This window comes from Battus philenor, unplaced genomic scaffold (genome assembly GCF_028537555.1).
Source record: "Battus philenor isolate CCGP_79_NKW_IND1 unplaced genomic scaffold, ilBatPhil1.0.hap1 SCAF_24, whole genome shotgun sequence".
Classification (NCBI taxonomy): domain Eukaryota; kingdom Metazoa; phylum Arthropoda; class Insecta; order Lepidoptera; family Papilionidae; genus Battus; species Battus philenor.
Genome location: NW_027181687.1, coordinates 5,046,549 through 5,322,035, shown reverse-complemented (window position 1 = coordinate 5,322,035; position 275,487 = coordinate 5,046,549). Strand labels below are relative to the sequence as shown.

The following is a 275,487-nucleotide window of genomic DNA, read 5'->3' as shown; positions in this document are numbered from 1 at the left end:
ATTATATTATTTATTTATATTGTATTGTTGAATTCACGACACTGACGCTAAGTTTTCACTTATTTGTACTGGTCCACGCAGCAAGAACTCTGCATCGCTCGGAGGTAACTTCATATGCAATATGCAATTGTGATTCGTAACAACGGCACACGTTTACCCACGTGACTGTACTTTGCAATTAATAACGCAACCGTTTCCTACAAGGAATGTATAAAAACTTTTTCTAGTAAGCGCTATATGTTAAGACTAAAAGTCTACAATGAGTTCTTGTGATTAATTACGAAATCGAACCTTGAAATTAAATGTTTCTTACATTTTCAAACAAAATACACTTATCTTATAACACAACTCTATAATTCTATTACAAGTTATAGTAGAATTGCAAAAGATTTTGTATTTCAAAACTATTTAGACTGTCGTGTTGGTATAAAAAACTGTTCTAGATATAACATGTTATGTGAGAAAGGAAATTACGTCGATTGAACATAAATATATTTATATATATTTGTTACATAATTGCTCATAATACTTATTTTTTAAAATTATCTTTCAGCAGTGAGCAGTGGTAACACAGCGATAGAGGACTGAAACTTTCGATTTCCGGGATACTATTTTTTATAATAAGTAGCAGCATCTTCTATGATGGTACATAGAACACCATGTTGCGATCGCCAACCCGCCTGCCAATTTTTTTTGAACGATTATATTTATATCCACCCAAAGATATCTTTAAGGAAGGCCTCTGGCTTGCAATGGGCGTCTATGAATAGAAACGACGATGTCTTTCAGACATTGTTTCGTTAGTATTATGTATTCTATTTACATTATACACGTAAATTTAATTTTGTACAGCTGTATCCACTTATAGTGATGTACTCTTAGTCCCTAGCTGTTATTATATTTTAAGTTTGATTACCACAGTTTTCTAAATTATCCCTCCCTACTTGAAGTAAATAAATGAAATGAAGTACATACTCCAGAGGTTCAGCGTTCTAAATTGGATATTGGCTTTTGACACCAATGCGTAGGTTTAACCCAATTTGCTTTGATATCTCCTTCCGATTTCTTCACAGGTTCCATTTTATCTAAAGAAATATTTTTAATGTCAATAATAATAATTTAAATTGACAGAATATTTCAATGGCTATGTGATTTTTTAATGTTATAATATATAAAAATCACATGTCAAAATAATGGAAGTCGGAGTGTCCACTAGTCTTCAATATTTCCACAAAGCGGATTTTTGAGTTTTTCAGTCATATAGCCGGGAGGAGGGCGGTGATAACTTTGAAAAATTTTTGATCACTAGAAAAGTGGATCGACGGCGACCACGACGCCGCGGCTCCATACGCTGGTCCGACAATCTACAGCTTGCACACTGGACAGTAACCGTAGCAATACACAACGCCGAAGAACGGCGTTGGTAATGTAACATAATGTGCCACACACTCTTCAAAGAGGGTCACGATCCTCAGTTGTAAGGGATACGACACGTAAGAGGATATATTTTAGGAGAATAACTTATCATCAAAAACTTTATTCAGATGAACTTGTAGAAAGTATAGGAGCCGAATAGAAGGCAGCAACACGAACAGGTCTCATGTTGCTGCGGTACATTGAAGAAGCCGGGAGTGAATCAGCTTTGCCCCGAAATCTACTTTTGCACGGTATTGACGCGCATCCGTAAAAGATCTAAATGCCGTTACAAAGATACGAAGGACGACTTACGGCGTATAATAAAAAAACACTGGGTCTAAAACGTGACGGAACCAAAAATACTTCACCTAACGAAATTATATGTAAAGTTATTTTGAGTGAAAAGGGAAAGGCTTTTTCATTAAATGAAAGTCGACATCAATTTGCCGACATCGGCTAGGAGCAAAAACTGCCTTGTTTGCGAGTAATTAATTTGGCTTTCAAAGTAATTGCCCCCGCAGTATGTCGACGAAACGGGTCTCTTACGTGTACGTGAAATCACATCAATGTAAACATAAATTATATTTTGTTGTACAAAATTAGACACGTGGAACCTTTGTGGTAAACATTGTTGTTCTGAAACCGACGAAGTTGTAAAAGCCCTACAAGGCTAACAACGGATCCTCCATCCTGAATAAAACACAGAAATAAACAGACAAATATATATTTCATTTATTTATTACAAACATGAGTCAAGGTGGATTGAAGGCGCTGAATGCAGACCAGTCCTATTGGAAATCTATGGGAGAGGCCTATGTCTAGCAGTAAAAGATATAATTATCATCAAAAACATTACTGGTCATCATCACAAACAAAACTGGTCAATTCTTTCATGTTCTCCAAATTTTATGTGAATGGTGTCTAGATGTAGTGCTGGAGGAAGATGTTCCAGATCCTGTAGACTAGATATTTCAATATCAAAACCAGAATTTCTGCTCCATCCGCATTCGCATGCGCCATACAGACATTTTTCGGCTCCATATAGAAAAAGTACGGCAAAAACCTCAACAACTAATAGTGAATGGTAAACTCTAGGGTAAACATTTGAGTAGCCGTAGCCCCATCAGCTATACGGATCAAATATACTCGCCTCTTTTCACCTATCTTCAGGTTACACTCCTCGATGTTAAGAATAGGAACAGATGGTGGGGCCCGATGATTCAGATTACTCGGTATCCAAAGAATAACGTCTCCTAGCAATGACAAGAATGATGCCAGGAAAAGGATAACATAAGCATGCGATGTACTAATGTCTAAACACAAATATTTCTTTTCTAACATTACATTCAATTATACAGGATGATAGGTTATAAGCACAAAACTATTGCACCTATTTCCAATCATTCTGAATAAAATAATCGCTTTGAAATATGTTACATTATATATTTGCAACATTAATATAACGTTATTATTTATCTCAATTTACCATTGATTTTGAGATATGTTATACCATACTCTAATTAACTGTAAATTAAAATGCATCCACCTCTTTTAATACTTTTACATCTATAACCAATAATCCTGTATAATTAAGAAAAATAGAATAACGGTCACATTTAATATATCGCAAGTTCGTTCCCCTTCGGTTCACTTTAAAAGTCAATATGGCTAGGAACTATAAATTCCAATAAATTTGAGATCTTTCAATTCACACTAAGATATCGCAAAATGACTTACGATCCATACCCTCTTTGAGAAGAGAATGAAGTAGCAGATGTCAATAATTAGGTGAATATCAAGAATGTGCTCAAATTAAATATCACCTTCAACTATATACCTATTAGGAATGTCCTTAACATGTATATTTATACCATAAGTTTTCACCTCTTTAAAGCCATTACATTACATAGTGGTAAAACTAATTCATTCTATCGTTTTATTTTTGCGTCTTACTGAATAACGGAAGACATTAACACTTGTAATATGGTATAATTAAAACGATAAAATGTATGCAGATAAAGAATTATTAAATAAATATTAATACCTTTCAGTAAATTCTAGAAATTTCTGGAGCTAAGGCTCTGCTAAAAGGCATATTACTCTATTTTAGACTATGTTTAGGATAAAAACGTTTGCAAATGAATTTTTCAAATTTTAAGAAAAAAATGTTCTTAATACAGTAATCTAAGCAAAAATAACAAGCCTCACTGAGTTCCTTATTTGTTAGCTTAATTATAAGCTGACTATTATAGATGATTTTAACAATATAACATAATAAATGTACAACAAAATAGTCTTGCAAATGCGCAATTAGATTCAAAAACTTATTTATTTGATTTAAACACTTATCTATTATATTATATAAATTATTATAAATGTTCAGGTAAATAATAATTAGAATTAAAATTAATGACAAGTAAAACTTTGACAGGATGATCAGAGTATGATTGGATGTTTGAAAAAGACAGGGCGTTATTTCTTGACTTACACATGTGACAAGTAAATGAACGCACATTTACTGCGCGGATCAACAAGTTGGTTTTTCGTTTTACTTTAAATTATTTCTCACATATATTGGAACCAAGGCCTCTTGTTAGAGAGTGTGCGTAAGACCACTGCAGCCCGCATTCTAGAATACAACGATAATTAAATAATAAAATTTTAAGTTTGCTTACCGAAATGAATTCGCTATACGATTCTAAAGTCGCAGTTATAAACTGCCGGGCCACAAATATTTTTACAAAACCAAGTATTTGCGTGTAATTACATAAAGTAATCAGTATTTCGTCGTCGTCGTTTCAGCCCAAAGACGCCCACTGCAGGGCATAGGATTCCCTATGGCTATAAGAATATTGGTTGGCTATCGTAGTGTGGTATTATGGCACGCAGACGACGATGCTACCCATCTTCTGAAGATTTTTTTGTGAGTAATGGCAATCCTTACTAATTAATACACAAAGTGTAAATTACATAACACTGTGTCCCGGGAATCGAACCCACAACATATGACCGCAAGTCAAACTCCTCTACCGCTGGTCTAGCACCACTCAACGATCAGTATTTATTTGAAATTAATTCAATATTTTTGTTTCTCGTAAAAAAACATAACAGCAAATGTAGTCCGTGTACAAGCAATCGTGGGGATCCACACTAGTTTATTAAAAAAACTATATAAGTTACATATAACTTCTAGTTAAAGGTTTTAATATACATTTTAATATAAAAAGTTGACGTTACTGCTGTTTTGTATACCTTCAAGATATATAAGACATTCGTGCACGTTTTAATTGCATAGTTATAAATAGGTGGAATCTCCAATTTTTCAGAGGAGATTTCGGAACTTAATGCTCATTTTATTATAAGTCTGCATATTAAACATAATGAAGCATAAAAATGAAATAAAGAGGACGGAAAGTAATAAGAATCAATTTGAAAATTAAATGAGATAAAATTTCAAAATACCTTTCTGTGTCAATAAGAACTTTTTCAATAAGAAACGCGTGCAACAGGTGTTGATATCTAATTTGGTAACTTAAAATTACCATATATAAGGTGAAATTTCACTAAAGGCTGATCTGCGAGCGATGTTGCTATAATAACTACAAAATATCTCTAAATTATTACGGCCACGTCGCACGCACACATAAAAGCAACTTCGACAAACTACTGCTTGTAAGATAAAAAAGGCGGTTTAAAAACCCCGTAAATGATCACGTACCCGAATAACTAGACTCTTTATGACTAGTGACTTGAGAAAAGCAGACAATAGCATAGTATAGAAAGAACTTACCTTGACGCTACTTTGACGGCCCCTTACAAGATATGTACCAGCACCAGCGAAGGTTATCCTATATGAGATATAGAGAAGGGAGCAGTCAAACTGCGACTCGCAAGTCACATGTTATTATTTTATTTGATAGACGTTATGCCGGTAGATTTGGGATATGTGCAGCTTCATCGAGATTAAGCTCGTGGAAACAGGGGACCCGTGAGCTAAAAATTTTACAATGATCGATCGTACTCCTGTTAAGATGAAGTCGTCTGCGTGATGTGGGACTATATCCTTGTAGGTGTGTAGTGTTGTGACTGTTGTGTAGTGTAAATATTGCGAAGCTAGGACTACTCGGTGGTCTGAAGTGACCCGACCCTGACCGCCCACGCAAACGCGGGCAAAGCACACGCGGCCGCCGGTGTCTTGAGTATTAGTGTGATGCGTGTGCGGTGTAACGTTGAGATGACGAGTGAAATTTATTTAAATTCAGCTTTAGGAGTCGTTAAGCGCCGGATGCAAGAGCCACGTGCATGCACGGGGTTTTTCTTTGCATTTTTGTGTTATCAAATTTCAAAAAAAAACTTTTCGTTGAGTATGCTTTCAGAATGTCTGTCAAATGACTAGGTTATTTAAATTTATTACCTGTATTATGTACTATATTTATGTTTCCGATTAATATAATTTACATAAAATAATCTGTATTGCATACTTTTTAAAATTCATATTTAGTTATGGCTTGAGAAACGTTCAAAATGTTTGAAAAAGTTTCCGACTCTCAGTGTGCTTTGCCGCCTCTGATTTTTTTGACAAATGTCCGTTTTGTTGATTTTAATTTACGCTGATCTAATTATGCAGCTCTAGCCTAGAATCCGTTTCATGACCCCCTTCAGGCAGGCTTAGTGAGCTCTTGCGAAGTTAGAATATCTCGCAAACTAATTACTGTGTTCGTAATCAATGCATGTTCACTTACAGGTCCATTTGTCCATTGAAACACATTTCTGTCCATCATTTACGGTAATGGTCGTTTTGCTTGAAACATTTCTCATTGTCATTCAACCTGTTTCACATGCAGAGTAACGGAAATTGAGTACAATAGAAAATGAAAACATTTATTAATTGTTTCAAGAACTTTTGCTCTTAACAAGCAGACACAATCATCGCTATTACTGAATTTTATTATACAGGTTGTCTGGTGGCAGATTTATATTTTTAAATGCAATTATTCTAAAACGTAATAAACGCCACGGAGTACGTCACGGAAGTAACTTCGAAATTACTGAACGGGATTCTTACCTAATTGCGCGTTCATAATTTTGCTAACCCTTTGATATTCAACAAGTAAATGACAAAAGAAAAAAAATCCGAGAGTAAAATGCATTCGTTTCTGGTTGCAGAGATTTCGCAACTGCTTAGGCAATGAACACTCCACGGCCAGGGCCAAGCCAGTCAATCTTCAATTGTTTATTTATAAGTCATATGTTTTTTCTATTATACGTCATGTTTTATTTTATATTTATATATTACAGTCAAGTATAGTTCTCTTCTTAAATATATTAATGTCGGGTTATTTTGTTATTTCTTTCTAATATATTTTCTTTTTTATAATATTAACTTATTTTACCTACCGACATTACTTTATGTCTGCACCGTCAAATGGTTAGTGATAAATAATTTCTTCTGTATTCAGTTTACTGTAATACTATATATAAGAAGTGTGTTGAGAAAATAAATAAAAGAAACATACCTTTTAATTGACACAAAAAATGTACACAAATATCTAAAATAATAAAAGTATCATATTAAAAAGTTTTCTATGCCTAAAAAAACCTAGTTATTATTCTTAATAACAGTTTTGTCATACCACAATTAATTAAGCAGGTTATTTGTTTTAATAATATTTACCGTGATTTATTATTTAAATATCCATCTGTGCCTTGCAATAAATTGGTTTAGTTAGTTTTAGGTACCCATCCGCAAAACAAAACTAAGTACAAATAACAATTCTTAGATTTTTTTTCGTACTTTTATGTAAATAAATAAGTATAAATGTAAATGATAATTTTTATTTTAACACCCGCGTCTAAAAAGTATCGAGCGATGTCTAGAATAATAGTGTTTCCTATCATTGATATTTTGATAATTTCAGTCGATATGTGGTTAAAATTAAATAATAAATTTTAAATTCTCTTTGGATCGAACTGAGCAAGCTACACGCGCTCATAACTACATGGTGCTTAGTAGATATCAAACTATCATTGTGATTTCAAAAATCTCGATACTACGACGTTTATAATCAAGAATATAGAAGAATCTATTTGATTATACGTGGCATTGCATGTACGTCTCATTTACGTCAGAATAAGCCCCACCAGATGAAAGTTCACATTTTGTGAGTCTGAATGTAGGAGGAGTCTGAGTGAAGGTGTTAATGCGCCAGCAGACATCTATTTACTGGGGATAATCGATTGTTCTTTCTTCATTATACCATGTTGCCAGCCAGTGTTAGATTTAAAAAAATAGTAATACATTTCTTATTTTTTTAAATGTACTAGTACAAAAACGTTACAGTGTATTTTCATCTAAAGCAACAACGAAGTAAGAGACAGCCACACGGGCAGGTTCTAGATTTATGTGTCTCCACTGTTTACGGAAACTAAGTTAGCACAAGCATACAAAGACATTTGTCATTTTAACTGGTACTTATTCTGTGTTGGTCTCTAATACAACAGTTTATGAAAGTTACATTCACTTACATTATATATGCATTGTGGAATGTAGCTCTAGAAATAAACGGATTCATGTGCTCCTGGTTGTAGTTATATAACATCAAGACATTCCATGATTAAAACGCTAACTGGATGGCGTTAATGGAGCAGTACTACGCAAGATTTTTAATTTCTTCCTGTGATTAAGTACTTAGATCAATATTTAGCGGTGCTGGAACAATGTGCCGGTAAACAGTAAAGTGAGCTTAAATACCATTATAAACATTATGTATTATAACGTCAGAAACAATAATATTTTTATTTTTTACTTCAACTTATTATTCACTTTTTCTATTGAATACTTCAATTTTGCCAATTGTTTCAACTATAGTGTATTGGTGATAATGATTAAATATTTGCATTTATATTCCTATTTAATGTTTTATTTTATTTATTACTCTTTTTAGCCGATAAAAGGCCACTGCAATATTTTGCGCCAAAGATCTTCACTGTGACCGGCCTAGCGCTTTTCGCGTCTAGTCATTTTCCGCAACTCTAACTGTGTCATCAGTCCAGATAATGGGACGTCCACCCACGAGGCGTCTACCGTGGTCGCCACTAGAGAAGCTTTCGTACTCAACAGCCAAAGGATGCACAAATTAATTTATTAAATAATAATTATCTTCAGAACTTTTCAATTTACGGTGTTTATTTTTTTCGATATCCCACTTTAGATAACAATTTTGAGCAGTTACGATAAGCTTTAACAAGTGAAAAATCAAATAATTAGGTCCTGTGCTGAAAATTGGCACTGTAGTATGGGTTAAGCTCTATTACAGTACATAGCTGAGTAAGGGTTCCCGTTGATAGTAATGTAACCTAATGATTTTACGTATAAACCAACAATAAACCTTTCTTTCCAATAATATTTTTAACGTCCAATTATTTATTTTTATATTAGCACTTAATAACAGACTCCTACTCATAGTCTGATTTTACTATTATAAGATATAATATAACCGTTTACTATTTTACACAATAAAAAATATTTGACGCTTATTTTTATTAACAACAAAGAGTGATTACAAGACTTGTTGTTTCAGTAATCATTAGTAACAACGTCGTTACAACAAAAGTCATTACAGCTTCGTGTGGAGTGGACCAGATAGGGGAAAAAAGGATTGATTGAAATTTTGTGACAAAACTAGTACTAGATACAATGTTGGAAAATAACACTGGAGTGGTCCTTTAATTGTACAAAAAATAACTTAAAGTTTAATTTTATATATCAAATCACTGTAAAATTTTTGGTGATTTCAATACAAATACAATCATCATCATCGTCATCATTCCAGCCGTAGGGCGTCCACTGCTGGGTATAAGCCTCCCAATAAGCGACCTGTATCCAAGAGCTTCAGACGTTTTTTACATGTTCTTCCTTCCACTTTATAGGAGGACAAAACCGTCCACATTTTAGTGCGCTTGCCGATCCGTGGTATCGGCTTCAGAATCTTTAGGCCCTAGCAGCCAATCTGCCAAAACATAATTTTGTAACTCTTAAGCCTCTTATCATCATAAAAATTTAGAATTTTAGCTCCCATTTGTCAAAGTTTGAATAATAATATTCCTAACATGAAATGTCTATATTTATTTAATGCTAACCTTTACAACTATAGTCAAATTAATCTAAAAGTAAGAAAAAAAAAAACAAATATTGTGATGACGCCTGTTTCAAATATATATATATACATGTAGCCTAGTAGGCAAGTAAGGTCTGCGCGGTACTGGATTGTTTAGTGTGAAGAACAGGAGATATACATATATGCATAAATTTATTTGAATATTTTTTCAATTTAACATAAGAGGTCCGCACATCCGAGGTAATTTTTTAAATTATTAAAACGGCCCTCAAAAAAAGGGCAAAAACCACCTCGGCCCTAATAATAATTTGTTAAAATACAAAACGCAAAAAGCAATTTTCATCCCGACTCTCCTGAAAATTGCTTTTAGATAAATTGAATGTTTAATGTAAGAAAAAAATATAAATTATGTCTTAATAACGCCAAAGGCTCTTTCATAATTGTAATTTTTATTACTGCCTTTACTTTTTACACGCTAATTGTGGACGTTAAATAAAATATTAGATTTCTATTGTCTTATTATGGGGTCATTATTTGTTTATATAAATAAATGTATGTATTTAAATAAATATATCTGTTTGTATGTATACGTCGAGTACCTCCTAGTTGTTCTTCTTCTATTTCTATACTATGATTGTGTGTAAGAAAATGCCTTGTGTGATAAATCCGCCCATTGCACTTTTTTTATTTACTGTACTCCTAAGTATTACTTTTCTGACTTCTGAGCTATTCTAAGTAAAATCAATGGGCTCACTTTGGCGATATTTCATTATCTTAGTAATCATAAAAATTATGCATGTCTAGTATCTTAGGATATCTTTAAATGACTATCTCACTTGTTACAATTAGTGATTTATGTGAAGTTTTTGATCATCACAAAATGCGACACAGAAAACCTCTTAGGCGGAGCAAAAAGAATTAGGAGTCGATTGTATTCCACTTCGCCTAATATCTCTCGGAGCGCCCGACCATTTATCAACGTCCTTTAAACCGTCCGAGAGTGCTGACATTTGCCAGCCTGCGGCAGACGGCTGAGGCATCGACAGCACTCGAATTGATAAAGCACGGACACGCTGCGTACTGGGGAAAACTATTTAAAATTCATACGTCATCATACGTCTTGAAGTATACCATGTGAACTATTTACGCTTACAACAAACGTGTCTTTTCATATGAACTTCATTGCTTAGCGCTTTGCATTATTTTACATTGTTATGTTATTTTTTCCTACATCATATCTGTATAATTTAACTGCATCTAGGTATCAGAGAATGATAGCATAAAAATACTTTCTCCGACCGAGAGAAAATCTGTCAATTTATTCATTAATTCATATTGTAAATTACACCAGATCCTTTACAGTAACCATTTGTGAATGTTTAGGGAAAAATTTCAGATAAACTAGAATCAAAATAGATTGTGTTCCCCTATAATGGCATCCTTTAAATTTAAACTACGGGTTTCAAATGTGTCCTGATTTGAAAAGAAACCACAATAAACTTAGATGTGCATTCTTTTTTTTGTTTTGTCCCTCAGCCAAGCCTAGTACACAGAACAGGCGCTAGATTTAATAACTTAATTGCCTGCGTGTACTGCATAACAGTACATTACATTATTATTGAGAAATATAATTACAAATTTTAGTATACAAATACTCAATGTTAAAAGTCGAACAGTTTTGGTATGAGGTTTTAAAAGAATAATTTTCAGTTTTAAAAAGTAGAAATCGGTCCATAGCATATCGAAAATAGGTCACGTTATCATAGTTTATGATATAAAAGTTTGTAATTTTTAATTAAGTTCAATTTGCTTGAACATATTAAAAAAATAGTAATTAAAATTCTTTATCAAGAACTAATTCCGTACGCGCTGTAGTATTGTAAAGGAATTAGAAACTGAACACAAATATCCTGGATTGCATGCCGTACGTAATGAAGTTGGCTAGCTATTTTCATTCAACTCGGCAACGCATTAGCATAGCTACCGCCGGCTAAATTATTCGCAAAGTTGTCGGAGCAATGTCAATTTACATAGAAGTCATCAACTGTGCGAACCTTAAAAAATGTTTCGTCATTTATTTTTATTCAACTCTACAATCGCAAAGGCTCATATTTAAAGCAACAAATCGTAAATATGAAATTTATGTTTGCTCTTTTTGTGGTTAGGCCCTCCACGAGATGGACCGACGACATAATGGCAGGTAGACGCTGGATGCATACATCGCGGCCATTTTTGGTGATCTATCGAATGACATGATATTTATGACGATGATGCTTTTTTTTGTATTCAAGTCATTTTATCTATTCTTAGCCAAATTTTCATGTAAAAAGGTTTCATTCATTCAAAAGTATCAATATTATTTAACGTAAGTATAAAATGCTTTATTACATTACCACTTCCCTGTTTATATTTAATTTAATATCCATTATTTGTAGCTTGCTATTTTATAACTAAAGAGCTGACATTTTTAATATTTTCAATTATTTATTGACGTTTATTTTAAGTCTAGTATAATTATGGGTATGCCTGTAATTGGGAAACATATTTAAACTTGTGTAATTTACAATGAAAGTCATGGAAATGTGTAATTATGTATTGCTGTTGGCGCGACATCTTATATAATAAAAGAACAATAGTGCCTTAGGGTGGTTTAGTGCAGTCGTATGCAGAATAGTCGTAGTCATAATTCGATCTCCTTCATTTTAATTGTACGTCCTTCTTAAATCAGTCGTTGCGCTCAACACATAATTTACCGACATCTTTTCCTCTCCAAGTCACTACTTTTTTTTCTGATTATCTCTGGAGTATTTCTTATAACGTCTTTATTACAACACGGTCAAATACCTTAAAATTAAATAGTAAGAGATTTACAAGGAGCGTGAAGGTTAGTGAATAGAGCAATGAAGATATTGATTCAGTGCTGAGTTCACGTTATTGATACAGAAGCACTACATTTCTAGACATAATGCGTTTACGTTCTCTCTCTTTTACCGTCTAAGTTTCTATGCGAATGAAAGAAATTGTATGTTACAATAATGAACACATCAAAGAAATTTTAAATTTGAATTGTCCTTAAGTGATTGTCATATTCATTTTAACAGTTTTATTAAGATATTTCTAATGTTGTTCAGTCGTAACTATAATCATCCGAACATCCTTTCGACTAATCACGGTATTAACAAAGATATGATATACCTTGGCCGATATTAACTCCATTTTTGGTTGAGAAGAAATCATAACTATTTTAAAAGGTCAACGTAAAGCTTCAGTCTACTAACAATTAAGGCAACGTACAACTAAGCCCACATAAAACGGTAACTGATTATCGTGAGGATTAAATCCTCTCAAAAAATATGATCACAAAGGACCTAGGCGCCTCTTGATTTTCCCGTGAAAACTTCTCCTCGGTCTGTGTCAGTCAATATGATAAAGTCACGACTGACAGAATGGAGGAAACTGATGCAAGGAAGAGGGAAATATTTTTTATTGAGTTTATTACCAAATTATTCAGTAACTATAATGCGATGCGTGTCTTGAATGGTAAAAGAAATTGTTTAAAAATGCAGTATATCATTTAGAATTCGTAATAATATATTTTTCTCTAGCCTTGTTTCTAAAAACGTGGTATATAATTTTTGTTATCCAGTTCTATAAAATCTCTTTCTTTATCTTTAAACGAAACAAACAAAGTACTTGGAAGACCTAATTCAACTAATGTAGTTGTAAAAAGAAAGAAATAAATAAATGGATCGAGTCGATCTATTGTGCCAGCGACAGAAAGACAATTATTACATAGAACCTATAAAACTGAAAATAAAAATGTTAGTTTGGCCCCAAGCCAAAACACAAAGATATGGACTAGTTTACTATACGGATAAAGTAACTAATATTTAATAGATTTTAATAAAATTTTTGATTTATAATATTGGCATTCTGTATTAGACTATTGTTACACATCATCCTTCTGATTTTTTTTACATCAAATCACCAGCTACATACCCGATTTTACATTAGAGCTGAACTGGCGTATTTATTTGACAGCCTGAATTGTTAGCCATGAGTTTAAAAAATCGAAAACTCGATATTTATTTTCCTTTGATCAATTACGTTTATATGAGATGTCTGTCGCAGATTTATGTTTTTAAATACGGTTATTTATAAAAGTAATCAACGATGCGAGGGGTAGGGTGGTGCCGTTAGAATTGGAAGGAATTGAACTTCTTAGTTACGATGTTGAGTGGTCGAATGAGCATTGCGTGTACGATGGCATACAACGACGAGGCATTTTTTAAGAGAAATGATTCGTTCGTAATTGATCTTCGACAATCTTGCTAGAATCACTTCGGTATTCTACGAACAAGTGATGGACTGAGATGGACTGGACAGTAATTTATTTCGTTTCTTCGTATATAGATTCCGCGTAACTGCTCCCGCTATGACCATCCTTCTACCAGGACCCAGTCAATCTTCACGAACCGAAAACATTGAACTTGTTGAAAGTAGTTTATTTGGAAGTCCACGACTTTCAACAGTTTCAATGTGACTTCCAAAAGCGATTATTTATGAAATTTCAAAAATGGTTCTAAATTTCCATTCTTTTAAAGTTCAAATTGTTGAGAATTGATAAAAAATAACTTCATGCAAAATTGTCCAACGATATTAGAGTATTCTAGGAAAAATCGAAATCACATCATTGCATTCACCACATGTTGGATTACGACTCTCTCTTCAAAATCTTTCCGTTTTCTGAGAGTAAGCTTGTGTTGTAACTGTAGGAATATAATAAGCCTTATTTATATTTAATAATATAAATCATATGAGATTTATTATTTGCTAAGCTAATTTGCTAGTTACAACATATTTTTACAATTGTCATGTGTATGTGAAGTCTCACTATATTCTCCTTTCACTGGGCATGCAATATACATAACACTATAATAAAAATTCGACCACGGGACGTTCAATGCCCGACATAGTCCTATCCTATGGTTTTCTATTAAGACCGGTTGAAAGCAGCGTGCATTAGCGAGGTCATCTGCATATCTTGAAGGTGAACCTCCTACTCTGCATTTAGGCTTATGGCCCAGCTATATCTTTCATATTTTATTCCAGTTGAAAGGATCCTGCATCCAGTGTCTTCCGACCGATTTAACAAAGTCGTTGAAATATGTTTCGATGTTCATCACCTCTTGATTTTTTTATTTCTGTCATACAAATACACAAAATCTATATATTATAACAGAAACCCCTTGTTTAATGTATTTGTTGAAAGCATTTTCACGGAGCTTTTGTTCGGCGCAGGTGTAAAGCCCGGGAAGGGTAACAGCGCCTGGCAGCAATGAAATTAAAGTTATACGTTCGAACATAATCCCAAACAGTTTATTCACAATCCCATAGACGTTTTATGTGTTCCTTTTAGATATATTTCATAGCGAAAACAGCCATGCATACATTGAAGATTTTACGCGATGTCAAAATCAAAAGCTGTCTTTATATCATTTTCCTGCGCCGAGTGTTTAGAGTTATAACCTCGAATAACTGATGTTGACTAGAATAGTCGTAAGCAAGCGTCCAAGAGATCGTAGTTTATCAGTTTGTTGGACCAAATTCTCTCTACACTTGACATCATACTAGGCTTCATCAAGATAGGAGCAGATAGTGCAACTTAGTTAAAGAAAAGGGTGCTAGAAGAATGATTACAAAAATTATCTATTCACAGTTATAGATATGTGAAAACTATGTATTAATCAAACTAGATAAAATAAACATTTATTTCAAGCTTCAATTACAAACGCAAAACAGCCACAAAAAATTTAAGTAAAGTCAAAATCTACACTATAACAGAATATGCTTGTTTCGTTCCTAACTAGTAAAAAATTGTTCAGTGTTTAAAATAATATATATATATATATATATATATATATATATATATATAAATATATATATATATATATATTCATTACTAGTAAATAACAGATAAAGAGTACTTAATAATCCCCAATAGGTCTACAAATGCAAAATTATTGTCATAAATATTTCTGAAAGTGTGACGCCGACAACATCGGGCGAACTATTTCCTTTAACAAACTGAAAGGGTCTCGCAATCAATAACAAACGCAAACAGGAAGTGAACGTAGTCGATCCCTCATTTACGATGCAGCCGATACAGGATATTACGAGCAGAACTGTAAACATTCTCAGCCATGCTGCAACTGTGAGGTATCTTTGTACTTGTTTGCCAGGCTGTACTCCGATTCTCTCCAACTCTTGACAGTCATATATCTGGTTTAACTTCAAATAAGAAAACATTTGTACAATTTTTAGTATCTTAAAAATAAACTGAACAATTCGTCTACATTCTTTAAAATAAAGATTCTAACGATGGTCATTCTTACGGTTTTTACATACATTCATACGTGAGTCAAAATAAAATACAATAACTTAGAGACAGTAAAACATAAGTATAGCATAAAGCCATGTTTAATAATCAATAATATTATTTATTTATTTAATTACGTATATTCGTATTCTTTAAAAAGTTTTCTTATAAATGTTACAGTATGTACAGACGCACATCAGTTGTGTAATAATATTTTCGTAGAAATCCCGTATGCACTAGGTCGAGAATAAAAAGCATTTATCAAAAGCGTTTTGTGAAAAATGAAGGTTATGTAAACCCATATATTTGCATCTTTAATTTTAATAGTTTATTCTTATACAAAATATCATCTTAACCATTTTACAAACTGTTTAATTCTGTTAATTCCACTGCAGAATAAATTGATATATCTAAATTCTATAAGTTTTCGGTTGGAAGAATAAATTCTGAGAATTTAAATTTCGAAGACTTATTTTTCGGATGCAGAAACGCGTGATTTCCACGACAGACTTATCGCGCGAGTTATATAAACTGCGGTCTATACGCGGCGTGCAGTCGTCTCGAAAAGCCGGCGGCGTGCAGTGCTCGCATATGCTGACTTGGCATCAATTTCGATACCCCAGCACGCTTTCAATAAACCGGAAAATGTTATCAAATCTGGATGTAACTTGAGAATTTTAATAAAGTTTCTTTAAAATTTTACTGGTCATAGACGTCAACATTGTTTAAGACTGATGCGTTGATAACCATGAAAAGAGTAACTGAAATTAACGTGCTGGTAAAATGTATCAAAAAACAAAGCTTCTACATCAGTATCATCATTTCATTCACAGAACGTGCACCGCTGGACATTGGCGTCGCTTATAGATTTCAAATAGGACTGGAAGGAAGCTGCTTGCATATAGCAACTTATGACGACCTTAAAAACGTCGTTCACCGTGTGGGCAAACATCCTACGTTGCGCTTGCCGGTCCGATGTATCTTCTCTAGACTCTTAATGCCCTTTTGTGTTCTACTAACTGCCATTTCAACTCGCCAATCAGCTGAGCTATATCAATCTCCTCCTTTAGTGACTGTATGAGACAGTGGGAGACCACATATTTAATTGACTACATTTGTCAAATGACTGTAAATGATAGATTATGATAATAGAAATGAAATTGATTTTATTAAAAACAAGTTTCAGAAGTTACAACTAGACAGAGTTATGCTAAGTCAACTTCATGCCATTTCAAAGAACTTTCTAGAGCGTTGTGAAATTTACTCACAAAATGTTTTCTCATATCAAAAATATTCTCTTATTCTTTGTCAATTTTAGTTCAACTGTGCTCTTACTTTACGTTCAAACTTTTCCAGGTGATCGGTACGATTGGATTATTCCTAGGATACGAGGTATAAACCTATCGATTTGCATTGTACATGTTAAAACCTGTACACTTATTCTGATAATTTCACTTGGTTCTTCAATATTGATTGAAAAGCGACGAATATCTTTATTTTGAGTGTAGATAATCGACCAATTGATAATAAATATCAGTATTATTAAGCATAACCAGTTTGCTTGTTTTACTATAACACTACCATAAGGTAAACCTTACCAACAGATCAACCATTTTAAGGAAAGTTTCCGAAGTTATAAAAACTTTCACAAACAATATTTGCTCTACTGACGTCATACTATAAAACACTCATTTATCTCTATTACGAAACAATACCATTATTAAATTGCTTAATAGCAATATAGCAAATGCTTTTTCCTGGGAATAATAATGACGCAATGATGGCACAAATAAGAGAGAAGTATCGCTGGAATCGCCCCGCTCAAGCGTTGTTAGTTTAAAATAAGGTTTTCAAAACTGTAATATATTACTTCTTATTACAACTGTACACAATAATATATATCACAACTTACTTCAGATATATCTGAAGTAAGTTGTAATCAAACAAATAATATGGAACTGCAAAATTAACATAGCACGCTCTTTTAAAAAGGATATTTCGCAGTCTTTCTTCTAAATAATTATTCATTACTCATCTTTTTTATATATCCAGAATTATTTTAAATAATTACACTAATCCGTTAACGACATAAAAAACTTAACATAGATAAAATTAAAAAGATCTGATTGTCGTTCGTTACAATTGGCAACATCTTGATTTAATTTATCTTCTCCATATCCTGATCGACGTTAAAGAAGATAGACAAGTAAAAAAATTTGATATCTCAAACTTTCGACGATTTTGGTGTGTTCAACTTTACATTCAAATATTTGATATTCACGTATTATAGTACTGGAGGATATTACGTAAATTTAAAGTGATACAAGACTAATAATTTAGTACAAAAATAAATTTATTTTAAAGTAAACTTAATACAATTTGTAATAATAAAAAATATTGTAGTTTATTTTCTTCGGTACTTGACAGCCATTATGGATCTTCTTCTGACAATAATATTCAACTACTTACTAAAACACGACAGTTTTCCATCTGAATGGAAGAAGGCTTAGTTACGCAAATAGATATAAAAAATGGTCAAAGTGATGTCTATTATTACTGCCCAATTTTTATATTGACACGCTTGTACTAAACTTTACCAGTCACTTGTATATCCCACTATTTCTCATTATGTATATTAATGTTATAATTATCTCATTATGTATTATTAGTGTTCACCAATACTATTTGGTGGTTGCTTACAAGGGATGTTACAAGAAGATTCAAGTTCACCCAGAGAGTATTGGAGAGAGCTATGCTCGTATGAGGAAATCTGCAGAACTGAGGTCGCCGATGGTGCTCGAAGAATTGCTCGTCTAAATTGGCAGTGGGCGTGGCATATCACTCAGGCAACCGACAGCCGTTGGAGACGAAAGATTCTCGAGAGGCGGCACTAAGAGGATCGACGACATATTTAAGGTCGCAGGAATTCGCAAGACGCGGGCAGAGCAAGATCAGTCATCGTGACTATCTTTGGGGGAGACTTATACCTTTTAGTGATGACTTTTGGTTGATATCATGATGATGAACACACACAGGCTTCGTAAGTAACATTCTAGTGAAACTTATTTGAGACAATTATAATAACTTTAAACAAATTCCAATACATTGATAGGTCAAATATAAAAAAATAGTCAATTAATTTACAGTAAGGCATTTTGATCACAAGTAATACCGTATTTAGTGAGAAATTAATTAAAAGCGTGTACAGTATCGTACAAACAAGCGAAAGCAACGCGCCTGTGCGATATCGGCTGGGGAACAATCGCGCCATATAGACGGGCTTACTGTGCCGTCCACGGTAAATCACATTTACATAAAACCAATATACACTGAAATCCTATAAATTGCACCGTATCGTTTCCAGGGACTTTGATGTCTATGTGCTCTTTTATTTATTCGATTTTATTTTTCTCCGCATTTCGTTTAGAACTTCTTTCTTTTGTAATTTATTTAAAAATCTTCGTGTGAGTTCTTGAAGCTTATAGAAATTATATGAATTGCGAATCTTTTACACAAGGTTTCTTAAAACTTTTTGTCAAAAAACGTATCTTTTATTTATATGATATATAGACATGTTATGTATTACGTAATACTGGGGTACGAGGCCAGTACGACAAAAAATATTTATATCATGTTGTAAAAGTGTTTTGCTTGGAATAAAACTCCAAAATCAGTTAAAGGTACATTAACATGCACCGATACTACTATAATTCATAATTATGTCACACATAAAAACAAAGGCAAAGGAAGGAGAACAAGTAACACGGTTGTAGCGTGCCGTGTAGAAAATATTGTTACATTGGACTGAGAGCGTAAAAACGTTTTGAGAGATCCGAACATTTTCTGCTTCAGTCCTATGTGTAGAAACTTTTTGCGTGCACTTATAAAAGAGATTAATTGACACCAATGTTTTAAAAGTATCCAACGCATACCGACCTTACTATTTACTAAATCCTATTTTCACAAGTGTCTGTTGCGTAAATAAAGGAAAAACGAAATTGGTTCCGCCGCCCTGTAAATATTTGTAGAGCAAGGGTCAGATTTATTACGCGTAAACACTTTACTCAGGTGACTCGAGTGTGTTCTTTTACACCTCAGAAATGAGGCATATGCATAGAAGACTTTGAGGCTCACCTGCAGACGGTCTTAGTTTTAGTGTGTAAAGAGTTTTGTGTCTTATTAAAAGACGTTTGTAACACTTTATCAATTTATTTAACACACGAACAAATTTTTATTAGCGCTTGAGGGCGAGCAAAAAGGACGTGCATTCGTCGTAGGACTCTGGGGAGCAATGTGCTCTGCGACCGAGTGAAAGCGGGCAATAGAACAAAGGCGCAAAAGAAACAAAAGAAACAAAAGTAACAAAAGGTCTGCGCCCGCGTCACCGGTGCGTGCATGTGCCCGCTGCACTAATTCGGCACACTAAGTTCGCCCGTCGGCTACGCTCGCCCACAAAATCTTACACCTATTATTCATTCAGACATCGCATCAGTATATATACGACTCCCACAGTGTGTATGCTTAATCTTAGACTAATTGTAATACGCGCATTTGACTTTAAGAAATCTCTCATGCAAAATATATAAGACAGTATGGTGAGCATAAGCAGCGAGTGTAGTGGTCAGTTATGCGAGTGTATTATTTTATTGTGAATGCCACACTTGGGAAAATAAAAAATACCATCAAATGTATAAAGAACATTCGCTTAGAACACTACTACGTATTTTTAATGATTGCTAACAATGTATGTAAATTAATAATAAAAATTGATAGTCGGTTGTTTTTGCAGTTTTTAGATTAATAAGAACAAGAACTTTCATGAAGGAAAGTTTCTTGGAACAAAAGTAAAGTTAATGTGAAATTCAAATGGAAGTTGTTCAGGTAGTGGAATTGAAATTTACCCTAACTTGTGCTGGTCCGAGTCTTTGAAGTATGCTGATTAAATATTTCGAAATGGTATTTAATATAATATAGCATTTGAAATTAAAATTATTATTGTACGACATGATATTTTTTTTAATATAGAGGGTGAATAGTTATAGGTGTGATAGCTTTAAAGGAGTTAATTTATAGCTCGTTCGTCAGCAAAAAAACATTAAAGCTTTTACATACTGTATAAAGTAAATAAATATCATACTGAAATATATAACATTAATTTTTTTCTATTAAAATAAGATAGGCTGTCAACTCTTGGCAGTATAAAATCTGATGATACAATGATAAATTTTAATACGCCGTGATCCAGATTATGAAAACGCTTTTTGTTACTAAAATATTAGTATGTTATTTAATATTTCCTACTATACTAGTTTTGATGTTTTAATAGAGAATGCCATATATTATTTGACAGCAAATCAGATGTATGTTAACCTCTTTAAATTTTACACCAGTTACCAAACAACCTGTATATGTGCTAAGGTTATATATTAATCAGATAATTAGTAAAACTTAATGCGCTACCTTCATGTCGATCTTCAAAATATTTATAATATATATTCTAAGTCCACAGGCTAAGTTACTGTCAAGAGATTGATGTTAACCGCTTTCAGTGTCTGCAATAAGATGGATTTTTAAATTGCAGACGAACGGCTTTAATTTGTGATAAAAAAAAATCATTACAATGGCGGTAAAGTAATTACATGATAAGGGATATCGAGTAGTGATTACGAGTCGGTGGACGCGGCGTGGTTTGGCCCCTGACTAGAAGCACGACGTTATCAAAGTCGCGGTAAGTTGCATAGTGGCGATCTTTGAAGGAGGCCTTGCTTTGCAGTAGTTGTCTGTCGGCTGACTTGATGATTATATTGAAGAAAAGGACATAACGTCGAAATGTAAAATAACCGCATTAAAGTTAATATCCATTATTTTCTCAATTTTAATTCAATTTCATATGACGTTTGAAATAATATAATGCAACTAGCTGATCCCGCAACCTTTTTTTTGCCATGTATGTTATTTCTAGGAAACATTAAAGAAAAAAATCAAATTAAAAATAAGGGTTAATCGAAGAGGGATGAAAATTTAGGGTTGTATGTATTTTTGTATGCTGTATCATAAAAAAATAAAAACAAAAAAATTAGTCTAAAAAATTTTAAAAAAAAATTTAGGGGTGGACCACTCTCAATATTTGGGGTGATGAAAAATTTATGTTGTCGGAATCTCCACCCTAGCCGATATGCACGCTAAGATTCACGAAAATCGGTCGAGCCGTTTCGGAGGAGTTCAATCACGTACACAGTGGTACGAGAATTTTATATATTAGATTAATTGTTTATTACATTTAACGCTTTCCATTGAAAAAGTACAGAATCTTTTAAATCAAGAGTTCACTAGTGTAAGAACAATTATTATGAGTTTAGCTGACAGATTATTGATGATGACTACATATCGACGATGGGAGTAAATGGCCTCCCCGCTATCATAGATTTTATACGTCTTACATTATTTTAAATTTAATTTAACCATAACGTAAAGTTTCTGATCACATATCTAGAACAAGTCAGGCGCGATGTATATTTCCACTTAAGTTGACATGTAGATTGTACATGCTTTATGAATAAAGGCGATAAAACGTACCCCTACCTCATTAGCATATCTTTTGATGTATGTCGCATACTCCGCTGAAACTTGAATCTATAAGTTTTAAATTTCATGGTTGAATAGAGACGTTAGATAACCAGACGGTATATACGAAAGTGGTTTAAAAATAATACTCGGTTAACATTGGGTTTTGCAGTGACTAAAAGAAATAAGTAATTTCAATATTTCTAATGAAATCTTGATCCCATAAAACATAGAAGGTGTATTATTTCACCACAAGTAAATTTTGATAATTTTGTCAATCTACGCAAAGTTTTGATTATATAAGATTGTATTCTGGAAATCGAACTCACGACCTACGACCGAAAGTCTCAATCCTCTACCGCGGGGCAACAAGTAAATTTTGATAATTATTTATGATTGTACATCGGGAATCGAACCCGCGACCTGCAACAAGAAATTTTCCGTTCCGTTTGTTCCGTTTATTCCGCTAAATGAGCCTGTAATTAATTTGTGTATATTTTAAATTCCGTAGTCACTCGAAGAACCATGGAGAAGGTAATATTCGCGACTTTTTTATGGGAACGAATCATGAATGAGATTCATAAACGAATGAAACTGACCAACAAAGCTCAACGGATCGGCAAATAGAAGTGGGCAGGTCACATAACATGTAAATCAGACGGCAGCTGGGTTCTTTGGAATGGAGACCGCGGACCAGCAAACGCAGGGTAGGAAATCCACCTTGTACATAGATCACGTAATTATAATCACCTTATACGTACGATTGTCGTAAGATGCTAGGTGCAACTGCTTGTAACCGGTCCTCTTGGAAATCTAAATAAGAATACTATGTATATCACTGACCATCCTACTATAAAATTGATGATAAAGATGATGACTGTTTTCGAGAAAATGATAGGTATCAATATGTAGAGAAGTAATTTCCCATCATTCCATAGATTCACTTTGTTGATGTTGGATCCATCGCGTTGTAGCGACAAAGAGTCCGGTACTCGAAGCTAATGACCAGCATATCGGGTTTAGGAAGAATCCGCAATGTATTAAATTTCAACTTCCGTGACGGATTATTCTCACTACCCAATCAAATTTGAATTGTTCCTACCAATGTCGATTAAGGAGCCCGTTGCAAAAACGAGCAGCATGCCATGAAAAATTCTAAACATGTAACGCATCATCTTATAAACCTTTTTAACTTAATGCCGCAAAATCTCCGAGTCTTAGTATATTTAAAATTATTTTTATCAATGGTCGTGTAAGTTATCCATAACTCCTCATGGTAGTTAACATATTACCTATCAACTTTACATTCCAGTCGATGTATAAATGAATATTAATGATGTTATACATCGTTGAGTTTTCAATATTATTAAATAAGTTTAAAAGCTCGTAAAATAAATTGTAAACTGCAACCGGATGTTTTTGTTACCGTGAACCCGATACGGAAGTTAGTGGCTAATGGTTTCATGCATCAGAGAAACTTTCGTTTATTATTTATTTATTAAATTTTATAATTAATTTACTGTTCATGTTTTATTTAATACTATCTGTCTGAATCGATCTTTGAAATAATTGTATTTTTGTAATTCTAATAAAAAAAATAATGTTACAATATTTTATTACATTATTTTATACAATTCCCGGTGATAAATATTGCACATCGACCTTATTGAATTGATGTTATTTCTGTCGCACGACTGACAAAACGTCACATAGGTGATGTGAGACAGAGATAATGCTCTACGAAGCCGAACTTAGCCGATTGTCTCTTTCCAAAGGTCGATGTGCAATATTTATCGCCGGATACTATATTTTATGTATTAGTACTAAGGTAACCGACGTTGGTTGAAGAATTGCTCGTTGGTAGTGTTAGTGGATGGGGCACATCGCTCATGCAGTTTGCGGTTGTCGGAGCCGAAAGGTTCTTGAGTGGCGACAACGAGCTGGTAATCGGGGCGTGGTTAGGCTTTCTACTAGGTCTATCTACATGGTTACGGTCATGAGAAGTTGCTGGATGCGAAGAGCACAAGACCGGACGTCGTGGCGATCTTCGGAAAAGGCATATGTTTTACAATGGGCGTCAACCGACTTATATGATAAGACCGGACATCGTGGCAATCTTTGGGAAAGGCATATGCCTTACAATGACCGTCTACCGACTTATATGATGAATATATTTCAGAGTTATAATTTTATGTAACTACTACGAAATCTATTTGTAATTTATAAACCTCACACGTTTAACAATTCACGCATAGATAGCACGTTCTCGCACAAATTAGGATTGTCGTTTTACAGCTACATCCTGCAGTTTAATGACGCCCACCCACTCAATTCATTTATTTCGAATTTAACCATTTTAAAATAGTTATTATTTTATATTGCTAGAGATAGAGTAGTCGTATCGCTAAGAGCGGTCTCTTCCAGACAAACTTAAATTTGTTTATTTCATAACCTTTTTTTGTATCAATTATTGTACAAATTAACGATAATTTTTATTTTAATTTATTTATCAATCACTGATTATGACACATCGCAGATAATATCTTCTTCACATGTTAAGCAGTAATTCGATCGATTGTTTTGGAGACAAAGGTATGAAAAATGTAAATACATAATAGTAAAGAGAATAATAGAAGCATTTGTAAAGTTCACTTTGTTAAACCAATTATTAACATTGTCGAAATGTTTCATATTGCATGTACAGAAATTTCTATCGTTTCATTAAAAATAAAAGAGCGCATAACCAATTTCATATATATGTATATCTATAGAGTCATAAAAGTGGAATAAGCTTTGAATTATTTCCCGTATGCTTTTTAATAGTTTTCTAGTTCGGACCATCGGGAATTGAAAGTACGGAAATCCGGGCAGGAAACCTACCGTGAATAGCAAGAAACGAGATTTCTATGTAATAAAGCGGTTAATTTTTCCTACAGTTACCATTGGAGTTTGAGGTTTTTTTTAATTATTCTTTATTTATTCCGTTATGTTTGCATCTCCTTGGTATTAAATTTGTGTGTATATTGAAAAATACGATGTAAACATGTGTTAACTACATAAATGCCAGAGTAGATCCTTTAAAAATCCGCATAGTGCAATATTTAAAAGTAATCATAGTGTAGTTTTAAACAACACAAATTAAGAGTTTATGGTTTTATATAGAAATTTCTGAACTACGATTTGAAATACGATTCACTCAGATGGACAACTGCAGTTATAGATTATCTGTAATGCTAAAACCGCTGTAACACGCCTTGGGAAGCGTAAGGAAGTAAGGCAATAGTAAAATAGAACAGACAGCGCGTTAATTGAACGGAACGGGCTATAATCTACTTCGTCTCGCCGGGTGAGTAAGACAGTGTACAGTATTTTTGGTAGCAATACTGATACAGATGCCTATTATCGTATCTAATAGATTCAGGCGTTACTTTCCGGAAGTCCATCTTAAGTAAGAAACTGACTAATATATAGCTACTTCCGCTATGCAGCAGTAGTCATGCAATGAAGTGCACCGCCCGCCAGGCCGCTGATAAATACGCATGCGGCAAACAATACAAATTACACAACTACCACCGTTAGTTTACTTAACACGTGTTTCACCCCTCCACGGGGCATCCTCAGTAGTAATGTTACACCGACCAGTGCCAAACACCGATTCTTTGGCACTTTGGCACGACTACTGCAGCATAGCAGACGTAACTATATAGTAGTCCCTTTCTTGCCTATTGTCGTTTTAGCTCATAGAAACCCACTGTAAGGCATAGGTCTCCCCCAGAGATATCAATGGGGATATATCATAGTCGTCGTGCTTGGCCAGTAAGTTGTGGATCATAGTATGGTAATATGATACACAGAAGACGCTGATACCCATCCTCTTAAAACTTTTTGGGGAGTCACAACCTACTTTCCCAAGTCTCGGTCCTCTGCGTTAGGCTACAACTACTCATATACATATCAACATATTCATAAAAAGTCAAAAATACACACCAGAAGCTGGTATTTGATAATTCCAATCACCGATAGAAAGGCAGGTTCGATATTGCGTCCGGAGGGGTCTATCCTACAGTTTATAAATTTATTAGCGCTGTACACTAAGTTATTCGCAATTCAGTTGGAATCCCAGCGGGGTTTGAATTTCTAGTGGATTCAATTTATGTATGAAACTTGAAACTTATATCAATACGAGAAACCAATTTAATATACATTCAAATCCTCATTTCATAAGTTATATTCAATTCCTTTGTGTTTTTGAAGTAAAATGGTTTCGCACAGTTCGTATGATTATAAGATCTTTTCTTTGAAATCATAGCAAAGTTACTATAGTACAATGGTAATACGTGTATGATATCAACTGTTGCATTACTTATATAAAATAATTGATGCATAAACTAAAACTTTTTCTATTTTTTCTGTCACCATTGTGTTTTGAACCCCAAATTAACCTTTTACCCGGCTTAAACTCTTCTATTATTGGAATGACTTTTTCAAATTTTCTCATATGTTTCTGTATCTCAGATTAATTCCCTAAATACCTTAGTTAAAACTCTCCTACCAATATTATTTTTTAAAAAATTCAACGTTGTTTTAAAATGCATTACTTTAATAGTTAATGAAAAAGTTTAAAAGGATCGGTAAGCTCACCTCAGTTAAAGCTTAACGAACACAAGGATTAATAATGCAAATGACGGTTAAGTCCCTGAATATTCAAATTACAACGCCGTTTCCTTTAATATCCTTTTACTAGTGCACGTTAAACAATAAAAATCTATTCGTAACTGTTAAGTGTTTGACAAGATCTTTGGTTGACTTTTTCGGACTCTAATTATGGCTGAATTATTTAAATTTAGAAACGATCTATTCGTTTCTTAATTAAAAGTGCATATTATTAAACAGTTACTATTGTCCTATTGTATATAACTCTTATCGTACACGCTATCTTCCTAAATGAAGGATGAACGAAATTAATTATTATTTTATTTCAATAAGCTATTTTCATTCCCTGTATGATATAAGTCATAAGATATTATATAGGATGAATGGAAATTTATAACTATAAAAGTGCGAATGTACAGCTCTATGGTACATCCAAAATGGCAAAAAATGGCAATCAGAGACAATAAATAATGTTATATTTATTTTGAAAATATTTTAGTTGAGGTACTTTAATATTTTATTGCTTGTGAATGTTTTAGCAAAGTTTCATATTTTCATTTGAAGAATATAATGTTTAAAGTATTAAAAAAATACAATGATGGGTAATAAGTATAAAAACAAAGAAAAAGATAAACGTATGGCTCAATTTCACCCACCTAATTTATATATACTCTATTTTAATTGTCTATTCTCTTTACCCCAAAATCAATGGTTTCAGAAATTATAAATAACGATATATTATTAAAGTAAAAGAACGGTTTGAAAATGTAGGAAGTGAGGTACTTTATATTTTATTAATTATGAATGTTTTAGCAAACTTTATATATAAACCAAAATGCGGTAACTTACGGCACAGAGATGGAATCTCTCACTCTGAGCCTCATTGGCAAACCTCACAGTCGTTCAACGGGCCATGCTATGCCAAACGAACGAAAGTAACTGACAGCCCGGTTGATTGACAAGTTTAAGTGGCAAATCAGATTGACAGGCTGCTTGGACCTAAAGATTCTGGAACGAATACCACGGACCGGCCAAAGCACTAAAATTTGGACGGTTTCATCTTCCTATAGAGTGGACAAAAGATCTAGTAAAAATCGTCGAAATATCCTGGATACAGACCGCTTCCTTAGAGGTTTATACCCAGCAGTGGACGCCTTACGGCTGAAATGATGATGATGATTGGAAGTATGTTGAAATTACCAAATTACTTTTAAATAAATTCTCTGACATATATACAATTAAGCTATTTTTTGTACTACGGTATAAAGGGGTCACGCCAGTATTATTCTCTAACATTTAGAAATATTTTGAGAGTAACAAAATCAGACTATTATTCTGGTATCTGGTAGTTGTTTTGTCACAAAATTTCAATTAACCCTTTCTTACCCTATCTGGTCCACTCTGCTCGAAGCTCTAATGACTTTCGTCCGACGTTGTTACAAATGTTATTTCAGTAATCATTTTCACAAGTTAGGTTATGGTCGTTCTTTTGTAACATAAAAAATTACACAAAGTAGTTAACGGATATATTTTATAACAGTGAAATAGGACTATAAGTGTGAATCAGCTATTATGTACTAAGATAAAAAATATATGAATATGGACGTTAGGAATATTATTAGAAATTGATCTGAAAAAAAGACAGAAATAAGGTTTATTGTTGGCGTATTCATAAAATTATTATGAATAAGAATACCAACAAAGGGAACCTTGTCTGCGTACTGCAATAGAGCGTAACCCATACTACAGTGCCAATTTTCAGCACAGGACCCAATTATTTGATTTTTCACTTTTTAAAGCCCGTCGTAACTGCTCAAAATTGTTATTTAAAGTGGGATTTCGAAAAAAAATAAATAACTAAAGTAGAAAAATTACAAAGATAATTATTAACTTATAAATGAATTCGTGCATCCTTTGGCTGTTAGGTACGAAAGGTTCTCTAGTGGCGACCACGGTAGACGCCACGTGGGTAGACGTCCCATTATGTAGACTGATGACACAGTTAAAGTTGCGGAAAATGAGTAGACACGGACAGCGCAAGGTCGGTTATATATTGGAGATCTTTAGAGGAAGATATTGCAGTGGCCTAATATCGTCTAAAAAGAGTAATAAATAATTTAAAACATAAATAGAAATATAAATGCAAGTATTTAATCATTATCGCCGATAAACGATGAAACAATTGGCAAAATTGAAGTATTCAATAGAAAAAGTGAATAATAAGTTGAAGTAAAAAATAAAAATACTATTGTTTCTGACTTATTAATGGTATTTAAGTTCACTTTACTGTTTGCCGGCATATTGTTCCAGCACCGCTAAATATTGATCTAAGTACTTAATCACAGGAAGAAATTAAAAATCTTGCGTAGTACCGCTCCATTAACGCCATCCAGTTAGTGCTTTAATCAAGGAATGTCTTGATGATATATAACCACAACCAGGAGCACATGAATCCGTTTATCTCTAGAGCTACATTCCACAATGCATATATAATGTAAGTGAATATAACTTTCATAAACTGTTGTATTAGAGACCAACACAGAATAAGTACCAGTTAAAATGACAAATGTCTTTGTATGCTTGTGTTAACTTAGTTTCCGTAAACAGTGGAAACACATAAATCTAGAACCTGCCCGTGTGGCTGTCTCTTACTTCGTTGTTGCTTTAGATGAAAATACACTGTAACGTTTTGTACTAGTACATTTAAAAAATTAGAAATGTATTACTATTTATAAAATTAACACTGGCTAGCAACATGTTTTAATGAACAGAGAACAGTCGATTATCCCCCAGTAAACAGATGCCTGCTGGCGCCTTAACACCTTCACCGCGTACACAGCTGATGCTCAGCTTCCGTACACAGCTGATGGGGCTCATTCTGACATAAATGGGACTTATTTTCAGTGCCTCGAGTAATCAAATAGATCCTTCTATACTCTAGATTATAAACGTCTTTTACTCTGTGGTTGTAGGTAGTATCGAGATTTTTGAAATGACAATGGTAGTTTGATATCTTAGCAACATAAAGATAGCCGCGGTCTTAGGTTGCTTGTTATGTTTTTTCTAGAGAAGAAACAATTTGTGTTTTCATTTTGATCACATGTCGCACTGATAGTTTGATAATTTATTAAAATATCAATGATAGGAAACACTTATAAAATAGACATCGATTGATACTCCTAAGCAGGTGTTGAAATAAAAATTCTCATTTACATATATAAGATAAAAAAGATCTAAGAATTGTTATCTTAGTTTTTTTTTTGTTTTGCAGATAGGTACCTAACACTGACTAAATCAATTTATTGCTAGGCAGATAACGACATTATAAGAAGACTAATTAATCAATCTAGGCAAATAGTTATTATTTTCACAAATAACCGCACTGCTTCAATATTCTATTTGATATTTAAAACTTTTCAGTATTATAACATATTATGATATTAGACATTTGTGTACATTTTAGTGTTTATTATAAAGTGTGTTACTTATATTTATTTTATCAACACACTTCTTATCTACAGTGTTACAATAAACTGAATACAGAAGAAATTCCCGACCATTAACCATTTAACGGTACAGACATAAATTAGCCTAGGTAGGTGAAATAAGTAAATAACATAAAAATAAAAATATAAGAAAGAAATAATAAAATAACCGGATATAAAGACGCTTAACTATATTTGAATGTAATATAGTTATAACATAAACCATAATGTATAATACAAAATACATATAATTTGTAAATAAACAATTAAAGATTGACTGGGCCCTGGCCGTGGAGTACTCATAGCCGAAGCGGTTGCGCAAAATTTCTGCACCCAGGAATGAACTAAATTTACCCACGGTTGTTTTTTTTTTTCATTTATCACTTGCGCGTCGAATATCGAAGTGTTAACAAAATTATCGACGAGCAATAAGGTAAAAATCACGGTTAGTAATTTCAACGTCACTACCGTGACCCGCACCGTTTATTAGTTTTGAAATAATCGTATTTATAAATATGAATCAGCCAACAGACAAACTAGATAATAAAATTCAGTAATAACGATGATTGTGTCTGCTTATTAAGAGTAAAAGTTCTTGAAACAATTAATAAATGTTTTCATTTTCTATTGTACTCCATTTCCGTTACTCTGCTTGTGGAACAGGTTGAATGACAATGAGAAATGTTTCAAGCAAAACGACCATTTCCGTAAATGATGGACAGAAATGTGTTTCAATGGACAAATGGACTTGTAAGTGAACATGCATTGATTACGAACACAGTAATTAGTTTGCGAGATTTTCTAACTTTGCAAGAGCTCACTAAGCTTGCCTGAAGGGGGTCATGAAACAGATTCTAGTCTAGAGCTACATAATTAGATCAGCGTAAATTAAAATCAACAAAACGCATATTAGGCAAAAATAATTATATAAGTCAAAAAGTGATTAAAATTCTTCTACAAGTTAATGAATATAATTCGACACTCATATTGTATATCAGAGGTGGCTGTGTACACGAAAAGTCCTAGCCATTTTCCAAAATTTAAATGGTTCTCAAGTCATAACTAAATCCGAAATTAAAAAGTATGCAACATGGTTTATTTTGTATAAATTATATTAATCGGAAACATAAATATAGTACATAATACAGGTATTAAATTTAAATAGCGCAATCATTTGAAACACATTCTGAAAGCATACTCTACGTAAAGTTTTTTTTAATTGCTTGCACAAAAATAAGCAAAAAACCCCGTGCATATACGTGGCTCTTGCATCCGGCGCTACACGCCGCTCCTAAAGCGAAATTTAAATAAGTTTCCCTCGTCATCTGAACGCTACACCGCACACGCATCACACAAATACTCAAGACACCGGCGGCAGCGTGCGCCTTGCGCCTTGCTCACGTTTATAAGAGGGCGATTAGGGTCGACCAGCTTGGCACCCGACCGCCGAAAAGCCCTTGCTTCGCAATACTTATCCTACACAACAGTCACAGCACTATACACCTACATGGATAAAGTCCCATTTCGTGCAAACGTCTTCGTTGTAACTGAAGTACGATCGTCCATCGTCAAATTTTTAGCTCGCAGACTTCCTGTTTCCGCGAATTGAATTTCGATGAAGTTGCATAAAGCCTAAGCCGGCTAGCAGCATGACGTCTGTTAAATAACATAATAGCATGTAATTCGCGAGTCGCAGGTTGCCCCGTCCCCTTCTGTCATATAGAATAACTCACGCTGGTACTACTAGTACATATCTTGTAACACTAGCCTAGATATCAGAAGAGAGAAGATGTGCCACAAACCTTATTTTTAGTAAAGTATATTGTTTACAGCCTAATTTCCTCTTTTTCTATTGTAGTACAAACCTACTACAGAAGAAAATAAAGTGCTACGAGTAAATATGACATGTAAAATGTGCATAAAATTAACAATTAATAAGAAAATAAATTAAAAGACACTGGGTTTCAATGCCAATAGGAGCTGACTTTAAAAAAGTACTACACATCAAACCCGTTGACGCCGAAATCAGCAGATATTTGTTTATGGGAAAAAAATTAAAACAAGTAGTCGTCGTTTTGTCAATTTTAAGTTACTAAATTAGATACCAACACCTGTTCCACGAGTTTCTTATTAAAAAAGTTCTTATTGTCTCTGAAAGGTATTTTGATATTTTATCTCATTCAGTTTTCAAATTGATTCTTATTACTTCCCGTCCCTTTTATTTCATTTTTATGCTTCATTATGTTTAATATGCAGACTGATAACAAAATGCTTTTAGTTCCGAAATCTTCTCTGAAGAAAATGGAGATTCGACCTATTTATAACTGTGCAATATAAATATGCACGAAAGTCTTATATATCTTGAATGTTTATAAAATAGCAGTAGTGTCAACTTTTATATTGAAATGTATATCAAATCCTTTAATTACGTTTTAAACACATGTTATATGTACCTGACATAGTTTATTTTAATTAACTAGTGTAGTTCTTCACGATTGCTTGTACACAGAGAAAATTTGCTAAGTTATGTTTTTTTACGAGAATACTATGCATATCTACATAATTGAATAAATTTCGAATAAATACTGATCGTTGAACAGTCATAGACCAACGATAGAGGTGTTGGACTTGCAATTGTAGGTCGCGAGTTTCCCGAGATACACTCTTATATAATTCACACTTTGTGTATTAATTATTAAGGATTGCCACAGGTCACATAAAAGTTTTCAGAAAACGAATAGCATTGTCCTCTGCGTTCCATAATACCACACTGCGATCGCCAACCCGCCGGCCAAGTGTAGTAATTATGGTGTGCCCCCTATAGCCTTTGCATTGCAGTCGGCGTCTTTGGACTGAAACGACGATGACGAAATACTGATTACTTTATGTAATTACACGCAAATAATTGGTTTTGTACAAGTATTTGTGGCCCTGTAGCTTATAACTATGGCTTTAGAATCGTATAGCGAGTTCAATTCGGTATGTAACATTACAATTGCATTGCATTGCAGTGATTGAATGATTTGAATGATGGAATGGGAAATAGGTGTATGTACAGTTTTAAAACCTTTTTGCTGATAAAAGGCTGTGTATTCACCCCTTCAAAAGTTTTGTGCTTAAAACATAAGCTGTATAATTTAATGTAAGAAAAGAAATATTTGCGCTCAAACAATAGTGCATAAACTGCTGTTACATAACTAACATAACTACTGTTATCCTCTTCATGGCATCATCCTCGTCATCTGAATCTTCATCAAGCCGCACCACCTGTTCCTGTCTTTAACATCGACGAGGGCAGCATGAAGATTGGTGAAAAGAGACGAACGGATTTGATCCGACTAGTTGATGCGGCTACAGCCACTCGGATGTTTACCCACGACTTTACCACTTGTCACTATTAGTTGGTGAGTTTTTTGTCGTCCTTTCTCTATATGTGGCCAAAAATAGCAATATGGCGCATGCAGATAGTAGAAATTCTAGGTTTGTTATTGAGATCCGCAGAATCAAATTATTGGCACGAAATACACTCCACTGTATTTATAACATCTTCCTCCAGCACCAGAACTCGAGAGCATTCACACAATCTCAATTATCAGGTATATTTGAAGAATAGCAAAGAATGGTCTAGTTTCGTTTTGGTATTTCTCGTGATATTAACAATACCAATATACCTTCTTACTTCTTTTTCACAAAATTCTATAAGCTGTCAATGATGACTATGTCTTTATCACAATCATCATCTTTCTAGCCATAGGTAATCTACTGCTAGATTCTTCCCTATAAACTTCCAATAGGATCGGCCTGCATTCAGGGCCTTTCATCGATCTTGACTAGTATTTATAATAAAATATATATTTGAAAGCAACAATGTTTACCACAGAGGTTCCACGTCTCTAATTTTGTACAACAAAATATAAATTATATTTACATTGATGTGATTTCGCGTACACGTAAGCGACCCGATTAGTCGACATACTGCGGGGGCAATTACTTTGAAAGCCAAATTAATTACTCGCAAACAAGACAATTTTTGCTCCTAGCCGATGTCGGCAAATTGATGTCGACTTTCATTTGATGAAAAAGCGTTCCCTTTTTCACTCAAAATAACTTTACATATAATTTCGTTAGGTGAAGTATTTTGGTTCGGTCACGTTTTAGACCCAATGTTTTTTTATAATACGCCGTGTATCGTCCTCCGTATCTTTGTAACGGCATTTAGATCTCTTACGGATGCGCGTCAATACCGTGCAAAGGTAGATTTCGGGGTAAACCTGAATCCCTCTTCTCTCTCTATACTTTCCACAAGTTCATCTGAATAAAGTTTTTACTGAAAAGTTATCCTCCTAAAATATATCCTCTTACGTGTCGTATCCCTCATTACTGATGTTACGCCACACACACATTATGTTACGCCATCAACACTGGTCTTTAGGAATATATATATTGCTACGGTTACTGTCTATTGTGGCGGATTTTATCAGGCCAGCGTATGGGGCTGCGGCATCGTTTTCGCCGTCAATCTCCTACTCATTAGTGATCAAAAAAATTTTTATCACTACTTTTTCTGGCTATACGACTGAGAAATTTAAAAATTCACTATGTGCAAATATTTTCACTGTTTATTACATATTATTATTATATAGACAAGTGTACACTCCTAGTTTCATCATTTTAAGATAAGATTGTTTACACAGCACCATTACGTTCCTGAAAAACAGAAATTGCATCATTATAAATAATAGTATTAACACGGGATCACAAAAAAATTCTGTCAATTTATTTATTTTTATTTAAATACAAAATATTATATTAGATAAAATTCGCCCGATAAAGAAATCGGAAGGAAATAGCAGAGCAATTGGGTTAAATCTACGCATTGGTGTTAGAAGCCAATCCATATCCAATTTAGGTCGCCGAGCCTGTGGAGTATGTATTTAATTTCATTTATTTATTTATTTCAAGTAGAGAGAGATAATTCACAAAACTGTCATAATCAAATTTGAAATATAATTTAAATTAGGGATTACCACACCACTATAAGTGGATACAGTTTTACAACGATTTGGATAAATCAAATAAAAATTTATATTTACGTGTACAATGTAAAAAGAATTCATAACACAAATGAAACATTGTCTGAAAGGCATCGTTGTTTCAATTCATAGACGCCCATTGCAAGCCATAGGCCTCCCTTAAAGATATTTTATGAGAGGATATACTATTATCACTAAAAGAAGCTTGGCAGGCAGATTGGCGATCGCAGTGTGGTATTATGGTACGTAGATGACGCTGTTATTATATAAGATGGTATCCCGCAAAATCGAAGGTCCTCTACCGCTGAGCTACCACTGGTCACTGCTGAAAAAAAGGCAAATTAAAAAAAATTATGAGCAATTGTTACAAATATATTAATATATTTATATCTAATCGACTTAATTTCCTTTCTCACATAACATATTATATCTAGAACATTCTTTAACGCCAAGACGAATAAGCCTAAATAGTTTTGAAATACAAAATCGTTTGCAATTCTACTATAACTTGAAATTGAATACACTTTGAGGGTTTGATTTCGTGATTAATCACAAGAAATCATTGTAGACTTTTGGTCTTAACACATAACGGTTACTAGAAAATGTTTCTTAAACATTCCTTGTAGGAAACGGTGGCGTAATTAATAGCAAAGTACAGTCACGCGGGTAAACGTGTGCCGTTGTTACGAAACACAATAATTGCATATTACATATAAAGGTACTTCTGAGCGAAGCAAAGTTCGTGCTGCGTTGACCAGTATAAATAAGTTGCAACTTAGCGTCCGTGCCGTCAAATCTAACATTTTATTCGATATCTATGGAACATAACTTACTATTCTACATACTTATTCTTCATAAACGTTACATGAATTAAAATTAAAGAACATTAATTTTATTATCAAGTTTTGTTGTAATAAACTTGCAGATATATCTCTTATTAAATTAAATTTTGTTTTGCTTGTATTAGGATACTTCGCTCTTCCTTTAAAGATTCTGTAGAATTATCATTGTACCAAAATAGTTGATTAAACAATGTGTGCGTAGGTCTGAGCGTGTGTGTATGTGCTATTTTGTAGTCTGTATAGTGGATTCGTTAGAACTGATTAATGTCACATCAAAGTAAGATTAACCAGCCTTAATTTATTGGGGAATATTAACAAAGAATACAGTATAGAACACATAACTTTTCATGAATCGTCAATATTATCTTTTCACCCGTAAGACGTCCACTGTTGGACATGATAAATTCACATGGCTGATATTTAATTTTTTTAATTTCCAACAAAAACACATTATCCTCTGCCGTATTATTTCTTAATTAAGTATCCATGTAATAATTATCGAAAAAAGCAGTTGTCTTTATGAAATATAGAGTACGTTATTCTTTTCATAACCGATGTTTAAGACAGCTTATAGCATCTAGTGTTTGTAGATAGCCTTATATTTTAACGTTTTTAATCGTAGTCGTCATTAATTCGCTAATAGGAGGTCCACTTTAAGGCCTACTCCCAATGATTTTTAACAAGACCGAAGTGGCCTGCTTCTAGCATTTTCCGACGGGCTTAACACAGCTATCTGTACACCTTGTTGGTAGTTCTACGCTGCGTTGGCCATTAAGGCCCCAGCGGCCATCTGTTTCGCACATTATGAGGCCTGCCTTTGCTACTTCAACTTATCAACCCACTGGTCTATGTCGACCGACTGATTAGTTTGTCTAAATGACATTCCGATAAAACGTATGTAATTATATACTCCTTGGCGGAACTCTACTGCCACTTCCCAGCATGAATTTTCAGCATGCATTTATTATACAATGTGGTCTTATTTTTTAAGAGTCGACCATTGTAATTTGGCCCTTTGTCTCCAGTCTGTGGAGAATTTGTCAATTAGAGATAGCGTGCTCTTTCGTATATCTTTTTTGATGCCCTAGTCCTGGTCGTCAACGAACGACTCGGTTCCTTTACTAATTCCTCGATTATCGGTGCAGAAAACTCGAGAATCTAAACACAAGACGTTGTTATAAATAAAAGCATCAATAAGTTGTTGTTAAATAAGTTAGATTAAGTAGAAACAGATTTCGAGGAACTTCATGTTTATATGATTTTCTTCTTGCCGCGTAACATGACCATAACAACGTACTATGACGTTCCGGGGAAGCCACGAATGGGCACGCATAAGACGACGCCACAAGGCTGAAGATCGACCTTGTTACGGTCGTCGAAAGACATAGGATGCAAGCAACTTTCCACGGATCCTATTAGAAATCTTCGAAATAAGCTTATGTACAGCAATGAAAGTCGTATAGCTGAAAAGATGATAATGAACGGCGTAGGCTTTTTCCACCAATATTTAAGATAAAGTTTTTATTCCTAATATTTTTCTTCTTTTTTTGTTCTGTAGGAGTGGTCGTGGTACGGTAGCTTCTGTTCTTCGGTAGCTTCTTGTGCTTCGGTAGTTCGTCGGTTGTATCTTGTTCGTCGATTGCTTCTTGTTCGTCGGTTGCTTCTTGATCTTCAGTTGCTTCTTCCTCCGTTGACCGCACCTCCGCTAGCCCTTATAATGAGCGCGGAGACTCTCAACAGCGCGATGCAGATTTTCGTTGCGTCTACTGTGGCGCCATCTGTCATGTATCTGTTTCACTGCCGCCGCCGCCATGCGATTGACGGTCACGTGGGTAAGAGCTTGGTGTTTGAGTGGCACGCGATATGCACGCCACAGTTCTATTATAATGAAATTAGAATATATATGAGGCAATATTAGTTGGGAGTACACATGCACGTTCCTTTCGAACTAGCAACGGTTAGGCTAAGTTGGCAACTCTCCCAGTGTGGTCTAAACAGATTCGCATCCCCTAAAACAATATTAAATAATACCAGTACAAATTAAATATAGAAAGCCTTTGTTTGTTCCGAGCTATTTTGTATTCTATCATGATAAAGAAAAACATGGAGCTGCCTGCTTTGTAAAATTATTTGATTTTCTATTTATTTTTAAAATCTATTTGTTATAATATGACCCGTGAAAAAAATATTAAGAAAACTACTTCAAATAAATTTATCTAAAAACTACGACGGCTTTTATATTTTAGACAATTATGAAAGTCTTCATGAGAAACGGTATCATCTAAAAATAAGACGTATTATGGGGAGATAGGTGGTAAAATTAATTTTTTTTTTTTAAATTTTACATTACAATATTTTGATTTCTAGTAAGTAGATGGCGGTTGTATTCGTTATAACCGGTCATTAGTCTTCTTTTCCATAAATAACGAATACTTAGACGATACATTTAAATTTTTATTTATGTTAGTGAATTAGGAAAAACAATTGATGGAAGATAAAGATAGAAGATAAACATAAAATTTATTTACTCAACATTAGAATGTTTAATTATTCTTATTGACCCTCAACTTTTTTTAAATAGATTTTATTTTTGTTTCTAATATTAAAAATACTACAAATGTATTGTGGTAACATTCATGTTACAAAAATATATTCAGCAAAATTAATATTTATTTATATGTTAATGTGTCCGAAGTATGTTTGTGTGTCTTAAGATTACAGGAGTTGCATGAAATATACTCAGTACCATTATTATTTTTAAGACACAATTTTGGAATATTTTCTGTGGTGTGTGGGTTGATGTCTTAAAAGCTGTTTACACTATTTGCATTATTATGTATAAGTTATTAATGAATAAGTCAATACAAATCGATTTGAAAAAAAAACGATTTGCATTTTATTTAAAGAGTAGAGCTTGACTGAGATTCCACTTCAGTTAACGCATTTACATACAGCTTTCCTTAGAGAAATGTCGAGTGGAAGCCTTTAATTCTTCTTTTGCAAGGACCATGTATGGCCGTTGAGAACCGACGCAGGCAAGGTATTCCACGCCTTTGTTTCAGGCGTCAAAAACAACGAAGCGAAACGCTTTGTTTGCATGTAGAGAATTTCCACTACGGAGTATGATATATACGTTGCCTCTCAATGTCCAATAATAAAACGGTAAAATCGTTCAATTCAAGTGACGCTTTTATAAATGTTATTTTTGACATATCGTTACTACGTCGGTATATAAGAGCAGCCATTTTAACTTGCATGCCGCTTTACACGGTCCTGTTGGAAATATATAGGAGCGACATATGTCCAGCCGTAGAAGTCTTACTGAAATGGTGATGGTGATGAATTTGACAATGTATTTATGATCGATTTATTTGTTGGTTAATAGCAATCAAATCCAAAGTTGCCAAATAAATTTGATCCTGTCTGGATAGGTCAGCATATTGTAATATTTGCATGCTTAATAAAATTAGTTCTTGTAGTATCTGAAAGCGGTTTCGGTTAAACGAGTGGTCGTCATTTATCGCAGCCGCTGATTTTTATAACTTAAATTTTCTATTCGATCTTCCTATTGTCCTATTATATATCCATTGCTTTGTCCTATTATATATTATGTGGAACTAGATCTTCATTTCGATCAAATCTTTTTTGAGTATTGCCTAAAGCTGCATATCAATCTAAAATATTATTTTAACCTAATTAAATTTACGAGATTATAGGCTGTTAAGTTAAACAAGTAAGTTTTATTATAATTCTTATGTTAAATATATATTATAGTAATTATTTGACAAGAGCTCTAACGGGTGTATGGCGATGACTTGATTATTGATAAAAGTAGTAGACAGTCGAAATTTTCATTGCAATTAAAGTTATTCAGGGTAATATGAAGCTATATTCAGAAAATGAATGCAAACGTTAAAGATATCTTTTATGTTAGTATACTGTACACTAATAATGAGGAAGAAAGAAATGAAAATCAATCTAATCAGTGAGACGTAACTTCTAAGCATTTCAAAGATATTTCGTATATAGTACGCCTGACGCTGACAGCTGTGAAAAGGTTTTTCACCTATTTCCAACCACCTGTATAAATTTATCACTTTAAAATATGTAACATTAACTATTTTTTTTCTAATTATATACGACAAGTCAATAACCGCGAGCAGTATAGTCTGCGGAAACAGATAATAAACAATAATTTTAATATTTAGCTATCCAAATTTGAGAACCGTTTTCTCTTATGGCAATACATTAAAATTACGTTGTATATTATTTTGAAATCGTTGATTTTAGCTGTAGCACACATTAATTGACAGCAAATGAGCTAAACATTCACACCGTTATAGCTTTTACACCAATAACCATAACGTTCAATGTTATTTACACATCGTCACATGTAAGAAAAGGACCAATATTTAGCCACTTCCGCACATGCAGTGGTACTCAACACGTGTTTCACCCCTCCACGGGGCAGTAATTTGGTGGTGGCAGTTGTGTGATTCGCATTGTTTGCCGTATACGCATTTATCAGCGGGCTGGCGGGCGGTACATTTCTTTGCACGACTACCACTGCATGTGCGGAAGTGGCTAAATATTGGTCCTTTTCTTACTTAGGATGGACTTCCGCGAGGTAACACCTGATTCCATTAAATACATCGTCACATGGTGAAAATCGAGACATTGGTATTATGACAATATCGATGTTGTATAATGATTATGGTAACGTTGTTATTACGTCTATATTAAAAGATGGAAAGGTTACGTGTAAATTAAAAGTATAATTAAAAATTAATTTGTTTATCTTTAAATTTCTATTACCAAGTTGTGGTGGTAAATAATTTATTAAGACAGCCGATGCGCTTGTTAGCTTGGCACACGTCCAAACGCCACTTAAATTACTGTCCCGAAACCGAAGCGGCGGATGTGGAGCGAGGCATACTTAACGGAAGCTCCTATCTGTAATCGAATACGAAATTGTCGATACAACATTAATAAATACTTTAATATTTAATAAAGATAGATATTAACTCCATTATGATGACTCATCGGGAATTACACAAGTACGATGTTTAATAATTCTCCTCTGGTTATAAATATGACCAAAAATTATTTTGTCCAAATTCGTACGTATCAAGGAAATAACAAATAATTAATATATAGTAAATGTAGTGCTGGTGAGAGCTAGACATAACAGCGAAATCTCTCTATGACCTGCTAAAGGATATAGGCCTATCTAGATCCGATATCGGCTCATTTCTAGAGGGGGCTTCTAAACCAATAATGGTAGGATCATTTAAAATTTGTTCAATGAAGTACAACGCCAACGCATTGCAAAGAGGCCTCTTTATACTCGCTACACAACCGCCAGCCTTGAGTGTACCATATACGAAATATCATTAAAATGCTTAGAAGTTACGTCTCACTGATTAGATTGATTTTCAATTTTTTCTTCCTCATTACTATTGTATAGCACAATAACATAAAAGATATCTTTAACGTTTGCATTCATTTTCTAAATATAGCTTTATATTACTATGAACACCTTTAATTACAATGAAAATTTGTACTCGTTAGAGCTCTTGTCAAATAATTACTATAATATATATTTAATATGAGAATTATAATAAAATTTACTTTTTTAACTTAACAGCCTATCTCGTAAAGTTAATTAGGTTAAAATAATATTTTAGATTGTTATGCAGCGTTAGACAATACTCAGTTAATATTTGATAGAAAGGAAGATCTGGGTGCATATGATTAAAACAATAGATATATAGACAGTAGTAAGATCGAAATAAAAATTTGAATAAAAAATTCAGCGGCGGCGATAAATGGCGACTGCTCGTTCAACCGGAACCGCTTTCAGATACTACAAGAACTAATTATAGTAAGCATGCATATATTACAATATGCTGACCTATCCAGACAGGATCAAGTTTATTTGGCAATATTGGCCTTGATTGATATTGACCAACAAATGAATCGGTCACAAAGACTTTATCGGATTCATCACCATCAACATTTCAGCCGTCAGACTTCTACTGCTAGATATATGTCGCTCCTATATATTTCCAACAGGACCGTGTGAAGCGGCTTACAAGTTAAAATGACTGCTCTTATATACCGACGTAGTAACGATATGTCGAAAATAACATTTATGGAAGCGGCACGTGAATTTAACGATTTTACCGTTTTATTATTGGACATTGAGAGGCAACGTATATATCATACTCCGTAGTGGAAATTCTATATATGCAAACGAAACGTTTCGCTTCGTTGTTTTTGACGCTTGAAACAAAGGCGTGGAATACTTTGCTTACGTCGGTTTTCAACGGCCATATATGAATTAGGTGCTTGCAAAAGAAGAATTAAAGGCTTTCACTAGATATATCTCTAAGGAAAGCTATATGTAAATGAGTTAAACTCAAGTGGAATCTCAGTCAAGCTCTACTCTTTAAATAAAATGCAAATCGGTTTTTTTTCAAATCGATTTGTATTGACTTATTCATTAATAACTTATGTATAATTAGGTAAATAATGTAAACAGCTTTATTAGGGCTACCCACACATCTTAAATAAGTGTAAGAAAATATTCTAAAATTTTCTGTTAAAAATAATAATGGTACTGAGTATATTTTATACAACTTCTTATAATCTTAAGACACACAAACATACTTCGGACACATTAACATATAAATAAATATTAATATTGCTAAATATATTGTTGTAACATGAATGTTACCACAATATATTTGTATTATTAGAGACAAAAGTAAAATCTATTTAAAAAAGTAATGTTGAGTAAATAAATCTTCTATTTATGTTTATCAGTAATACTTTTTTTCTTTATGCAGTAATTTTGAATGTATCCTTTAATTTTTTCGTTATTTATGGAAAAGAACATTAAAGGCCGTTTATAACTAATACAACCGTCTTCTACTTACTAGAAATTAAAATATTGTTATATAAAATCAACAAAAAATTAAATTTCACCACATATCTCTCTAAATACGTCCTATATTTGGATAATACCATTTCTCATGAAGACTGTTTCATAATTGCCCAAAATATAAAAGCCGTAGTCGTAGTTTTATTTATATACTTGAAGTAGTTTTCTTAACGATTTTTTTCATGGTACATATAATAATAAAAAGATTTTAAATATAAATAGAAAATCAAATAATTTTACAAAAGCAGGCAGCTCCATGTTTTTCTTTATCATCATAATAAAACACAAAATAGCTCGGAACAAACAAAGGCTTTCAACATATAATTTGTACTGGTATTATTTAATATTGTTTTAGGGGATGCGAATCTGTTTAGACCACACTGGGAGAGTTGCCAACTTAGCCTAACCGTTCCCGGCGCGAAAGGATCGTGCATGTGTACTTCCAACGATTATTGCCTCATATATATTCTAATTTCATTGTTATATAACAAAAAATACACAACTCTGAAATCAGAAAAATATAAGAAATAAAACCTTTGTTAAATAGTAAATATTGGTGGGAAAACGCTTACGCCGCTCATAATAATTTCAGCCATACTACTTTCATTTCTGGACACGGGCTTGCTCCAAAGATTATATTTAAGACCCGTGGAAAGCGGCTTGCATCCTATGTCTTTCGACGACCGTAACAAGGTCGATTCTCATCCTTGTGGCTTCGTCATATGTGTGCCCATTCGTGGCCTCCCTGGAACATAATATTACGTCTTTATAGTCATGTTACGCCGAAAGAAGAAAATCATATAAACATGAAGGTCCTCGAAATCTGATTCTATTTAATCTAATTTATTTAACAACTTACTTGTGATTAGATTTTCGAATTTTCTGCACTGAAAATCGAGGAACTAGTAAAAGAACCGAGTCGTCCGTTGACGACCTGGACTGCCCTAGTCCAGGTCAATCAAAAAAGATACACAAAAGAGTACGGTATCCCTAAATGACAAACTCTCCACAGACCGGAGACAGAGGACCAAATTACAATGGTCGACTCTTAAAAAAATAAGACCACGTTGTATAATAAATGCATGCTGAATATTCATGCTGGGAAGAAGCAGTAGAGTTCTGTCAAGGGGTATATGATTACATACGTTTTATCGGAATGTCATTTAGACAAAATACTCAGTGGGACGACATAGACCAGCGGATTGATAAGTTGAAGTAGCAGAGGCAGGCCTCCACAGTACGCGAAACAGATGGACGCTGGGGCCTTAGCGGCAAACGCAGCGTAGAACGTCCACCCACAAGGGGTACAGGTGGCTGTGTTAGCGTCAGTAAGAAAAGGACCAATATTTAACCACTTCCGCAAATACAGTGGTATTCGTGCAACAAAGTGCACCGCCCGTCAGCCCGCTGATAAATGCGCATGCGGCAAACAATGCGAATTACATAACTACCACCGTTAAATCACTCAACACGTGTTTCACCCCTCCACGGGGCATCTTCAGGAGTTATGTTGCATTTGCGGAAATGGCCAAATATTGGTCCTTTTCTTACTTAGGATGGACTTCCGCAAAATAACGCCTGATTCCATTAAATATGTTTTAGCATCGTCAAAAATGGATGATAGATGCAGGGCACTTCCTAGCCGGTCTTGTTATAAAACTTAAGGATCAGGCCTAACAGTGGACGTCCTATTGGCGAACTAATGATGAATACGATAAAAAAAATGTTTATTAATATTCTTTCACTTTCTCGCTATCAAACTATATAGTGTGTGGAAAGTGTAAAAATATAAAATACATTAATTAAAAAAATATCATTAAAAAGCATCAAACAGCCATATAGAAAGTTGAACTAAATAACTTTGTGTAAATTTGAAAATTCTTTATCCACTCATTCATGTACAGTTGGCAGAATGAAGTACACCAGGTCAATAAGTAATGTAATAAATTTCATTATGAAATCATTATTAATTTTGTTTACCTTTAAAACTGATACATTTATTAATATTATTATCCACTTTGGATCTTTTACAGGAACCACCGGTGCACGTCGTCAGAAGAATGATAGAAGATCCTAATTTGATAGAAACTTGAATCAAATTGACCTCTGCTAAAATGGTACGATGTACAGAATACACTACTTTATATTCGTACACTCTCATACACTACATTATATTCGTAAATTCTCCTATACTACAATAGTACATAATCATGACGTCACTGCAGTTGATTCCATGCGGAAAATAATATGAATGAATGGATAAATGAAAGCGACCTGCATAGCGACTACTCGTACAATCAACTCCCTTAATGATCGCTGTAAAAAATGAAACTGAAATTCAGTAAAGGCGTATCCTGTAAAAGGAAACGAGTTCAGTTTAATCGAAATCTCCTACGCCCCGGGAGAACAAAACGTATCAGTACTAAATATTGACATGCATCTTTTTTAACCACCATCTTTTTTTACCAGTGGTGTCTAATTTGAATAAAATAAATGATTATCTTTTTTTGGTTATTATTATCACAATACTCCAATTTCTCATGTAAGTATTTCATATTATGTTATTCTAAGTGTTACAAAGAAGTGTAATGAGTGAGAGCCTTGGAAACGATCCATCAAATATAAATGATCGATAGGCGGAAAAGCCTTCACAAATAACCCTTAAGGATATCCCGAGCACTTAACTAGAAAGGGTTAATATTTTTTAAATTCATAAACATCCCGTGGATACGTTTTCGCCGAATCTTTATCCAAATTTTATGATTGTTTAAGAAGAAAATTTTCAACTCAAAGCGTATAGACTTTTAAATTTAATAATATAATAATGCCTGTTCATTTCCGGTCATAGTTGTACTATTGTTACGCGCGTTATATTTCATAATAACATGAAATAATTATGTTTGTCTCACTCGCTATCTTCATTTTCTTAAATACCATTGAATTGAAATTCTATTGCATATGTTATTCTCCAGACCTTTGCAAAGCCGAGTATATCGCTTTTTATTTTTGAGAATTTGTTTTGGCTCTCTTATTCTTCTACTTGTTGTACCTGTTTCCTCGATGTTTGCTGGAGAGTTTTTTTAAGTTAAATGGCGTGATTGAAAGTGAAGTATATTCTTCTACGTTCTCCTTACGACTTACTCGAGACATCATTGTAAATTATCTTGAATGGCGAACGGCGATTATTTTTAAGCAACCATTGCGGGAGCCTTATGCCTTGCAGTTGACGTTTATTATCTAACATGATGATATGAACGATTAGATGTACTTATTTACTCAAGAATAATATAGCGGGCGGTCTTCACGTGTTGGGGTAGAAGATCCGAAATGGAAATCTGTTTTTTTTTTTTAATATATTTAACCAAAACATTTTTATAATTATTTTAAATTACACAAAAAACGAATTCATATAAACCATAGATTTTTCTAAATCGTAACACCAAATTTGTAGCCAAGTTATGTGGCACTGTGTAAACTAGGAGGACAAATAGCAATTAAATCAAATGATTTCGAAATTAACAACCGGCCAAAAGCGTTAATACCGCGTCGGGCCGCGGCAATGGCGTTACATTAGGGCAGCGCCGCTGTAATGAATTGAAAGCTAATTTAGGTTAGCTTTACATCTAGATTATCGTAACATACACACAGTAGACAGACTTTTGCGGCTATAAATTCTTAAACTTATTTCATCTACATTCTCTAATGGAGGCCACTACACCTAAAAATTGTTTGTGCTGGCTATGTTAACTGTTCGGAACTGTTATCCGAGGTAAACTTTCGAATTCCTGCAGCAAGAACGCGTTCTCAATCTCTCTTCTTTTTATCAACGGCTAAGACAAATATCGGTAAACGTGCACCCTTATACAGGATGTGTGATATCCACAATTTATACATTAGTGATACTGATATACTCTCGTGCTCTCTCGTATCTTTTAAAAGATAATTTCATTCGAAATTATTGAATATACACAATATAATTTAAGCGTCATTGGAACATGACGGCTTGCTGTGACTCTTTATTATTACTGTGTGCTTTGCAGAATTCGCTGGATTTTTGGTCCCTGTTTTGTAATGTTTTTCTTTGTTTTTTTTATTGTTTGACTTTAATTCATTAAATGTTCTTATTGAGATACTTATAAGGTAACAATTGTAACTAATCTTATATTTCTAAGTTTTTATGTTTGTACTGTCTTACTGCCTTTTGTTACTGTTTATCTCCGATAAATTGAATAAATAAAAAAATTTCAACTATAGAAAGTTCATAGCTGGAGACAGACCTTCCCTATATTTCTCGAAGGGCATATAAGCGGCATAGAACAAACTCTCTTCTAGCGATCTATACTAACTCGTGTATCAATCTTGTGGAATGACTTTTTACGCTGTGTTTGCTGGTCTGTAGTGTCCCCAACCTAAAGACCCTGGCGGCCATCTGTTCTTTTTGGCCTGCTCACTCTCACTTCAACTTGTATTCCACTGGATTTATATTTAAATATTTGAATCAAAACAACGTCCAAAAATGCTCGTAATCGTATATTACTTATGGTAAGCTTATTACTCGGGATGATAAAGTTACACAAAACGGTAGACAAATAAAATATTTTAAGGTTTATACCTTAAGGTAGGCTTACTCTTTACCCATCAGTTACTCTGGTTGTTCGACATCTCTACTCTTGATGCCTCAAAACGAAACTGCTATCTTTAGTGGATGTTTCAAATTGCCAGTCACCGTTGGAATGTTTTACTTTATCTGTCTATAAACACTAGTATAAGGAAGTGAGGCATTAAAATTACATTTCAAATGCAATTATTAAAGTCCCAAAAAGATAGACATATTTGACAAATAAATATTTTATCCAGCAAATGGCTTGTTTGAAAATCATGAGTTTTTAAGAATAATTGTCAATTATTTATCGACATCGGAAATACAAACCGCACTGAATAAGGTTTTTTTAACAATATACTACTAAGTGATAGAAAATGTATAAAAAATATGAAAGAAATTGGTAAATTCGTTAACAAGTTATGAAATAATAAAGATAAATAAATATACATTTGTAGATACATGTTATTTTTACTATTATAATTTTCTACTTTGTTATACAATCTGCTAATGCAATTAGGTACAAATATAAGTTTAACTAAACAGGTTTAGCACTATTATTAAATAAAAAATAGTTTTTATCCAAGAAGCGAACATTTGCTAATGGATTTGTTATTCGATTCAACGCTTAGTATCGAGCTTGCAAAGACTCGTTTTACTATAGAGTTTATTTAAAAAGAAATTCTTGAATTCTATTTTTCGTATTTAGAGTAAAACGTTTACAATTTAATTTTAAAATTATCGGCCAGGAGTCTTTTCTTTAAACAATTACCTTGAAAATATTACTCATAAAATAATTAAATTATTAATTTTGTATTTTATTGGAGAGGCGTTAAAATTATAATACTGCGATGTGCATACTGCACGCGACCACAAGCGGTAGACTCGGCGTGTGTAGTGCCGCCACTAAGTAAACCGACGACATAGTGAAAGGCGCAAGACCGGTCATCTTTGCTACCTTTGGGGGAAACATATGCCTCAGAGGCGTTTATCGACTAAAAGAAGAAGATCCCTTAAAATCCCTAAAAATAAGAGAAAGATTCAATACGTTAATGACATGTTTGCGTTAAATTGTACATACGACTGAATAATGTTATTAATTTAAACTTCATAATTTAATATTATAAAGGATACAATACGTATCTATAAGGCCCAATATACTATTTTTAGATCTATCCATTTCCATGTGCACAAATAATGCGTATCTGGGCGAGAAACATGTGCATGTGTGTTAATACTACAGTCTTACGATTCAAGCTTAACTATAATTATTATTCGTAATACGTATTACATATATTAACTTTACAACTGAGGCGTGCCAGAAGAGTACTTACTACTACTTCTCTGCTTAACCTTCGGGAAGACTTAAATACCACTCACTTTTCATTGATTTTCGTCTTGATGAATGATTATGATGATCTAAAAGTATTGTCAAATATTTTCTTGAAGTGCCTACATACCAAATACTACACAATTGCAATGAGATAAGAATATTAACTAAAGAAAAAATCAATTAAAAGAAACAAAAATGAGCGAGGGTGAAAGTACTCGTTTAGATAAAAATAGATATATAAATATCGACAAAAGTATACCAAGTTATTTGTGAAGGTGGTTAAGCCTCTTAGCAACTCCATGTTCCATAACAATAAATGGTACTTTCAGAAGTAGTCAACATCGGGGCTTGAAGCTTGACCCATCCAAGCGTGGCTGGAAACGAACGTTTTGGACTTCATTGGAGTTAAGAAGTAGCCATTATGTAGTCTTAACATTAATCCGTTGTATTTTAATTTATGGCCCGTTTTAGTTCAATTTGAAATACCTGACTCAATCTATAAAATTAATTATGTGAATTTTTATACGAGTGCTCGACTATGGATACCTAGCTCAACTTTTAAATGAACTATATTTACCAATGAAGATAATTAATCCCGTGCTTCAACTAAATCTTATGTTATAAAAATAATTTTAGTTAAACTAATCTAATAAAACACGATAGTTAATGATTTATGTAATAGAAAGAACAGGGGTTGTTTCTTTGTTAAAATATTTATGGCTAAACCAAATATATAAGTCAATAGAAGTATTGAAATGAAAGGAGAATACAGATGAGTTTTCTGCAATGAATATTTAAATTACTTTTAGCAATGCTCATAGTTGAAGTTCATTTTAGTATGTATATGACTATGGTCAAATTACATAAAAATTCATTTATGAACGCCGATACATCTGTGAGCTGCGTGATCACCCAAAAGGTATGGCTTCCGCAATCAGCAGTTTAATTTCCTCAACCGAATGGGTAATAAACAGGGCTCGTTGCGTTTTATGTGTGCGTCTTAAAACAACATCGTGTAACGATTTACGTGAGGGAAAGAACAAATTTTCAAACTTTGATCATCAGTATACCTTCATTTCTGTAGAGTGATCTTAATTACTTAAATCTGGAGCACACACATTATTAGATCGTTCTTAAATTTTTGGTTAAATGTGCCTTTTCATGATTTTAATTTACGATCGTTTTTAGCCAAACGTTTTAATCATCGTATCTTATACCGCCTACAATTTGTTGGCACTTGAAGTCTTCTTTATGTTCCACCTCATTGTAGCTAAAATTGAAATATTGCAGCCTTTGTCCACGATGAAACGTTCTTTGGAAAATTCTTTGGAGTTCGTAGTATGTAATATTTATATAAGTTTATAAAGACTCGCAATTTGCTGTTGAAATTAATGGTCTCTCGATTTTCATGAGGCACATCCATATTAACATATACGTTCAATATGAGTTTTCATAACCTATCGCTTTACGTAACCTATGACAGATAAAAAATAGAGATGCTTTAAGTATGTTTTTTATTTATTTTATTTTTCTTATTGAACCTTCATTCATCACATGCGTATGTCATAAGTGTTGTAAAAGAGCCCAATGACAGTTTATCAGTTAAAAATTATACGTTATTTTATTTTCAAATTCATGGGACATAGACTGAAACGCAAAAATTCTTTATATATACAAAAAAAATAAAAGCGCATCAAATTTAAAATTCGAACGTAACAATGGCGCCACCTCTAACGACCACACGCAGACTCACTCCGCGTAAGTAGATAAAACGAATCTATATAAGCTTTAAATCGCTGTAACAAATTATATCAAATATATTTACCAGATTTAATAAAACCGATAAATAATAACTTTGAAATATACAACTTTAGGTTTGTATTATAAAGTAGAACGTAGTGACCTGGGCCGAGGTTCCCCAAAGAGCTTTCGAGCTTTGTTACCGAGCCATCGGCACTTGGACTACTCAAAGGCGAAATCTGAAAATACCAACGGAGCAACAGTAACCATTCATAGAAATAGCTTTTGTGGCACAAAATCCTGAACACCTCATGTAAACTTTGTAATTTCATGAAATAATTTTCAAATGAACAAAATAGTTACTCATTACTGTCACTCGTTATGTTCATAATCACTTGTTCAAACTATAAAAAAATTATATTAAATTTGATTATTAACTAATTGGAACTGAAAATTGGTAGCGTATTTCAACTTCGCCTTACCTTGTTTGAAACTTTTACGAACTATTCAAGCGAGTTTACTATGGGCAAAAAATTTTAGTAAACGTTTTGGAAATTGTCCGCTTGACCGTAGACAAAATAAAGCCGGTATCATGAAGTTTCTTGTAAGTTGCTTAGATGTTGAAGACTCTAACAAAGATTTTACTTTTTTACTTACAAGAAAATGACATTAGTATTTTTACCCTGGGTTTAAAAGGCCCGGAATTTATAATCTTTTATTTCCATCGTTTTGTCAATGCGATATGTATAGTGTAAAATCTTAGGTTATACTTGTCTTTTGCTTTATGGAAAAACAATCAGTTCGTGTCCCCGAATAATAATAAAAAATCGAACATGTTATTTAAAGGTAATACAGTATATTATTTTATCCAACAATACATACATAATGTATCTTCGATTTTTCCCGCCAGATGTTTCCTTGGCGAGCAGAATAAAAAATATAATTACATTTTTGATTACAATGAACGCGGCAACCTCATAAGCGGCGCGTAATATTTTGAGCCGAGTTGTTATTGAATGCTTCTCGTTGTTTATCTTTCATTTTCTCGCTTATATTTATCGCCGTGTAGTGCGAACGCTCTTTATTATCATAGTGTAATTATAATTTTCAATTACAGTTAAATATTTTTTACATGTAAGGAGAAAATGCCATCGCTTTTAATTCGCTGTTATACACTATTTTAGGAGTGATTAGTTAATAAATAAAGATGTATGCTGTGTTGATTGCCAATCTTTTATAAATGGAGTAGACTTCAATGTTTCTAGGGAGATAGAGGAACCATCGAAAGTGACTGGGTATTGTGGAAACATTATTCGTATAGTTTTCTGAATAACATGTAAAAGTCAGATTTTATACGATGACGAAAGTAGATTTTAAAATAAATATACTATGAGGGTGTCTGGAAAGGGGCTGTTACCGTCCTAAGTGTCCGCCAATAGACGAGGCGGTTTCTATTATGATTGTGAGTTAAAATATATGAAAACTAAGCTTTATACTATCACAAATTTGAAACACAATTTTACTCACCTTTACTACTTGTTACCTGCCAAAGCCACCGCGATCCAGGTTGTATAGGCTGGGTTTGCTTATACCTGTATAGGGGACATATATAGACAAATTTTCAACTTTTATAATATAACGAAGGTCTGGCCGTCGCGGGCTCTTAGACTACAACTTAACCTTATCTCTTTTTGAATCGGGAATTTTTTTTTGATCTATTCAAGATGTCTCAGGTTGATGTAGAGTTCATACTTACTTAAATCCCTAAAAATGGAGTTACCTAGGGAATACCGAATATTCTCTAGGTAACTCCATTGGAATCATTTGTTTTCTTGTCGTACTTTCTCGCGTTGGACTAATCTGGATAGCCCATCCTGGGGTATGAGTTGTGTACGCTATTCTTGAATCGCCTGATGGTGAAACTTTACTTAAACTAAACTAATCTATCTATACAAACTAAATTGACTCTTTTTGGATGTAAGAAATAAAACTCGTTTCTTCTGATGGCCCTTGCTAGAGAGACCCTCTCGTCTTAACATATACGTTAACATTAACTGTGCATAGTATTACAAAATACTTATGTGTAATGTCTCTGGATTTATAGGCAATAATTAAAAAAAAATTCAGACACAAATTTTTAAAAAAATATTTGAAAAGTTTGGAATGAATTGCTCCGCTGTACTCGTGATCACAAGTGGATAAAAACTGGAATAACAACCAATGCTGATATGTACCTGTTCCGATATGATAATATTCGAGTTTTCCTAGTAGAATCTCGAATCAATAAAATAGTTAAAGTATTTATAAATAAAACATACTATAACAGACCACACAAGTTGTTCACATTGAAATATTCTTCAATAATACTTCTTTTGAAATAGTTGATTAAGTTTAATTAATTAACTAATTAATTATAATTTCTTTAGAAATACTTACCTAATTATGAAAACCTTAATTAAGGTTTTTGTCCTCTATATAGAGTAATCTTTTTAAGTTTCCTTTTACATAAAAGCGTAACTTTTACGTAATCGCGGCTTTTATAACAAAAATTGAACCTATCACAACGCTCTCAAGTTATAAGTTTTCTTATTTAACAAAAAACAAATTGAGGAGTTCCTCGATAGGTATTCTTATTTAATATTTTTATATTCACCAAAAAAGCTGATACAAAAAATAAAGACATTTAATATACAGTACGAACCATGAAAAATGTATCTTAAGTCTAAGGAGACACAACATTGATTACGTAAATAAAAAAAACATTCGGCAATATGTTAAATATTAAAGCGTAAAATTATTAAAAACAAAAAAATTAAATCTTAACCTTCAATATGAAGTACAAATAAAGTAATTTTTATTTATTTTTCTCGTGAAACAATACATCATTGAAGTTTGTTTATAGAGTATCTAAAAATAATCAAATAATGTCCGTCATAAATTACGGGGAACCTAGTATATCCGACATTTATATACCGCTCGGAACATTATCATAATCTTTCTTACTATTACACAAATTCCTACATTCATGGACATATCCTTTAGGGAATAGCGATATGAACATTAAAGGATCATAAAAATGTCAAATATCGCTATTTACATTGATTTTATTAGCTCAAGTTTGCCCGAGGCTGTTCTTGTATGTACATCATGTAGAAAACATTACTATTATATTACGAAAATAATAATTCGATTATAGAAACCGAGTAAGTTGAATCGATTTTCGGTTGTCTCGAGTACTTTTGAATCGAGATGTTGAACGCGATTCTGGTGACTATCCAAAACAAGCTTCCTATAGGAGGCTATCGCACCTCTTGAAGATGGTCATTCAGGCAAAGGGTTCATTTTCAATAACCGATAAAGATGAATCCTTTGCCTAAGTAACCCACAACAAGTTATAGCCAAAAGGGAAATTGTTATTGACCACATTCATAGCTTCATTATTCGTCTGAAAAGTTAGATCAATCCGAAGCAATACACACCAGCATAATAAAACTGGCACATATGGCGTAACATAGTACTCCACAAACTTTCCTAAAACTGTCACATAAGTGTTATTATTTTATTTTTATTTATTTATTCCACTTATCCACCACCAATCGTAAGCCAAACTGAAAACAGCAAAGTAGGGGGACATTTTATTGTATTATAAGTAACACTTCACTACACTTTACAAGTTTAAATACATTATATCTTCATCTCGTATCTCATGTTTTCTTATACTTCTTCGCCGGTATATTCGGATTTTATCTGTATTATATAGTGCAAAACTTTTACTCTTGATCTTTCTTGTCATTGGTGCCTTGAGGTTATGGAATAGAGACGCGGATTGAAAAATCACCCACAAATTGAACAGGCGAGTTTATTTCCAACCAGTCTAGTTAAAAATCTGTTGAAAAATGGACTACGTCTACTGTGGATGTCCTACGGATGAAGCTTTAATGATCACCTTCCTATTTAATTTAATTTTTTTCGTATCCATCTAAAGGTCTCTGAGAAACTAAGATATGCGACAAGACCGCTAAATGTACTCTAATATTTTAATGTATTATTTCTAAAATAACAACATTATAAAATGTCGCTTAGTTATTCAATAAAGTGTGTAATTGTTTAATATCGTACTCTGTACTATATATATTAAATACAAGTTATATGACTCGACGAACAAAGGGTCACAAAACAGCCGGAGGCTATTAATCATGTTTTAGTTAGAAATTCTAAACGTTTAACATTATCTTAGTCCTTGAACTAACTAAATTTCATTCCGATCGTACCGTAGACCTGGCATCGAATAACAAGGACAAAAGTACGCCGAGGTAGCCGCAACATTCCGATATCTCTCGTCGGTCGAATTATTATTAAAATGTGAATTTAAAATAAAATAATTAAAGCATCTACTACTCTACTCTCTTCCTGAATGTAATATTATTAGAAATGATCGAAAATCCTTAAAAATCATAGAATTAAGATTTTCTGTGCTAAATCTCTAATGATACTGAAATTTACCTTATAAATTGCTAACAATTTGTGCAAATAAATAGCAGAATGATATAATACGTAGAAAGATTGGTAAAGAGTTCCATTTTCGAATTATGAAGTTCTTTTTAAACGGTTTTATTTAGTTCGTCCCGTACGGAATTTGTTTATTTATTTGGGTCAAAATTAGAAATTAAAATTTAACCACCTTCCCGTTGTCAGATTGAACTGAAATTTGGTACACCCATTTAATTTAGATGACAAAACAATATAATAAAATCAATAACATTATAAATCTAAGATGGCCGCCGATACAAAATGGCAGATTACTTATTTTTCCTTAACCCCCTCAATATGGGTATCAAATGAAAGGGCTACACTAGTAAAACACGATGATTATGTCGAAATTTATAATTCAATATGGACGCCGTTCCAATATGGCGGACTAGGTCAATATTTTTCCACAACCACCACAATATGGGTATCAAAAAACCGTTTAACTTAAAAGTTTTTAAATGTATTTATTCGTCATTTTTTTTAAATAGCCAGTTCAAAAAACCTTTCAATTTCACCTTTGTATATAACATAAACGTTTGATATACAATGGTATGCAATAGGTTTGTCATGTTGAATGTTTAAAGGTATTCCAGTGAGAATTTTCCTTGAATGTTCCAGGGAAAAATTCTCGACATGTCGTATGTTATGCGGAATTCACGCAACATATTTGCCCATTTCATGCAATGTCCAGTCATCTCTGCTTACGGGTGTATACATCGAATCTAGACAAGATTCGATGTGCTTTTATTGTTCAATTCTTTTGTGTAATGCATGAAATTGAGTAAATCATAAATAGAGAAATGATCATATTGTAAGAAAAACTTTTTCAAAATTGAATTACTACACATTAAAATTATCTTTCCCTGTAGAATTTATACTGCCAGAAGTTATTAGCCTGCCTAAATTAAATGGAAATAATACATATTTCGGAGTGATCTTTTTATACAAGATGTTTTGAAAAGAGTGTAAATTCTTAAAAGCCCACAAGTGAACTATTCACTCACGCCTTTTACATTTATAACCATTCACCCTTTTATAATTAACACTAATAGATATTTAATGGAATCAGGTGTTACCTTGCGGAAGTCCATCCTAAGTAAGAAAAGGACCAATATTTAGCCACTTTCGCACATGCAGTGGTAGTCGTGCAATGAAGTGCACCACTGCATGTGCAGAAGTGGCTAAATATTTTCCTTTTCTTACTAACAATAATAGAATAAACCTAGAAACTAATAATTCCTTAAATACGTATGATGTTTCAATTAGCACTAAGATACGCAATATTACTCTTATATAAGCACACGTCGACATATTTAAACATAGGTTCGGGACCGCCGTCTTTGTCGTTTGACAATCTACCACATATATAATTTACATACACACACATTTATATTATATGTTTATACATGTGTGTATTTATATATATTCTTTATATATTTATGTGTATTCTTTATTAGATCGCCAACATATTTAACAACGTATAACTTTTAGTGTATATTGATATTATATATACTGACGGCATGTAGTATTTAGATGTGTTGCTTGTAGTATAGTTGTGTCGATGACTATGGTTACCTTCAAATTATGTAGTAATAACAGCTCCATATATGTGTGACAATAAACAATACTCGATATTATTTTAAGTTAAAAATTTATTTCTTTTACTCCTCTATGTGAGCGTAAAAAAGGTTTGTATGAAAAGTTTTATATTTTAAACGACCACCCAGAAATATTTTCACAGAACTACATAGGATTTACTAACACAACTAGACGAAAGAAGATTTATTATTAATATGGGAGAGATCAAATAATTTACGTCTTATGAGCGATCATAATTTATATTAACATTCTTTAAAAAAATCTGTTTTTTTTTGGGCTCCAGGCTATCTATTCTACTCTCTATGTGCCTGCTCAATGCTACCTCAATTCGCCAATCCACTGGGTTTTTTCGGTTAATTTCATTTGCCTGTAGACTTCCCTATTCTTGAATCGATTGTGTAGATCACTCCCAAGCATACCAGCCATATATTTTACCATTTCAGAGACTTTAAAAATTATTTTCATCAAGGGATAAATGTCGCATAGTAATTATTAATATTAAAGTTAAAAAATCCTCGGAGCCGCTGCCCAATTACTTGCGCATTCGTTACCGGTGCACGTGGTTCAAAAAATAAAATGTCGAGTCTTCCGTCTTTCATTAGCGAAGCCATGCACCGGTTGCTTTAAGAGACGTTTTTTAGCAGGAACACTTAAGCATTGCAATTTGATAACGTAAAATTGTACGTTTTTAAAATTTTTGGAATTAATAATATTCATTGTTAAAATAATAGGTCTTTAGCGACCTACATATACCCACACACACAAGCGCGCACACACGCACACACACACACACACATGCACACACACATGCACACACACACGCACAAACACACACGCGCGCACGTACGCGCACACACACACACACAAACACACGCAACACGCACACGCGCGCGCGCGCTCGCACAGAGACACACACACACACACACACACATATTTAAAGTACACATATTAAAAGCCAGACCTCAGCACTGTAACCAATGTTCAATGGCTCCCGACGAAATACATTAATACTTGAACATAACACTAGTCAAAAATAGTAGGCGCAATAAAAAAAAACATATTGTACGTCTCTCATCCCAACCAGCTCGCTTTAAGATTATTATTTGATCATTTATTACAAAATTACTATTGGCAGTTTATAACATTAGATTGAAATAATAACGAAGAAACTAGTAGTTATATAAATTTAATATTTAGAAAAAACTAGCTATTAACTATATGATGTTTCAAAATTATATAGCCAACATCATTCTTAGCTTTAGTTTAGGCAACCAAATACTTTCTTAGTTGGCTTACGTACTTGAAATGTTGTCGTGTCTCACCCTGGGCGTAATTGATAAGATCACAGTCGAAGAATCAAGAACCGGCACAAAGAGCCATGGAAAGGGCTATGCACGGAATTTTTCTCCCATATCGAATTAGTACTGAAGAAAATCGTAGGTGAAAGAAAGTAAACGACATAGCCCAGCGAATTAGTTGAATAACAGGGCACATAGCTCTCAGGAGAGATGGCCGTTGAGGCATCAAGGTTGGCCACGGACCGGCAAGCACAGTACAAGAAAACAAGATGAATAGACAACCTTGCCAAGGTCTCCGGAAGATGCTGGATGCAAGCCGCTTTGAGCCCCTCGTATAGAAAATAAGCCAGCAGAAGACTAGTGGACATTTTACGACTGAAAAGTTGGATTACAATATTTTACATTCACCATTCTAATTATATTAAAAAATTGAAATTCTAAAACCAAAATTACATACTACCTCCTTTCAAACCGGTATTCAAAGTAAAATCTACGGTTGGCGAAGCCTCTGTAGCTTTTGAAATTAAACGAATACATTCACATCTGCACAGCACTGAAAAACCGGAGAGACGAAAAATTTCAACGAATCCATGCGATGAATAAACGAATGACTGACAGTTGTACATCACTCTACGTATAACCCGCGTAGAAGCGCTCGCTTGGCTACGGTGTACGTAGAGATTACTACAAATAATAGACGTGACCGCACATGCATAACTGTAGAACAATACCTGCAGATTCTTAATTACTGTACAGTGCAGTTTGCTAGTAAATCGGCTTTTCTTTCTTGATAATAGCAAGTTTGCATTGGTGACTACTCCTTCTAAGTTTATAATAATTATAAGTGTTTTAAGTAATAGATTTATTTACATAATAAATATATATAGCTATAAATAATATAGCTGTCTCTAATAAAACGAGACATAGTCTATGCTTGTTATCTTAATAATCATGGTTCAAATTCATCATCATTATTTCAGTAGACCGTAACACTGACGTCTGTCAAGTCCGTCGTCAAGACGTCCAGTCTTACACTGCGTTTGCCGGTCTCTGATCTCCACTCATGAACCATCGGACTGTTCTCCGTGCCATATGACTTGCCGACTTCTATTTTAACTTGCTAATACGATTTCTTTTTAACATATACTAATAATCAACATCGTTTTACAAAAGCAAGAAATTTTCACGATATCCTCAAAGAAGGACGGGTAAAAAATGTTTTATATAATACTTTAATTAATTTAATTATTATATTTCGTACTTTATGATTATTTGATTAGCGAGTAAAGACTAGAAAGCATTTAGATCATCATGATTTTTATGAAGAATCTGTGAGATGTAAAAAAAGAAATTAACAAGTAAAAGTATTTTTCAACAATAAAAAATATGACAGAAATTATTCGTATATTTTTAATTTTCAATTTTCGCGTTGCGTAAGCATCTGGAAGGGAAATCTTTTTTTAAATAACCAGAGCGGAAATTTGCTAACGAAAGAGTCTCGGACTTTTTCACACCAAGTTGTAATGTAGACGTGAGTAATTGGGGCACCGGTTTCATCCTGATTATTTCACATATATTTCTGCAACATTTATACCGTCTTAAGACTAGATCATTTAATAAAATTAATATTAATCAGTATCTATTATATTTTTGTCTCGTTTCGTAACAATTTATCATAATAACATTTCGCATCAGAATTTGTTATTTTTTAATAATTATTTTTGATTGACCTAAAAGTTTTCTATTTTTGTTACAATTTTTAGTTGCTAATTTTTTCTTCCACCCACGTACCTATTAAATGTGAAATCATTTCAATCAATGTGAGATCATTTGATACATTGACAATTTATCCTAGAGAAATTTTTTTTTCATTTTAAATACCTAATTATACTACACTCGTTGCGTAAGTAAATCATTAAGTAATCTAGTTTTTATTATAATTTAAAATAATGTGTAAATACATATACACATATATATGTATATATATATATATATATATATATATATATATGTACATATATATATATATAATATTTTTTTAAGAGACAAATGAAATAAAAAGATATTGTTTATACGATGATAACAAGTCACAAATAATTTACAGCATTGTAAACACGAAAATATAGAGACAAAGTGTGATTGGAAATAGGTGTAAAAGTTTTAAGGGATGAATATATCGTTTGCTTGATAGCTGTCAATTAACGTAAAGTAAACACTTTCAAATATCAATGGTTACAAAAGTAATGGATAATGTCATGTTTTAAATGTGTTTTGAAAATTCTCAATACTACTTATTAAAATTAATTATTACTTACTATCTGTCTTTGCAGTTTTAGTATTGCCAGTAGCTTTTATTAGCTTGTCGCATTCCAATAAATAATTAAATTAATATAACATTTTTTAACACTTTATACAAGTGATTGAAAATAGGTGTTACAACTTTAAAGCTTATCGCTTACAAATAAGCTATACGTTCACTCTTTTGAAGCTTTTACACAAATTACCGATCGCTTTGTATATTATAAAACTTCGATGATAATTAAATGCTTATTTTAAACAAAATAAGAAACAACACCCAGAGACAGTACCCCAATTTTAATAAGCAAACTTATTAAGTTAAAAAACCGGTGCTTGTTCGATGCGATGTTAAACTTCGCGTTCGCCATTAAAAAGTAAAAAAGCTCGTTAGGTTGGCCACGTTCCAAAGCTATAGTTTCCCAATCGCCGCTGGATCCCGCGACATATGCAAAATGGAATTCATATGCGCTCTTTTTACGCCACATCCATTGAATTTTAATCACTGCTTGTTCTTTGATCCCTCTAAGTACCATGCGGTCTAATGGATTGCTTTGCTATTGAATTTTAATATCTATTTGAAACTTTGTACTCTGACATTATACCGATGGGCGTTTAGCTAACTGACGACACAAGATTAAGACCGTCGATTCACAAAGAAAACACAAATGTAACATTCTGACGATTTTATTACTTTATTAGTAATAATTTTGTTTTATTAAGTAATTTTTTTTATTTTATTTTGTCCTTGCATGAGCTACGACAGGGTATAACGGACTTAACCCCCTCGATGTTCTTCCATGTTTGCTACGGCTGTGTCTTTGAAATGCTTTTACACATTCGTAGTTCGGGACAAAAAATTCTCACCACGCGCCTCCAAAAAAAGGCCGACCCAACCTAACGGACCTCACTTCTTGGTCTTTTCACTTATTATATACTCACAAAGACTTTTTTACAGGATCTTGGAACTGGTTTTCAGCTTTGCGATAACTATAATTTATAGTAACCTTAGAAGATTAGCTCTCATAGCTCTACTACATCTAAAGTAATCGCGCCTAGTCCTGGAGGGTATGAAGGGCGGCGCATCGCAATACTGATACTACTCCCCCTCTGCGATTTCTAACCTCTTTTTCCTTGACTTCAGGAAGTCTTCAGGGTTGCAATCGTTTCTTAGTGCTAGAAACACACCAGTTTCTTGACGATATGGTCTGTTATCGTTTCATTTGTTAAATTTGTTTAGATATTATTGCCTTAGAGGATCTTGCAAAGTAGTAGTGAATTTTGGCTTTTTCTATGTAGAGCAATTGATATGTACGTAATATCATTTTCTCTAAGATAAGCTGAGTGTTATTTTTTAATTCATATTTAAAACCGACTGACGATAATATCCTTTGACAAACGAAAGTCGCCAACTACTGAGGCCTTAAGGTACTAGAGTAAAGGCTACGAACCGATAATCGTAATGCAGTCCGAATTTTAGTTATATTTTGAGCTTTTTATCCGATGCACTACTTTAATGAAGTAATATCGATTCATTTTTTGTGCAACAGAAATTTGCATTTTATAATATAAGAGCAAACTTTCATAGATAAAACTTTTGTAATACCATCGCATATCGCACATAAAATAGCTATTAAATCTTTTAGGTACTGGAGTGGAGACCACCTGTTTGCAAGCCCAGTGTAGTACTACTGGCAGGGGGTCATGATAAGACCGTTGGAAGACGATGCACGCAGACCAGCTCCCCTACTGGTTTAATTGGAAATCTATGGAGAGACCTATAAACAGCAGTATACAGGGCCTTGAGCTGAGATAATTTTTCCATTATGATTGGTTTTAATGAAATCGACTATTAAATTCCGCGACCTACGCACGGTTCAGCATTAAAGCTACTTAGAGTATTACTTAACAAACAAAGCATGCCAACTCTGCCAGAGCCCTGAATTAATTGCACAATAAAACTCGACTCATTGTGGTGACGCGTCCTTAAGGCTTTTGTTAATGCTGAGTTGATAAGCTTTGAACTTAATGGATAAAGTTTTATTCATTGAATTGTTATTTATTTAAACACGTTTACTTTCAACTTGTGTAAAGTTAAAACTGTAAAATCAATACAGCAGGTGACATGTAATCGAAACTACAGATGTGCAGATACGAGTTGCTTATTTATAAGTAAGTATAAGATCTTTAAAAGAATGAATTTATAGCTCATTTGCTAACAAGTAATGTATGGTAAATCCGATCCAAAAATCAATGGTTTTAGAAATATGAATATTACGTAATAATAATAATTATTGAAATAATGTTTTCAAAATTTAAATAAATCCATTTTGAAATTAATTATTGTCTTCTAATTATAATACGAAAGTAAATATAAAAAATTATAATTGAGTTTTTTGTAAGTTCTTCTCAAAAGGGAAACTTTGTTGCTTTTAATTGAAGCCATTACACAAGAGATCAATGTGTTTCTAGTTTCTATTATATTGGTTCATTCAAGTTTTTTTTAATGTTCTAAATTGAGAAATAAATACTAATAAACGCATATTATTTTTAATAAAATTGGATGAAAGTAGATTATTTTAAGTAGTAGCACAATTTTTCGCGATTTGTTTTGATAAAAAAGAACCACAGATAAAACACCAATTAGTTATGCTATTAAAAGAGATAGAATCATACTACACACGTCATAAAAATACGTCATTCGAAATTCTCAGTTAACTCTGTGAAAAGATTTTCCAGAGAGTGTTAGAGCGATGGCAGCTTAATAAAGTCCTTTGAAAGCGACCGCTGCTGACGTTCGCTAATGAAATGGGATGAGTCGGCATTTTTTATTAAAGAGCACGTGTTACTTCATCACAGTGCGAACAATAGAACTGTAACTTGCCTTGATAAAACCTAAAGTAAGTTACACTTTACTTTTATAGCATGGTATATTACATAGTTTTGTTTTTTGAATCAAAAAAATGTTTATTAATTTATTCACATAATATAATTTATAGTGACCACTTGTGTGTAAGACACAGGTAGAATATTAGTAGATACTAATTCGACTTGAAACAGATTAAACAACCCTATAATAACATCCTTGGACTTAAAGCTATATACGGAACTGAAAAGAGCCTAAAACAAATTCACAGGGGTTTCGTGTAGTCACTTTTACAAACATTTAGTTTATTGCACATCTGAAATTGGTAGAAGAGCAATGGTAGCCCAACAGTAGTGATCGTAGGTCGAAGGTTCGATTTCCGAGACACAATGTTATATAATTTACACACATAATTCACAATTATATATGATCGCAACTGCTCACACACAATCCTCTGTTTATTTTATCTCCTTCTTTTATATTTACCCTCGCATTTTTTTGAGGTAATAATGTTTACTTCGTAATTGGTGTAATTTATCTACTAATGTTTATGTTTCGTTATCTACCAACCTGTTAGCTGTGTAGTACCTTAGAATAAATAAATAAAAATAAATAAATAATACTTAAATATAACATTGCCACAGCTTATAAATGGTTAAGGAAGATACAAGATTAAATATCCAAAGTTAATTGATATAGGTTGTGCTTAACACATACTCACCTTCTAGCTTGCTAACAGCCACTTTAACTGACCAGTCCGCTGGGCTATGTCGGTTACATTCTTTTGTCGACGAATTTACTCATTTTATAATCGAATAATGATGATTTCGTATAAAAGTTTTACACATTTAACATTTATAAAAATTCTTTTACTTATAAAGAAATTAACACTGTCGTACAACAAAAAGAAAACTGAATTACCTCCTTCGTACCATTTAAAGGCTTAAGCTATATGCACAGTATATATAATATCGATTAAGATGGAGATTTTAGCCGATGGCAAGGTTATTATAAACATTACGGCCCATTGTTTGAGAGCCTCTTATGCACATATAGTTAAGGCGACCACAATACGATCGTTAACTTGGCAAATTTCCAATTTTCTACCTTGATAGCTGCCTGTTCACCAAAATGCTCGATTTGCCTTGAGATTAGATGATATTGTTTGACGAGGTTTATGCACGGCATTTCTCTACGATACAGAATCAAGGATGAGGAAGCCCGTAAACGAATTTAAGTATCACCAACGAAGCCTAGTAGATTAGCATGTTGATATGGGAAGACCATGTAATGCGCAAAACAGATGTGCCGCTGTAACTTTACCAATCTAGACTAAAGACCACGTACCAGTAAGCGCGGCGTAGATTTCCACCCACTATATAAACAGACGATATGGTTAACATTATATATAACGTTACGTATAACGTTATATATAACGTTATGGTTATATTTGGACTGAGCCAATGAAGATAAAGTTTGACGAGCCGACAGACCTATTAATGATTATGATTGTGATGAAATTAATTAAGTATTTATTTCAAGTTACTTGCGTATGATACGTTTAATTGGACAAGTGAAACTGGCAATAAATATTTAGTCAAGCAGTAATGTATGAAAAGAGCTTTAATTACCTAAAATCTGTACCATTATTAATGCTAATACTATTGTCAAAAGTTGTTAACCTAACGCAGTCTAATAGAAAAGTATAATATAAAACGTTATGTTTTTCAGAGTGATCTCTTTAATATATAAATTTAAATATAACCTTTTCAGTTTTTATTTAAAACTAACACCATAGCCCTTAGACTACGGAGGTCGGCTTAAATATCCGTGAAACGGCTAATTGAAACGGCAATATTGGCGAACATCTGCAATGTGTTGTTATATCTGTCGTATTACTAAATGAAAAGATAAATGAAATACAATTGAACCAATTAGTTTCAAAAGACATTTTTCTTTAAAATTAATTGCAATGGTATGATGTATTTTAGATAATTAAATAAGGTTATTTGTACGAATCGTTCTGTATTCGGTTGACGGGCGGTAACTCAAGCGACATCTGGGCCGGTTCCAACTCACCGAGTGCATTGCAGGCTTTAACAAATTATATTAACTTCTTTTGTTTCCATTTAGATTTACTGAAAACATTAATTTTTGAATATATGTGACGTTATAAAGATATTTATGTTATATAATATAAATACATGATTTCATTAATAGTAAGAATAATAGTAATGTACTGGTTAACACTTGAAACAAAGGTAACCATGTAAAACCTTTCTCTAGCTTCATTAAAGTAGTGACTATTTCCTGAATAACTGTATACAGTATTAAAATACACTCATGTGTATGTTCTTCGATCATCGTTTAAGATCTTTTTAAAAAATTTAAATGAAATTAATGCTTGGGGATGACTTACTCTACTATTTGTATTAATGATTTTGTGAGGGTAATCACGAAAAATTCAAAAGATGCATTGCCTGCTTAACTTAACGCGATTGACAGTTAATTGAAACCGTCGCTTAATTCTAAACAATAAACAAAAAAACTCATATAAACAATAAATAAAGGAATCATCCTGAAAAATGTTACCTTAATTTACATTTTTGAATGACACGCGATAGACATTGAAAATAGAGGTAATAATTGAAGCTACAATTCTACGAGTACAATTCGGTTGGGACAAATAATATAAGATAATTTCCATACCATGTTAATAAATTTAAGTGTTAAACAGCGAACAAAGAAATATTTAAGGTTTATTATTGTACAATTTTTTACTTGTTATTTTATCATTCGTCATTCAGCATATATATATACATATATATATATATATATATATATATATATATATATATATATATATATATTCTTTGTATGAATAAAACTTTCTAAGCAATTTCTAAGGATAGAAGAGATTTATAGTTTTTCAATAGCGAGACTTATTACACATTGGCAGTATTTTAAAATGATAAACTATATAAAAGGGTTTTATAACTTAATTAGATATTAACGTCTTATACATGTTCATGTGCTGTTTGGAACAAGCTACAAACAGTAACTTAGTCTTACAGGGCTTCTATTGTAGAATCGATGGTTGCGGTTAGTTACTTCTCCGCAAAGTTTTACACACCTTTTGTCGTTTATATAATGCTATTGCCTCATACAAATGGCGTAACAGTAACAGGAGAATATTTATTGTATGTATATTAAGTAAGTAGAACGTCCATTTTTTAATATAGGCCCTACGCGTAGATTTTCCATGATTGGACCTCAGGCCATGTGATCAGCACTCCAGGACATTAAAGCACCAGCAGCCACCAGTTTTGTGCGCAATGTTGCCTGCCTACTTCCACTTTTACCTGTCAATCCCATGAGATGTGACGGTCAATTTCGTTCGTCTACGGAACTCCTCTTTCAGATTCGATGTAGGGAAATTCCATACCGCACATTGCTTGAGTAATAAATTATTATAATATAAAAGATTCGGATGCTCATTTCCGAATACTTGCCGTTTCTATTAAAAACTTTTCATCGGGTACTACATTAAAACCATGCCAGTTCGAAATTTAAAAGTAAAACCAACGTTCCTATTGTATAAATTCCGTGAAATTCCCCGTAAGTCTTGAACGCAAACTGTTAAGACGACCACAATGGGCTCGTTAAGTTGGCAACTTGCCAGCGACTGCTTTAATAGTTGCTTGTTTATCTGCCAGTGGTATTGTGGACAATTAATTTTTATTTGCTTTTCGAGCGCAATTACAGATTTAGTAAGACATACGGCTATATAAGCATCATTAAATTAATCAGAATGTTTATCATCAATTCTTTTGAATTTTCATTATTATTCATTTCTTCTCTAAGCCTAAACCCAGCTGTGAACTGAACTGTAGCTGTGAATCCCCTATTGATTTCCAATAGAACCGAATGAATATGAACTGCTACCAATGTCCCCCGAAAACTCTCACGTTTGATCGTCTGTCCACTTTGCGGGTGGACGGCATGCGCTACGCTTGCGAGTCCGACGTTTGGCCCAAGCGGCCATCTATTCTGCGCGCTTCGTGGCCTGTCCACTATCTCCTTACCTTGCCAATCCCATGACGTATGTCGATTACTTTCGTTTGTGTAAGGATCTACTGATTTCGTTGAATAATTTTGTGGATAAGTTCCCCACTATATGGACCGATGACACAGTTTAGGTCGCGAGAAGTTGATAAATGTGGACAGTGCAAAACCGGTCCTCAAGGCGATCTTTGGAAAAGGCATTTACCTTACAGTGGACGCCTATCGGCTATAAAGAAGAAGATATAGCTTCAAACAGCTAGAGACAGATAAATAACCTAAAGGAATTATTTTTAAACGTCACATGTAAGCGTAGTGTAACATTTCACTGATGAGCTATCCGCTATTTTAATAAAAGTGCTTTCCATATTAAGCCAACTTTTTAATAAGTTAAATAAGCATCGAATTATTCCATCTTTGATAAATAAGTAAAGTGTGCGCCTCTTTAATAATAAAGCAGAATTAGTAAAGTCAACTAATTCCTAGGTTCTTTATGGCTGACTTGATAACATAATTGCACGGCTTAATTTAAAGTTGTTTTACAAATGAACTGCGATTAATTCGGGGTAATTCCGCCAGAGGCGGTCCAAGTCTATCATTAATAATGATTTTTTTGCACTTAAAGGTTTTTGAATGTGAATATAAATTAACCTAATCTATACTCATATAATTTTAATATAATTGTTTGAACAAAGATAACGGTTATAAATTAAAATGAATTCATTAAGTAAGAAGGGTGTCCAAATTCTGCCACCGGATACCCGTAATATGTCTTTAGTCAGAAAATAAATTATAATAACAATCGTTTTCTGAAGTGACAGGAGGCAGGGAACATCGCTGGTATAACTGATGGCCGTTGGGGGAAGATGGAAGACTCTCAATTGGCGACCACGAGCCAGTAGACATGGCGTGATTAGGCCCACCATTGGGTTTACTTACGACATAATTATAGTCCCAGGAATAGGCCGATCCTCGTTGCCGTTCTTAAGGGAGGACTAATTGCATGATATGGACGACTCTGAGCTGATTTGATGATAAAAATCCAGCCTGTATTTTGGTAGTCTTTTAAAATTAATATGAAAAGTTTTAATAAGTAACTAGTACGGGCAGTTGGGTGAGTTTTCAATTTAAATTTTAATTATGTATTAAAACATTCATTACAGGTTTTAAAAAAAACTTAATCAAAGCACCTCGCTCGTTTAGAATCATAAAAACACATTGTAGCCTGAGAAACTGGCCCATAAAATGTTAAAACACTATTTTTACCTTACAAATTAGCTGTGAAAGAAATCTCGACCCAAATCAATTCGGCTAGTAACAAACAAAAGGTACTTTTACAAATTTTAAGACGAACACAATTAAAACTAACAAACTCACATAACAAAACTAATTATAATTGTGAATTTTCGGACTGGGTATGATATGATGCCTGCCTACTGTAACTTGCCAATTATGTATAATATTAAATTATGAAACTTCTACAATCTACATAATAAACACTATTAAACACTAATAAAATTATCTATAAAACTTATAGTACGATACTATAGGTTTTAACCGATGGTCGTTGGGGCTTTATGGTTTTGGAATAGAAACCACAGAAGACCTTGTTAAAGATAACGGGAGATGCTGGAAGCAGGCCACTTGCACACGGTCCTATTGGAAATCTATGAGTGAGGCCTACATCTAGCTTTGGACCTCCTGCGAGTGAAAGGATGAGGATAGGTCTTTAAATGCAATATGTGCGTCACTACGTGATACGTTGACTACTCTAATACGAGTTAATGTGTCTATTACTATATGTCCCTACTACTCTTTTTTTTATATGACTCCCGCTATTGGAGGCCTCTGGTACCCTTAATTAGTTGGGATCAGGGTCTTTGTTTACAATTAAGTTTTTCAGATTTTTCATCTTTATTCTTCACTCACTGTCATTCTTCTCAATTTCTTTTATACTTACCTTATTTCCATCACAATATCTTTTATTGTGTCTACTACTCTATTGATGTAATGGTCTTGTCAGTTTCTGGAATAAAAACTTCACATAGTATCACATTAGCATACAGAAGTGTGTGTATACAGGCTGATTGTTTATAGGTGTTAAAGCTTTAAATCTCATTTACCGTCAATTATTTTGTACACTACTAAATCTATTTAGTACAAGAATAATAAACAACGTGATGATACTATAGTAATTATTACAAGCGTTTTAAAAATTCGTATTACTGCATAGAATGTAGAGTTATTGATAGGTGTCTGTCTTATTTGTACTGCCAGAAGGTATTAGACTATCGCATTTGAATGGAGATAATTAATTAATGTAACATTCTTTAGAGGGATCTGAAATAGATTGAAATAGTTATAAAAGCCTTACCGCTTTTAATAGACAAATTATCTATAGATTGATCCCGCTATATTACGTATAATTGTTTATGTGCATTCTACTCCAAAGACCACGTGACACAAAATAATGGACATTTCCATTAAAAGCCTTCGCGTATTGTGCATTCACCATTATTTTCGATTCGTATTCGTTTCGGTCTAGTGGCTCCAAAACATTTTTCCAATAGAGCGGTGAGGAGTTTCGGTTGATTCGAGTGGCGCCCAATTAGGTTTCACTTGACCGAATGCAGATACAGACTTATGTTGATCATGTTAAAAACATGATCAATATAACACAACACACAACATGATAGTTGCACGTAATGTTATGTTTTTAATCGAAATCTTCGTAATTTTGGTCTAGCTTCTTATTTTACTTAACACAAAAAAGTTTAATTTTCAACAGTAGATTTTTTACCGGGAAAATTAATTTTTCGTACTCTATAAAAAGTTATTAAAAAAATTACGATCAGCGAGTACCGAACAACCTAAACACAGAACATCGATTACGCCCGTGGGTAGGTTTTATCAATGAAGAACACAATCATAAAGGTTAATATCCAAAAACGTAAAGTAATTGGCGGCATAAAAAATTTTGAAAATATTACAACAAGAAGAAGTTTAGGACTACACCAATAGATAGTGATGGCAGTCAATTGTCTTGCACTATTATTTGACACAGGCCGCTTCTCTGTACACTTTGCCTCCCAACCGGTACCTTCAGCCGCCGCGTCGTTCTGAGATCAAGACAGGTCAAAACAAGCTGCGTACAAAATTATTTGCAGCCATTCGAAAAACCATCTGGCCTCTTGAGAAACGAGGTCGACACGTATATCACAGGAGAAGCGGATCTCTGAACTCATTAGATAGAAACGTTGCTGGAATTTATTACACCAGCTCTCCCGGCGCTTACGCTTTTTACCATTCAATAGCAACGAAATCTAGTCAAGGATCGACCTTACCGGCTGTCTTTGAATCAAAACGGTAAACGAACATAAAGTAAAAGTGCACCAGGTCACTCCATGGAGCTTCTGCCTAAGAGACTGAAGAACTAGGCGGTCTCTTAAACCGGTAATTCAGTAAAATATCAGCCTTAGCCAAGGGTCCCGAAGTTTCCTTCGTACTTTGCTACCTATAATTTATTAAACTCAATCTGGACCCCGTCTTTTCAATTCTTGCAGTATCGTAAATATCAACAAAGCATCAATAACTTTCCGTAGATAAAAATTACTTCAAAAATAACACAAGATAAATGAAGAATACCCGCGAATAGAATAGTCCTAACTTTTTCCTTCCGTGGTTGCCATAAGATGTTACAAATAAAAAAAAAACTGCAAGGGCGGGAGTTCTGCGGCTGAGATAATGATTATGGATAAAAATACGGTATTATAAATTTAATAATATTATAGAATAAGTTATAATTAAAATAAACAAGACACTCGATTTAGCTTGTACCATCCGCCGCTCATACAAGTCGCTTAATCTCTAAAATATGGACAACTTTGTTCATTTAAAACCGTAAAAAGCACATTGTAGCGAAACGTTAAAAGTTTAACTACCCTATTAAAGTCTCGGGCGCAGCGCATACTGTGATCGTTATCGGAATGTAATTGTGACCGTCCGTATGAACACAGCTTGTGGCTGCTTTCTTTACTTACTGCGCATTCTGTTTACTACACAGTTTAGTTAACAAGAAAACAATTTTGAAGGAGGCTAAAACCTTACAAAATACGCATTATGTGTCTAAACTAAATGCTATTCCAGATAACGTTTCACTTGGTGGTTCGAAAGATGGATTATATGTATGTAGCAGCTTTGACCTACACATTAATTTTTTGAATGACATATGCTCAACAACAATGAGACATCTTTAGGAAACGTACTTATCGTTGTATTGCATATGAAGCTCATAACCTCCTTCTGAAAGAAGGCACTGTTCTAAGCAGAAAATACTTCAACGCTATTTTTTCTGCTACGAGGTCGCAAATAAAGCTTGGGCATGAACACGATGTTACAATATAAGGAGCAATGCAGCTACTATAATAACTATTGTTGCCTTAACCATACAAAGTTCCTTTCAGCTAATGTAGATTAAAGGTTAAATTAGTGTTTGAAATGGTAAGTTTAGATTTTCTTAGCTTCCAGGCTCTTCTCAGTACAATCAAATTTCTTCCGAACCTGACAATAGTAAATGGAGAAATAAGAGGTCAATAATATTATGTATAAACATATATTTAAATAGCCTATTTGAGAGATTAAACGTTTTTTACACATAGACCCGATGCGGTTTTATAAATGCGACTAATATATTGTTTTAGTTTATATATCGCAAAACAGTTAAAAATACCGTGTTATTATGAATACAACATATCACTTTATTATTATTAGAAACTCAATGTAGTCATGACACATTATGGTAGGTAAATGCAAATTTATTACTGGTATTCTCCTACATTTATCCTAGGAATATAAACCACAAAGAGAATGCATGTATACGTGATCTTATGCAGACTTTTAATGCGTGTTCTTACGTCGATTGCTCTTTCATTTTGAAAGGCGCATGTGTAAGCATGTATTTAAAATATCACTAAAATTATAAAACCAAAGACACTTATTCTTGTTGTCGAATAACTGCTGTTTATTCATTGGCATTTAAAGCTTACGTATCTTGTAATGCCCTAAGAAACCTCGTGACATTGTTTTAATTCGGTTTAAACAGTCTTGTTTGTATTGGACATGACGCCTATTTAGATCAGTTTGACCAGACTGGATTTAACCTGAGACGCTAGGACCCCACTTCCTGAGTGTTACCTGATTGGAAGGCCTATAAGTTCTTAACGAAAATGTTCGTGGATTAACTACTCAAGGTTTCACGAAAGAGGGTGTGCCGTTAAGAGGCTGTAGATGGCAGGTGAAAGAAAACAGCAACTCGGCATCAGAAGAAGAATATATTTATTTAATTAAAATGGGTATTGAGCAGAAGGCCTGGTCGATTTTTCACCGCAGCTCGGTACTTCCCTGATGGTGGTGGTAGCCAGCCGCACGATCTCCCAGGACTGGATATAAATTCAACCTCAATGATAGTAGGTTATTTTTAACATAAAACTCGCACCCCGATATAAAAGTTGTGGCCTGAATTAAATGATGCCCAGAGAATGAAAAGGACCAAGACGTGAATTTTTAACGTAAATTCTAATTGGCCCCGGCGCGTGAGAAGACACGTAGCTGGTGAACGCAACCGACAAAAAGAGTGTGCGTCGGTGCGTGAGTCGACACCTAGCTAGTGAACACGACCGAGGCCAGGATCCTTCCCCCGAGCACTGATGTAAACTGTTGTGGCTGGTGCGCGGGCGCATTGGAATTTTTGTTATAAAAACAAAGATTTGCTGAACCAATAGCACGCTCCCACGACCCCATGCCACTTGAGATGTACCGTTCCCCGCCAAGGGTTGAACAATTTTTTGCTGTATTGCGATTTATGAGATGTTTCTCGTCTTTATATTTTTTGGTTAAAATTTTAACTAAGATTTATGGGACGTTAACTTTGCAACGTTACAAGGGAACCTACTCACAAATTATTACAATGTAAATCTAGCAGTACTTTTACTTCGGAAATTAATAGCGCTTGGAAAATAAATAACAGAAAACTCCTGGCAACACTTCTGACATTGATAGGGAAAACTATTCAAATTGTGGCGGTAACTCGAAGTAACGGAGACTATTCACACCAGTAAGGACATTGAGTCTATTTCCTCTGTAATATTAACCACTTTCCTAAATAGCGGAGAGTCTTTTGGTATTCCAAAGATATATCTAGTAAAGATCTATACCTCCGCCTTTCAGTTACTAACACTAGCTCAAAATATTTGATTAATCTGATCAGTACCTCGGCAAAGCTCTCTATCGACTAACCATTGCTCGTATAAAAAAACAAATTCTGCTATTCCTCTTTAATAATTATTTACAAAGTGATCAATATAAACAACATATGAATAAGTTGGACCTTTGCTGTTTCTTCTTTATTATTTGTGCAGTTTTTTCGACGATCCACGTTAATAATATCGCGAGGCCAACAACTACTAGCGACATCTATCTGCGCTGTCCGAAGCTACAACGTTCGAACATATACATGTAAAACTATGCCATTTTAGGTCAACCAACGCATTACTGCATCTAAAATCTGGTCTTGGAGGTTTGCCAGTACTTTAAATGCAGGTACAAAAACATTTACGTAAATGAGATCTAGATTAACGATGTGTGAGTATGTCAGTGATAAACGAATGTCGTTGAAGATTTATACCTTGTCCGGCAAATGAGAAAAATATTTTAATCCCGCGAAAATGACTTTTAAAAAGTTTAAATTTAAACTTAACATGTTTTTTGTGTTTAATACAAGACTAGCTGGCCTGATAGGCATTGTCCTGTCTTAACTATGAATAATCATCTCAAAACTTAACAATTAAAAATATATTTAATGAACAATGTTTTTGTGTTATTATTTCAAGACGTAACAGGTAACATGAATTTTTAATTTTGATGCCCAAAGACTCAAAAATAAACACTTTATAATTCTCAAGGATGCGACACTTGCGATTTATTTATTGACAGTGTTAAAACAAAACTCAATTTTACAAAATATTACGCAACATTTAAAACACTTAAAAAAACATATGGTAACTTTATTTCTAAGTTATGATGAGACTAAGGGAAATAAGGCTTCTTTATTCTGTACATATTTTCATGAAAGAACGACCATTAAATGATAAAGAAAATAATTATTTTTATTCATATTCACGATCATAGCAGTAGCAAAACTTCAATTATAAATTTACTTTACTTTTAAATTCTATTGTTAAGAAACTAATTCCAGTTTACATTCTGTAATATGTAACGTAAACTTACCACACACCTCTAAGTTCGTGGCTTAAGATATTTTGTGTTACAAGGTGATAAGCTTAGTCTGCGTTTGGAATTTAACTTAGTCTCTTAGCTAATAAACTACGATCATTCGAACAGTTTTGTACAGTTTTAATAAAAATAAATATTGAAGAAAATTTTAAAAATAACAGTATTACTGAAATGTACAGTTATGTACATTTTTAATATTATATTTTTTTACAAAACTTTGTACAGCTTCGTGTCAACTTATGTATTAAGACATGAAATAATAAATTTTTTCTTACTATATTGCGGATATCATTACGTCATTTAATATTTTTCAAAACTATTGATTTTTAGACAGGGTGCACCATACATTAAACCACTGACAATAAGCTATATATTCATAACTTGCAAAGTTTTTACACCTATAACCAATCATCCTGTATATACAGATTTCATGCTCAAGTATCTCCATGGTACTCGCCGCTGTCGAGGTATAATTTAAATACTCTGATATGAACTTTTTACGCGTTTATACATTTATTACGAATATTTTTGTTTGCTCTTAAGAAAATTAAGTTGCTGTCAATTAATGTATGGTAATTCCTAACAATAATTAATCGTTTCAGAAATAACATTATAATAATATAGCAACATAATGAGTTTTGTATATTCGGATTACTACATATAAAATTAATAATTGTTTACTATCTGTTACTGCAGACTATGTACACATACTAATTGTTCCAGAAGGATCCCTTTACTAAGGGAGATTATAAATAAATGTAAAAGCTTTAAGGAATTTTGTTGACAAATGAGCTTTATATTCACCCCTTAAAAACCTTTCCACCTATAAAAATTCACCTGCATAAACACGTGAAATTCATGTCGGACTACTTAAACAACACGTCGAGGACGATGAGTGGCGCTGAATTAATTACTTTAACATAAAATAATATAATTTATAGACTGGAATGAATATTTCATGATTATACAACAATATTCGATCTCGTGTATTTGTTTACCGTTTTTAAATGTTACATAGCAAGTTAAAATCATCAAAGATTCGAGTGATTCAATCTCAAAGGATAATAGGTTATAGATAGATTAAAATGGGTGGATGTATAGCCCATTTGCTGCCTGTTAATGTATTGTATAACCTGTCCAGAAATCAACAGTTTCTGAATTAATAAAGAGCGTTATTATAAATAAGAAAAAGCGTACTTAAAATTCGATTACTACGTATTAAAATGAATTTTTAATTTATTGAATTTTTAATTTAATTTTTATATTTACCCATCAACCTTTATACTGCTTTAATTTATTGTGATAGGCTGTCGCCTTCCAATAGAAGAATTCATCAAATCACAGTGATCTCTTTGTACAGGTGATTGTCAAAAGATGTAGAAGGTGTATACTGACATATGAGCCACGATAAATAATGAGTCCCTTTTAAAATGTTTCAACCTATACCCAATCACCCTGTACACTACTAAGTTACTAGATGTATGCATAATTTTTTCCCTCTTTTAACAAGTGTGACCATCGGTAGAAACTATACAGCTTTATCTGACCATGTCACGCCATTTTTGGTCTGAAATTAAAAGATCAATATACAAATTTAATTCGTCAATAAACTAGTGTTTTTATTTTGTCATTTCAACACGCCTGGTTTATCTTATTCTCACAATTGAACAAGTTGTACAAGATCATCGTTTTTATTATAAATATATATTGACCACACTAAATCGATTAGAACCCGCCAGTAATGTTTTTAATCGAGGTGCACATAAAAATAAAACCACTAAGTGCCCGGCGACCCACGACGTTATCGCCAAGAATTATTAATTTAAGCCATGCAATAATCAAAAATCGTCTGCATTAGCAAGAATATATGACAAAATGATATTTTTTTTATAGAAACAACCAGTGAAATACAATCTGAAATCATTCGAATTGAAAATAGTGCCACACTTCCTGAACTTTTTAAAACCGGACAGGTTCCGCTGGTTCGACGCTGAGACGGCAAGGCACAGAGGGCGCCAGGTAGAATAACTCGAAGACTTCCTTGGGAGCCTTAACTACTTACTACTATTTCAGGCACGCCGCCGAGCACTTATATCACTGCAGCCGATGCTTCAGGAAGTGTCTGGGCTCCAGGACTACCGCAAGTGGCATTCCGATTTGCAAAGAAATACTTCAACAATTTCGAGAACATTGGAATATGATTCGGAGAATGGTTTACCGCAAAAGACAAGCAGTATTTCTGGCATGGTACTTAGGAATTACTTGAAAGATGGATGAAATAGGAAAAAGCGAGGGATGAATATTTTAATAAAACAATATTTCTTTCAAAATTCCTTAGTTTTTAAAAATGTTTTTTACCAGAAAAAAAGCAATGCAGACACCTGGTAAATGTATAAATAAACATTTTCATATCATGTTAACATAACATACACGAACTAGGGCTGAAATGTAGGGCTCTGTACAAAGCGCTTACTTAATTATCTCGCCCACTGAGTAAGCTCAATAAGTTTTAATTACTTTATAAACTTTCTGAATCCAATATTCATTTGGATATGTAACAACTTAAATACTTAATAAAGCGTATAACAAAAGGTGATTTAACTGAATTAAATAACAAAACTTTATTATTTACTAAACGATCACCATCGTCGTTTCAACCATAGCCTGCAAACGTCGTCTTCCGATGAGCTTAACAAGGTCTTATATCCAATGTCTTAAGCAATAATAAATAATAATCTTAATCATTAATATCATTCATATTAGTATTCTGTTATAAAATTATTAATATTAATTACAACGTAAAACAAATACATAAAATATTTAATGAAATCGGGCGTTACCTAGCAGAAGTCTATCCTAAGTGAGAAAAGGACCAATATTTAGCCACTTCCGCACATGCAGTGGTAGTCGTGCAATAAAGTGCACCGCCCACCAGCCCGCTAAATGCTTATACGGCAAACAATGCGAATCACACAACCGCCAACGCCAAATTACTCAACACGTGTTTCACCCCTCCACGGGGCATCTTCAGGAGTTATATTACACAGATTAGTGACAAATACATAAAACACAGAAAATATAACAAAAATCAAAATATCAGAAGAATTAAGCAATAACTTTCAAATATGAAAATACGTTTTTTATTCTACTTATTAATATGTATTCTAATATCACATATCTACACTGATGTACTAAATACATTAACACGTTCACTGCGGCTTGAGGCCGATTCAGCCTCATGGTAGACTTTGCGCTGGTGCGGCGCGTAAAACTCGTGTTTTCTCTCTAGTGCGGCGGCTGTTTACACTCAACCGTATGAGGTATGACAAAGACAAATATAGGTTTCTTTATGTCTGCGAAGCATTGACTCAATATTGTAAAAAAAAATGATTGAAACATGAGGCAGAAAAGGCCTCAACCGCAGTACTAGGAAGTTCAGCTTGAGGCTGATTCGACCTCAGCCGCACCAGCTGAAAGTTCTTCAAAATTGGGCCCGCAGTGAACGTGTTAAGCAATGAATTTCCTCTGATTTCACCAAATCCCCAAAAATAACAAATAGCAGCTTATTCTTTTTAGTTTTATTCTTAAATTAAATTACAAAAAGTCGTAGATAACAAATTTCCATAGAGCAACCTCATCCCGCCTGCCGCATTAATTATACTCGACCTCATTACGTCATTTTCATTTAAAAGATAAGTTGCTAGTGTTTTGGCGCAGAATTGTTATCTGCCGACATTTGACTCACTTGAAGGTTAAAGAAATATACGAAAAAAATTGTCTTAATTACGTGTACGACTCATTCGTGCTACAATTGCGATGGACAATCAGAATCCGAAGTGAAATTTTCCTATTACAAAATCACAATTAAAAATTAAATGTACGTATTATATGAATACATTCTGAGAGCCAGGGCCCTTAAAGAGTGCAGACCATAGACCAATGAACGCATCGTCTACACGTAAGATGGAGGGACAGACCTTAGAAAAATTAAAGGAAAATCTAGTAGAGTACTAAAGAAAACGTTAGTTGCAGACCGCTTACAACCCGTCCTTTTAAAAATCTACGGAACGCGAAACGCTGCGTAGAACGGTGGAAACAAGGTGGACAAACAACCACGTTAAAATCGTAGAAAGACTCTCTACACAGGCCGTTTCCAACCGATCTTATTGCAAGGGGTTGAAGAAAAAACATCACATTACAAATGAACAACGAGGAGAATTCTGCCTAGGACCTTTCTAGAGAACTGTAGAAGGGTCATAGGACAGACCATTAAACGGAACTAATAAGCAAAAAAACAGAAGTGTATAAGACTAGTCAAGATAAATACTTAAATCTGTTATAAATGTACTAAATTCTGTGATCTCATTGGCAATCTATGGGGAAGCTTATCTACAACAGTGAACGATCTACGGCTGAAATGATGATAATGATATGTCTATTTTGATCGTATGTTATTTTATTATATATATTCCGACGAGCGAGTGTTCTCGCGGAAAGTGTCGAGATGGAGGAACGCAACTGATTGCAGAGTTTCCGTATTTCCTGACACGATCTCCGAAAAATCTGACATTTGCGAAATTCAAGATGGCGGCCGCACCTCGGGTACCGACTTTTACCCAGTGGGGTTTTTTTTTAAATATCGTTGTAGTATTTGGGTAATCAAAGGACGCTCTATACAATGAAAGTACGGCGAGTCGAAAAAAGAAGATGGCCGCTGAGATCACGAATAGCCGTGTACGAGCGCTCGCTCCGCGATCGCGTCAAGTTGGTAGTGTAAAATGTGAAATTTTTTCTTTTCTTTTTCGGAAATATCCCCAATTTTACCTCCCTGGACGGTTTTTTTCGCTCCCCCGAAAGAACCTTTCTGAGGCCCCAAGTAAAACCTGCAAAAAACACCATTTTTTCCAATTCGAATATCTCGCAATAGCGACGTTAGAGCCTATAGCTACCGAGGACGCAATCTCAAGACTTTTTCTCTCCCTCTCTCACTAAAGATTTTCTAAGTTAAGTTTTTTCTACTATTCATTCAAACTCAGACTATACACTCCAAAAAATTAAAAAGATGGTAGAACATGTTTAATATAAAAAAAAACACCGGGTGATGCGTCGCGACCGTAGGACGTGACCATTTTCGTCACCGTTTCCTGGCAACACAGACCTCATAATTCTTACTTAAGCGTGCTAGGTAAAAACGATGGATGTAAAAAAAACTATTACCATTTTTTTATTATTATGTCTCTTATATAAATACAAAAGTAAAAATTTTGTGCCACCATACAAAGATCTCTTTGTTTTGTTTTTTCAAACTGTTTTATGTACAATTTATTAATATAATGATCATTGAACACTTATAGATCAACAAGAAACTAATTTAAGATAATATTGAGTATTGTTAATTGGTAATCTCAGATAGCGTTGTTATTAATTGTAGGTATAGTAATAATTTACAAGATACTTTGAAAGTTAAAATTAAAATATCTTCACTCCCGCCGAATAAACCCGTAATCCCAAAAATAAAATTTTACAGGAGAAACTAAAAACAGAATTTCTTTTATATCTTTCATAATAATCAACCCGCAAGAGTAATTTATATACCAAAACAAACCTATTTTTTTCGGCATCCGTGTAATTAATTTATATTTATATATTCTGTAAATTATCTGAGTTATTACAGGAAATATATTTCACTGAAATTAAATTTTAAACGTTTTTGAGTTAATGTTATTCGAGCGAAATTGAATATTGACAGTCATCAGTAAGTTTCCAAAAGGATATTATTAATGAGTACATTTCTGCCAACTCATTCACCGTAATAGATTTTACATTTTTTTTCAAGTCACATTGGCTTAGTTGTTTTAAAATAGACTATGGTAATAAGACGTTACCGATAATATGTTCATAAAAAGTATAAAGTTGCCAGTAATACCCATTTCAAAAAGAATATTTGATGAATCTCATAGTACATAGTTGTTTGATTTCAATTATAAACATCATCATGTCTGTCGATAAACGCTCACTGCAAGATATAGGCCTCCGCCAAAGCGACTATCCACAACCTTACCAAATGGGGTGCCTACATACACCACGGTTGTGGACGACATTCTACCCTTTTCGACTCTTATAGCCGTCAGTTACACGAGCGGCCTGCCCCCCTCATTGGCAATATAGTACCTAATAATTTATATGTTGTTAATGTTTTCATAGTAAATAAACAAGTTTGAAGAAATCTGATAGAGAAAAACGATGATCATCTAAGCTAATAGCCACAATCATTAGTCCGTTAAAACCAAACTTAACATTGATCGCATGCATTCGAATATAGTTCTTACGGCGTTAACATTAGGAATAGTTTTTGCGGTCATAATCGTTTCAAAGCAGAGTACTATAACAATTATGTAAGCTAACTCGCTACCAATTAGACGTTTCATTGCATTAACGAAGACCCTTAAGAAAATTAAAGCGAACAGTTTAACAGTTTTATAGAGCGTTTTAGCATTTAACGTTGTTTGTTACGCTGTTTCCATAATTCGAAACAACAAAAGTTTCAAATGGCGCCGTTTACTTCTTGCCCTGAGTAGCTTGAAATTTGTTGTCTGAACTTATAGCACAAGAGACCGTAATGCCGTCAGACCATCGTTATAGAATAGCACTGAATTACTTTCATACTTTAAGCTCGATCAATCATAACAATAATATTTATTAAATTAAAAAATTATGTATAGTTTCAATTTGAATTTGACGCTGTTAGCCATTGTGGTGTTGGTACTGCTTAAAAACAAAGAAAAGACATAGAACTTTTTTAAAAATATTATTAGTCGCTCAACTAGCCACGTAGCTATGCTCGAGGCTTCTCTACGAGTACGAATTAGAAATGAGGGATCAAGCAAGTTGAAGTAGCATTAGGCAAGCCATGATGAATGGCCACTGGAGTCTTAAATTTCTGGTGAGGACCCCACGGACCTATAATAGCATCTTAGGATATCGATTCACAAGAAAGATAGACGGCCTTGTTAAGGCTGTCGGAAAGCGCTGGATCAAGCCGTTTCTAACTGGTCTTATTGTAAATTTATAGGGGACGCCAAGTACACCAGTAGATATCATACGGGTGAAATGATAATTTAAAAATGATTTACCATAGTTTACACCTTCAGTAATCGAAATAATTTATGAATCAGGCAATTTGTCAAGGCAACCATGAAATTGACCATCACTTTTAAACTGGAAGTATGCGATGAGAAAAATTCATCTTTTATAGTGCTGAATAGCTCTTGGACTATCGTAGTAAGCTGTAAAAAATTATTATTTTTGTTGCCTTGTTAAAATTCCTAGACTTTTATTACAATAACAAAGATTAAAATACATGACATTATTCTGGAATTATGAATTTAGACAGTGTATTGATGCTGTATTGACGGTCAGATAGTTCAAAATAAAATTCTGAATGGAACTGATAAAATCAGATTAAGGATATAACTGTGGTTAAAGATACCATTACTACCACTTATATCTCTTTAATAATAAATAAATAAATATTACACCAAATTATATTATTCATTTGGTTTAGGGATTAATATGGTATATCTCTAGTTCAATATCTACGTGCGAAGATTGTTCCGAAGCTCAGAAATTCATACGAACACATCAATCAAAGCTTAACAAACGATAAGCGGATAATCGCATAAATATCTTTCGTATTGTAATGGTTAAATTTACTCGATTATCTATCCTATGATATACTAGAAATATTAAAGTTATAATATTAACCTTATGCCATTACAATAAGACTCTATTCTTATTAACTAGTAGCTGTCTCGACAAACTGAACGGCCAGGAAATATGAGCCAGTAGCATTCAAAAATAAAACAATGTAACATATTAGGGGGACCGGAAAGTATTGTCGCTTTCTTTAGTTAAATTCACACGACTGCATTTTTAACAAGTTTTTATTTCTAATCAACAATATATTCATCTTCGTTATCAACAACCTTTTTCCATTTAATACATAAATTTTCAAAGCCGGAGCGGTAAAAATCAATCGATTTTTCTGTAAATATGTCGACAGAAACTTTCACTTGTGTGGTAATCACGTTATTTATATGATATATGTATGATCGACAAATAATAATGAGCAGTGGTGGAGGACTGAGACTTGCGATCGTAGATCGCGGATTCAATTCCCGGGATACAATATTATATAATTCATCCTTGCATTAATTACATAGGTTTGAAACTGCTCACAAACAAGTATTCAGAGGGTGAGTAGTGTTCTCTGCTTACCATAATATCACACTGCGATTGCCAACCTGTTTTCCAAACGTGGCGATTATAGTTTATCGTCCACAGATATCTTTAGCGGAGGCCTACGACTCGTAGCGGGTGTCTATAGGATAAAACGAAATAATTATAAAAGTGCATCGCGTAAACTGTCAAACGCGCTAATTTCAAAGCTAACTGTCAAGCGCGCAAAATTCAAAACGAACTATCAAACGCGCAATTTTTTAAGTCATTACTTATTCGGAATTTTTTCCATTTACTGCGAAACTTTTTTTGTAACAATCTCTTTCGAAATATAACATCACAAGATGAACGAAGTCGGAAATGTCGTTTTTAGGTTAGCACTTGAAATAATGATAACTTTTCTCTGGGCATCGTAAAAATAGTAGCTATTATAATATATAATGCACTTCGATCTAATATCTTTATCGTCTAATTAATTTGCGAAGTTTAATAAACGAAACCTTGCAAAATAATCCTATTAAACTGTGAAGAATTTTTAAGCTAAAGTAAAGCTCGGGAATGGATTGCTCTACTGTATTAAGGTTATTGTGAAAGTGTCCGCAAAAAGCTCGTCAGAGTTTATTGAGAGCTTTTCTCATATCAGGGCGCCTTAGGATACGTAGTAGCTTTAAATTGAAAGATGCCATTATATGGGAGCTTTCCTGATTCTTTCTGACATTCTTCTCATGACGTACACAACGTGGTAACTATAAATGATTCTAAGTTGGTATGAATAAATTAAACAATTCTCCCGAAATGGTTCAAACTCTGAATTTTCTTAACATAATGTACGAAATTTTTTTAAAAGGGTCTTTATTAGTTACAAACGGTGCGTTTAATAAAAATAAATAAGTACCTCTACTTTGGACAAATCAAACGTGTAATTTTTGTATAATGTGACCCGATGGGAAAAATTCTGGCCTATTCCATTGATTATTTTGAAAAAAAAAGACAGTTTCGTCTTCTACCTGATTACCAAGAGACACAAGAAGGTGCGTCTTATTAAACTTAGTATCTTTAAGGTTACATAGAGTGTACAAAAACATCTATTAGTAAATACAATCGCTAGTGTATATAAAGTTATTGCCGTAAAAGTAAAAACATTTAATGTTGTATGTAGTGTATTGTGTGATTTGTTTTTAACAATATACACACACAAGACTGTGGTGCGAATAGAAAAAATTGGATTTGCCCTCAAGTGCAGCCAAGTATAGTACCATATTCTCTACGCCCCCGGCGACTCCCATATCTATCCCATATACCAGTGATCCGCAACCTTTTCTCATCGCAGCATATCGAAAGCTGAATTTGAGAGACGAGTGAACGTGACATGCCACTGTGTCTTAAATACAAAATATGTATAATGAAGAATTGAAAAACTTTAATTAATTCATTTTTCTCACTTGTATGTAACCTACGGCACACCGGTTGCGGAGCACTGTCCTGTACAATAGTTCATCATCATCACATCTGTTGAATTTTAAAACAGCACGCGTCCAACAAAATACCTTTGTTTATATTACAGTGACAAAAGCCGATCTTGACTTTGGATTATCACAGTAATTATCTAGATATTTTATTTTAATCCTATCGTGTATTTATTTATTTATCCTTTTAACAACTTGTGTAATAGAAGAGTTTATACAGTCTATTATTATGTTGTATGTATGTATAAGCATTATAAATATCCACTGTGATATATACTCTGTGTTATGTACTCTCCATAATAAGTAATCTACAATATGTACGTATGAATGATAGGGATGTTACAGCATCTTAAGACCACCGGCTCTGTTTTTCCTTATTAACCAAGTAATGCAATGATTGCCTGGAAAAACATTAAGAATATTTGCAACAAGACTTCTCTTTATATTTCACTTTTTGCCTGTTACTACCTAGTTTCTTTTTAAAAATAATTTTAATGTACAATAAAAAGTAAATAAATAAAATAAATCTTTACAGCGCAGTTATTCTTGCGAATAGACGACTAGTCGAATATTCATTTTTATGCAGCTTTCAACAAACAAATCTCTAATCAAAACACATCGATAACGTATGTATTCAGGAAATGTTATTAAGCTAACTGAAAACCTCACACAACTGGCACAATTCCAGATCTTGATTTTTATAAGAAAGCATATGAAATTGTGCTAACGTGGGAACACACCGGGTCGCTTTATCACTTTCAAACTTATTGCTGAAGTTTCCCGTTCAAACATGTTCTTGTAGTTAAGATATAAACGTAATTTATGTATTTTCTTTAAACTTTCTCGAGAAATTATGCCAATACAGTTCGATGGGTATTTCGAAAATATTTATTTATATACACTTTAACAAATTGTGAATGTACGGACTTAATGCCTTATAGACTAATCTAGATTGGTGCAATGATAAGTAAGCAGGTGTGTTCATGTTGTGATGTACAAATAATAATAATGAAAAACATTAACTACTACACTACTGTGATAAAAAAGAAGGGCAAATTGTCATCTAAAAGTGCCGTACATAAGAAAGTCAAGTCATTTTTTTCCTCGATTGGTAAGACTGCGTATAACACTTGCCATGCGTCTGTTGGTAAAAAGTTAAAATATTATTTGGCTCAATCCAAACCATTTTGAAGGATGTTTTGTGCCCCAATCGCATCGAGTCTTTATTGGTGCCAAAATCGCTCAATTATTTGGAAAAAGCGACAAAAAGTCAACTCTTATACGCAAACCACTGTATTCGCGCGATTTAGCTCCATGCAACTTTTGGCTATTCAGCAAACTCAAAAGGCCAATGCTGAGATGCCATTTTGTCACAATTGAGGAGATAAAAACCGAATCGAATGCCTTGAAGGCTATACCGGGAGAAGACTGTTACAACTAGTGCACACTGAAAAAAACGTTGGCAAAAGTGCATTTTACTTTACAGTGTTATACTGTATGTTATCGCCATTATCATGTCATCCTATACATGCACATTGCATGGAAAAGGCCTCTGCGACAATAAAAGAACCGGTAAAGGATACCATCTACTTCTGAGAAGAAAATATATTCTATTAAAAGATATTCATACTCACTATGAAAATTTCAGACCTACACGCAAAGCTCCGACTTCCTGTCGAACACGCCGTGATGCTAGTTAGAGATTACGTCTTCGTGTTGTCCCTAGGTCAATTTGGTTGACAATGAAATCATAATACCGAAAGACATTTGGTCGATAGATAATTGTTCGCCGGACAAGACCTTGTGGTGACGAACGAGAGATCGAATAGCTTTATTTAATTATTTAAATTCATAAGAGGGATGGTTAAAAGTATTTTTAAAAATAAAAAAAGTCGACAAAATATCATTTCGGTCATCATAGGTCTGTTGGTAAGGATGATCAATGCAAACCCCGACTGATAATATTCAGAAAGCTTACGTCGCTACGTTAAAAAAATTAGCGTTAAAGAACATTTGTATACTGTTATTGTTACTACACTATAACTGACTTTAGAAAAGATTGCGCACTTTGGGAGTAATGTGTTTGCCTTTAGGTTGTTTCAATGTTTATTATTCATATATTAAATGAAATTTTACACTATTAAAAAAATAGATCCACTGAGTTTCCTTCACCTGTTTTCCCTAGGTCTGAGGCATTTCATCCGAACAAGACTCATATATTCGACAATCGTGGTATTGTGTCTGTCGGCCAAAGGTGGGTCCATAGTATCTCCGAGAGCTTAGCAAAGCCGACAAAGTATACTATAATCCATTTAGGCGAGTATAAAAGACCGGACAACTCCTAAGAAGCATTCACGTAACGAACACATTTCACTGAATTAGAATTAGTACATTACTTTTGTGGAAAATGAAAATAATTTACAACTTTGTAATACTTTGCAAAACCTTACTGCTAAAGCTAGCTTGTTGCCAATTACAGTTTTGATTGTATTAACAAAGATCGTTACGGAAGTAAAAGGGAAAACTTGAAACTTTTACGGCATTTCCTTTACGATTGTTTGTTTTAGTGTTTTAAGATTTTTAATGAGTCGAGTTACTTAGTTTGATGTGATTAAATGTATCTATTATTTCGTATTTCCAGTTTGAATTATATATATTCATACATGTGCATTGTATGAAGCCGAATATTGGTATTACATACAACATTACTTTATTAGATATGTATATCTAATATATAAAATTCTCGTGTCACGGTGTTCGAACTTGAACTCCTCCGAAACGGCTTGACCGATTTTTACCAAATTTTACATGCGTATTCAGTATGTCTGAGAATCGGCTACTATCTATTTTCCATACCCCTAAGTGATAAGGGTGGTCCACCCCTAAATTTTATTTTTAATTTTTTGACAATTTTTTTGGTTTTTATTTTATTATGATACAGCATACAAAAATACATACAAACCTAAATTTTCACCCCTCTACGATCAACCCTTATCTTACATTTGTTAATTAAAAACTTTAATTTTTTTTGCAAAACAACCTTTGCGGGATCAGCTAGTATATATATATATATATATATATATATATATATATATATATTATGATAAAGGTTAACTGCAAGGCTAAGCTTCATCCAAAGATCGACACGACCACCGCGCTGTCCGCTTACATCATCTTCCTTATCTATGTTGTTGATCCACCAAATAAAGAGCCTGTCCACGCCATGTCTACTGATCTCGTGGTCGTCGTCGCGTAAATTTGATAGACTGAACTGACAATGGGCAGGGCATTTAGTTCGTGCCACCGTCGGCTCGAGTGGCGTCATTTAGAATACTATTTCTCATATTGTATAAATGGAAAGTTAGTGCAATTATTTTATTTAAAATTAAATTACTGTTGATATTTTAATCGTGGTACATCCGAGTAGGATTGCAATTCCACCAATGTAATTTAAAAAAAAAACATTACAAAGCTTAATCGATATATGTACATAATAATCCTGTCAATGTGCATATTAATATAACCAAATATAATAAAATTTGCGACGTACATAAGGTTAGCAGTACAAATATCTTTTACCTTCATCTAGGTTAACAAAAGTTTAAACTATTTTGTTGTTAACACTGTACGGTGTTACAACACTCCCGTGTGATGTCTCCGAATTATCATCAAGAAATTAAAAAAAAATAAGATCTCTTAAAAATATATATATTACTGTATAAATGATTTTAAGGAATATTGAAAATTTGTATAGGTGATCACAAAACAAACACCTTCTGAGTATTTTTGTCGGCTCAATAAGGCCCGTTTAGAACCTCTCATCTTAGGTATGCTTGATTTAATTATAGTTTCAATTAAAATTAACCCCTTCTAGCAATCTTCTCATAATGTATACAAGTAATCAATATAAATAATCCAGTGAGGATAATAATGAGAATAAAAAATTAAACGCAGAATCCTAGTGTTTATTCACCTGACCTATTCACACTCTCAAGAAAGAACCCACGTCAAACTTGAACAGAAAAGTTGACGTAGATTAACTGTTTGTATCCTTTTCTACACGCTTTAGATACGATGAAATAAAATGCTTTATTCTAATTGCAGAAAGGTTATTAATAAAGACATGTCAGTTCTGCTTCTAGTAATTTTACTGCCTACCACATTTTTTTGCGACGAAATATTAGCACTTTTGTTATTTGTTGTTATCCGCAAAATCATCTAACAATATCTAATATCAAGCATAATTACAATAACATAAAGAGTACCCGGCGAAATATATTCCACATCGACCTTAGGAAAGAGACAATCGGCTAATTTCAGCTTCGTAGAGCACTACCTAAGTGACGTTTTGTCAGTAGTGCGACAGAGATAACGCTCTATGAAGCTGAAATTTACGGATTGTCTCTATCCAAAGATCGATGTGCAATATTTATCGCCGGGTCTTGTAACTAAATATGAAACATATAAATATTACTTACAAATTTGTTACTATAATGACTAGCCAACAATAGTTAACATTTACTTAGATAGTCTTTAACATAATTATTTCGATTTAATACGATTCCTGAAGATGAAGGTTTTAGACCAGTGTGTTATCTGTGATGACATGCGCATCCGAGACGTGGTCGTTTACGTTGGACTTTATAAGAAGGTGTAGATCACCCAGAGAACAATAGAGCAATGCTCGCAAATATATTTAGAAATGAGAAGATCCGCAAAAAAATCAAGATCACCGAACTGCTCGAAATAAATCTCGTCTAAAGTGACAGTAAGCAGGGCTTTAGTGGCCGAAAGTTCTCGAATGTAGTCCACGAGCCGTTAGACGCGACATGGGTAGACCCCTCACCAGGTTGACCGACGAGATATTCAAAGTCGCGGAAAGTCGCTGAATAAAGGCTAAACCACATTCACCTGTCATCGTAGCTATTTGGAAGAAGTCTGGCCATTCCTGGCGGTGGGCGTAAATATATATTATAGGCTAGGTCCACATTCATAAATAGTAAATCATATATTAATTATAGAACAACGTTTAAATTTAAATTCTTTCATAATTTAAATATTAAATTATATAAAAGAATAAAAATAAGTTGTAGTATTTCACGGTTGAATTTAGTAAATAACATACTATTATAATACGACAGAGTAAAGAAACGTGTATATTCAAATATTAGTTTTACTATTCAAATAAACTAGACTATGAAGCGTTGCAATTAAAAAAAGACAGCGTTCGCTGTACGGTGCTGAACGAAATTTAAACAAATTCTTACTCGACATTTGTTATCCAAAACATAAGCATCCTGGCCCGAGTCTCCTACAAAGTGAATTACATAAAAAGGCAACGATATTTATGTCCATATTTTTTAACTGTACTAAAATAATGAAAGACGTCGGTCCAGAAGGTGAGATGACCTTGTTAATGTCGTCAGAAGATGCAGGCCGCTTCCAATCGGTCCTATTTGAAATATACGGGGAAGACCATGTCCAACAGTGGGCGTCTTATTGTTGAAATACTGATGAATCGTGTAAATTAATTATTAAGCAAGTTATTGAAAAGTTATTGGTAAATTTATTAACTGATAAACTTTTACGGAAAACACATACAATATTAGGCGTCTGATCAAGTTGACGAGGAAGATGATAAGCAGATGTGATCGAAGAAGGTGTATTTACATATGTATTTACGATTAACACGCCCCTTACAAATTCTGAGTCTCAAGTGTAAATTCGAATCGACGTTCGAATTTAAATTCGAACGCTGATTTGAATTCAGACCGTAGAGGCCAGTAATACGGAGTGTGAACGCTACATCACCCCCCTACGGAATGAGGAATGCGTGAACGCAGCGTTTTTGCAAGAACCCATCTAAATATTTACAAGTACGAAAGCAATATCGAAAATAGGAGAAACGCATCGCTATATAAGTCAGTTTTTTTAATAATTAATTGATGAATTAGGTTTTAATTTAAAAAAAAATAACAAATTACACTTTATTTAAGTTTTTTTTATTATTGTTAATATCCACTGAATTCGTAAATGATCCACCAATCTTGTAAAGAAATTAATGGCGGCCATTATCCTGATTTCGCGCCTTTTTACCTCTTAGGCGATGTGAACGCTTCATTAAACTGTATTCTAACTTCGTCGAAGGCATTTGAGGTTGTAGTCATCTGCTTGATGAAACATCTTAATGACACCACAATTTTGAATAATAAAGGATTAAAATTATATGTTTTTTTGTTATAAATGCTCTTTGCATTTTTTCGCTAATATAAGTAGTGTCATTACAACCAGGCTTTTTTAATAAATATCTACGTACACCAAAGCGTACATGGCCCGAATTGAAATCTAATTATAAGAAGTAAACTTGTAACATAGTCCTTTGTCTTTAACTCCATTGTTTTTTTTTTCATTGGGATAAGTTTAAAAATTTAATTCTAACCTTCCTATTTTAAATCTTTTTTCGAATATTCGTGGTGATTATCATATGGCTTATATATATAAATACCGACGCAATATACATCGCATAGGGTCAAATCAGATTCCATGCCGCCTGGTATGTCGTTAAACGCGTTGCCGGTAACTACAAGAAGAAGAAAATAACTAATATTTTTAAGGAATTAGTTAGAGCAAATTTCATTATCAATTGATAATTCATTTATTAATTAATTTCGACTTATTTAGCAAGATTAAAACTTAATCTATATTAATTTTATTTATTTATTCTGATAATTTTGATGTCTGTTAAAGTATGCATTCAATGGATTTATGCATGTAACATACTTCTATTATAAAGCATTTATCATCACTATTGATTTTTAAAAATTATATATTTTTAAAAATCAATAGTAACTATTTTTAACATCTAACCAAATGTACATATACTTTCATATCATTATATATAATATTCTAACTTTTACAATTTGCCTGACGAGCACCCTCTGCTTGTCCTTTTTCTGTTGTTCTTCTGTTTAATAAATGAAATAGATTAAGATTAATTTTACGAAGATTATACTTTTTTGTCAAAAACAGTTTTTTCCTTAATTAAGTTCAAAGAATCATGGACACCCGAACTTTATTTGTATTGTTTTATGTATGCGTAACCTCAGATCGACCGAGTGTAAACTTTTATACACCGCTGAGCACATTCACGAAATTAAGGAAATATTTGGGTAATTAAATGAAATACGAATACATTTTGGAATTTGTATTTAATGGTTTAAAGATTTTTTTAATATGCTTTGTTTTATGAACAAATGACTGTGACACTTCGAGATGTTTGACAGATAGAAAATAAAAAAGGGTGTGATATTATTTTATAATGTAACAAAATAAATAAAATTTCAAATTCCCAGATGTTCGCATAATGAATGTCCTAACAATCATGACGAAACTAAATACCATACGGTGGACGCTATTGTAAGGAGAACTGATATCCTAGTAACGGTTTCAACAATAATCGTGAGGAAAGGAAGAGTCACAACACAATCTTCAATCGTCAGTTCAGCTCGGTTCGCGTATTGCAAACATCACGTATAGAAACGTGCATGATAGCTAAAGCTAAAGTGCATTTATTATAGGTTAAAAACTTTTAAACGGGTGAAAGTATAGTTCATTTGTCAGAAAAAAACTTTAAAGCTCACACTAATTCCCAATCATCCTGTATAAAGTTATCACCTTTTTTTTCTATTGTAATACAATACATCAATAACATCTGGCAATGAAAAGGTTCGATAATAAGCAATAATTAATTTTAATACACAGTAAACCAAATTGCGAAAACGATTTTTCTTACTTTATTGTCATTACGTAATTAATTATATCTGAAACCATAGATTTTTTGATATGGGTGTATCATATATTATCAGCAAATGAGCTATATATTCACTCCTTTAAGGCGTTTACATTTAAACCAATCACACTGTATATTCTGTTAAAATGTCATTTGATTGTTTTATCTATTTAATTCAGCTGGGCTTTACAATATTAATTAATTTTGTAGTTATTCGAGATATTTCGATTTTCTTCGTTTCATTTACGTTTCACTAACATTAAATTAAAATACAAAACGAAATCAGTCCGTGAATAAATCAGCCTACATTTCGAATACACATTTCACAAAGTAACTTAACGATTGAAGCGAGACGCAAATCCAATGAATCCAAACTACTTAAACAAAAGCCTTTGTCAGATGGTATTTTTTTTTTATTTCAACCAGACTACGTAGTGGTTCTACGTTCTTTGCACTTTAATATCGAGAGTATTTCACGGGGTTTTTTTGTTAAGATTCTTATGATTAAGAATAAAACTGAAATCAGTTTCTCGTTCATTTCTAGAATAATAGTATTTAACATGGAAATATACTTGTTCCTTTATTTACTACATTACTCTTTTAATCACTTATATTAATAACTTGCGTACGTTTAGAGAAAATACTAGCAGAGCCCAATTGGATAGGATACAGAGTCGAATGGGAATACTTTTTATAACTGTTATTTAATTATTATTAACCTACAGAGCTTAGTTTTTAATGTTGACTGTCACTATTTTCTTGTATAGTGACAGGCAACACATAAAAGTAATTTTTTATCACGCACTTTTAATTTACTTAATCATTCTTTTTCAATTTATTTCAACTATTTATAATGTTCAGCTGTGTTCAACTGACAAAAAAAATGCTAGAAGAGCTCAATTGAATAGAAACTAAAATCGTAATTGAAATACCTTTTCTAACTGTCATGTAATGTTAATGTGTATGTTAAAAGTTACAATTTTCTTTTATTCGTTCATTCATTCGTTTTTTTTTAACTACTTTTAGTAAAAATAGTCATCAAAAAAATTCCCTAAGTGTATTAAGGCAAATTTGAAAGAATTTAGAATAGAATTGACTTCATCTCTAATGACATCCATCAACTTAAAGCTGCAAAGTTTCTTAGCGCGTCAGATAACAAGATTCAGAAAAACGGAAAAAAATAAAGTCTGTGTTTTTTGTATCCTCATTTTCATAAATCTTTTTAATTTATTGGATGGTAATTCTTATTCGTTAGAAGGAAGTTCACTGTGAAACCGTACACAGTTTTCTATAAAAAAAGATACATACGAACTTTTTGAAACATAGGAAAATGTATAACAAGGTTATTTTGTGTCTAGTGCTAATTTTGTATGCTATTTTGCTTATATTGATTATTCACATACGTTTTTGATCGGATATTAAATATGTAAATTTTTACTTTACCTTTTACTAGTGGAAACATCAGTAATTTTTTAACTTAATTTATAAGTTGTAGAGAGTTGTATTATCTTATATAAGAAAGACATATCGAATTACTAAGATTGAACAAAAGATTTAAAGAAATATTAGCAGAAAATTCCTAGTACAATGTAAACTGGATATGGTCAACCTTTTTCAACGAAATACTGCGATACAAATTATTATTAATAAAAAAGCAAGTGCACAATGAGAATTTTCTACAACGCAGTGTGTGCAAGTGTTTTGGTTTGGAACGCTGTTATTTTAATGGAAGCTGATAGATGGCGCTAGCAGTCGATTATCCGCATTAATAAATTTATTATAGGAACTATAATATAAACTTCGCATCGGGAGCATTATAGACAAAACTGCGAGGTCTTACCCACCAATAGTGTAAATTATTAATACCATTATTATCAGTGTAAATATAAATCAACATTTAGTTTTATGAATCCATAACCATAAACGTCACCTTTTGCATCATTAATCAAGAATATAACACAGAGGATTCGAACACTTTTAATTTTACCGGTTCCTTTTTACTTAATGCCGTTCTAGAAAGATACCACTGTTATTTTCTTAATAGGCATTATTAATTTCCATAAGCCTAAACTTTATTAAGCTCCAGGATTTCGTCTGAAAAGTTGTAAATTTCACTGGTTTCCTATACCTGTTGACGTTGATATCAAAGATACTGCCACTATCGTCGCTCGCAACGCCGCCATGTTGATTATCGATACATACCCTCTTATCCCTTGCAAATGTAATTTTAAAAAATCCGTTCTTACCTGACCTTTACTCAGTGGAAGGAATATTCCTGCTAATTCATACAAGGTGAAAATATTTGATAATTATTTATAAACATACGACAGAGAAAGAGAGATCGATTAGAAAATATATTCATATATTATATTTCAACATTTAACTACAAAATGTATTTTACATCAAATATCGTCATATGTTGTTGAATACATTAGAAATACCCTTCTCAAATTTGAATAGCATTGTTATCCCGCAGGATTAAGATTATAACATCTCTTTAGTTTTATCAATAGCTGTAACATTTTGTTTATTAAACAATAACATTACACAAAGGTATTTAAGTCTTTCGTGGCTCCACTGGAGGCCATTTGTATAACGTAGATTAATACAAAGAGACATCGGTATAATAAAATAATTTTTTAACAAAAATAATTTTTATTATACCAATGTGTCGATTTTCTACGAGTGATTCTATGCGACGATACGACATTAATATTATTTAATGATAAGATTAACAGATAAAAAATAAATATATAGTGAAAATATAGGTACAAAATAAAGTCTTTTCATAATACAACATGTACTCTGTCCGAGTGTAAATCGCTAGTAAAGTGTAACTGAAATAACTTTTTTCAATAATGTTTCATTGGATAGCTCTTGCCCGTGGAAAATATTACCTAATTGGTAACCTATTTATATATAAAATTAGTAAACAAACGGTGTAAGCAAAATCAGTGCCCGTAAAATTGTCTTCAAAAGTGAAATGGTGACACTCGGCAAATTCTGTGCATCCTAACATACTGAAAACACATATAAACAAACTTTAAACATATACATACACACAAATACACATTAACGTCTAGAAAAAAAATATTAGGTAATTCTGCTAAAGTCTTAGGGTTCTGAAGTAGAAAGCATGGACCGGCAAGCTTCACGTAGGACGTTAACCAACAAGGTAGAAGACTTGATGTAAGTTGTTTCGAAATTTCTGCGGTTGAAACTATGATGATGAGTATATAAAATATCAATGTTATTGTGAATAATCGATTTTTTTATTAATTTCTAACCCCTGATCCCAGAGAATAAATACAATAGTGGCATCTGTTTCGTAGTTGTCAACAAATTACGGAATTAGTGATTTTTTTGTTATTTCAAAACGACAATGTGCACGCTACTACTTCTCAAAAACCCTATTTTTATTAGACCGATATTTTGTGTACTCAAAAGGCTAATGTTTCTAGTCGACCTTGTAAATACACCGAAGAACCAAATAAAAAAATAACAAGTTTATTTTTCGTGAGAAGTTATTTAATTTTATTTCAATTTAGTTAATTAAATATCGAATATCTTTTTGTTCTTCTTACTTATAACCTTATATTGACACTACCTACTTTTAGCTGTTACTTTATTTTTGATTTCTTTATACATTATTAAGAAATCAAAAGTAAAGTAATATTGAAAACTGCCGTTTTTAATTTAAAAAAATAGTCCTCCTCAGAGCCCAGTATTTGTAACTTACTAATAACTGTCTCAACTGATAAGCTTAAATTGACAATTCAATTAATTCCTAAATAAACAGATAATGTTGATGATTTATGTTATAATTATGAATACAAGGAAGGATTTTTGGGAGGAGGGAATTTTAGGAGTAGAGAGAGTTTTCCTATCCTAATTGAAATAAAGAACTGTTGTGTAAAGAAGACCACATGAATATTCCATACGGAACGCTATTGCGGGTTGCTTCAATTTGTCAGGGTTACATTACTATTTATTCACATGCGGGAATGTTATCTAGAAGTTTTCGTTAGTTACATTCCTCTTGCATTTTAACCGTTACTCGGCTTTAGTCGGCCGTCTGTGATTATTTTGGCCTCGTTTAGGACTCGCAGGTAAGCAATTGGCCGACAAAATTATAACGATTTCAATTTTATTTTGAGATCGTCAATTTTTTTTAAAACTTTATGTAGCTATGATCGGCTCTGAATACTGATCTGCTGAGAAGAGTTGGCCAGAAACTAAATAGTTGCTCTATTTAAATGAAATTTAACATTTTTTGATGTGTACATAAAAGTAAAAATAAATAGTCGATGAACCAAGTTCCCCTCATTTCGATCAAATTTTTAAATGCTATTTTATCTAAAAACATACTTTCAATTTTTTATGTCTAACTAGTAAAGGAAATTCTGAGATATCTTGAGAAACTTTTATTATATATGCATACATCACGACCTATGAATATTTAATTTTGTATAACGAAATTTAAGCATAACGAGTTTATTTTAAATTCTGGTGTTTTTCATGTATATGTCACAATTTTTATAATTAAATTTTTGGGGTATTATTGGAATAAATATTATATTATATTGTTATTATAATGTAATAATAAATATATGTTGAGAAGAAATATACTCTCGAAGCAATATTTTGACAGTTATAGAAAACTATCTTCGATGTTAGAGATGTCATTTTAAAGTTTGCATTATTCGCAAATTGTATACAAACAAACGATCGGATTTATGGTATAAAGAGAACCAATAATCTTCAAAATTGTCGGCAAAAGCGATGCGGCTGAGCTGTTTAACAATGGCAACTTATTTATTGTCCCTTTGTAACGAACGGCTGTTGCAAAGTATGCTCCCCCTTGCCAGCTTCCGCCCACGCTACAAACAAATATACAAAGTGAAATACTTAATATGTAGAAGTATGTCGTAACAAACGATGCGAATTCTTTTTCACATCCTTTGTCAAATTGTACTATTGTATATTTGACACCATTACTACGAAAAGAAAAAAATCGTTTTACATTGACATTTCAATGTGTGACAGTCTACGTAAGTCAGAGATAATTGCCACAGACTAACACTCACGCTGACGACGGTATTCCAAGTTATTACTGGTACCGCGACAGATACATTCAAATGAGAATCTTTTAAAATTAACTGCGATTTACTAAACACCTTTTTCTGGAGCACTACCGTAGTCATTAAGCCCAAACCAAAAAAATTCAGTGATTTGTTTTATACCTACCTACTCAAGAAAAATATACCATATTCTAAGGTTACTATCTCAACAACAATACTTCCATGCCTGGTTACCGTTTAATTCGAGCTGCGCGCTATTTCGCAGAGCGATATAGCTCAAAGCATTTATTTAGTGAACTATCAGCTGATACGACACTTTGCAACACTTGACAAAGGAAACTTATTTATCGATTCCTTGGTAACAAACGACTGCTACATACTCTATTTCAGTTTGAAGTAACTTCAATCCGATGGCTGAAGTTGACTTTCAGAGCCGTTTTAGATCGAGAACTTCGAAACTATGAGTTTGTTTCAGTTTGTTCAGGTTTATTTTACCAGACAAAACAAACGAGAATAAGCAATTTCTTTAACACTGTAATTATTTTTGCCTTTTCAATTCCACATCTTTGCTAAAGTGCAATTATTTAAAGGTTATAAAATATGAAGTGTCAAGAAATAATGTCCCTAAAAAAATGAGAAATTAGTTATGATAAAAATTAAACGTGTGATATGCATATTTTACCTTTTGTCTAGTGGCTTATGCGTTTTTGTAAGATCATCAAAATTATCTATTTACCTTTTTTAACTCATGTATTTGTTAAAAATATTTTAAATCGTTTAATCGGAGAACGTGAAAGGGAATAAAAATTATTAAAGTGAAGTTGGAACGGTGTTACTTCGGACAACGTCAAGAGATGGCGCTAGTAGTCGATTGCCTCGTGCTATGGTTGATTCGCGTTGACGCATATAGATGCACCACTTGGTTGAGACGCAATTATTCATCATTATTATTTCACATTATCATTTCACATTTACAGACAACTCTAATTTTTGACTACGGTCCAGTGGATAACTGAGACTGTAATAATGTGAATAATAAATACATGGCTCGAAGTACCACCGGTAGGCGCCTTTAATGGTTGGAGATGGTTACCAAAAAAAGATAATAAGTATTCGAACGCAATGGGTAAACTAAAGTCACATTTGCATTTCTCCATAACACAGCCACATGTTCCACTCAATATAATGCGTGTTAACTGGAATCTTAAAATATAAGGTCGTACAGAGCGTAACATTATCTTTCTATATTTCTATCACTTTCCAATATAATGAATGTATAAAATATTTTATACTGAATATTTTGTACAAGTTCGATTTAAAAAATTAAGTTTAAAAAATCATTTAGTTAACGTATATAAGATGAAATGTTAAGTATAATTATGTGTGAATTTCGTCTTGAATATTCTCTGTAATGCCGAAAAATGATTACAGCGTATCAGAACAAAGTGCAGTGTCGGTCTGAATGAAAACCGACGATTTCCTTCAATGATTCGATCGTTCGCCGAGCCCACAATGAAAACTCATCTGTCAGCGCTCTATTGATAACTGGCGACTGAGCCAAGCTATGCGGGTTTGGGAATAATCGCATGATGTAGAAATTTTTTATAATTACTGATTCCGAAGAGTTGCACTACCAGAGTTGGCACTAATCGGTGTAACATAACTCCTGAAGATGCCCCGTGGAGGGGTGAAACACGTGTTGAGTAATTTGGTGGTGGCGGTTGTGTGATTCGCATTGTTTGCCGCATACGCATTTATCAGCGGGCTGACGGGCGGTGCATTTTATTGCACGACTACCACTGCATGTGCGGAAGTGGCTAAATATTGGTCCTTTTCTTGCTTTAAATGTTTTTCTGTATGTAATTGTATTTCTGTCAATACATTTCAAATCTACGCCCTGTGATCAACGAAGCTGTAGCAGTTCCACATAACAGCGTCTACTTCAAATAGTAACAAGAAGTTTGTCAATATAAGCACTTCCCATCCGGTTTACTTCGCACAACAGTGTTTCATTTCATTTTGAATATTTCAAGTCGGAAAACTCTTCTTAAAACCTAACCTACAGAAAAATCCGTCAAATTAAGAAAATTTAAAAAAAGAAAGACAATTTTAGTTACTATAAAATAAATAAGAATCATTTTAAAAATAACATTGAAGATACAACTGATAAGTAATACATAATTATTTGACAGAATTCATTTAAAATGACATTCAATACGTTAATGAATTATAAAACTTTTGTAGATATGTTTAAGTAGAAATTTAAAAGTTGTCTTCTCACGGTTGATTTTAAGTAAATATATAACCAAGACGACCATGTTCACAATCATTTTTATTGATAGACCTTTTTTTACAAAAAACTAACTGTACTGTAAATGATGGCCGTTAAAAAAGCGCAGTACGCGTGGCCAAATCGAATGCAAGCAAAAAGGTTGGTTTCTTCACACCCCTAAGGATACCTACATTTGTCACTTAAAAAATAGTCTCCCACGTCTGTTACATTTTAAAAAAACCACGCGTCCTACTTTATTTTTAGCCTTGATTTAAAAAAATATATATGCATGTTTTTATTGCCTTAAGAATGTGTCAAAAATCACTTAAAAACCTCAAAATATTTGTCCATGTCACCTTTTCAATTTTAAAATAAAACGCTTTTATATTTCATATATTAAATAGATTTTTAAATAACCAATTTCCTGGTTTAAACCTCCTTGCAACGACTGTGCCCGATTGCATGAACCGTCGTGTAATGGAAGACAGTTTGAACAAAATTTAATTATTAAATGATTTTGACTGAAATGCCCTAAAAGAGAAGAAAAAACGCCTGTCAGATACCAATTCCTAATTTAAACCATGTAATGCTAATGTTTAGGCACTTGAATATGTAAGATGTGTTGTTTTAAATGTAACAGTTGTAGGACTCTTGTTCAAAGCACAAATGTGGGTGTCGCTAGGGGCGTATAGAAAGCTAGGCCGTACTTGCACTCTTTTTCCAGTCCGATTGGGAGACATAGACATAGAAACAATACCTAAATGTAACTCGGTACGTATATTATTAAAAACTGATAACACAACATACTTTGAATAACCTTGGATTTTAAGTTTAATTCCTTAAAATCGAAAAAAAAATAAAGCTAAAAGCTAAAGTAAAAGCCTTAAGGCTAACAGCAAAAACTTCACAGATACAATACAATACAAATATGATATCGTTTATCATCATCATGTCTATAATGAGTTTCATATAACTCTATTTTTGCATTAGCAGACCTGCGAGTTAATGAGACTATGAAAAAAGAAATATTTACGTCTGGCATAAACTACTACTACTTAACAATTGAGGAAATTAAAAATATGGCATAAAGATCTATATTTTTAATCGATCTATATTTTTAATCTATATTTTTAATCAGTAAAATAAATATAATTTATAATTAATTGAATAATTTGATAAAAGATTCGACTCTAAATATGATAATACCGTCATGTGTAGTTAGCTCCATACATTCTACTTTTAACGACGTATGAATTGCGACATATGGCACTACTTACCCCATTTTTGGATATATTTTTTTTACTAATTTTCTAACTTCTATAGGAAGCATATGCATTTGGACAAAAAATGGCACCTTCTAATTATACTTTCGTCATAAACGGCTGGTATTTAACCATTTAAATCAGTTTTCATTTTTCAATGCGCCATCTATCGAGATGTTGTAACAAGATTTTGTTCAATTACTTACTACCTGCATAGAGGAGCTGTACTAGCGTAATAGAGGGTTATGTTTCATACTTCAATTGGAACCTTGCTAACTCTAACAAAAACAGCGCCAGCACTAGCGAGAGGAACTAGCTCAATGTGGTAGTTAAATATTTTATTGCTAGTTTTATATCTACCACTACAGATGGCGTTATTACTATTATGGCGACATTCAGGGAGTGAGCTAAATACTAAACTCTTTCTTTTAGTTTTCCAAGGTATCAAGTAAATCAGAATCTTTTTCAGTAGATTTCGGCAAGTTCTTCTTGCCGACATCATAACTTCCTTTTTTCCATAAAATTTTGTAGTCGTTTTAACTTTTAATTTAGACGAGTCTGAAATAGTTGAACGGATTGCGGAATATGAGTATAGTAAAGCATTTTCATGTTGTTTTTTTTTGCAGACCTAATGAAATGAAGCTTGGCTCAAAATGAACATCACACAAGTATCTATTTCTTAGTTCTTCGCTTGTTAAACCCTCTAAGATCATATTACCTGTAAGACAAAAGTTTCAATTGTTTCACCTGTGGTAGAAAGAGTGCTATGCTGACAATGGGCTCGATTCTATGCCACTTAAACTCACTGCACTGAGGTTAGTCGCTCTTGATATTTACGCAGTTGTCAATAAAGAACATCTAATTTGAACCGATTTAATTTTTTTCGTAAGATTCCATAGTTCATATACTTAATTAACTACAAATTCTAAAAAATGTAAGAAAAGCAAATAATATAACAATTAACAAAGTAAAGAACTATGAAGGGAAAATAAAAACTATGAAATAATTATTTACTTACAAGTGAAGCATCTTATGATATAGCATAACGAACACATTTGAAAAGAAATGTATACTATTCCTGCATATGTGTGTCTTACAAGATTTTTTGTATTGCTATTTATAAAAATTTATAGGATATAATATTTATTTAATATCGCAACCCCACATAATCTGTCACTCGAAGTAATCAGTTCTATTACTAGATGGAGCTGTTTTTAAATGTATTAAAATCATAAAACACTACTATTATTATTAGACAAAAATTGTATTCCTTTGGCCAACATGACAAAGCTATTTTAAAAACATTACAGTCAAAATCTAACTTAAAGCTTACAGCTATCTAATGTATAATATAGCACATTTAAATTAAAATGCAGTGGGTTTTGAATAGAGGCGGTTCATTTTAAAGAGGATTGGTGCAGTGTGAAAATTATAAATACAATCTATATTTCTTTATAACATATACTTCATTAGCCTTTCTATTCTTCTATGTCTATACAATAGTTCATATTACATAACTATATGTGCCGGTACATTTGTATTCAATGAGTGCGAAAGAGAAACATTGACGTAGACCGAAGCGTGGAATAGACCATTTTGTTATGGGAAAATAACCTAATCTAGAGCGCAAATCAACGTTTTGTTAAAAACCATTTTGTGTATGACATTTTGTATTGAAAATGAAACAATATCTTTTATTGTACACTTGGCACTTGGTATCTTTTATTAAACATAGTTAAAAATCTCGAAATGCTAACTGAAAGCAAATTATAATGGCTACCTCGTCCTGAAATTATACTTAAAATGTTGTACGAAAAATTAATCTTTAACGCGTGTTTTTAAATTTATTAAATATTTCAAATATCTTGCTTGTGTCTGGTGTTTAGAGTCGGCTGTGGTAGTAAACAGGTGTTGATGATTTAACGTATCTTGCAATAAAAATGAAAATTATTCGTAAATTTGAATTCATATGTTATGTAAAGTGCAATTGACAACGATCGTTAAGATTACTCGTTCGAAATTATATTTATAATAATTTATCCTTTATTTTGTCCATAGCTTTATGTTCAGTATTGCTTACGATTTAATAATAATAATCTATGGTTAGTATAGAAAAACGCTTAATTAATTTCATATCTAATTTTCATGCGATAAGCATAAAATATCTATGCTTACGCAATGAACCGGCGGCAACTGGGTTTTCTGTACAAATAAAACTTGTTAAAATAGTTTTTTCTTTATGTTCTCGAGAATTCCATGAAATGTCACGAAGCGCTTCTGGTTTCTAATGAGTTTCCACGTTATAGTATAATTAGGTGTTTACTAACCAGTTTCAGGTCACATACGTTCTGAAAATTACCGACTCTATCCTAGTTTTTCAATATTCAGTTATTGGGGTGATAAGAGTCAAATGTTATGATCAACTTACGAAGAAATAGGACTTATCAATGGAAGATCATATGTCAAAAATTGAGTTATAAATAAGTAAGACTGCAAGGTATCTTGTAGATCTTAAAAATTTCACCCCAAAACAAAAATAATACAAATCTTTTAGCATTGCACTTATAATTTTAACATGACATGTTTGTTAGTGCATTTTAAATAACTTTTAAATAATAATACTTTATAGGAATGATACTTAATAATGTGGAATTGAATAAGCGATACTGTTTGTAATCTTCAAGAAATTGTTTGTTTTCGTTTGTTTTATCTGGCAAAATAAACCTTAACAAACTGCTCATAGTTTTAAAGTTTCCGATCTAAATCGGCTCTGTCAAATTTAGTCCGCAACGAATTGAAGTTACTTCAAAGTTAAACAGTATGGAGCAGTCGTTTGTTACCAAAGAATCGATAAATAAGTTTTCTTTGTCAAGTTTTGCAAAGTGTCGTATCAACTGATAGTTTACGAAATAAACGTCGCAAGCTATGTCGCTCTGCGAAATAGCATGTAGCTCGAAATAAACGGTACACAAACTTGGTAGTATTGTTTTAGAGATTGAAAACTTAGATTACGGTACGTTGGTAGCTTTTTGACCAAATTTCAAAATGTAATATTCATAAATGATTTTATGTATTTATATCAATTTGTCACAAAATACTAATAAATCACATTTTTATAATAAAACTCTTCCATTTTCATTTTTATTACTTTGTTGCACGTTACATTTAATTAAGTCATTTAGCATTAGCAACCTAAAAATTGTATTACCAGTCAGTATAAGTATCTAATCACCACATAATCGACTGAATTAAAAATGTAGTAGGGACAGAAAAGTTAAATCTCTCTTGGCTCTCTATTCTTTTATGGAAGTATCTATATCTATTGTTTCTGAAGATGTTAAAGTTTATTTAATTATTAATGTATAATTTTTTTATAATGTTCACATGTTTTACAGCGTAGCACAAAGGCCCAAAAGTAGACTTTTTTGTAATGTACTCACGTGTGCTTCAGTATAAGATTTACTTAAACTTCAAACAGCCGATTTGAAATGTAAATATAGATAGAAATTACAGTTGAAATTTAGCATATTGTGGTAAAAAAACGGGAGTTATAGATCTGTTAGAAAGCACAAATTAAAGCAAGCAAACAACACATTAAAGTCATACAAAGTAATATTATTATATAGTAACTTTTAGGTCAAATTACAGTAGATTTTCATGATGAAGTCATGAGTAAAGTCAATAAACTAGCTACTAGGTGGCGCTGTTTTTAATGTTATTTAATATTACTCGTCAATAAAAAAGTAAAATTGTTATAAGTAGACAAAATGTTTAATTAAATTGTTTACCCTAACAAAATTTTTTCCAGCCATCAAGATTATACAAAGCATTATAATACTTAACGTGCATTAAGGCTTATTTAAATTAAAATACAGTTGGATTCGAATAAATACCACCGTAACTTGCATATCACAGTTGCAGTGTATTTTCTACAACGAAGTTTGGTCCACTTCATTTCGAATTTGTTTGAAGCTATACTATTTGTGAGGTATGCCGTGATGCCAGACGTGGCCATCGTGCCGGATCCTGTAATCTTAATATCATTTGCGCCATATGTAGATCAGCAGCTTGTTGAGAATCACATGCGTACTCATTCGGAACTCCGGAATTCTTACACTGATCTCCTCTAGAAGTCTTTTTGCACTTACTTGTATATATACCAATGATGATTACTTATTCGAATTGTAGGTACACGTTCGGCATCTTAACTTTAGGATATGGCAACAGAAGTAACATGGAATACTTTTCGTCACGGCTGCTTTCAGGCAGGAATATCATGTTCACTTTGCCTATTTGTGTTGTTCTCCTCAATCCCCTATTCCAGAACGGCTTGCCATTTGTGAAAATAACAAAATGGTTCACGGGTTGCACAAGCCACATCCAGATTTATTCAGAAAAGATCCTAGACTAATGACATTTCATTTATAATTCTGTTTACTATTTAAAAAAACGTTAATAAATAGTTTAATTCAGCAACAATTCGCCTAGAAAACAAACTAACGAACTACATATGTTAGGTGGCCTATATTGTGTACTGTTCAGGAATCCGAACCAACTAACATCGTTGTTCGTACCAGGTGTATTCTAATCCATTAATAGACGGTCTCTAACCTAGAGACCGTTTCTTCAAAAATAGAGTTATAATTAACTCGGCTGAAATGATGATGATGATAATAAGCGGAATGAGCTTCGCCCCCTATATGCGGCTACGCGAGTCAAACCATAGCACGCGGCAATCGACTACTAGTGCCATCTATCGGCGAGGTATGATATAACAGCGTTACAACATTAATAATTTTCATTTCCATTCTTGTTCTCATCGTCATTCTCCGATACCGATATAATAAACTTGTAAATATAATCAAATTCAACCGTTGCAAACGGGTACAAAATTTCAACACACAATAGCAAATAGGTACATTTAATCACAACTTTTCGAAAACTAGTTTTTTCCACCACAAACGAAGTTTCGGAGTTGCGGGTATTTAAGGTCATAGGGCAAAGTAACAGGCAGATTTTTATCATTACACGTGTAATTTTTTCATTACAAATTATGAAGTTATTTAGAAATATAATTGTTACTGCATCCTGTTTAACTTTTAAATAATAATACTACAAGAATGTAACTTTTGTAAGCCCTTGTGAAATGTTGCAAAGTGTCGTGTAAAGTTACGTTTACGAAATAAATGTGTAGTTGTTAAGATTGCAAACTCAAAATGTGATAAGTAAGTAGCCATCTGTCCATATTTATCTTGCGTATGTACACAAATTTTTATCACAATAACAAATTATTATGAACTTTCTTGATGCTTCTTTGAATGATTAAGTTATTTCTCTTTAAAAAAATTCTTTGTCTTTCTATCTTCATCTTGGTCAATCACTATTTGTTATATTTTTTTTAAAAGGCCCTCGCTATTGGTGTCTCTCGTTTTCCTATCTTATTTATGAAACAGAGAGGTTTTTCACAAATTTGTCACTTTCTTTTTTTCCATGCTCTTCAGTAATTCTACACTTGATCAATCTTTCTTCTACTTACATTCTACAATTTCTATCTTTCTTTTCCTTACTAACTACCTTTCATTCATCGCCTCACTTCCTTTGCCTCGTTCTTTAATCAGGTTTTGTTTATCACATTTTAGACTTTATCTTATATTCTATTTTACACACTATTTATTATTGAAGATCTGCTATTGAATATCTATTTATCGGATTAACAGAAGGAAATAAGGAAATTTCGTTAGCGCTGATGTAGACATAGAAGTAAACTTTATCAGCGCTAATATAATCTGTGGATGTTAGTTTCAACTGTTGACAGTTAACAGTTATTGTGAAATATTTCCGCGGTATTCACTACAGGATTCATAAATATCAACGTTTTAGAAAACTTAAAGAGACGATTTAAGTAAATAAAAAAAATGAGTTTTACTTTTGGACAGGCTACGACTACTACAACTGGATCCACATTTGGTACCAATACTTTATCTGGAGGTAAGCATTTTATTTACAAACAATCGTAAAAACATTCTTCTAGGCTTGTGTTTGAAACCAAATTTATGTGATATATTCTTTCCACTTTGATTATAATTGCATACTTGTCAAATATATAATTCTAGCAATAAGTTAGCATGCATTATTTGCCAGTTTGCTTCATCTGTTTTTTATAACCTCTCTTAATTTGTCTCGATAATTCCGGTAGATTTAGAATATTATTGAGCAACTTTATTATTATATAAACCGATGGCGGCGAAACAAATACATTTTTTTTAAATGTGTCAACTTGTACCTTACGTACCTTGCCCAAATTAATCCAAATTATGAAGAAGAAAATCTGACAAGTTGGAATTATTCATCAAAGTTATCAAAATTGAATTTGACTTCTGAAAAAGTACACAGCAGTTACAAATAAGACAATTCCATGTTTCATTTAAATGCTTAAATAAGTTGTTATAAAAAAGCTTGATAATAATTAATCCATTCTTGACAGCGGATAGGCACCTACTGCAAGGCATAGGCCTCCTCAGAAGTTCATCATATTGACTGGCGTTGTAATGCCCCAATCCAGTGGCTTCCTGCAACTTAAATTTTGATGTGGGTCCACCTAATAGTGCTTACCAATGGCATCGCTGCTAGCTTATGATATTTAAGTAACTATTTTGTTTTATTATTCACAGGTTCAATTTTTGGTGGTGGTGATTCCAAAGCTTTTCAGAGTCCATCTGCTACAACAGGTATTAAATTAATCATACTACATAATATTTTTACTAAATTCCCGTAAATGAATGTCAATTATTTACAATCATTAGATATGGATGTAAGTTTCAGATATATCAAAGATTGTGTTTTATTTTGAGAAAAACTTTTATGAGAAAAAAAGTAATCCTTTAAATCATGTTTGCTCATTTTTTTAAATTTCTGAATCATTATAAATTATTTAAAATCACTAAAACTAAAGAAACTGACAATATGTGGTTTTAAAAGTGTAGAATAACAAAAATGTGTTCTACACAATTGTTTACATTGAAAATGAGCAACACACACTCATGTGCGGCATGCGGCCCATTAATCATGTTTATGTGGCCAGCATTTATAGACTTTCTCTCATTAAAATATTGTTATAAAATTAATTATAATGAAATGGTAGTACATACTAAACTGAAAACCATTTGCAACTAGTTCATTCATTTGTCAGAGACTTATTCAAACATGCAATACGAATGTGATGCGTCTTCATGATTTTTTTGTATTGAATATGTATATGAAATCTTTTATGACGATAAATTATTAATAAGTATTATGTGCGGTCCACAAAACAAATTTAAAATTTCAATTGGCCTGTTGATTTGAAAAAATACTCACTTTGATTTGCATAATTATTAAAAAAATGTACAATCAATGGTTTCTTTGTTTTAATACTTTTTAATTTATAAGCAAATTTTTTTTTATTTTATAATATATTATAAAATGTACTATTTACTTTAAAAGGAGTTATGTTATTGAGACAATCCTTAATGTACTATCAGTTCTTCTCCATTCTCATAATGTCCTGGATTTTCTTGACAATAAATCTGAATGGTTTAAAAGCTGTGTAGCTGGTTTTATTGTATATTCCAACTAATTAGAGGAAGGTAGTTCTTATTTGATGTCAAAGTTTCTCCAAAAATATCTATGATAAAAGTATGATTTAATGTATGATTGACTTAACAAATATTGTTATTACTGTTTCAGATAATAAAGTAAACTTCTTCAGCAGCCCTACCACAAGTGCACCTGCATTTGGTGGTTTTGCTTTTAGTGCAAAAACAACAGCTGCAACGTCTGGTTTTTGTTAGTAGTCAACTCAACTACTTAACTGTTTTTAGTTAAGCTAGTTTATACTTTATTTATATTTACTTTGTTTATATTATTATTAATAATATATTGTTTTTATTTCTACTTGTGAAAAACTTAAGTTTATGTTCTCTATTTATCATTAAATCTGACTGTAAGTTTTCCGAAAATAATGAATAAATCAAACTAATGTTTAGCCCTCTCAGGTACACATTAAGAGTGACAGCATAAGCAAAGGTGTCCTCTTTGCAACAAATGCTCCATTAAGGGCAAAATCTATTTACTGAATAGAGCATCCTTAGCAATATAGAAGTTTATTAAAAACATAACAGCCAAATTGGCATAAAAGAAAAATGAAAGTATGATAAATATTGCCTTTACTGAAACATACCTACAAAAATATGCTATGTGTACTGGGTAGAAAGAGCAAACTCTCTATAGACCAGTGGTTAATATAAAGTATAAAAGTGTGAAGCCAGTATAGATATCTGGAATATCTCTGGTGACCAGCAAGTCCCAATATCTTTATTATCCAAACCGTGCAGAACAACTCTTCTGAATATGATACTTGGGAGACTATGTAATGTCCCTTGGTACCATATTATAAAATTTACAAACACATAAAGATACCAATAGTCAAAGAAGAGATCGCACTATTGGCTAAGTCCTACTAATAGTAACTTACTAACCTCCCTAACCAGTTGGCTGCCTGAAGAGACATAACTTCCTGAATGAATGTAAGTTTATGTGAAAAGGCTTCACTGGAAGCTACCTTTAATCTGATGATAAATGCACAAAACATCCGCTATATAACCACCAAAGTTGGATAGAGTTGGTTGATTATAGATTTATAACTAGTAGGTAGGTAGTCTTCAAATGTAAATTTCAAATTATTTTTCTTGGCTGCTCCAATCAAGTGGTTGTTTATCATATGTGGCTTGCTTGCCATGATTTGTTTATTCTTGTCCCAGTCTTATAAATAATTTATAAGTTGAATATATTTCTATAAATGTATCTGTATTTTATCTGTTTGTTATGTTTATTAAGACCAATATAATCATAATATTTTTTTCGGCAGTTTCAAGTCCGACCACAACAACAGCGAGCTCTGCTTTTGGCGCTTCTAAACCACTCACATTTGGTGGGTTTACTTCACCACCGAACCAGACTGTTGGCAGCCCTGGCTTTGGACAAACAGCTCCTCAAGTAAAAACTTTATTTAAAAATTCTTAGTTTTACCCTAGAGGGTCGACATGAGTCTCGGCCGGGATTTATGTTGGCGTGAAAATTATTTCACAATTAGGATAGCGAAGAACAATAAAAATCTATCTGCTTTCAATAGTTAAGAACTGAGGTGTTGGCTAGACTTCGTTGTACACGCCTACTGCCTGGCATAGGCCTCCCCCTTAAGTGTGCGTCCACACTGAAAGCGCGGTGACTGGAGCCTAGGCGAGCGCGGCGAGCGGGGGCGTGCGGTGGCCACAGTAAAGGCGCGAGCTCTTGTAGCGGTTTGACGTACATCAGGTGTTGTAAACTATTATGGACGAGGATTTGCTATTTTTACTAGAAAGTCCAATTCTGAGATGGGAGGTGTTGAACACTAGAGATGGTGTGCACGAAATAAATAAAAAAGAGCAATAACTGGTGAATTTGTTAACTTATATGAAGAATTGAGGTTATACCCTACAAAATTCTTTCAGTATACTCGAATGCCCGTGTCAACTTTTGACTATATACTAAGTAAAATATGGATGTTTGCTTTGCCAAATCGGTGGTTTAGATTGAATTACACATATAAAAGATTCAGTATCTATCGCCATTTTACGACAAACAAAACAAACAGACGCGCATACGCCGAGCGACAAGACTGAATTGGTTTGTTACCCCCGCCACCCGCGCTTTGGGTCGCTCGCTGACTAGGCCCGTAGTGGGGCCAAAACGCGCGGACAGAAGGGTTTGAAACTTAGGCGTGCTGTCTCGCCCAGTCCCGTCGCACTAGGCTTCCGCCTTAGTCACTACAATATGGACGCAAAGGCGCGTTTCATATGTATGATACTTCGCGCCCGTCGTCGCAACCGCGCTAGGCTCGCACTATGGACGCACACTAAGATTGCTACAATAACCGGTCACGTTGCCCGCAACTAGCGACATAATGCGACTGTAACTTTGTAATTGGTTCATCTAGGTAGGGGCCTACCCACACCTCGTCTACCAGCTAGTGTATGCTACTGGAGAACCGATGTAGGCAGTTAATATTTTAAGAAGCTCAGCGACTTTCACTTGTAAAAACTAAAATATTCCATATTCAGTGCAATATGTCAAAACTTACAAAGCAAAGCACTTGTTCAGATGTGCTGGACGAAACACCGTGTGATGTATGTCCTTGCAATTTTGTATGAATTTTTTTGATTGTTTACCGATATAAGTATAAATGCCTAAGATAAATATTATATTTTTCTGTCTGAGATTTCGAAGAGTGAGAAATGTAGCTTCACTAGAAACAGCCATACTTTAAGATTGTTTTTTAAAAAAAAATTCTGGGATCCTCTATTTTAACATCATAATTACATGCAACATATTAAATTTTATATATCTGTAGTTTTTAAAGAAAATAATTTTTCATAACTATATATATCTTGGTTTAACTGATGAATTATCAGGTTTATTAAAACAGAAAGCATGACCAAGCTTTTTCCTTTAATTATGAGCGACATCTATTTTATTTTTTATAACGCGAAATATGCAGATATTTGCCTGACAGACACATCATTAATATGCGAAAAAACGAACAGCTTTTTTACCGATTTTATAAGAAGTTTGTTTTTTTGTTATAAAAAATTAATTGATCCATATAGTGTTTGTTGGCCAAAAATCATTTCCGTATTGTATGTCAAAAAAGTTATTACATTGTGACTATCTTCCATTGTGTAGACAGTTCACTAATGGAGACTTATATTTTCATTTTGTTCATTGTCAATTATTCGTTTGCCGGTTTTAAATTTCAGAATGCACCACAAAATTTGTCATTTGGTCAAACACCCACAACACAGCAACAATCTACACCTGCGCCAGCTTTTGGCACTCCGGCAACTCAAGGTAAATTCTATGTTAACTCTTCAAGTAAAGAACTAAAGACTATTATGAAGCTTTTAAACATTGACTCGATGCATAAAGCCATAAAAGCCTTAACTAAATAAAAAAAATTAGTAACATCACAACTTCTGATTAGTACGATTATGTAGTGTTGTCTCTAAGACATGGGCCTTGCTTCGAACTGTCCACTCTCCTTTATCTTCACTAATTTTCCTCTAACCATAAAGTCCTTCTTTTTCCATTTTTCGAGTACCATTCGGTGATACCCTTTGTCCACTTATCTCTTTGAGCGTTGTTTGTATAATTTTCGAAATTTAAATATATAAACTATATTAATTAGGAAATGTATTGTGGATAATTCTAAAATAACATTCTGAATCTTATTTTGCGTTTTAGTTATTTTAATGTGTTGTGTTTTATTCTATTTTATTTATGAAAAAAACATTAAGATACAGGGCAAATGTAATTTCAGTGACTGGCAACCACAACATGCGCTATGATAGTCGAACTCCATATCATAATAGCAGTGTCATATGATATCATTACAATAATTTATAATCGTCAGTTTAGAATTACAAAAAAATTGATAGGGAAAATTATAACTTTTTCTAAATACCTTAATCTAATTTAAAATTATTATTCTATTATTAACTATATATTGATTATTAATTTATTATCAATATATTCCAGATTAATATGTTATCAATTTATTATCTAATAGTCTAATTTTGAACAATATATTGGGTAATTTTGGCCTTATTTGAATTCATTGTCATGCATTGGCAATGGAATTACTAAAAAATCGTTTTTTAAGTTCTAAAATCAGATCAAATCTTTCAATAATACTCTCTTAGCAGTTGCTTCATTTGAATCGTAATAATAATATAAAAGCTTTACATTTATTTTTTTACATTTTGTTAGCTTGTCGTTACCTGTTAGTAAAATAGATCTTACTTGATTAATTTAAGCATTAATAAATAAACAAGCCTTCATTAACAATCTTGTATTCAAGTAACATTTTTCCTTATTTCTACTTAGTAATACTAATTTTTTAATGTTAAAATAATAATTTTCTTTGGTCAGCGGTTTCTCCAATGCTTGCCTTTCAGTATAGGCCAAGTGTTTTCCATAACTGAGCATTATTATTAAGTACATGTAAATACTGTGACCCTCGTGTTTTAAATATTCCAACACATTAGTGAATAAAGGCACTAATGTTAATGTCTGCGGGATAGAGACAATATAAAAAAATGGATGCAACTATTTCAGAGATTAGCCGGAACAAATAGACAGCGAGACTATAGCTACCGTATATGTATATAAATATATATATAAATATATATTGATTTGCATGTAGTAAAAAGCGATTATTTTAAATTTACAAACAGACACTTTCTATTTTATTTATTTGTATAGATCAAGTTAAATTACCTATTATCTTTGTAATTACTTATAATAATGATTGGAATTTGGAATGAAATCGTGGAATTATTTCCTTATTAAATTTAATTGACTGATGTTTTTGACTAACTGGTACTGAATTATATGTACCTTGACCATTTCTTGTTATATTTTTTCTTCACCTTGGTTATATTTGCATTGTTATTTTTTTTTTCTTTGTTATTAATTTATTGAATTGAATGTAATAATTGACTGTAACTGTAGTGGTAAAACATAGCTAATACCGTAGTTTAATATTTGACCTGTATCTACCTGTGTTTAAAAAAATAATTTATTGTTAGTAATAATAAGACGGTATCTTGGTACACTTTAGAAAAGTTTCGTTATATTAATTTATCATAAAACTTATTGTTACAGCGACATTCGGAGGTGCAGCTAACTCCAGCTTCTCATTCACGAAGCCAGCCACGACTTCTGTCTTCGCGTTTACTCCGACATCCGGATTTTCGATGCCCCAGCAAACTTCCGCTGTAAGTTGTTCAAAAAAAAATATCATTAAAATTAATACAAAAAATCTAAACATTAGGTGTTTCTGTGTATACTCATATGTGAAAATAATTATATTGAAAACACATTTGAGTTTGTTGTGGGTGCTTTTCAGAACGCACATTCGAAACCAACATAGTTTTAAGTTAGAAGCAATTTGATTCTAGTTTCTATCAATAAAAAAATGATTCTTCATCATTATCATATCAACCAATAGACTCACGCCATGATATATATAAAGATCGTCATGATGACCGGTCTTGCGCAATCCACTTCTACTTTACTATATTAGTCCACCAAGTGTCGGGACTAACCACCTTGTGTCTACCAATTCGTGATCGCCACTCGACCCTTACAGCCGTAACGATCCTCGTATCATTTGGGATAACAAAATAAGTAGAATTTACAGTGATGGATAATACAGATTTTGATTAAAGATACTGTGAAAGAGAAAAGAGACTTTATCCGAAATTGTACATACGACTCTGTCCCACGCTAAACAGAGATAACGAAAAAAAAACATTCATTTTACGAACTCTACTTTTCTTCACAATTATTCTAAAACATCATGGTTGTATAATTTTCGTATTTAAAGCCAACTACCGTGTGGCCAGAGTGAAAAATGACCAAAATGAATAATGCTTTGGTTCACAGATGTCAGGAAAAGAAAACTAGATAGGCCTTTTAGGTGGTAGATTCATAGTATTAAAACGGCAAGAAGTGGTAGCTGTCCAAGGGTAGTCAACGACAGAAAGAAATGGCACCAGTTGGAGGAGGCATTTGTCAAAATGGTGTTACCCTACCATTAAAGGGTGGTTAGGGTGGAGACCTTAAACTCCCACTAACTTCAGCGATCTTATGGCGGATGATGGATCGACTCGAATCATCGTGATAGCTATTCTGAATAGCCTAGCTGGAGGAACTAGAAGTTATTCTTAATTTGAGGGTACCGGTGTATCACACACAGCGCAGAGGGTCACCATCGAGGGGGTGTTACTGGGTAGAAAGTTTAACTCTGTCCTCCCACCAGAGGTAGGTTATCTTAAAGATCTGGAAGACTTCCACCAAAATCCAAAATGTCAATTGGTAACACACACGCGTTATTTAATGCATTTAAACTTGTGTTAGAAAAATGTTTTTCATTTTATTAAGTATTGTCTTAATAAAGGCTATTATTATTTCAGCCAACTGGTCAACCAGCGCAGTCCAGTTTCTCGTTGACCCCGGCAACGACATCCGCAGGTGGTTTTGCTCAGAATACGCCTGCTTTTTCCCAGATGTTTGCCAAATCGTCATTCACTTTGACACCGGTCGCTTCTACAGCTGCCACAGTTGCGGCAAGTTCTGCAGGTATCGTCATTATTCCAACTGTTGAACTAATTAATATCACAAGCAAATTAAAAATTATGGAGGCGGCTTATGTATAAAAATAACAAAACTTATCATCACTTAAGTCTCTGTGCTCAAAGAAGTGTAACTTGCTATCTCCGCACAAGCAGGCATAGTTATTAGTTTTATATGCCCTCTCACAAATCACTTTTCAATCTAGTGTGAACCACACCACCACAGTATTTTTTTTATTTTATTAAGTTCTAATTACAGGTGTTACAATTTAAACTATAATATAATGTTTACACTGATTTAAGACATATTGAAAAACCAATTATAATCAAACACAAATGAAAGCAACCAGTCACGGAGATAGCTCAGCAAATTATTTGTTCATAATAGCAGTGGACGGGGCACACTGCTCGTGCAGCCGACAGCCCCTGGGCCCAAAATATTGTCTGACCTTTCCCAAAGATTGCCACGATGATCGGTCTTACATTGCCCACATCCAGCGACTTCGCGGCCTTAACTATATCATCGGTTCACCCAAAGAGAGGCGTATCCTTGCCACGCCTACCGGCTCGTTATCTCCACGAGAACCCTTCGACCGTTGGAACATATATATATTTCAACATATATTTGTCATATATATATATAATATTGCTGCAGGATTACTGATATATTTCAATTAGTTATTGTCAATAATAAAATATATTTGATTTTCAGCGCCATCTTTTGTGACTCCGACTACTTCTAGTTTCGCGCAACAAGCATCCAGTTTCAGTTTATCGCAGCCAACTGCAACGACCGCATTGTCATCAGGCTTCTCATTCAGCAAGACACCATCCACCACCAGTTTTCCTTCTAGTCAACCGCAAGTGGCACAAACTCAACCATTGAGTTTCGCAGCTCAACCAATAACATCAACCCAACAAACAACAGCAAGTAACGCATTTAACATCAACATGATGTTACCCAAACCCACTTCTGCAACTGGACTAGGCCAACCTGGGATTGTTAGCCAATCTGGACAAGTGAGCCAAGCTGCAACTGTTAGCCAAACAGGACTCGTAAGCCAAGCTGGAACTATAGGCCAGACTGGACTAGTAAGCCAGGCAGCTGTAAGTCACACAGGCCTAACAAGTCAAGCTGGAACTATGAGCCAGCCAGGACTTGTTAGCCTGGCCGGTGCAGTAAGTCAAGCTGGACTTCAAAGCGCAGCTTTGACCGGTTTTACTGCTTCAACAGCAGCTCAAGCTACTAAGATTGGATTTGGTCTGACTACAAGTGCAGCCACAAGTCAAGCCACACCTGCTACATCTGGTCTCAACTTTAGTGCAGCTTCCAGTGGAGCACCCACATTCATAGGCGCCCCTATGTCTACACTGGGAATGACATTTAGTAAAACCACAGTTACCACAACCACTTCAGGAACTGGTGAGTGATTTCAGTTTTTATGATCATTATCATTTCAGATATAGGATGGTCACTGCTGGACCTAAGCCTCATCCATAGATACTCAATGGGATCAGTTTGAAGAGACCTGCATCCAAATTAACAAGATTGTCTGTCTATGGTCCTCTCGAGAGAAACTTAAGACCCTAGTGGTCATCAGGATTGGGTATTTTGATTATGCTTATTTACCTAAGGATGAAGTAGAAAGTATAGTACCCAAAAAATGGTTGAGGTCAATCTACTTTGAGTGTGTATAGAATTAATTATACATTTTATTGCATTGAGGTGTTCATTATTACAATAAATAAAATTTCCGTAATTTCAAAATTAATTTTTATTATAATATTATATTAATTATAATTTTTATTATATTATTATAATATTTTTTTTTCCAAAAAAGTAGTTTTCTAATAGAGGTTATATGAGAAGGAACAAAATACACTTGTTTGTACATAGATTGATTACTTTAATTATAGTTCTTTTAATTAGTTTATCTTATAGAAACCATGCGTCCGTTTATCGTATCGCAAACTAAAATTTATATCTTAAATTATCTCTAAGATTTTTGGTTTCCTTACTAATTTAAATAATTACAAATTTACTTATTTTTTATAATTGATATTATTGTCTGTTGACTGTGAAGTCGTCAATGTTTTTTTTTTTATTTTCAGTGCCTTAATTATAATCATAATCCTAATTTTTAATCTTGTCTAAAGATCTTGTCTATATGCAAATTAAAAATTGTCTGTGGTTTATTACTTTTTAAGCTTTAATTAAAAATAATGTCATCTGACGTTCAATGATTATTGATTGTCAAATTGGTTGCTTCAAGATTCACATGTTAAAATTCACTAAATTGATTTTTAGAGTTTAAAAAATGAATTGGTAAAAAGTTGTTTATTGCGTTAATAAGCTATTTTTAATTAACCACATACCATCAGCTAGTAAATCTGTTGTAATTATATCTTCACCGCTATAAATGCTACTTCTGTTGTCCCAAGTGATCCGATGTATGTTATGGCAGGAAGTTTATAGTGACGACTACGAGGTTGACGCGGCTTGGGTGGGCCTGTTAGGTAGACCGACGACGTTGTCAAAACCGGTCATTGTAGAAAACTTAGGGGGATGCATTTTTAGGCGTCTATTGGTTGACATATTGATGAGGCAGTATTTTATATATATATATATATATATATATCTGTTGGCATTTACATTACCTGATATAAAGCTTAAAGTAAGATATCACTAAACACTTGCCAGCAAACCATTCATTGATAACTTTGAGGTTTGAGTATCTTGGGGTAAGTCATTTTGGCCAAACTAGTATAAATTGACCTCCAAATCATTACACACAAGGAAGCAGTCAGATTCCACGTTATATTTTTAAATTTTTTTATTCAATACTTTTAATTATGCACCCGATAAAAATACATCAATGCATAATAACTAAAAATATTCAACTTATTACTAAAGCAATTTATTACAAATAATTATAGTATGGAAATAAAAATGGACCATTGTGAATAGTCTGCTTCTACACACAAACATACACATATTTACTTAATAAATAATAATGAAAATGCTTCTTAACCTTTTCTTTAAAAATTGGTAGGTGTTCATTCCATTTACAGGTAATCATTCCATATCCGAACCCATTGTATTGTAAAAGATTTAGTTAAATTAATGTATCATCAAGAGCTTGAGAAATAGTGAGAGAATATAAGATTGAGTTATTTCTGTTAATGTCTGCAAAGTAAGCTTTCAATTTCAGTTTAGGCTATATTTTTTTATTCATTTATTAATTTTTGAAGTGCAATCCCATGAGCCCATTTTGACTTATTTGATAATCCTAACATACATAACCTAATGGTTATATATATTAGTTTCCTCTTAAAAATTCAATGCCTTTAGACATTGACATTGACACAAACACAATTCTATGCCTTTAGTAGAAGATTCCGTTTTTCTATAATACATTGCTTTTTTTATTCTTCATAAAAAACATTAACTAAAACTAATTTACATTTATATTGTTGAACTTTTAAATAATAAAATTCTTTTTCCCATTTTTGTTATGGTATGGATGACATGTGTGTGTGTAGGGGTGCGTCTCGTGTTTACAAGTAAAAGAGATTATTATTGATAAACACTACATAATTATAATAATTTTTACATACATTTTTAGATATCTAGTTCTTAACTAATTTTGTCATACAGTGTTGTTATTTAGGATTGCCCGAGTGGACTGAACCTCATTTGCTATTATTGAATTATGCAAAACTAATATGAAAAGCATAATATATCTAAAATATCTTCTATTATATAGCGGTAATGTAGACTGACATAGTTAAATATATACAACTAAACAGATTGATCATAACCTTACAATTTACAAAAATTCTTGTGTTGTAATTTACAGCAGTTTTATTTAAAGATTAATTGACGATTTTATAAAGGTTGCACATTTAATTGAACATTTTTTTTAAAACATAGTTTTCTTTAGTCTCGTGATCCCTGTGCTGGGTTAGTAAAACTGTCACAGAAACCAGAGTCCTCATCTGTAAATGATAATTAAACCTCTTAATTTAATAATAAATTATAATAACAACAGTAAATTAAAATGTAAATTTATTTTATTTCAGCCACGTCAGCGTCTTCCATTTTGTCCCTGGGTAAATCCACAGCTGCTTCAACTATGCCCACGCTTACCACCACAACGACGTAAGTTATTGATAGTAAGCTCTTTAATTAACTCTCATCATCATTTCTGCCATAGGAAACCTGCTGGAATCCTTCTTAGATTTAAAAAAGAACTATTTGGAAGCTACCCTAATAAGGTCTTTTCTCAAAAATCTTAAGCCCCTGCAATCATCTGTTCTATGACCTGTCAGTTCAACTTGCTGATCCTTTATTTAGAAATTAAAAAAAAATTGTTATTAACAAATTTAAAGTTAATGTTAAAGAAAATAAGTATATTAATATCTCTCACATAACTATTAATAACAAGATGTCTCCCGCCCGCTTCCCGAACTTAATTAAAGCTAACATTCCTGGCAGGTATAATTTCGTGTAATCCTTTCTAAGCTGACATTCACTCAGTAAATGGAAATTCATTATCACATCTTAAGTTTCTAAGACTTATGGCATTTTAGACATATCACATGATGAATAGAGTACCTATGTACTCTGTTCCCCTATTGGAAATCTTATATATAAATATGTGTGGGATTGTCGAACAATAAAGGCTGCGGTACCGAACAGAAGCCTTTATTTTATTCTTAGTAGTGTAAGAATCTTTTCACTCTATTTTTCTCGTAACATTCCATCTACTTGACGGTTAAGCGCCAGGAAAACAAAACATGACTAATAAGGTATATAAAGTTATATGTAATAAGTAATAAAAATAATAAATTTAAAAATAATTTTATCTTTTACACATACACACATATATCGTTGATTTTTGTCAGTTGCCCGCGTCAAATGATAGCGCGAGGCAATCTACTACTAGCGCCATCTATCGGCACAGTTCTAAGTAGCAACGAATTTATATAATAATTGTTGCCTTTGATCGAAACTCAAAGTATAACCAAAAAATAATTGTATGTGTATTAATTTCAGCACTACCGCTGCTGCCCCGCCTCAGCAAATAACTTCAATAACTTTTGCCCAACTGGAAGAGAATATTAACAAATGGACACTTGAATTGGAGGAACAGGAGAAGATCTTCATCAACCAAGCCACGCAGATTAACGCTTGGGACAGGCTTCTAATTGCTAATGGGGAGATGGTAAGTTATTCAGATAATAATAACTTATTTCTCTTGATCAGAAAACTAAAATTATACATATTTGTCCAAAGTAATTTTTTTTCGAAGAGACTGGATGTTGCATCAATTAGAAAATATCTATGTACAAGAAGGTATATTTATCAATTTAATTCATTTATTTATTAATTAAAAAATATTCACGAGTCAACCCGGTTGAGAACGTTGTTATGCAAAGCTTTTGAAATAACGCGGTTCACCAGTCACAATAAATATTATTTTTTTACACATTTTTTTTGTTCCAATACGAATGCATTTTTTAATTCTTATTTTGATGGAGACTTATCTGTATAGCAACAAAATACAATTGGGGGAACACGAAGTTTTTCAAATATAACGATTTGTGGTTGACATCTGCATGTCTGACACGATAATAGTTGCAAAATTGATTTTTATTTGTTTCATTTTTTTTTGATTGAAGTTTTACTATACACTTTTTTTGTAATAGAAATGATATGGACCTATATAGATTACATTATAATTTCTTTGCATAGATTTTTATGAAAGTATTTACAGTTTGTTCATTATAATGATTTTTTAAAGGTGTGAAACATATCTCCAAATTTGTCATGCGCATTTTGGATTTTTTTTCCACTTTTTTAAGTAACGTATCAGCCGTGTAAAAAATAGTTGGAGGTACATTCAATTATAAGAATATTAAATTTATCCAACGCTAAATTCCTGTATTGTATCGATTCAAAACTGCTTTCAATAGTAGCCAACATCAAATCTTTATAAAAATCCATAAAACTCCATAATCAGAATAATAAATTTATCAATCGCAAGTGCTATACAAATCATTGGGTTGTTAAGGTGCATCCATATGGTAGTTACTTATTATAGAGCAATTTTTGAGTGAGAAATAGAGACGAACAATTAACGCCATCTGTTGACTCCAGCCGATATTACAGATTTACAACACATAAATTCTTAAATCTTTCTTTATGTCAGAGAGCTATATATTTTATAATTTTAATGCAAGCTCACATCGAGCAGCTTGCTCGCTTTGTTATCACATTTATATATCTCAACTCAATATTATGTGCATTTAAGTAAAGCTTAATTTAAGTTTGTGTGGCACAACTGTTAAACTTGCTCTCTCTATTTTTATTGTGAGTATAATAGCAGCCTGAACAGTAAATAACGTGAAAATTTAAAATCTTCAGTAGGAATGTCCATGTAATTTATGATTTTCATATTTTAATAACAGTCTCCCTATTTCAAAATCATTGTCAAAACAAACACACGTAAAGTTATAGATTTTTTGTATCAATAATCGTTATTATGTCAGCCGATAAGCGCCCACTGTGAAGCGCAGGCCACTCTCACTGTCTTGCGATAATAAAGGAAACAAATGTTTTTAATAAAAGGTTATGTTTATATTTTCAGATCGTAGAACTGAACGACACAATTCAAACAGTTAAAAATGAACAACAGAGCTTGGAACACGAGCTAGACTTTGTACTGGCTCAGCAGAAAGAACTGGAAGAAATTCTTACTCCGATGGAGAAACAGGTGCTGAATGAGGCCGGGGATAGGTTGCGAGACCCGGAGAGGGAGCACATGTAAGTATGGTTATTATTTTTAGCAGGGGTGACCAAACTGCAGCTCGCAAGCCACATGCGGCTCTTTGAACGATTATTTTTGGCTACGAATGAGTGTCGAATTATTTTAATATTTAAATTTATAATACCTTTATCAGCTACTAGGAAATCATCGAAATTACTGGTGTGAGTAATTATTATTATTCCACCATAAAATTAGCGAAATCTAAACACCAATCATGTTTAACTAACCAGCATTTTAAGTAATATTAGGAGTGCTGTCATATATGTGTGCCATTATATATAACTTCAATACACATATTTTGTACTTTTGTTTAAATAATTTAATTAAATATGATTTTGGTATAAAAACCTTCTTTTGCTTGTTTTGGATTGCGTATTGAATAATGCCTTGCAAAAAAATGTAAAATTTCGAAAGGCGGCTCTCACTATCAAAGATCTTGGCCTCTCCTGGCTTATCGTACCTCACCCCAGATAGAAATGATTCTCTCCTTATCTCCTCTATTACCAAAGAAAAGGGCGCCGGAAGCTAACCCTAAGGCTTTCATATAGATTCCACTGAACATAGACAAAAAACTTCCATGAGTCTCATCCAGGGGCAAATTCTAAATCTAGTATTCAAAAATACGACACATTCCTTGATACATTCATTCGATCGTAGCGGATAGTTGTTAAATATGAACTGAACTAACGAAACATTCTTAGGTAGACATTAATTAAAACATTTTTGCGACTTTCCGTCACTATGCACTTTATTTTATTTCTAATATATTTCAATTTTTGCTTTAATTTAATAAAATATTCTTTTTTATATGTTTACTTCTACATAATGTGTATATAAGTTTTAACATAGTGACATCATTTCAGCTACAGCATTTCCACTGCTGGCAATAAGCCTCCCCTAATTTTTAGTAAACATTTTTTTTGTATTTTTAAAGTACGCTTTCTCCAATCTTGGTTTTAGAACAGAGATATACACCCTCCTGCTATCACCTTCCCTCTCTCGTCCGTCACAATTTCTCTTTTTATTCCATCTATCATCCTTCATATTTTCTATCATTCAGCATATGTTCAACATAGTGCATTCACACATTTCTTTCACGCATCGCCTCCCATCTCTCGCCACGCTTTCTGTTATAAGGTCTAGTTTAGTAGACATTATTGTAATCCAGTTTTCATTACAGATAATATAGTTTTTAACACATGACTGTAAGACATCCACCAATAAAGTGCACAGACAACCTTAAGATTGGTCTTATTGAAACCGAATTTTAAATAAGCCTTTCTAAACAAAATAAATCGTAGTATAATGATGAGGAAAAAATTACCAAAACTGTCCAAATGTAAATAAAATATAAATGTTAAACGTAAAAATGGAAAAGTAATATTAACCAATTTATTATATTTAAATAATTTATATAACATTTCAGGTATTCTCTGGCTGAAAACTTGGATACACAACTAAGACAAATGTCAGAAGACCTGAAGGAAGTCATAGAGCACTTGAACGAGACAAACAGGAGTCAAGACACAAACGATCCTGTAAATATTTATACTTTTATACTAAGTATTCAACGAGCAAGCTAATGACGAAACAGTTTTTTCTAAATTTAAATATAAAATGTCTTTTTTAACATAAGTTGAAATACGTCTCTTAATGACGTGATGTTTAATGTTGAGGATAAAGGTTTCCGATAGGCGAAAGAAACTCAACCAGACTACATATTTTGACAAAAATATAAAATTACGTTAAAATAGTCTGTCATTCTCAAAGAGTGTCATCTTCAAAGTCTTTTATACTGCAGTAACTCTTAGACATACGTTCTTTGGACAATTTAAATTTAGTAATAGGAGCTTTAATATCCGATACGTGGTTATTTAGAAAGGAACTATCAAATTTTGAATTTCAAACTACCGACTACTTTTAACAATCCAATTTTGTAAAGTAATTTATATCTAAAAAGGTTAAGTTTTGTATAAAGATTTAATATTATTTATAGTGACCACTGCAGATTATAAGAATGCCTTCTGGCAATTTGAAAGAAACTATTATCAATTTGAACACTTCTGTAAAGACATCCTGCAATTTAAACAACACCCGTATTTGAAAAGAGCCCACAACATACTTGACTTATTTGTGGTTATTTTTACAATATTCTTAATGCAGTAGTATAGGTATTTCTTTATAGGCTTTAATTTTACTAAAAAAATACTGAAATAATATATTATTATTATAAAATACGTATATTTTTTCACAGATTGTTCAAATCGGGCGTATTTTGAACGCGCACATGTCATCGATGCAGTGGATAGACAGCTCAATCGCACAGATTTCAACAAAACTGGATCAACTAAAGGCCACGCACGACACGCTCAGACGAGACAACGAGCGCTCCTTCCAGCTCACGTACAACTGATCGTTACAAGCTAATTATATATGAAGCAACGGGCCATATAATTGTATCAGTGTTATGCAGTTTCCCCAACCTTTTTTGTGCCACGCCCCACTTTAAAATTCTCATGCCTCCTATGTAACATGTATAATTTATATATTAAACCGAAGAGGTTTACTTGCGTCGAGTCAGTTTTCAAATTGCCCACCTGTGGGACGTGGGCCCCACGCTGGGAAACACTGGTCTAATGTGAATAACTAAACTAATAAAAATGTCTTAAACGAGACCGTTCTACACTTAAAACAATTTGTAAAAAAGTTATTTACTAAGATATTTGTGAAGTAAATCGTGATAATTTTTAAATAAAAATCAGTGAATAATAATTGAAAGGAAATAACATTTTTGAATTAAATAAAGCGAATATTTGAAAACATTGTTCTTTTTTATAAATGAACTATACTAATTATTATTTTAATAAAATGAAGTGATTCCGATCCGGCGAATGGAACATAGTGCAATACGGAATATTCGAAATAAAAGCTAAAAATGACTCACCATATCTCTATTATTAACGAATAGTATTATTTTGTTTTAATAAAGCATTATTAATTTCTTTTAATTTAATTGATTATCAGTAACTTAAAAAGGGCATTTTGACACTGCTTAACTGTAATACGTTACGCAAAAAGAAAACTACTAATAAAAAATTGAAAGCATGAGTACCTGGAATTGATATTATACCGGTTTTAAACCTTCGATTCAATGGTTGTGCTCTAATAAAGAAAAATCGCTTTTTCATACAATTTTAGCATTGCGTGTTTAAAGAAAGACGTTTCGATTAAGAGTGATTTTATTTAAAAAAAATGACTTCTAATTATATGTGCCAATGAGGGCCCTTCATTTGGCGTCCCTCTCGCACACTAAAACGCACGGTAAGCCGGTCCTCAGTAGCTGTCGAACGGCGTATGCGCGCAGAGCTGCCACCCAAAAATACACAATTTTACAGAAAATTTTATATTTTGCTTTTTTACTATTTTATTTATAGTAAAAAACGCAAAATGTACAATTACACTATAAGGAACCATATAAATGTTTTAGAAAAATAATAATACTATAGTTATTTATAATTGACGCAACATTTAGAACTGCATAACAAGCGCTTTCTGATTCAGTCATTTATTCTATTGACAATAATGAAATAATTCGCGATGTGACCTTCATTTCTTATTAAAGAAATAATTTATATGCTTTCTAAAAAATCAATGACTCATGAAAAATTATCAATTTAATTTATAAAATGTAAGAAAAAAGAGATGTGTAAAAAATATAACTCGTCCAGGATGCACGTCCATTTGTTCGATACTGAGTTAAAAGTTTCTTAAAAGTTTTAAATGATGATAAGATTCTTCATACTTTGCGCTAAAATTGTGTATCGCGCCATTTAGCGAAATACTTACGTCTTAGCTGGTACCCAATGTCTATCTATTATCAATTTACGCCATCTAGTGGCGAACTCAATAATTAGGATACGTATATAGTTTTGTACAATATTAAGCGTAAGGGAATTATTTATCTCCATGCAATTTTTTCTTTACTTGTCGTGGAGTAATTTTCTATGTCTTTACCGTACAGAATTTGCTCTCTTTGCAAATGAATTGTCATGAATTATTCTTTGGAATGTTCACTCTCACTGTATTAAGCCAGGATTCTTGATAAACGAAATTATCACAATAATAACGTAATACGAATACGCCAGTATAGTTCCTCTATGTACTAATGTATTTTTTATTATGACGAAAAGCTTACAGACCAATAATTTCAAAAATTTATGTTAATTGACAATAATATGCTAATTAATGCGTTTCGCGTATATTTTTACTACTAGAACAGCTACAAGTATTGAAATACAAAACATCTGTGACATTTACTTTCTGTCTCACCACAGAATGACTAGTGCAAATTAAGTCTTAATTACATGTTCGTTAAATTTCCCGATAGCATCTGTAGTGAGTAGGTACGGCACCTATGTTTAGTTTTAGCCACTATATGATTGAGCAGTAAATAAGTCTTATGCATAAATATTTATATTATTGTATACTATTTACATAATGTAATATAAGTATTTTTGTTTTAGTATAGACATACATCATAAGTATATTTATATTATGTATTTTAGGAGATTACATATTTTTCAAAACAAATGGTCACTAGTAATTTTCAAATAAAAATCATTCATTTGTTTAAATACAGGTCTCGCCATGTTTCAAATATGTAAACAGTAATAAACTCGCTGTTTTACTACTAGAGCGTACAAATATGCTTAATACTTGGATAACTTTCGCTTTTAAACGTTTCTTACCATGTAAGCTCTTAAATATTAAAATGTTTAGGAAAAGATAGGAAGTGAGAACATAGCCCGAAATAAACGCGATAGAAAAATTCTATGTCTGTGTTCTATTCGGCGCAAACATAACAATCAATTTATAACGGCAACCAAATTTATACAACAAATGCCAACAAGTCAATTAATATAGAAAAACTAGCTGATCCCGCAAACGTTGTTTTGCAAAAAAAATTGATATTTTAATTTACAAATAAAAAATAAGGGTTGATCGTAGAGGGGTGAAAATTTATGGTTGTATGTATTCTTGTATGCTGTATCATAAAAAAATAAAAACAAAAAATTTCGTTAAAAAAATAAAAAAAAATTTTTAAGTGTAAACAACCTTTATCACTTAGGGGTATAGAAAATAGATAGTAGCCGCTTCTCAGACCTACTGAATACGCATATTAAATTTGGTAAAAATCAGTCAAGCCGTTTCAGAGGAGTTCAAGTTCGAACACCGTGACACGACAATTTTATATATTAGATATAACAATGCAAATACGGTACATACACTTTAGTATTATTATAGACGGAAAAACATCAGTGACTTGAATTTAAGAATAATAATTAGATGATTATGAATCAAGTAGACTCATTATTACTAGTTGCTAGTTAAACCGTAGGTTTAATTATTCTGCAAGAAACAAGGTAACTCGATAACATGCTTTTTAACAAGAAAGTTTAAAAAAAATGACTAAGTTCTTTAATTGAAAACGGAATTAGATTGGCACCAAACATACACCTACCTTACATCATCTGTTTACCACCAAGAAGATTAACTATTTTCGATTGGTGTTGGGTACTATTAGCCTTTTGAGTTTTACAGCTTTTTTGGGCTCCAGACAAATATATATTTTTTTAACAAAGTTCATCTTTACATATGTACACCTTAAAGTATGACAAATTCAATAACTATTTAAGCTTCATATAGAATAAAATATGGACAGGAATTAAAGTATATAGTTATATATGACACTGTAATAAACAAGTTTTGTTTCAAAATATTTTATTTAATAAACAATGCCACTTATAAAACATTGCAACTGCACCCTTTCATCGGTTTGTAGGCAAAGTATCACAAGACGTTTGTGCACAATGCTGCAAATTACTTGGTTATGAGATATTTGGTCAGCTGCAAGGAACATAGACAGCTTTTTAGCATCTACCCTACATGAACACACTCTGGATAGGTCTTCGTTAACTTGACTCTCTGTTTCAGAGTCTGAATGGTCAATGGGTCCTGTAAAAGTAAAACATTATTATCAATAATTAAACATTAAGTGATACCATTAAAAATACGTTACATAGAACATATGTCATATGCCATTTTTTACTTAGTAAATCAAGCCATTTATGCGAAAAATTTTCTTTGTCTATACATGCTATGTAACAAATAAAGTAACATTTTCATTTTGATCAATACTAAATTGTTATATGATATTATTAATAAATTATTTTGATTATCGAAGTTTTACAATCTTTAATAGGTTTACATATATGTTTATAGATGCTTTATATATATTAATTCGTTATTTAATTAAGTTAAAATAAATAAATTTCATTTTATCATTTCACACATTATTATAATTCTAAAATTAAATAACGGGATACTTTATATCGCATATAAATTTAAAAAAATATTTATGTACGAAAACAACAACAGCATAATTAAAATCCATAAAGCATTTTCTATTGCTCTTTATCTGGATTAAACCATAGGTTCCCTAAACCTTCATTGGTTTCCGCCCTTTTACAAGTAATCAACCAAATATTCTTTTATAAAATAATTGATTAAGTCATATTTAGATAAAAAGTTTCTCTCATGTATAGAAATTTTGTATAACACCCACAAATTTGCCTTAGAACTCGCGCCTTATCGCGCTATGGTACCTGTTAGGATTAAAACTCAAAATTTCTATATTCAAGTAGCCATTTACAATTATTTTAGCATTATAGGAAGTAAGCTGCCACCGGCCCGGAATGCTAGTCTGCAGAGAAGAGCTGGCCAGAATTTGAACAGTTGCTCTTTTTAAATGAAATTTACCAATTTTTGATGTGTACATTATACTATCAATCATGAAAATGATACAACAAAGTTCCACACATTTTGATATAATAATGATTTTGATACATTTATATATAGATTTGGCTCAATTATCTTAACCTATTTAACTAAACACCAACTTCACTAGATGATGATGCACCTAATGCCCTCCTGTAGCCAATTAAGATCAGCTTAAATGAACTAACTTACCTTGAGACACTAGGACCCCCTTATTATTATTACTTCTTATAGTTATCATGTGTTGTTTAAGTATTAAAATTTTAGCGCATAAACAATATGTTATTAAATATGTACTCAAAAGCATTATAATGCCAATAAACTGTTAGATGATTATTACAAAAACTTTTAATATATTAAAATAGATTTACTCTTACATACCTTCAAATGCATGAACCCTTAACCCTTTAAACCTGGTGGACACTTTAGCCATGTCCGTTTTGATCTGTAGAGTCAACCTGCCCTCTTCCGATGCTCTTATCACAACATCGGACGCCATTGTTCTCATGCGGTCTATTGTTGTTCTAAGTTGTTTCAGTGTAGGCAATTCTATTGATATCTGAAATAATTTTCATATGGTATAACTTAAAAGCAAGATTTCCCTGTGAGATTTTTTTTTAAAAAATTGGTATTCTGATGGTAGCCTATCAATACATACTTTATAACATATTTATACTTGGATAAATAGTGACTTGTGTGAATAATTACTTACAACCACATACAAAATACATACTCAGATGAATAGTTGTTCATATGAATCTGTTAAATTCAAGATGTATTTACAATAGACACAAGCGGTTAAAGTTTACAGCAAAGAATTCATGATTTATTAATATCTAGAAAACCTAGTAAGAACTTAATTTACCATAAGTGGTGTAATTTATTTCTATTTCTACCCAAACTCCCATCAAAACTAAACAGTCAATGTTATTTGTTCAAAAAGAAGGCGAGATCTATTAATGGAAGATTTTATGTAATTTTCTTCACTTGAACTTGTATATCATAAAGTATGAATGCAGGTTTAATTTATGTATGTAATACCTATTTAAGTATGTATTTATTAGTAATAATAGGTATAGTAATTATTATATATATAGATTTTCTGATGTATTTTGACTTATTACAATATCTCTGGAAATAAAGAGCTTTTTTATATGGATCCTGTAGAAATAAAATGTGGTGTGAAACTGAAATATAGCCAATATGGATTTTTATTGAATTTAAATTAAAAAGCTTCCTGAACTTCTGGCCGTGGCCATTTGTGGAAGTGTGTTAACCTTTAAAAAAAATTAAACCTAGCATAAAAGATTTTAATTAAAAAAATACAGTGTTTACTTAAGTTATAAAAGTTAACAAGCTCTATAAGGAGTTTAAAAAAACTCAATGGAAGTAAAGTACCTCAAATTCATATAGGTGTTAAGTAGCCCTACAATACTAAAGCTTGAAATGCCACATACTTAAAAAAATGCTTCCTAGTTTTTACAATGAATAAATACAATAAATACAATGAAATGATAGGTCATTATAAACTAGATAGAACTCAGCCCTACAACATAAGTTTTGGAAAAGGCCACTGAGTATCTTAAGTTATTGTAGGTTACAAAACCTATTTTATTAAACCCAATCACTTAGATCAGGTTTTTGTGAAACAATATTACACTTTTGAAAAATTAATTAATGGGTAAAGGACTTAGCTTATGGTAAGATTGTGTAAAGCTTTTGTTACCTATCTTAATTTCAGCTACTCTTACTCAACCGTCTGGACCAGGGAAAACTCTGGTAATTCTCGCCATAGGCCTCTGAAGGGGTGCTACACGATCAGATCTTACTATAACAAGATCTCTAACCTTTAAGTTTGGTTGAAAATTTAACCACTTTGGTCTGCTTTGAAGTAGAGTAAGGTAGTCCTTATACCAACAATTCCAAAACTGTTGTTTTAATTTTATTTTATTCCAAAACTTCAAGTTATTCTAATTGTTATTAGTATAATCTAATTCTGGATAAGCTGTCATGGCAGTACTAATAAAAAAATGGCCAGGTGTTAAATGATTTGTCTCATTCACATCAGCAGACATGAGAAACATCAGTGCGGTGCCTTGAATGAGCAACTTTATTTCTTTATGAAAATCTTTATGCTGAACAGCATGTATAATTAATTACATCTAAAGAATCACTTAATTCTTTTAGGAACACAGCGTCTCACTTGTGATTTTTGTTTAAACAATTGTTTTTAAACCTTAAGAGATATTATTTTTTTTTGCATCTTATTAAGATTTGAATACTTTTGAAAAACTTTTTCTTTATGAATACAAACATTTGTGGGACTAGACTCATTAATGGTAGGTGTGAAAAAATCTAAATTGATTTCTGCAGGGGAATGAGTGAACTCTAGATTTAACAGACAAGACTGACCATGCTTCCATAACATATTTTGCTGGAGCTTTTCAGGATCCATACCTCGTGCTTTCAATTACACTACAATACTTGCAACTCTTGTTACAAGTTTGTTTAGTAGCAACATTAGCCACGTTGGGAGATTTTTTGGAGAAACTCTCATGAGTACTCTTGTCTCCACTAACTTTGAGACCCACTGCACACTTCTCAAGGAAGCTTATATCTGCCATTGTTGACATCTTGGCAGTGTCCCTATCAAATTGAATGCATTATTAGTGTACATGTCAAATTATTTAGTTAAAATGCAAATAAGTAACATGTCCCATGTATCAATGGGCTGTTTAAGATTCTTAAGTGTATACAGCTGTTGCTGCACATCTGAGACAAACAACTTTCTAAAAGCCGTAGTACCCTGCTGCATAGACGGTAGGTCAAGAAGTATATTAATATGATTGCAAACTAAACGGCTCTCATTATCATATCTTTTCTTTAATAAATGAACTGCTTCTTTGTATTTTTTTTGTATGTATATATTATTTATCAATTGTAAATTTTGTATGAGTGCCAAAGCAACAACTTTTAATTATTTTCACAAGTAAAATAATTTTTGCACATTTGATATGTTACTGTTATTATTGTAAACAGCCAAGAAGAGATCCATAAATGGTTTATATTGAGTATAATCCTCATTAAAAATTGGAATATCTGCCAGGCACTTCGGAAGATCAAACATTAGGGCTGTTTGAAGTTATACACTTCAAATGTTTGTCAATAACTGAAATGATAGAAAAGAATTTTTGTTCTAATTCACTAGTCGTATCGGTGTCTCTTTCATCTAGTTTCAAAATGTGTAACTGTATGGTCTCATACTGCTATATGGTTGATATTAATTTCCGTTTTCTAGCCAGCAGCATTTCTACAGACAGACACTGACGCTAAGTTAGCTGGATCACTTACAAAATTATGTATTCTGGTCACAGTACCTTTCAATAATTGGGGTTGCTGACGCGACCTTTTCATGTTCGCCTCACTCATTGTTGATAATAATCGCAAACACTACGAAATATTGGCACAACAATATATAGCTTATAATACGTAACACTGACTTATACGGATGTAGCACTGAGATTATTATGATACACACGACTGGAACGGAACTCACTGTGACGACACCGGAGATGTTTGTTTACAACATTTGCACCATAGACTCGAAGACCGATGACAGCTCGCCTCCATGACACTTGAGGCAACATGGCGGCGCTCAAGTGTTGCCAGCGCGTTCATACGATGAAGCTCACTTGATGATTGATTAAAATACTGACGACGGGTGTTCGTTTTGTTCAAAATCGAATTTCAATTTTTTATAACCTCAACTTCCATATTTCTTGAAGTTGCACCAAGTTGCTGATTCGACGCAGGTTTTCCTCGATAACTCCTGGGATGCTGGTTTCTTGATCATTGCGCGTGTTCTCAGCGAGAGATATAGACTCGCAAGCACTCGGCGGCCGGGAAGGTTATAGCAATCCAACAGTGCACATAGGTTCACGCAGCGCAGTTCTAAAAAACGCGAAATATAGAAAACTATCTTCGGATAACACTGAAAGACCACTACACAGCACGAAGAAATAAAATGCTGTGTGAAACTTTGAAATATAGCCGATATGGCCTTTTTATTGAATTTAAATTCAAATAAATAATAAAAACTTCGGGCCTTGGCCATTTTTAGGAGTGTGTTGACCTTTAAAATTAAATCTAGCCAAGTAATGTTGCCATAACAATATACATGTTTGATAATTAATCGAACAGCCCCGGTCGGTACCGGAAGTCTCTTGCTCTGCCCTATCGTATTTATGGGACAGGGCATTACAATCTAATTTACAATATGTAATATCCTTAATTAATATTCACATTTAATATCACATTTTATCACAATTAAACAATTGTTGCTTATATACATAACTGTATGTTTTATTTATTTCAGTCTAGTGTTTTACTTTTCCTTCTAACATAAGGCTTTGAAGCTAGGTATTTGCAAAGTAGATGACAGATAAAAACCGATTTTGCGAAATTTCTCCTGCATAAAGGGGTGTTCATAAAAAAATGCTTATTTTATAGATGGCCCTATTGCTATAAAACTTTGCCAGAATATTTTTTGGTAGATTAAAAAGTATCATGAATAAATTTAATGAAATTATTCCTACAAAAGTCAGTTTAAAAGTGTTTAAAATTAATATAATTAGAATGTTTTAACCATGTGTAATGGGCAGGGGACAGCAAGTAGAGTATTTAATATTTTTAATGTTTTGTATTATTTTTCTATTACATTTAAACACCTGCTTACTAGTTATATCTGAAACTAGGTAGAGAAGATCTAAGTCATTAGGTCTGTCATTATGCAGAGTATGAGATAATAATGACCCAGAATATGCTGGTTATTCAATAAAAGATGCATAATACACTCTAGCTGCACTAATCATCAGATAAGTTTTAATTTTTAATAAAATTTTCTCTATACCAACTTATGCACCATGAACACAATTAATAAAACAATTATTGTAATAGCCATTTTCATAAAAAAATGCTTGATTCCATTTTCAATGACAAAGAAATTTTATATACCCAAAAAAATTACATAATTTTAATACATACATACATCTGGCTTTGGCACTCGAGGTTCTTGAAAATCTGACCAGACTTTTCTAGGTACTACTGTAACAGGTATATCATGGGTGACTTGCCTTGTTTCTTGAGAAGTTGAAGAAGGCTGAAAGATTAAAACTAATAAAAGATTGGTTTAAAACTAGTTGATTTAACCAACATTCATTATTATACTAATTTGTTGTTAGCACAGACGTTTTACAAAAATATTATGCCTAAATACAATATTTATTTTGTTAGGGAAAGGAATCTATTCAATGAAGGTGTAAGACAATGCATTACAAGGCCTTTTTAAACCTGTTATGCAAGTTATCAATTCATAACAACACCATTCTCATGATCATTTCAGCCATAAGATGTCCACTGTTAATTGAAGGCCTACCTCAGAAATTTCAAATGGGACCAGTGGTAAGCTGCCTTCATCAAATCTTTTATGATGACCTTGACAAGGTCGCTTTTCACATTGGGGGCGGATGGCTTATACTGCGCTTGCCAAATTGCGGTCTCTGCTTTAATACCTTAAAATCCCTGCTAGGAATATATGCATGCCTGGTGTATCCACAGAATGATGAGAAGAATGCCTTATTCATGAAACCAAGATCAGGATACATTTACTAAAACTTAAATAGATCTCTCTGAATCCCTTGTACCAAATGCTAAAGAGCATGCACAACACACTCAGATGCACTAAATCTGGAGTGAGACTCCAATTTTTGTCATAAAAACAATTTACTGAAACAATGACATATAATACAACTGTACTGAGTTAGATGTTTTCATTAAAGTATGAATATTTTGTATCACAAGTGCAGCGTAGGATGTCCAATTATAAGCTGGACAGGCAACCTTAAGGTTGTTGGAAATCTCTGAATGCATGTCACTTCCAACCAGTCTTCTTTAAAATCTATGGGGAAGATATGATGTGTAGCAGTAAATGTCCTGGGGCTGAAATGGTTGAATGGTTAACATAAATACCTTGTAACGAAACAAACAAGTAAAGGTAAACAAATAACACTTGAAATTCATATTTACCATTTCAATTTCTAATGTTATGCATGGGCATTGTTTCTTTGTTAGCTTCATCTTCAATGATTTCGCAGATTTAAGCGTTAACAAAGGTCTCGCCAAATTTGCTTGAAAAGAAAATTAGCTGTAATAATAAAATATATAAAAATACCAAACGTATCATTGCGGAATTAAGTCAGTTTCTCGATTAATGGCTAGTAACTGTGAGTCTAACTATAAGATTATAATAAATAAATACCTGAACTAAACGTCAAAAAAATATCCTTATGTTGGTCATCAACGCCTATTAGCTGATATTCTATAAAGAACATGTTTTGTGGTATTTCACACCAAAGTATTGGTGGAGCCGGACCGCCAGTATCATCACTAACTATAAAATAAATGTTATCACAAGACAATCTTAACACACACTCCTTTGATAACTTGGAAATTGTAGTAACAATATCTGAAAATAAAGTATAATTATTATAAAATTAAAACTATTAAATGCTGCCACATGATGATTGTAATAATTACTCGAAAATTCTCTCATTGGCCCTGCATCAGCCATGAGAGCACGGAACTTCATCCTTGAAATAACTAAACCGAATATTTTTACTTCGATAAACTTTGCGCGTAACTGAAAACTTAAAAAGATAATAGTCAAACATAATCTGTATTCATAGTTTGTCGCATTCACTGAGACTTCAAGAGGTTATTGGGTATATTTGTATGTATTTTAAATTATTTTTTATTATCATTATTCACTTTCAAAAAATATTAATATGTGCACATATAAATATCTTTGAGAAAATTGCATTTAAAATCTTTAAAGTTATTAGGTTATAATTTATTCTTATAAAATTTTAGTGATCAAGTTTCGGATTTGGACGGAAGTTCAAGATCAATTTTTAATAATTTAATAAGTTGTTCATGATTCTAGAATTTTCATTACACAAAATTTAATCGCGCATATTAAAACTGTATGTTCCCAGACTATTTCAATAATTAATCTAAATGATACTAGGTTTACAGATAATTCTGGTTTCTTACACATGTATGGGATAATAATAAATAAATATTAATAAATGTGAGTACAAACCCTATTAAAAATTATTGACTAATGTAATACATTTAAAAAAAACCATTAAAAATTACCGACCTTTAAGAAGTAATTTATACGTGTTAAATGTATATAATTTATAACAAAAATATTTTTATTGTTGGTACACATTGCATTATTTCCAAAAAGAAGAATTTTCTAATAACATATTCCTGCTATAAAAATTATAATACAATTCTAAGACAACATAAATACTTGCATAAATAGGCGACAAAACAATGTAGTAAAATTGTAAAAAATAAATTGTAAAGCATTAATAACTTTACATTTTTTAAAAAAAGCATCGCAGTATAAACGGTCTTGAATCTGGCCACCTTCCTCTAGAAAGTATCATTTTATTGTAATTATCTGTTAATTATGATGCTTTAAGATATCTTTTACTTTACTTTACTTTTTAGCATTTACTTTACTTTTTTATATTTTACAGGGCAGTTAAAACATAATTTATTCGTACGAATCCTATAGATTTAGGCTTGGAAAATTAAACAAATAAATAGTTATAAGAAAATTAAATTTTAACAATTTATACATTAAGATTTTTTAATTAGAATTGAATTAATCAGATTTACAAAACTGATTATTTTTATTGTATGACAACATTCAATATGAACGGAAAAATAGTTTCACTTCCGTTTAAAGATGGCGCTGGTCAGCGCTGGCATTCTGATAAGTAATATTTACAGTTCTTATTACCCATCTCGCTCTTACTCATAACGAAAAGCGCATGTGTGAACGAGATGGTAGATCTTATTTGATTGTAACGAATGTTAACGAATTGTGGTTATTTACTAGAAGATTGTATATTTTTTACGGGATTATAGTGCAATTTAAATTCATGTATTTAGAAACGTAGAATATTTATTTGTTACTAATTTAAGAGATAGCTTTTTTACTAAACATCGAGTTTAAGAGAAATATATGGAGAATAATGAACAGAAAAGGTATGTGTCCGATCAATACTGTCGTCATAACCACAAATATTATATTGCGTTCATGTTTACAAACCGTTTGAAACGAATAACAGGTCAATATTGGCCTATATTCTTTAGTTTATTGCTTTGTTATTGTTTTAGTAACTGTGTGATCTTTAGTTATGTTTCAATTTGTCTTCCGTCATAAGGGTCGGAGAACACCGTTAACCATAACGTTTTTACTTCGAATTTGATCTTTAAATGTTTAACGGATTTTAGCTTCAAATGTTATTATTTCCTTTTGACAGGTTGGGGGTGCCCACTAAAACTTGTTTCGTACTGCCCTTTAAAATATAATCTTGTCCTTAACTGCTATGAAGCTATTTCTTTTTCTATTGCGTTCAATGTCGTCGCCTTGTTGGCGATTATGCAATGATGCAACGTGATATCACCTACAGCTCGTATTCGTAACAAATGAATGTTTTTATTTTGTTTCTCTTTCCTTTTGTTAATGATATATTGCTATTAGAATGAATAGTGTACAATTAACCAACTTGAGGTTATCCCGTAATGAATGTTTAATGAGTTTGTAATTAATGATGAAATTGATTAGCATTCGAAACTTAAAAAGAAGCATTAGTTAAGTAATTATTTATATTTATTATAACGTTTAGTTTACAAAACATTCTAGTCTTTTTAATATTTATTGGTTGTTATAATTTGTTGATATATTATTGGTAATAGTGTCAGAAGGGGGACTCTACTCTGGATAAAGAAAGGTGGGGGTAATGCTTCGCAGTTGTTTTTTAATATGTTGACAAGTGTGGAAATTTCGATACACATTGTAAATTTGAGGACTTAATAGATGTCAAAATATCACGTAATTCATATTAATTCAACACTAGCTGTCTTTCGCCGGCTTCGTGTGACATTTACTGCCTTCCGTGGGTGTATTTTGGAAAAATCCATTTCTAATAACTTTTAACGCCAAAAAGTCTTTCTAGGCAAGTTTTTTACCTATAAGAGCTATACTTCTATAATATGTATTTTTTAATGAACGCTCCCTCTACTCCTTTGTAAATGGAATTTCGTGAAATCCATTCATAGCCGATCTCTCGTAAAAAGTAATATTCTTATTAAATTTTAAGGAAATTTTTGGGATATTTTTATATGCAGGATGATTGATTATAAATATATTCAAAAAGGTCGATGTACAGCTCATTTGTCAGCAAAACCTTTGGAGCTTTGCTACCAATTTCTTATTGTTCTGTTAAGTAAAGATATATAGTAAACAATAATTAATTTTAATATGTTGTAATGCAAATTTTGACGCTTTTTCTTATTGTATTATCATTCCGTTATTCATTATGTATGAAACCATTGATTGATGGCAAGAGAACTGTACTTTTACCCCTGTAAAGATTTTATACCTATACATATCATCCTGTGTAGATGAGAATATTTATAGCATTCCTACGGGATTTATTTACATGGACGTCTCCACGCTTTGAAATCTAGTATTAGAATCGAAAGACCCCCACTAAGTGGACGAATTCCTCAAAGAGAGTCAGTCGTACAACGCGTGAGGTGAAAAACCATATAAAAGACATTTATTGATTAAATGTCATTAACCATTCTGTTACTAAAACAAAATTACTTCGGATTTTTACTTTTAGGCTATGATCCTTTAGCCATGTTTTGTATAGCGATTCAAGATGATCGCTGCTAAGATGGGCGTTTTGTAGATATTCCTATTTTAAAAATTATATTGTAAGTAAATCTCTAAATTGGTTCTAAAATATTGTTACTAGCACAAAAAAATGAAATTTATTTTCAAGCGTTCGATTTTTAAATATTTATCTAACATAATGAACCTAAAATTATATTTTTTTTTTGCATTCGATTTTCAATTTTTTTTTATAATGGCACTAATAGTAAATTATTTTGTTATTTTTTTATTTGAACAAATTAAAAATTAATTACGTGCTGGACACAAGACATATTGGCAGAAACAATTGTTTTAGTAAATCCAAGTTAATAAACTGACAAAAATAAAATCGTTAGTCATCTTTATTCAAGTGTTTAGAAAACCGTTCGTTGTTTAAATAAATTTCAATCTGTTACATCATTAATACGCGTATGATTAAATTTCTCTTCAAGATGCATGTCTTTTTGATTTGAATGTCTTTTTGATGTAAAGCAATTTTTCTTACACGTATGTATTTTTGTAGTCATTGTTGATTGGTTATAGGTGTAGAAGCTTTGAAGAGGACTGTAGCTCGTATATAGAAAGTATCACTAGAATTTGAGCAAAAATCTTTAATTAAAGCTTTTACCCCGATTTCCAATCATCCTGTATAAAGTGAATTTCGAAAATGTTACATTAATTTTTTTAATTATGTTTTACCAGGCTTATAATATCTGGTAGTACAAAGACTGCAGAGACAGATAATAAACAATAATTAATTTTAAAATATAGTAATACGAATATAGAAAATAATTTTTGTTACACTACTATACGTTAATTTATTGATTAAATGAGCAAGCTATACATTCACCCCTTTTAAGCTTTAACAAATCACGCTGTATATTAAATAGACCATGACTAAAGATTTTGCTTAACTGATATCTGAAAAGCGCGTACACTTGTCACCTTAGGACATGGTTGCACTTATTAAGACTAGGGGCCACTCGGGCAAATCATGAACTGATGGCGGGCCGGCCGCCAGAAGTATAGGTAATTAAAGACAATAAAGAATTGATAATAATTAGAATTCAATATTTTTCGAATGTACAAGAGTATTATTTTTGCTGTCGGCGGGCCACCAGTATTCGACCGGCGGGCCGCGGTCTGTGCATCCATGCCTTAGGAGGACAGATCATGTTAAAGCTATAATTTTAGTAACACACTCATTCAGCATTGGTCTATATGACCTATGTTTGGCGGAAATCGGTGAAAATCGCTTCGCAAAAGACTTCAGACATCTACAGTTATTATCGACGAGTGACAAGTGTCTCAAGTCTTGTGACAAGCCGAGGTCCTCTCGTAGGTGCCCTTGAACCTTGTCCCTCCATGGAGTTGTTCACTGAAGTGATCTAAGAACTCGGCGGCCTCTCAATTCGGTAAAATAGTAATATGAAGCGACTCGAGCTGAGGCTCCCTCGGGAACCCTCGAGCTTTGTTAATTTAAAAGAGATCTTAGGCTAGGTGCACTTTGCCCCTGTCACCTCAAACCCGCGGTATCTGCAAATGCCAATTAGACCACAGTAACATTTCGATTCGAAAAAAATCCAAAAAGTGCACAATCCTTGCGCCAAGTAACTCCACGGAATGTCCAAAAAGCTTTATGTTAACTAATAAGCTATATATAAGCTTTATATGTTTTACCCATTTTCAATCATCCTTTATATACATGAGGCATATAATCACACCACAATTAATGTTTAGTGAGTAGGTTCAAAATAAAATAATCTGATATCTAGTTTTAGTCGAATTTTTATCACCAAAATAATGTATTGTAATATTAGTGGAACCGAAAAATAGTGCCGTTTCTTTCGACATATTTTACAGAAAAACCGATTGATTTTTACCGCTTCGGCATTGAAAATTTGTATACCAGATGGCAAAAGATTGTTGATAACGATGGAAAATATGTTGCTGATTATAAATAACAAACTTGTTAAAAATGTAGTCGTATGAATTTAACTAAAGAAAGCGACACTACTAGTTCCTATAATAGTATATCTTTTTGTTTTAGCATGGAGGATGGAAACACAAAATCATATATTCAGTTTCAAAAGGAGCGGTTAAAGGCTCTCCAGGCCAAGCTGTCCACAGAAGTTGAAGATGACAACGTTGTTATCAAGGAAGAGTAAGTAATTATTTATTAGCTTTTCTTAATATTGATCACAAGCAATTATCTTAAACCAGATGTTCGCAGACTTTTTTGATACTTAATAATTTTGCAGCTTTCGGCTGTACCATATTCACAAAACGCGACAAAAATGAACGAACTTTCGATTTCAACTCTCGACCTTATGTTGAATATGGTTACAAAAGTTTTTCAAGTAACAGACGCTGAGCTTCTCAAAACATAGATTTGTTTTTGTTGATTGATTGATAGGTGAAGTAAACCCAACATTTTAGTTCTTCACGATCCAAAGCAGATAAATTTTCTCTCGATCCAATTTTTTGTTACGTCATCGATGAGGGTCCACCTGGATCACTTTAGGAAATTTTGTCCTGGACCAGGGGTGAGCAACCTTTTTTGGTCGGAGGGCCGCAATTTCAAAACAGTAGGCCATGAAAAAAAAAGTATATATTCAAGGTTCAAACCATGTTCTAAACGTAATTTATGTTCGTAATCAACCGATTTACAACTAATTAGACAATTTTTTTTATCTTTAAAGCCTTGATTTTAGCATTTTTTTTAAAAAATACAAAAATAAATTAAAATTTACTTGCCTTGGGGGCCGCATGTAAAAAGTGGCTTTAACATCAGATTATGGACAAAGATTAGATTTGTGCAGTAACACCATTATCATCATTATGTCTGCCCATAAACGCCCCTTAAATAGGACAAAGATGGCCACGATATATAGTCGAGTGTTGCCCGCATTCAGCGACTTCTCGCGATCCTGACCATATCGTCGGTCCATCTTAAGGGGGGCTTACTTACACTGTCTACTGGCTTATGGTCGCCACCTGAGAACTTTTCTATTGTAAATAATTATGGAAATAAATTAATATAATCTGGAAATGAACGTACGGAAACTCAATTGATGTTCAGCGTTCTATTGTTTCTAAAAAGATCTTCATCTACCATAGTTAACGAAACGAGATGCAAGTATGTTACTATCTCTTCTAAAAGGAACACACGCCATTAGTAGTAAGATAGAATTGACAGAAACCAAACATGTTTTACTGAAGTTTAAAAATAAAGTGCATCTTTTAGTTGATTATACTTTTGAAACGTATAATGATAAACTTGTAACAATATTTCGACTAATTAATTAGTTCAATAAACTTGAAATAATGGACAGCCGCCAGGGCTAAGTATTTGGACTCGAGGCCATGGAACGACGAGAGCGGCATAGGAATTAGGACCCACAAGATTGCTGGCCAAAGGTCGCTTCCAACTGGTCCTATAACAAATCTATGGGGAAACCTATGCCCAACAGTGAACGTCCTCTGGCAGAAATGATGATGATGATGATTTATAATGTTAAAGAATAAAAATAAAATCTAATTCGAAATGTGTATTTATTCTGAAAATTATTCATAACGAATACATTTCCTTTTGTCTTGTGTGGTACCAGCATTTGTAGTCTTTATAAATTATTATTAGAACCTCTGAAGATAATGCATAAAACATTAAATAACTTTATAATGAATTGTTCAATTAATACGTCAGTCAATTAACGCTCGATCTCTCGTGTGATGTCTTTGAATTATAATATAATAATTCACATACAGTAAAAGCTCCTTATTCCCGTTTTCACTATTCGCGGATTAAAAAAATGCGACCCAATTCCTATATGTACGGCTAAAAATTTATTTATTCGAGCATCTTAAAAGTATATAAATAACCATGAAAGGATTCCTATAGATATCCAACTCCTTATCCTTTGTAAATGCCGTCAAAAGGACTAATAAAAAAATGAAAAAGAACTTATTACAACTATGCCTAAAGTATGTTATTAAATGTAATATTACGAGATGGGTTCGAACAGATAGAATAAAGTGACATTCAGGAGTTGCTTGAATTGAAAAATGAAGAATTGACTAAAACCGTCTTGGAGCAAATGTTAAATTCACGTCCCATTGAAGAAGAGTCTTCAACAAGCACTGGAAACGTGACATTTAATATTAAAAATCTTAGCGATGGTTTTAAGAGTGGCAAATGAGCTCTGCGATTCCTTTATAAACATTGATTCGTCTGTGGAACGAAGTCTTATTTTTAAGAGGCAAACTGCTAATGCGACTGTTTCGCATCAGTCTGAATTGAAGGAGCTTTTAAAAATTGCCAAGTAAGAAAAAATTACAAAATTATTCAAAGCATTGCTTAAGCCTTAAGATAATTAATCAAAATGTTCAAAAACTTCAAATAATTTTTTTTCTACATATAAGTTTTTATTTATTATTTTGTCGCTAAGGAACGTATCTTCTATTATCCCATAACAATTAGCATTCCGTATTCACGGTTTCTGTATTAGAGGCATATTTATGGAACATATAAATCGCGAATAAAGAACTTTTACTGTATAACAATCGGCATTAAAAAATTATTAAATGAAAGTTGCTATTACAGTGTGGATTTTTAATTGATAAGAAGGCATGGGAATGAAGTATCCCTACTACTATACTGTGATCACAAAAAAAACCTATCAGAGTTTAAAGGAATAAATAAAGAATTGAATCTCTGGCATATTCTACGCACTATACGGTATTCTGTTAGTTTGAGCTATGTTATATCAAGACGTTTATCAACACGTGGTAATTCCTACAAAGTAAATAGCGTTTTTATATTTTAGTCGAGAAGATTTAAACTTTTTCAACTTTGTAAACTACGAGATAAAAAATTTAGTTGTTAGTAAAAGGCAATAACTGAAACGTAATTATTAGTTACATATTGTTCCAAGCAGTAATCCCCCGTAACATTACATTTAATATTATATAAAGCCAAAGAAACGAAATAACAAAACAAAAGAATTGTTAAATTAGTTTTACTACCAAAAAATATGTAATAATGGGGGAGAAACATTATTTTAAGTATGGAATGATTATTATTTTTCTTTCATATAAATGAATCGTTTAAATTTACATAGCTCGTATGCTAAACCTGGAAGTGGTCTTTCCGGTGTTGAGTTGTAAATATGGTTCCGCGAGACGCAGGATGTCAATGTCAGAACAAGAATTACTTGATTTATGCTCCATAGTGACTTTACAAAACCGGATATAATATTGATTAAATTTTATGTTCAAAAACTCGTGATCCATACAACGATCAAGACGTCATGATTTAAAAAAATTTAATTGAATCTAAATTCGTCAAAATTTATCATTCATTAATGTTCACAATACTATATGTATGTATGTATACGTACATTATATCGAAAATAAGTATCATCGTAAAAGTGACATTTTGGTGGTCAACCTTTTCACTACAAACTTTTATATAAGTTAGGTCGCTTTGTTTTTATGTTATTATCTCTCTTTTTAATGAAATATTGATATAACAAAAAATATTCGCTGCTTATAAGTTTCTGTCTTTCACCCAAATGTTAAATTTGATCTACATACTTCCAAATTTATCATACATCAAGGTTCACAATACAATATAATTGTATCCGTACATCGTATAGACACATTTTGACTAAAGAAACATTGCATAATAATACTATAAAAAGATATGAAATACTTTAATAATTTCATTTGTTTTATTAGTGTATACCGTAAGACAGTATTAAGATTTTTAAGAAGTAAGAAGAAATTTGAGATTAATAAAAGATGCTTTGTTTGTACAATAATTATTTCGAGGCCCAGGCCCTAAGCGAGAAGGGGACGGAAGGATAAACATGCCGGTTCCCACACGGGCCTCATGCCGCGCCCTGTCGTTTTCGTTCAGTCGGTCCGGCTTCGCTCGCGTTGCAGCCGTGATTAGTCGCGTCGTGTTAGAGCAATTTTTAAAATTCTCTCATTTGTTTATTTTATTTTTTTACCGCATTGATCTTAGAGTAATGTTTATACGCGTTCGGTTTACGTAAAGTGAAATTGTTTAGCATGTTTTGTGACGATGATAAGGTCAAATGATAAGGGTGGTTCATTTCGTCACAGCGGATCGTATTAAGTGTATAAGAGATGCAATTTCAAAGCAATGAAGAGGATGACTTACAATATCGGATTTTTGGCGAACCCTTCAATTTTCCATCTGAAAACACATCCAACGCCAGCCGTCGACGAAAGTAAGTTTCTAATTTTTCATTTACATTAATTAACTCGCCTATCGTAGTTATATAGCCGTATTCGTTATATACCAAAATAAAAAATAAAATGTTTTGTTTTCAACGACAAGGCCCTGTCTTTTAAAAAGAATTAGATAAATTAAAAATTGTGACACCTATAATTTTGCGAAATAATTTACATTGAATATCTTAAATCGTAACCACGCCACTCTTTTATACATGTGAACATTTTATAATAAATTAATAACTAGTCCGTTAAGAATTAGTTTCTTTAATTATCAATGTGCCCTTTTGAAGATATCCATTTATGTAACGTTTAATGTTATATGTTATAGTTAACAAATTTAATTTGTCATATTATTCCTGACTAATACGTAAATTTAGCGGAAATGTTACTTATGAAAATAAAATTTGCAATTAATTTTCTTTAATGTTGTTTTTAAGCGCTTTTATTTAAAATACTCCTATTACGAGATGACCGAAGATAGTTTTATTTTTTTGCCCTAAAATTCCTAATCAAATTGATATAACACAGAGAAGTCCAATTTGTTATGTTATTCTTCACGCGTGACAGCCAAAGTCTACGTCGACTCTGGGTGTGTTGCGCCCAGTCACTATGGACCGTCCACCTAATCAACCACAGGACTCAAAGACCTCCTAATCCTGGTACTTGCTTCGGCGTTACTGGTGCAGGTTAGACTGAACGCATTAACAATTGGTGAATAATAATTTACCCTCCAGAAATGACGCTTTTTTATTGTGCCTTTACCTTTAATTTCTCTTACGGTTCGCCACCTAGTTACAAACTAGCCGTCGTCCGCTCGCTTTGCGAAATTGAACGCACCTTCAATCTCCCCTGCTATTGAAATTTCGTAAAATTCTTGACTCGACGATAGGAATATTTTTAACGAATTTCAAGCCTCCTATAAGCCTTATAATATTAAAAAATTAAAAGAAAAAAATGTTACCATGTAATAATAACTATTGTTAACTCCTTATCAGCGAGAACTATGATCTATACTTGCCTAACTCGGGGCAACTCTGCTCGTGACAAGTATCATCATATGATTTATATTGAACAACCAAATGCCTCGCCATTTAACAACCTTGAACTCTGAGTTCTTGCGTGCTTTCCGAGACCTTGAAACGACTTCAAGGCCTATACCTACTTTGGTAGTTTATTGTACAATGAGCGGTTTTTATCAAGTGCCTTTTATGAGCACATTATTCTATTCTCAAAAATGTTTTGTTAAGCTTAGCACGTTCATTCATTCATGTCCGTAGATAGACACCCATTGCAAGGCTCTCTCGAAATCACTGCGATGATCGAGCTGATGATGTTGTCGGTTTACCTTGTGGGGAGCCATACCCACGCCGCGTCTGCTGGCACGTGGTCGCCACTCAAACCCTTTGGGATTCCAACAGCCGATGGATGCACGAGGGATGTGTCTCGCTCATTGTCAGTTTAGACGGGCTGTTCTTAAGCTAGGGCGGTACCGTAGCATGTGCTATAAGTGAAAGGAATTCCCTTATCTGCAAATTGGTCTTACTAAGTTTGATGTGAAAAAAATTACTGTTGACTACTACTGAATAACCTAATTTTGGTATAGAATCCTGTTACGCTGAGACTTAATGTTTGACTCATAAGACAAGTATCGAAGCCACGTGACGGAGACAATTGGATTATAAGATTTTACTGAATATAACAATAATATATGGTGCTGAATTGTATTTTAAAATATCACCCGTTTATTTGAATGCTATAATTAATAAATGAGATTTTTAAAGTATTACATACAGGTGATTGGTTGTAGGTGTAAAAACTTTAATGTTTATATAGCTTATTTGTCAGCAATAAGCGTTCAATCTTTCATACATATTTCTAATAACATCATATAAAGTGATCACTCGAAAATATTTAGCATTAATTTATTTTACCATTAGAATGCGATGGGTCAATAACTAATTTTTATATGAACTAATCTGGATTTTGGAAACACTTTTTCTTACGATATTATCATTAGGTTATTTTTATGTCTGAAACTATTAATTTTTGGATACGAACATCAATTGACAGAAAATGCAAATACATTCACCTCTTTAAACTCTAACAAATATAAATAATCACTCGGTATTATAATTTTTCTTTTAAACCGCGGTCTTATTTCTCAAGGAACCAATGTTTAATTGATGATGACGGTATCCGTTATTACTATAGTGTGTAATGGCCTTAATATTTTAAGTGGGCGGACTGCCCAAAAACTTGTATTCATTTGAATGAAGTTTTTTGTGTCACTAAAAGCCTTTTAATGAATTGGTTTTATTACGCATCCAATAAAAAATACAAATTACTTATACTCTATGATATATTTATACCTCTGTAAATTATTGATGATTCTTTTCAAATATAAACAATTTTATTTAGTTAACAGAGATATAATGTAATCTCACGGGAATTGATTTGTTTTTGTCATTGGCATACAACATATGTGTACACGCCGCCGAATTATAGGACAGGGTATGGTTAATGATATAATAATGAATTTTGAAAAAAAAAACTAGTCACTTTCAAAATGTGTATTGTAATTGATTTTGATACAGTGAGTTATTAGTTCTATATTGAAATTCGAAGTACGATAAGCTATCAAATAACATGGATTTTCAAGTTTGATGCCACAAATACAGGTCGCACTGAACATTGTATTTTTTTTTATTAAAACAACTAAAAAAACTAAAAAAATTATATGAATAAAATCGGTATACCTTTTCTAGTTATTGTCGTGACAAGAGGAAATAGTGTTTCATTTAAATATAGAGCTCATAGCTATTTTGACAATTCAATGCACGTTATTACCTTTTCGTACTTCAGTTTTTAAAACAATAGTTGGCCTTAAAATTATTCGCCAATGAAGAAGGAAAATGGGGTGATAAAACCTCTACATACTAAGGGTCAAAAAATCCGGAAGATTGCGTCATTCGACATGTACTAAACCGCGTGGTGGATTACTACCTCGCACTTCTAGTTGGCGTTCCAGCTGTTGATTCATTACAAGACATAGCAAAAGATGGTTGTGCAATAATAGAATTTAAAACCAAATAGCTTTAGTATAGCTTTCTTAATGTGTCGACGTTGGGTTTACCTCCACCACATATAATTCATGTGATTACGTCATACTACGAATACAACACATTTTCGGAGAATCTTATATTGCGACTAACATCTTGACAATGTATTCAGCGACCAGCGAGGCAACTCTTCCTTGTCCCGCCGGTGCTAATATTCGTCCATCCTCAATAATTTCTTTTTAACTATCAGGTGTTAACAAAATATTTGTCTATCCTACAATAAACAATTTTCAACAATAATATGTACAAAGTGATCAAGCCCACATATTTTACTCGTTTATAAACAATGCAGCATTCAATTGCACATTTGCATTTATGCATTGTGATAAGAAAACTAAATTTTATTATAAATAATAGTCCACGTTTCTTCCGTTTCAAAACCCCTTGCTTAAATGTACGAGTCCGTAAATCCCTTAGTAGGTTCTAGAAAGACTTTGTTCACCTTTGTCGTCGACAAATTAGTATGTCATATATGAAACTTTTTGATCCTACATAATTGTGCCGTGTGATAATGTAAGAAATATTCTAAAAAACACCGTGTTTTTATTAAGAAGGTAAGCAAAGGTTCTCACTTACGTTGCATTAAAATTTTTCTAACATTCAAAGTCCGATAGCCTTTTCGTACAAGAAAAATACAATTATAATACGTGTACATTGACCGCTTCAACCCCTCGCAAAGGTAAACGACCAGTTCTCGGAGGGTTCCACCCCCGAGCACCTTAATTACTTCACGTGCACCGCGGCAGATGGCAGTCAAGGTGCGAGCCAGGGATGTCCCCTTATCGATACTATTATCGATTGTGGGAACTCTTTCGCCTTTTAAAAATTGTTTAATTGGTAAGGATGACCATTGCATTAAAGTTATCATAAAATATATTTTTATTAATTAATTATCTGCCTTGTTAGAATTGTGCAATTAAAAGTTATTGCTCAATAGAAAAGAATAGGTAAAACCTGTTTTAAAATAACTTTGTTTTAATGTCTTCATAATAAAAAACGATATAAATCAGTAATAATGAGGTTATAGTTTTATTTTTCTTTCATGGTGTTCCATTACCACAATTTATACTGTAGAACGTCTACCGCCGTATAATGCCCTCTCCTATAGATCTACAAGAAGAGCGTTTTCCGACGACCTTTCTTAGGTCATCAGTACAATTTTCATGACTTTTATTTACAATTTATTTGTAAATAAAAGCTTTAAATAATGTCTGGTGATTAAAACGCAAATCTAAATCATCATTATCGTCATCTAATAGATACTCACTGCAAGATATAGGCCACCCCCCAACGTGGAATGTGGAACATGGTTTGTTAACTCATTTAAAAGGTTTATGTTATAATGTATATACCAAACATTGTTAAATTTAATTTAAGTGCTACTGTTGAGTTTCTGGCCGGCTACACTCAGCAGATAAGCATTCCGAGCCGATGGTAGCTTGCTATAATGTCATGCATTATAATAAAATGATTGACGATTAAAAAGTACATCATGAAAAAATAAAAAAAATTCCAAATTTAAATAATCCGTAATTTTTTTCGTATTTATAACAATCGATATGTAAACCGGGCCTTCCCTATTCATCATAGTTATTATATGAATACAGTCGTAATTGGGGTGAGTGGCAGGACGCAACTTTCACACGATGCAGCGACCGCTCACACAGAACTAGTGTAATAGCATTGACGTCGTCTTTGATGCTTTTTGCGACAATAGTTGACATTTGTTACATTTTTTTTTCAGGGCGTGTAAAACCACGTAATGGCCAGTTTTAATTCCATTTCTCATGAGTTTTTTACTTGGCTTATAAAGTTGCATACATTATATCGGCATAATTATTATATAGTACATAGGGTGGTGAGTGTACCATACATCAATTGACGCCAAATATCCAAAAAATAATAGTTTCAGAAATAAATAGTGAAAAGCATAAAAATAATAAAAAGAATTTTCAAAATTGGGACATATTAAAACTAATTATTGTTTATTAGGTGTTTCTGCAGCCTGCTGACCTGTCGCAATCCAATAGAAATAAAGAAAAATAATAGTGATTACTTCATAAATGAGCTATACTCGTATAATTACCTCTTTAAAACGTTTACTTGTAATTAATCATCTTGCAAAAGAAAAAAATAGCATTATTATCTCAGATATTTTTAACTTTTTAACTATTTCATTATTATAACACTTATATAAAGCTTATTTATGAAGTAGGTACGAACATCTAGCCCCCGGATGTGTTCTCGCCTATATTTCCTTATCTCGTTTTCCTTGACGTTGTTGGTTAGCTCAACTTTGATCACATGCCTTTGTGTTGGCCGGTCTTTACGTGCGTTGCTACGTGGCGGTACCGCTGTCCGAAACAGGCTCCATTTTAATGAACATAAAATGTTTATCAAGGATACGGTTATTCATTTCTAAAACTACTCCGCTTTAAGTGAACAAATAAGATTTATTGCTACTTTTTCATTACATCAGTAGATATATTTATTTAGTTTGGTTATCCTTTAGATAGAAAATTTACGACACATCTCAACCAATATCCCTTAGAGCCCAAAGACGAACGTACAATATGTGTCACTGGTAATGATTTCCCGAGCTGAAACGTGATCTCTGGGTCTTATTTAAAAACTCAAATTTGCTCAACGACCCATGGAGATGGCTATGCTTGAGTTTGAGGTGATTCATGGACAAACGAAAGTACTACCGACATATCCTAGAGAAATCTATGCGAAATAATTTCTACGAAGCTGTAAGAGTCCGTTAGGCTCAGTGTTGACTTCAAGAAAGAAGAGAGTGGTAATAGTCAGGCCACATAGCACGCAGAACTGTTGGGCACAGTGGTTCCGGAGTGAAGATCAAAAACTGGCAAGCGCACAAGATAGTCAAAAGACCGTGTGAAGGTCGTCGGAAAACCCTGGATGCAGTCCGCTTCCAGCCAGTCTTAAATGAAATCTAGGGGAGAGGTTTATGTCAGTCCGGACAGCAGTTGACGTCCTGCCGCTGAAATAATGATGACGATGATGATTTTGAAGATGTATGCATTGATAGCAAAATAAACATAGCATATAGCTATAGCAGATAGCATGGTTAGTAAAAACGATAAAATCAAAATGTTGAATTTTGTTGTTGTTTTGAATTAACTGCTTATAATATTGATTGTATAATATAACAGGTTGTAACGTTACTTAGTTGTTTTTGAATGAATGTGTTGAAAAAAAAAGCCTCGGTTTTTTAAAAAAAAAATGTGATTTTACTAATTATTTCGTTGATTATAACACAATATCAATATGTCGCAGTTTCGAGATGATGAGTTATAAGTGTAAAATTAAAACATTTTGCTAAAGCTTTTCCAATCAATCAACCTGTATAATCTTTTTGTAGGATTTTTTTTAGTATCTGCCTAGAAAGTGTGTTACAATTACTACTACATATGGTTTTTTTTACACACATATTGTGCACGTTTTGGATGAATAGTTACGATATTTTAAAGAAACAGTATGTACTTTTTATTAGACATTGAATTATTAGAAACATAACCAGGGGTAACTTTTCGATAGCCACGTGTCCCGGCAGCTTGCTTAATGTTTTCTTAAAAGAAAAAAAAATACCTCAATAGACCAGCTGGTTCGGCAGTCGACGAGAAACATTTACCAAACAGGGGGACCAAGAAATTCGGGTCGCCTTATTATACTTCTGTCTTTGGTCCCCGGTAGGTTTTGATACATCAATGCTTGCCATTGCGTTGCAATCTTTTGTTACATTGAGACAGTTTCGGAGATGTAGTTTTTTGGTTTATGAATAACTAACATGGGTTGGTACTATGTCATAGTTCATTGGAGTAATTTTTTCGCTTGAAGTAAGTTTGGGGTTTGTGATTACGTATATTTTTATATACATTGAAAGCGGGAACAGTTTTTTAATAAAAAAAAAATTAGCTGCCTTGACCGACTTTTTGTTGTCAAAATAATACTTGTTTTAAAATTATCATTTTATTTATAGCTTCAATATAATAAACAACGATCATAAAAATTAGTTTTGTAGCTAGTTCTAATGTGACTATATTTTAAGTGAGTAATGGAGTATGGTACATGATAAATTCTATTTGACCTCTATTACTTTGTTACAGGAAAAGAGTACTTATAATTAAATATTTAAAAATACTTCTATTTTTTCTACTCTATTAGAACTTTTCTCGTGCCTAACGAAGATATGTAAAATAATTCGTCGAATTATTATAGACGTTCTTGAGATTTGCGCATTATTCGTTTTTTGTGGCTCGTTGAATGACTATGCGAGCTTACGAATGACGCCCCGGAGTAAAAGTTCACGTTTCATTCTAAAGTGTTCAGTGTAAGTTATTAAGGTTCTTGTATTGTACGAACGGATATAGCTATATCTATATGTATAGACGTGCTGCAGGCGCTAGTAAGCTCGGTGGAATGGTATTCAATTACTATGCACCCGCCGTCTCGCAACTTATCGGCTTATGCAAATTGCTTAATGCGTCAGCTGGCTTCATGGAAATATTTATTGTTTAGACATAAACAAGACCACACATTTATCTATTTTGGCAATAAATTTTACGATAAGACTGGCTGGAAGCAGTTTGCTTTCAGCGACATCCGACGACCTTAGTTAGGTAGTCGATTCACTTAGTGAACGCCTTATGCTGTGCTTACCGGCCCGTAGTCTCCATTCAAGAATCTTAAGGCCCCAGCACCATCTGTTATGTTATTAATTAAAGTTGCCAATACCGGTATACCAAAGCCTAAGATGATAAATACGTATAAGAAATTTTAGACAAAAATTCTTACAACGACCAATTTTCATAAAAAAAAACCTTTATAATGAAGATACGCATGAGTTGCCTAATCTGACTAAATTTTATATTCTGATCGTGGTGTTATAATTGTAATAAAGTTATTCATTACCTAAATTAACCTCGAAGCATACAGCTAATTTAACTAATCAAGGGTTTGAAAATCATAAAATGATTGGAACCCCCTGTACCGCGTAAGTATAGATATCTTTTACACAGTTATCGCTTGGAAGGCAGGTATCAATTAGTTAGGGCTATATCGGAAAAAATTGATATACGTATCTTCTTATTTCTTCGAAGCATTCATTTCTATTTTGAAAAGCTGTTATATTTGATTTAGGGACTCTTCAGCAAAATTTCGAGCCAACTATCATTCATACCATTCAGTAAATTACAGAGCAGATTGTTGTGCAAACTATCGAACAGACTGCCAAGAAAATTATCGAACAGAATTTTCAGTAACTTACCGAACAAACTATTGAGCAGGCTTTTGAGCAAGCAATCGAATAGACTGTTGAGTAAAGTATCGAACAAACGGTCGAGTATACTTTTGATCATACAATCGAGCAGACTGTCAACAGTCTGCTCGATTGTATGATCAAAATGCCGGGCGGATTGTTGCGCAAACTGCCGAGCACACTGTCGAGGTCACTGCCGAGCATACTGTTGAACAAACTGCCGAGCATACTGTTGAGCAAACCGTCGAGTAAGCTTTTGAGCATATTGTTGAGCAAAAAATATAAAAACATTTTCAAAAGCCGTAATTATTAATACGGTTATCAAACCGGACGTTGAAGACGATAATACAGTAAACGAAAAAATATTAAATCAGAAAGGAAACTTAAATTATCGACAGCAGAATCATAATCGATGACCATATGCCGGTCGGAAGTAACACGATTCCGTAAGTTATTTAAAAACCCTCATGTTGATAGCGTAACAAACACTTTCTTGAAGAAATAAAATTAACAAGACATACGGGCAAAGGATGCTCACTATTCGTTGTTAAAGCCTTTTTTAAAACTACCCGCATTGCGATAGGAAATATGTTAGGTCGCAATTTGCATTTTATTTTTAACGCATGCGGTTTAGGTGACTTGTTTTTGCAACTGGCGGCATTAAAATATATATTATTAAAATATCACAATGGCGCTACTTATCTCAATTTTTTTAAAAAAAATCAATTGTACCATTATAGAATAGCAAACAACTCATTTAGAACGCCTTGTAATGCTTGCTTTATTTATAAATAGTCAAAAATAATTTCATGTTCATAAATTCGTAAAAGGAATTTATCACAACGATGTATTTATTCAGATCTTTTTAATAGGTCTGAATTCTTTTATATAATGTGTAAAGATTAATAAAATGGTATTAATTTATGATATTATTTTCATTTTGATTTTTGCAATTTTTATAACGTTATATCGGTTCATTTTGCAATTGTTATAACGGTGAATTGTATCATTTTAATGGTGTTTTTCTAAATAAATAAATATAAATTACCAAGAACACTCGTCTTATTGTTATCGAGTGATTTTGTGTACAAAATGTGGGATTTCACTATTTTTACGTAAGATGACAGGTCATGAAAAATTTTTTAATATAATTACTTGTTTGGAGGAATTACTATTTCATCGTTATAAGTAGTTTTATATGGAAGAATCTCGATAAATGAATTAAAAAATTTATAAAGATCACGCTACGTACATAAACAATAGACCGTGTAATGCTTGGCGCCTTCGCTAGTGAAGCCACTCTATTAATATTCTTGTTAATGGGAATCGTTTAGGTGGGAACGCATGAACGTCATATTGCACGTCACGCTCGGAAATGAAGGGATCGTGGGAACTGAACAAAGTAATTGAATAATTACTTCATACAATTATTTACATGTATGTTAAAAAATTAATTGAAACATTAATTTTTTCAAACATAATTTTTCATTACTTTTACGCTCCAAAAGTGTTTTCGACAATAAATCAACACTTCGTAATATCGTAGTTTATGTATTAGAGTATGTGTGAGATATGAAAATAGATTACTTAATCTTTTTATAAGTGTCAATATACATATAAACACTAGGTAAACAAAGCATTTTGATCATTCTTCTTGTTAGATTCATTTCTGAAGGTCATGTCCAACCTTGGTGGAATTAATGACTAGCTCTTTCAATGCAATCCTAAACTCTGTGTTCCTATGGCGATAGCGAGTCCAGTCATTGTCGTGATCAGATTAAAGGGGAGGTCCACGTGGTATTTTACGTTCTACTTTCCCTAACCATTACTTTTGCTGTTTATTAAGATAAATGATAGAAGAAAAAATTATATTTTATCCCACCATATTGCAATCTTTGTGTTAAAATCGGTATCTAAAACTATATGTTTAAAAAAAAACTTTGAACTTTTTTTCTGTTATCTAAAGTTTTGGTCTATTGATGTTCATTGTTAAGATCGCCTATATATTTTCGTTATAGGCGTTTCTAAATAAACTCATTGATATGTCGTATATTGCAAACGTCATAGTAATACCAGAACCATAAAATGAATTGTAATGCTCAATCATGCGTGAATAAAAATCAAAATACTGATTGTTATTTATTGCACCTATATTTCAAGTAAGGGTGCTATACACAGGTATAGCAACCACCTTATTTATAGCGTAAAATTTTATAAATTAAACTCTACTGCACTTCATTTAGGATTCAAAGTCGTTTGTGAATCTAATTTTAACAGAGATTATGTAGTTGTCAACATTATTCCCACGTTTAAAAAGGGGATTGCATTACGAGGACAAAAGAGAGTGGTTCATTGGTGCATGTCTTCTCATCTTTTCTGTGTCCAAATTTGTTTGCGATTCACCACCAGATGGGATGACGCCATATTTATATTGGACAAGTATTTCCCATGAGGTTTTGACCCCCATCAATTTGTTTAAAAGCTGCACCGTAGAATTACCCTATCACTTTTGTTCGTATATATAACTCTGTATTTAAACTTAAGATTACACAGACAGGTGCTGATATGAAAAAGAATCAGAAAACAAAGTTGATAGAAAAGTTCGAAAATCAAAAAAAAATCTTTAACTTATGTAACTATGCTGTTTTCTTTTATCAACTCTCTAGATAAATTTCAATTTACAATTCAAGATTCGTGGGTATAGTGTTTAATATGTTTCAGTAATTACAAAACACTAACTTTAAATAGTAATAGTTATTTTTCGTTTTAGTATTAATTTTTATGTTAATTTTGAATATAAGTTATAACTTTTTTTATTTTAACTGTAACTGTGTACTGTAATGTTTTAGTAATTTTAATTTATGTGCAATTTTATGTAGTCAAAGTTCATAATTTGATTTGGCATATACGTATCTTTATAGGCACAATCAGTTTTATCTATTCTTTATACATACATACGTTGGTAAGTTAATTTGCCGAAACACAAGTGCCGGGTATTTTACGCACTAATTTTTTGTATTAATTTGGTGCAAACAATATCGTAAGAAAACTCAAGCAATAAGATTTTCTTTACATATCCACTTAAAGGGTTAAACTTATGAGGAAAGATGTTTATGTTTAACGATTGCGACTGATTGCTTCGCTGGTTTTTTAATTTTATTTTCATTGAATCAGGAATCTTAAAAGACTATTGTGAGAGCTTTAAATGAACGTCCGAACTTAGGTTTTTGATATCCCTCTTGATATTTCGTACGGGACATTGTTCTCGATGTCAGGTATTCATTGTTTGGGACCCTCATTTTAAAGGAAAGGGGAAGGTGGAATCCTTTGAGAGGAGAAATTCACAGTGAATAATTAGTGGTACAAGAGGTTGTTCCCCTTTATATAGGTCATTGCAGCACTGTATAGTTTAAATAATTAAACAAAATTAACACAGCATTAACACTAAACAAACATGGTATGGATTTGTTCCAAGATTGCTAGCGATTCTATTTATGATATAAAAAAGAAGATTAAAAAAAAATTAAAAAGATCCCATACCATCGATGTAACTCGAAGAATTGCTTGATGGGCGTTGGGTCCGAAAGGTTCTCGAGTGGCGACAAAGAATAGGTAGATGCGGCGTAGGTAGACGACCTCCCACTAAATAGACCGATGAAATGAGCTCACGAGAAGTCCCAGCATGTGGGCAACGCAAGACTGGACATCGCGGCGATCATTGGGGAAGGCCAATGCCTTGCAGTGGGCGTCTATTTACTGAAGAGGATATAATGATGAAAAGATCTAAAAAATTTTACTCATATTAAAACATCACATCTACACTAGATTTAGACTAGATTTCAAAACAGATTTTCCTTTAATTTCATGGCTTCTGTAATGTTTATTATAATCAGGTAATTCTACTAAAGTGTAAGCAGTACACTTCGTTATAATATTTATGAGAGTTTTTCTGTCTGAGTTTTTCTTCATTTCTATTCTTTTTTATCATCATTATTTTATCTGTAGGACTTCCATTGCTAGGCATAGGTCTCCCTCACAGATTTCCAATGGGACCGGTAAGAAGCGGCTTGCATCCAGCATTTTCCGACGACCCTATTAAGGTCTCATTTTAAATTTTCTTATTTCACTTACTTGTGTTAAGATGTCTGCACCGCCCAAACGATTGTATATCTCGTACAAATCAGATACTGTAGGAGATTGACTTCGGTATTTAATTAGCCGTTATAAGAAGCGCATTAAAATAAAAAAATAATGTCATTGTTATATTCATTGTCAAACTATACACTTATTTTTATGTTGCATAATTTGCGTAAACTTTCCTACCTTTTTTAAAATCCAGGAAGCTATATGTTAACTGATTTAACCGTTTAACCATAAATTAGGGAAAATCTGTTCGTATATAAATGAATAAATGATAAGATGATTTTTATTAATATAGCTTTACTATTTAAAACCACCCTTTATTTGTTAAGGTGACTACTATCATATTTCAATTATCATTATCATGTTGTTATATCATGGGAACCGGGTTTAAAGTTTTAAGTTTACCAAGTGTCCAATTACATGCTCTTTTGGATGCATTTTTTACCAGTGGTTGTCTTGATAACAATTCTGATGCCTAAAACAGTTCTGCGTAATCTTTAATAGCGCTGTAATGTTTATATTTCGCCCTGTCTCAATTTTTGGACCAACTTGCTCTTAATTCCTTTTTACTTTCGCTTAAGTCATACCTAATCAATGACACTGTCTCATAGTGGACCGTTCGAATTTTAAATTATAAAAGACATATGAGGTGATTGATTGTTTATAAGCAAAAGCCTTAATGAGGTTACTGTAAAATTAATTTGTTAATAAAAACGTTAATAACTTTTACGTCCATTTCCAATCATTCCTAGATAAAGTTATCATCGCTCTTAAATATGTTACATTAATTTATTTTTTCCTGTAGCAATGCGATAGACCAATAACTTTTGGATGCACAAAGTCTGTATAGACAGATAGTAAATAATAATTAATTAAAATGAGTATTAAACAGAATTTTGAAAACGCTTTATCACACTGTGTTATCATTATGTTACTTATTATTTCTGAATCCATTGATTATTATATAGGATGTACTAATACATTGACAGCAAACGAGCTATACATTCATCGCTTTAAAGCTTTTACAATTATTACTATCCAACCTGTGCCATATGTATAATTTATATACAGTATGAAGTTGTAATTTAGTTATAATTTTACTTACAATACCATATATATAAAATATGCACCTCTAAAGTAGCTCCCCTTCGAACAGAATATCGATCGAGGATACAAAATATAATTCGTCCGCCAAAGCATCATCCCCCGGTCGGCGCAGCTGTGCGCTGTCGGCCATTGTGTGTGGGGGACGCAGATGGCACGAGCGTTCCCGCCGATTTAGACTGCGATAAATCGATAGCCACGCACGATTACGATTATTATTTTTTATTCTATTCAGCCAGCTATAATACAGAGTATGATTCCGTGAATTTAAGAGGTAGCATTTTTTATTGGCCTCGATATTCAACTGATAGTGACTATTAGACTTGTCACAGAATTCTGGTTGCGGTATCACTTGCCGGTGATGACATACAGATCCGAGACATAGTCGCTATCGATGGGCCTTTTAAGAATATACATAGATATATCCGGGGAGCTATAGAGAGGACAACGCTTGTAGCTTCGTTGCGAAGCAGCCTACGTAGCTTGAAATATTGCCTATCTAAAGTGGCAACAGGCAGGCACATTGCTCGTGTAACCGACAGCCCTAGGGACCGGAAGGTTTTCGATTGACGAACACTAGCCGATTGACACGGCGTGTGGGTAGACACACTACTTTGGTGAACCGACAACATAGTTAAGGTCGCGGGTTGTAAAAAGGGTAAATAAACAAAAATCTAAAATCAGATTGAGCTCCTCTGTAATAGCAACAGGGTTTCTAACGCGCCCTGATCTGAGAGGAACAACCTCGGATATTTTTACGGTCAATTTGACTATACTGAGAGTGTTTATATATACATACATTAAAATTAAACCAGAGTTCTCAAGTCTATCTTTTAAGTAATATATCACGCTTTAAGTCAAAATTGTACTTAATTTGTACTTGCATAGCATTTAACGTAATTATTTCCGGTTAAATGTCTCACAAACTCCTCAAACAAGTTTAACAAGACGTTTAACATGTGTAGTACAAAACGAAGAATTCATTATTTTCACTCTTTTGGTCTTAAGTTTTTTTGGATATCGATTATCCAAAAAAAGTCGTAATAGTTAACAAAAAGAGCCGTAGTTTGATATTTTGTAAGTTAACAAATGGGTCGTAAATTACAACACTTTTTAGACCTATTAAAAGCCGATAAAACTTATTGACACTATAACCATTAAAATCCCGTTACGGAAGCCGAAAATCGAATCTTCGATAATTGCTAATCGGTAAGGAATTCGCAAGTTGACACGTGGTCATAGCCAGATGGTGTATCACCTGCCTTTTGCTTCCAGACGGAATGAATCAAGGGCTGTTAAAAGTGCGATGAACTATTTACAATGAAAGTAAAATAATACGTAAAATGAAAATGTTATAATTATGAATACTACTATTTTCAATATTTATTTTGTGTTAATTACAAGTTGCTTTTATATTTTTATTAATTTACGTGATTTTTTACGTGTCAAAACTTGACAACCCTGGCTGCCGTCTGCGATAGCGACTTGCCGGAACTCGATTGCCCGGGACCACATTCTTTGGGAATGCATTCCCATCACTACCCACCGGTCGTTGACTTTAAAATGTTCGATTTTTAATTTTGACTTCTGTGCACTATGCATGCACCCAGGGTTGACTTGTTTTTATAAAATTGCTAATTATTAAATCTAGTACATGTATTCAACAACAATTGAACCGGATGTCACGACGATTATTTTTTATCAGCAATGGCGGCTTCTTTTCTTGGCCTCGGTACTTAAGTATTCAGAAGAGGCCCCTCTGAATCGCTCGATTTCTGCTTTTTATGTCATTTTGTTATAATATAATATTAACATTTAAAGCGACGAGACCAATGTTTATTAGTTTGACAATGCACAACCTGTTATATTAAGAAATTTTATACTTAGATTTTATTTACAAAATAAGAATCGAAGAACGGTGGCGGAGGAAATTACAGTAATGACTGGAGTTTCTTCCTCCACTTGTTTCAGTGTTCTCGGTTTCTGAAGTAGTAGAAAATGGAAGCTTGACAATAGCAAACGATCAAGTAGATGTTTGATCTTCTTGTGCAACTTTTAGCGCTAAATACGTATTGAACTCCAAACCGAAGGAAACCTACGCGACCTTAGAGCTTCGCGCCGTCTCCCGATTTCGTAAACAAGGCTGAGACTAGTTACCAAAAACCGAGATTTAGGTCGGGCTACCTAAGTGTCCTGCTACCTCCAATTCCAAGAATCTGTAACTGCTAGTAAGGCATACAGTGTCCTTGCGTCATCATCATCATTGTTTCATTGCTGGATGAAGGTGTTCCCAATAGACTTTGTCTTAAGATAACATTAAAAAGGTTGTCTGTCTGCCTTACGGACACCACTATTGTTTCTGATGCTGTTGTCGTTGTTAGCCCGCAAAACTTTTACAGCTACATCGAAGCTGACACAGAAGGGTCTGTGATAACCTAATGGGTGAACCTTCATTGCAGCGTTTGCCGATCTGTGGTCTCCACTCTCAGAACCTTACAAATTCTAGCGGCCATTTATTCTGCACGTTCTGCCCTATGTCTGTTACTTTCGTTCGTATCTTAAATAACTGTATCAAATAACAATAAAGCTAAATATATTGTTAGAATTAGTACACCTATTTCTGATTAAAGCTTGCAGATCTTTCAATGATGTTTCCTGTAATGTTGATATTGATTTTTAACTTACGTATATCCCTTACGTGTCGCGATGTGTATTAAAACTACCTACGTTTCTAGGCTGGGTCATATTGCCTATATCGCTTATAAATTATATATAATTAGTTAATATAATATTTTTTGTTGTCCTAGTTGTAAATTTTCCTTAAATTAAGCATTAATGAGAAGGAGATAGGAGGCTGTATTTTTCTTGTCGTCTGGTCACATAAATAAACGAATTCTTCCGTTGATTCGTCCTTTACCATCGGATGTGTCCAATCATTTAATAATGTACATTGTGAAGATACATTTCATTTAAGACTTAGTCTATAATATATCAAGCGATGAATTATCAATTTGGTCCCCGGCGCTAGAACGATGACCTCATACACTGAGATCGTCTGGGGCCTCACGAAATGTTTCACATGCGTCGCTAATTCTGTGCCAGTTTCATTCAAAACGAATTGTAGATAAATACGAAACATACGCTCTTTCTTACTGAACTTCTTTTTATGGTAAAAATTTAAAGTTAGCAATGAATTACATTTTCTTACTGCTTAGGTGAGGTTTGTTGTTTCTTTATATACATTCTATATCTTTCATATGGCCAAAAGCCTTGTCATATATGATCCTAGTGATCTCATAGAGTTTCCCATAAATCAACGTCAAGGTAGTGCCTGTACAAAAAAAAAGATTAATTTTTTTTCCATGTTATGTATTTACCAACTATTTCAACATCAAATAAATAGGTACTAACGTATCAAGCACAACTTTTCTTAATGCGGCATTAAAGAGACCAAACTGAACCTATCTTTTTTTTGTTTCCAAGTTGATATCTTTTGAATGTTCAGGTTCGTTTATTTTTATTATTTTTTTGCAATAATTTTAGTTGTATTGCTGTATTTGAAAACTAAATATGTAGCCAGAAATTGCGTTAATAAATAATTGCGTGAAATTTAGATATATAAATAGACGTCAAAGTTAAAATGACGAAGTATAAAATATACAGGATGTTTAATAGGTTATAACGATACGTGAATTTTTCGATCGAAATCGTATGAAGTCGAACAAAGGATCAATTCTTTACATTACCTGGTCCAATGTTAAACAAAGAGATATTCATGTTACAATGCCCAGTGAACAATAAACTTCTACAAAGTCGTACGTATAGCTGTAGCAATGTTGCTTAACACGTTTTCTGCTAAAAACTGACGAGTGCCATAACAAGTATGGATTGCCTCCCGCGTTGATTCGAGATTTCGACTCGGTGGTTATCTTTATTGCAACGCTTTGGTTTTACATAGCGTTTGCTTTTAACACATTTAAACTGAGCGATTGGTTATAGGTGTAAGATTTAAATGGGTACCACATTTGCTGTCAATTAATGTGTGGTACACCGTATCAAAAATTGGAATCTAATGTAAAAGAGTATGTATCGCACATAGAAAGAATTGCTAATAAGGTAAAGTAGAATTTTGGGTATACAAAGTATCTATCTGATTTTGGTATCCACATTGTGTATATTAAATTTCCTGGTAATGAATAATATTTTTGCGGACATGGAGTACATTTTCATATACGTAAAAAGAAGCAACAGTCAATGTATCATTTTCTTTAATTTTTTCTTTAATAGATACTTTATGACTCGAATTGATATCACGAATAGCTCTTTTCTGCAAGATAAAATCGTACTTAATGCAGTGGCATTACTTTACAGCATGTAAGAGAGAAGTATTCTTTAAAGGATGATCAGTTCAGCTTAGGTATGAGCAAAGAGTTTTAAATCCTATTTCAAATATAAGTGAGTTTACATCATGTTACATAAAAATATTAAATCTAATAGAATGCAATAGGCAAATAACTTCTGGCAGTACAGTAAGTCTGCAGGACATATAATAAACTATAATTAATGTTGTAATTCGAGATTTGTAATCTATTTTCCTTGCTGCATTATCATTACGTTATTTATTATTTCTGAAACCATTAATTTTTGGCTAGGGTGCGAAATATATTAATTAACAGTATAAGCTATGCAGTCAACTCCTTTAAAGCTTTTACATCTATAAACAATTACCCTGTATAATTATTTATCACTTTAATTCTAGATATACGAATCTTGCATTCGTTCATTGAAAATTCTAATTGACTAATTAAGATATAATTAAATAAGTAATGTTCCCACCGCATACGAAATAAATGAAACGGTTCATTAAAGCGTTCTCTAAGCACCTTTAACGCGTGCAGCCCGCAATTATATCAGCTGTAAGGGAGGAAGTAAAAAAGCAGGGTTGAAATGTCAGACCATGTGCGCAGGAGTCATTGTACTGTGTACCTAAGACATTAATCTTGAGGGCAAATACCCAGGTGAACACCCTCGGACTATTGTACCGCAAAGAATGGCTTTATTACATTCTATGCCAAAGCCGTTTGTTTGACCGTGAAGGATATTTGTTTTGTCTTGCCAGTTAAGAATAAAAAAAAATAATAATTCAAATGAAATTTAGAATATTTATGAGTATTCTTGTATATTGATGCCTTATATGAATGTGTAGGAAATTTTTTCGAAACATCACGACATCTCCCGAATCATTGTTTAAACTTGCAGCACAAGGAAAGGTTAAAAGTTTTAACGAGAGCATATAACTAATTTATACATATTATATAAACACTGACTCATCACGATATGTATAGAACTATAATGCGCGGAAACTTCAAATTGACAGGAATATTCTTTTTGCCGTGTAGAGGTCGACTAAGAACGAATTTTACGAAATTGCAATCGCCAGAGGGGTTGCAGGGGAATTCCTTAAGTTTCTCATATTTTCGAACTCCTCGTACATCTATAATTTTAATACATTTTTGATGGCGTGTGGAAAATTACGAATAAAAGATTTTATGAAACTTCACCCTCAAAAAGCAGTGCCACGCATTATTCAGTTAAAAAAAATACTGTATTCGCAGAACAGTTTATACCGAAAAATGCAAAACTTATCTCTCTGTTATTGATAACGAGCTAGGTATACGTTTACATGCATCCGTCGTTTGCTCGATACGGACGCTTTATGTCCGTGGCTCATTATTGCATTGGTTCATATTAATTCTGTAATGTTGTGTTTCTCGGACATCGCTGTCAAATATATTAGAAAAACAACAGAGATATTAAGACGACATTTTTAACAAAGAATACGACGTTAAAAACGATATATATATGTCGCGTTTGCCGGTTCGTGGTACTGTAGAACCTTAAGGCTCCAGCGCGCTATGCGGCCAGCTAACTGCCATTTCAATCTGCCAATCCATTAGACTATGTCGGTACCTTTCGGTCGTCTACGGTTCTCGTGATTTGTATTTTGATCTTGTAGACAAATCTTGAACGTAGATAGGCCTGTCAATAATTTGTTGAGCTACCGATTTTGAAGAGGCCACAAATGAGAGACAACATCTAAAATAGCCATTTGTTTTTAGATTTATTTACTATTGCTACTATTATTACGTCTTTTATTTATTGACAGTGGAGAAATAGGAAGAGTGCTATGCCAATTTTGTATTAGTGAACTTATGCATTTTATTTTTAATTTTATTTATTAATTTTTCTTTATTGTATGCTACGTAACGCTAGGATACATTTAACCCTTAAATGCATAATGATGTAAAACTGTAAAATGAAAGAGTAAATGCATAGCGTTGTATATATGCAACATAAGGTTTTTTTAAAAAGTAAGTTTAAAAAATATTATATACATTTTATTTTTTTTGCCCTGCATTTCAGTTTACTTATCTGCAAGATAAATATATTTTTTTTAAAGTATAAATAAAAGTCATGCATTTAAGGGTTAAATAGTTTCATAATAATATACAAAAAAGTACTATGGGCGGTCTTATCACATAAGGCAATCTCTTACAGACAACCATAGTATGGAAAATGTAGAAGTAGAAAATAATGGATAGTTAACGTGTACAAAACATACATACATACAATCATACATATACATGTATATAACATAAATAGCTATAATTCAAAAGTTATAATGTATATTATAAATATAATACGATAATAAATAAAAACATCAAACTGATTTCGATCGCACTTGTCTCAGAAAGAATAAAGAAACAGGAAGAAAAAGAAATGAATTAACAGATGAATAACCATAGGTCTAATGAATAGTTTATAACCTAATATAATAATACCCTTATCCACTGATAAATGTAAAATTTATGTTAAATTACAGGATTTTGTGTTGGATTTGGAATATAGTTTTATTGGAAGAAAGACACCGAACCTTTGTTGGTAAAGCTACTCGCGTTCTATCGCGATTGTAATCACTATTCCGTAGGGAGCAGCTGTTTCTTTATGCCTCGCACCCCACCTTTATACCTATCCTAATGACCTCCTCGTTAATGTACGTGGAAAACGTATTCATGGTTTTAGAAATGTTTCACGCGACGTCTCAAGGTGTAATGGTTTTTTTTTTTTAATTTCCAACACGAGCCCACGCTCACTCGGCCATCTGCCTTTCCTTACCATTTTTAATCGAACATACGACTTGTCTATTATAACAATTGCAATAAATATACAGATAAACTAATTAAGCGTGTCTAATTAGGCGCGCCGGAAATATTAATTTTATAATTACAATAAATTCATGTACAGGGTATATATGTTATACACGCGCTGTACATGAGTGAATTTGCTGTCAATTAATGTATGGTGCACTTTCCGAAAATCAATGGTTTCAGAAATAATACATAACGTAATGATAATAAGAAAATGTGTTTACAAAATTCGAATTAACACATAAAAAAATTAATTATTGTTGTAAAGATTACTAATGCTTGGCGCACTTTTATTAAAAAATTAAAAAATAAATTAGTTACATATTTAAGAGTGATCATTTTACACGAGCTGATTGAAATAGGTGTAAAAGCTTTAGTTTTTTGCTAACAACCCTGCCGCGATGGTCTGTTTTATATATAAGGATCAGCTTTAACACTCACGATTAACACACATATTTCTCCGACGAAGTATACTTCTGTCGTGCCAAATCAAATGCCACTAGTACTATACTGTTGTTTCTAATAACGAGTACACTTTATACGCTCTAAAAAGTTTTTATATTTTATTTTCTGTTTAAAAATGTGGTTCATTATATGAATATTACGCCTTAAATAGATGGGTCACGGATATATGTTTGCGTGTAGGCAAGATGTGTCTACTAATACGAGACAGACGTGCATTGTGAACAAAACGCTTGATAAAATATCTCTTCCCCTCGTTTAGTCAACAAATCGGAAGTCACTTCCAGATTTTTTTTGTCGTCAATCGGTTTTTTAGAGGTCACACCTTTAAGTTTTTTTTACGTTTTGTCACTATGAATAAATTTACTTTCCCTTTTATAACCTTTTTGTGTTAGAATTTTATTTTAATAGTAACATGGGTCGGTATCCTACTGTGACACAAGGGCATATGTATAAATTCCACGTCTTACTATTTTTGAGATCAGTAATATTATAAAATCATTACGTGGTTTAGAAGTTTTGAAGTATGATCTAATAAATGTATCTGTATTATTATGTATGTTTTATTCGTGTCAACCTTTAGGTTTATATACTACATTTTAACGTAATGCAATTACTGAAAGAGGTCATCGAGTGTTATTTTTTGAATTACTCGAGAAATTGAAATATATGCTTATTTCAAACCATCTTGCGCTTTTTAAACGATGATAGGTCCCGTTTCAATGCCATATACCGAGTATTCTTGAATAAAATACATCTATTAAGTGATTAAAAGAGAACTTCAGACGATTATTCGGATATATATCATTTACTGTTCGGATTGCAACCTTGTATAACGAGACGCCTGTTGGTACGAAAGGCCAAATCTATGCCAGTTTTCAAAAGGCTAGCTTAAAAGCTTTACTGCTTATCACTGTCATCTTGGATTTATGGTCCCATAATAGCAGAAATACATTTATATATAAGGTCTTTATAACTAAAGTTGTATGTAACAATGAGTAGTTATTTATATGATATATAGATGTAAGTACTTTGTTTAACATGTATGTACATTGAATTTCCATATGTGACGTATTTTATATCACTATCATTATATTTTTTTTGCCGAAAGACGCTCACTGCAAGGTATAGGTGTCATCCAAAGATGAAAATATCCAGCGACTTCCCGTGATTTAGATTATATCGTTTATTATATACGCCATAAAAACGATCAGCTGAAGTGGCTGTGTTTAGACTACATAGCGCACAGAACTAGTGGCCACTGGGGCCTTAACGTTGTGATTGAAGACCACGGAACCTTGTTAAGTCGTCAGAAAAGCTAGACGAAGGCCGCTTCTAGAAGGGATGCCTAAGTCCACCTGTGGACGTTCTAACCATGAAATGTTAATGATGATGACACAATATGTACAAGATTTTTATTACAAAATTTTATATAAAACTAGTGACCTTTACTAGGTGGTAACATTTTATCTTCTCGTATAGATATATTCTGGTTTTAAAAAGAAGTACAAGTGTTTTGTCACTTTGATCGATGTTGCTTGAAAATTACTGTTCTCATATGTAATGACATTTCTCCGTCGCAAAGTATAAAATTACACGCTGTCGCCCAAGAGGCCTTATGCGACACAAAAAAACAGACAAACAACCCACAGGACACATTCCAGTGCCTGCATCTCGGCTCTCAGGTTTTATCAATAGAGAAACCTGTCTCCCACGTGTACTAACTTCGTAATTATATATTGCGTAGGCCCGTGAGAAAATATTACGTATAATAGGCTAAATCTATTCGCACACTACCCCTTGGCTCTATCCTATTGTCCTCTTCCCGATGGGCATAGACAAAATTTGAGCGCTTGTCTAAGGGGTAGTAAACCTGTTTGTTTGAATCAAGTATTTACTTTAGATTAGAAGGGAGACTGTTCTATTAGGTAACTCTTTATCTTGAACTTTTATTTATTTTATGTGGCCGTAACTATGCGTACACTTTTGCCTGTTGTACAAACGTGGGTAAGTTATTCGTCTATTTATTTTTATGCTGAGTTTTCAGAGAGCACCCACTGTCTTACTTTATGTACTAAATAAGAAGCCTGTGGAGGCTTAATGCCTGTCAAAAAATATTAAAATATTTGGCAGTAGGAGCCGAAATATTGTCGAATGGCAGCCACGAGCTGGTAAATGCAGCGTGGTTAGGCCCCACACTAGGTAAACTTACGATGTTATTGAGGTCGCGGAAAATCACAGGATGTGTGGAGCGAGACGGGTCATCGTGACGATCTTTGAGGAGGCCTAGGCCCTATGATAACGATATAGCAGAAATAGCATATTTAAAATGAAGGATCCTTCTGTGGCCGTTACAATAGTTTTTCTTATTCTTTATATTATCTTATTTTAAAAAAATATAATCGGTGAATATTAATAAATCAGTTTACAGATGTACACTTCTGTGTGAGTCATCGATTGGGATATGTGAAATAAAGTCGTATCGGAATTGTTTTGTAAAGAGAAACTAAAATTTTCAGTCTTTATCAAATTTAGCATTTGGGTGATTGAAAATAGGCGTTGAAGCTTTAAACTAGTACAAAAACGTGCTTTTACACATATTTCCAATGCACCTGTATAAAGTTATCACCACATATGTTCTTTTGGTCAAGTCCCTGGTAATAAGTCTCTAAACTTATACCACAAGGCGGAGTGTTAAGACGAGTAAAATTAGGTTAGAGGAGATTTATGACCGTCTACCCAGAACTCCACTTACTGTATAGAAATTGACCACCACAGACCAAAAAATAGTACACAATAGTCAAGTTTACTATGTAATGAAAACTCTTTTTTATACTTTGTTATCATTAAGCTATTTATTATTTTTGAAACCATTGATTTTTGGTAAGGATGTATCTTACATTAATTGACAATGAATGAGCTATAAATTCAAACCTTTCAAGTTTGTATATCTATTTCCAATTCTGTAAACATTTCTAAATTCTCCTTACACTACACAGTTAGATAGATGCTAAAACGCATTTATATTTGCTTTTGACGATAATTTTTTGATAAACAAGCAATTCCGCATATTCCTGCAAATTGTAATATTTTTGATGACGATTTTGAAATATATATGTGCTTTAGATTCTCATTCGTGCCAACCATATTTCCGTTATCTCTCATTGAATGGCTTGCGAAGTGAAACACTTGAACAAATACGTATATTCTTATCGGGTGACGTAATGTTTTGCTCTTAAATTATTTTCTGGTTTCAATAGGTATCCATGTGATACATCCTTGATTCATATATAAAGCGATAAATGTGTAAACTATTTGGGATAAATTATTTATTATAATAAATGCTTGGGTAAGAATATTTTTTTTTACTTAAGTATAAACCTGTTTGTGTTAGAGACTATACAAGACTAAAATGTCATCAATTTATTTAGTAATTTTCTAACAAATTTATTCGTTGTCACTTTTTACAGTACGATCATAATCGTTGTACCGCGTATGGTACAATAACTAATCGAGCGGTACAGAGGTGCTGGTCGGACTATTGTTAAAAACTCTAATAACGTATTTAATAGTAGTTACTATTTATTAATTGAGTACCTATTTTTAAAAGGCTTAAGTTTTTTGTTATTTCTATATTTCAGCTAATCACGTGATTACCGCTTCCTCTATTTTCCATTGATAACTATCTGTTTTAAAATTGTCGGGAAGTAATCTCAACACCGCTGATCGTAGTTCTTCTTTTGTCTTTTGGTTTTTTCATTTCTACTGTCTCGATGTACTGTTTGTGTTTAATGTAATAACAAATTAATTGAAATAGTTTGCGCATTAGTATGATTGGTAAAAAAAAATCATGTCATTTATCAATAAATTCATAGCAATCTACATAATTAGCAATTAGTTTAATAAACAGAGAGATACGAACGTAACGAGACGAAAATTTAAATTGGTAATGTTTTCGGGAGCGACACAAAACGCCATTTTGTTCGGAACCGGTCGTTACTTTTTTGTCGCGAATGTAATGCGGTTTGATATATATTTTTTCTTCTTAATTTAACCCGAAGGATGAAAATAATTACTTCCATTTGAGTGGACAGGATGGGGTTACGTAAAAAGTCCACCGTCACAAACCGCCCCCTGTGAAGCTTTTCACATAGCGATGTTCCGGTGTCGTGTTGCCTTAATCGCTATCTCAAGACACGAATATTCCTCTTAACCTTATGAACATATATACTAGATTATAGAAAATTTATATAGTTTGGTTATGGGAGTAAAAACTTTAAACAGGTGTACGTATAGGTATATCAATGTCAATAAGTAACAAAATGATAATACAGTAAGAAAAGGAGTTTTTAAAATTAGAATCACTAGACATTAAATTATTGATGTTTACTATATGTGCCAGCAGAATTGGCACTGCCTGAAGTTATTGACCTGTTGAATTTGAATAGATAAAAGAAATAAATGTTATATATTATACACTGATTTTATACAGGTGATTGGAAATGATCATAAAATCACTACTTTAAAGCTTTTATTAATTAACTAGTTGGATATCTATTATCTACAATTTCTGTTCGCGGCAGTATAAAAATTTGAAATTGCATAGTATTTTTGTTGTTAGTTAACTTTTTTTAAACTACTCGCATATCTTTCTCAGTTTCTTTCACAATCATGAACGAATACACAAAAATGGCTTAACTATGATAACCTTTTGATTGTCGATGACCTTTGACTATTGAAAAAAATACGTGTGAATGAAGATTGCCAGTCTACAGGAACTAGATTCAAGTACCAGGTCAAAAGTGTCGGACATACGATCCAGTGAAACGAGAGAGTCTGTGTTTTATATTACGGCTTCCAGCTAACGGGGTCCCTCGGTTCTCACCGTGGCATATTCTTTATATATCTTTATGGGCGCCAGCAGTGTAACCTCGAGTTCGTGCAATACATGAATGTTATACTAAAGCAGATATTGGATAATATTTTTTGTGCTAAAAGTTGTAACGCGCGTTTTGTAATTTTAGCGTATGTGAGAAATCAATTTTAACACGTTCCGTGCCACGGCAATTTTTGAAGATTTTCCATTCAGGCCGCGTGGGGCATATACGACTCAAACTTTAAAAACTAAAAAAAAATCACTTAAGACGTGTGCTTTACATTTTTTCAAAAAGAAAAGCAATAATTAACGGGAAAAAGTTATAAATTTTAATACGCATTTCGTACGAGCATACTTGATGTGAAGTTATCTATATTCGACGCTACAATTCATTTGTTTAAGAATCCTATGTTTTTCAGTGAGAACAGCAAATGGCCTGAACGGAAAGTGCAGCGGGGGTCGTATACGCCACAAGGCATTGAATGTGTTAACAACAATTTTGTTATTGAACTATCGTGACAGTAAAAATGTCGATATCTTCAAAAAGTACACTAAGATTCCTTTGATAAGGATGATATTATTTATTATTCGCTTGATTGCGTACATTTATCAGTCACGTATACTTTGTTAAAATAAGCAAACGTTTTAATAATACGCTTAGGTAAATGAAATGGACATTTTCTGTCTAATATGGGTATTTTAGATTGCCATTAGGATGAAGGTGTGAGGTGGATGTGTCTTACCGGTGCAGACTTACGGCACTGAAACTCGTTCTCATTGTACAGTATTTAATGGAATCAGGCGTTACCTCGCGGAAGTCCATCCTAAGTAAGAAAAGGACCAATATTTAGCCACTTCCGCACATGCAGTGGTAGTCGTGCAATGAAATGCACCGCCCGCCAGCCCGCTGATAAATGCGTATGCGGCAAACAATGCAAATCACACAACCGCCACCGCCAAATTACTCAACACGTGTTTTACCCCTCCACGGGGCGTCTTCAGGAATTACTCATTGTACAGTTCACAGTCGCTCAATGCGACATGGGAAGCGCTGTGCTCGGAATTCCTCTAAGAGATCAAATTAAATATTAAAAGGTCTTTAGGCGAACTAGTTGATGTGGCAATAGGCAGGCCATATGGCGCGAAGAATGGATGGCCGCAGGGGCCTTATCGTTCTGAGCACAGCATAGGACGTTCACTCTCATGGTCAACAGACGACCATGTTGAGGTCTTCAAATGGCCCTGCATGCAGGTTCTTTCCAACTGGTACTATTGAAAATATATAGAGTAGCTATATCCAGCTATCGACGTCCTATTACTGAAATTATGATGATTGTGAAATGATAGTAAACATTTGATGATTGAAAATATTCCGTGCTACGTAAAATTTTAGTGATAACGTATCCTATATATTCTTAAAATTATGTGACCGTTTTTGTATTCTTATGCGATTGTTATGGTTTCGTCTCAACGTTATGAATGGCTAGTAATGACTTCAGGCACAAGCGTCTAGACTTGTGGCGCCATTTTGGTTTTAATGAGATCATCGACTTGAATGCTTTAGAATCATCGATAGCTTATTGATTAATAATTTAACATGCTTTCAACTGGTCGATTTACATTAATGTTATTTTTAAAGTTTTGTTAATGACTAAAACACGTTTGCAATCATAAAAAGTACGCGGTGGGGATACACTTGAAAGTAACTGCTAGAGACGTAGGGTAATCTTGGAAAAAATAGTTTTAAGGACAGGACATCGATTATAAAAGCGGCCATTAAAGCTCTTATGCAATTGAACAAGTAGTGTTTTTTTCTGTTAAGAAAACCATATTTTGAAAGTGTATCGTGATTTCGTTGATCTTATAATTAATAGTTGTTATAGTTAGTTTTCACCAACTTTTTTTTCATATGCTTGGCCTATGTTTTTTGTTAATACTACCAATAAAACCTACTTGATTTAATTGTTTGACTTCTACTGTGAAAGGCATATTGTGATTAAAGCTACAAATAAATTCGAACCTGACAGAGTTTGTATAATCGAATATACCTATACTTATCACATATTTCAGTTTTTTTTTGTAGAAAAAAAATATTTTTAATATCATTTTCTGTATAAACATTCCAAGTTGATATTTTAAATTTCTTACGACCGCGTAGAAAATTGACTCGCAATGTTTGACGAAAATAGAAAACGTCTTATGTGTTAATAATAAGGTCAAATACGTGGGGGCCAAGCAGGAAGCACGGAGGATGCGCGGCCTAACAGGACACTTCCTCACGGTCCCCCAACTTCTTTTCTTATGTTTTGTTATATGAGGAAATTGTCATTTGACTCCCCTCGCGAAATGTCTCTTAATTACTTTGTAAATCGGAATCGCAAATGCTATGGGTAATGTAGCGTGAACCTGGCATAAGAATTACCATGGGAAAATATACAGGGTGATTAGTTATATATGTAAAATCTTTTAAGTGTGAATACAGAGCGGAAATGCACACACCTATTTCCAATCGCCATTTTTAGCGATCACTCTGAAATGTTACATTAATTTGTTATAAGGAATGAGATTATTAACTAATAAGTTATAAATACTTAAATTTATTATAACACCGAGGATTGCATTCATGTGCACAACATCCAGAGAAGGAATTTTGTTTCTATACGAAATAGTACACTAGACATAAAACAGCATTCATTACCGCCACGTAATTAGCATGTGTTTAAATTATAGTATAAAATCTTTTGTAGAGAATGTTGAAAAAATTATGAATATTGTTTTATTGTAACGGAAATTGTAAATATTTCTCTTGTGAATGAACATGGAAATGTACTTTTTTACTGGCATTTCAGGATATATTTCATATAAACATGTATGACACTAAAAGAGTTAAAACATAAATAAATATCTATTATATACTTGACAAATCGTAAGTCGTAATTTTAATATTACTTTTGTGTAAAAATTTCAAAATTCTCGTATGAAAGATGATAATGTCATTACAATATCATTGATTGGTCTGACTACATAAATAAAATGATTATTAGTTATATGTGTAAAAGCTTTAAAGAGATGAATGTTGATTTGCTGTCGATTGTATGGTAAAGTGGTTATAATTAATTTTTAAAAAGTGAGATTTAAAAATTAATTCTTTCAGAAATAACGTTTTACAACAAATGACGTTTTACACCTGTAACCACCATGTGCACATAGTACACGCAAAGTAAGACCATTTTAATTTTAGAACATAAATTTTGTTATGAAATGTCGAATAATTCTAGTATGAAAGACATCAATGTCATAACTTTGTAGTGATAGTTGGGGTTGACTACATAAATATAATAATCTAACAACGCGTAAATTATAAAGTACTCGTACATCCGCTGTTGTAATAACAATCTCTACTAGAATACGGGATTGATAGAGGGTGGTACGGCAGGTGGAAATGACCCTTCCTCCTTCCTTATATTAATTAGGAAATGCCAACTGTGCCTATTAACGCTATGAACCTATTCATAAACATGTTCTTGTGGATATGTAACGTAATCAGGTGCGGCTGTTAACGGCCGATAGGCAAATTAAAAAAGTTCAAATTAATTAAGTTATTACAAGGTTGAAGTTGTAATGACATATATATTATAAAAGTGAAATTTAATTGCACAATGATTATAAATATTAATTTAGCTTTTTTATTCATAACGTAAGCTTTTTATTGATGTATAATTAACTTGATCAAAGGTCCCCTAGAATATGTCGAACAGGATATGTTAAGATATAGCAATAATCACTTGAAAAAATTATATAGTAAACAGGTGTATACATCAATACTTTTTAATTCCAAAATCACGATCGAGTTTATCTATAAGCGGTACTTGAAATATAAATTCAATTCGGTATTACTAAGGTGTAGATTAATCTAAGCAAGGTAAACAGTTTTTTGTATAAAGAAAATTATAAAACGGTCAATCTAAAATTATGACTATTCACTACTGAAATTTTCATATATACAGACATAATTACCTGACTTCCAACTATCGTAAATAATAAACATAATATGTGCAGAAAAACGTATTAAAATATACTTAAACTTAATTGTACTTTTTGATCATCGATCGTGTCGAAAGAACGTTCTGGATATTTAGATTAGGCAGGGTTTTGTTCTATTTCAGTATACAAAATATTTTTGCCCCTACTAGTTGGAATTATGAGATAATTATGTTATGTCGCGGGAAATCGTTGGATACGAGCAGTGCAAGACCGGGCATTATGGCGATTTCTAGGAGAAGCCTAGGCCTTGCAGCGGTTCTCTATCGGCTGAAATGATAAAATTTTTCTTGATGAATAAATATTTCTATGCATATATTTTTATAAATGTTCTGTCATGAATGATGTAAGTTTGAATTATTGTAGAAACTACTGACCCAAATGATGTTAAACTCCTTCAACCTAATCATTATATTATTTCACCGTTAGGAACGTCCACTGTAAGATATAGACCTCCGTCAATGATCGCAACAATGACATGTCTTGCGCTGCCCGTATCAAGCCCGTGACCTTATTTTATCGGTTTTCTTAGCGGGCGGCCTACTCACGCCGCGTCTAACATCTACCCGTGGTTTCAACACTAGAACCTTTCGGTCCCCTACGGTTGCCTAAACAATATGCCACGTGATATTGGTTTTTTCTTGGTCTCTCATTAGATTGATTATAATAATTAGATATAATTCGCCCTAACATAATATCTCTGAGTTATCCCACTCGCAATCAAGCAGCTAAATCTAACGTTATAAAGTAACAATCTGGCATCTTATCTTCGGGCGTATTTCGTAACCGCAAAGTGAAAAAGTCTTGGTTATCATAGTATGATTCAGATATCGGTATCTGGCATTGCCCTATAACATTCATTTCACAGAACCAAGCTTATCAGTGCGCAGGAAGTCGTCGTATATAGTACATAGCGATGTGTTAAAATTATCAATAAACACGCTTTATTACACCGCATTTAGCTAAAATTTACTAAAGATGCTGTGTTATTTTTTATTTATGAACAAAATACTCTTGTCAAAATGTTTAACAAGAGAAGTATCATAACATGTAAATTTAGTTTTTTTAAGTTAGATGGACCGTCGACATAGTCAAGGTAACGGGAAGTTGCTCGATGGGGGCAACGCAAGACTGGTGGCGATGTTTGGAAGAGTCCTTGCAGTGGGCATCTATCAGCTGACATGATAATGAAGTTTTCTTACATCGATCATCGTGGACCATCTTTTTCTCTTACATAACTGTTTTTAACCATTATGTCGAAATTTAAAATTAAGTTTATTGACCATTTACTTGGTTCATATTGTAATGTTTATGTAAAATACTGTAAAATGCATTTACAAAGTGCAACTATCGAGTTTTTGGTTGGCTTTTCTCAGCAGGTCAACACTCTGAGTTGTTGGCAGTCAACTATTCGATCATAATATGTTGGAATAGTTGACGAATTAAAAGTGCCTGTGGATGCCTATTTGGATAATATATATTTTTTAAATTATTACAATTCTCTAAAACTTTTCAAATCTTTCATGAGGTCATTACGAACGTAGATATAAATCATCGGGTAACTCCTTTAATACGAAGGGAGCGGTATATTTATTATTTAACGTCTTTATGGTAAATTGAACAGTGGCTGCCGCATTTTTTACTATGCCTTAATATAAAAATTCTTGTTGAAAAGTTCAAATTGTTACGAATTGGTTATATTTACAAACTACATCTCTATGTTTGTTAAGTAAAGTTCCATATGAAGATAATATTAATGACTAGCTAGAATTAAAATTTAAAATGTGAGAGTGTAAATTTCGAAAACCTTTATGGGATCACAGCTGAATGACATTAAACATCTGTGACCACTCAAGTTGGCGGTATGCAAAAACGACTACAACGAGTTCAAAAATATCGCAATATCCGCTATTTCGCCCTCGCGTATGCTATTTTTTGTTTGTTATAATTTAAAGTACCGTTTCGAAAGCCGAAACAGGGATCGGAAACATTTTTAAGACAAAATGTATTGGTTTTTTTCCAAAAATTATAGTTATTATTATGTTTTATAAATTATAGAGAGATAATAATATTTACCATTATTTCTTATTTGTCAAGATTGTCAGCGGAAAGATTTCGAAGAAATAAATTTCAAGTTTCGGCGACATTGTTCTCGAAAAGTGACGAGGGACTTTGCTTACAGTACTGTCCAAGTATCATTTGCTGATTTCGCGAGTGCAAGGGACCAGGCCCTGAGTACGCTTGTTTAAAATCTTTTTTTAAGGTAGCGACGCTCCAGCGCTTCAGGGCCTGGTTTGGGCCGCTGTATACTACAATCTCAAGGGATTGGGAGGCCGTTGAGCTCATAGATCGTTAAGGCGGACGCTCAATGGTGTGACACTTGCTCAAGATACGAGGAAACCTCGGTTTGGGCGTCGATATTGCCTATTTAGAATTCCGACTTAAGGGTGCCCGAGAGAGCCGGACCTCAGTTTTGCCGATTGCTATTCATTGTCCGGCTAACACATTAGAAAAAGCTTCCCTTAATATCAAGAGAGATTTGCGTTCAGGGTTTTTGGCAGAAGGTGTCTGCACTTATTTTGTCGAAGGATAGTTTAGTTTTCTTTAATGTAATAATATCGTGGGCCGGTAATATGCTGAGACTGTATCTAAATCAAAAATAGGCTTGGGTATAAGAAGCATGAAATCGATTTTCTTTGTTCTTTTCCCGTGCATGTTGTTTACACCTGCCTACCTAAGCTCGCTTGCGTCGCATTCTCTGTGGAGGGTATGACTTTTGTACCTGATCTTCCCTCTCTTTTGCTCTCACTATTGTAGATTATTTCAGTCCTTTTCTATTGTATTGCCGAAGCGTCCCTTAAAGTTTTTGTATTCTTTACCCTTAACACGTCATGTGTATATGCTCCCGTGTAGGTGTGCGTGTATGAACATTAAATGTGTGGTGGGATAAAGTTCTTCCTTTGTCAGTGTGTTTTGGGCCTCTCCAGTGTGCGGGTTTGTTTTATCCGTGTGTAGATATGTTGTAGTGTAGGCAGTTTTGGCGGGAAAGATCGAATAAGTTTGTGCAATTGTTTTGTTGATATTATAATGTTATTTTACTCTGTTCGTTATTGGTGAGTATGATGGAGAGGTTTTGGACTTGGTTGGTGTTTGTTTTTGGATAATTCGACGTGATGTCATATGAGTAAGTTTTTATTACGTTAACAGGTGGTTGGTAATTTATATTTTATATTGGGTTAGTGTTAAGATATTCTTTTTTAAAGTCTTGTACTAATTATAATCTCGATTTATTATTGTTTGCTTCAACAATGTTCATCATCATATTAACCGTAGGACATCCACTGCAGAACCTAAGCTTTACTCTTGGATTTCCAATGGCAGGTTGAACACACGGTTTGCAAGCGGTAGTTGTAATTTAAAACTTTGTACTGTATTGTTGTACAATGTGAAAGTAGAGGGTTAAAAAGTTTGAATCTATATTAAAATTTGTCAAAAATACTTCATAATTATCATTGATTGTATATCGTGTGAAATTATTGTTACATAGTTTGCAAGCAAGCACAAAAAATACACATCTCAATCTGAGAGGAAGAGTAGCTTTAGGTATCCGGTATATAAGTACTGGTCAGGTCAGTAGATAACGATTCGTGAAGAACATCTATGTACCCTTTTATAAGCCGCCAGGCCCATTCAACGCGTCGAATTAAATGGCATTGTAAACGATCGCGTCCGAAATTGGCAATGAATGACTTTGAAAACTTGTTTCAAATCAGCTGATATGTCGTTTGGTATGCATAAATTATTTTAAACATACTTATTTCTATTCTTACCTCATCGCGTCTCGGACGCAGAGATTATTATTGGGTTTTCTTAAAACCGGTACGAATTGTACTTACAACTGGTTCCTATACGCAGTCCGTTTTGAACGCTACCACGCTATTACAAGGTTTTTATTCAATGCCGCTCGTCGTTAAGGGACGTATAAAGCCGTCATAGTTCTGGGAATGCTACACGTCTACAAATTGAAGAATGATTGGCGCCCAGTTTTTTTTTTTTGCAAATTGAAGATTAGCATTGCAGGCGACATTGACCTACGAGGAATGCCGACCGCTTTACAAATGTAATAATTTATAGGAAATAAAGTAACAGAATAATAGCGTGCTTTCTCACTTTTGTGTAGAAATTCTAAATATTTTCATTCAAGTATCCATTTACACGCACTTTTTAATCTTTATATATTTTTATAACTATTAAGCTAACGGCACGGAATGATGATCTTCTGAGTAGTATTGGCCAAAACTCCACAGTTGTATTTTTTAAATGAAAATTAACAATGTCTTATGTATGCAATGTAATATCCACACATTTTGATTAACTGAAAAAATAGTATATTTAAAAATACCTTTAATTTAGATTTATAAATAAGAAAAGGAAGGTCTATATCCTAAGATATCTGGTGAAACTTTGTTGTATTTAATTTCGAGTTTATTTTTAATTCTGTGTTTTTATCATTTTTTTATTGTGTGTAGTATACATTTATTAGTACAATGACTTACGTAATTAGAACTTGAGTATTCTAAAGGCTTCTCCTAGATCGTTGTGGGGTCTTTTCAGATTAGAACGCATTGGGGACCCTCGTAACGTTGATTTTAAGAATGATATTGTAAGAGAGCTCATCGGGATTTTAGTTTTTATCACATTAAGTTCTTCTGTTGTTTTTTTTTCATGCCGTACACAAGCGATGGCTGTAAAGATTCCTATGTGAAGAATAAAATAAGTAAATGAGTATACAATACTTATTCAACTCATATTCTTCCTTACTTTTAAGTTGTAAGTGGAATTGAATTCCAAGTAATGAATTAATGTAGTTTTTTGTTAACATCAACTTGTTTTGCAAAAGAATTTTAAAATTGACTCAGTCAGTACTGTATATTCCTGGTAGTTGCTTTGAACTGTTGATAATACTACATATCTTCATGTCGACGTGGCCGCGTTGTAAAATCGTTTAAGTATGAAAAATTAATTATCGTATTAAAAATAATAGTAAGCGATGGTAGATGAAAATTTGAAAGTCTTGTAAGTGTAAATAACGAGTACCCACTTGGGAGGCCTTGCGTTAGGTTACTTCACGAAGCGTTCGCTGTAGTTGCCCTAAAGTCGGCCGCCTCCCAAATCAGTAACACAGTAGAATGTAACGGCTCCCGGGTTTTGCTATCTACACGAGGTTTAGCTAAGCGCATCTGCGTCCTGTCTCTCGAACCTGCAGAATATGCAATAAGGTTAGCAGTGCAATAAACGAAGGAATTGTAGCTTGAACCGCCAGACCGTTCGGATCTCGCAAGACGTAATATACGAAGATTTGCCGTGAAAACTGTGTTGAAGTTAGTTGTAATCAACAAAATAATATTGATGTCAGCAAAGTTTTACACAACCTGTATTGATACAAATATATACATATAACACTTGATTCATAATATGGTATAGTGCATATACCATGTTATAGTCGCGTCATAATAAAAATGATAAAAACAGGTCAACATCAAACGCTCTCGCAATATCAGTGTCAAATAGCACAATAAAACACTGTGGGCCGTATCGTTGGACACGAGGAACCCGTGACCCAATTACAGAACAAGTGAACAGGGTACTTGTCTTGATGATGATTTTTTTTTTACAAACGAATCTTTTATTGATTAAGACATTACATTCATTATAGTTTTGTATTCAGCGCATCTATTAAATTGAAAAGGATGAAAAATCAAATACTAATCTTCCACAATATTCTATGGAATTTAACATTGATGTTTTAAATGTACAGTATAGTGCGTATGATTGTGACAAAATATCTGTTCGTTTTGGTTTTGTGTGATGGAGATATATTTTGCACCTAAAATATCCTGTCCTTTGAGGATTGCGGAAAACGCATTTTAAGGGCTCTAGTATCTTAAAAAAAACGCACCGTTGTCCGTCAATACAATCTCCAGACACGACAGAGGGACAAGATGGCCCAAAAATAAAATAAGACCACTTCGTGTTTCTGGCGTCTCTGGGTTCTCTTTAGAGATTGATGATGTCACTAAAACTTGAATTACACGAACCCGGCACCTCTTATTTTCGCCCGTCTCCGACGGATAAGGGTCCAAACCCCGAATTAAAGAATGGGTCTTAGAGTATTTATCCTTATATCATCATAGTATGGTCCCTTTAGTAAGCAATTAATGCAGAGTTCTATAAGCTTTTAACAATTAATTAATTTATTAAAAAACCAATATGTTTATGTCGTTGGTGGTCCATACCTACATTGTACTAATGAGATTAAGTCATTAGCATTTGCTTGAGATTCGAGATAAGCAATGTTGTTCGTGTAAGTTTTTTTTATTAAACTGTCTACTCTTTTTAGCTCCAAGGTTATATAATTAGTGCCCGATTTTATGTGAATATATACAAGATATTTCAACGTTAATAAGTATATAATTGGGTTCAAAAGTACCATAAAACAAATTTACCAGTTTGTCATAATACCTTACAATAATAACCAAATTTTATTATACGTTAGGTAAATGTTTATAGATTGAAGATATCGGTACATCATTATAGTCTTCCATAAATTTCTAATAGGACCGGTTGGAACACGCCTGCACCTATCGCCTGCAGACGACCTTAACAAGGTCGATGCGTAAATATCGGTACATGTGGAATCATTTTCTTCGTTATTTTATAACCTTAAACTTGTTATTTGTCCTCTTTGGTTAGGTGCAATACATTTACATTAATTTTTTTTTAATTTTGTTTCATTACGGTAAATAGGTTGAGATTAACGCCTAAAATATACTGTTATTATACACTTGGTCACGCTGTTAATGGTAAAAAGAAAACTGCATTTTGGCATTAGCAACATAACTATGGGGTTCTATGATTTTGCATAGACTACGGACCCACAAGCGTACTGAAGCAGTCCACCCGCAAAATAGACTGACGATTTTGTTAAGGTCTTCGGAAGATTCTGGACGCAGGTTGATTTCAGACGGGCCTGTTGGAAATCTATAAGAGAAGGTTTATGTTTAGCGGTGGACACGTTGCGATTGAAATGATAATGATAAAACTACATTTGCCATTGTCCTCGTCATCATGCCCGGGCATTGCGAGGCTGCATCCAACGGCATTCCGTCACTATGTCGTCATTGGCGGGCTACACGATATGGTTATTGAGAGGCCTGTCCACATGGGTACCTTTATGAATGACAAAAAAAAAATTAATAAAAAAAAACAAGAATGACCTGAAGCTTGAGATCTAAGTGGAAGTTTTTTGCTCACAGACGAAGCGGCTATGACTCGGAAACAAGTGAGTATTCGGAGGACTCGACGGTGTATGACGATGCGCCGGCTACAACCAAAAGCACTGGGCAGAGGAAGAATATCAACAGGGGCCGATGGACGAAGGAGGAGGTAAGTTCATTTAATTATTTTAAAGTCTGTAAATAACCGAGTATCCACCAGCCCTCACAGAGCTCCTTACACTAGGAGCTGGGAGACCCGTGTCCTAAACTTGGCTGGTAATAAAGGAATAACCTTGTAAACAAAACTAATTATTTTTAAATCTAGTGTAAGTAATTACCAGATGATAAATACCATTGAATTAAATAAGATTGAAATTAAACACCTTTATCCATTTATCGACTGCTCGAATAGTTGCAGGCCGTTGTTCTTTATATGGGTATTTGGAAAAACGTAAAGGGTGATGGGTGAATGTATAGCATTTGCAGTCAATCAATGTATGATGTTACCTATCTGAAATCAATGGTCTTAGAAATATTATAACTTAATGATAACTAAAAAAACGCCCTGCAGGCTTTGTACTACCTAAAGTTATTAGCCTATTCCATTCCAACAGAAAAAAATTAACTAATGTAATAGATTTGAAAGTAACGTCTTTATCCAGAATTCATTTGAAGAGGGCTCATTTGTAAAAAGTAGAAAATTGATAAATACATTCACATTTGCATTAAAAATAAATATTCTGTTATTATTATTACCACGTGCCTTTGAGGCCGAAAGTTTTTCGAGTGGTGACCACGATGTAGCGTGAGCAGGCCCCCACTAGGTAGACGTCCCAGCGTAGACCGGTCATCGTGGGGGTGGTCCTCCAAAGATGGATCCTTGCAGAGGGCGTTTATTAGCTGAAAAAAGAAGAATAATTATTAAATTTTACTTACCGTGAAACATAAAAGACTGTAACCAGTAACTAAGTGTTAGGTTTCCCGAACTCGTCACGACTCTTAACTTGTCCGTGTTATTAGTGTCATCTTGCGTATTATTACTTACTCATTTGCAACAGTTTAAACTCTTTACTATCCACTTAAATAAAATAGCCGGTTTCCTTGTTTATTAAATGTAATATTTTCATTTATTAACAACATTTTGCTTGCAATTTTGTAAAGTAATTACCTTTAAAGTTGTGTCGTTTTAACGGCTTACCTTAATATCAAGAATTTTATGAAAGTAAACCTTAAGCTACTGAGTTTGAATTTATACTATAATGACAAGTAGTGATGTATATTTCCGTTAATCATATATTTGTATGTATTGTAATTTATCTGTATAAAAAATTTATAATATATAAGACCCTTGCACGTATTTGTTTCTTAATGGCGAGGAGAATGATAGGTTTGTTGGATGTGTTTATATAACACTACATAGAGATACACAGAGACTATTAACAACCGTGTACTGGAATTTTTGACTGGAACTCGCATTGTGGGAGCGACCATGTCATTGCTGGCGTCCGAATTCGCTAAACGATTGGACAATAGGGGTGAGATGAAGTTTAACAGGTTCGGTAGGCAACGTTAGAGACAACACCTAACGAGCTGGAGCATTAAAATAAAAACGCTTGGATGAAAGACAGACAGAAATCGCTGTGATAAGATCGCCCTTTTTATATTTCATCTTACTTATTTTTATATCCTGTGTTGATGTATAATAAAAATTAATAATCATAATAAATTAGTAATTATCATGCGCGGTATTTTGATGTCGAAGAATTAATTATTTTTAGTATAAATGATACTTTTAGTATAATAAACACGTGGAACTCTTAATGGTAACAGGGAGTAAAGTGCCGATGTTTATAATAAAGTACCATTTAGAGACATCGGATATATTCAAACAAGTTATCTAAAATTTTAGACAAAGTGATTATTGACACTGCTAGATAAAAAAATATATTTTCAGAATTTTTACTTTCATTCAAGTAAGTGCAATTTGTCGTCTTACTGTGCCATACGCATCCTCGGAATTTTTTTTGGATACGTTGTTAATATTTATCCGAATATCCAATTTCTGTCTATAACGCGTAAATATTTTTTTTAAGGTTTTTATTCGAAGGGTAGGAAACGGTGATGTTTTGGTAATAGACAAAAAAATTTTCAGGACAAAAGGCTCAAAATGTACGTGAGGATGTACAACGAGAATTGGGAAGTGATTGCAGCCCAATTCACCGACCGATCGGACGTCCAGTGCCAACAGAGGTGGACGAAGGTCGTCAATCCAGAACTAGTCAAGGGACCATGGACGAAAGAGGTAAGATTTTTTTCAATATCGATCGTTCGTCGCTCGAAATCGAACACATTTTTCTTTGACACAGTGATTCCTGTGCGTCTGAAGAGAAAGTTTCGATCAAACAGTACAGGTTTTCACGTGTGTGTTCCAACATTCCGGACAACTTGCTCCTAAATGTTTGCTTATAGATTTTGTATCGGTTAGGCAGAACGAATCGGTAATATTTTTGTAGTTTTTTTTTAATTTTACCACTTTTTACTGTACATTCTTATATAGGGGTGTGTAAAAATTGGATAAATGTTTAAATAAAAAAGTGACGTCAGAGTTCACATTTTGACTGTTATAGAAAAAATCAAAAAAGCTATAAAACTGTCATATAATCATTGTAATATCTGGGGTTCATGGTTTTATAGATGTATTTTTCTAGCTGCCATCATATTCATCATATTGTCACATTCTCCTAACCGCGCATCCACACATTCCTTATAATGCCAGATTTATAATTAGGTTTGTGGTACCTGGGAATTTCGATTTTATAAAGTTATAAAACGTTTGGCTTTTGAATCTTGTTTGTATTTAGTAATTTAAATCTTAACCCTTACGTATCTGAAAGCTGATGTGATTGCAAACCTTGATCTTATTAGTAGTAGTTTAGTCAGTCTTTTCTGATATTCCTGTTATAAATGATATATATAAATAACATTTTTGTTATTTCTAGACTTCGTGTGAAAGAACAAAAAGTATTGCGAAAAAATTATCTTATTGAAATATAGAAATTTTAATAAAAAATACTTAATTCGATTATCTATAACTAATGTTAATTGTAATAGTAACTATCAAAATCTAAAAAATGTTTCCTGTATGTCGTAATGCTCTCGACTTTGAATCTATTACCAAACTTTCACATACGCGTGTGATCCCGCCGACTAGAGATAACGGCGCTGCGTGCAATACTTGGAGTGCATCGCAAACAAACGGCAGGTCGATGACACCCCAAATTGTGTGTCGCCTTCTCTTTGCAAAGGGATATCTAGAACTTTACATACTTCAGAGAAAAAAAAGCACGATTATATATTTAATCATTTTCATATTTATTATTAGATTAAAAATGTCCAAATGATAAATAGCACTTGAGCCATTTAAAATTAAATAAACAGTCAATTCTAGTCTTTATTCAAGGTCTTGGTTAAGAGTTAGGTTTACAGTTAAAAATATATTTAATAAATGATGAAATGTTTTAGTACCGTTTTATTAACAAACAATGACGCGTTTCTGCTCATAGACTCCCACTGCAAGGCATATGACTCTTCAAAAGATATTTATGGGCGGATATAACATAATCGCCATGTTTGTCTGGGGCGGGCTGGTGATCGTAGTGACATACTTGTAATATTCTACGGTTCTTCAGGGTTCAGCTCTCTGTTTTTCTCTCTCTGCTTTAGGTAGTACATTGATCAAAATAAGGCAATTTTAAAGTGGTTGATATTGTATAGCTGAATACAGTTTCCCAGGAATTAACAACGACATCCGGCGATGTCTAAAAATATAAATTATTTGTGATTCCCTGATGTACACTGTTTAAATATTATAGCATGATATAATATATATCTTATGCTTTTGTAATAGCATCCGAGATAATATTCAAAAAGCTTCTATTGCTAGATTAAAAAAAATGTCTAAGAATGCTTGCTGCTTTGTTCTGCTTGTTTATGTTACAACACTAACTATAAACGACTCTATGGTACACTTGGGCATCATATTTGGCTCCAGACTATTTGAATGTTAATTAATTACGCTATTTAATTTTTTTTTATTAATTTCAAATATAGTTTTGCAGTCTCTTTTGCACGTTATTCTAAGACTGAATAAAAATATATGTTCATCCATCCTGTAGATGTTTACTATGGGTTAATGTGATCGCGATATAATAACTATTGTAAATATGTACACTATGCGTAATAGTCTTTTGGTAGTATTGTCAATGGCTTCAAGATAATTATAAAGCACGCAATACTGAGCATAGAGTGCATAATAATTGAGCGTGGTCCCCGGCCTACACCTTTAAGTTGCCGGTGCGTCTATGATCGTAACGTGTGATGACTCAGAGGTCACTAACACTGCATCGCGTCCGACGCACAGTGCGCGCCGATTCATTGTTGCTTTGAGTTTCAATGCAAATTCGACCGACCTTCCTCATTCCTTGGACTACCGTCTACTATCACGCTTGAATTTTTTTTTTCTACGAGTAAACAAAATATGCCTTAGATACGTTTACTTTATGATCGCATACCTAAATCAAAAACGTCGTTCAGAATTTTAAAATACATGATCCTGCGTGTCACTGTCCGTTCATCATATTGAAACATAACATTATGGTTCTAGATTCAATATTTATAACGAGGGTATGGAGAGTGTCGGAGCTGTTTTTCAAAATCTGGCTTCTCGAGCCCCATTTAAATACGCATTCAAAAGATATGCAATAAATTATTAAAATTCAGAAATTACATTATTTATGTTTATTGAATTTAAATCTATAAAATTTAATAAATAATTGGTGACAAAAATTGTGACTTATTCTTACAGACACTGGAAATGAATACAGATAGTTTCGTGAATTTCAGGATGTTTTTCTTTATTTTTAAAAATAGTATAAAATTGCAGAGGAATATTCGGTACATTTATCGAGACGCAAGTTGGCCTCCCCTGATCGATGTTATCGCAGAAAGCGGAATAATGCAACGTTTCCACTTAGACGAACGGAAGAAATAAATTCTATTTGTGTCCATATAATAACAAATACAATATATTAAAATGTTGTGTACGATACTTTTTAAGTATTCCGATAAGCACAGAGCACTTCATCATAACTTATAAATAACGTAATTATTTTAATACAAATTATTTATTACATTGCAATAGCAATTTAATTGTTTTTTTTTAAATAATAATTTAAGACGAAGGTCTGATTTTTCGAAATTACTAATAACCCTCAGATCCCCATAACAAATTACTTTAATAATCTCAATTTTTTGAAAAACTATAAAACTTTGAATGTATTCACATGTTATTTTCTAATCAAAATTTTAAGAAAATAACATTCGTAAAATTCATTAAATATCTGATGTATTTAATACTATTTATAAATTATGCACAAAGATTTTTTTGGTAACTACCATTCGCAGTATCGTTAAATTTAATAAGAACACGTGTTTAATAGGAATAGATTTTTAATAAACCTATTCTATTACCAAAATCAGTTATTATTTACGCCGTCCTCTGGTAAACCTATTTCGATCCTGGGAATCACTGCTGTAGTAACATATCATAGATGACTATAGTTATTAAATTCAAATTATCTTCATTTACACGCACTTTTTAATCGTCAATTACTTCAAGATTATAATAAGTATGCTACCTCTGTTGAGAATAGCCGACCAAAAAGGTAATAGTTGCATTTATAAATTGAAATTTACCAATGTGTGATGTACACATTGTAATATCATATACATAAATAAGTCAACAGACCAAGATCCACATATTTTGATTTGACACTTTGTTTTAAAAAGATTTATATAATAATCCTTTTTTAATTTGCGCAGTGGTAGTAACCCAGTGGTAGAGGACTGAGACTTGCGATCGTAAGTCTCGGGTTAGATTCCCGGATACAATCTTATATACTCGTAATTCATAATTAGTGAATGAATTATTTGGGTTTGTCACTGCATACAAACATATTTATAGAGAATGGGCAGCAGCGTCCATTGCGTACTATAATACAACACTGAGATCATATATATATAATAATATATATATAAATATATACTCGTATATATAATCTTTACAGGAGGCCTATGCCTTGCAGTGTGCTTGCGTTGTACTTGCTATGGGCTGAAATGACGATAACTTTTAATATTAGATTTGAAACTAAGAAAAGGAAGGCCTGGGATATTTTTTTCAATATATGTATAATGGCGCATTTAATGCAAACAGATTATTCTTCTCTGTTAACTGTTAACATATGTTGTGGAACTATACTGTATCGATGACTAAGTTAAAAATAGATAAAAAAAAAACTATATTTAATAAGTGCATCAGTAAGTTTAGTTATATGAATATAATTTGGAGTACTACTGTGTTTCTAGCGTAACTGTAAAGGATGCAAAATAAGCAATTATGTTCATAAATTTTCCCCATTCATATATCGATATTGCTTTTATAAACAACGCACGCCTCAAATGACACATTCTCGCAAATAACTACACAGCTTCTAAGATTTTATGAATGAAACCATTGTTGGACGGTGCGTTAAGTGAATTTAAAGTTACATAGCGCTAGGGTTAGCGGCCGGGCTCGAATCACAGCGCCTGTTCTTTTCACAATTAAAGTTTTATACTACCTTAAATAAAACACGACGGAAATAACTACGTTGACTGTATTATTGGCCATATGACATGTGCTATTAAACGTTGTGTGATTTGTTTCAAAATCTATGCTAAACGAGAAGAATGGTAAACTGAGAAGTAAGTCGTATTTTTATGAGATATATATTTTATATTGGTCACATTTCCCGCAAACAACTATATAACATCGAAAAACTATTGATTGAAGGTAAATTAGATAGTCAAATAAATGAGTGGACACTTTCATTACGTAGCCTTAAGCAGAGCAAAGGATAGGATAGTATGGAAAAGCTTTTCATCAACTCCGTTAAGACGTTTCAATACGAAGAGAAAAATGTTTTATTTTTAAGAAAAACACGTCACAAGATTATAATAACAAAAGAAACATTTTGTAAGAAAAACATATTTAATAGAAACAGCGATTTCAGATTTCTTAATTAATATTACACAAAGGCTGGTTTTTATTCGTCATCATCTTATTTCGGACGAACAAGTCAATTTACTTGCGAATTTCATGTCCACTGCCAAATAATAAATCAAATAATGTTTGACTAAATTAAAATTCATCTTTGCCATTTAGTGTAATGTAATTGCAATACAGAGGATTACAATCTACAATTATTATAGACAGAAGCCTTGTTGGAGTTTCATTAGTCTAATTCTTCTAGCATTAATCCTTTATCGGTGCAAGTTGCGGTTGAAACTCGTGGTACTCGTATCGGAAAGCTTATTGTATAAAGTAACAGATTAAGCAGTTCTTTCTCGGGGTGCTTACGCCTGGTCACTCCATAGAGCGTCGCCCGCCGTAATAATATGTAGCGGCACAGGCACAGGTTCACGGGATCGCATTTAAATATCTTAACAAAGATTTAGAGTAATCATATTAGATTCGACGTTTGACTTTAGTCACCATTCGTCAAAAAAAGTATGTTTTTTTTGTTATTTATTTGTGGAGAATATTCGATCTTAAATTCGATTTTCTTTGCAGGAAATCGTCAATGTGGTTTCTGATACACTATTTACTGTATTTGATGTTACTATTTTTTGTTTATAAATTCAGATGAGAGTCTAAGAGTGTGATCTTCAATTTGTAAGTCGATAATAGTAACCGATCGTATCCAAATTACCCACTCTCGGGTGCTCTAGAACGGTAATGGTAAACGCTTTGCGAATAACATTCTAAGTCAAGGTACGCCTTAAGACTCTTTTAAGTCTAGTCTACTTAATCCAAATGTTAAGAGCCGAGTCTCCAGGGAATCCGGAGGTCTCAGCCACACAAAACTTGGTGAAACTATAAATTACTAGTAAAAAGCATTTGTAATACTACGAAAGGTTTCCTCTTAAGTTTTTTCATGACTTGTGAAATTGCGAACAAGGAAAATATTTTATAAATATAAACTAGTTGCCCGGGCGAACGTCGTTCCGTCTAACATTTAATGAATGGACAGTTTCGGTCTTGAAATTTTACTCAAAATTATTAATTTAATTTTTTTACATAGCAAGATCGATTTTTTTTTAATTGATAGATATCGCATTTTAATACTTACTATCCTATTCCGGACGGAGACCAATTCAAAAACAATGTCTAAAAATTGTGCTGCCATTACGGAATTATTAATGGTGGACCTAAAACGATTTTGTTTGATATTTATTTATAAATTTTAATATTCTGTCGCGTTCATTAATTATGATTTTATCATAACATTTACGACCAAATGAACGACATTCAACTGGCTAATGTTTGTAAAGGTATTTAAAAACAACGGTTGCTTTTTTCATTTGACACGAGCCCGTGATAAAGGAGTATGCGTATGCGTCTTAAATTGCTTCATAACAACAAATTAATAATCGAAGTAGTTTTATTAAGTTCATGCTGTTCTGTAATTGACAACCCTCGCTTAAAGCTATTTATACCGGAGCTCATTGTGTCATGCAATTGCCTTTGACGGCTAATAATTTTTAAATTGCGTCCTTGAGGTTCCAACATTGACGTAATGAAGAACAGCTGATTAAATCACGATTATTTATTACATCTTTTTGCATTCAGGTTATGGCGCGGCGAGCCACTTAGTCTGTATATTTAAATTTCGTCTCGACTTATAATAAATGTAGATTTAAATGCTCTTGGATTTTAATATTTGCTTATTATACAAAAACAAAGTATACAGTTTTTTTTTATTGAATCACATAATAAAAACAAATGATATAATGATAATAATCATTACAACTTTACTATCATATTTTCTAAGTAAACAATTCTGTCAAAAAAGAAAACGCATAAATGTATGCCAAATACAAACATTGATAAAATGTTCATAAAGTAACCTATTTAATTTTATTTTGTAATTGTCATAAAGTAAACGATATAGACACAAGCCAATTAACAAGTTGAAGTGGTAGAGAGGCATGTCTGGAGTAGAAACAGTGGTCTGGCTAACGCAGGAAAGGACGTCCACCGACAAAATGGACAGATGACCCTGGTTAAGGTCATGGGAAGATGATGTACGGAGACCGCTACCAACTGATCCTATTGAAAATCTATTGAGAAGGCTTATATCCACCAGTGGACGCCTTGTGGCATGATTGTGTTGAACCGCCCTTTTTTTAGTAATTTTATTGTCGTCAAGTTAAAAAGTAATATTTCCAATACCATCATTCCTCTAAGGAGCTTTTGTAATAATTTAATATAGCGTTCGCCGAAACGACCTAAAAGTTCAGCGGTCAACCAATCACTTTTCAAATATATATATAATGGCTTGAGTAGAGATTCCTAAAGCAGGACTTTAGCAGAGTTACTAAAAAATGCCTAGGGCAAGCGCTCTACCAAAAGCGCTGTGATTGTAAAAGTCAAAATGGCAAACAAAAACGACTTACGCTTCTAAATTTCTAATCATTGAACTCTTATAGCTATGAAAAAATAAGGGTACACGATACGAACGTATACTTCTTACATATAATTACCAGCTATGTTCTGCGGTAGACAAATATTGTTCATTGAAAATATTGAAAAAATGAAGTAACCCATATATTTGTAAGTTTAATTTTGATGTTGTGTAACTAAAACGGTTGATTTGATGAAGATAATGGATTTCAGAAAAACTTCGTCTTGTTTGTGGTATATATCTTTAATAAAATGTGTTTTTTAGTAAAATAATTAAGTTAAAATTAAAATCCTTTATTGTTCAAGTACACCTTTAACTTCTATGAAATAAGCTTTTGCTTTGATGATTAATTGGCTCATGTACCTTTAAAAATGAACGTAGTAACTATACGAAACTCAAACGTCCTTCGTCCTTCCTGTACATGTTTGTGCGATTGAATTTTAACGATCCGTCATAAAACAACAATAAACGTATTTACGATATATGTGACTATACGATAGCTTACACAAATGTGTAACATATGTAAATTATATATTTTTTGTTAAGCCCACGCCTAAACCTACGCGTTCTCACGTCGGTTTATCTGGAATGCAGTTTAGTGTGACATCATCAGTGTACTGCGGATGTTTGGTTACACGTGTATTGATTGAACACGATCCTTTGCTTTTGTGCGAAGGAAAAAAATTCGGTTTCGTCATTCAGGACGATGGATACTGCGTTTTACAACTTTAACCAATAATCATTAGCTAGCTAGTAGATATGTGCAACTTCTTTATTTTTCCTCGCTTCAGGATAAGCTATCAGCTGCTGGAATCCATGGTTTTCTTCTTTAGGGATATGTAAACGGAGTCTTTGTTATCAGTTTGGATCGTGTCACACGTAGACACAGGAAAAATAATAAAATAATTTGGATTTTATTTGTAATACGTTATTTATTTTATTGTAACACATTACATCAGAAAAAAAATGTTGAGAGAAAAGAGAAATGATATACAGTGGGATTAGAAACATATGTTAAAGCCTTAAAAGGGTGAATGAATAGCACATTAGTAAGCATCAAGCCTACTTATAGACATAACCAATCTGTGTAAAGCGATTAGTCAGAAATTCTAGTGGAATGCGACAAGCTAATAACTTATGGCAATACAAAATTTGCTGGGACAGATAGTTAAAAATATTTAATTTATATATGTAGTAATCCGAATTTCGAAAAAGCTTTTTTTCTTATTATTAGGTAAAAGGAAAAAGTATATTATTGATATATTTTCGTGATGTGTATTTGCTATTTGATTATTACCAAACAAGTTCTATCAATGTGGCATGAGCGACTTATGCCTATTGGTACGGATATCGCTGAAATAAATCATTAAACGGCATCTGCTACAGCGCTTCGCCAGTTGCCGTCATATTTAAGACGATGACATCCTAGCTAACCTTGGCTTGTCCAGGTTTCTAAGGCGCGTCCGTTCGGCCACGTGTTCACTGAATGACAATAGTAAATACTACGCTACCGCGGAAATATGACGTTATTATACAATTTATTAATTTTATTTTCAGATTATAAAAATGTTTGTCGGTATTTTCCATAGATTTATATAGAATTACTCTTCTTCCGACGGCTCTTAAAAGGTCGTCTGTCCATCTAAATGACATATCTAAATACTTCGATTAATTGAAGAAACTTTTTTAACCTATTTGTCGTAATCCTTTTTATTTATCATGCAAATAAAAGTAAAATTTAGACACTGCATGTAAATTAAAAATATCGATGTATGAAATAAAAGATTCGCGTATAGTACGAGTTAAATTCCTTAATATAAGAGCTAATTTCATCTTAATATGTCATGTATGTTATTCAAGTCTTATTATTTTATATAAAGTTATTAGGCAAATCTTCATTTATCAAATATAATATGTAACATACAATATACATAATTTTTTGTTGGAAGCATTTGTACGTTGGAAATTTTTTGTTATAAGGTTGAGAATAATTTGATTATTTTATATATTTTTTTAACTTTTTCGTTAGTTATACTTTTTGTCTCCATTACTATAATAAACTCTTCAATAAAGTAAATTAAAATTTATAAAATTATAATTGCGTATTATTTTTTTCTATTGAGTGTGCAGAAGATTTTATACTAAAAAAATCTATACTAAAAGCATTTAATTTTGAAGGCTTGCCAAATGAATTAAACCAGCAGTTGTTAATATCAATTGACATTAGACCAATTTAATTGTTCTTTTAATTGCCTCAATGACTAGATTAGTGATCGTCGTTGTTGTACCGGCCTCCCCCAGAAATATTTAAAAGAAGTATATCAGAATCGCCTCGCTTGACAGGCGGAATGGCAATCGCGGTGGGTTATTTGGGAACACATAGGACGCTGTTGCCCATCCTCTGGATATTTGGTAGTGAGCTGTGACAATCCCACAAAAATTCATTTTAAAATTCTGATCTATATCTGTAGAGTTTTTACTTCCAGAAGTTATTGGAGTTTCGCGTTCCATGAGAAAAAATAAATTAATGCAACATATTTCCGAGCCATCACTTATAACGGGGTTATTGTATCGATAATATCTTTGCTCGTATGTGAAATGCAGTTTACACAAAATATACAAAACATAAAAACGAAAAAACTATATATGATGATTAATATAGTCCATAGCAGGTCACGACATTTTTGTATTGTTGCTCTACTGGCTGTCAGCTGATCGCGGATTCATTTTTTCCGTTCCACCAAACCCGTTCACCTTGCGTCTTAACGAATTTTCGCACGCTGTAAATATAGTAGGTGGCTCTTTATATAGCTTTTTATTGTTCCCAATCGATTGCCATTCATATTACTATAATAAATTATAAAGAGGTGCGGTTAAATCGATGTGTGGAAAATTTTATTGAAGGCTCCTAAGTGTTATATGATAGCTGAACAATTAAATTAATGATGATGTTCGTACTTTTGTTATATATTACGCTGTAACTGTCGGATCGTGGTTTCCGGACTAATAGTTCAAGTTCGATGCGCATTTCTGGATTAAGAAGTTTGATAGATCAAAGGTTCCTAGATTTTTTTCTCATAAACTACTTTCAAAATTTGTTGGTTCCAGTAAACGCAAACCTCAATAAACATGTGAAGTTAGATTTAACTATGAAAATTCACGTTGCGGCCCAGTTCTAAACATATGCAAGTATTTACAAGTAACAGTCGCTGTACATATTAAAATATTATCAGATTACATTGATAGATGATGTCACTGGAGTATTTTAGTTCTTCGTTATCGAAAGCAGATTTTCAACATATATTCGTGGGCCTGTACTTGACACTTGTGATTCTCATTTTTTTATCACGCCATCGTACATTCTACAGCGAACACTGGCAAACATTGCTTTAGACGATATGCAGCGAAAAAAAGTCGAAAAAAAAACGTATTATTTAAAAATATGACATTACAAATAATAAACTTTGTTAGAGCGTAAACAATTGAAAGTACCAAATCTTAAAATAAAATGTTACTCAAAATAAAAATATAATATTTTAAAGTTGTTATTTATTTTGTGTGAACATATGCGTTATTACTCAATAAGCGGATAATACAGTTACTTTCAATTTACCTATGAATCGGTGATCTACCGCGTGAACTGTTAATGCTAATGAAACCGCTGTTTCGCACCTTAGCTATACTCGTGGCCAGACGCGGGAGTATTGGCTTCTTCGTACTTTCTTTTTTCTGCCCCTATCTAGCCGCGCATTCCTAAGGCGCGGTATAGCCGTTTCGGTCGCACTGTGATGAATTGATTTAGACTAAACGTCCTCATTTGTCTTTTCGGAACTGCGGAAATTAAATACCATTGTTGTAAGCAGTGACCTTTCGTGTATTTCTATTATCACAGCATATTGCTGTTAATTTAATTTATCTTATAATTAAATGTTATTTTTACAGGAGGACGAGAAAGTGATGGAACTCGTCGCCAAATATGGTCCGAAGAAGTGGACGCTTATAGCGAGGCATTTAAAAGGAAGGATAGGGAAACAGTGCAGGTCGGTTGAAGCTCGATTTCTTTAATGACGTGTGAATATATTTTTAGTATGAACCTTGATTTGGCTTTCCAGAATGAACTTATTCCTATTTGAGATTCGTGCGATAATTACATTATCAATTAAAAATAGTACCGATACTACAATGACGATTGTAATCTCAATAGACTACATTTTTAGTTCTCAGATCACACTACAAACCCAGTATACTACTATCCCAACATAATAACACTAGCACTGTGCAAATCTCAACTCTCGTAGAACTGTCTTCGCAATATTGCTATAAGCAATAGTAGTAGTGGAGAACTCAACTACCCTTTACAAGATTATCCTAATTTAATAATCACACGCAAAAGTACCCTCCGCTATTTTAATGAATGCTAACACTTTTAATTTCATAGATATATACACACCAATGTATTACAATTACAGAGGAGTTTCTGATTCTAGTTTTTATAAAATTAATGACTGTTAATGATCCAACTTTGACAATATGGTTAAATATGTATTCATGTAAAAGATTTCCGCACGTGTTCTGACTCGTCACAATAGCTCTGGATTCATAAGGTTTCGAAACTTGAAATTCCGTCAGTACATTTTTTTATTGTACTTTATTAGTATTATACCTGCAAATGAATAAATCAATAAATAAAATGTAGCATAAAAAATTTCATATAATGCGTTATTATGACTACTTCCAACCGGACTTAGAAATATAAGAGGCCAGCAGTGTATATTTTATGCCAGAAATGATGACGATGATAATCTTAAAAGAGCATTTCATATGTGATGTTTTAGTTTTTTTTTTTAAATTTTCACAATTCAATTATATAAATAACCTTGAAAATTGTATATGTAAAAGTTACTGTTCTGGAATTTCTAGAGAACGTTGGCACAATCACTTAAACCCGTCGATAAAGAAGACAGCCTGGACGGAACACGAGGACAGAGTGATATACCAAGCGCATAAGCAGCTTGGCAATCAGTGGGCGAAAATCGCCAAATTATTACCGGGCAGGTAAGATCTAATTCCTTCCTCCTTATATTTTTACAATGACATTTTTATGTCCTACTAAAACGTAACGGCATAATCCAAAAGTCTATCTATAGATGTCACTAGATTTTTTTAACAAAATTACATCATACTGATTTTTTTACTGTATTTTATTGTATCACATTATTTCATGTCAATCAGATTTCACAAGTATAACCATAACAAAGAATATCGATCTTAATATAAATACGTAACAGGAGTGACCAAACTGCGGCTCGCGAGCCACATGCGACTCTCTGAACGCATATTTTTGACTCCGCTTCATTGTCGAATTATTGTAATATTTAATTTTAAATAACCTATGTCAGCTGAAAAAATCGAAACAAATTACTGGTATGAATAATTATTATTATTCCGCCATAAAATTAGCGAAATTCCAACATCGATCGTTATCAAATTACCTGCATTTTAAGTATTATTAGGAGTGCTGTCATATTCTGTACATACGTGTGTGTGCCATTATAGCTAACTACAATACACATTTACTCTACTTTTATCATGTAATTTTAGTCAACACAAATGTTTGTAAAAAATATCTGTTTGCGTGTTATAAATTCGTATTAAATCGCGGCGCGCAAAAAATTTAAATTAAAGAGTTGGCCACCCCTGGCATATGTTATAATTTCTTCAGAATATAGAACTGCTATCATCAAGATTTTTTTTATTGTATTTTATTTGTATCGATATTTTTTCTCATATCATAATCAGGCTCCACGAGTGTAGCCTCAACATTAGTTTGGATGTAAATAAAAAGGATACACGTTTTATCAAATACTAACGAGAAAAATATAATTGTTCATCTTAGGATAAGAATATGATTTCTTTAGGGGAAAGGACTACCATCATATATATGTTATTGTAACAAAATAATTTCATATCAAAATCGAATTTTACAAGTATTTCAACAGACAGAGAATTGGTTTACATAATGATTTCTATAATAACAATAACTAATAGTAAATTTCGTTGAAATAATACCGAGCTGGCATGCTGCTTTATATAGGCTACGATTTTAGTTATTTGAATTTGATTTTTGTAAATAAGACAAATTTAACAGTTGTTTTGTGTATATAAAAATATTAATAAATTTTGTCAAAATTAGCGAATATCTCTACAATATCAGTATAATTAAATAACGATTTTATAAATAGTATAATAAGTTTACAATAATAAAAGTTGTGTAATATTGTTTCAAGAACGACCCCACAATTTAATTCTTTTTAATACATTACAGGACAGACAATGCAATTAAAAACCACTGGAACTCGACGATGAGAAGGAAATACGAACCAGAACTGTTAGACAGTTTCGAGAACATTCGACGGAAGCAATCGCGGGTAAAGGCTGGCCGGATCGTGTTGTATAGCGAAAATAATGCAAATACAGCTAACAGTGAACGTGAAGTAATCGAAGAGAAAGTCCAAGTCGCTTGTAACAGTGTTAGTTATGCTTTTTGCTTCTTTTGGTTTGGGAGAGTAATTATGGTTTTATTAATGTTCTTTATTTTAAGGACATGTGTGCTTAAATTAATGTCTATTTTTTACATTCTTCGTGTAAACACGCTAGTAAACTTCATTCGTATTTATATTTACTTTATCCTATTCACTGAACATATAATAATAAGGTTGACAAATTATCTTGTTAAGGTCGAAAGACGATGAGAGGCAGGCCTGCAATCGGTCCTATTGGAATGGCTGAAATGATGACGGTGATGACGATTCCATGAACGAAGTTTTTATCACATTGGTAACAGTGTGTCTGTGAGAGATCACAAGAGCCGGAAATATGTGAGCGGTGAGATGCAATAGGGCGCCATTGAAAAGACGCACATGAGATACTATGGTCCCCGCTATTGGAGACCTCTCGTTCTCCTATCTCGTGTGGGATAGGGACTTTTTATTTATAATAATTTATTTATATATTTTTTTATTATTATCATTCTCCTCTTTCATATATCATATTATCTGTCGTACTGTTTCTTTCGTTCTACAATTTTCCCAGTCTTTCTCTTTCATTCACACATGAGACATTACGAAACACTACTACTTGACGTCTATCTCCCTTGTCTTGTAGCTTACATACTTCATAGGGTATCTATCTATATCTATCACTTGAACTATGTTAAAAATAAGTCAAGCACGGGTATACAAATCTGTTATTTGTTCAATGTGGAAGCATTTTCTTGCTTTAATGTTAATCGTTCATGTTTACCCAACGTGTTAGCTTTTAATATATACAAACTGATTGGAACATGTTAAGGTCGTAGAACCCAAATTAATATCGTGGACAATAAAACAGAAACTTTACTCAAAAGTTAACCATAAATAATAAACTCAGAAACTGACAATTGAAATTCTGGATTATTTAAAAACTGATACTAGGACACCCTTTAAGAAAAAAGCTACATGTAAACGCACCTTAACAATACAAACAGTCCGGTATTTATTAGGTGCTGTTAAAACAAGTACCATTTGCTTCTTTTGATAATTATTTATATTCTTTGTATAAAATACACCAATTTTTCTGTAAGTGGTGGCTTTAGATTGGGGTAAAATGAAATAAAAAACCATGTTCACCCTATGTTTACGTATTTAATTATTTAAGAAAAATGACAACTGTACACAATAAACACCATTATACATGTTGTTAAAATAAGACAAAATAATTATCAAAAGAAGCAAATGATACTGGTTTTCACAGCTCCTAATAGATACCGGATTGTTTGTATTTCGTGCGACAGAGATAACGCTCTACGAAGCCGAAATTACCAGATTCTCTTTCCAAAGGTCGATGTGCAAAATTTATCGCCGGGTATTGTAAGAAAATAATATAAAAGACCATGTTAATATACAAAGAATAAACCTTTGTTAAAACGGTTTAGGTCTGCATTTTTAGTTTTCATTTATAACTTATTATTACACAAAATTTCATTAATATTATTTGACTATAATCTCTCTCAAATTTATTATTAAAGTTTTTGTTAGCCTTAATTATTATTCATGTATTTTTTTTATTTGGTTTTGTCACTATTTATATCCATTTATTTGATTACATTTCATCTTAGTTGCTGTGGCTAAGGGCGTATTTATTTTTGTATTGTGATAACGTTATAGTTTTATATGTAAATATCAAGGTGAAAAGAAATTCTGTTTGTATTTGATAGATTGCTATGTATTGAATAACCGAACTTACTGATCGTCTCAGCTTTAACTGATAGGAGTCAGATTATGTGTAATATACTATCAATATCAATGAAACTGGCATATCTTAAAATTAAAAGTCGTCAGTCCTTTATTTTGAGGATTGTAGAACTGACTCATTAAGAGAGGAGGTTTGGGATCCAATAATGAATTTAAAACATTGCAAAGCCTAGAACATATTATTTATCTTGTCCTTACTAGTAAATATTGTCATAGTGCTACCGAAAATAGTGTACCACGCTTTAGGTAGGCGAGACGGACTTAAGCAGATGAAACAGAATGTGAGAACTACTGCTGTTAGAGTAGACAGAACTGACTGGACGGTGCAGTCTATTTTCCCCCCGTTTTGCTGTGTGCACAAATTTAAGGCGTACTTCACATGGTAGTCGTTACGTTCATAAGTAAAATGAAAACGGCGACATTATTCACATGTTGAGAAATAGCTCTAACCTGGTCCTTATTTTGCTTTAGTTTAGGTTAAATGCCCTTTGCCAGCAAAAATGGTTAAGTTATATTAAGAGGGCAACAGTTAAAAAGTATATATTCCATTGTTAAAAAATTGTGCTAATGTATATATCAAAGCTATTTTGAAAAGATTAATGAATAAGTTGACAAAACAACTATTGATAACTTTCTGCACACAAGTAAATTCGGTTTGTCCATCTCATTTGTACTTTGGGAGTTTTTCAATATGCCTTTCATGTTAAGTAATATTTGGAACTTTAAATATAAATCTGAGAAACCTTCCCTTCTGTAAATAATAATAATAATAATAATGAAGTGTAAAGCAAGGTCATTTAAAGTTTAGCTAATGTAAGATTATTTTTAATTACAGAGTTGGAGCGATCCATTCAATGATTCAACAAAAAGTAACTCGTCAACGGGTCAGATGACTTCAAAGCACGTGCAGCACTTCAGACAGCTCCTGAAGGACCAACTCCACAGCCTCCAGCAGCAGACTCATGGTCATAAGTCTCCAGACAGAAGGGGGCTGGTTGCTGCCGATACTGTCGAGATAATTGAGTCACCATTTAAGTGAGTGTTTTGTATTATTTTACTTTTAAGTCATTTGTGGGTAGGAGGGATTTTATTAGTATTAAAATTTAATACTCAATAACCATACATACTATTAACCTCATTCATTCCTCATTTAACCTTATTTATGGTGTTTTTTGATCCGTGGTGGTATTCTTGAACACCAGATTCCAATAACTGTACATTCTGGTAGAAAATCGTATCGTCATAGACAAATTCCTCATGAAATTCCGAAGACGGAATTTCAAACTTCATACAATTTCCAAAGCGAGATCGAGATTTGGAATATATTCGTGTATTCAACTCTGGATGATTATATCACTATATTGTTACATGTCAGGCTGGCGCTTGAATTAAAATCGTCAGGCAAAGAAACAAAGTCGTCTGAAGGACGAGCCTCACACAGTAACAGTTAAAGATTCAATAAAGCACTGGACGCATATTATAGTTAGCATAACTTTATTTTGCATTAATTACTTTACACCTTTTTAACGTCGCGCCGTCAGCCCCGACTGGCTCGTTCGTGGAATTCTTCCTTTGGCCCCAGCGGCGTTGTAATCATTTTAATTGTGCGTTTTTGCTATAAAATATTTTGAAAATACAACGAACCTGCATTAACTATTAGCCTTAATGATAAAAATCGATTATTAGTTAATTTCTATTTGATTGTAATCAAATTTCATTATACATCAATAAAATATGTATCTGTTGTTATTTTCAGGTATGTGAACATCGAATCATTACAAAATGAATCACCTATCAAGAATTACCTTTCGCAAGAAGTTAATTCAGAGAATGATGTTCAAAATTCAGGTAAATTTATATACATATTTGTTTGTAGAGAGGTTCCCTGAGGCTTCATATTTTAAAACCTAAGCAAATTACAATTATCAAGGAAAAAAGTTTTTTTGGAGAAATGTTAATGTAAATTTTACTATGCTTTTCTGAACAATTCCTTAAGTATCTAGTTAATATAGTACAAAAAATGAAAGTCAAATTTATTTGTTCGTATTTTAATTTAGTAAATAATTATCAATATTCAAAAAGCATATTAAAATGAAATTAAAAGGAAATAAACTAATTCTTTACTTAAAGATCAAGGGATTAAAATAAAACTACATTATACTTTTTATTATTATATTGGTCGATTGGAAATAAGTAGAGAAGCTTGTTCATCTATTTCCAACCACTTTTGTAACTTTTTTTTTGAAATTCAATTCTCTTTTCAGTGTCTTACACGATGGAAACAGACAATAAAGAGTCCGTTTATGTATCTCCGAAGAAGAAAGCTATGGACTCCAGCAGTCCGCCGCCTATTCTGAGGCGGGGGAAAGTGAAGAAGTCACGCGTCTCGGCAAACCCTAATGTGAGTTTGTGTATTGTATCGGATGTTTCATTTACTAACCTATTTTTATTTATTGCTTTACACCTGAATCTGTTATAAGAATAGGTGTACCACTAGGATCTCTCCTATGTCCGTTTCTATTTTTGTTGTATGCAGTCTTTATGTTTTTGTCCTATTTCCATGTAAAAGTATGTGTGTGGGGGTTGGCGTGGAATGATTGGCTACCGTTAATATAAAACTTAATTTCAATCTAATGTAAGATAAATGTATTATTTATTCATATTCATAAAAAGTTATTTTTCTGTCTTTTTTAAATATTATCTTTGTAACTTTCTCTGAATGTATAGTATAAAAGTAATGCATGTTGTAGATTGATATTCATTATCTTACCATACATACATTATACCATATGTAGTAGTATTAAATAGTATAGTATTTATATAATAAAATTGCAAAAGTGTACAGAAAATACAAAACTATTTTAATTGTTATCTATGAGGACTCAAAGATGCGATTAAATGTTAATTATGCTATAGATGAAGGATCCAATAAAAGACATTTTATTTGCAATTATTTATTGTAAAAAATCTCAAATTAAATTTATTGCTTGCTAATATAACTTCATTTCGAAGTGTGAAAATATAGTCTTCCTTAATATCTGTTCCCTATAATAATACTTCGGGTCACTTATTGCTGAATCATCAGTTAGCGCTTTACATTGATTTCAATTTTGGGGATCGGATTGCATGGATCCTCGATGCTATAGAATATCCTTATATTCCTTAGATATGTTGTAACATGCATCTGTTTATTGCACGGAGCCTTTTTTTTATCCTTTTGTTGATTTTTGTTGTTCTTTGCAAATCATTTAATTATTAAAAAAAAAAACAAATTTGAAAATAAGTGTGTGAGATGGATAACTATATAACTGTTTGTGCCAGAGAGACGCCGTACTATATATAAAAACTAAAGTTTTGTGAATATAGAGTAGATAAAATGATAATAAATAAAGCAGAATATTAATGAATATTAGAAAACAGTAAACTAGAAGCAAAAATGTGCTTATTATACCTTTCTTAAACCTATGCAACCGGTGTGCAGACATAGTGGCACAACATGTTCACTCCTCTCTTGAATTTATCTTTCGGTGTGCCACGAAATTCTAGAAAACATCGCAGTGTGCCGTAGATGAGAAAAGATTGCTGAGCACTGCTCTAAAGCACTATGCTCCTCAAAACACTCGTTGAACTGTCGCTGCGACACTGACACCCTCTTTTTTTAGGCGGTAGTACTAGTGGGTAATTCTACTACTTTTCCAAAATAACCCTATTTAAATAATCACTTGTACATGCGCCCTCACATAATTTTGATTGTTGCTAACAAATGGGATAATATTAATGGTGTGTGCATAGTTAGAGAATCTGAAGGTGGTATTCTTCGTTAACTTTTTAATACGTCATAATAGTCATCCAAATAATATTTTTGATTTAGATGTTTTTGTGATATAAAAGAGTCACAAACAATATGACCAAAGAGAAATAATTATAGCAGAACATGCAAAAATTAACAAACATCCTCTATTCCAAAAAATCTATCAAGATTTTTAAATTGTTTTTATATTTACTAACTTCATATTATTTTTTAAAAAAATCCTCTCATTCATGTCTTTCGTCGCACCCAAAGGTTCTCAGGTAGACATCACCTCCAGCAATAACACCGCCTTTTTTACCTCTATATGAATTGTTTCTATTTTTCTAGTTATTATCTATGGTGTACAAGAAATTTAAATAAATAAATAATTTTTTCAGCCCTGGTCAGATGTGATACAGAAGGCGATGGAGTCTCGAGAGACCGGAGTCACTCCTATCAAAGCCTTACCGTTCAGTCCATCTCAGTTCTTGAATTCACCCGCCGGTTTATCCTTCCCGGCTTTTGATTCTACGCCACTGCGAGCCCATGCTAAGGTACGTATAGAATACATACTTAAATAAGAGAATTGTTATTTATTTATTTAGTATTGCTAACAAAATTACCAATCATCGTTTTATCAGCCGATAGACGCTTACTGCACTCGTCGGTCCAAATAGTGGAGCGGATGGCCTACACACGCTGCGTCTACCGGCTATTGACAAAATTATTAAATTAACAATATTTCGTACAAATACAAAAAAAATTAGTGATAGGCAACCCCAAATGCGGCAAATAACATACAGAATGTTTTTAAGTGATGTCAGATTTGTTGATCATAATTTAATAACTATGTTGCTTGGGAAAAAAAAAATTTAATTAATTTTGTTTAAAGGAGTCACTAGAATAAATATATAAAAATATTTATAGAAGAAAAATAACTAGGTCATTCAGAGAGCAATGAAGAGATGTTTAAAGTTTCGCTGCGAGGTCGAATCAAACAGAATCAAACTCACAGAAGAGCTCGAAGAGTTGCTAGTTTAAAGTAGCAGTGGGCGGTGAAAATAGCTCATGCAAGCCAGTAGACACGGTATGGGGTAGGCCAGGCCCCTCACTAGGTAAACTTACAACGAAGTCAAAGTTGCCTGGATCGCTGGATGCGGGCAGCGCAAGACCGGTTACCGTGGCGATCTTTGGGGACGACTTACAGTGGCCGTCTATGGGGTGTAAGAAGAAAGTTCAAAAAGCTCTTATTGTTAGATTTAAAAAAACAAGTGTCCAAGCATGTTTGTGTGCTTGGCACACACAGTAGTTGATTTCATAGAAAATATTACATCTTGGATATGATGTGTTAGCCTTTTGAATATTTCAATATTTAATATATAAATTTAAATATAAATTGAATGTTAAATTATTTCAAGAAAATGTAAATAGTTACGATGAGTTTGTATATTGAATGAAGAGTTTTTGAATGTGAATTTAGAATTTGTGTCAACCTTTTTAAATGTGTGATTATTTTATAATAATACGAACTTTAAAAATGCGCTTTTTCTTTCTATATAATTTCTGAAATTATTGATTTTTGGACAAAGCTGTCTTATTTTCTTGTTAAAATAAATAAATGTATGTTGTTACTTTTTCAGGAATGGAGCGCCAGTCCGTTGCTACACACGCCAACCCCGGCCAACATTACTCCAGGTGGTAGTCAACTGCGGAACATTACGCCGAAGTAAGTTATATGTCATATTTTAAATAGGCAATCTAACAGCAAAATAATATACGTTTACATTAGTTTTGTACAACATTGTACAATTTTAATAATATTTGCCTATTTTGGCGTACCACAGCTTAGGCTATATTTATGCTATCTATAAATAAATTTGGAGTGTTTGTTATAATAAAAGAACTGATATTTACTACTGGTTTATGAATATATTTACGGTACAAATACCAAAAACTACATTTTTAAACAATTTTTCCTCTGTGTGTTTGTTCCAGCTAATCTCTAAAATGTTCGAATGATTTTGACGGGTATTATACTGGCAGGTAGTGGAAGTAATAAGGAGTAACTTCGGCTAATTTTAGTTTAGAAAAAATAAGTATTTTTTTGATAAATTTCACGCGGGCGAAGTCGCGGGTGTTATCTTTTTCTTGTCTATATTTTTTCGTAATGCCATTCTAAATTCCTTATATTGGAAATTTTGGTTGAAAAGATGATGATGGTTGGATTGCAGTGAAATTACTCTTGTAAAAGAATAGTCAGACAATAATTTAGTAATGGTATCCATATGATACATATAGTAATAACATAAAATAAAATTTTCAGAACACCGACGCCGTTCAAAATGGCGATGGCTGAGATTGGCAAGAAGTCAGGGCTGAAGTACGAGCCGTCGAGTCCAGGGTTGCTGGTCGAGGATATTACGGAGATGATACAACGCGAAGAGAACTCCGAGAGTACAGTGCAGTTGAACGACTCCATGCTGTCTTCAGCTGCCGACCAGGATGGAAGTGCACAGGTATGCTTTACGTACTAATTCATTAAATAAATCCTTATAAATTAATTATAATTCTTATAAATATTGTTTCATGTGTGATAAAACTATGTCATCATGCTATTAAGGTTTGCAACATAAGGACCGGTTAGATCTTTTAAGGCTTTTGACTTATTTATCGGTTGATTATTTTTAGGTGTCAAAGCTTTAAAGGGGTCATTGTTTCAGAAATGATAAATACGGATTACTACATATTAAAATTGAATAAATTATGGCAGTAGGCGGCGCGTATTGTTCGTGCAATCGGCAGCCGGTAGACGAGGCTTGGGCAGGCCTCCTATTAGGTAGACCGAGGACATAGGGTTCCTAACGTCGCTGGATGCGAGCAGCGCAAGACGGGTTATTAAGGGCATTCTCGGGGGCGGCCTATACTTGGCAGTAGGCGTCAATCGGTTGTCATGATAATGATGATGTTAATGAAAAGTGTGTGTAACAAATGTAGTGTGTCAATTCTGCTTCCCTCTCTTTTTTTTAATTTCTGTATTTTCCCCGGTGTCTTGTTTCAAAATAAAAAATAAACAGAGATTATAGTCGTATTTGCAAATACAGGATTGTGTAATTGTGAGATAAAAGTTTGCGAGGTAAGGATAGGTTCAATATTTTAAGGGATGGTATGTAGAGAACCTATGCCTGAGAAACATACTCGAACGTACTGTATCACCGATGTGTTGATCCTTTGCGATATCTCAGGGACCATAGAGCTTAAAGACTTGAAATTTGGTAGGATTATACTTTCTGCCGATTAGAAGTCTGCATAGACATAGACTTCGTTATAAAGAATGTCCATAAAATCTTTTAATAGTTGTCTTTAACTGAAACTTTAACGGTTTAGGTGAACGATTCGGGGATAGGCAGCGCAAGAAGGGGAAAGGAGAACATTCCATCTCACAAGCGCGCGAGGAAGGCGCTGGCGAGCACGTGGGGCGCGGCCACCAGCACGCCGCATGCGCATGCCTCGCACCTCGTCGTGCCCGACGTCTCATTCATTGCGGAGACTCCGGTGAGAACACACACATGCACAAACCCAAACTTGACAAGGCAAGATCGGTCATCATGGCGATCTTTGAGAGAGTTCTTGCTGTCGGCTGTAGATAGAATCCTCATTAAAAATCGCTATGAACCTTCAATAGTAGTTATGTAAACACTTTTTACTGAATTAAATAGTATTTTTTGCAGACCGCTTAAAAAGATTTCAGTTGAAAATTCATACCCATAAACATTTTATTTTAACCCTCAAACATGTTTTTGTGTAGAGAATGGAGGCATTATAAAAGAAAATGTATAAGAAAATCACTAAAGTCTTTACTGATAACTATACAAAATAGCGCAATACATTTAGAAAGTATTTTAAAATAATTTTTTATAATATTTTTTTTATTTAAATTTAAAATAAGGACTGCATAAAATTGCAGAAAAGCGAGTAGCCTTAAAAAATAGTACCACATTTTTTTTACGTGATTAATAGAAGCTGCATAAAGACCCAATAACTTCAAGAGTGGTTATGATATGTAGTTTTCGCAACACAATTAAAAAGTATTTATTTTATGTAGTGAACAAGGTCGCATGGAAAAGTCGCATGTATTGATTAACTAAAATCCTTACGAAATCACTAAAGATTGCCAAAACATATATTTCGACAATAAAATTCCAATTTTATTGATATTGTCATATACAACAGAAAAATAAATTGTTTTAAAATTTAACTAAAACTAAATTTGAGTGTACTCGAAGAGTTTCTAACTTCACATTCACTTGATAATAAGTGATTTGGTCCACCTATAACAAACAGTTACATAGCACACAGCACACACAGTAGACAAATATTGTAATAATTGATTTATAGAACGCTCGCGTCAACAATTGTAAATACATTTTAAGTTGTGTTTACACGTGACTTCTTTTCGGAAACATTCACTTGTAACATAGTCTACGAAAACGGCGTTATACGTTTCACTGCCAAGCACGAATGAATACGAATATTTAGGTATTCGTGTTTATTATAATTGTCTCAGAAATACGTCTCAAATATAAATTGATATGTTGTTTCAGAGCAAAACCTTAGCCGGCGATAGCTCCGTCCTCTTCTCTCCTCCGTCGATAGTGAAGAACTCGCTTTTAGAAGAATCCACAAGCCTCCATAGTCTGATGAGCGCAGAGAATACGCCTGAAAACATTATATACGAAGAAATCGACATTGAATCCGTCATCACTGAAAAAACTAAGGTACAACACCGGTCCATCCCTACTAATCCCTTGCCTAACACCTACAATCCATACGAGATTTATTCAAACGAAATTAACCCTAATCAACAAGTATTTAGAAACATAACGAACTTGGAATCGCCTAGAACGTTTGCACGTTTGAACGCGGAACGAATGCGAACTATAACGTCATCTAACGAACTCGCATGTGATAGCGGAAATAGCAGTCTAATAGCACCCAAAGAGGTCTTAGCTAACGCGCTAGCTGACCATATTTACAAAGTCACTAACCAAAAACCTTCTACGACGCGTATCGATGAAATATTGACAAATAAAATTATGACTAAAAGTGATAATAGTCAGAAAGAGAATCAATGGTGGCAGGACAAGGATTCTGGAAACGATGATATGTTTTCTAGCAATTACTACATGTTCTAACGTCACTAAAAAAATGGTGAACATTAATACGCTTAAACGACTGAGAAATTATATATAACGTTTACAAATCTTTAATTCCATGTAATCTAAAGGATTTCCAAATTATTTTGAGCGATATACATACCCCATCTCCAAAATGACTCTCATTGTCAAATTACTTCAAAAATCTAATTTATGGTTTTTTTTCTGACCGATAACAAACACTTCCCAATTTTAAAAACTGCAGTTGGTTAAGAGGGTAAATAACATTATCTTATCAAAATTGGTCAATATATAAAATCAATAAATATTGACTAATTATTTTTAATATAAATTAAGTTATTTTAACATAAAAGTACTACAATAATACGTGGTACATTTGGAATTGTAAACACATAAGACAACTTGTCTTTATTAATATGGCTTGATTCTTAGACCTTGTCTACCTCGAAATTTGATTTTACTTATGAAGACCCTTGGTAAAATTATTTCTTCACCGAGGGTTCAATATTGCCCACAAAACACCTTAAAAATTATTTTTGCTCGTGTCTAAAAAAAACCGGCTGCAGCTGGTCTGGTTATAACTTTAAAAGCGACAAACTTGTTGATCCCTTGTTTAAATAAAATTACATTTTTAAAATACAATACTAAAAAATTGCAACTGGATAAATTGCATAACTACATTTAAAAAATCCTTTATAGTGTAACTATTATACAATTTCTTATCACTTGACAATCCTAAAATATATTATAGTCAGTATGTTTTGGTTTCCTTCTAGAAGTGCTATTTTGTATTCTATTCCTCTCAATTAACATGAACAGTTATGATTAATTTTAGAATAAAACTAAGATTCCATTCGGGGGGGAATGGATAAGTCATATAGTGGCTAATCAAATAAAATTTATTAAAAACATTATGACACAAAAAGATTTGGTTTTGACAAGTTGGATTCGGTTATAATTTTGAAAAAAAAAGGTTTCACAGAAATGGTTAGTTTTCTCAAAAATCAATCATTAACAGCATCAATTTTTGTATGTTGCTTACAGATTGGTTATTAATTCACAAAGAAGTGAAAAATGATCAAAAAATCACATAATTTTATTTACAGTACTAAATTAATGTAAATTTAAAAATATGTGACGTAATTTTTTTTACTATCTGGGGTTTAACAACTAACCCTGTCATCCAATTTCGGCTGTACATTGATTTATGAGACCACCGGTATAAATAATACGAAAAAGAACGAATAGTTTGTGTGAAAAAGTCAAGGGTGGAATATAAAAATGTCAACATAATTTAATTACTTAATGACACTCTTTTTTTTTAAAAAAACTGGAATGTGTTTTTTCTAGTAATATACGTTAGGTATTGTATTTATTTATTTTCGGTCAGTATTTAATTTTTTCTTAAAGCTAAGAAAATTAAAGGGAAATTACCTTTACATTCGGAATTATACGCGAAGTTATTTATTAAAACGATAGCTATGTATCTATTGTTTTCAGTATTCATTATATTGATATTCATTGATGTCGACTAGTCAATGAATTCTCTTTCGTCTAATAATCGTTTTTCGTTTGTTTAAATTTAGAACACTTTTTTTTCTTAAATATAAGCGCACCAAAATAATTGATAGCGTCTGACGAGATTAGAGAGTAAGTACCAAAGATGAATCTTTCATCAAATGAATGTTCGTTTTGAATTTTAATATATTGGTTACATTGTTAGTATTTAAACTAATTAGGGTTAATAATGCTAAAAAGTATACCTCAAGTTTACCATGCACCAAATTATTTTAGTGTTACTAGGTTTAAAAAAAAACTTTAAATTTTAAGAATTTTTCAAGTATTACGGTTTTTGGATTTTAATGCGTTTGCGAATTTACGGAAGAGGGTTCACAGTAAGGGAGTGTACCTTTTACAAAAGCAATACTAACATCCCTTTTAGTATATCCATCCCCTCCTTTGTATTATTTATTATAAAACACACTAAGTTAAACATTTGCTTTGTAATTTGCCTGTAAAATTATTAACATTCTAATAGATAATCATGACTAAAATTGACATTTCAGTCGCAACGGTTGTGGATTCTGTAATTTAATTACGAAGCTATTTATTTATATAATTTTGATGTTAAAACTAAACAATTTTAATGTTAATCGGCAGCTATACTTAAGACTACTTGAAATAATAAAATGACATCCCATACCCAACATTCCTCTTCATCTGACCAAATCCATTCCTATCACAATATTGACAGGCCAGTGTTGAATCTACATTTTTTTCTTTTTTTTATTTAGAAACATATTTATTTATCTTGTTGAATAATTGTTTTTGTTACTAATTTATGTTTTTTTAAAAGAATGTTTTAATTTATTCTGTAGCTGTAGTGGTATGGCAACATATTGTAAACATTGTGTTTTATTTTTTTATTGTAGTTTAGAGTAACTGTCAATATTGTTTGTATACCCATTTCCAATCCAAAATGATCCGATGTCATTTTTTATTTCAATAAATGTATTTTTTCACTTGAGTTTTGTTTTTTTTTTTTTACTTATTTTTATTTACGATAAATGTGTACCATATACAATAAAATACATCATTTAAATCAATAGATTTAAATATCGAAATATATACTTAATGCAATTTATAATCTATTGGAATACAGTTTGAGTAATAATAGTGCATACTATTCGACACTCATGATTTATATCCAATTCAATGTTTAAATCACATTGGATACCTATTTTAACTTATTAATAGTATAACATACGAAAAAAATATACATACTATTCATAACAACCTAAGTTTTCAAAATCTAAACAGATTATTTGGAACATATTTCAAATCGATAAAAATAACAGTTGAAGATGTTTCAAATGAGGAAGTTTTTAAAAGTGTTATATTTAAATGACTGCTATATACATTTTACACGAAGTATAATTTTCGGACATTAATACCTTCACAGACAAACAAGTGTTATTCGAATATAGGTCTGCTTTAAAGTAATTTGTCTCATAATATTAATACAATTATAAGAGCAATAGCCAATAATGTTTTAAATTTACAATTTTTAGTCTCTAGCATAATAGTACCGAAACCGTACCGCGCCTTAGGCATGCAAGCGCTCCGTTCAGTCAGTCCTCTCAGTCAGTACCTTTGTCTAAATTTATTTATAAACACATATATACAGACATGCTCATATATATGTGCTCGTATGGCCCGCATGTCTTTAGTGGATGTAATTTTAAAAATCCATTTTTGGGGATTTTTTGACATCAATAATATTAAAACTAGTAAGACTTATAATAATATCTTTTGTTTGAAAATATAGTCATTTTCTCTTTCAGAGGGGGTATTCATTTTAAAACAAAATACTCAAATTCAGTATCTTACATTCTGAAATGTATTTTATAAACAAACGGATACAAGTCTAGTAAAATAGGGATAATAATGAAATGTGTTGGTCTCCCCCGTCTTGCGGATAGAATTTCATAAAATCCGTTCTTAGCTGACCAATATTCAGCAAAAAGAAAGTTCTTAAACCAAATTTCTCGTCTCTTTATATTACGGTTCCTGAGATATCCAGACGAGTCAGGAGGAAATCTCTTATATGTATATAAATAGATATATTTATGAATTAAAAAAATATTTTTCCTCGTTGTAGGTGCGTCGCTCGTCAGGTGAGCCGATGATAGTGAAGAAATCTGCAGTGAGGTCCATCAAGTTTGAACAGGATTCAACAGAGTTTCATGAAGAAAAACCTGTTTTGATTATGGTTAGTATTTAAGTACATTCTACAGATTTTCCTTTAATTGAAAACATAGTGCAAGGTAAAGAATGTAGTAAATATAATATATATTTTAGACATCGACAGAGATACAAAAGCTATGAAGAGGTGTATATATAATTTATTTGCTGCCGATAAATGTATTGTATACCCTGTGCAAAAAACGATAATTACACAAATAATAACATATAATACAGTGAGAAAAAGCGTTTCTAAAATTCGCATTACTAAATTTTAATATTAATTATTGTTTACTGCACTGTAAAAAGTTCTTGACCTGTCGCATTCCTGTAAAAAATATAAATTAATGGTATATATTTCAGTATCATCGCTTCATACAGGATGATTTGAATTAGATTTATATATACTCTTATCCCTACAAAACTTCCCATTTAATCAGTGTACGTAATGTATATTTGACATATAAAGAAGAGTAATAAATGTTTGTTACGCTTACAATTTAGAGGCTTTATTAATTCTGTGTTAAAAATTTGAGATGCGAAGAGGTTGCTTGTAATTGACCAAAAGTTTGTAGATTAAAATTTGACTGTCATCAATTTTTATTCTCCTGGCAACACGTGCTTGACAATTTAATTTCTTTTTCACAGACGGACAGCGAGTGGGAGATATTTGCATGTGGGAAAACACAGGATCAGTTGGATTTGACTATCTTAGCGCACCAGTACTTGAGGAACACTGCGCTGAAACCACGTTCCTTGAATTTTTGAATTCGAAAATTGTATGGATTTTTAATTTAAGACGGATATCTGTAGATAATAACAGTGTGTGATTTTAGTTGTAAGAGTAATTTATAGTATTTTTACTGGATGGTGTCACAGAATTAGATATGTAAGCGTGCTGTATCTTTTGCCGGATAGTTTATAATATCTCTTTCAAGCTAGTGGAAAGGATAGATGATAGTGGGCGTCAAAAATTGTTTTTAATATCAAGATGAGTTTACATGTGAAAACTGTTCAAAAGGTGTGCAAGTAAAAATGTTTATCATCGTCTTATCGGTTGACTATGTAGTGAAAAGGACATATGATTCTAGTGGTCTTTAATAATTGTAATAAACTTAAAGATTGGTTTACATGTAGCTATTTTTTGTAAGTCTTGTATCTAACAATCTTTTTAACGTCGTCTTCTCCGTTGATAACCTAGTGAAAAGGACAGACGATTATAGCGGGCATCAACAATCGTTATAAACTAAGTCACAGACTCGGTATTAAAAACACTAATTCCCAAGGTAAACAAGAACTTTAAAAGAGCGATGCAGTGTGGACATGTAAACACATTCTTACAATGTTACCAATCAAGTCGTGTATTTTTTGGTATTAATTTTCCGGCGATTACAGCAGAGGTTATTTAATAAGGTCAATGTTCTGTAATGATTTCATTGCTGCCATATAACATAGTTTGATTGCGTAAGAATGGCTTTAGTTTCTATTATTATGTTAATATACCGGCAATAATAATTGTAAAATATTTAAGATATAATTTTTAAGTTATATTTTAACATTATGTAGTGGTGTTTTTTTATATATATTTATTTTTGGTATATTTTTGCTAATTATGTTCATGCCTATTGTCGAATACAATAAGATTCTGGTTATTCTATTTCTAAATTATTAAAGCCTATAATTGTTTATAAATTATGCGAATTAGCTTGAGGTGATTGTGTCTTACGATTTATTTCTTGAGAAATATCATAGGACGCCCACTGCTAGATAGGCTGGACAAAAAGGTTCTCCACAATAGAGCAACACTTTGTCTTCTGAATGTTCGTTGTATGGTGTTGTCATATCGAATATAGAGAATTTAATTAAAGTAAGAAATATTGCAACACTGCAAGTGATGTTATGTAACTCTATCAATAATTAAATATTAATATCACTATTTTTGCAAAGATGTGTATAAAAGAATACAGGTTTTATACAACAGTATTAAAACATTTGAGTTTTTAAAATGTACACGTAATGTTACAGTATTTAAACTATATTGAATAATAGTATTCGGCATTTGATTTGGCACGTCCGCACTTCATTGACGTTTATTTTTAAGTTCATGTTTTTGATTATACGTGTGTGGATAAGAAACCCACTGTAATAAGGACTCTTCTTTCTCCTTTTTATAGCTTCTTCGCTTGTCTTCATTGCTGCAGGTCGCGACCTTCGTCTCGATGAACTGTTTTTCTGAGTGAAGACCGTTATCACTCGCATACAGTCCGCCTGTCGGGCTGCTGATCGCCTTCTTGATCTCTTTCTCTCTACTTTTACTATGATAACTAGTTTATAGAAACTGCTTGGATATTTTCGACGTGCCATATCAAATGCCGGTATGTATCATACAATTTTCACATTGTGTGTACATTCAATTTTCTAAGGAATCTTTGCAAATTAATTCTTAATCTTATTTTTCGATCATTTTGAGTTGTATACAGTATGAATATTTTATTACAGCTTACACCGTTAAAATAGCTATCATAATGTCTCTGCCTTTGGACTAGACGATAGTTAGATATTTCAGTCTATATCTTTTTGCAGTAGAGCTACACCAAAAAATAAAAAAGAAATTCGCGATTCTTCTGAATTGGCTTTACAAAAGTTAAGAGCTTTCAGACATCTCTCCAGGCCTTGACTTCTTTGTGACTACATAGCACTAGTATTGCAAACTTGCGATTCCTCTGCATTGGCTATAGGCTAGATTTAATCTATTTACAGTACGTACACAATATAGGAGCTGCATAAATGTTGCAGAATTCTGGTGGTTCTTCAACATTGACTAAAGTCTTGGCCTTCGCAGCCGGCAATATTGCAGCTGATATCGGGCAATTTTTCTCTATCGACTATAATCTAGATTTGATGTCTTTGCAGTAATTACATATCACCAGAGTTATAGTAAGAAATATTGCAACAGCTTTCTAAAATCTTCAATATTGACTATAGTGTAAGCTTGATATTTTTGCAGTGTATCACTAAACTTGCAGCACAATATTGCAGAAGCTATGTAGCGATTCCAATATAAACGATTTACAACTAGTCTAGTCTTGACCAGACCAGAGTTGCGGTTAAAAGTTGCAGTTATTTCTCGATTCTTATGCATTGATCAAAGTCGCGTGCTGACGTCAGATGTCGCATTAAGCGCTGAATAGGTTAAGCCACAGTACAAACTAGATTTAAATATTTTTTACTACAGTTTACACAGGATTTTAAACAATATACTTACGGTTGAACGTTCGTTGTGATTTTTGTTTTTATTGTGTCTCTTTTTCTCGCATTTATCCGTGATTAGCCGATAATGTTGTTTTTTAATACTGTGTTTTCGGAATAAATACAAAATTAGTAATTATTCTATATTTATTTCCGCCACGTTGGCAAAATGTATAATTTATTTAAATAACACCTGTTATGTTATACAAATTTTATAACCATGATTTGTGAATGTCCGTATGTTGCGAATTAATAGAAATCGTTTTAAGTCGACCAAAGTTCTGGCTCGTATGGTATTATGGAAATCGGTGCTTTTTGATTTTAAAAAATAATTAAAAAAATTTTCATTAGGTTTAACAGTACAACGGTATATTGGTAGATAAACCAAGAATTTAATTTTAAATAACAATACTTATTTTGTCCTTAGAAAAAACTCCTTTAATATTTCAATTTTTTAAAAATTCTATTTACAGTTTGAATCGTAAATTTTCGATTATACATGATTTAAATATGGTTTTTGCACGCATGAGAATTTTATATGAAGAGATACGAACTTCGTTTGTTTTTTTTTAAAGTACTATTTCACTTTATAATTTTTATGTTGCTTTTGTATTGAGACACTTTTAAAGTCGTGTCATTGTTTCTTGAAAGTTTTTACCGATTACTTTTTATAATATTTTGTGAAAGTAAAATTCTGTTTTAATCATGATTTTATTTTATTTAAATAATAATTGTACATGATAGTCAATGACTTTTCATTTAAATGTCATAGTTAGGGTTTTTAAACATTGACTGTACGATTCCTTTATGTTAAGTAACTGTATGTGTTAAATAGTTTTTAGAAATATTTTTAATATGAGACGACAATGTCGTTTATTGTAAATAATTAATGTTAAGGGGTTTTGAAGTGAATAAAGAATTGGGTAATATAAGATCTTTCACTATTTGGCTCCTGTGATGAATAAACACCTTTTTAAATTATATCAGACCTATAATTGTTATCAACTTTGAAAAAGTGACGAACTACGTGTTGTCCACGGCATGTTTACTTAATCTTATCTTGCTATTGGCAAGGTAAATAAAACGTGTCAGATTAAACATGCTACGCCAAAGTAGCTGCGATTTTGCTGCGCTAAGCTGTCGTTTGTGACGTGTACACCATGAATCCTTAAAAAAGGTTATCCTAGCATGCTACTTATATCGTAAACTAAAATGAAGATGAAAATACAGGGCCCCTTGAAGGTCAGGCAAGGTGATAGCGGTGACGGTGCTGTGAAGTTTCGTCGTCATTATGTCAACAGGCTCGTAATCTACTTCATACAACACTGAACTCTGTACCTACACGGCGAATTAACCGAAGTTTTTACGGAAAAAACATCTGTGTGTATAATTTTCAAATAAATATTTTGGACAGAGGAAATGCCAATTTAATTAAGTTATTTTCATTGAAGTGAACAATTAAATGCGCTTGTAAATCATCAATTTTTTTACATTATAGGATTTGCTCCGAAGGGGCGGCCATAACTGTTGCTTTTTTTAAATTAAGTTTAACAATGATTAATCATGATTATTATAATAATTATAGTAAATATTATCCTGCAAATTTCCCCGACTGTGCGACGCGGCCGTTTTCCCGGAGGGTGTAGATATAGAGGTTCAAGGAAATGCGGAAACCACGTCATATGTGGGTTTTCGCATTTTCTCATGGAACCTCTGAAAAAATTTGACATTTCCGAAATTCAAGATGGTGGCCGCACCGCGAGTTTTTTTGACGATACGTCGTGATTTTGTAAAATTTTCGCTTTTCCTTTTTGGAAATATCTCTAATTTTACTTATCCGGAAGAATTTTTTCCGTTTCCCCGAATAAAACTTACCATCACAAACGTTTCCTTCCAGTTTTCAAGAAAGGAGTACCTGGCGACGACGGAGTTCAAGATGGAAACCAAAAGGAGAATAAGATGAGGGGAAAAGATTTTAAGAACTCTGTTGGATACATTATCAGGTCCCGGGGAGGATTTATTTTTTAGCCTTTTAAGTATGTCAGCGATATTTTAGGACGAGACGAATTTCCGGAGAGGTTTACCGGGAAATATATAAACTTTGGCCATTATATTGTCCTTTTTTATTTTATCTCTTTGTATTTGAGCAGCGCCGTTACGCCGCTAATTTGAAATGTAAACTCGAGCCATCCGAGTGATTTGAAGTCAAAATCGAGCGAAAAAGAATATATACAGGGTCACTGTTTATAGGTAAAAATTTTTTAAGCGAAGGGAAAACTATTGTCTTGTTGACAAACGTACTTCGAGTAACGCCTTAAGTGCAACAAGACACTGCCGATGTCGCCACAAGAAGTCACTTATGCGCCACACGAATGTGGGAATCCTTCATGATATTCCCGTTAATCCCGCAGGTGCAATATTGCCATGAATTTTTATCAATACAATCATCTATACGGTTATATCATATTATATTGTCATATATATTGTCAATACAATTATTCCGTAAGGAACAGCCATGCGGTTTTCTTCACACAACTGTATTAAAATTAGAATAGAGTACTTTTTTTTTAAATACAGATTTGTTTAATATCTCAGTAATACTTGTGAAAGATTTGCTTTATTTGCCTTAAACCACTTTGTGTTGTTGGTGCAAACAAAAAGCCCTCAAATCTATGGGATTTGCACTTGTGACATTTTTCTACCACACTTGCTCTAATTAAATATGGGTTTTGTAATAATAACGTGTCATCGAACGGTGCTGAACGAGCTTATTATGAAGTTTGTAAGACGTTTTGTCTATCCTTTTTTAATAATAATATTCTACAAGTTATATTATTTCCCTGGATTTGGCCGTCGGGATTTTAAGTCATATGGGTGGACTCTCCATAGAGTGACTGGGCGAAAGGACCTCACAGAGGAGTCATCGGTTTAGGCTGGCAGCATGTTGGCACCGGCAAGCGCATCGTGACTTCCATCCGTAGCCAAGAAATCTTTAGGAGAGGCCTGTGTCCAGTAGAGAACGTTCTGTTTTTTGATGATGATGGTGATAATACTTCCCGAAAAATAGTGACAAACAACAGACACGGCGCGGTGAGGATAGCATTATATGAAAAGCTAACAGCTTACGTAAACATACACGTAGACTTCGTATTCTTAAGATAAGTACAAAAAGTTGGTCAAAGTTCCTATAAGCTCCATTATAAGCTTGTTAAGCGCCGCTAAAATGCTACTGCAATAAAACCTACAAATATTAATTACATTTAACAAGGGTGGTGATAAAATGTCAGCCAAGCAAATTTTTTTAAATTAAATCTGCTAATAAGGTAACTTGATTATGATTTCACATTGATATAAATTTGAATAGTTATGTTAAAAATATATCTTTTATTAATGAAGTTAGTGGTATAAACTTTTTATTTTCCATTGCGTATATTAATTACTGTTTCCATTCAACGGAAAAAAAAGTATAAGCGGTTGATTGATCCTCTAATCTGCGACCCAAGCATTTGATAAAATCTGCATGAAGACCAAGATAGATGTAAGACGAAATCGTGTCAAATAGCGATGACCCAAATGGATAACCTTTTCGAGATAAAATTAAACCCCCTTGTCTTAGAAAAGTAGGTTTTATGTAAAAAATTCAAGGAAATTCTTTGCTTGACTTAGCATTCAGTATGCCAATATTAATTTGTAATATTTAGTAGTAAAATAATAATTTTAAAGGGCCTAAAAATAAGCGTTTCGTAGAATTTTTGCTGAAATTATGATTCGAAATTTGCTCCTTAAAACCCTATACTCGATTTAAAGTATTTTCTTTTCAATCAGTATCTATACTGTTGCCTTCTTGGCATTAAGAGATTACGCGGTTTTAAGTAGTTAGAGCGCAAAAGGTGCTTAGCCTAAGTTCGGTTTACTTAACTTAGTTCCAGGACACCCTCGGTAACTTTGAATCGGGTCGTTACATCACATGTAATAACGGGAAGTCGTTCAGCTTTTAGATTGTTCAGGCGGCGCTCTATGTTGTGATCTCTCAAAAGGTTTTTCGAAGGCACTCTCCGGGGACCTTAGCTTGGTCGGTTTCTGTTGCCTGGCTAACATTACTACCATTTAAAGCGCCGCCTGAGCAATCTAAAAGCTGAGCAACTTTCCGTTACTAAAGCGTTGACAGTGGGAGGACAAATGGCGGAAAAATTCCACCAACAATCAATGAAGTATGTATATCTTTAATATTTAATGGAATCAGGCGTTACTTTGCGGAAGTCCATCCTAAGTAAAAAAGGACCAATATTTAGCCGCTTCCGCACATGCAGTGGTAGTCGTGCAACAAAGTGCACCGCCCGCCAGCCCGCTGATAAATGCGCGTGCGGCAAACAATGCGAATTACACAACTACTCGTACCACCGTTAAATCACTCAACACGTGTTTCACCCTTCCACGGGGCATCTTCAGGAGTTATGTTACACCGATTAGTGCCAAATACAGAGTCATGTATATCTGTAGTATATGTATATCTTGTATATACTATGTATATCTGTGTAACCGAGCTTGTCCCTGACCAGGCCGGTTGTTTTTCGAGTGACTGCAAATTGTTTTGTACGTAGCCTGTATTAATGTCATCTTTTCATTGCGAGACTCGGTTTCGTACTTAGAACGTTGCGGCGTTTAAAACTACTGGAATAGATTGTGTAGGGTGATGTAGGATTGTCTTTCCTATACGATATTAACAGTCCACGCCGGCGAAGACTGCTTTTATTTGGTTGACTTCGAATTGCTTTATAAGCTATGTGTCTTATTGTCGTCTCGTAGTGAGGATAATCTTAAATTGCACTTATTTTCTTAGTCTTATGCTCTGAGCAGAGTGATCATGATCATTGAGATCGTCTCACGTCTTCTCTCGGTCCCAATTGCTCTTAAAATATATTTTTATAAATAATAAACTCTTTTTAATTTTGTACATATTTTTTTCGTTAGTGTTATTGTCTATACAGTTTTTTCACTGGTTACATTAATGCATTACGATGTTGAAATAATACTTACTTTGTATGAACATATGTATGTTATTTAATATAGGCGTTCATCGGCTGAAATGATGACTTAACATACGATTAGTTAAAGAAGAAAAAAAAGTATTGAAAATAAAACGAACATGTCTCAACGTCAATAACCTATCTCGGGATTCACTGTTATCAACATTAAGAGAATAATTAAACAATTGTACGTCAGAGTTTATGTTATCAATTAAGTGCGCTGTAAAAATATTTGGGTACAAACTTGAGATGATTACAAGAAAAACGGGGAATAACATTCAGCCTCCGATAGGGAGACATTGTATTCGCTCCCGGGAAGTCCTGAGAACCAAATAAATACCGGGGCGGCGAGTGCGTGGATATCATTTGATAGTTCGTCTCCAGACCGATAAGTGCTCGTTTTTCTAAACCTGTTGGGAAACTAATTGGTAAGTATCTGTAACGGCTTTTTAGATTTTTGGAAGTTACATTTTTTGGGTTTTCAATATAAGACCAGTTAATTACGATGTTTTTTTCACCGTCTTTAAGCACTAAAGCTGTATAATCCAAATAAGATGCGAAATGTCACTTTTTAATCATTTAGCTTTTACAAATTATTTAAGCTTTTGCTGTGAAAAAAGCAATCGGGTCATATGGATATTCCAATTTATATTATTCTTCTTATTTATGGTGGTCATTATTAACTGTCTTATATATTCATCTTTATTATATTATTAAAAAAAAAAACAAAATAAAATAGCCTTTATGTCTGAAAACACGCTTAATGATAATAATAATATTAATACAGGCAACGGTCGATCCTTTCATCTGGTCTTCTTTTATTCCGTTCTCTTTTGCTATGTGTATCCATGTTGTTCCCGCCATGTTTTTAATGTCATTCTCCTATATCTAATTCTGTCTCTCTCTACTCCTTCCATTTATTATATTTTATTTCATTTATACTTTTTTGCACAACGTAGATACTCTTTTACCGTCTCGTAGATACTGCATTGATATTATTATTTTCAATGTATTCTCTTTCATCATGTGCCTGTCTATTTCCACTTTAATTGTTTGTAAGTTTTGTACGAATTTATGTAATTAATTTTATTAGATTCTTTCTTTTAACTCTTATTGTGTAGTTGTTTTGTCAATCTGTATTAAATGATATGTATCAAATCTGTTTTACGTGATCCTTCTTTTCCGAATAACATTGGATTCCATGATTATATACAAGATTTATTTTAAAATAAAAAAATCTTTGTTGAATAATTTTGTAAGTAATATTTTGATTTACACACCACTATCTGAAATAATAAGTATTTTCACTAAATTAGCATTAAATTTAGTTTTATATATATATATATATATATATATATATATATATATATATATATATATATACATATATGTATGTATATATTTATAAATATATACATATGTATGTATATTTATATATGTAAAATTATATCTTCAATTGAGCAGAAATATGTATAAAGTTTGCTTCGGTTTTAATTTCTATGGATGGAGTATTTTCCATAATACTTACATAGTAACCCACTTTTAAGTTAAAGCATATAATTTTGATTGGTTTCAAGTAAGTTTTAAGCATAGGTGATAAAATATTATGTTCTATTACAGATAAAATGAAGGGGATGTTCGTTTTTTTCTGCGCTGTCGCTATGGCTGCTTCTCAATACAACGACTATCCCGCATATCCTGTTCCTTATGACAGGTAAACTTTTTATAGTATATCATAAGTTTTTTTTTAATATCATATACTTATACAGATAATTTTAATGTATCGATGATTTATCGATGATATCTCGTCAAAATAACATGTAGTTAGAAGCTTGTACTTGACCGCTGGCTCAGATGAATTGTTCACCTCTCCTCCAAACGCACTTTTGTTAGAAAGTTAAATAAAACGATTATTACAAAGCGGACTTCACTATAAACAAAGTGTACAAATATTTTTTTTAATTCATATCTATTTTCGATGAAAAGGTTATTGAAGTATAATTTAAGCCAGGTGTTTAGATCACTGTTGTTAGAGATACTCAACGAATTAAAATTAAACAAAAAACAGTGTTAGAATTAGGTTATAATTCGTAGAGTAAACAAGAACAATTAACATTAATTTAAAAAATGTGCGTGTACTATGCAAGCAACAGACGCTTGTAAACGCATTCTTAGCTTGATATCACCAAGCTATAACTAATGAGATAAGTTGTGTATTTTACTGTAATGATTCTTCGGCGATTAGTCAAATTGATCAACTGTTACTATTTTTATATATTAAAGTTGCACTTGAAAACAATTGAAATGTTAAAAATTGATGATAAAATAAGCTCTGGTCTAAATTTCTGTCCACAGCTATCCCGAGTGGTACATCGGGTCACAGAGCGGTCTCGCTCAGCAGCGACACCGCCGTGACGTCACGTTCGACCACAAGACCAACAACGGACGCGTGTTCGGCACGCTCGGGCAGAACGACGCCGGCCTCTTTGTGAGTGGACGAGCTGTCTCATTGTTATAAGTTGTGTTAACTGTAATGAAGCAAGACGTTATGTTAACAGTTATATTGAGCCCTTGCAATATATTCTATAATACGGATACAGTAGCTGCAATGGTGATGAGTGATTTGTAATGAATGTCGTCGTGGACAGGGCAAAGGAGGATATGAGCACAAGTTCTTCGACGACCACCGCGGCCGGCTGGACGGACAGGCGTACGGCACACGTGTGCTGGGCCCGTACGGTGACTCCAGCCATCTGGGCGGAGCGCTCAACTGGAGGAACTCCAACGCGGCGGCCTCCTTGGATGTCAGCAAGCAGATACACGGACCAACCTCCGTAAGCAACTCACTTTTACAAGCATAAGGATTATTACTAAGGCTAAGTAGATTGTAAGCGAGTTATGAACATCAAGCACTTCAGAAATATCTGAGTAACGAATTTTTTTGTTTAAATTTTTCACAGAAAAGATTATTTCGTAAATAGATCATATGTTTTTATTATAACTTTGAGTTCTTAAACAAGCTAACTAATAATAAACATAGTATGGAGGTTGATGTATGTAAAAACAAATTGATCAACCTGCTCGATGTGAACACGACTTGTTTAAGAGAAATTTAATAAATCGTGAGGAATGGGTAGAATTAAGGCTTTTTACAGGAAAGAAAAAGCGTTGAGCAATATCTGAGTAACTAAAAAAAGTTTAAGTTTATCAAATTATTATTTAGTTCATTCTGTGAGGTAAGGTTAGAGTTTTTAGTGTGACCACAAACGTGGACTTTGTATCTGCTACTTGTGCTGTATTGTTGTCTGTGTCTAGATGACGGCGGGCGCGGGGGGCAGCTGGCCCGTGGGCAGGAACGGCGACTTCTCGCTGCAGGGCACGTACGGCAAGACCTCCGGGTTCAACTCCGAGTACGGCGGCAGAGCTCAGTACAGATACCGCTGGTGAATGAGAGATCCGAAGAACATCGTGTTTAGAATGTAATTTATTAATAATTTATTTTAGTCTATAATAAACATATTTATTAATATCCATCTTTTTTTCTTTATTAAACATCACGTTTGTTTGTTCCTTGCTTCCTTTCTAAAGACTCGTAGCCGACCGCGCAAGTCTAGCGTGGATTGGTTTAAGTCACATAATGCAGGATTTTCCGATTGCTCCTTAATGTTTTTTTTATCCGTTTGCAGTTAGTGGCAACGTTATGTCTTTGATACAAGTCCACGTAAGCTGCCCTAATGTAGACTATAATTAAGACGGTATCTTTTTTGTCTGTCAACTTTTAATATTTCTTCATTACAAAGCTTAATACTGTATATTTACTTTTTCTACTTATGTGTATATTTACTTTTTCGCGAGAGAAGTAGCGGTCTAATGTCCAATGGAACATCTAAATACCGCTAAACTGTGATTTAGTCCTCGCTGTTCGGTTTTAATTGCTCATAGAGACGTGTTTCTGTATTAAATACTGCAGTTTTAACGATGTAATTCACGACCAATGTCAATGTTATATTCAGTGTATTTGGTTATCAGTGTAAAAGTTTTAAAAAGGTGAATGTTTAGCTTATTTGTCAGCAAAAAGCTTTAAAGCTTTTTACAATGACCTATTTGAAGTGATGCATCGGAATTTCTTAATATTAATAATATATTTTTATTGCAACATGCTACATGGCGATAGCTTTTTGTAATACGTCTGCAGGGGGATATAGTAAAAAACAATTATTTTTAATATGCAGAATTGTGAAAGATTCCTTTTTTTACTATCTTATCATTACGTTATTCATTATTTATGAAATAATTGACTTATGAATTGCTTATTTATTGTCAATTAATGTACGATCTAAGCTATCCAAAAATCAAAATGACATACGCTTTCGTTACAAAGACTGCGAAAATTTTATGCCGGACTTTGTACAAACTACGGGAACGCTTTCACGTTCTTCGTAGTTTCTATGAACCTCATATTTTTAGAGTAGACCTAAAACTTCTTACTCGTTGTCATAACGACGTGACCAAAATTAGTTCTAGCGCTACCGCGGGGCTAGTTCATGCGCACGGATGCCTCGAATCCGCCGCTAACACCTTGTTATGAAGGTTGGGGGAGTTCTTGGTAAAGCCTCCTGTGACTTCCATAACTTCGGCTACAAATGTGCTCCGAGATTCTGTTTCTGATTCTTTCCACAGTTTCTAGTTTTCGAGTGTGACTAATTTCGCGTTTAAAGACATTAATCATAATGTATTATAAGGACAGAGTTCATGTTATACTTTACATTCTATTCCTTATGTATGCCAGAAAATACTATAAATTGTTGATGGAAATGAAAGTACTCTTATCTTCGACATCAGCATTAGATAAAATGAAGACAAAGATGAATGAATAATGAAATTGTGTGCGATGGTCCAAATGGGTAACCTTTACAAGTTAAAACTGAATGCCTTTTCCTTGGAAGTGTAGATCTAATCTTAAAAATTGAAGGGAATCAATTTCTTTATTTATTTCACAAAAATTTCGTTGTTATTTGAAAACTTTCTTGAATTCTTATGACTGCTGAAATTCATAGCGAATCGTCAAACGCGCAACGTTCGATGATTCACTTTGAAGCTGCATCAAATAAATCAATTATTTGGTACAACTTCAAAGCGATAAATACTGACCACTACCATTTATTGATCACAAAATTAATTTAATTAACCGATTACACTGAAAATGAATGGCAAATTAAACATAACAGTGTCATGATAGATTTACCAAAGTAAAATTTTAACAATTTCGTACAAATTCTAAATGAATTTATGTCGTCACTTGACTTTGGTTAGTTTTTATTTATAAAGCTCCATATCTTGCTACTGTTTAAAATTCTGCTAATCTCAGTGACTGTTCATGATAATTCTCCTGATGCAAAATGAGCACATTGTCGCTTGTTTGCGGAAACTAGGTCATTGAAACAAGACAAAACAATCTCAGTTACAGTATGTTTTCTTTGAAGGACGTCTTCCAATGGCGTCTACTAAAACTAACATCTTAGCTAGGAGATAGATATGGTTTGACAAGAAAGAAAACAATTACCGTATACTATCCCAAGTTAATAATGAAACGGCGTCTGTGTGCAAAACGCTATGCAAAAGGCTCTCAAAGATAATGGGGCTTACTTCTTCTAATAATGATTTTACAGGATGCAACGATGTTAAGGTGCCTGTTTTAAGTAAAATAGATCATTCACACAACACTTAGTAACTTTTATTATTTTCATAAGTAAATCATAAGCGTTTTAACTTTAAAAGTACTCTATTCATAAATTACTGTATATTAAATATTATTAATATATTCTATTAACTATTATCTATTAATTTATATTTAATTAATGAAAAATAATTATTATATGTTTGGTATTTGTTTTCGATCGTTACTGTTTGTTAATTAACTTTTATTATAAAGAAAGCTAATTAAAAAAGGAATATAATTATAAAAGATTGCCAATACCTAACTTTGACAGCTATAAACAATAAAAACTGTTATATGTAATAAGTATTTACATTTAGTAAAACAATTAATGAACATTTTTTATGCAATGAAGAAAAGATTTTTTTTTGTTGTCGTGAATAGTTTATTATTATGAATACCGTCATTTTATAGGCAATATATACAAAAAGTATATCTTTGACATAATGATTAATAATATTATCGGACAAAAAATAAAAATAGTTTAAAAAATATTGAAAATTTTTTATCTACTCCAGTACGTAATCGTCATTTCAGTCTATGGACACCCACTGAAAAGTATTTGTCTTTCCCAAAGGTATCTATTGGAGGAAATTCCATAATCGCCACGCATGACAGGTGAGTTGGCGATAGCAGTGTGGTATTATAGTACGCATAAGACGCTGCTGCCCATCTTCTGGAAACTTATTTATTAGCATTGATATTCTATGTAATAAATCATATAAGATCGTATCTTGGTAATCGAACCCGCGACCTACGATTTCAAGTCTCAGTCTCCTCTACCGCTGGGCTACCATTGTTCAATGAGTCGAATAGTAGGCGATAGTATTTATACAAAGATTTGGTTGGTAAACCAGTCATAATATTATACAAAAAAGTCGAAATGTATTTAAAATTACAAAGACGATTTAAAAAAAAAACTAGAATGTGTTATGATTTTGGGCATGTAGATCAATGTCAATGACCTATCTCAGGGATTCACCGTCCGGTTATCAACATTAAGCGATTCATTAAAAATAAACGTACTCTAAGGAACGGGTTATCAATTACGCATAATACAAAAATAGTTGGGTGTAAACTCGAGATGATAGCGAGAAAAACGGGGAATAACATTCAACCTGAGACAGGAAGATAGTATACTCGCTTCCGGGTAGTCCTGACATCGAGATCCAGATAAATAGTGAGGCAACGGGTGTGTGGACAGCAGTCAATAGCTCGTTTCCAGAGCGAGTAGTTGAAGCTTTTTTCTCGAGACCTGTTACAAAACTAATTGGTGAGTTAGTATTTGTTATAACCTTATTATTTCCTTTTAATGAGAAAGAAATTATCGTAATTCATGTGTTTAATGTAGATATTTAATGGAATCAGGCGTTACCTTGCGGAAGTCCATCCTAAGTAAGAAAGGGACCAATATTTAGCCACTTCCGCACAGTCGTGTAACAAAGTGCACCGCTCGCCAGCCCGCTGATAAATGCGTATGCGGCAAACAATGCGAATTACACAACCGCCACCGTCATATCACTTAACACGTGTTTCGCCCCTCCACGGGGCATCTTCAGGAGTTATGTTACACCGATTAGTGCCAAATACAGAGTCACTTTTTTTACTTTAATGTAGATTGAAAGATGGTTTACATAAGTATAACGTATTTTCTCTACTACTTGTGCTGTATTGTTGTCTGTGTCCAGGTGACGGCGGGCGCGGGCGGCAGCTGGCCCGTGGGCAGGGACGGCGACTTCTCGCTGCAAGGCACGTACGGAAAGACCTCCGGGTTCAACTCCGAGTACGGCGGCAGAGCTCAGTACAGATACCGCTGGTGAATGAGAAGTACGAAGAATATCGTGTTTCGATTGTTATTTATTAATAATATATTCTAGTCTTTAATAAACGTGTCTTTACTATTCCTGTTTTTTATTTTATATATCACATCGCTGAGTATTACTTGTCTGAAATAACCGACGGTTACTAGGGCCGAATGGTTTTCGAGTGGCGATCATGATTTGCTAGACGCGGCGTGGGTAGGCCCCCCATTCAGTGAACTGACAACACAATTAAGAGCGCGGGAGAAGTTTGTTTGTCTTAACCTTGCAATAGTTTTGCTGGGGTTATAAAAGAGTCCTCTTAGAAAGAGAATATTTAACGTACAACATTGGAAAATAAGTTTCATTGAAACAAATATCCGCATCTGAATAACGTAAACTAAAATACAGTCATTAGGGATTCATTCCGGTGGTATTATAGAGAAGTGTTTCTGCATTAAAATAACTGCATTGCAAATTATGCAATAGTCGGTCGAAGGCTACATAATAAAGTTAAATAGAATATTTTAGTAAATAACTGGTGTCCTTTGATATATTTATAAACTTATAGACCAACATTGTTATAAATTCATTCTATATTTCATCTAACGTTAAGTATTGCTTAATTCAAGTTATGTGTTTAATTTATATTTAATTCAAGTTATAGTTAAGAAAAGTAAAAGAAGAATTATAAACAAAATATACAGATTATAATAAAAAAAATATGAAAAAAACTAGAAGTAATGTAATAAATTCAAGATCTTATGTAGCCGCGTCCAAAACCGGATAGGGTTATAAAAAAAAAGGATATCAAATGTTTTTAAGTTTAAGCAATTTACTTTATTAACTTAAATGTGGCTATAAATAATTAAAAGGCTGAGACCTGTGCAAAATCCAGTAAACAAATTTTTATTTTTGAGGCAGAAATCGGACTCATCTAATTGTACTCGTAGTGTGTATGTGCGTGTGAATATGACAACATTGTATTAACAAAGAATTAACGTAGAGACTTGAAATCTGGGTTATCAATTGACAATGTTTTTTGCAGAAAAAAAAGTCGGAAGCGGTGAAACGACAATCGAAACGATCTAGCAACATCTATAATGATTTTTGAATGTTGTAAATGCGAATATTTATGATGCTCACAATGGGGTTGATATATCTAAATATCGACATAACCTTAAATTTTTGATTAAAAAAAAACAAGCTTAAATGTCTAAGGATCCCACCAGATATAATATAATCATTTACAAAGCAAACATGTAGCTTTAAATATTACGTATACATTAACAGAGCGAGAAATCGATCTGGCGCAGTCTCCCGGGAATATCCCCAATGATCCGGTTACCCGCTAATTAAGACGATGATGCGGAAGCCATTATTTTTTTAATCTTTGAACAATTAATCATGAGGTTTTTTTTGGTGTTAAATTGTATCTTCAGCATTAAAGGTACAAATAAGTGATTTTTTTTCATGCGAAAAAATCCTTATCTCTATATTGTGGACATTCCTCATATGAAAGGAAACATTTTAGTGTTGACATTCTTAATGCTTTAAGTAAAAGCGTCCAATATATGACGTACACTGTGTGGTATCATCAAGATAGTATAAACGACAGATATGAATTTCTCTAGCAACGGTTAGAGCATAATTTGGCATGACAATCGAACATAAGATTTTGTGGCAATATTTTATGATGATTAAAAATTATACTTTCGAGTTCCGCTGCCGATGCTCGTATTCAGACAAACATTCAATGGTTTTGCCGAATAATTAGCAAATGTTTTTTTTTGTTTGTTAAATATAATTTTCGAACAACTGCACAGATATTTCATAATTAAAACAAATTTCATCTTAAGTAACAATTATTTAGTGACAAAATCAAACTTAAATAATGTAAATAATATATGTATCTTTTATTTAATTGATGTAATTTTTAGTAACCATTAAATTACAAATAACAGTTTATTAATAATAAAAATTATTCTCAAAATAAGCTATGCTAAATTTTTTTTAACATAATTACAGAAAGATTTGCGAGTACAATTATTATGTAATGTGATGTATATTTTATGTGATGTAATATGAATTTCTTTTTATGAACGAATATTTTCAATAAACGAACTAAACATTCAGTTCTTTGAAGCTTTAACTCTTCTATTTTTCAGCCGATAGGCGCCCACTGCACGGCCTACCTCAAAGATCGCCACGACGATGATCGCTCTTAAGCTGTCCGCATTCAGCTACTTCCCTCTACCTTAACTGTGTAGTCGGTTCAACATGTTGGAGGATTGTCACACAAATAATAAAAATAAAGAAGAGTAAAGAATGTAAAAAAAAATTAAATAATAGTAACATGTACATAAATTAAAATCTGTAAAATAAGATAAAAATGAATATTGTAAAACCTGAGGAATGAGTTGATGGATGAAAGGCTTCAAAAAGAGGTAAAATGGAATGAAAGAGTAAGACAGATGAAATGTAGAAAGTAAGGAAAAGAATGAAAGATCTTTAGACGCATTGAAGAAGAGCGCGAAAATAAAATCATGTATGTGAAAAAATTAATTAAAAGAAGAATGAAAATTAAGAAAATGACCAATATTTAGCCACTTTCGCACATGCAGTGGTAGTCGTGCAACAAACACGAGTTGAGTAATTTGGCGGTGGCGGTTGTGTGATCCGCATTGTTTGCCGCATACGCATTTATCAGCGGGCTGGCGGGCCGTGCACTTTGTTGCACGACTACCACTGCATGTGCGGAAGTGGCTAAATATTGGTTCTTTTCTTACTTAGGATGGACTTCCGCAAGGTAACGCCTGATTCCATTAAATATTTAAGAATGTAAATCCCTATCTCAAACTAGTTAGGTGTACGAGCGGCCCCCAATAACGGGGCCATAAAGAAACATGTTGGAAGGATAGCCACACCGCGTCTACTAGCTGCTGGTCGCCACTTGAGAACCTTTCAGCCTCAAAGGTCGCCGGTTCCACGAACATTTATTGATTACCTTCAATTAACCGGTATAAAAAATTGTGTTCACTTTATGTTAAGTATTTGCTTTTAGAACATGTTATTTATTTATTAATTTGACCATACACAACTAGATCATCAATTAAATAAAATAGAAATATGGCAATTTGTCATTTATATGTATGCTATTACGTTCATGTCACACAATAATTAAAAGAAAAATGATTTAATAGTTTAATATGTAAGTGTATACTATTGTTCTTATATCATCATCGATGTACATTTATATCGTAAAAATGTCTTTTTTAATTATTTTTAGTTTTTTCTCTCTATGGTTGTATCAGATAAGTGTCATATTATTGAAATGCTCAAAAATTGTATAAAAGATAAAATAAACAAAAAATACACGAAATTAATCCGAACATGAGGATTGAACAAATTGCTCTCCCAATACCAATCGGGGCTTTCACATATCGATAAAGCTTTCGTCGCTTTGTGTGAGTTTGATGAATTTCGGAAGCCGCGGGATTACGTCAGTTAATCGAGGCGAGTGATACGTTTTTGTAGTTTAAAGTTTTCCGTTTTTCGAGTCGTTTTAAAAAAAAGATGGTAGTATTGGGCAGCCTTTAAGTTTAACTCTAACTTCTGTGTTTGTGGTCAACCAATGGATGTGTTTAGTTTTATAAAATAATATAGTTTCGTGTACTATATCACAACACCACACAAATAAGGTAACCAATTACCTAGTCAACGAAATAACTAATAATAAATTCATAATAAATATATGCAGTGGAGATATGTGACCCTGACTGCAATCTGCTTCCAGTCGGTCTCATTAGAAATCAATCGGGAAGTCTATGTCCAACAGTGGATGTTCAAATGACGATGAAAGAGGGAATAGCAACAGGTATAATAGTGAAATCTCTCTACTGAAAAATTTAAGTCTATTATGAGCGTTCCTCTGCCCATTTCTAGAACGAGCGTCAATAGCAACGTGGGAAGGATAATTTAAAATTTTGATTAATCAGGTAAAGGTGTCTGGGGGATAAAAGTGAATGCCAAGATATTGCAATGAAGCCTCTTTATATCCGCTAGGTGGGACGTCAAAAGAGCACCATACTCGGCCCCTCTTCCAAATTGTCTTGTTTCCTGCACGGTATATCCAAGGAATGCACTCTGTTACGTCTTTATATTACGCATATGCACATAAAAAAGGCTATTTGTTGAATTTTTCTCTATTTTTCCTTAGTGTGCGATTAATAATATAATGAGTTTCAATAGACTATTTTGTACATAATTTAGGCGTAACATTGATATTATAATTATTTTCTAAAATAACCGAATTAATATTATTTTAAGCAATATAAAAAAAACAAAATTTATTGAAAATTTTGATGATTTCGTTCATATCTCTATTGTATAACGAACTGTTATTGAATTTACACCACATGGTAATATTTAACTTTGTCAATTTTATATGCGATGTTCTATACGACGTCTAAAGTTATTTCAAACCTTTGGATACTGCTATGCTTCAATAATAAATCACTGCTTCTGCGGTACAGGCCGTGGTACAGGCAGGCACACATCTATCAATTGTACATGTATTTTTTATACCTCTGTTTCTAATACGTATTTTGGTACTTTGATAAAAAATATCATTATAATTATTATTTACATAATTTAATTTTTTTGTTGTTTCTGAAATTAGTCTTTTTCTGACCAAATGCATTATATATTACTAAGGGTTTACTTCTGTTCAATTTCGTTTATATTATTAAAAAGTGTGTGTATGTGTGCGTGAGTGTACTCATGACTCCTTTCTCCTCGGTTAAAAGTATAGTTTAAGGCAAACGAAAACAAATATTTGCATCTACAAATAAATATTTATTAATAAGGACTAGACATTATTTCTATTTCAAGCACAAATCGTATTATATATAAATAAGTTAATTGGAGATTCATAATATTATTGCAGATTCAGAGGTTAATTGCTGGAAGAAATAAAAAGAAAGAAAGAGTTTTTTTATGGCTCTGGAAAAATAGGGAGAGTAGAGTAGCAATTGAGATTCAACTGATAAGTCTTGTTACAATTATAAAACTATTATAGGATAAAAGGAAAGATAGTTGAGTGGAATACAGATGAGATATCATCACATAAAAGATGATGCAAGATGGATGGATGTAACAAAGGAAGGATAAAGTTAGAGAATACTGCAGACAACAGCTAAACTCTTTTCCAGGGAGCGATTCACCAGCGATAGTTGAACAGCGCTTTGCCACCGAATTCAGAATTCATTCCTGATGTCTTCCCATATGTACCCTGCAGCGAGAAGTCACCGTTCTTTCCCACGGGCCAGATGCCTCCCGCGCCCGCTGACATCTGGACAAACATATAGTGATAAACAACCAAAAGAGCGCAGGAGAACATAAGTTTTATCCGAAATAGATCCACAGATAGAATATTAAATAGCAGACTAAAGGATAGAGACGTCTCTTGTACAAAATATTGCTCTGATTAATTCACAATAAATGTTTTAAAAGTTGTATTTATAATGTAGCTTAAATTAATTAAAATGTTAATGTAACCTACTTTAATAATAATAGAGTACAACAGTTGTTAGTTAAGAGTTTTTGTGTTAAAGTTACAAAGTAAAATTGCTCTTCTTTGGAGCACGCTTGCAAATTGCGGAATGTATTTATAGGGAAGTTCAATGATTTTGGTTTCTATCTGCTCTGGTTATCTCTTCAAGGCGTACACAAGTGATCATTATAAACTAGTGCAAGTGAATTATAATACGAATAAATGAATAAGAGAAGTGTTTACATAGCAGTGGATAATATTTTACGTTCGAAGTGAAGATGATTATGTGTTTATTATGCAACAGAAGTTATGGAGTAACTTATGATATGTGTACGTCGTAATCTTTTCCAGGTAAATTTAAATTTCATTTAGCTATTCGGATATTGCCGTAGTGTTTCATGTTCTGTCTCTGTGATAATTATTAGATGATGATGTATAAGCGGAGTGCTTACAGAGGTGGGTCCGTGTATCTGCTTGCTGATATCAAAAGACGCTGCAGCGTTAGAGTCCTTCCAGTTGAGCGCGCCGCCCAGGTGGCTGGAGTCACCGTTGGGGCCCAGCACACGCGTGCCGTACGCCTGTCCGTCAAGCCGGCCGCGGTGGTCGTCGAAGAACTTATGTTCATATCCTCCTTTGCCCTGTGCACGGCGACATTCATTACAAATCACTCATCACCATTGCAGCTACTGTATCCGTATTATAGAATATATTGCAAGAGCTCAATATAACTGTTAACATAACGTTTTGTTTCATTACAGTTAACACAACTTATAACAATAAGACAGCTCGTCCACTCACAAAGAGGCCGGCGTCGTTCTGCCCGAGCGTGCCGAACACGCGTCCGTTGTTGGTCTTGTGGTCGAACGTGACGTCACGGCGGTGTCGCTGCTGAGCGAGACCGCTCTGTGATCCAATGTACCACTCGGGGTAGCTGTGAACAGTTAAAAAATAGTTTCTTATTACAATTATAATACTTTAAATGTCATCAGCTGATCATTTTTTAAACTATTTTCGACGAACAGTGTGGGCGAGTAATTTTGCTCTTATGTTAGTTGTTTGATTTATACTAAGACTTATGTGTTTTAGTAATTTTAGAAGAAAAATACCATGTTTGAAGAGTATAAAAAATAGATACTGATTACTTTGGCTATAAACAATACACGTATGTTTTGAAATGTAATAAACGAAGCAATTTTGAAATAATTTGATGGATTACAGTATGCTTATCCACTAGCACATGTAATATATTTATATTCGAAATGTATAAACACAAGTTAATCTTATATAATAATATTAATAAATCCAGATTAGTATAGTTCTATTAAAGTCCTACTTGTTTTACAATGTAACGCTTTAGTGATTAAGTTCACTTCCGGTCTGTAATTAAGAAAGCACTTCTTTCTTTGCCTTGACTTTATGCAACTTGTAACTTGATAAAAATGTGTGTTTTAAAATTTATTCTTACCTATCAATTAAAACAAGCGGATGGACTTGGTAATCGTATTGGGCTACTGCCACCGCGACGATGCCGAGCAATATACACAGAACCTTCATCTTTGCTGTAAATAAAAAAAACACAGGTAAATTATTGTACGGATAATAAATCTCAAGTAATATTCTTTATTGTACACGCTGGAAAATTTATGCATAATTTCTAAATAGCAAAAAAAGTAGAATGGGCAGTTTTATCAGATGAGGCAATAGACGAGAAATAGTAGAAGTATAAATATACATAAATAATATAATTGGCGTTAAATTTTAACTAGTCTGGTTATTCAAGTGGAAAAGTTTTTAGTTATTTTAAAATTTTCATTGTTAAGTCATCGATATTTCAGCTTTAGGTCGTCCACTGCCTGTCAAAGGCCTCCCGTGTAGATTTCTAATAAGACTAAATGACGGCTTCATTTAGCGTTATCCGACAGCCTTAAAAAGCTCGTCTGCAACTAGTCTGGGTACTAACTAATTGTCCCCAAAAATTTTGGGCCGCAGCGACCATCATCTGTTTGCTCTGTTGGCTGCTGCACTATCACTTCAACTAGCCAATTTCTGTTTCACTTTGTTTATCTACAGATCTCTTTATCCCTGATATGATCAGATCAACAATTTCCGAGCATAGCCTTTGCCAATTATTACTTAAGCAAACTTTTCTAAATGATCCCGATTAATGGAAAAGAACTACTATAACAAATGCAAGTTTATAAGAAATCTAAATAATAATGTAATTTATTATTAGAAGCTTGGTATAAATCAAACTAATAATGACCTAAATAAAGCCTACACGCACTATGCTATTTAAATATTATCAAAGATTTTACGTTGTCAATTAAAGTAATGGAAAATATTTTTTATGTATAGAAAACTTCAAAAATAAATTTTAAAAAACTCGTAGACAGAGTAATAATAGAATAAAAAATAAATATATATATATAATATCTTTCATTATAATGGTTTTAGAGAATTTTTAAATATAAAACTTACCAATAATGAATATACAAAATTAAATAATATTTCTTCACTTCTTGGAGAGGAGTTATTGAATGTTAGAACTACACTCGTCGCTCCGGTATATATTTGCACTGCAATCTCGGTAGTTCCCTGGAGAGCGCATACTGTTTATGTCGCTGGCTGAATGTTATTCCCCTTTTACGTTTGCATTAATTGACATAGTTATTTCCTTATCGATAACGCGGAGACAACAAGGGGGTCTGTTTTGATGGCAATGAGTCAGTAGGTGAATCTCAAAATTTTAGTTTGATAATAACGTAATTTTTGGTAAAAAAAATATTTTGATATTATAAAAACCTCGTTTTGTATTTGGCACATGTTTTATTTAACAGGAATCCATTTAGTATTTATAAACTTAAAGTCTATACGGTATAAACGTGGTGCCAGAACTGATGATTACTGGGGCCTTATGCTGGGTGCTAGCCTTTTGCGGACATTAACAAGGTCGTCTGTCCAACTTGTGCGTGGACGTTCTACGCCACATTTACCGGTTTGTGGTCTCCAATCCAGAATCTAAAGCTTCCAGCGCCCATCTGTTCTGCGCTATGCCTGCTCGCTACCATTTCAACTTACTAATGCGTTGGTCTACACCATGGATGCATTGTGGCCCGCCGACAGCAAAAATAATACTCTCGTACATTCCAATAATATTGAATTCTATTCCAGAATAAAACCAAAAAAAATTAATTACCTATACTTCTGGCGGCTGGCCCGCCATCAGTTCTGATTTGCCCGAGTGGCCCCTAGTCTTAATAAGTCTGTGCAACCATGGTCTACACTAGTTACTCGTTTCTAATTCTTAACATAGTTCTTATGGTTTGTTAAGCGACAGTAAGTTTGCTAATAAGGTTCAAGAGTGAGAGTGAAAAAAAAATATTTATTTTGTTATTAGGAAAGTGTGTTAAAGCCAGTGCCGTTCTAGGGGTTGTTTATCGTTAAATTCTTTCCCCGGCACTTCAAAGCAAGCTGATGTATATTCAAACAGCGCAAACGTTTCCGGGTCAATGAACCGCCACGCTAAGCTGCATTTCACGACGAGAATATTTTTTATCGAACTGCCTTCTTTTGTTAGTGTTTTTATTTATACACTTTTTTTTTTAATTTGCTATAGTTAGTATCATTTTTAAGTATATTTTTGTAAGTTTTTTTTACATTACGTAATTTTATTTCATTCCTTTTTTTTTCTTTTAAATATACTTATTCATCCTATCTACATTGATTCATCTCTGCGCCGCTAGTTGATTGCTAGAGCTGTTATACTGCCTATAAAAAGTATATTAATAAAGGAAACGAAATTCACTGCGTAGGCTTATATCCAGTAGTGCACGCCCTACGGCTGAAATTATGATGATAATGAAATACTGTAGAGTACATTTTCATTAGCACTTAAAGAAATATTTCTTGTGGTGTAGAAATAGTCACTAGTAAAAAAAGATAGCATAATGCATTACATAGTTAGGACCTATACCAATGTTATGCGAGGGGCAAATGCCCCCAGGGGGCTGTTTAATTATTATGGGGCGGGGGCAATTCCAAAATGGACACGAGTTTAACCATTTAGAAAGATTATGGTGGGTATGAAAAAGGTCGTAAAACACTGGCCTGTCTTATTACTTACAAGATGTTCAATGACCTCTATTTATTAAATGACCCCTGAATACTATAAAGCTGCTAGTCGAAGTGAACTTTTTCACCGTTCCTCTTCAGTGACAACATCGTGATGACACCTTCGCGTTGTTAAGCGATCTCTACCTAAATCTGTTTTGTATTAAGATGACATAAGATAAACATAGGGTTTTCGTATTTTAAGAATTGCGCCTTTAGATTCGTTTACCGATTGCTTCTTGTTGGAACATCATCTTGATTTGACGATCTTCACTAAAAACAAGATATTTGAAAAAAAAAACTGTATGTAAATATTATCAATCACTAAAGTGAGATTTGAACATGGTTGCATATATACACAAATTCCGGAAAAATTATCATTAAGTAAAGTGAGATTTGAACATGGTTGTATATATACACAAATGTCGTGGTTCCAACTCTGCCACACGTTCAATGAAGTATTTAACTAAGTTCAGTCCCACGAAGTCTATCATGGCTCATGGTGAAAATAATCTTTAATTTCCAGGGTCACCGTATATTTTAGATATTTATTAAGTAATCTATATATAAATAGTTATTATTAAACAGTAGGTAATTTAAAAAAAATGAAAGTTGAGAGTTAGAAAATTGTTTTGTTGTGGGTTTAGTGGTACAATTAACTGTGAGTTATGCACGTCTAAATTGCCAGAGGCTTCTACATAACGGACCTCCGGGATTAATTTTACTGCTGGAATTGGGAATTAATTCAGAAACGGTCCAGTACAATGCTGGCTACCGTGTAATTATAATAACGCTGGATTAAAATGTTTATTAATAATATGTAATGCTCGTTGCTTTAACTCCCGTTATACTTAAACGGATTCGTTATAAAAATGTTTGTCTGTTCTCCTTGATGACGTCATAATTTGAGAACAATTTTACTAATGTTACTTACTTTTTAAGTTTGCCAATACTTTGAAGAAGGTTATTAAAAAAAACGAGAATTGCGGAGAAAATTGAAAAATCAAACAAAACGTTCTGTCCAAAAATAATAACAACAATTTTTTTGATAGATAAATATTTAATAAATAATTAAAGATATCACTCTGAAATATAATACATTGGTTATTTTTTTCTTTTCGAATGCGCCAGACCCAAAACTTCTGGTAGTACCAAATCTGTCGAAACAACTGGTACATAAATAAAAAAATAAATAGTCAAATTTGTTACTAAGCGCAAAACAAAAGAATGACTCTTTTTTTGACGAACCTTCTTGAAAAGAAATAATTAAGAATAATTTTTTGTCTCTAATCCAGAATCTTAAGGGTCCAGTGGCCATAGGCCCACTATTTCTTCAACTTGCCAACCCGCAGGGCTACGTACTTAACCGTAAAGGATTACGTCATGTTAAAGTTAAAATTAAAAGTGTTTATTTAAAAAAGGACATAGAAAATAATATTAATAGTATTCATAATTTTAGTTCATGTTTACTTATTCTAGGTCTATATTATCGGGGAAGTTTGTATTGTGAACTTTCCGTCATTATAATTGAAATGAAACTTCTCGAGCGGAAATATCGAAGTTAAGAAGCAATTGGATTTGCAACTTTTAACCAGTTAATTTTCAAACAATTCCTTGAAATTGAATAAGTATTTTTGAAATAAACATTAGTCACAATAGTAGATCATTCGTTGCTCAAGTCTAAATTAAATTTAATAATTATTAATGATTTAATTTAATAACTTTGAATAAAAAAAGAAAGTTTAATAAAACCATATAAAATGACTGGCGTGATTTACATATTATAAAAATAAATCTCTATTTTCTTAGTCACGTTATAACCTAATTCGTCTTTTCTGATTTCATTCACATTTTTTTATAAGTTTCCTGACATTTTCTAGAAAGTTCTTATAAAAAAGAACTGAATATCCAGTGAGGTTTGCACTGGCAATATCAAACAGACATGTAGGTGCAGTCGTTGAGAGGTTGCGGCATCGATCTTGAAAATCATAGCATAGCATAGCTTTCAAATGGTTAATTATTTATTGCTTGTTCCCGCGTTAGAAAAACAAATATTATGTGTTTACCACATAATATAACTATGTTTTTAATTTATTGTGTGTCGATTTTCAAAGCGAAGACGAGTTCTGTTCTGCCACATTGTATAACAATATAAAAGGTTTTCCGTATGACTTACCCATTAAAGTTGTTAGTAAGAATAAGATCTTAACTGCTAAAGTGTGTTCAAGTTAAAAAAATGATGACTCATAATAGCCTGCACAGTTACTCCATTTGACCAATCTAATCATAGTAAATTAAAAAGTCGTGTTCACATTTGCCAGTTGAAGTTAGTCAGGGAGTACGAAATCAGTTTAGGTATTTTTATAAATTTACTAAAACTTGAACGTTTTTTTTCTTGATTTATTTAGTAGACAGGCATCTTCTTTCGTTGTCATTTTTACAATATCCTTAATATGTCAGTAGAGCAATTTAATATCAAGCTTTATTACGATTTAAAAAATCTTTCACACATATAGGACATTTTTTCAAGCTTTTCTTGATTTTTTTTAAATATACTTCATGATAATTCAGAGATATTACATGAGAGTATATTATAATACCGTACATAGATGTCCATAAAAGAATAATTAATTTTATGAAGTCTAGTTAAAGGTATAACAAGTTGATCTTTATATCTAGCGCTAACTTTGTGTACATCGCTAATTTTCTTATATTTATTAGCATTCCTAAGCAAATAAACCAAGTTGTCGTATTAACATATATCGTCTATGTCATGATATTTTCTTAACGAAAGTTTTGTATTAGTCTCTAGCTTTTATATTGTTGATTTGCACGAACGGTACTCTTTGGTACTCTGTATAGTAACCGAGTCACCTCATAGTCAAGCACAGAGACTATTTTAACATACAACAATATTAAAGTCTCCCTCAACGGAGAGAGCCGACAAATTGAGCGTATGAATATGTAATGGCCTTAATGGAATCGGTCACTGTACTGTACGCTAGTTGCACTGTTGCTTAGGCCTTGACGTGGATTATGGAATAATCATCTCCACGGAACACCTAATCTAATAACATGAGAGTAATGAATGCGACAAAGATAAAGAGATAAAATTCATTTACGCAGTATTAAAACTTATCTATTTTATTTTAGACTCTATTCTGCTTCGCAAGGTGTTATAGTTGTAAAGAAAAAAGCAGGAAGAAACTTCACAACAAATATTTTATATAAAAGTTTAACTATATTGATTTATTTAAATAAATTTTCTGTCAGACTTAGCTTAAAAGAAAAAAATCATGCAACATCATTTCCATGGATTTGTTTTATTATATATTATATTAGCGACCTCTGCGTACTGTAATACCACACTGCGATTGACCCGCCTGTCAAGGGGGGGGGGGGGATTATGGTATATCTCTCCATAAATATTTTTCGAGTAGGCATATGACTTGTTGTGGAACGTCTAAAGGCCGAAACGACGACGACCATGGTTAATATGTGATTTGAATTGTTTTGTGAGATGTTATTTGATACAAGAAAAGAATTAAAATTGAAAAATTTTCCATTTCATTAGTTTTGTACTTATTGAAATTAGCATTGAGTAAGCCCCTTTACAATTTTGTCATATATTATTTCGGTGAGTAGCCAATTGTTGTTTTAATTGTAATTATACTCCAAACATTCTATACTTTAGTGCTACCGAAACTGCTGTGCCGCGCTTTAGGAAAGTGCGATGAAAAAATCATAAGTGTCGCCGCTGCGTGTCTTGATTGGAATAAACTGGTTAAGGCATGGTACAACAGTTTATACTTATAAAGCATAATATTTTTTTTTGTAACTTAACACCGAGTATATAGCTAAAAATCGGAAGAAATATAACACCTGAAAAATTTAATTATTTACTTTCTTTTTATGAACATATTTTTTTTTAATTTTGTCATAGGTATGAGTCGATCTAAAATGTTTTTATGATTATTTAGATTTTACGAAATTTTGTGCTAATTAGCTCTTATTTTGACCGAAGCTCTAACATGCCGTGTTTTAAAAGCTGTATGTAACATGATCACAGGTGACGAAACTTGAATCGGTTGTTAAGTTTGTCAAACTGAAAGAAATTTTCATTGTGGGCAAAGCATTGTAAATGTATGTATATTATGAAACTACCTTACCACCCAGTTTTGTATCGAATATTTTAATGATGTCAATTATTTAACCTCGGAGAATTGGTGAAAATTATATCCATGCATCTATATTTTTATGTTTTATTTTAAAAGTACCTAAGTATGATTGCGACCAGTAACAGCCAGCCATAAAAATACGAAAATGTGCATAATTAAGTTAATATTGAACATCTGTAATGCTAATTGTAATGCAATACGTAGCTATGTAAGGGTTCCCATTGTTGGTAATGTTATTATATCTTGCCCGTATTAATTTTAAACTAATCCTACAAGAGATCTATCTTTCCTTCTTTATAATATTTAACACAGTGCACTCTGATTTTTTTTTTACAACTGAAATTACTTTTGAAACAAAAGATAACATCGATTTTAATTTTTAGTTTTCATTCAAACAACCGCCATCCAATTGCGATTCTGCGCGGCTGTCTCCCAACGGATATAGAGCAAAATGGTCGATTTTTATTGTAGTTGAAATGTAAATTTAAAAATGTTTGATTTTTTTATATTTTCATGACACATCAATAACGTAAACACACATACACAAATGTATTATATGAAATTAAAGATTTACTAGTGCATACGTTAATGGCAGATGTACAGAACATTTTAATTTAAATTAGGAACAACAAAATATCATCCTTATTGAAACTAGCAAAACAAATAAATAAAACACAGACTATAAAAGTTTGTTCTTATTTATTAGCTTATACTTTATTAATCAAAATTATTATATAATCATGGAGGGTTTCTCTGATGACTTACCGCTCGCACCATAGTGTTCGTCATATAGTCAGTAACTTTATTTTTTATGGCGCTTTAAATAGGAAAATATAAAGTTTACTAACAGCTTCATATAAGCCACATGTGCACGTATTTTTTTGTTCTTCAGCGAAGTAATAAAAGCCTGTAATTATGTATACCTTGAGTGTATTGAAGATAGATTATGCACAATATAACGCGGTGTGATTAAGTTTAAAAAATCGGGATTGCTGTTCAGCAGATTATTGTGAATTAATTATTAATAACCACCAACAAACAATTTACTTTACGTTTGCGTCTACTCTCAATAATTACTGTAGAATAATCTGGTGTTTATATATTATTATTTTAAAGCAGACTTAAATGCGAGTATATGATTTTAATTTTAAATATACAGTATAAATATAAGCCCAAATAATTAATTTTGTATTGTTAAAACATGTGTGATAACTTCTATACAGAAATATTGAAATATAAAACGTTGTTTCGCATTCCTTTTGCATTTTTTATATCGAGATATCTTCACTACAGACAGTTTAAATTTCAATCAGTGCCAGGATAAATCGATTGAATCTATTTACTTCATCAGTGTTTAATATCTCCTGAGATGCTTTCCAGCAAAATTATCGAGCTTACAAAATGAAAGCAACCCTTGATTGTGAGAGCTACGTTTTAGTACTCTGCCTATTTAAAATGTAACCTAGTACCTATATTATATATAATATATATAATATATCATGATTATTTCTTTATTAGCTATTTATTTATTTACTTATTATTAGAGCAGTGGTCAGCTCTAAATACTGAGACTTACGAATGTAGATCGAGGGTTCGATTTTCGGGTTACAATCTTTTGTAATTTCCAGAGGATGGACAGCAGTGTCCTCTGCATACCACAATCACTACGATCGCCAACCCGCCTGCAAAGCATGGCGATTAACGTATATCTCCCCATAGATATCTTCGAGGGAAACCTATGCCCTGCCGTGGGCGTCTGTGGGCTGAAACATGACCATCTAGTTGTTTGTTACGTTGGACAATATTTCGTGAATGTTGCAACATGTATTGAGAAAAGCAAACATCAATATAAACTAAAAACATTAAATATTTAATGGAATCAGGCGTTACCTTGCGGAATTCCATCCTAAGTAAGAAAAGGACCAATATTTAGCCACTTCCGCACATGCAGTAGCAGTCGTGCAACAAACACAGAGTCTCTGAGTTAGACTCTGTGTTTGGCACTAATCGGTGTGACATAGCTCCTGAGGATGCCCCGTGGAGGGGTGAAGCACGTGTTGAGTGGTTTGACGGTGGCGGTTGTTAATTGTTTGCCGCATGCGCATTTATCAGCGGGCTGGCGGGCGGTGCACTTTGTTGCACGACTACCACTGCATGTGCGGAAGTGGCTAAATATTGGTCATTTTCTTACTAATAATATTAATCAAAATAAATAAAAGTGAGAATTATCAATGTTATTACTAATTAACACATTTTAATCTAATTAAGACAATAATGACGGACTGACAAGTGCAGCTTGGGAAGTTCGCTCACAAGGTGGACCGATTACCTCGTTAATGTTGTCGGAAGACGCTAATGTAGGCCGTTTCCAATCTGTCCCACAAGAAATCAATGAGGGAGGCTTACATCCAGCCGTGGACATCTTACGGCTGAAATGATATCTTCATCAAGTTGACTAATTTAAATTTAACATAAGTTATCAGCAATACTCACCAACACGATTTAAACATTCCTTTTTCGTTACTCCCAATACTTCTTAATAATTATTTTGCTAGAATTATGCGATTATGAAACGGGGTCTCCCCGACATATAAATGAAGTAAAAAAGTATCAGCGAACGTTTCAATCAATATATGTAGCATATGAATGAACTCTTTGAGCCTTTTGTAGATATTTTATCGTCGATAAATATAAAAGCTGCAGTTCAAAGGATTTAACGTCAGCGAATCAATATTGATCGGCGATATGCCCGCCCGCCGCTGGAATATTTGTGAATGGAAATGTTCAATTCACTAACGCACTGCGATGTAGTACAATATATGATTTAATAATAATATCAGTGTACGAATCGTAAACATATTTACCTTTTTACCTTTTTACATAATTATTTACGTCAAAAGCTTTGAAACATGTGCACCAATTTCCAATCATAATGTGATCATGTATAAAGTTATCACCCTAAAATATACAAAAAAAAATTTCTATCGGAATACGAATAAGTAATACTTCTGGCAGGAAACAGTGTGCAAGGACTGTTAGTAAACAATAATTTATTGTAAATAGTGGTTATTATGAAAATACTCTATATTATTACATTATCGCTATGTTATTTATTATCATCTATATTATTTGACAGCTAATGAGCTTTACATTTATCCCATTAAACCTTTTACATCTGTAAATAATCACCATGTATATGTAAAGAAACAAACCACAAAAACAGCACTTATAGTTGCAGCGTTATTATCAGTGGAAGCCGTTGTTTCATAACAATATAAATTTACCAAATATTTGCTTTGGCTTCCATATGCGCTTTGAGAAGACAAAAAAAAAAACAAACGAAACTCATTCAATTATTCATTTATTTATTGGTGTAGAAAAATTGATTTAAAAATAACATCTCTCAAGTAATTCAAAATGTAACATTTATTCAAGTACTCCGATCAGGATAAAATCTGGAAAAAATATGGTATAAAGTGACTACAAATAAGTTTAAACGTTTATAACAGTGAAGCGATAAATGAAGGGAAAGTTTAGAAAGGAACAAAATATATTGTAAAGGAAATCAGAGGAAAGAATGTAAGACATCGAGAAGGACGGAAGATGGGTATAAAAATAAAAACAAAAAGAAAAAAATATTATGTAAATAAAGATCCTGTCCACCCACGGAATTGAACGAGAGGCTTCAGAATCAGGCCAAAAAACCCTTTGCATCTATTTTCAATCACTCTGTATAAAGGGATCGTTTTGAGATATTTTATTCAAAAATTATTTTTCAATTAGACTGCGATAGGCTAATATCTTTAGGCAGGATAAAGTCTGCAGTTATCTGAATTTTTAAAATGATTTTTTCTACTATATTATCCATATGTCTCATCTGAAGTCATTGAATTTTTGATAGTGTGTACAGTACATTAATTGACAGCAAAGAAACTATACATTCACCCCTTTATACCATTTACACATATAACCCTGGATGGTTGGTGCGTCACTATTTTTTATCTGTGCTTACATATGACATTAAGAGAAAACTTTAATGTGTTTACATACAAAAGGATATATTTAAATACAAAAAATACAGTTCACTCAGTCACCACAAATTGAGGTAAAATATGATATTTACTATAGCATACAACGTTTATTCTACACTAATGGTTTAATTAACTTCGAAACTTCCACCTCAGACTTCATTAAGTTAATTAAAGTGGGTCTAGGACCGTTCTATGAAGGAAAGTTCAAAGGCGAACGGGAAACTTTACGGAAACGGCTTGTTCTTCTCTACATAAAATATTTTCTTAATAACTTATAAAGTAATTTGTCGGGCCAGTCAATGTCTTTTTTTCTATGTCGTCCTCGGAAAATTCCTGTCCCAGGATAATATTAAGGGCCCTGTGAAGTTACATTTTTTGTCGTTAATACTTTGATTTTTATACAAGTTGCACCAGTTGTACTTTTCGTACAAGTTTTATACATGTAAAACATTTAAAGGGTTCATGTGTTTCACAGTAAAAAAACTTTAAACCTTAATCCTTTTAATATCAAATTAAAAATATAATTTATTTAAATAGGCTTGATAAAAGCAATTCAAGCTTTCGAATCGTCAATCAACATAAAATGTCGGCATTGTTTACCCTACATACATGAAGCTACCACCGGCTCGAAAGGTGTTGTGGTTGCTGAAAAGGGTCAGCAAGAAACTCAGCAGTTGCTCCTTACAAATATAGTTTTATAAAGAGTGCTTGACAATGACAATAATAAGCTTCCTGAGTCAACAACTTTTAATTCAACATACTAACATTAGTATAGTATTCTTGAATAGAATAATATACTTTTTTTAATAATATTTTTTCATATCGGTTTTATATCTTTCCAGTGGAAGTTCTGATATTGATTGAGGAATTTTATTGTATAGACGTATACCTTGTATCGTAAATGGTATATTTAATTTTTGAATACGAAACCAGGAGTATACAGCTTATTGTTATTCTTTATAATAACCGTGTGGGTCTATTACTGTTTTTAATACAAGTTTTTGCGGACAAATAAAACATTATTATAGATATATTGAGCTGCAACCGTAAGAGTACCAGGTTAATTAAAAACTTTTCGCAAAGAATCCCGAGCTCCCATGCAATAAATGGTCTGCACTGGTCTTTTTTTAATTACAAATATTGACTCAATATCTGTAGTGTTGCCCCAGATAATATGCCATAGGAGAAAACGATTTGGAAGTAGCTAAAATAAACGAGTCTAGATGTATTAGCGTTTGTATCTGTCTGACTTTTCGAACACCGTAAGCGTCGGAGCTCAGTCTGGTAAGAGAAGACAGGTGGGTGAAAAGATGATTTATTTATGTTGAAAAGAAAGATTACCTTTGTTTTTGTCAACGCAAGCTATTATGGTAATACTTAGAACAATATTACCAACAGCTCATTGTCAGATGCTCTCAAAGAATAACTAAATAGCTTTTAGTTTAAAGAAACACTTTTTTTCCATGACTATTAATCTACTTTTTTGATGAGACAATGTTGAGTACATTTTTAGATCATTCGTTTTAATCACCAATACATTACTTATCGTCTTTAAATTTTTTGTCACTTTATAAAAAAACGTGTACTTTTTTGCAATGTATTTACAGAACGGCTTTAAAAATTTTTTAAAATAAAAATTGCTTATTTGAAAATAAAAAACTGACAGAAATATAGTTTTAAAGATATAGAATAGGAATTGAATTAGTCAATAAAATTCTAAAAACTGAAGTTTGTGTATTGTAGTCGTTTGGAGTCTCACTTGCACAATTACTCAATGAGCCCTGGAGAGATATTTCTATATAAGATCGAAATTAGGAGATTCGTTGACTGACAAAGGTAACCGATGTAGCGCAGCGGACAGGCAGATTATAGTAGCAGTGGGGAGGTCACATTGCGCGCAGAACAGATGACAGCTACGGTCCTAACTTTCTGAAGTAGAGATCACGAATTTGTAAGCGCCGCGAATGACTTTCACAAGATTGATAAACGTTCATATTAAGGTCGTAAGATCCTGCTAAGTATAATCCTGTAAGCTTTTATGAAGTGACACAAAGATGCAATGATGATTATTAAATGTATAGGTAATTAAAAAGAATGATAGAACAGTATCGAGCGTCTCAAAAAAAATTGGTTACAGTGAGCTTTCCAATGAAGCCCAAAGTGGGAAACTAATACCAATTACTAGATTAATTCAAGATATCAATTCGTATTCTTAACCTTTACATTTTTTCTGTACCTTTTATTGTAAAATTTACGTGCTTTATGCTAAACATTTAAAATGCTATTCTGTAAATAAATTGCAAGCCGTGTTAAAAAAAAAAACATAAAAATTAAATAATTATTAATTTAAAAGTATAGGAGGTCCTCTATTTTTTCTCAGAGAGAGCATCTGATCGCAAACTGTTAAAAAATTGAGCAATAAAAATGTGCGAAATGGCGCATTGCTTTAAAGTAGAACGTGCAAAAGTCGAGGGCCGAGTGTAAATTGATAATTAATGATAAAATTCAGCGAAACGGAGGCCGTTCCCGAGCCGGTCTATTAAAGTATTTTATTCTCTAAATAAGACCTATTTATCGTCGCCGACTTCAATGGAATCGTATTTTCGAACGTAACTCGGTCACTTAGTTACTTAAGTTTAATTGAAGTCGTTACTCTCTCAAACGAACCAAAATTCAAGCTACATTTAAGCCATAGTACTCTTGGGAATTAGCCTTGTACGAAGTTTAAAGTGAAAAGTCGACCGGGGCTGAATTGAATTGAGTCGTACATGACTCAATTTAAACTGTTTAGGTCTATGACTGTTAGTTTGGAACTGATTGCGGCTTACAGTCAAAGCCATAAATATCGCTAAAGTTATAAAGTCATTTGTTAAACTAGTAAAGCCTCACTATTTGCTACTGTAGCATTCTGTAGTCTAATATACAAAATATATATAGCGTAATTTGTTATATGTGTAAAAATGAGCAGTGGTAGAGGACAGTGAGGACTGTGACTTGCGGTCATAGGTCGCGCGTTCGACTTCCGGAATAAAATCCTATATGATGCTCACTTGGTGCATTAATTTTATACGAATGCCGCTGCTCAGAAATAAGTCTCCAGAGGATGAGCAACAGCGTCCTCTGCATATCATAATACCATACTGCGATCGCAAATTCGCCTACCAGGCGTGGCAATCTTGATATATCCCCTATAGATATCTTTGACGGAGCCTTTGCGTTGTATTGGGCATCTATGGGCTGAAACGACGCGATGTAAAAGCTTCAAAAGGGTCAATGTATAACTTACAAGCTGTCAATTAATATTTGCTACACCTTATCTAAAAATTAATGGTTACAAAAATAATAAATAACATAATATTCTTACGTATAGAGTAAATGCGCTTTTTTAATTCAAATTACTACATATAAAAAAATATTTTATGACTCTCTGTACCTACAGACTTTGTAGTGCTAGAAGTTATAAGTCTATTGCATTGTGTTAGATAAAACTAATTAATGTCACATTTAACAGTGATCATTTTATACTGGATGAAGGTAGAATTTTTATAGCATTTTGCTGACAAACCTATTGATAAAACCTCCTGTATGTTACAGAAGTTAAAAATAAAAATACAATTATACTGAATCTATATCCATGCACATATAAAGTTATAAAACTTTTTACAAAAGGCGCAGAGATACCTTAATACAAAATTGCGAGTTTTCCACTCTCTATTCCACTTTACCGTCTTGTGTCGTCAAAACACAATTTTATTTTTGATATTTTCATATTTACTCGACGTTTGAGCGTCTCAGGATTTTCTGTTCCGAGTAATCCGATATTTCCCGACGGAGAGTTTTCCGGGTTTTCGGTTGAGAGACAATGAATATGCAATGTGTGGAAAATTGCCTTATGCGCTTATGTTGCTTGTTGATTTTCGGTTCAATAATTTACGATAAACATAATGTTCTTATCCTCCAGGGGAAAGGGTTTTGCCCAGCTCTGAGAGATAAGGTTTGTAGTTTAGGAATATGGCATTATGAAATAAAATACTATATGAAGTAACCTATATAGATGTTTTAAGCGGAATGCGTATGTTTAAATAGATGAAGAACGAGCTTACGGAACCGGGCCCTGCAAGCGGCTTGTGAGCCGTGAGCGTGACCGTGGCCGCATCAAGAAGCTTATCGTTCCATATGTCGACGTTCTTCAAGGCAAGCTATTTATCGAAAAAAAACCGTGACTACACCTGTTTATATAGTCGCCGATTGTTCAAAGAACGCCGAAATTGGTTGCGTCGTTGATATTAATAGTTGAGCTGTAGGCATTGGTGCTTTAATGTCCGGAACCTGTGAATACCAAGGACTGAGTAGCACAGCGTAGGACCTCCTACAAGATACAAAGACGAGCTTGTTAATGTCATTGGAAAGTGCTGAATGTAGAGCGCTTTTAATCTGCCTTTTAGGAAATGTGTGAGAGAAACCTGTGTCTAGCAGTAGATGTCCTAAGGCTGAAATGTAGTGTGTAAGCTTTGTAGGTAGTGGCTTAATGTTAAAATAGTTTTATGAAATAATCTTGGTGTAATATACATGTATTTGTATAGCACGTAACATACATCAACATTTTAGTTCACGTTGCGATGTTATATTATTACATTCAAGGTAAGTGAATTTCAGTAATAGACGTTCTGTGGCTGAAATGAATGAATGAAAAAAAATTTACTCGTTAATATATGTAGTATGTGTAATTAAAATGACTGTGTTAAGATTATTAGTAGCGTGTTGTTAAAGAAAAGTTTGTGCGAGGTACAATACGTCTAAAAGATTGAACTTAATTTTTTTGTTAGTAAATTTTGATACAAAGATGTCTTTTGCGTTTTGCGGTAATAGATGCTTTTATATTGTATTTGCCTAGTTTTTCAGCATCCACTTGAGGGGCAATTGAGTCTAATAACCCCTAGACTCCGATCTTATTAAGCGATCTAGAAACTCGGTGGACTCCCAATCTGTAGCGACTGCTACCTTAAAAGTTTTAGGCTGAAGGATATGCTTCTTGTGTCTTCACGAATACGCGGAAATTATTTATAATTAGAGGTACGGAAATTTCGCAAAAAAATCACCAATTTGGCATTTATGTTTTTCAAAATTTAAAAATTTCGCATGAATTTCGCATTTATATTTTTGAAATTGTAAAATTTGGGTAAATTAGGTATTTATTAAACAAAAATACTTGTTTAGTAATTTTTTTACTAAATATGGAAAGTTTAACAAAACACAAAATTTTAAAGTACAAGTCTTAACATAAAACAATTTTAATTAATTAAAAGATAACATTGTGGAAATTTCAACATTTGACTCCTTAAGCGTCGTTCTTCGGTCCGTTACGACGACTTTGTATATGCTGTAGAAGCGTTCAGCGTCCACGCTGTTGGTTGGACTCCAAATACTCTGTAATGCTGCTTCTAGCAAAGGACGGAAAGTTGCATTTGACAGCCAACAATATGTTCCTTACATTGGGGTTTTTATTTATATTAATAGACCGAAGAATTAACCTATGAAAGTGCGCATACCCATCAATTAGCTCATTTTGAGGAAATCCTTGGAAAAAAGGAATTTTCGAAAAGCTTTCCAGCAATACGTTTATATTTAATGTGGTTGAACTTGCAGCCGCAGATGGGGAAAACAATTGGCCAATGTAAAAGAAAGCCTCGTTCGTCTTATTTAATTTCATGTGCAGAGAAAGCTTACTGAAACTTTTGTCGCTTGCTGATTTCAACATAGTTTTCATTATCTCATCAATTCCTTCATAGTCCTTAAGACAAACGAATGTTACAATATTGGCACATCAAAATATTTGTGTCGGACACATACATACCATCTTTCTTAAATTCTAGTATTCTATCTGTCAAATCTTTCTTAGGGCGTCCCATTTTAAGAGCACAAAAAAAAATACTTTTGTAAAACACTTGCGTGCCTAAAGCGTTACAAATGTTCATTTGTAACGCTTTAGTTACTTACTGCTCGAGTGCTCATATGCAACGTTCCCAACTCGAGCGATAGGCAACGAACAAGAGAGACTCGAAAGCTTTCGTTCTGTCGAGTCAGTTCGTGTCCAAAAAGTGCGTCGACCGTTTCGTCCAAAACGAACTTCACTCAAGTTTAATTGACGCGAGTCGCGACTCGGGCGATACGATAATAATTTAATAATCCATCATACGAACACTACCATATATTTCGCATTTATGTGTAATTTTAGCATTTATTCGCATCTATTTCGTAAATACGATATTTCCGTACCCCTACTTATAATACATGTCTTGTTTCTCATAAATAGGAAGGCCAATTTAGATTAGCTTGGCCAGACTGGACTTACCCCGAGATATCAGGGCGCCCACACACGGGTAAGTCATTGGTGTAAACCAGGTAAAAATAAAATTAAGTCTAAGGGACTGGAAGAGGAATAAAGAAATAAAAAGAAGGATGTGAAATAATAAATTAAAAATTATAAGTTTCCTGTCCCTAAACGAAATAGGGGAGAACGAGAGGCCCCCAATAACGGCGGCCATTTTAAATGAAATTATTTAAAGGAAGCAGATTTCATAAAGACAGGTAAAAAAGAAAAATGACATTTATATTGAACCCTGGCGTCGAGTATTATAATAGTTGACAGCATAATCAACTTTGAAATAGAATTCGCCGGCAATTTTGTTGAAAATGAAATGCGAGAAGCGCGCGTCGGATCCTCTTTACATATTTATTAATTAACGTCATAGTCCAGAAATTGTAATAATTAATTTTAAACTAACAATTTATTCACTTATTTTGTTTACTTGTTAAAAGTATGAATAACATCGATGTAAAAGATTATACATATAAAACCAAAATAAATGACATAGTCTGTCTAATTAAAAAATATTAAAAGTATTTTACAATTATTTTATACCAAACCTATATATATATATTTACACCTATATTAAATACTGCAGAATATCATATCTCTGCAATCAGTTATTACTCTAAGTGATCCGCGTATATATTTCGAAAAGATTTTAAAATTCGCGCGAATCAATCCGGTTGATTGACTGGACATTGTACGTCCCGTACGAGTTTCGTAGTTGGATCCAATAAACCAGTTTAATTGATTTCAGCCAGTATCATATATATTTAAATACAAAAAAGGATTTATAAAGTTCTCTATGTATATATAACATACGAATATATCTAAACGTAGTCAATAGAGATCATAGTCCCATTTTTTATACAGCCTTCGCTATTTTTTTTATTAATTATAATTGGTATCAGCAGGGTGTTTCGTTCATAATGTTTTATTCCCGTTTATTGAGTGCGGACATTTCGAAGAGGGATGGTCGCTATTTGATACGGATCTTTCTTCTCCCAGCTGCGTGTCACGACAGCGTTTTATTATTATGTCCAATTTTTCTTATAGGTAAATACAGTTAAAATTTATACTTATAAACAATATAATTATGAACTTTTACTCAAGTACATATTAATTAGTGCATTATTTTATTTAAAGTGGCTGCCCAAGCGCTACAGACCGTTTGCATTTAACGCATTGAGGTTTAAGACAACGTGTCGAGCCAAGTCATCAAAAGATTCGGACGTAGATATTTTCCTGAAATTGTCCGGTAAGTTGAACAGAGATATATCAAGGTTTTCGCAATAGGACACGTGATTAGGGGCCCATCGCACTTCCCTCATCCTGGGTACATTTATTGCCAATTATTTATTTAAGTTCATACTTTGCTAACTTCCATATTAACGTCATCGATTCATTACTCTATTGTTCTTCAAAATTTCTTGCATTCCATTTCATTCTTTACATACCCTTCATACATAGCCCACTTATGTCGCCTTCGATCAACTAACAGGTAGTACATTTTGTTAATTTATATTTCTTTGCTTTATTATAGAGTGTATACATTTCAAATTGTGTTTATTTATTTTTCATTTTCTTAACATTATATCACAGTTCAAACACATCGTATTTCCATTAGTATCTCCCGGTACTCGATACTAAACTATCTCCAGAGACGATACAGATACGAAAGGATGTATACACTTGTATTTATTGTGAAATACCAATTCAGCGTAATCTTATTTTGGTTATAACAAGGAAGGTAAATCATGCTGCTAACAAAACGCTATAATTTTGTATTAAAGTGTGAGGTTAAGGTTAATGTCATTGTTGCTCTCCAAGCTCGTGGACCGGGAATACACGAGGAATGTTAACGACTACCATACTATATACGATAGTATTAACATAAAGATAGTAGCAATCGATCGTATCGTGGTTGTAAAAAAGTGCCGCATCACATCCTCAAATCGGCATAATAAAGGTAAAGGAGTACTACTACTAATTAATTCGAAGTAGCAGAGGGTGGGCCACCTAACGCACAGATCAGATGGTCGCTAGGACCTTTTAGTTTTGAAGTGGACACTTCGGACTTGCAAGCGTATCGTAGAACCTCCATCCACAAGAGAGAAAGCCCATGTTAGCTTTTGGGCGCCCACTGCTGAACATATGCCTGCACCATATCCTTCCAAAAAGCCGCCTGCAATAGCAACGTTAGAAATGTTTAAATATTTGTATACAAACCACCAGGGAGGGCTTAATCTGCTACGGTGTGCTGTAAAACATTGACGTCACTGCCCGACATTAATTGCTTCCACGCCATTGTCTTGATTAGCAGTTAACCGCAGTTATAACGTAAATCCTCCCAAAGGAACGTACGGGTCGTTTCACGCTCCATTACTGACTAGTGTTGCACTAAATTAGCTAAATGTAATTATTAGTAATATTTAATAATAGACTAATAACAATAATTCTTTACTGTTTTCTCGGTCAGCTTAATTGTTACTGTGAAAAAAGTTGCTTGCAATAACTTATTGACGTATTTAATAATACGCTATTTGTTTTACAAGTAAGATTTGTTATATGGTGTCTAAATAAGTTTAAGTTAGCTGTAAAACTCCAGTGGTATAATTCTATACTTTGTTTATCTTTTTCATTAAAAGCACATGAAAAAATGTTATTCCAGAATCTATAATATGTAAATACAATTAAAAATAATAAAAGAATGATTTTTAAAATTAAGAAAGAAATTAATAAAAAATTTTTACCAATTTTTACTACTTAAAATAATATATTAAACGTAAAAGGAATGTATATTAAAGTATATCTTCGACGTAATTATTAGCTTTGTCCTATCCTATGCGCACAAATAATGCGTGTGTTAACGTAGAAACAATAATTGTGTACTACCTTTAATATTAACAATTTGACTAATAATAAATCTTTCTCATGTGATAATTAGATTTGAAACATTTTCCGTAGCGAAGCCAGAAGGGAAATCTCTTACTAACCGTCGGGACTGTCTTAAACATCCCTTGTCAATGATCGCCACCTTGATGGTATACATACACGTATTAATGTTAGTAAGCGATTATAATATTTAAGTTTTAAACCATGCTATATTGAACAGATGTTATTATGAATAACACGATATTCAATGAACGCTTTTAATATTTTTCGCGCCAAAATGAGACGGTTATATAATTAATTCGAAAGACGTTTTGTAACCATCATCGTATCAACCGTATATCGTCCACTAGCCACATAGGCCTCCCCCAATAATTTTCAAAAAAAAAACCGTTGGGAAGCCGCCTGTGTCCAGCGTTTTCTGACGACCTTAAACAAGTCGTCTTTCCACCTTGTAGGTAGAAGACCTTCGCTGCGCTTGCCGATCCTTGGTCTTCAAAACTATAACGCTCCATCGGTCATCTAAATCTACAAGCTATGTGGCCTTTCAAATGTTATTGTGGCAAACGTGTTACTGCGCGTCATCCAGCGAAGTTGCTGTGAAGTGAGGTCGGGTGCAGAGCGCTGAGCCGTGGGCGCTGGCGACCAGCAATTCTAGCAGCGAGCATCGATGACGTCGATGCTTGCAAGCATCGATCGTCCTAGAGAGAACTCGGTTACGGCGGCGAATATATGTATTTTTCTATGTTAATTACTTTACCGCGAGATCTATTATAATTGTCTGGCATATCTCTGATAAAGTGATATTTACAAAAGAGTTGTTTACAGCTTATGTAGGATACATTACTTCAAATTGTCTATCCGCTGGATTATGTCGGTTACCTTTATTCGTCTACCAATTTCCGTATTAATGATAGAATCATAAAGATACACAGAGTATAGCTTTTTTTGGGCTCGTTAAGCGATTGTAAGCTCGCCAATGAGGCCCGAAGTCAGTAATAGTTCCTATAATATTATAGCTGCGACAAACTATTTTTTGAGAGTAACATTACGAAAGTAACATTACGAGTCTATCAAATACATGATTTTGTATTGTTTGTATGTATGTAAGTAATGTACAATAATGAAAATGGAGCTTACGAATGTAAAAGCATGCTTCAAGAACACGTGCCGTCAAGTCGTCATCCGTGTCATAGTCAACAATCAATTATGTAATCAACTACGCGACGTTTGAATATGGAAGCAGATCTTAATCAATTCCGCTATCAGCATCAAACACAATTCAACTTGCGCTTTCGTAGTTAACCTGTTCGAAATTCGAACTTACGTAATTGAACGTAGTATGTATAATTGTAATTATTGACTACTAATTAACTGTATATGAATGTAATTAGGATCAATTATCGTTAAGTGGATATCTGTATTTTATGTAAATATATGTTAACAAGATGGACAGACGATCTTGTTAAGGTCGTTAGAAAAATCTGGATTCAAGCCCCTTCCAATGGGTCCTTTTGGAAATCATTGTGGCAAGAACATGTCCAGCTGTCTTATGGCTAAAATGATGATGATGGTGATATGTTAATAAGGTTATATAGACCTATTCAAGTTGACCTTCGTATTTACAATAGATACGGATAATTTTGAAATATTACTATTAAAGAATGTCACATGTTATATGGCCATCGAAACATAAAGATTGTCCCTCCTACTGTGATTCCATTTGTGTTTATTGGAAAAAGTAACCTTCATTGTACATGCTCGTTTATCATGTATATATTAATAATTTCAACAACTCCTTTATATAAAGAAGTCATTTTGGTGCATGCAGTCTAGTCCATTATTAACATAAAACCCCTAAAAGAATTACAGAGATTTTTGTATTTAAACAGCCTGGGTTACCCACGCTACGCTAACCTCACGCTATAATGTGCTGCCAAAAAAAAATGTTTTTATTGGAGTGTACAGTGACAATTTATTAGCGGCGTGGGTAAGCTTCTTGATAGCTGGACCGAGGAAATGTAAAGGCCGAGGGAAGAAGCTGGATGTGGGCAGCATAAGAATGGTCATGGTGGCGATTTTTGGAAGAGCCTATGACTTACAGTGGGCGGTTGATGTGGTGATGATTAAAATTATACACGTCAATGTTTGTAGCTGATATACGTAAAGTAATATTAAAGGAAAGTTTACAAATACAACTAAAACACTCAAGGAGAGACACAGGACCGGGTGTAGTCATAAAAAGCGAATATAATTATGTTAAGAACACCACGCGGTTTTCAGACCGGTCTATAAAACTTTGATAATCGCGTTACCAATGTAATGTATGAAGTTAAACCGTGTTAACCGCGTACCGAGATAAAACCAGTTACCAGTAGAAATAATGTAATTTAACAATCAGTTGGTTATTTACACATTTTTATTTAAGACAAAAAGTCGTTAATGTTTATCTATTTTTTTAATTTGTAAGATTTTCGTAATATCTTCACGTTTTTAAATCGCTTTACATATTTAACTAGAATAGAAATACATTTATTTTTCTTAACCGGTCGATGAATATACATTTTATATGCATTTAATATGATTACTTAATATCAAGAATACTGTTTGTAGTAGATATGTTTTTAAGTGTTGAACTCCAGTACGTCTAAATAACTTTAAAAATAAGAGTCGGTATTCTGGGGGTATTCGTAGCAAGAGATCGGCTCTGACTATAAGCAAAAGGATCAAGCTTCGTTGTCAAAACTGTGATCCGAAATTAAATTACTGGGCAAATGAACGAACTTCATACTACGACGAGGTAAACACAAACAGTTTAAAAAGAAATAACATTATTTTATGCAGGGTTATAGTTCAGAGTTAGACACAAAGAACACAATTAGGCGTAACAAAACAAGCGTGTTACAGGAAGTGTGGCGAAGGATGTTAGGCGATGCGTAATATAAAGTTTGTAAACGTTGAATGTATGCCGAATGATAGAAAACCTGTAGGATGGAAGAGGGAATAAAGAGAGAAATTGTGAAAAATGAGACAGGTGAAAGTAGGAGGGTGTATATCCTTGTCCCAAAAATAAGATGGGGGAGAAAGTATTTCTTTTAAAAAAAACTTAAAATGTATAAACTTTTTGAATTTATTACACGATAATTCAGAGACATTAGATGGGTGTGCAAAAAAAAGTGTAATATTAAAACTATATTCCAATCGAATCATTTATACTGTACAAGAGAACTCTTATAAGAATGATTTGATAGAATTTAGAGTAAAATAGAGTTCCCGAATAATGACATCGAATCATCGAATGATTTCATATAAAGCTATAGTTGATCCATGAGTATTGTGGTCTGAGGAAAGCCCACAAAAACTGTATCATTTTTTTGTAATTAGTTTTACAAACTACCATTGTATAAAACAAATCGGTCAAGTTTTGATGATTTTGTATAAGAGAACATGTTTCGTGATATTATTGCACGAATACAGTCCCTATTATTTTTCACCCCAATTCCTTTAAGGCAACGACCAAGCGTTTATTGAGGAAATGAATCGAAATATTGGAAATTGCTTCCCGTGATTGATTGGAGCAAACTTATTTCCCTATCGCCTTAAATCTACAATGGTTACAATGGTTAATACCTAATGACTTCTAAATACTTGTAGAGATATGATGACTATGTGTTGTTGTTTGTTTGGTTTTCAACACTTTTGTCAATCTAATAAGTTTTATCCCAAACAGATGGGTATAATAAGTCTTTGTAAATGATTCGTTCTTAGCCGCCAAAGAAAAACCTAAAAAAATATATTTGTTTTGCTCCCCGGTCGAGTTCTACCATTAAATCATTTTGTAGGCAGGCAACGAAAAGACGGCATGGTGAGAGATCAGAGATGGAGTAATATGGTGAAGCCTTACAAAGAACATATTAATAATTGCTTTGACTAGGGTACATAGACAAAAAGTAAAATCAAAGCAGAGTAATTTTGATTATAAAAATATAAGAAACAAACGACGCCAATGATGTTTAGATACCTGTCATAATCATAATATCACAACAGTTCCTTCCATGGAGCAATAAAAACAATTTTAGAAAAATATTTTTTATTTACGATTTCTGATTATTAATCAGTGCATGTACCATAAGTGTTCTTCGATCAATGATATAGGTTGGCCATATTCAACACTTAAAATGTTTATGATATCAGTGTCATATTGTTTTCTAATTTAATTTAATTCCATCGCCAAAGATTTCGATTCTCTGGACACCAGTGCTTATAAATTATGTGAAAAGAATTCTCAAACAGAGTATGATGGGATAACTATTGTTATTAAATATGTTGTATGAGTTCTATAAGTCCTCTAAGGATTAGCGTATAGTTGCCATATCGACTAGATGCGTAGTTCAGTGCATTCTGAATGATCCGGGATACAAACGCAAGCTTGAAGCAATCAACAGAGATGGATCGAATGCGTAAATTGAATGACTGTAAGCCGTTGGCTATCGTATTTCATTAATTCAATACAAAACTCATGTTTTATCCATATGAGATTGAATCGCTTTGAATCCTGAAATTGACTGGCAGATAGACTATGATATATTATTTTTAAAATTATTACTTTAAAAAATTTAAATTCATTATGTACACTCTGTGATGTTTGTTCTATTATCATAGCTAAAAATATTTACTATTCTTAATTCAAAAGAGAGTCAGAGTTTTAAAAGTATGGATGCTATTATCTCTATATTTGTAGCTATATTGAAATATGTGCAAAAGGTAAGCAGCAATTGAATCTGTAAATCTAGATATCTGATTAAATCAGTACATCAGAAGACTGAGCACATTTTTTTTAATAATTAGATCCCAATAATACGAAGATAAAGCTTTCTTTAATTTATTTCCTTGACAACATTACTTTTGTACATATTTTGTGTATTTTCCATGCGGCTGTCTGTCTGTCATATCTTGATAGCAGCAAGAATTGCAGTTACACATTTTTTTTTACCTGCTGTTAGTGAGTAATGGTGAAGAAATAATGGCAAACCAAAGTGTGCGTGTCTTCAGGAATCGAACCCTGAGGGTAACATTATTATGTCTCAATCTGTAACTACTAAGTTGTCAGATTCAACCCAAGTTACGATTTACAACTACACGCATTAGCATGGAGCGACATGAACGGAAATGAATATGTTAAACTTTCAGCTCGTGTGTTTACTTTGCAATAACGAACCAACGCAACTACAATTTCCGCTTATTCTAACTTTAATTTATACCGTAAGTTTGAAGCAATATTGTTATAAGTAATGCTGTAACTTGTTGGAAGCGTAAAGATTTTATATGTCGATACACAGATATACAATATGTTGATACTACTAACATGTTGGTACATATTCCTGTGTTATTACATTATTCTTACGAGGAAATTAAGGAATTATCTTTTAATAAGTATTTGTATATTACAAAATTTTGAATAGCAGACAAATGCAGTGACGTGAACTTATATGTTTGCTAGATTCTTTATGTATTGACCTTTGTAATGGGGCCGAAGAACGATGGATTACATCATATGTTTCATATCTGACATATGGAGAGGCCTTAAAGTTCTGAAGTGGAGGCTTTGGACCGGCTATCGTACTAAGTAGATAGACGTCCTTGCTGTGGTCATCAAAGGCAGGATGTAAGCTGATTCCAAATAGTTCTATTGGAAGCCTCAATGATAAACCATATGATATGATATGACATTGTACAATTGTATAATGTCAAACTAAATAGTTTAGCCGGGATTATTAAAGGTCTAGGTCTGTAAAGACAATATAATGTCTTGTTTTGTTTATCGAGTTTCTCCCCAGAATGTACTTAAACCCTTACTGAGAGTTTACTAAAAATCTTGATATGTTTACTGAAGATTGTGTCAATGCCGCGATTTGTTGGAAAAGATTACCACCTAATGTTTTTTTTCCAGAAAGAAAACATTAAGTGAGATTCTAGGAAGAAGAATCAAGCTTTCGAAGAATACCTTTGATATGATAAAAGATTTGAATTATCTAAGATTCAGCATATAAAAATTTTATTTGAGTATAGTTGAAGAGATTTCGCGTATTGAGTTTGCGATATGTTGTAAATAATTTCGTTCGAAAACTACGAATGTTCCCAACAACATTATTGGTTTGAAGTTATTGTGTTCACATCTTAAACTTTAGCACTTAAAACTTTTCTTTAATAAAACTACGCAACAACCATATTTTGTAACTTGAAATGAAATTTCTATTGCAGACACGATCGTGGAAAAGTTTCTCAATGTATTAACTTTCCTTTAAATATTTATCCGTCTATACATTTATATAGAATGATTACTTATGTATAAACATTTTCATAACATTTGTCAGAAAGCTTTAAAACTTACCATTTTGAATCATCTGTATAAAGTGTGTTACATTATTTTTTTTTTATATTTGAATGCCATAGACCAATTACTTTAGACACACAATCTTTTTACAAAGACCGCTGAGACAGATATTAAACAATAATTTTTTTAAAAAAAATTGTTAATCCGTATTTGGAAAAAGCTTTTTCTTACTTTATTATCATTACGTTACTTTTTTTTTCTGAAACCATTGATTTATTATATATAGGAATATACATGTATATGTATATATATACAACAGTTGACAGATATTGTTATACATTCACTCCATTAAGCATTTTGTGTATAATACAAGAGATGTTACTGTCAGCCAAACCTTTATTTTACATCATCTATCTTTTCTTTTAGTATGTGTAATGTTTATATGCTAAGCGGAGTCTGTAATGAGCGTCACAATCTTACGAGTTCTCGTAAATGGTGTTTATGCGAAACTATCTAAATATGATCGCCCCAGCCACTGAATGCAAACGAAAAACGCATCTTTACCTTCCTAGTTCATTTGTTTTGAATCTATTCGTGTATTCAATTTTATGATGTTCTCATTATCGATGATAAAGCGGGTTTTAGAGACTATCTTAAAAGCCCTAACTCACTGTTACGTTAAGGTTTTGCAATTGACTACGAACCGTCAAGTGTAGGTGGACAAACAAGTTTTTTAAGGTCGTCGAAAAATTCTGGCCGTAAGTCGTTTCAAAAAAGGTCTATTGGAAATATAAATCTATAGGGGAGACCTGTGTCATGCAGTGGGCGGCATATGACTGGAATGATGATCATGACTGCGACATTCATCATAACATTTGACAATAACTTGCGTGACAGATGATTGATAAATTAAATTTGCTGCAAATGAAACGTTTTTCATCATCCACCATACTGTCATCATATCACCATATCAGGTGCCGAATCTAAATCTGTACCAATCAAAAAGTAAAACGTTTTTTTTAAAGATTACCTCTAATCTATTCCGCTGGATCTTTTTAGCGACGGAATCAAACAACTTCCCATAATTTAACAGAAATTCATCGTTAACGATATTAATTTTGGCGGGTGTTACGCTTAAATTAATATATAATTTTAAAGTTTTTAATCTTCCATTTTATCGATATAAGCCGGACAATTTATAAGTAATAAGTTATTATAAAACTTTTCTCATTATTGACTAAAGAGAGTTTAAGTAAATGATATATAACACCCGTTAGCTGCTTTTAGACTGTTAATTTAAAACTGTTATTTACTCGATCGCGTTGTGAAATAATTTATACGCATTACTCTACGTAATGCGCATCGCAATGAAAGTTTATAAGTTAAAACGGTTTTCATATTTTTCATTAACACAGAGTAATTAATGCAGCAATGTTGATAAATAGTGCAGTGATTTAATGAGGTTAGATTAATGCGTTTTTAAAAATCCTTGCGGTGATATTTAAAACGCGTATTTTTTATGCTTCATATGATATCAATTGAATTAAATATAGGGTAATTAAAGATAGTAATATAAATTAAAAAAAAATGTTATGCCATGTATTTATGGTTGCTTTGAATTAACGCATAGGTACTTCTTATACCCGCCCATGTCCTCTCGCACTGAAGAAGACCACCACTGAAGACACTAAATAAAAATATCTAGATCAAATGTGAAGTCAATATTACCTCTGCAAGACGTAAAACGAAAGTATTCACTTATCAAATCGAAGTGATCGCGAACCAGAGCTTATAATTTTCGAAAGCACAACAGAGTAAAATGGAAAGCCCAAAGTCAAGAGGTCACATATCTTTACGATGAAAGAAATAAATGAGAGCCTTCATGGAATTGTCACTGAACATATGCGTGTGGAGTGATTCAGAAGCAAAAATATATTGTGAGAAACTGACTACTGGGCTGTGCAAAGGACAGATGATCACAACAGCTTTGACAAGAGAAAAGGATTGAGAAGAAGATTCTGGTCTAACGAAAATAGATGTTAACCTCTAGGACAAGCGCCATAAGAACACAATCGAAAAATAGCGATACTAGTGGAATTGGACACACGTTATGTAGTGTATCGAAACAATTACCCAAACAAACTACGGTTTGAAACTCCTCAGGGAAATATGAAATAGGCCTTCGTACTGACACCCCAAATACTACCGGAAAAGTGGTTCGCTTTGGCAAGACTAGGATTGGAGAGGTGAAGCGCGACGCTCACGATAGATTCAATTGTAAACTCCCTGTAAAAGTCCACTGTTCAGGGTACGCAGTCTTGACAAAAGCCTTTTTTACTGTGCTGTAGGAATACCACATTCGCAAAAAAAATACAAAATCTAATATAAACCCAATTTTGATAGTGAATACAACTTCTCGCATCAGTAGCGACGTCGGAACGCAGTTTTCTCGTAAAGCAATTCGGTGTTTTCCCACGAGAGTCTTCCTTTCTAGCTCAAAACCAATAAATATCGTTTGCGACAATTTGCCCAACTCAATCTATCTCTCTATCTTCTCAATCTAGTTTAAAAGAATACATTTTATTTTATTTTTACAATTAAAGTATCAAACAATACTTACTAATCGTTTAATAAATACATTATTTTATCACGATTAAATATCTCACCTCCTCGTGTTACATTTTTTAATTGTTAGATTACTTCTAACGAGAACTGGAAAGAGAAAGAGATAGAAAAGAAATTTAGTTTTTATACTTAAATTGATTTGAATATGTATTTGATGTCTAGAGGAGAAAAGTTTCGTTTACCATTCTGCTTCCCGCATGTACCGACAATTTTGCTGTCCTCCGCGGAGCGTGAATCATCCATCCCATCATCAGAGACATGGATATAGGCATACCTCTTAGTTCTATATGTTATTTCCACCCAGAGGTTGAGGCGAAGACAACTAAGAGCTTAAATAAAATTCAGACGATGCAGTGTACATTTTTTGAATTTCTAGTTATATAAGAATCGTTAAATATTAAAAAAAGAAATTTTAATTTTATATTTATATTCAAAGTCAATATCAAAGTCAAAATTACCTTATTACATGAGATCATTACAATCTTATAATCGCCAGTTTAAAATTAAGTTTACGTCAGTACGTAAAGCGCCATCTATTGAAACGACAAGAAATTCCATGAGGTTTGTAATTTTTCTTATGATTATTGTATTAATAATTTTTTCCTCAAAATTAGAACAAATCTTCCCAAACATCTTTACCGTGAACATAGTATGAAATACTGTAATATGTCTTATGGCAGAGCCTATTTACATTTATACAAAGAGATAAATTTACTGATTGTCACACTTTATGGAACCTAATAAAAGATACAAGGTTATTTTTTTCTTAAGATTACGTTGATGGATATTACTTTTTGTTTTAAACTAGTAAGGTTACATAAAAAAATCCTGGTAAAAAATCTTATAAGATAAATAATCTCAGTGTTAAAGATTTTAAGTCTTAATATATGGGTATATTGGGAATCAATTGTTTTAATTACTGTATTAAGGCAATTTACGAAAGTGATCACAAAAAATTCAGTTGAGTTTGTTGTACGGTTTACGCAAATCAGAAAGCGACAGGAACTTTCAAAGTTTTTTTCGAGTTGAAGAAACTGAACTTGTTGCTAATTTTAATCAAAATAGGCTCTTCTATTATTCTTCCTTTCACGGACACGCGAAAGAATCGATATGAATTATAGTATATATAGATAGTTACATAGTTAAATTTGTATTGTAAAAATATTAACCGCATTAACATTGATATTTTTATAAAATACTATTATGAAAATCATTAAAAAAAACTATCATCTATTTAAATAGCTTGTGTTCCAAGTATAGCTTTTTTTCTTTTAATGTGGAAAAGATTTAATATTTTTCCAGAGTCATGCTTGAACCTAGGTTAGTAATCTTAGATAAGTACAATAACTTTTGCTATCAGTTAATAGATGTTACGTGACGTCTGCAGCTATCAAGTCGATCGAAGATAAAAATTTGTTGGAACTGTCTCTGGTGTGTTCTTACCTGCATAGAGGAAATATTGTTATCTGTATTAGAAAATCCTTTTACTATTTCATCCTGCGATCTTCAACCTAGAAAGTAGTAAAAAATAAATATCAAAAAAACCCAATGGAAAATAGTACTAAAAACGAATTGTAAAAGAAGAAATCATAATAATAGAATCAGGGATAAAAATAAAAGAATGTGTAAAGGAAAAGAGGCGATATGTCGAAAGATTATAGATGAAACGAAAGAGAATACAAGAAATTTTAAAGAATGGAAGAAGATGTAGTTATATATTAAAAAAAAGTCCCTATCATAGATTTAAAATAGGGGAAATATTAAAAAAAAAAACTATACCTATACCATAACTATTAAACATTTTAATAAAAATGTTAAAACGTTTGATAAAAACTTGAAGATTGAAAAAGTATATTGTAACAAAAATGTTTCATCGTCAATATTTTAACAGTAGAATGTCGAATGCTTAGCATAGCCTCCCTTCAAGATTTTTAATACGATCGGTTAAAAGCCTGTATCCTCTTTCTTACCTTAATAATTCATTTGTCCACCTTGAGGAGGTCCTTTGCAACGCTTGCCAGTACGCGGTCTTCTCTTGACCCTAACGGCGATCTGTTCTGCGTGGCCTGCCTACTGCTCTAAAAACATTGTTTTAAATTATTTGCCTATGTTTATTGACCAATAAAATGCAAAATTAAAAAAAAAAATATTTTAGCGTTCCTGAAATTTATTGTATCAAACAATTCGTAATAATATCGTCTTGAAAAAATACATAATTATTACCATTATTTATGCTACCCGTGTAGCGTAATAAACCAAATATTTTGAGTTAATTTGTAATACTGCATGTATTAGTACTACAAATCAAAGTATAATACAAATTTATCTTTAGATACATATAAACTTTTTTTTGAATTTTTACTTTTACCAGCTTTACCGTTTTAAATAAAACTTATAAACCACCAGATACTTAGTGGTCACATTGATATATGGACACGTATTAGATATAAAAGAACACCAAATGTTGGTTGTTTTGAAAGGGACTGCAGGTTGCCCGTTTAGCCAGATATATATTAATCCTCCCGCATTATAATTATACAGTAGCCAGCATTATACTGGACCGTTTGTGAATTAATTCCCAATTCCTGCATTAAAATTAATCCCGAAGGGCCATTATGTAAAAGCCGATAGCAATTTAGACGTGCATAATTTAAAGTTAATTGAACCACTAAACTCCGGCACAAAACATTTCTGTAAATACATCACGTGAAAAACGTTAAAAAGTTTGCTAATGACCGTTCTGGAAAGGTGCTATGGGAAATTACTTAAATTATATAAATAATACCATTTTTATATGTCAAGCCGTCATCTATCTATCTATGTAGAGAAGATTTTCGCCAATTAACTGACTCATCATGACATGTTTGGAACCATGACGCTAAGTTGAGGTTGAGCTAAGAGCGTTTTTTTTTTAGTTTCACCTGCAGGGGTTGTTGAGGTGGCATCCATTAAAAAATCGCCTCGCAGCTGGAAGATTGGTGATCACAGTGCGGCATTATGGCACGCAGAAGACGCTGCTGCCTATCGTCTGGAAACTTCTTTGTGAGCTGTGAGAATCCTATATAATTAATGCACAAAGTATGAATTAAACAAGATTGCTAAGTCGGAAGCTTAACTGTTTCTCTGTTGTATAGTTATATCTTCCTATTTAAAAACGTGTTCATTCTAAATTACATAATAAATTCAGTCTAGACACTTTATTGTTACTTCCCATATGTTTTAATATTTATTCTATCTTTACTCAACTCTGAGTTGACTGAGAGAATGCCTACCTAATATCTTATATATTGAGACTGTCTTAATACAGATATAAACAACACAATGTATGGAGTATGATATTATCGCGTGAACGTTGATAGCAGAACGGCTGGATGTAGCGGCTGATATCACCAGAATAACACCAATGCCGCGGTACAGCTGGTTTGGTAGCGCTGTGGTAGATTTTTCTAACCTATTTACAAAATCTAAATAATATAATACAATCATCATCATCAGATTTGATTCAGAAAAGATTTTCATCGAATAATTGGACCCATGAAGAGCATTGTCGCTATAAAAATACTAATGTTTTTAGTAATTACTCCGGCACCTACAGACAGTTTTTTGTCTCTTTAAATATTTCTCTCAAAATATCGTCTGTAATACAAATGTTGCGAAATTGTAAAAAATAGACAGTTGTTTTTGTCCACTAGGAGCTCTGCTGATTGCTCAAAGGTGGAATATGAATAAATAAATGAATGTTTACTGAAGTCTTTTCAAATATCACAAATTGCTCGTTTAATACTTTGATGTTTTTTTTTTATATCGTGCTCTTTTAACTTTTATGTATATAACTGTTTCGTTTTGTTTATAAAGATACAGTCTTGTGATTTAAATATCTGTCGAGATTGATTTAAAAAACCATCAGCCACAAAGTGCATAAACGACCTTGTTAATGCCGTCTGATGATGTTGGATACAAATCGCTTCCTGACGGTCCCATTGGAAATCTATGTAGGAGGTGTGAAGCAACGGACATCCTGTGCCTGAAATAGAAAAAATAATTAGTACAAGTAAATAATAATAATAAGTGTTGAGTGCGCACAATCTAATTACATTTATAGAATACATGTATTACATGGTAATAAATGAAAAAAAAAAAATATACATATATATTTACACACACACACACACGCATATATATATATATATATATATACACACACGCATATATATATATATATATATATACACACGCATATATATATATATATATATATATATGCGTGTGTATATATATATGTTGAAAACAGACAGCCATCCGTACAGTGCAGATTCCTGTATTTTAGGGAAGTATTAGTTTAGTAGTAGTAGTAAAACTACAACTACTATTACTATTTATAAAATAAAATAGTATTTATTAAAATAAAAATTAAATAATATCGAAAAGTAATAATAGTAGTAATACTCCCATAATTATTTATTCATATCAAGAATATCAAGAATACGTACAACACGAATTTAATGGGAAAACAATAATGATTTTAGTTCTAAATGAAATTTCATTTCAGACTTTATTACGAGCACTTCAGTTATCGAGTCTTGTTATTAAAGCCAAAAGTTCCGACTGGAAAACTTTCTGTATTGTGGATACAATAACTGAGAGTTAAAGTGCTTCCAACTCGTTGTAAAGTTTTAATACTAAATTGTTATCTATAATATTATATTATTGAAAATAAAATTGATTATGCACTTTTAAATTGTAATTAATATTCAAGACGGCTTTTTATTATATTGGTCCCCGCTATTGGGAGCCTGTCGCTCTACCCAATAACATTTATGGCCAGTAAGAAAAGGACTAATATATAGCTACTTCCGCTATGTAGCTTCTTCCGCTGTTTCGAGTGTGCACTCGGTGTTTGACACTATTCGGTGTAACATTATTCCTGAGGATGACCCGTGAAGGGGTGAAACACGTGTTGAGTGATTTAACAGTGGTAGTTGTGTAATTCGCATGCGCATTTATCAGCGGGCTGGCGGGCGGTGCACTTTATTGGACGACTACTGCTACATAGCGGAAGTAGCTATATATTAGTCCTTTTCTTACTTAGGATGGACTTCCGCAAAGTAACGCCTGAATCCATAAGATACACAATCTTATTTATAATACATAATATCCTTAATTTAAATACTTATTTAATATCACAATTAAACAATTTTGGCTTTTTTATATAAGTTGTTGTATTGTTTATTGTCGCTTTAATTTATTTTACTGTTTTGCTTTTTCTCCTATTCCTTTAATGTCTCACCGACCTGTATTATTTTCATTATTCCTATTAATTACGTCCTCAATCATCGGTCTGCAACATTTGAGGAACGCAGGCTTGTCTTTGTCACCGTTTATTAGAGAGGCGGTGTCTTCGTTACTAACCTTTTTTCGAAGTCGAAAGTCCCGCATCGAAGTCCTTCGAATGCGGGACAGTGGGCCACCAGGTACACCATGGTCTGGTTACCTACTCTCCTTGAGCTTAAACCTGTTTATAAGTCCGAGAATACCCTGTACCCCGTGAGCACCTGGGCCAAGACCGTGTCCAGCTCAATGCTATGGAACGTGCGGTAAGCTGAGACGGCATTCGGGAAGAACATACAGGATGATCGGTTATAAGTGTAAATGTTTTAAAGGAGTGAATGTATAGTTAGCTATCATTTGCTGTCAATTCAGATTAATACATAATACAATTTATAATCGTTCATTACCTGTTCGTGAAGTGACCTGTCCGTGATACTTCTCTTGAAGACAAATATGAAGCAAATAGTTTGATTTACTTTGTAGTTTTTCACGATAGTAAAATTATTGCTTTCATCATTATCCTCGCAAATTTTCCATTATTATCTCCGCAAAATCTATTATGAGTTTTTCTTGAGTGTTACATTTTGTCGTCGAATTATTTAAATAACTATAGATATAAAAGTATCACTAAAAAAATTAAATGCAGAAAATACAATATACTTTTTTAACATTTTCCTTGTGTCCATTGTGTCTAAAGAGGGACAGAAACCATTTAAATACTTACAAAGCTTTTTGGCTAAAAATCCGAAACAAAATTTCTCCCGTGGGGAGACATTGAATTGCTTTTGAAGCAGAAAGTCCCGAGACGTTGGAGCGTTGAAGTAAACAGGAAGAGCTTACATAAAGCCTTCCAAAATGGTTAAATCTAATCGGGCGTTATACGTAAACAGAGATATAAACGTGGATAAAAAGGTATAAATAAAAATTCAGTTACCGTACATATAAATTTATAATATTTTATTATCTAAAGAGAGAGTTAGTAACATAGTGAACTATGAAAACTGCTCATTGTAAGTTACACTGTTCCTTACGAGAACTCGGTTACGTGGGGGCTGATAAAAATCAACTTGAGTTTCCACCCCGTTTCGCCGCCCCGAACCTAAGGTGGTACAGCGGTTGCGGCAGCGCTAATTATATTATGGAATTGAAATGAGTAACAAGTATATGTTGCTGTTACTAGTTGTCCCGATAGAATCTTTACCGTTACTATAATTATTAACTTGTCGCATTACAATAGAATGAATAAATAAATGTTACTTATTTCGAAAAGATCACTTTATTTATTAAATGTGATATGGATGTATAAACATTTTGTGATCGATAAATGCTAGCCGTTGCACTTGTCAAACAACAATATAAATTTGCTGGCGGATTGTCGGAACGGAGTGGCTGATACCTTCTCCAGTCTCGCTTGGTGCATACCTAAGGCGGTACAGCGGTTTCGGTAGCACTACGGCTGAAATATCTTAATAGCAGCCAATCTCGACTCGATCCTTTTAGGCATATTTGAGTCCGACTCGCAAAAACAAGATTCATCGTCGGGGGCTTATAAGTTTATTTGAGGACTGTTAAAACAAAACATAATAGTTGCGTGGGCCACCCCACAAATGTCATATAAATTTTTGAGTAATACGAATTACATAAGAACATCAGTGCGACAACGACATAATAAGCGTCGGTCGAATTAATTGCGTTCTGCGAATATTATTAAATATTAATTGGATACTCCGCATTCTCCACAATGGTGACCATGTTCAGCCTTCAGGAACTATTTCGGCAATACAAAAAACGTAGTGAGTAAATACCTATATGAGCAAAAATGTCGACATCAAGCGACGCATTTAAAGAAGAACGCGAAAATAACGGAAGTGCGCAGTTGTCAGTTGTTTCCGATAAATGCCGCGTCGGAATCAAGATTCAACCTTTTATGCACACGACCCTCAGCTGTGGTTTGCGCAAATAGAAGGACATTTTCTTTTATCCGGAATAACAGTTGATAATAAAAAAAATCATTGCGTGCTCTCGAATTTAGAACCACAGTATGCAAAGGAAGTTTGGGATATAATATATCTTGTTAGTACATAAAATATCAATAATTGATGTCTCTCTCTGCGCAAATACTGTGGTATGTTTTCTGTATAAATGCGTCGTAATTTTATACGACATCTCTGATCTTACAATAAAACAATAGTGTTGCTTCTAAAAATATTTTTTTTTTTAAATTTTAGTATGTACTTAGGTTACATTGGCATATTTTACATTCATTTCTAACAAAATTATACATGAAAACAAAGAAACTGTAAAACTATAAAAAGTAACTATAAAAACAAATAAACTTAAAGTTTATTGTAAAGTTTTCTTTTTATTATTTTGTTGTTTCAGAATCATCTTAGAGGAAATTTTTTTTTGATAAATTAATACATTGACATATGATAGTCCTGACGAAATACCACAGTAAAGAAGTGTAGTTACCTTTTATGTATATATTGAATAAAATGAATGAATATTTGAATAAGGTATCAATAAATAGGAATTGTTTATCTATTGTACTACACTTACCTCTGTCATTCACTATGCACTATTTTGTTAAATTTAAATGTGTGCTTTTGATCGAGTATTAAAAATTATTCTTATTATTTCTCATCCAAGTCTCTTTATTTTATTTTTAACTGAAAACGTTAATATTTCCGTTTTCGTTAAATTTCCTTTATTTTTGAAGATAAAGAAATAATGGCAACCTCGTACTGTATTTTTATTATTATCATCACAAATTTTAGTTGTAGTAAATAATTTTGGAAATGATAATGTGTATGTTTATAACTTGAACTTACTATCTTGTGGCAAAATATATACATTTTCATTACAATTTTTTAATGTGTATATATATATTTTCCCCAAATCCCATTAAATGAGATTGCGAGCAGTAATAATCGCACATATAAAAATAAATAATCAAGTAACTGGGTCGCTTATTGAAAATCAGTGATGTAGAACGGGTTAGGCTGTACATTACGTAAATAAGTAAGGGTTCTCATTGCTGGTACTTTTCCTTTAAATAATATCTTGCAAGTAATAATTTTAACAATTTTAATAATTTGATGCATTATTTACTTGTACTAATTGTTTTTTGGATATTTTCTATTTCAGGCACAGGATGTCTGTTGCATTACATAAATCCAATAAATAGAAATTTCCAATGGGACTGTCAGAAAGCGATTTGTATCCGGCATCATCAGACGGCCTTAACGAGGTCGCTTATGCACTTTGTGGCTGATTGTTTTTAAAATCCATCTCGACAGATATTCAAATCACAAGACTGTATATATATAAACAAAACAAAACAGTTATATACATAAAAGGTAAAATAGCACGATATAAAAAAAAACATCAAAGTAATAAACGAGCAATTTGTGATATTTGAAAAGACTTCAGTAAACATGAAGCATTTATTTATTCATATTCCACCTTTGAGCAATCAGCAGAGCTCCTAGTGGACAAAAACAAATGTATATTTTTTACAATTTCGCAAAATTCGTATAACAATAACAATTCGTATAACAACAATAAATAAAATAATTCGTATAACAGACGATATTTTGAGAAATATATTTAAAGGGACAAAATACTGTCTGTAGGTGCCGGAGTGATTAGTAAAATCATTAGTATTTTTATAGCGACAATGCTCTTCATGGGTGCAATTATTAGATGAAAATATTTTCAGAATCAAATCTGATGATGATGATTGTGTAGTATTATTTAAAAAAAATCTACCACAGCGCTACCAAAGCAACTGTACCGCGGCTTTGGTGTTATTCTGGTGATATCAACCGCTACATCTAGCCGTTCCGTTATCAACGCTTACGCGATAATTTCATATTCAAATGAAAAAAAAATGTTAGTAATAATTTAGTGTCTAGACAGTATTTATTACGTAATGAAGAATGAACACGTATTTAAATAGAAAGACATAATTATACAACGGAGAAAAAGTTAAGGTTCCGTCGTAGCAATCTTGTATAATTCATATTTTGTGCATTAATTACATACGATTCTTACAGCTCACAAAGAAGTTTCCAGAGGATAGGCAGCTGCGTCTTCTGCGATGCCACACTGTAATCACCAACCTGCCTGCTGCGAGGCGGTTATTGTATGTTCCTCATAGCTATCTTCTGGAGATGCCTATACCGTGAAAACGTCGAGTTAAACTATTTATATTTTTTGAATCTCGTATAAAAAAGCCTTTGTTTTTTTACGAGGTAATACAGTTTTTTTAATCTAATATTGTACGCAATCTGTTCATTTTTGCAATAGAAATAAAATCGTAGTCGTCCGCTCTCGTAACTATTGCAAAAAATCGATTCTATTTCCGTGTACAGGATTTTTAGACGAGAAATAAAGCTACGTAGAAATTTGTATTCTAAATTATTCAGTCGGTCAACGGGCAGGCCGTATCCTGTTACCGGGCGAACATAAAACTGTAGCCGAGTATACCGAAATAGAGGAATCGATAGTTTCGTTTCACGTAATCCAATGGCTTTCGGAAGTCATAACAAAACATTTCGAAGTGAATTTTCATAGACCTGTGTTATAGCATTGCAATATTTTCTTTTATCACGTCTAGACGTTTCATTTCCTGGACTCTGTTTGTTAATAACTTTGTGTTAGTGTTAATAATAATTTTCTACAAAATCGAACTAGATGTGAGGAGATCCGTAGACGAACTTAAGTAACATAGACATAGACCAGCTGATTGACGAGTTGTAGTAGCAGCGGGCAGGCTACATGGCGTGTCCACGCGCAGAACGGATGTCCGATATCTGATGGTAGTCTAAAATTCTGGTGTAGACTCCATGAACCATAGCAGCGAAGAACGTCCATTCACAAGCTGGACATACAACTTTGTTAAATTCATCGTAAGACCCTAGATACTATTAGAAATATGGAGGGAAGACCATGGCCAATAGTGTACGTGCTATGGGAATGCATTGTAATAATCATCAATTTTTGAACCCATGATTTGTGTAGTAAATCTAAAAGCTTACATAACATGGCTAGAGATGAAACCACCTGACCCTTTGCGAAAACCTTGATGTGAACCGTTA

At 32.9% G+C, this 275,487-nt stretch overlaps 5 protein-coding genes across 5 annotated transcripts; 3 read left to right on the top strand and 2 right to left on the bottom strand.

Annotated features, from left to right (window-relative positions):
• The first annotated feature begins 106,983 nt into the window (after positions 1-106,983).
• Positions 106,984-125,032, top strand: Nup62 (Nucleoporin 62kD). Its single transcript, XM_068767999.1, has 13 exons — positions 106,984-107,144; positions 107,828-107,884; positions 108,882-108,980; positions 110,062-110,189; positions 111,989-112,079; positions 113,895-114,007; positions 115,208-115,373; positions 116,079-116,789; positions 119,450-119,528; positions 120,426-120,594; positions 122,020-122,195; positions 123,626-123,737; positions 124,454-125,032. Exons 1-13 carry the CDS (start codon positions 107,072-107,074, stop codon positions 124,610-124,612), a joined length of 2,133 nt encoding a protein of 710 aa, XP_068624100.1. The 5' UTR covers positions 106,984-107,071; the 3' UTR covers positions 124,613-125,032.
• A 2,842-nt stretch (positions 125,033-127,874) lies between these two features.
• Positions 127,875-135,830, bottom strand: Hus1-like (Hus1-like checkpoint clamp component). The gene is made up of 6 exons (XM_068768027.1): positions 135,631-135,830; positions 135,353-135,559; positions 135,121-135,221; positions 134,084-134,194; positions 129,418-129,595; positions 127,875-128,214 (listed from the first exon to the last, which is right to left on the bottom strand). The coding sequence occupies exons 1-6, from the start codon at positions 135,680-135,682 to the stop codon at positions 127,985-127,987; spliced, it is 879 nt and encodes a 292-aa protein (XP_068624128.1). The 5' UTR covers positions 135,683-135,830; the 3' UTR covers positions 127,875-127,984.
• Positions 135,831-137,012: 1,182 nt separating this feature from the next.
• Myb (proto-oncogene like protein Myb) lies at positions 137,013-210,724 on the top strand. The gene is made up of 15 exons (XM_068768055.1): positions 137,013-137,157; positions 140,886-140,999; positions 182,650-182,779; positions 184,763-184,912; positions 196,116-196,213; positions 197,094-197,228; positions 198,499-198,703; positions 201,300-201,499; positions 202,221-202,312; positions 202,729-202,865; positions 204,653-204,808; positions 205,895-205,980; positions 206,578-206,770; positions 207,639-207,806; positions 208,856-210,724. The coding sequence occupies exons 1-15, from the start codon at positions 137,135-137,137 to the stop codon at positions 209,444-209,446; spliced, it is 2,478 nt and encodes an 825-aa protein (XP_068624156.1). The 5' UTR covers positions 137,013-137,134; the 3' UTR covers positions 209,447-210,724.
• Positions 210,725-212,540: 1,816 nt separating this feature from the next.
• LOC137924511 (uncharacterized) lies at positions 212,541-224,895 on the top strand. Its single transcript, XM_068767897.1, has 7 exons — positions 212,541-212,558; positions 213,090-213,200; positions 213,821-213,923; positions 223,069-223,162; positions 223,804-223,936; positions 224,097-224,282; positions 224,764-224,895. Exons 1-7 carry the CDS (start codon positions 212,541-212,543, stop codon positions 224,893-224,895), a joined length of 777 nt encoding a protein of 258 aa, XP_068623998.1.
• Positions 224,896-234,087: 9,192 nt separating this feature from the next.
• Positions 234,088-236,071, bottom strand: LOC137924510 (gloverin-like). Its single transcript, XM_068767896.1, has 4 exons — positions 235,983-236,071; positions 235,316-235,448; positions 234,970-235,155; positions 234,088-234,316 (listed from the first exon to the last, which is right to left on the bottom strand). Exons 1-4 carry the CDS (start codon positions 236,069-236,071, stop codon positions 234,185-234,187), a joined length of 540 nt encoding a protein of 179 aa, XP_068623997.1. The 3' UTR covers positions 234,088-234,184.
• Positions 236,072-275,487: the final 39,416 nt, after the last annotated feature.

Bases quoted from the DNA above. Each gene is read 5' to 3' on its own strand.
- LOC137924511 (XM_068767897.1), top strand. The intron at 213,201-213,820 runs GTTAGTATTTAA...TCTTTTTCACAG, and splicing joins AAAAACCTGTTTTGATTATG to ACGGACAGCGAGTGGGAGAT. The intron at 223,163-223,803 runs GTAAACTTTTTA...TTCTGTCCACAG, and splicing joins TATCCTGTTCCTTATGACAG to CTATCCCGAGTGGTACATCG.
- Nup62 (XM_068767999.1), top strand. From the start codon at position 107,072: ATGAGTTTTACTTTTGGACAGGCTACGACTACTACAACTGGATCCACA. The intron at 110,190-111,988 runs GTAAAAACTTTA...TTTAAATTTCAG, and splicing joins TTGGACAAACAGCTCCTCAA to AATGCACCACAAAATTTGTC. The intron at 116,790-119,449 runs GTGAGTGATTTC...ATTTTATTTCAG, and splicing joins CACAACCACTTCAGGAACTG to CCACGTCAGCGTCTTCCATT.
- LOC137924510 (XM_068767896.1), bottom strand. From the start codon at position 236,071: ATGAAGGTTCTGTGTATATTGCTCGGCATCGTCGCGGTGGCAGTAGCC. The intron at 235,449-235,982 runs GTAAGAATAAAT...AACTGTTCACAG, and splicing joins CCGCTTGTTTTAATTGATAG to CTACCCCGAGTGGTACATTG. The intron at 235,156-235,315 runs GTGAGTGGACGA...CGCCGTGCACAG, and splicing joins AGAACGACGCCGGCCTCTTT to GGCAAAGGAGGATATGAACA.
- Myb (XM_068768055.1), top strand. From the start codon at position 137,135: ATGGAGAATAATGAACAGAAAAG. The intron at 137,158-140,885 runs GTATGTGTCCGA...TTTTTGTTTTAG, and splicing joins GAGAATAATGAACAGAAAAG to CATGGAGGATGGAAACACAA. The intron at 202,866-204,652 runs GTGAGTTTGTGT...TAATTTTTTCAG, and splicing joins GCGTCTCGGCAAACCCTAAT to CCCTGGTCAGATGTGATACA.
- Hus1-like (XM_068768027.1), bottom strand. From the start codon at position 135,682: ATGAAGTTCCGTGCTCTCATGGCTGATGCAGGGCCAATGAGAGAATTT. The intron at 134,195-135,120 runs GTAAATATGAAT...TTAATCTTTCAG, and splicing joins TAACATTAGAAATTGAAATG to CCTTCTTCAACTTCTCAAGA. The intron at 129,596-134,083 runs GTATGTATGTAT...AAATTATTTCAG, and splicing joins CTCGAGTGCCAAAGCCAGAT to ATATCAATAGAATTGCCTAC.